At 49.4% G+C, this 282,706-nt stretch overlaps 10 protein-coding genes, 3 long non-coding RNA genes and 1 other non-coding gene across 32 annotated transcripts; 3 read left to right on the plus strand and 11 right to left on the minus strand.

The window, feature by feature from the left end:
• LOC100622306 (V-set and transmembrane domain-containing protein 1) lies at positions 6,680-26,965 on the plus strand. Of its 9 annotated transcripts, none has more exons than XR_002344776.1 (9): positions 6,680-6,909; positions 12,653-12,688; positions 12,822-13,106; positions 17,221-17,259; positions 22,404-22,536; positions 22,648-22,675; positions 22,779-22,863; positions 22,969-23,000; positions 25,172-25,219. XR_002344776.1 is itself a non-coding variant. In XM_021094895.1 (9 exons), the coding sequence occupies exons 1-9, from the start codon at positions 6,876-6,878 to the stop codon at positions 25,191-25,193; spliced, it is 654 nt and encodes a 217-aa protein (XP_020950554.1). In that variant the 5' UTR covers positions 6,680-6,875; the 3' UTR covers positions 25,194-26,965. The 9 variants fall into 9 exon arrangements, 8 of the variants coding, with proteins under 8 accessions (XP_020950554.1, XP_003356096.2, XP_020950555.1 ...); XM_021094895.1 differs by having other exon boundaries at positions 22,444-22,536; positions 25,172-26,965; XM_003356048.4 differs by having other exon boundaries at positions 22,444-22,536; positions 22,835-22,863; positions 25,172-26,965.
• On the minus strand, positions 27,027-40,626 carry LOC110261038. The gene is made up of 3 exons (XR_002344777.1): positions 39,675-40,626; positions 37,585-37,711; positions 27,027-27,493 (listed from the first exon to the last, which is right to left on the minus strand). It is a non-coding gene; the product is annotated as an uncharacterized LOC110261038 (long non-coding RNA).
• Positions 53,982-81,529, minus strand: CACNG6 (calcium voltage-gated channel auxiliary subunit gamma 6). 4 transcript variants are annotated; one of them, XM_005664817.3, is made up of 5 exons: positions 81,260-81,529; positions 79,717-80,171; positions 73,503-73,577; positions 70,769-70,906; positions 60,216-60,905 (listed from the first exon to the last, which is right to left on the minus strand). In XM_005664817.3, exons 2-5 carry the CDS (start codon positions 80,042-80,044, stop codon positions 60,667-60,669), a joined length of 780 nt encoding a protein of 259 aa, XP_005664874.1. In that variant the 5' UTR covers positions 80,045-80,171; positions 81,260-81,529; the 3' UTR covers positions 60,216-60,666. The 4 variants fall into 4 exon arrangements, with proteins under 4 accessions (XP_020950561.1, XP_005664874.1, XP_020950559.1 ...); XM_021094900.1 differs by lacking the exon at positions 81,260-81,529 and adding an exon at positions 81,083-81,221; XM_021094902.1 differs by lacking the exons at positions 60,216-60,905; positions 70,769-70,906; positions 81,260-81,529 and adding exons at positions 53,982-55,131; positions 77,177-77,247 and having other exon boundaries at positions 79,717-81,228.
• On the minus strand, positions 88,044-88,123 carry MIR935 (microRNA 935). Its single transcript, NR_038568.1, has one exon. It is a non-coding gene; the product is annotated as a microRNA 935 (primary transcript).
• On the plus strand, positions 104,166-112,987 carry LOC106510581. The gene is made up of 4 exons (XR_002344778.1): positions 104,166-104,737; positions 106,999-107,349; positions 112,042-112,187; positions 112,552-112,987. It is a non-coding gene; the product is annotated as an uncharacterized LOC106510581 (long non-coding RNA).
• Positions 118,746-142,039, minus strand: CACNG7 (calcium voltage-gated channel auxiliary subunit gamma 7). The gene is made up of 6 exons (XM_003127406.5): positions 141,959-142,039; positions 138,811-139,035; positions 138,013-138,099; positions 137,473-137,613; positions 120,625-120,770; positions 118,746-120,174 (listed from the first exon to the last, which is right to left on the minus strand). Exons 2-6 carry the CDS (start codon positions 139,004-139,006, stop codon positions 119,917-119,919), a joined length of 828 nt encoding a protein of 275 aa, XP_003127454.3. The 5' UTR covers positions 139,007-139,035; positions 141,959-142,039; the 3' UTR covers positions 118,746-119,916.
• PRKCG (protein kinase C gamma) lies at positions 143,863-166,067 on the minus strand. 5 transcript variants are annotated; one of them, XM_021094903.1, is made up of 20 exons: positions 165,941-166,067; positions 164,148-165,719; positions 163,398-163,505; positions 162,953-162,984; positions 161,882-161,964; positions 157,191-157,302; positions 156,950-157,081; positions 156,287-156,443; positions 155,461-155,595; positions 155,124-155,211; positions 154,677-154,706; positions 152,185-152,337; positions 151,658-151,846; positions 150,417-150,508; positions 150,263-150,325; positions 149,991-150,129; positions 148,290-148,370; positions 146,518-146,625; positions 145,000-145,140; positions 143,863-144,761 (listed from the first exon to the last, which is right to left on the minus strand). In XM_021094903.1, the coding sequence occupies exons 2-20, from the start codon at positions 164,393-164,395 to the stop codon at positions 144,573-144,575; spliced, it is 2,280 nt and encodes a 759-aa protein (XP_020950562.1). In that variant the 5' UTR covers positions 164,396-165,719; positions 165,941-166,067; the 3' UTR covers positions 143,863-144,572. The 5 variants fall into 5 exon arrangements, with proteins under 5 accessions (XP_020950562.1, XP_020950566.1, XP_020950563.1 ...); XM_021094907.1 differs by having other exon boundaries at positions 164,224-166,067; XM_021094904.1 differs by lacking the exon at positions 155,124-155,211 and having other exon boundaries at positions 152,185-152,287; positions 164,148-166,067.
• On the minus strand, positions 166,690-208,961 carry MYADM (myeloid associated differentiation marker). 4 transcript variants are annotated; one of them, XM_021094908.1, is made up of 6 exons: positions 208,664-208,961; positions 208,135-208,261; positions 196,002-196,117; positions 174,894-175,026; positions 171,130-171,205; positions 166,690-168,969 (listed from the first exon to the last, which is right to left on the minus strand). In XM_021094908.1, the coding sequence occupies exon 6, from the start codon at positions 168,965-168,967 to the stop codon at positions 167,999-168,001; it is 969 nt and encodes a 322-aa protein (XP_020950567.1). In that variant the 5' UTR covers positions 168,968-168,969; positions 171,130-171,205; positions 174,894-175,026; positions 196,002-196,117; positions 208,135-208,261; positions 208,664-208,961; the 3' UTR covers positions 166,690-167,998. The 4 variants fall into 4 exon arrangements, with proteins under 4 accessions (XP_020950567.1, XP_020950568.1, XP_003127453.1 ...); XM_021094909.1 differs by lacking the exons at positions 196,002-196,117; positions 208,135-208,261; positions 208,664-208,961 and having other exon boundaries at positions 174,894-175,186; XM_003127405.4 differs by lacking the exons at positions 174,894-175,026; positions 196,002-196,117; positions 208,135-208,261; positions 208,664-208,961 and adding an exon at positions 174,352-174,564.
• LOC110261039 lies at positions 171,212-180,533 on the plus strand. Its single transcript, XR_002344779.1, has 2 exons — positions 171,212-171,800; positions 180,333-180,533. It is a non-coding gene; the product is annotated as an uncharacterized LOC110261039 (long non-coding RNA).
• Positions 227,668-233,006, minus strand: LOC100524499 (cationic amino acid transporter 3-like). The gene is made up of 12 exons (XM_003127426.5): positions 232,637-233,006; positions 231,916-232,074; positions 231,480-231,482; positions 230,328-230,502; positions 230,014-230,126; positions 229,621-229,843; positions 229,312-229,451; positions 229,105-229,207; positions 228,734-228,933; positions 228,370-228,536; positions 227,987-228,095; positions 227,668-227,833 (listed from the first exon to the last, which is right to left on the minus strand). Exons 1-12 carry the CDS (start codon positions 233,004-233,006, stop codon positions 227,712-227,714), a joined length of 1,884 nt encoding a protein of 627 aa, XP_003127474.3. The 3' UTR covers positions 227,668-227,711.
• Positions 237,099-246,658, minus strand: LOC100524318 (cationic amino acid transporter 3-like). The gene is given in 13 exon segments (XM_013998740.2): positions 237,099-237,555; positions 237,723-237,831; positions 238,103-238,269; positions 238,468-238,664; positions 238,850-238,924; positions 238,926-238,950; positions 239,054-239,193; positions 239,363-239,585; positions 239,741-239,853; positions 240,059-240,236; positions 241,730-241,888; positions 242,730-243,123; positions 246,518-246,658. Coding segments are annotated over 12 exon segments (1,878 nt in total). The 5' UTR covers positions 243,100-243,123; positions 246,518-246,658; the 3' UTR covers positions 237,099-237,433.
• LOC100524147 (cationic amino acid transporter 3-like) lies at positions 251,252-260,094 on the minus strand. Its single transcript, XM_003127424.4, has 12 exons — positions 260,013-260,094; positions 256,517-256,910; positions 255,522-255,680; positions 253,866-254,043; positions 253,548-253,660; positions 253,168-253,390; positions 252,858-252,997; positions 252,653-252,755; positions 252,271-252,467; positions 251,919-252,085; positions 251,557-251,665; positions 251,252-251,387 (listed from the first exon to the last, which is right to left on the minus strand). The coding sequence occupies exons 2-12, from the start codon at positions 256,884-256,886 to the stop codon at positions 251,266-251,268; spliced, it is 1,881 nt and encodes a 626-aa protein (XP_003127472.2). The 5' UTR covers positions 256,887-256,910; positions 260,013-260,094; the 3' UTR covers positions 251,252-251,265.
• On the minus strand, positions 264,741-269,794 carry LOC100523969 (cationic amino acid transporter 3-like). Its single transcript, XM_013998748.2, is given in 12 exon segments — positions 264,741-264,885; positions 265,055-265,163; positions 265,437-265,603; positions 265,802-266,001; positions 266,173-266,275; positions 266,380-266,519; positions 266,690-266,912; positions 267,083-267,195; positions 267,396-267,483; positions 267,486-267,572; positions 268,698-268,856; positions 269,425-269,794. Coding segments are annotated over 12 exon segments (1,881 nt in total). The 3' UTR covers positions 264,741-264,763.
• LOC100523792 (cationic amino acid transporter 3-like) lies at positions 274,243-278,734 on the minus strand. Its single transcript, XM_021097560.1, has 10 exons — positions 278,548-278,734; positions 276,887-277,064; positions 276,569-276,681; positions 276,189-276,411; positions 275,880-276,019; positions 275,675-275,777; positions 275,293-275,489; positions 274,929-275,095; positions 274,547-274,655; positions 274,243-274,379 (listed from the first exon to the last, which is right to left on the minus strand). Exons 1-10 carry the CDS (start codon positions 278,732-278,734, stop codon positions 274,258-274,260), a joined length of 1,539 nt encoding a protein of 512 aa, XP_020953219.1. The 3' UTR covers positions 274,243-274,257.

A 282,706-nucleotide genomic window follows, 5' to 3' on the forward strand; every position in this document is an offset into this window, starting at 1 on the left:
CCGTGATTGTGCTGTTCCTGCCTTTCTCCGCGCCCCCTCCCCAGCTACGCTCGAGGTGAGATTCCCCCCGCCCCCGCCCGGCCCCTCCCCTCTTCTGCTTCCTCCCTCGTCTCCCACCCCTAGGAAGACCCCGCGTCATTCTGAGGCACCCCCTCTCCTCACCCGTCACCAGGAGAAGCAGGGCCTCGCTGGGCTGTGAAGCCAGGTGGGGGAGGGCCCTTCCTGTGGTATTCGCAGGTGTACTCGCCAGCATCCCTGCTCCTTACAGCAGTCAGGGGAAACTCAGCCCAGCCCTCGCCCTCCGTGGAGTCAGGTGGCTGCAAGAGCCCCAAGACACCGCCCCCCTTTCTGAGAGCAAAGTTGACGTCCTTGGTCGGAGCCCAGCACTGCAGGCTCACGTTGCTCAGGGCAGGGACCACGGAGCTGGGCCAGGCACGGAGGGAGGGCTTGGGGAGGGGCCCTGGAAGGAGGCAGAGCTCAGGACTGGAGGTGCCAGCTCACCTGCCCTCAGGACACCCAGGTAGAAGGGAGAGGGAAGTGGGGCCTGGGGAGTGAAGGATCGGGGTGGGGGAGTTTAGGAAGAAACACTCACCATGTCTCCCTGTTTCCCTCTGGCCAAGACACAGCCCTGCAAAGAATGGTCCCTGAGACCCAGGCGCCAGCGGGAGCCCACGTGGTTGCCCTCCTGGTCCCTGAGGGGCGTCCAGGGCTCCTGCACTTGGAAGTTCTCGCTTCCCCACGCTGGACTCAGGCTCCCACTCTGCTCTCAGCTCCTGCATCCCTTCTCCCAGAGGCTCTCCTGTGCTGTGGTCAGCTCCCAGCCATCAGGCCCTTTCTCGGTTCCACAAAATCCCATGAACCCTCCTAGTTTCTCCTTCTCCCTGAACCACTCTTGGTGCAGAATCTTTATCTGCACACGGTCAAATTCAGGCCTCAAATTCTAACACACCTAGATGAGCCAGAAATGCTGAAAGCCGGGATTCTGTGGGGAAAATGGAAAAAGTTGATACAGAGAAGGTGAGAATTTCTTGGCCAGGAGGAAAACAACTGGACCTTAGAAGTGAGTGAAGGAGTCAGTGTTAGTAGGTTTTTGTTGTTGTTGGTTGTTGGTTTGGCTTTGCACCTGCAGCATACATAAGTTCCTAGGCCAGGGATCGAACCTGCACCACAGCAGTGCCCCAAGACACTGCAATGACAATGCCAGATCCTTAACCCACTGTGACACAAAGGATTTCCTATTAGGGAATATTTTTTAATGGAATGTGAGGTGTTTCTCTAAGGTCTATGTGCAGAGAGGGAGTAAGATCATGGTTGATGCATTTAAAAACAAATTCAGTCTGGGCTTACACTAGAAGTTCCTAGGCCAGGGATCAAACCCGAGCCAGGCCACTGCAGTGACAATGCCAGATCCTTAATCTACTGAGCCACCAGGGAACTTCTAAATAATTTTTAAAACAAAGCAATTGGAAATGAAGACACATAAAAGACATGGGCTGGAGTTCCCGTCGTGGCGCAGTGGTTGGCAAATCCGACTAGGAACCATGAGGTTGCGGGATTGATCCCTGGCCTCACTCAGTGAGTTAAGGATCCGGCGTTGCCATGAGCTGTGGTGTAGGTCACAGACGTGGCTTGGATCTCGCGTTGCTGTGGCTCTGGTATAGGCTGGTGGCTATAGCTCTGACTAGACTAGGAACCTCCATATGCCACGGGAGCGGCCCAAGAAAATGGAGAAAAACCAAAAAAAAAAAAAAAAAAAGAAAAAGAAAAAAAAGAGAGAGAGAGAGAGATGGGCAAATAGAAAGATTAGCAAGGTGATAAACTTACCTTCTATAAATAATTACATGGAACATCAATGGGCCCCCAAATTAAAAGATCTAATTAATGCTTTAAAAAGACCTAAATAAATAAATAGTTTTTTTTCCAAGAGAAAAACACTTTAAATATATGCATAGATGAGTTGAAAGCAAAAAAAAAAAAAAAAAAAAAAAAATTACAAGGAGTTCCCACTGTGGCTCAGCGGTTCTGAACCAACTAGTATTCATGAGGATTCGGGTTCAATTCCTGGCCTTGCTCAGCAGGTTAAGGATAGGCATTGCTGTGAGCTGCAGTGTAAGTTGCAGACGTGGCTTGGATCCTGCATTGCTGTGGCTGTGGCATAGGCCGGCAGCTGTAGCTCTGATTGGACCCCTAGCCTGGGAACTCCATATGCCTCTGGTGTGACCCTAAAAAGACCAAAAAGAAAAAAAAAATCACAGGAGTTCCCATCGTGGCTCAGTGGTTAATGAATCTGACTAGGAACCATGAGGTTGCGGGTTCGATCCCTGGCCTTGCTCAGTGGGTTAAGGATCCGGCGTTGCCGCGAGCTGTGGTGTAGGTTGCAGACGCGGCTTGTATCCCGTGTTGCTGTGGCTCTAGTGTAGGCCGGCAGCTAGATTAGACCCCGATTAGACCCCTAGCCTGGGAACCTCAATATGCCACGGGAGCAGCTCAAGAAAAAGGCAAAAAGAAAAAAAAAATCACATAAAGTAGATTTTAAGGCAAGAATAACATTAGATATGAAAAGAAATATTTCGTAATGATAAAAAAGCCAATTCAAGACAAATATATAATAACCCCAACTTTGTATACAGCTAATCATATAGATACAGAAGTTACAAAAGAACTGTGGACAATTTAAAGGAGCTAAACCTATCATTATATTTTGCTTTTTAACACACCTCTCTCAGTAACTGCATTCCACATGAAAAAAGTTAAAAAAAAAAAGAAGACATTTGCTATTCCAAGAAATCAAACCCAGAAAACGTAAATAAAATGTCATTTTACCCTATTGGTTTGACAAGTTTTTCATGCTAAATCTAACGTTAAATAGAATTTGGAAAAATGACACATCATCACTTTTTAGAATGATACATCAATATGGTTACGAATGGCAGCTAGGTTATGAAGCTCACCCCTCCCCTCAACATTTATAGCCTGGAGTTCCCATCATGGCTCAGTGGTTAACGAATCCAACTAGGAACCATGAGGTTGCGGGTTCGGTCCCTGCCCTTGCTCAGTGGGTTAAGGATCCGGTGTTGCCGCGAGCTGTGGTGTAGGTTGCAGACGTGGCTCAGATCCTGCATTGCTATGGCTGTGGCGGAGGCCGGTGGATACAGCTCCAATTAGACCCCTAGCCTGGGAACCTCCATATGCCACAGGAGCGGCCCTAGAAATGGCAAAAAGACAAAAAAAAAAAATTATAGCCTTCCACTGCCTATAAATTTATAGTTCAAGTTCAAGGCATTTACCCTAGGGAATAATTAAGGTTGTCCAAAAGATCTGCAAGTTGTTCATTTTAATTTTGATGATAGTAGCAAATGAATGGGAAGTACTGTTAACATGCAGGAGCAGGAGGTTGGTTAGTTACAAGTTGTTTACTTCTGCAGAGTAGAGGACATCACAACAATTTAAATCATGCTGTGAGGAGTTCCCACTGTGGCTCAGCAGGTAAGAATAGGACGAGTATCCATGAGGATGCTAGTGAGATCCCTGGCCTCACTCAGTGGGTTAAAAGATCCGGTGTTGCCCTGAGTTGTGGTGTAGGTGGCAGACTCTGCTTGGATCTGGCATTGCTGTGGCTGTGGCACAGGCTGGCAACTGCAGCTCTGATTCTACCCCTAGCCTGGAAACTTCTGTATGTCATGGTTGTGGCACTTAAAAAAAAAAAAAAAAAAAAAAAAGAATCTGACTACAGTGGCTCAAGTCACTGAGGAGGTGTGGCTTCCATCCCTGACCCGAAGCAGTAGGATGAGGGATGTGGTATTGCCACAGCTGCAGCATAGGCAGAGGTTGCACCTGTGGCTCAGATTCAATCCCTGGCCTGGGAACTTTTTCATATGTTTTTTTAAAAAAGCATAAAAATGAAATTTCAGTGTTGCAAGAAGACATGATAATATATGAACTCATAAAATAGCCAAAATATAAAATAAATCATGTAACCAACAAGGACTTACTGTACAGCATAAGGCACGCTGCTCAATATTCTGTAATGACCTATATGGAAAAGAATCTGAATTTTAAAAAAGGCTATTTGTATCTGAATCATTGTGCCGTATACCTGAAACTAATACAACATTGTAAATCAACTACACTCCAATTAAACTTAAAAAAAAATCATGTTGCAGGAGCAATTTATAAGCACGTTGTGCAAAAGTTCTCATTGGCATGAAACACACTTTAAATTTTATAGGTTTGGGATAAAGTAAGATAACAGTATAGGGTATAGACATAGATAAATATATATATCTCAGGAATTGTTTTCTTATCACCCCAAATATTTCTTTTTCTCTTTTTAAAAATTTTTTAAATTTAGGGCTGCACCCACAGCAGATGGAAGTTCCCCTAGGCCAGGGATTGAATCCAAGACGCAGCTGCAACCTATGCCACGGATGTGGCAATGCTGGATCCTTTAACCCACTGCTCGGGAACAGAGATCAAACCCACACCTCCACAGTGCCCTGAGCCGCTGCAGCTGGATTCTTTTTTTTTTTTCTTTTTAGGGCCCCACCCATGGCATATGGAGGTTCCCAGGCTAGGGGTCCAGTTGGAGCTGTAGCTGCCGGCCTACACCACAGCCACAGCAACGCAGGATCCGAGCCACGTCTGCAACCCACACCACAGCCCACGGCAACGCCGGATCGTCAACACACTGAGAAAGGGCAGGGACCGAACCGGCAACCTCATGGTTCCTAGTCGGATCCGTCAACCACTGCGCCATGACGGGAACTCCCCCAAATATTTCTAAAGAAGGTGAGCCTTTTAAAGTGAAGACCCTTTGGAGTTCCCTGGGGGCATCTATATGGAAAAAACTCTCATTCAAAAAGATACATGCACTGCAATGTCCATTGCAGCACTATTCAGAATAGCCAAGACATGAAAGCAACCTAAATGTCCACTGATAGAGGAATGGATCAAGACAATGTGGTATGCATACACAATGGAATACTACTCAGCCATAAAAAAGAACAAAATAAAGCCATTTGCAGCAACATGGATGCAACTAGAGACTCATTCTAAGTGAAGTAAGTCAGAAAGGGAATGACAAATACCGTATGATATCACCTATATCTGGAATCTAATATATGGCACAAAGGAACCTTTCTGCAGAAAAGAAAATCATGAACTCAGAGAACAGACTTGTGGTTGCCAAGGGGGAGGGGGAGGGAGCGGGGTGGATTGGGAGCTTGGGGTTCATAGATGCAGACTATTGCCTTTGGAATGGATTAGCAATGAGATCCTGCTGTGTAGCACTGGGAACTATGTCTCGTCACTTATGACGGAGCATGATAATGCGAGAAAAAAAAATGTATACATGTATGTGTAACTGGGTCACCATGCTGTACAGTAGAAACAAAATATTGTATTGGGGAAATACGATCTTTCCCCTCTGGCATAGGCTGGCGGCTACAGCTCTGATTCGACCCCTAGCCTGGGAACCTCCATATGCTACGGGAGCAGCCCCAGAAAAGGCGAAAAGACAAAATAAATAAATAAATAAAAGAAAGATAAATAAAACGCTTTAAGACAGAAGATACTCCATGGTATCACTTACCATGTGACATCTGAAAAATCATATAAATGAATGTATATAGTAAACCAGAAACAGATTCACAGACACAGAAAACAAACAAGCGAGGGAAGGGGGGGAGGAAAATTATAGGGGTACGGTATGAAGAGACACAGACTGCTATGTATAAAACAGGTACGCAACAAAGATATACCGTATAGCACAGGGAGTTACAGCCACTATCTTGCAATAACTTTTAAAGGAGTGTAACCTACAAGAATATTGAATCACAGAATTCCCTGGTAGCTTAGCGGTTCAAGGATCCAACGTTGTCACTGCTGTGATGTAGGTTCAGTCTCTGGCCAGGAAACTTCCTAGTGCTGCTGATGTGGCAAAAAAAAAAAAAAAAAAAAAAAAAAATGAATCGCTATGCTGTATACCTGAAACTAGTACAATATTATAAGTCAATTATACTTCAATTTAAAAATAAACATAAGACTTTTTAAGTTCCCTGGTGGTGCAGTGGGTTAAGGATCCAAGATTGTCACTGCAGAAGCCCAGGTTGCTACTGTGGCACAGGTTTGATCCCTAGCCTGGGAACTTCCACCTGCCACTCTGCCAGATAAGACCCTTTAGAAGACAATTTTCGGAGTTCCCATTGTGGCTTACTGGTAACGAACCCGACTAGTATCCGTGAGGATGCAGGTTTGATCTCGGGCCTCCCTCAGTGGGTTCAGGATCCAGCATTGCCCTGAGCTGTGGTGTAGGTCACAGATGTGGCTCAGATCCTGAGCTGCAGTGACTGTGGCGTAGGCTGGCAGCCGTAGCTCGGATTCCAGCCCTAGCCTGGGAACCTCCATATGCTGAGGGTGTGGCTCTGGAAAGCAAAAAAGAAAGAAAGAAAGAGAGAAAGAAAGAGAGAGAGAGAGAGAAAGAAAGAGAGAAAGGAAGAAAGAGAGAAAAAAGAAAGAAAGAAAGAGAGAAAGAAAGAAAGAAAGAAAAAGAGAAAGAAAGAGAAAGAAAGAAAGAAAGGAGAAGACAATTTTCAAGGAAATTGTCTTGGGCAGGGCTTCAGATAAGACTGGAGAGGTCTCGGGTGGGTGGAGCCACGCACACCAGATTTTAAGAGGAAGATGTTGTCCGGGCAGCTTCTGGTTTCCTGAGTCAGTTGTAAGAAGGAAACTACGCCAGCCAGGTGGTGCAGAAGCCAAGCATCAGGGCAAACCTCTTGCCACGCATCCTCTGGACAAGGTGGGCAGTAGGGAGCTGCCATCGGCCAGCCCCACTTCTTCCTTTGAAACAGGATCTTGGTTCTGGCAGAAGGGACGCTATGGTCTCAAAAATCCTTCCCCTGCTTTGTCTCGGTGAGTCTCCAGGTCTGGGACAGCTGGGTCTGTGCGGTGGGAATGCGCACGGTGGAGGGGGTGGTTAACATGGGGAACATGGTGGCATGGACAAAAATGGTGGCATCAGTGAACCGGGGACACCCACCGAGTCCCCTTAGAGCTTGGTGGGCTGTGGAATCCACATGGCCTGGCTTTGGTGCTTGTGCTTAAGGAAAGAGGAAGCAGAGGTGCAGAGACATGGGGAGTGTCCTTGGTTTACTGGGTTGAGAAACGCACAGCAGATGGGACGGCCAAGTCGTCCTACCTGGATCCCATCTGTTAAACAGGCAGAGAAGGGCGGGGTCTACACGGTGTGAAGGGCTGTGACTTACAAACCAGAAACACAGAAAAGACCCGATTGTTACCGATGATTCCAAGCTCACACTGCTCGCTGCCCTGAGATAAGTGGTTGGGGCAGGAAATAGTGACTTTATTCAGAAAGCCAGCAGACCAAGATCGGGGACAAGTGTCCCAAAGAACCCTCTCATTGGGGTCTGGCTGCTAGTTTCTTTTACAGAACAAAGAGAGGGACGGGAGGAGGTCAAGTTTTAAAAAGCAAAGTAGGAGTTTCCATCGTGGCGCAGTGGTTAACGAATCCGACTAGGAACCATGAGGTTGAAGGTTCGATCCCTGGCCTTGCTCAGTGGGTTAAGGATCCGGCGTTGCTGTGAGCTGTGGTGTAGGTTGCAGACGAGGCTCGGATTCTGCGTTGCTGTGGCTCTGGTGTAGGCTGGTGGCTGGGAACCTCCATATGCCTTGGGAGCGGCCCAAGAAATGGCAAAAAGACAAAAAAAAAAAAAAAAGTTATAAAATAAAAAACAAAGACCAGAAAAACATTAAAAAAAAAAAAAAAGCAAAGTAAGTTGTTGCACATATTTCCTGTTTCCACCAAGAATCCTGAAGGGAATAGTTCATTTCTTGTTTCCTGCAGCCGTTCACATGAGCCTGGTCAGGATGCGTCCTGGGAGCTAAAAAAGGCTCAGGCAGGGCTCAGGCAGGGGAGGCAGGGTTCCTGGAGAGGGGCCATTATGTATCCTTTCAGCTACAGGCAACATCCCTTTAGCAAATAACTTGTAGCAAAAGCAACAGAATTCAAAAGTGAAGGAGCTCCCTGGTGGCTGAGCAGGTAGGGGATCTGGCATCATCACTGCTGCGGCTCTGGTTACTGCTGTGGCGTGGGTTCAACCCCCGGGTTGGGAACTTCTGCATGCTGCAAGTGCAGAAAAAAAAGAATATAGGTAGTTCCCGTCGTGGCTCAGTGGTTAATGGACCCGACTAGCATCCAGGAGGACGCAGGTTTGATCCCTGGCCTCACTCAGTGGGTTAAGGATCCAGTGTTGCCGTGAGCTATGGTATAGGTCGCAGATGCGTCTTGGATCCCGTGTTGCTATGGCTGTGGCTGGAGGCTGGAGGCTACAGCTCTGATTGGACCCCAAGCCTGGGACCCTCCATATGCTGCGGGTGTGGCCCTAAAAAGACAAAAAAAAAAAAAAGAATACAAACATTAAAGTAAGAGAAACAGGTCGAATATGACACTATGGCCGGGAATAAAGGATAAGACGGAAAAATCATGACGAGCCCTATCCTTAGCCTGATTTTAAGCATCCTCAGTTTGAACGTAAAGTAATCAAACAGACCCTAGTCTGTGGGAAAGAAGAGCTGGGTTAGCATCTTGGTCTCATGGGAGCTCCAGGCTTTGGAAACAGCAGCTCCAGATCCTCGTTCGTGATGGGGTGGGATTGGTGGCGGGGGCGGGGGCAGGGGGACAGTGTGAAGGACCTCAGGACTCTGCATTTGCTCCAGTTCCTTCCTCCTTCTCCTGGGGACAGCCCTTTCCCCTTGGGGTCATGCTCTTTCCATGCACACATCTGAGCTAAAGTCACTGCACCCCAAACCTCCAGCTGAGACAGGTTGGGACCTGGAACCTGGGACTCTTGGCTGCAGTGGCCACAGTGCTGGCACCTGGACAAACATCCCCTGAAGCAGCCACATAGAAAGAAACTCCAAGGGACTAAAAATAACGGTGTGCCCTGTGCAGTTGGCGCAAATTATGGACAAGAAGATACCAAAAAAACCCCTAAATAAACCCACTGCCACTTCTGAAGGGCCAAGAGCCACAGCGGGATACTACGCATGCCCCCTGCACACAACCCCAGCTAAGCCACCCCTGCGACCGGACCCCTAGACCTACCCCTACCCTCAACTCATGTAAGGAGCCAGCTCATACCACTACCACCCCACTGCCAGTGTGTTCCGATTCTTTTTTATTTTTTTATTTTCTTATTTTTTTTATTTTTTTTGTCTTTTGTCTTTTTTTGTCTTTTGTTGTTGTTGTTGTTGTTGTTGCTATTTCTTGGGCCGCTCCCTTGGCATATGGAGGTTCCCAGGCTAGGGGTTGAATCAGAGCTGTAGCCACCAGCCTACGCCAGAGCCACAGCAACGCAGGATCCGAGCCGCGTCTGCAACCTACACCACAGCTCGCGGCAACGCCGGATCGTTAACCCACTGAGCAAGGGCAGGGACCGAACCCGCAACCCATGGTTCCTAGTTGGATTCGTTAACCACTGCGCCACGACAGGAACTCCATCTTTTTTATTTTTATTTATTTTTGTCTTTTTAGGGCTGCACAGCAGCATATGGAGATTCCCAGGCTAGAGGTCGAATCAGAGATAGAGCTGGCCTACACCACAGCCACAGCCACACAGGATCCGAGCTGTGCCTATGACCTACACCACAGTTCATGGCAACGCCAGATCCTTAACCCTCTGAGCAAGGTCAGGGATCGAACCTGTGTCCTTGTGGATGCTAGTCAGATTCGTTTCCACTGAGCCACAATGGGAACTCCAGTGTATACTGTTTCTTAAAAAGAATCAGCTGAAATAAATCGTGCCGGACCCATTTGGCGGGGTGGCAGATTTGGCTCCCCTCTACCAGTCATTGGTAGCTCTGATTCTGACACCAATTAGGATTCTGCATCCAAGTCTGATGTATACATTTTTGGGGGGTGGGGGGATTTCCCACACCATGAAGCACCTCTCTGACACCAGCTGGATCAGTCCAACTCCGTTGTGACACTATCTACCTGGAGATAGCATCAGAGCCCACAGATTGAGGGGTCAGTCCTACAGGACAGCCTCCCTCCCACTCCAGATCCCAGTCACAAGCCCTGGGGTCACCTGTGCTTCGGGCTGACCAACTATGTATGGACTGAAGGTTTCAACAACCTCAATTCGTCCTTGCATTCCATCAATTTGCTGGAACGGCTCACAGAACTCAGAGAAGCATTTTACTCAATAGACTACTGATTTTTTTTTTTTTTTTTTGCCTTTTTAGGGTTGCACCTGCGGCATATGGAAGTTCCCAGGCTAGGGGTTGAATCAGAGCTACAGCTGCCAGCTTGCACCACCATAGCCACAGCAACACGGGATCTTTAACCCACTGAGCAAGGCCAGGGATTGGACCTGCGTCCTCAAGGATACGAATGGGGTTTGTTACTGCAGAGTCACAGTGGGAACTCTTGGACTAGGGATGCATAAGAAAAGAGTTTAACTCTGGAATAGCCCGATGGAAGATAGGCACAGGGCATGGTGTGGCGAAAGGGCTCCTGAGGGCACGTGTCCAACATGGAAACTCCCTGAACCTTCTTCTCTGGGCTTTTTATGGAGGCTTCATCACAAAGGCACGAATGACTACATCCTTGGCAGTTGGTGATTGAATGGCATCTCCACCCCACTTCCCTCCATGGAGGTCCAAGTGAGGGAGGGTGGGACTGACTCTTCCAATCAGGCGGTCGGTTTCCCTGGCAACCAGGCCCCAAGCAAAGGTTCCCGGGAGGCTTTCCAAAAATTATCATTCACATGACAAAAGACTCCTTTTCTGTCTCTCCAACAGCTAGGAAATTCCAAGTGTTTTAGGAGCTCTGCCGGGACCAGGGACAAAGCCCCAATACATATATATATTTTTTGGTCTTTTTAGGGCCTCACCCACGGCATATGGAAGTTCCCAGGCTAGGGGTCGAATCGCAGCTGTAGCCGCCAACCTACACCACAGCCCCAGCAACTGGGGATCTGAGCCTTGTCTGCAACCTACACCACAGGTCATGGCAACGCCGGATCCTTAACCCACTGAGCGAGGCCAGGGATGGAACCTGCATCCTCATGGATACTTGTCAGATCCGTTTCTGCTGAGCCACGACGAGAAGTCCCATATTTTTTATTAAAAGTCACAATGTCATCTTTCCTAGGGATCTGTGGTTTCAAGTGCCACCGCCTCCTCCCTCTCTAGCAGGGAAATTGTTCAGCCCTCCATCTGATGTGTAGAAAGGCCACGCTAAATGTTACAAGTGTGATGTGTGGCGGAGACAGGCAGAGAGTGGGCTGTGTGCAAAGTGCTAACTGTCTGCACAGGAAACGCTAAATCATGAAGGTGAAACTGACAGTATCAACGGCCTGAACCCATTCAGAACACAGAGTGGGACTGGCACCCACGTGGTGCCGGGACTCGAACCCGGCCTAAACCCAGATTGGGATGTAAACCCATGGTTTTAAATTAGAATCACTCACCCTGTGTCCTTTTTTTTTTTAAATCTTTTTAAGTCCGCTCCCTCGGCATATGGAGGTTCCCAGGCTAGGGGTCTAATTGGAGCTTTAGCTGCCGGCCTATACCAGAGTCACAGCAACACAGGATCCGAGCCACATCTGCGGCCTACACCACAGCTCAAGGCAATGCCAGATCCTTAACCCACTGAGCAAGGCCAGGGATCAAACCCGCAACCTCATGGTTCCCAGTCGGATTCATTTCTGCTGCGCCACAACGGGAACTCCACTCACGGAGGTTCAGGGTCTTCCTGCCTCTGCACAGAAGAAATTCAGTGAGAGACAAAGTGATAGGCAAGAAATAGATTTAAGATAGGACGCTTGTGGGAGTTCCCTTTGCGGCTCAGTGGTTAACGAATCCGACTAGGAAACATGAGGTTGCAGGTTTGATCCCTGGCCTCGCTCTAGTGAGTTAAGGATCCGGCGTTGCCGTGAGCTGTGGTGTAGGTTGCAGACGTGGTTCGGATCCCGAAGTGCTGTGGCTCTGGTGTAGGCTGGCGGCTACAGCTCCGATTCGACCCCTAGCCTGGGAACCTCCATATGCTGCGGGAGTGGCCCACGAAATGGCAAAAAGACAAAAAAAAAAAAAAAAAAAAAAAAAAAAGAAAAAGAAAAAATTGATAAAATCACGGGACATATACTTGTATTCCCATCTCATTTTTCTGTGACTGTTTTTATGCTTTTGATTTAAAAATGCAACAGTACATTTACATTCAAACAGGGAGGATCTGGATTGAATTTAATTGAAATATAATTGACTTACAATATTATAGTAGTTTTAGGTGTACAACATAGTGGTTATATATATATGCTATACCCATGGCATACAGAAGTTCCTGGGCCAGGGATTGAACCCATGCCACAGAAGGAGCCATGCTGGATCCTTAACCCCATGAGCCACCAGGGAACTCCTTGATATTTTTATACATTACAAAATGACAGCCTCCATAAACATAAGTTCCGAATGACAAACAATGGGTCAAAAGGAAAAGATATAAAAAAATTAATCCAGGGAAGTGCCTGGAAGGAACAGGACAGATCTTTAAAAAAATGAGTCACATGGTCTCTGCCTGATTTTTACTCAAAGACAAGCCTATGATGCATCTCTCATGAGGGTTTCTTTCCAGGGCTTTGTCTGGGCTACGAAGATGAGAAAAAGCATGGTGAGTGGTCTCCCCCTTAACTCTGTTCTGTGACCCACGTTTTCATGACCTTTTTCCTTGAATCCTTTGAATGCGAGGAGGGTTGCGGTGGTCACCAGCAGGAAGAGTCAGACTAACTCCGAGTTCTTTCCAGAGAAACTTCCCAAACCCCAGCTCCATGCCTTGCCCAGCTCAGAGATCAAACGCCACAGCAGTGTGACCTTCCGGTGCCAGTCCGAGGTCCAGAACGTGACTTTCATGCTGGGGAAGCTGCAGGACTCTGGGTACAGGCGAGAGCAGAACACAGGAAGACAGGATGCTGAATTCCTCCTTGTCAACCTGGACTCTGAAGATGCTGGACAGTACTTTTGTGCCTACAGGACAACGGTTTCCCAGGAGTGGTCAGAAGAGAGTGATCACCTGCAACTGACGGTCACAGGTGAGAAGGGCAGCCTTGGGTTTGCCCTTTGAGGTATGTGCTCCTTTTTCTGTGGTGGCACCTGGCTGGGGAAGCAGGAATCCAGGAAACAATAAGACAGGGAACTTCGTGTGGGAATGAGGCTCTTATCAGGGATTCTGAGCGGGTCTCAAGGATACGGATGTGGGTGAGCATTTTAGAATAGAGGTTGGGAGTCTCCATTGTGGCTCAGTGGAAATGGACCCGATTAGTATCCCTGGCCTCGATCAGTGGGTTAAGAATGTGGCATTGCCATGTGCTGTGGTGTAGGTCACAGATATGGCTTGGATCTGGCATTGCTGTGGCTGTTGAGTAGGCTGGCAACAGCAGCTCTGATCTGACCCCTGGCCTAGGGACTTCCATATGCTGTAGGTATGCCTTAAAAAGACAATTAAAAAGGAGAAAAAAAAAGGAATAGAGGTTGGTAAAATACAAAATTCAACCAAGTACGTTTTAAAGATCTAATTGGTTTGATCTAATGATTCGTGAATCCGGAAGCATCCTTTCTAGCAAGTAGACAGGACTGCCAAAGGACCATGGAAAGAGAGGTTTTTAGACAAGCAAGCAAGTCCTAAACAAAAAAAGACCATTTCAAGCTTAGATAACCTACGTACAGGGGACAGAAAGGGTCTAGGTGGTTCCATGAAAAGATAGTTTGTTCCAGTTCCCAAGAAGAGGGGTTATGCCATGCCATGCAGGGCCACATGGGGAAGCACCAGGGTGAGTCAGGATGCAGGGACAAGGGGAGGGGTGTGGGAAAGAGCCTTTCCTGCGGTTTCTGTGGGGGAGGACCAGGTTGAGGCTTGGCTCGGGGGTACAGAGGCTGTCCCTGGTTGTCTGGGACTTGGCCCTGGGGTGATTAGGGCAGAGGAAGAGCACCTCTGATGTGAGAGACTCACAAAGAAGGTGGTTGGGAGTGTGGGCTCTGGATGGGTTGCTTTGCATTTGAGAGGTGTGCTGGAGGGAAGGTACCCCCCTATCTCTAGGAATTGGATAACCCTAAGGGGAGGATCCCTAAAGGGTTCAGCAAGCTCCCAAGATGTCAAAGCATTGAATGCAGAAAATAAAAGACATGACTAAAACAGAGAGATGGGTGAGAATGTCCCCGGGGGCAGTGGAAAATGGGAAACCCTCGTTCTCGTCACCCTCACCGCCTTGCCCTCTTCAGGATTGGTCCTAAAACCTTACCTCTCAGGCAACAGAGACCCATGGCCAAGAGGGATTGGAACCAGGTCACAGTTCTCCTTCAGGTTCCACAGCTGGTAGTGAGGTCTGTCTGCTGGTACCCAATGTACACCTGAGTCCACTGGTGTATGGTGCTGAATCCAACTTCCATGATGAAGGTGGTTTTGTTCATGGATGGATGCCAAGTTTTAGTTGTTGAAATGGGAGGAAAAAACAAGAGACATCTTATGCCACCCTCATGCTCAGTTTGGTCTCTTCCTACTTCCTCAACTTGTAATGGTTCTGGGATCCCCATTTTCAGCAGAGCAATAATGACACATTCGGTTCTGTTGTGAGGAATCAGACCCTGGAGTCATCTCAGGGTCTCTGTTGCCTGAGAGGTAAGGTTTTAGGACCGATCCTGAAGAGGACAAGGCAGTGAGGGTGAAGAGAAGACAAGAGAAACTTTGTGGAAGTTTGCGAACCAAGACTGAATTATGAAGAAATAGAAAACTGACAGAGCAATAATCACTAAAGAGAGTTAATCAGTAATCAAAAAAAACCTCCCAACAAAGCAAAGCCCAGGATGAGATGGTTTCTATGGCAAATTCTACCAAATGCTTAAAGAAGAAATAATGCCATTTTTCCCCCTCAAACTCTTCCAAAAATTGAAGAGGAAATAACATTTCTACAATCATTTCCACAATCACTTTAGTGTGTTTTTTTTTTTTTTTTTGCTGCACCCACAGCATGCAAAAGTTCCTGGGCCAGGAACTGAACCCATGCCACAGCAGGGGCAACACTGGATCTTAACCCACTGAGCAACCAGGGAACTCCTCCCACTATCATTTTATAAATCCAGTATAACCCTGATCTCAAAACCAGGTAAGAGAAAACTACAAACCAATATCCCTGATGAATATAGATGTGACATTAATAAACCAATTTTAACAGTACATTAAAAGGATCATACACTATGATCAAGTGAGATTTATCCCTCAGATGCAAGGATGTTTCATCATATACAAACTAATAAGTGTGATAGACATTAATATAATGTAGGATAAAAAACCATATTATCATCTCAATAGAAGCAGGAAAAAAGCTGACAAAATACAACATCCTTTTGAGTAAAACTCTCAATAAATTGAGTGTAGAAGGAACATACTACAGCACTAGAAAGGTCCATGCAACAAGGCACATCTAAGTTCAATGGTGAAACGTTGAAAGCTTTTCCTCTAATATCGGCAACAAGATAAGGATGCCCACTCTCACCACTTCAATTCAACATAATATTGGAAGACCTACCTAGAGCAATCAGGGAAGACAGAAAACTATAAGGCACCCAAAGGGATAGAAGAGGTAAAACTGTTTTCATTTGCAGATGATATGATCTTATATGTAGAAAACCCTAACCTCTCAATCCCCAAACCAGTAGAACTAATCAACAAATTCAGTAAAGTTGTAGATTATAAAAATTGACATACACGAATCAGTTGTTTCTTTCTACTAACAAGATATCTGAAAAATAAAGAAAAAATCTCACTCGTAATAGCATTAGAAACAATAAAATACTTAAGAATAAATACGACAAAGTAGGTGAAAGATCTGTACACTGAAAACTACAGGACTCTGATGAAAAGAAATTGGAGAAGACAATGAAAATGGAAAGCTAGCCCATGTTCATGGACCAGAAGAATATTGTTAAAATGTCCATATTACCCAAAGCTTTACATGGATTTGCTGCCAATCTCTATCCAAGTTCCAATGACATTTTTCACAGAACCAGAACAAATAATCCTGCAATTTGTAGGGAACCACAAAAGACCCCAAATAGCCAAAGCCATCCTAAGAAAGAAGAACAAAGCCAGAGGCATCACATTTCTTGATTTTCCAACTATACTACAAGGCTATAGTAACCAAAACGGTATGGTACTGGCATAAAAAATAGACACACATACGGAAGGAACAGAACTCAGAGCCCAGAAATACAACCACCCAAATGTGACAGGAAAGCCAAGAATACTCAATGGAGAAAAGCTAGTCCCTTCAACCAGTGGTGTGGGAAAAACTAGATAACCACAGGTGGAAGAATGAAATTGGACCCCTATCTTGAACCACGTACAAACATTTAACCTGAAATGGAGAAAAGCTTTAAACAGAAGACCACAACCAATAAAACTCCAGAGTTCCCGTCACGGTGCAATGGAAACGAATCAGAATAGGAACCATAAGGTTGCAGTTCCATCCCTGGCCTCACTCAGTGGGTTAAGGATCTGGCGTTGCTGTGAGCTGTGATATAGGTTGCAGACACGGCTCAGAACTGGCGTGGCTGTGGCTGTGGTGTACACCGACAGGTGCAGCTCCTACTCGACCCCTAGCCCGGGAACCTCCATATGCTGTGAGTGCAGCCCTCAAAAGACAAAAGACAAAAACAAACAAACAAAAAAACCAATAAAACTCCTAGAAGAAAACATAGGGAAGAAGCTTCTGAACACTGGTCTTGGCAACAGGTTTTTGGCTATGACACCAAAAGCACAGGAAGTAAAAGCAGAACATAAATAAGCAGGACTACATCCAACTAAAAAAGCTTCTGCGCAGCAAAAGAAAGAACAACGAAATGAAAAGGCAACTTACCAAATGGGAGAAAATATTTGCACAATGTCAGTGCTCCTTCCTGGGATAAGAAAGATGCTGTCATTCCTAAGTATTTTTGTTATTAAAATAATATCAAACTGCAGCAATATTAAGAAGCATAACCCAATGCTCTGGCCTTGGCGTGGGAACCCAGTGAACACCTGCAGAACGGAAAAGGCATTCTCTCCTCTGCTTCCCAAAGAGGGCATAGCATCATACATAGAACACGAGGATTTACGTCCCCAAGGTCCCCCTCTAAGTATTGTGATTCCTTTTCTTGCATCCTGTTTCCTAGATGACCGTGGCGGACGCGGACCACCCCCAGCAAAAACAGGTAATATGATTAGACACATTTTTCCCCAATTATGCCCACTTCATGAGGCAGGCGACCCTCTTTGATGAAAAGGTACAAGGAGAAACTTAATGCCCATTTTCTCCATCATATTGAGCGAATGCCCGCTTTATTGTGGAGGGAGATGCCCTCTAACTCCTGGGTTCTGCCAACACTGGTAACTAAAACAGCACAAGGTGCATTATCTGGCATGTTACACCATGAAAAACTTTGGTGGGGGTTCTGTGAAGGGTGAGCTTGTGAGATTGGTTTGGGGACTAAGACCAGGACCTGTGGAGTCCAGGGACTTCGGGAATATGTATGATCAAGGGCTTGCTAAACCATTGAAGTCCTGGGAAAGAGGTGACTATTAAATTGTTTGTCTCCTGGAGTTCCCATCGTGGTGCAGCAGAAACGAATCTGACTAGGAACCATGAGGTTGTGGGTTCGATTCCTGGCCTCGATCAGTGGGTTAAGATACGGTGTTGCCATGATCTGTGGTGTAGGTTGCAGACATGGCTCGGATCCCAAGTTGTTGTGGCTCTGGTGTAGGCCGGTGGTGGCTACAGCTCCAATTAGACCCCTAGCCTGGGGACCTCCATATGCCATGGGAGCGGCCCTAGAAAAGGCAATAAGACAAGAAAAAATAATAAATAAATTGTTTGTCTCTGATGGTGCTTTCCTGGGAAGACTTGATGAAGAGTCTTCCCTCAGGGATTCTCGTACAAATTGGGGCTTTTCTTGGCTTAGACTGAAATAGGCTCATCCAGACTCGGATGGATAAACATACCAAGCAGATCAGCATTCTAGATGCTTCATCCTTTTTTTTCTTTCAGCAGCTTATATCCTGCCTCTGTCTGTTGCAAAGGGCCAAAATGGTTCAAGGTTGTCGTTAGAGTCTGCGCTAGTAGAGCTGAACAGAAAGGGACCCTCTTCTCCAGTTCTGCGCAGAGACCAATGATGAATTTCATCACCTAACTTTGCCCCAAGGTCAGGCTTTCCTCTGGTGTCTGTGACGTCACTGATGCCCCGTGTCAAGCTGCATCCCACGGCACAGTCAGATGTCTTTCACCAATTGCGTAGAGCTTTTAAAATTCATTTTGGCATTTTGCAAACAGTGATGTGAAATTGACCAGGATATGTGGCCATCTCAAGGGCAGCCCAGTTCAGTGGGTGGTGGGCGGTTTTGCAATAATTTACTTCTCCTTTCTACCGAATTGGCAGGTGAGGGAAACTGGAGGGTAGGCAAAGGGAGAACTGAAAGCATAAGGCGAGGCGGCTTATTTTGCTACTTCCATCCAGAATGGCTGTTCCTGCCCCCTTTTCACACGCCAGCGGAGAGGCACTGTGCCTACAAATGCAGTTGTTGGTAAAGGGTCACATGGATCCCAAGGCTTTTTTTTTTTTTTTTTTTTTTGGTCTTTTTGCCTTTTCTAGGGCTGCTCCTGCGGCATATGGAGGTTCCCAGGCTAGGGGTCTAACCGGAGCTATAGCCACCGGCCTACGCCAGAGCCACAGCAACTCGGGATCCGAGCCGCATCTGCCACCTACACCACAGCTCACGGCAACGCCAGATCCCTAACTCACTGAGCGAGGCCAGGGATCGAACCTGCAACCTCATGGTTCCTAGTCGGATTCGTTAACCACTGCGCCACGATGGGAACTCCCCCAAGGCATTGTGAACCCTCCCACTGACAAATACATCGAGGCGCTCATGTTGGAAAGGGGAAGAGGCCACGACCAAGCATGCCAAAAAATGGCAAATGCCCCCACTGCGGGGGCACATTGGTGGAGGAACACTGATAGCAACTGCTACAGAGGGAGACAGGTGTGGGTGGCATATTGGGGCTGAAAAATAATCATGATCACTGCCCTGTCATTATCCTACACAGTGAGTCAGAGTCTAGACGGTGTTTTTTTGTTTTTTTTTTTTTTTGCTTCTGAGGACCACACCTGCAGCATATGGAAGTTGAATCGGAGGTTGAATTGAGCTCAGGGTTGAATGGGTGCTGCAGCGGCCAGCCTACATCACAGCCCTAGCAAGCAGGACCCGAGCTGCATGTGTGACCTACACCACAGCCACGCTGGATCCTCAACCCACTGAGGCCAGAGATGGAACCCACAACCTCATGGTTCCTAGTTGGATTTGTTTCCACTGCACCACAAGGGGAACACCTAGATGGAGGGCTTAGGAGCCAGTATTTTTTTTTTTTTTTTGTCTTTTTGCCTTTTCTAGGGCCGCTCTCGCGCCATATGTAGATTTCCAGGCTAGGGGTCTAATCAGAGCTGTAGCCACCAGCCTACGCCAGAGCCACAGCGACACGGGGATCCGAGCCTCATCTGCAACCTACACCACAGCTCACGGCAACGCTGGATCCTCGATTCACTGAGCAAGGTCAGGGATCAAACCTGCAATCTCATGGTTCCTAGTTGGATTCGTTAACCACCGCGCCACAACGGGAACTCCAGGAGCCAGTGTTTTTCATCCTCACCTCTCTCTCCAAGTTAGGTCTTCTTACCTCCCTCGCTCCCCACCTCCTTTCCACCCCAGCTTCTTTGGGGGTGTAACTGACAACTGGTAAGATATTCAGAGTGTATCCAACGTGATAATTTGACACATGTATAACACACACACACACACACACACACACACACACACGACATGTCATATACACGTTATATACATGTTATATATAAATGTTTTATGTATATAAATATTGGATCACTGTGTTGTACACCTAAAACTAAGATAACATTGTATATCAACTCTATTTCAATTTTAAAAAATACCAGGAGTTCCCATTGTGGTGCAGCAGAAGCAAATCTGACTAGGAACCATGAGGTTGCAGGTTCGATCCCTGGCTTTGCTCAGTGGGTTAAGGATCCAGCATTGCCATGATCTGTGGTGTAGGTCGCAGATGCAGTTTGGATCTGGCATTGCTGTGGCTGTGGTATAGGCCAGCAGCTGTAGCTCTGATTGGACCCCTAGCCAGGGAACCTCCATATACCGTGGGTTCGGCCCTAAAAAGCAAAAAAAAAAAATAAAAATAAAAATAAATTTTAAAAAAAACAACCCCAAAAATTATGAATAAATCTTAGGGCATGCTAAAAAAGAGAATTTTTATATATATTTATTATATACATGTATAATATATATTTATATTTATTATACAGGTGTATATTTATTATATGTATATAATGTATAATATAAATATATATTAGAAATATATTTATTATGTATGTATATTTATTAAATATCTATATATTTATTATACGTGTATATTTATATATTATACATTTACTTATATAAGAATTTATATATATTTATTATATATTTATAATATATGTTATATTTATATATAATATATGTAAATTCTTTTTTTTTTTTAGAATGCCCTAAGATTTATTCATCATTTTGTGATATTTTAAAAATTGAAGTAGAGTTGCTATACAATATTATATTAGTTTCAGGTGTATAAAACAGTGATTCATTATTTTATATACATCATAAAATGATCACCACAAGTTTAGTAACCATCTGTCACATTCAAAGTTACTACATTACTGGTGATGATATCCCCTACGTGTATATTACATTCCCCCCACATATTTATTCCATGATTGGAACTTTGTACCTCTTAAATCTTTTTTTCACTTGTTTTTTATGGCCATGCCCACGGCATATGGAGATTCCCAGGCTAGGGGTTGAATCAGAGCTGTAGCCACCAGCCTACACCACAGCCACAGCAATGTGGGGTCCCAGCCGAGTCTGCAACCTACACCACAGCTCACAGCAACCCCGGATCCTTCACCCACTGCGTGAGGCCAGGGATTGAACCCACAACCTCTTGGTTCCTAGTCGGATTCATTTCCGCTTAGCCACGACAGGAACTCCCCTCTTAAACCTTTTCACCTATTTCATCTATGACCACAACCCCTGCCCTGCGGCAACCACCAGTTTAGTTTGCTCTCTGTATCTCTGATGGTTTTCCTTTTGCTCTGTTGGTTCATTTGTTTTGTCTTTCAGATTCCCCATGTAAGTGAAATCATATGGTATCTGTCTTTGACTTACTCCACTATGGATAATACCCTCCAGGTCCATTGATGTTACTGCAAAAGGCAATTTTTCCTTCTTTTTTTCCTTGTGTGTATGTATATATACACATACATACATATACACACATATATGTAACATATATTTCACATCTTCTTTATTCATCATCTATCGATGGAACACTTAGGCTGCTTCCCTATCTTTTTATTTTTGATTTTTATTTTTTTGGTCTTTTGAGGGCCGTACCTGTGGCATATGGAGGTTCCCAGGCTAGGGGTCGAATTGGAGCTATAGCCACCAGCCTACGCCAGAGCCACAGCAATGCCAGATCTGAGCTGCGTCTGCGACCTACACCACAACTCATGTCAACGCCGGATCCTTCACCCACGGAGCGAGGCCAGGGATCGAACCCGCAACCTCATGGTTCCTAGTCGGATTCATTTCCGCTGCACCACAACGGGAACTCCTGCTTCCATATCTTGAGCAGATGATTCTTGGACTTTGATTCCTCTGTTTGTTGGACTTGTTATCACCTCTGTGGCGTCATAGCCGGTTTGGGTAACTGTGTTTCTTATCAGATTTTGAGTTTCCCAACATCCCTTCTCTTGAATATCCATACCTGTGGTCAGCACGGAGCTACCCTGACCTGGTGGCAGACTAGCCTCCACGGTTAGACATACCGGCATCCCAAAGCCCATCCTGTCCGTGTGAATTGAGGGGACTCCATTTACTTCCTGGTACTTGGTTTACATATGAATATAGTTGGGACAGCAGACCAGAAAGACCCCAAGGGAGTGGGGATGGAATGATGAATACGATTGCTGGGGATGAAGGCTTTGCTGGCTATTTCCCATCTGCAGGGCATCAGGTGAGGGCTCTCTGTCCGTGCTGACCCACTCATCGCCCCACTATCCAGGAGAGGAGATTAGCCACGATTGCTCCCCCCACTTTGGAGGGGAAAACAAAGGCGTGGGAGACGAAAGCAAATTTCCTAAAGCAGCTGGATGTTCCAGCTCTGAAAAGGCAGCTCCAAGTTTGAAGCCAGGTGTCCGGCTCCTTGTTAAGAGTTGTCCATGCTCTCGGTGTGTTCCAGGAGCCGATTTGACTCTGTGGTCCTGCTCTTCTTCCCCCAGACACCAAGGCCATCTTCGTCGCCGCCTTCAGCTGCCTGTCCCTCCTTCTCCTCTTCTTTGCCATCTTTTTCATCTACAGATGCTCTCAGGATGGTGAGTTCAGGGAAGCACGGGTTCCAAACTCCCAGGAAGGGGAGAAAAGCGAAGGTGTCTCTCAGGCGATAAATTCCTTCCTGCGTTTTTTTTTTTTTTTTTTTTTTGTAGGTTCAGCACCAGAAGAATCCCCCCAGAGGTAGGTATAGCCAACAGATCTCCTGCCCTGTGTAACTCCCACTCCATCCTTCAGAGCCTGGTCTCAAAACGGTACCTCCCCCGCCCAACCCCACCTCTCTCAGCCCTGTGCTTACCCCAAAGTCTTCAGATCCCACACGTGAACGTTTCTCTCTCTCAGAACCATCCATCCCAAGCAGGAGGCTGCAGGTAAGTGGTGGGGAAGACAGCATGAGGCATCTCCGCATAGCAAGGCTAAAATCTGACTCTTGCAATCTGAGAACTGATTTTTCCTGCCCTTTAACTCACATGCAGGTTTATGCAAGCTGGAAAGGATATCAGAATCGGTGAGTTCTTCCCTTTGGAATAACCCCAGAGCTCCCTTAGCCCCACAGGCTGGTCCCCCCTCCACCTCCTGGATTCGCTCATAGGATGGTTATGGACATGAGGCCAATAGAGTTTAACATGTTTTTCACATGGAGTTTAAAAACACGTGCTTTGATGGAACCCATAGAAACAGAGAGTAGAATGGCAGCGGCCATTCTGAGGGGTGGGGGCATTGGGGATGTGGCATTTAAGGGAACAAGCTTACAACCTGTAGATGATCCTAGAGATCCACAGCACAGCAGGGGGCTCAGAGGCAACGATGCCGTATCATACACTTCACAGTTGCCAGGAGACTAGATTGTAATTGTTCTCACCAGGGAAAAAAGGAATGATAATCAGTGACCGGAGAGAGGGGTTGGCAAGATGGTAGCCCTATTGCAATATGCCAATGTATCCAATCAACATGTGTACACCTTAAACCTGCACAATGTTGCATGTCAATTACATCTCGAAGAAACAAACAAAAACCCCTGCATATGCTCTGAATTCCAGAGTCGCTGGGGTCTAGCTCCCAAACATCTGCTATTTGTCACCTGAGACAAACCAGGAAGTCCCCATGATGTGGACCTCTCATCTCCCAGATCTAATGGGAATCAAAATCCCCAACAGAAAGGCTTGTGAGAGTCCAGGGACATCATAAAGGGGTTTCCTGGAGTTTCCGACAAAAATTTAAATGTCAGGTGAATGACATGAAAGCACCAGTTAGCGAATGTGAACAATTTACACCCATCCATTTGTTCCTACTTAAAAAAACCTGCTTATTTGTGACATAGTACTAAGAAGCTTTACCTCTAAGTATAATAGCAGGTAAGATCAACACATTTCTCCATAGGATACGGAGGGTCACTGGTTCAGTCTTCATGCCAAAGCAAGTAAATAGAAGCATTAGAAAGACACTTGAGTGGTTTGGTGTTGTATTTATAAAAAATATTTAAGCACATTGCGTTCATAAATACACACATACACATACACACACACACACATATATATATATATGCATAGTTTGTTACAAATTAAGCACCAGTGAACAAATCTGGGCCATTTAAAATGTCAACTTAATGGCCTTGATTATTAGCAAATGGTTGATAACAATATTACAATAATGTACTATTATGATGTGCTATCTCCATACAATGGAATACTATGCAGCAATAAAAAGGAAGAAGGTACTAATACATGTGATCAATGACTGCACTTTGAAATGGTTTGCTAAGCGAAAAAAGCCAGATACAAAAAAAACTGTATATAGAACTATTCCATTTATATAAAATCTCCAGAAAAAGGCAAGTTATAGTTGCCTACAGCTGGGGATAGTGCAGGGGGGAAGACAGAGCAGATAAAGAGCAACACTTAACTGCAAACTGGCGCAAGAGAAGTGTGGGGGAGTAATGGATATTCTAAAACTGTATCGTGGGGATGACTTCCTTATTTAGCAAAGTCACAGAAAGTCACAGAATCGTGTGCTTCCACTAGGGAAATGTTATGATATACACATTCCATCTCAATAAAATCATTTAAAAAATATAATTTCAGGATGCATGCAGGAGGGTGGTTCTTATTCTCAGAACCATACACTTGCCCTGATTTTTGTAAGCTCCAGTTACCACAGATGGATAGTCTCGTGTTACTACTGTGAGAGTCAAAAGCCCCGTCCTTCCTGAAGCATAGCCACTCTAGAAGGGCCCTGTCCCACACAACTTCTGCAGGGAGGGAAATACTGCACAGCTATACTGTCTGATACCACAGCCACCAGCCACATGTGGCTCCTGCACATTTGAAATGCCATCTGATGAGACTGAGAACCTCAAATTTCTTCTTCTTTTTTTTTTTTTTTGCAACCCAAGTCTTTATTATAGGAAAGCAAACAGCTTCCAGGACAGTTGGGAGGGGGGAGAAGAACCCCCTCTCTCTATTGTCCTTAGAGGGTTTTATCCCTTAAAGATGGGGGGTACCAACGTGGGGTCCAGAAAGATATGGTGTTTCTCCCATTGGCCTTGCCCAGTTACTTATGTCAGTCCTTGGAGGACCTCAATTTTTCATTTAAATTCACTCGAATGTCAACAGCCACATGTAGCTCGTGGCTGCCATATTGGTCAGCTCGGCTCTGCATGCCCATCTCTTTTCCCTAAAGAATGAAGACCCCCTGGGAGTGACCTATGCCCAGCTAAACACCAATGCACTGTCGGAGGCAGCTTCGGTGCCCGCTGAGGACCCCCCGGAAGCTCATGACTATGCAACACTGAAGGTGTAGAACTGGAACCCTGGGAAGGAGAATGTGGATTAAGATGACTGGGGTGGCCGGACATATGAAAATCCGGGTGACTCTGTGTCCTCAGCTCATAATCCAGTCTCAGGAAATCGAGGTTTTTCCCTTCTCGCTTCCCTTCCTCTCGAAAGTTCCTGGGTGGATTTCCATGACTTTTGGAGTGTGATCTTAGCATGGCTTGTCTCAACACATAGACTAAGAACACATCCTGTGTATGTGGGCTGGCGGGATGCATCATATCCGCTTAGGGAGTTCAGCACGGCGCCATGTAAACAGAAACTGGTTCCTCTGAGAAGCCTGTGTGATCGCTGTCTGGTGAGTCACCCCATAGACACAGGGATTTCAGAAAGGAACAGAAAATACAAGCCATGAAGAGAGAGACTCAATGTGAATTAACAAAAAGCATCCCTAAGTGGCATGCACCAAGGCAAGCAGCTCAAAGTATTGGGTTCATGGAGTTCTCCTGCGGCGAAGCGGGTTAAGGATGCCACATTGTCATTGCAATGGATTGGGTAGCTGCTGGGGAGGTGGGTTCGATGCCTGGCCCAGGAACTTCCACACCCTGCAAGTGCAGCCAAAATTCGGTTCAGGACTCCTTCAAGCTGCGCTTTCGAGCATACCATGGAATATTATTCAGCCACACGCACAAAAAAACCCCACTGTTACATGCCAACAACCTGGATGAACCTAGGAAACGTCATACTATGGGAAAGGAGCCGGACACAAAAACCTGCATATTGTAGGATTCCATTTATATGAAATATCTAGAATGGACAAAGGCTTAGAGACAGAAAGCAGAGTTGCTGGGGGGAGTAGGGAGGGAGGGGTGAGGAATGACTGCTAATATGTATTGGGTTTCGGGTTTTTTTTTTTTTTTGATCTTTTGTCTTTTTAGGGTGGCACCTGCAGCATATGGAGGTTCCCAGGTTCGTGGTCGAATCAGAACCGCGGCTGCCGGCCTACACTGCAGCCACAGCCACAGAGGATCTGAGCTGTGTCTTCCACCTACACCACAGCTCACAGTAACAGCGGATCCTTAACCCACTGAGGGACACCAGGGATCGAACCTGCGTCTTCATGGATACTGGTTGGGGTCGTTAACCACTGAGCCACGAAGGGAACTCCAGGGTTGGGTTTCTTTTGGGGGTGATGACCATGTGGTGGAAGCAGGTGGTGGTGAGGTTTGCAGTCTTGTGAACAGACTAAAGGCCACTGAATTGTACACTTTAAAAGCGTGTTTACGGTGTGTGAATTTTAGTTCAATAAAAAACAAAGCAAAACAAGAACTTGACTGTATGCACACCCCACAGCTTCTCTTAGTTCTTCCTGCACTGCTGGAGGTTTGGCTTGTTTCCAGCGCTGCGCTGTCAGCAAAACGCTGCAATAAACACCTTTGAACCTGCCTTCTTGCTCACATTATGTGATCTCTCGAGGCTTTATATTTAGCAGTCAAATCCGTCTTCTAGACTATCCGCGACTTTCATCCCACTAAAGGGGCAAATTGCTAACTAAGGTGGCTTCATCTATTTCTACTTCCACCAGGGATGTGTGAGTTTCCAGTTCCCTGCCTTGCCAAGTGCCCTGTGTCCTTGCCAATTCGCAGATGTGTTCAACTTCGAAATTTGTGCTGATGAAATCAAGATATCACATGGTCCCTTTGTGTTTTCCTGATTATGAATGAGGATTATTGGCCATGGCGGGTTTCTCTCTCTCTCTCTCTCTCTCTCTCTGCCTGCCTGCTTGCCTGCCTGCCTTCTCTTTCTTTCACAACTGGTATCAATTTACTAAAAAGTTGGACTTGAGCATCTGCAGTGGTGACTTCAGCCTCGACCCCTGGCTCCGTACCGATGGACGTGATGTGCCGAAACAGCCTCGCAAGGGCTGCACAGGTCACTGCGTTGCTTGTGGAGCCTCACCTGGAAACGATCCCGTCTTAGTACCTTCACCACAGGGAGTTTTTCTTGGAGTTGTTCTCATCGTCTTGGCGGGCATCTGAATCTTTTCACTCTGAGATTCTTTCCCTTTGAGCCTCTGATCAGGTCAACATATACCTTCTCCAAAGACTTCACCTTGCGGCTGGTGAGGCTGTTTCTCATCTGGTGAGTCGTGCCCTCTGGCTCCGCCACAGTCTTTTGGTATTTTTAAAAGCCTTGGCTACAGCGTGGCTTCCCGACCGACTTGTTCCTCCTTGAAGAAAGCAAACAGCCGTGAGTCAGGAACAGGAGTGGTCGGTCTGGGGCTTCCTCAAAGAGCATTGGCGGTTTCATATCTGTGGATTGATGGTATCTAGCCATTGTTTGCTTTTTTTCTGAATTGCTTCCTTACTGATTTAAAGGGCCTAATTAAATAGTAGGCACACTTTTCCTTTGTAAGCCATATATGGCAAATATCTCCTATAAATCTGTGACTCAGGGAGTTCCCGCTGTGGCTCAGCAGTTAATGACCCTGACTTAGCAGCCATGAGGATGAGGGTTCAATCCCTGGCCTCGATCCAGTGGATTAAGGATCCGGCATTGCCGTGAGCTGTGGTGTCGGTTGCAGATGTGACTCAGATCCTGCATTGCTGTGGCTGTGGTGTAGAATAGTGGCTATAGCTCTGGCTTGACCCCTAGCCGGGGAACATCCATATGCTACGGGTGCTGCCTCTAAAAAGACCAAAAGACCACAACCAACAAAAAATCTATGACTCATATTAATTTTTCTTTGCATCTTTTAATATTAGCTACTCTAAGTAATTCATCTTTTTGTTTCTATTTTGAGAAATATCTTTGTGTCTCGAAGCTTCATACGAGAAATGTGCCCCGCATATGTTCTTCTAAATTAGAAGTTTAAAAAGTTTTGTTTTTCATATTTGATCCATCTGAAGTTAATTTCTCTCAAGGAAGGAGGGTAAAGATCTCATTTTTCCATCTGGATCACCAATCGTCCCAGTTCCGGTTCCGGTTCCGGAAAGGCTTGTTCTTTCCTCACTTGAGTTGTGCCTTCAAATGGATGAAATATGATAATGTCTGTTTCACCTGCACCACCTTCCATTGCTGGCGTGTTCAGACACTTGGATGGAAATGACAAAAGGAAAAACCTACCCTGAAAAGTCTTAAAAACCAGAAGAAGAGAAGGGGGGAGGGAAGAAGGGGGGAGGGGAGGGAGGGAGGGAGGATGAAATGGAATCACATAGCCAAACTAAGGAAAAAAAAAAAACCAGCTAGAGACGTCCTCAACTATATCCACATACTCAAATGCCATTTTTTCTTTGCATCTCTTGTCTATTTCTATTTCTGTGCTATCATTATTATTCAGACCAGCTGTTTCTTTGAGTCTGGGGCTGATAGTGACAAGTCTAGGCTCACAGCGTCGCAGACTATCTGCCAAAGAGGTAAGGGGGGGAAGCTTCTCTTTACTGGATCAATTTAGAAAAAGATATTATTGACCACTTTTGGAAGATGCTAGAAATACAGCTCACATTTTATTCTTGCTTTTTTTTTTTTTTTTTTGGCTCTTTAGGGCCGTACCCACGGCATATGGAGGTTCCCAGGCTAGGGGTCCAATCGGAGCTACAGCTGCCAGCCTACACCACAGCCACAGCAATGCAGAAGCTCACATTTTAAACGCAGAGGGAACAATACAAGCATTTCTCCTGCCTTTCACTTTTTTTTTTAATTTTAAAAATGATTTTGGAGTTCCCATCGTGGCGCAGTGGTTAACGAATCCGACTAGGATAACCATGAGGTTGCAGGTTCGATCCCTGGCCTTGCTCAGTGGGTTAACGATCCGGCATTGCCGTGAGCTGTGGTGTAGGTTGCAGATGCGGCTCGGATCCCGCGTTGCTGTGGCTCTGGTATAGGCCGGTGGCTACAGCTCTGATTTGACCCCTAGCCTGGGAACCTCCATATGCCGTGGGAGCGGCCCAAAGAAATAGCAAAAAGACAAAAAAAAAAAAAAAGATTTTAATTTTTTCCTTTATATTTGGTTTACAGTGTTCTGTCAATTTCTACTGTACAACAAAGTGACCCAGTCACACACATATGTACATTCTTTTCACACACTATCCTCCATCAGGCTCCATCATAAGTGACTAGACATAGTTCCCTGTGCTATACAGCAGGATCTCATCGCTTATCCAGTCCAAATGCAAGAGTTTACATCTATTAACCCCACATTCCCAGTCCACCCCACTCCCTTCCCTCCCCCTCGGCAACCACAAGTCTGTTCTCCAAGTCCATGAGTTTCTTTTCTGTGGAAGGGTCATTTGTACCATATATTAGAGTCTAGATATAAGTGATATCATATGATATTTGTCTTTCTCTTTCTGACTTACTTCACTCAATTAGAGGGACTCTAGTTCCATCCATGTTGCTGCAAATGGCATTATTTTGCTCTTTTTCATGGCTGAGTAGTATTCCATTATATATACCACATACCATATATATGTACCTCATCTTCTTAATCCATTCATCTGTCAATGGACATTTAGGTTGTTTCCATGTCTTGGCTATTGTGAATAGCGCCGCAGTGAATGATAGGTGCATGTACATTTTTCAAGGAAAGTTTGGTCCTGATATCTGCCCAAGAGTGGGACTGCCTTTCACGTATAACCTGTACCTCAGGACAACCAAATAGTTGGAGAAGCCAAGTTTCTACTCATACAACGATCACAACTAATACATAAAGAAGAAAACCTCCAAGTCTTATCTTTGGTTAATGCATGCCCGCGCTATCAGGAATAAAAACAGAGGATGTGGTTTAGCACCTTTCCATCCAAAAACCGTATCTACATGATAAACAGAACATCCAGAGACAAAGCAGAGGGATATCAGATAGAATCAAAGGGATTTTTTTTTCCAAAGAAGCAGCAGTGGATCTGATCTAAAATCCAGGCCAGAGGTTAGCAAACTTTCTGAAAAGGACCAGAGGGCAATATTTTCAGCCTTTGTGAGCCGTAGGATCTCTGTTGAGACTATGCGTCTCTGCTTTTGCAACCTGAGGGCAGCTATGGCTAATCCACAAACAGGTGCAGCTGTGTTCTAATAAAACTTTATTTACAAACAGAAGCCATGGGGGCGTAGTTTGCCAACCCCTGTCCTAGACCCATATTTTTAAAAATCTGAATGAATCACCCGAATAAGAATTGAACTAAGCCAGGAAATACATCATGTTCTAGAGTGCAAGAGGGGACTTTGTTGTTGTTATGTTTTTAGAGCCACATCTGTGGCATATGGAGGGTCCAGGCTAGGGTCGGAGCTGTAGCTGCCAGCCTACACCCCAGCCACAGCAACTCGGGATCCGAGCCACGTCTGTGACCTATACTGTGGCTCATGGCAACGCCGGATCCTTAACCCACTGAGCGAGGCCAGGCATCGAACCTGTGTCCTCATGGATGCTAGTCAGATTTGTTTCCACTGAGCCACAAAGGGAACTCTGGGACTTTTTTTTTAAACCACTTTCACAGCTTTTGGATCTGGAAAAGCAAGATGGGATGGTTAATGGGGTCCTCTCCATCTTTGACCTGCTGCGCCTCTGAGGTCATACGTCCTCCAGCTGGCATGGGTTTGCCCAAGGGAGGGGCCCAGCCAGCATCTCTTTGGAAAGAGTTCTGCATGTTGGAGGGGGCCTGTTTCCTAGCAAGCTCTGCAGCTTGTGGCTTTGCCTTTGCTGACTGAGTCGCATCAATATTAAATACATTGAAAGACAGTGAGTGGAGCCAGGGGATGGGGGGCCAAAAGCCGAGAGGCTTCCTGACCCTTGGGGCCCTAGCCCATCCCTGATTCTCCCACGTCCTCTCTTTCTCCCTCAGGCGTGTCTGTCTCTCTGCCCTCAGTCTGTGTGTGCATTTGCATCTACAAATATAACTGTGTTTGTGTGTGCGTGCACACGCGTGTGTGTTGGGCCGGAGGACTCAAGGGGAGGACGGAAAGGAAAGGACAGAGAGTGGTCAGGATGCTTGGAGGAAGGGAAAGAGGAGCCAGGCTCTGGATTTACATGGACGGCGAACATGATAAATTGGAGTCGGGGCTCGGCTCTCTGAAGTCACACATACAGACACACAGACACACACAGACACACACACACACACACACACACACACACACAGTGTATTAGTCTCCTTCACCTGCTGCAATACAATACCAAGGACTGGATGCTTTATTTATTTATTTATTTATTTTTTGTCTTTTCTAGGGCCGCTTCTGGTGCATATGGCGGTTCACCAGGTTAGGGGTCTAATGGGAGCTGTAGCCGCTGGTCTACACCACAGCCACAGCAACTCAGGATCCAAGCTGTGTCTTCGACCTACACCACGGCTCACGGTAACACCATGATCTTTAACCCGCTGAGTGAGGCCAGGGATTGAACCCACAACCTCATGGTTCCTAGTCGGATTCGTTAACCACTGTGCCACGACGGGAACTCCAAGGACTGGATGCTTTAAACCACAGATGGGTGTTTTCTCAGCTCTGGAGGCTAGAAGCCCAAGAGCAAGGAGGTGGCCAGTAGAGTCTCTGGTTGAGAGCCGTCCCCCTGGCTTGCAGATGGCCCCCTGATCCCTGTGTCCTCACGTGACCTTTCGTCCACAGGACACTCATCCTGTGGATCAAAGCCCCACCCTTACGACCTCACTTAGCGCTACCGACTTCCTTGGAGGTCCCGCCTCCACATACGACCGCGCTGGAGGTTAGAGCTTCAACATCATGAATTTCAGGAGGACACCAACATTTTGTCCATCACACACACACACACACACACACACACACACACACGCACACACACGTGATCCTGTAAGACATCCACCAAAAGAACTACCCAGAGCCTCTACACACATGCAATCACACACAACACACATTCTCGTGGGCTGCGTTTTGTCCCCTCACCGCCCCCCGCCCAAATCCATACCTTTAAGTCCCAAACCCCCTAGTATCCCAGAACGTGGACTTAGATGCAGAGGGGTCACTGCACATTCATTAAAAGGATGAGGTCATTGTGGAGCAAGACAAGCTTGCGTCCCATGTGGCTGGGTCCTTGGGAAACGGGGGAATGTGGACACAGAGACACGCACAGGGAGGGCGCTGCATCGTCTGAAGATGAAGGCAGGAGTTCCCGTTGTGGAGCAGTGGTTAACGAATCCGACTGGGAACCATGAGGTTGCGGGTTCAATCCCTGGCATTGCTCAGTGGGTTGAGGATCCAGCGTTGCCTTGAGCTGTGGTGTAGGTCACAGACGCGGCTCGGATCCCCTGTTGCTGAGGCTCTGGTGTAGGCCGGTGACTATAGCTCTGATTAGACCCCTAGGCTGGGAACCTCCATGTGCTGCGGGAGTGGCCCTAGAAATGGCAAAAAGACCAAAAAAAAAAAAAAAAGATGAAGGCAGAAGTTGGGGTGCTGTGGTTATAAGCTGAGAACTGCCAAAGCTTCCCAGAGAATGACCAGAAGTCAGGAGAGAGGCGTGAAACGCAAGGAACCAACACCCTCCCCCCACAACAAATGTGGACTTTGGACGTCTGTCCTCCAGAACTGGGACAGCACAGCTTTCTGCTGTGTTGGCTGCCCAGTCTGTGGGATTTGGTTAAAGCAGCCTGAACAGATTAATACAGGGACCTAGGGAGGCAGCAGGAGGCCAGGAGGTGCAGGAGCCTCACCTCCAAGTCCTCAGCATCCGCTCCGCTCTCCCGTCAGAATTTACCAACAAAACACAGAGTCCCCATTAGGAACTTCGCGATGGTGACTGCAGAGCACAGACCCCAAGAACTGTGAGGTCCACTGTGCCCAGGCTGCACGCCCACAAAGCCGGCCCTGCTTGCATCCCAGCTGCAAGCAGAAGCCCCTTGGACTGGGGCCTCTGCAGGGGAACTCACTTTGCTTCCCTTCCTGAGCTGCCCCGCCCCTGGTGGACAAAGCACTGAAGTCACAGCGGGGCTCATCCGTGCCCCTCTGCTCCTCTTGCCTCAGAAGCTACTCTCCTCGGAGCTTGGGGCCCATCTGCCTCACCATGTGGAGGAAGCCTGTCTTCAGTGAAAAACACGAAGATGACTCAGAGCATCAGGAAAAGGAGACGGAGTGTGCCTCCAGCTTGTGTTTTTGGCTCCTAATTGCTTCCAAAACACAGCATCCCTTCCCTTCTTGCAGTTCTCTTATTCAGCCCTGCTGGGGACCTTCTGAGCCAAAGCAAAAAAAACCCCAAAGCCCCAAACAACCCAGCAAAGTCCTTTGCCTCTAAACTAGTCTGAGAAGGCATTTCATTCTGATCCAAGAGTCCTGATGAATAGTATTAAAATCAATGACCCTAATTTAAGATCTCATTTATGGACAATTTCTCGGCATTTATCCTCCTTAAAGTACTATAGTTAAGTCACCAATTTTAATGATTTCCTGACTTTATCTTCTAAAATCACGAATGCGGTAGCAAGTGTAGTCCATCAAATTGTTTTCTTTCTTTTTCTCTTTCTTTCTTTTTCTCTTTCTTTCTTTCTTTCTCTTTCTTTCTTTCTTTCTTGCTTGCTTGCTTGCTTGCTTGCTTTTTAGGGTTGCACCCGTAGCATATGGAGGTTCCCAGGCTAGGGGTTGAACTGGAGCTGTAGCTGCCGGCGCATGCCACAGCCCCAGCCACCCCATATCCAGGATATGTCTGTGACCTACACCACAGCTCATGGAAACACCGGATCCTTAACCCGCTGAGCAAGGCCAGGGATCGAACCCACAACCTCACGGTTCCTAGTCAGATTCATTTCCACTTTGCCACAACGGGAACTCTGGTCACATTGCCTTCTTAACTTGTGTCTTCCACATGGGACATGGCAGGGGAGAGCCCCAGAACTGCAGGGTAAGGACAGTCCTTTGTTTTCAGACAGGGTCGGATATAAGTTTGGGGTTACAGGAGCTACAAAAGTTTTGTTAAAAATCTTCAGGACTTGGGATGAGGGGAGGGATGAAGACTGCAAAGTAGGAGGACGTGGAAGGCACCCACGCAGTCCTCAGGAAAAAGAACAAAGCTAGAAGCATAACCCTCCCAGACCTGAGAATATACTACAAAGCTACAGTTATCAAAACAGCACGTCCTGCTCTGTAGCACTGGGAACTAAGTCTCATCACTTATGACAGAGCATGATAATGTGAGAAAAAAGAATGTGTACATGTATGTATAACTGGGTTACCATGCTGTACAGTGGGAAAAAAACTGTATTGTGGAAATAACAATTAAAAAAATAAACTACTTTTTCTTCAGAAACGAAACAAAGCAAAACAAAACAGCATGGTGCTGGCACAAGAACAGGCATAACAGATCAGCGGAACAGAATAGAGAGCCCAGAAACAGGCCCACACACCTACGGTCAATTAATCTTTGACAAAGGAGGCAAGAATATACACTATAGAAAAGATAGTCTCTTCAAGAAGTGGTTTAGGGAAAGATGGAGGGCTGCATGTCAATCAGTGAAGTTAGAACAACCCCTGGAGTTCCCGTCGTGGCACAGGGGTTAATGAATCTGACTAGGAACGATGAGGTTGTGGGTTCGATCCCTGGCCTTGCTCAGTGGGTTAAGGATCCGGGGTTGCTGTGAGCTGTGGTGTAGGTTGCAGACATGGCTCGGATCCCACGTTGCTGTGGCTCTGGTGTAGGCCAGTGGCTATGGCTCTGATTCGACCCGAGCCTGGGAACCTCCATATGTCATGAGAGCGGCCCAAGAAAATGGCAAAAAGACAAAAAAATAAAAAATAAAAAAAAACCCTTACACCATTCCCAAAAATAAATTCAATTTGGTTTATAGTCCCAAACATAAGACATGACACCATGAACCTTCTAGAAGAGAACATAGGCAAAACACAAATTGTAGCAATATTTTCTTAGATTTGTCTCCCAAGGCGAAAGACATCAAAGCAAAAATAAACAAATGGGACCTAGAGAAACTTCAAAGCTTTTGCACATCAACAAAATTAAAAGACAACCTACAGATAAGGGAGAATATTTGCAAACAATGAGACCAACAGGAGGTTAATCTCCAAAATAGACAAATAGCTCAAACAACTTAATATTGAAAAAATGGGAGTTCCCCTTGTGGCTCTGTGAGTTACACACCTGACTAGCATCCATGAGAATGAGGGTTCAATCCCTGGCCTCCCTTGGTGGGTTAGGGATCTGGCATTGCCATGAACTGTGGTGCAGGTGACAGGCACTCGGCTTGGATTCTGCATTGCTGTGGCTGTGGCGCAGGCCAGCAGTGCAGCTCTGATTTGACCCCTAGCCTGGGAATTTCGATATGCTGCAGGCGAAGCTCTAAAAAGAAAAAAATATTGAAAAACAAACAATCCAATCAAAAAATGGGCGGAAGACCTAAAGAGACATTCTTCTAGAGGAGACGTTCAGATGGCCAGCAGACACAGGAAAGGATGCTCAACGTGGCTCATCACTAGAGAAATACAAATCAAAACCACAGTGACGTGACTTCACACGTCAGAATGGCCACCATCAAAAAAGTCTACAAATAATAAATGCTGGAAAGGGTGTGGAGAAAAGGGAACCTTTGGATACTCTTGGAAATTTAAATCGTGTACAGCCACTATCGAAAACAGTATGGAGTTTCCTGAAAAAACTAAAAACAGAGCTACCATGATTCAGCAATCCCATTCTGGGCATGTATCTGAAAGAAATGAAAACGCTCATTCAAAAAGACACACGCAGGAGCTCCTGTCGTGGGGCAGCAGAAATGAATCCAACTAGGAACCATGAGGTTGCGAGTTCAATTCCTGGCCTTGCTCAGTGGGTTAAGGATCTGGCGTTGCCATGAGCTGTGGCGTAGGTCGCAGATATGGCTCGGATCTGGCATTACTGTGGCTGTGGTATAGGCTGGCACATGTAGCTCTGACTGGACTCCTAGCCTGGGAACTTCCATATGACGCAGGTGTGGCCCTAAAAAAAAAAAAAAAGATACATGCACCCCAATGCTCACAGCAGCACTATTTATAATAGCCAAGACAAGGAAGCAACCCAACTGCCCATCAACAGATGACTGGCTTAATATCTATATCTATATATAGCAATTTTCCTATATATTCCTATATATATAGGAATATTACTGTCCTAAAAAAGATTGAAATATTGCCATTGAAGCAACATGCATGGACCTAGAGATTGTCATACTAAGTGAAGTCAGAGGAAGACCAGTATCATATGATATGACTTATATGTAGAATCTAGAAAGAATACAAATGAATCTATCTATAAAACAGCAACAGACTCACAGACATGGAAAACAAACTCATGGTTATCAAAGGGGAGAAGGAGAGAGGGAATAGTTAGGAGAATGCGATGAATAGATTAAAACTACTATACATAAACGAGATAAGCAACAAGGATTTCCTGTAGAGCACAGGGAATTATATTCAGTATCTTATAATAAGTGATAGCGGAATATAGTCTGAAAAAAATAACTGAATCACTTTGCTGTACACCTGAAACTAACACGATGTTGTAAATCAACTATACTTCACTTTTAAAAAAAAAAGCTGAGTAAGAATGAAAAAAAAAAAAAACCAAAAAAACCTCCAGGGCTGTGTCCACATCATGGAGAGACAGATGTCTCAGAGGATGTTGTAGGCGGTACAAACCATCCCGAAACCATCCCCGTTTTCCTGGGATGGGGGGATGAGGGGAGGTTCTCAGGATATGGGAATGAGGAATTTCCCAGGACATGAATATTTCAGGGCTAAAACTGAGAAAGTCCCCCAAACCAGTCCCCCAAACTAGAGTTTAAGCATGTGCATTGTAAAGGGGTGATAATTACACTGATTTAGAAAACGAGTTTTTTCTCACCTCCTGAGCCACTCCCATATCCACCTTAACAGGTCTCATTTTTGACCTGTGCCCTTGGGGGACCTCAAGGCAAATCTCATGACTTTTTCTTTTTCTTGGCTGTACCCCCTGGCATATGAGGACGTTCCCAGGCCAAGAAATGAATCTTGGAACTAGGTGCAACCTAAGCCACCACCATGGCAACGCCAGACCCTTAACCTTACTGTGCTGGGAATCAAACCCAGGCTCCCACAGAGACAATGCCGTCCATAACCAGCTGCACCACAGCCGGACCGCCTCTCATGACGTTTATAGTCATTTTAATTAAGACTCAGTACTATTTTTTTTTTAATCATTTGCAAGGGGGAAAAATTCAATTCAGTAATTGCAATGCTTTTGGCAAGTCGCCTGCAGCTGCACTGGGCACTGTCAGCTTTTTATTCACATCCCCACCCAGAGCTACTGCTCCTCATCCCCGCCCAGCCCCCAGGCTGCTCTTTTCTCACCTGAAGTTGGCATCTCCTCCAGGAAGTCTGGGAAGGAGAACGCTCTGTCTTTGCGGGGTGCGTCCATCGTGTCCAGCTCCTCGCCGCAGGGTTCACCTCCCACCTCCAGGTGGCGCTCGTGGAAAGGCTATAAGACACCTGATTCAGACTCTCTTCCACTCTCCCTCCCCCTTCCCTCCCTTTCTTCATTCTTTCCCTCCTCTCCCCCCTCCAGGCTGTCCCAGAACATCTCTGAGCTGTTAGCCCAATCCTGAGCCCTTGAGACATTTCACACATGAGTGAGATCCCATCCCTCTCTGGGTCCTGCCCTTCTCCCCATGTTAAGAGCTGTGAGGGGTCCAGTTGGAGCTTTTCCCCTTGAGGCTCGAAGTGAGAAACCATCACCCTCTCCACTCCTGCGGTGAAGAGCGGATGAACCCACCTCAAGCCAAGAGCTCTTGCAAATACACCCATGAAAACAAAACACTTCTGATTTCAGCAACAGGTCGGGGGGTGGGGGGCGGAGAATGGACCACGGAAGGGAAGGTTGGGTTTCTGGCTTCTCTAAGTCATGCACGGATGGTCCCACTTCGGATTCTGCCTTCACTGGCATCTATAGCTTTGGGGCTTGAGCAGAAACAGATTGCAATGATTCTTCTTGAACGTTCTGTTATACACGTGTGAAAACATCTTGCAAAAAAAGTCACTCGAGAGCCAGTTTTGAAGACCAACGGCTGGTAGGAGTCCATTTTCACCAAAAAAGCAAAAACAAACAAACAAAACCCCACTAGGGAGGTCCCTCGTTGCCTAGTGATTAAGAGTTCAGTTCGGTGCTGCTGTGGTGAGGGTTCCATCTCTGGCCTGGAAACTTCCACATGCTGTGGGCATGGCCAAACAAAACAAAACAACCCCTGCCAAGAGTTCATGAACACACGCACACAAAAATATCAGAATATCCACCAAAACGTTAACAAGGGTTGGAAACTTGTGTAATTCTTTTAAGTATGTGGGTGTGCTATTTCTTTCTTTTTTGGGGGTTATGCTGTTACTTACATGAAAATAGTAACTATATAATAAAATTCGCTGCAATTAAGAGTTGGTAGTGATGTGTGTATCTGACCTGCATACTATTCATGCCTTAAAGGCTTCCTTTATCTTGGTTCTTTTTATATTGATTCATGGCCTCAGGACCAGGCATGGCAACAGCTGAATCTTTTCTGTATCCATTTTATTGCTTGAATCTCAGTTAAGCTTCCTTTAGAAAAGGAATTGAAACTTGGAGGCTAGGGCTGTGGGATTTGGGAAGGAGCCTGGCGTACAGCAGAGCCAGTCTCTCCCAACCACGACCAAGAGGAGATGCCGGAGGGCTTCCCTATACCTCCGTGGAAGGGACCTGCACCAAAGCAGTGACAGCTCCAGATCGTTTAACCACTAGACCACCAAGGAACTCCAAGAAGGATGACATTTTTTCAAAAACTGCATGCCCAAGTGAGTGCCCCACTGAAGGACCTGACCAGTGATCCTCAGAATCATCCAGGTCATTCAAAATGAACCCAAGGAGTTCCTGTCATGGCGCAGTGGAAACCAATCCGACTAGGAACCATAAGGTTGCGGGTTCGATCCCTGGCCTTGCTCAGTGGGTTAAGGAGCCTGTGTTGCTGTGAGCTGTGGTGTAGGTCACAGATGAGGCTTGGCTCTGGCGTTGCTGTGGCTGTGGCCTAGGCGGCGGCTACAGCTCCAATTCGACCCCTAGCCTGGGAACCTCCATATGACGTGGGTGTGACCCTAAAAAGACAATAGACAAAAAAGAAAAAAAAAAAAAGAAACCAAGCAGGGCCCTATGAGGCTCCTGGGCACACAAGCCTTTCTGTGTCCCCCACTTCCTGTTTTTAGGGGAATTAGCTTCAGCCTTCATGCCCTTCCCTGAGTTCCAAAGGCCAGGTTCAAACACTAGCTAATCAGGGAAGGAAGGGGATGCAGAGACCAGGAGGAGTCGTGAAGAAACCATAGTATAACCAGGGTCCTGGTTCCTCCTCAAGGAAAGTACATAACGATAGCTTTGAGCTCTTCTGCAGAGCTAAACCCCCCAACAAATGGAAGTCGTTCACTACCTGATGGAAGCGGCTTCCTTCCAGAAAGAAGATGGCAGTATGATAACTCAACGACCGACCTCCAGAACCAGTCCGGGAAGCGCAGAAGGCAGCTCGAAGAAGAATGCAAGCTTGCATCTACCCGGATCCTTATCTGCAGCCGTTTTCCACTCCCAAACCATAAACCCCCCTCCTATTCGCTCCCCTAGGGGGGCAGCGTCTTGAGGACATAGCTTGCTGTGGCCTCCTCTGCCTGGCAAAGCAATAAATGCTACTATTTTCCACGTCACCCCAAACTCTGTCTCTGTATTTCTATTTGGCACCAGGGGACAGAGGTTGAGTAGCGGTCAGAGGGGAACTGGGACCCCCAGCACCCCCTGGAGGGTAGTGGCGTCTGGCTGAGCACGAGGTGCCTGGAGCCCCGCCCAGTTGGCGCATCACCAGCCAATCAGAAGAAAGTCACACACACACACCCCGCCCAGCCCTCTCCCCACATTTTGCCTTCTTTGTCCGGGTCCTGCGGGCCCCCATCCTGGAAAGCCTCCTGTTGGGCCCCTGTCGGTTCCAAACAGCTTACAAGGTTTATCTCCCAACAGTTACAGGCTGAACGGTTGTTCCCAGGGTGGAAGCTGGTTTCGGGTGTGGGTTGCATTTAGATCAGGTGGAAAGAGACGTCTACTTGGGTAGGCAGGGCAGCACCCACTCCCACCAGGAAGCAGTTACGGAAGAGAGAGACCTCTGCCCTGATGCCCAAGGAGTACCTGCTTTCAGGGGGCAGTTGTTAGGGGACCACTGACTGAAACCGCCCACCCTGGCCAAGCGCAATAATAGCCGCCTGCACCAGCTGACTCACAACAGGAAGCCCTGATAAGGAACAGGTGCTGAAGCCTAAGCAGGAGGATTTAGGAGGGGCCCGCAGGAGGGAGGAGAGGACCAACCTCCCAGGATCCTTTGCGCTGGACTCCATCTTGGCTGAGAGATGACAAAAAAAAAAAAAAAAAAAAAAAAAAAAAAAAAAGAGAGAGGGAGACACGCTGTATAAAAGTAATATATCCTATGGCACAAAGGAATTGTGCCACAGAAAAGAAAGTCCTGGACTTGGGGAGCAGACTTGTGGTTGCCGAGGGGTAGGGGGAGGGAGTGGGATGGACGGGGAGTCTGGGGTTAATAGATGCAGACTATTGCCTTTGGAAGGGATAAGCAATGAGATCCTGCTGTACAGCACAGGGAACTCTGTCTAGTCACTTACGATGGAACATGATGGAGGAGAGTGTGAGAAAAAGTATGTATAATGTTTCTCTGCTGTACAGAAGAAAGTGACAGAACACTGTAAACCAACCATAATGGAAAAAATAAAAATCTTTAAGAAAAAAAAATTTTTTTTTGTCTTTTTGCCATTTCTAGGGCAGCTCCCGTGGCATGTGGAGGTTCCCAGGCTAGGGGTGGAATCAGAGCTGTAGCCGCCAGCCTTCAGCAGAGCCACAGCAGCACAAGATCCAAGCCGCGTCTGTAACCTAAGCACAGCTACGCCAGATCCTTAACCCACTGAGCAAGGCCAGGGATCGAACCTGCAACCTCATGGTTCCTAGTCGGATTTGTTAACCACTGAGCCACGATGGGAACTCCAAAAATCATTAAAAACTTTTAAAAAATATGTAATGTATCCTGGAAATGTATCATACTAACACGAGCTGTTAATTGGGGACATTGGTCATAGAAGATAATAAAAGTACATAGGATTCTCTTTCTATCTTTGCAATCTTCCATAAATCTACAATTATTCTAAAATGTAAAGGTTTTTTTTTTTTTTTTTTTTTTGGCTGTACCAGTGGCAGGTAGAATTTCCTGGGCCATGGATCGAACTCACACCACAGCAGCAACTCCAGCCACTGCAGTGACAACGCCTGATCCTTAACCTGCTGAGTCTCCAGGGAACTCTGTTAAGTTAAAAAAAACTTTTTTTTAAAGGATGAAATGAAGAAGCCGAAGAGGAGCACCTCGCTCCACTGCAACCCTTTCCAACGTGCAGACGTCATCACACGATCTCCGTTCGCATCTCAAAAAGCACAGTCACAACCAGCTCATTCCTTCCTTAACCACCAGCAGCGGGTGTGGGATTACCGCCAGGCGCTAAGAAGAGCGTTCAAACTTTCCTGTGTGTCAGAATCATCTGCAGGGCTGGTTACTGCATAGACCGCTGGACCTCAGCCTCGGTTTCTGATTCAGTAGGTCCACGTAGGAGCCAAGAGTCTGTTTTTCCGACCACTTTCCAGGCCGGCCTCTTGCTGTGACATAACAAAAGTTCCGACCATCAGATGGAAAGTCATAAAATAGAATTACCATACGATCCAGCGACTCCACTTTTGGATCTCTACCCAAAAGAATCGGAAGCAGGGATTGGATGTGTATATTTGCATCAGGTATCTGCCGACCTGTGTTTGTAGCAGCATCATTCACAATAACCAACAGGTAGATGAAACCCAAGTCTCCGTCAAGAGAGGAATGGAGGAGTTCCTGTTGTGGCGCAGTGGAAACGAATCTGACTAAGAACCATGAGGTTGCGGGTTCGATCCCTGACCTTGCTTTGTGGGTTAAGGATCCGGCGTTGCCATGAGCTGTGGTGTAGGTTGCAGGCACAGCTCTGGATCGGCATTGCCATGGCTGTGGTGTAGGCCAGCAGCTACAGTTCCGATTCCACCCCTAGCCTGGGAATCTCCATATGCCACAAGTGCAGCTCTAAAAAGCAAAAAAAAAAAAAAAAAAAAAAAAGAGAGAGAGAGAGGAATGGATAAGCAGAAGGTGGCACATATGTACATATTAGTCAGCCCAGACTCCTGTTAGACTATCACAGGCTGGGCAGCTGTAGCTTAAACAACAAAAATAGATTTTCCTATAGTTCTGGAGGCTAGAAGTTCAAGATCAAGGTGCTGGTAGGGGTGGTTTCTTTCTTTTCTTTTTTTGCCATTTCTTGGGCCACTCACATGGAATATGGAGGTTCCCAGGCTAGGGGTCGAATTGGAGCTGTAGCCACCGGCCTACGCCAGAGCCACAGCAACACGGGATCCGAGCCGCATCTGCAACCTACACCACAGCTCACGGCAATGCCGGATCCTCAACCCACTGAGCAAGGCCAGGGATCAAACCCGCAACCTCATGGTTCCTAGTTGGATTCGTCAACCACTGAGCCACGACGGGAACTCCAAGGTAGGGTTGGTTTCTGATCAGAGCAATCTTCCTGGTTTACAGATGGTTGCTTTTTTTTTTTCTCTCTTTTAAATGTGATGACCACTCCCATGGTGTATGGAAGTTCCTGGGCCAGGGACTGAATCTGAGCAACCTACATGGAAGCTGCAGCAACACTGGATCCTTTTGCTGTGCCGTGAAAGAACTGAGACCACTCCAACCGAGAAGAAACAAATCAGGAGTCTTCACGACTGGCTAGGGCCACACACTGCCTAAAAGCAGCTTGAGTGTGAAGCCCCGAACAAAGAAACGGACCGTGTTTGTAAAGGCAAACTTACGTCCAGGTTGGGAGGGGGTGTGCATGCACAAGAAGGGGTGCAAAAAACAAAGTGGCGGTGAAAATATTTTACATCTTACCTAGGAAGCGTGTTTAGGTTTGCAATAATGATTTACAGTAAGGTTCATATCTTCTAACTTCAAGCAAGCAGCTTATGTCAGCATGAGAGAGGCAATTAGATGGGTAACCTCGTAGCATGTGCCGTCCCCCTTATCAGCTAACTTTGTTCTAAGAAAAGGGGCTGCAGCCGGAGACTTCAGTACCGGGCTGATTTCCTTACACTGGCCCTGGGGAATGTGAACAGGGCCCAGGCTATGTCCTTCACTTTAACCCCCTCGATCCTTGAATCCACCGTGCCGGGCCGGGGACTGAACCTGCGCCTCTGCAGCAATCCCAGCCGCTGCCGTTGGATTCATAACCCACTGCTCCACATCGGGAACTCCCATTGCCTGCTTTCGAACCGTGTCCTCATGTGGCCTTTTCTGTGTGTGAGCAGAGGGCAGGGGGGGTGGTGGGGGCGAGGGAGGGAGAGAGAGGGAGGGAGATACGACTCTCTGGCTTCTCATCTTTTAAGGACACCATTCCTACGGGATTAGGGTCTGTCCTTATGACCTCATTACATCTTAATTTCCTCCTTAAAGGACCTATCTCCAAATAGAGTCACATCGGAGGTTAGGGCTCCAACATGTGAGTTTGGGGAGATACCGCTCAGTCCATAAGCTGCACAGGGAACTGTCATTGTCAGCCTGAAAAAAGAAGGCAATCCTGGCACAGGCTGCAACACGGGTGAACCCTGACGATGTCAGGCTCAGTGACATAGGCCAGTCCCGGACAGAGAGGTAATGCCTGATTCCACTTATATGAAGTACCCAGAGTAGTGAAATTTGTACAGAAAATAGTTGCCAGGGGCCAGAGGGAGAGGGGGTGTGGGGGGTTATTGTTTAGTTGATACAGAGTTTCAGTTTGGGAAGGTAAAAACATTTCTAGAGATGGACATCAACATGAGTGGACTTCAGGTCACTGAAATGAACCCTTAAAATGATTCACATGGTTTAAAAAAAAAATCTAACTCATACTGATTAACCACAAATTCCCAGGCACCAGAGCCAATGGAATAAGATGGAGAAGTGGGGAGTTCCCTGGTGGTCTAGTGGTTAGGAGTCAGTGCTTTCACTACGGCGGCCGGGTTCAATCCTTGGTCTGGGAACTGAGATCCCAAATCAAGACACTGCATGCATGGCCAAAAGAAAAGAAAAGAATTTTTTTTTTTTTTGGTCTTTGTAGGGCCACACCTGCGGCATATGGAGGTTCCCACGTTAGGGGTTGAATTGGAGCTGTCGCTGCCAGCCTACACCACAGCCACAGCAACATCAGATCCAAGCTGTGCCTGTGACCTACACCACAGCTCACGGCAATGCCGGATCCCTAACCCACTGAGCGAGGCCAGGGATCGAACCTGCATCCTCATGGATGCTAGTCAGATTCGTTTCCACTGCGCCACAACAGGAGTTCCCCTGTCAATGGTTTCTTTCTTTCTTTTTTTTTTTTTTTTTGGTCTGATTTTTTTTTTTTTTTTAAGTAGCGAAGTTATGGGCACCCTGGTGATGTGAATATTGAAAATTGCAAAGTGAATCTGCAGGAGAGCAAAACTTCTAACCAAATGAGGTGGTCGGCCAAGGCCCCTTGAACAACCGCCCTGGGTGACCCCCAGCTTTGGGGCTTTCATTGCCCTTCATGAGGATTGAATCTGTAGCGGTTGGACCCTGGGTGGGCATCAGAATACAGAATCCTGGTGCAGACTCCCTATCTTTTTTTTTTTTTCCTTTTGGCTGTGCCCATGGCATGTGGACATTCCCAGGCCAGGGATGGAAGCTATGCCACAGCAGCGACCTAAGCCACTAGAGCGACTATACCAGATCCTTAATCAGCTGTGCCACAGAAGAACTCCCAGACTTTCTATCTCAAGCAAGTTCTGCCCATCTCTGGAACTAGTTCATTCATCCGTTATTTTACAAATACTTATTGCGCATCTATCCTGTGCCAGGCATTTTGGGGGAAGAAGGCAAGATCCCTATCTTCGTGAAGTTATAAGCTACTTGGAAAAGTGGGCAAAAACAAGTAAATAATACACACTTTTGGCGTTTTTGGCCACTCCAAGGCACATAGTTCTGGGGCCAGGGATCAGATCTCAGCCGCCATTGTGACCTAAGTCAAAGCCGCCGGGCTGGGGATCGAACCTGCATCCCAGCGCTCCCAAGAGGCTGCCGATCGATCCCGTTGCACCACAGCAGGAACTCCAGCAAGTAAATAATATGTATGGATTGTGATGAGCGTTATGCTAGATATAAACAGGGTAATACAAGTCAATGTAATTGTGGGGGGCAGGGGGCGGCCTTAGCTTTAGGAAGTGAATCAAGAAGGGCTTGGAAGGCAGTGCGTTCAAGCTGAGAATTCAAGGCTGTGAAGGGTCCAGATGGGGGAAATGCGACGGAGATGACATTTCGGGCAGACATTACAGCCAGTGCAAAGGCTCTGGGGCTGGAGGGAGCGTGGCGTGTCCCAGTTCTAAAAAGGGACACTCAGGTGTTCCCGTCGTGGCTCAGTGGGCTAAGAATCAGACCAGTATCCATGAGGATGCAGGTTCGATCCCTGGCCTCGCTCAGTGGGTTAAGGATCTAGCGTTGCCGTGAGCTGTGGTGTAGGTCACAGATGCGGCTCAGATTCTGTGTTGCTGTGGCAGTAGTGTAGGCGGGCAGCTGTCGCTTCAATTTGACTCCTAGCCTGGGAATCTCTGTATGCCTTGGGTGTGGCTCTAAAAAGACTGAAAAACAAAACGAAACAAAAGAAAACCAAAAAAAGGGACACTCAGCCAGGGTGGCTGGAGCAGAGCAGGCTGGTCAGAACTCAGCACTGGAGGAGAGGCCAGGCCAGGCAGAACTTTGCAAGCCATGAGAAGACAATTGAATTTTTATCTAAGTGGGAGAAGAAGCACCGTGTGAAAGCACCTTTGTGACACAGATAGGGGAGCCCGGCACATTCCTAAGCCCTTCTTATCTGGTGGCTTTCCACATCTCACATCTCAGTGTTTTTCCTTGCACATGGAAAGTGAGCAGGCAGTGGCTCCTTTTCACAGCTGACGTCATCAGGGTCTTCTATGTCCTCCTCCTCTGCACGGGGACAGAGCGACATCAGTTACAGCGATGGGAGGGCTGAGGACGGGGTGCATCACCCTTGCCTCCAAATCATCACCCTGCTTCCGCCTCATTCCCCACCTCAACCTCCGGGTCTCAACACAGCAGCCAGAGGGAGCCTTTAAAAACAGGATTGCCAGGAGTTCCCGTCATGGTGCAGGGGTTAACGAATCTGACTAGGAGCCATGAGGTTGAGGGTTTGATCCCTGGCCTCGCTCAGTGGGTTAAGGATCTGGCATTGCTGTGAGCTGCAGTGTAGGTCACAGACGAGGTTCGGATCCCACGTTGCTGTGGCTGTGGTGTAGGCCAGCAGCTACAGCTCTGATTGGACCCCTAGCCTGGGACCCTCCATAGGCCAAGGGAGCAGCCCAAGAAATAGCAAAAAAAAAAAAAGAGACAAAATAAATAAATAAATAAATAAAAACAGGATTGCCAGATTTAGCAAATGAAAATACAGCATGCCCAGTTAAATTTAAATTTCAGATCAACAACAACCCCAAAATTTTTTTTGTATAAGCCTGTCCTTTGCAGTTTTAGGGAACTTCTACATGCTGTGGGGTGGCCCCAGAAAAAAAGAGAAAAAGAAAAAAGAAAAATTAACCAGAAAGCCTGTATTTAATCTGGCATTTCTGGGTGTGTGTATGGTTTTTTTTTTTTTTTTTTTTTTTTTTTTTTTTTTTTTGTCTTTTTAGGGCCATACCCATGACATATGGAGGTTCCCAGGCTAGGGGTTGAATCAGAGCTGCAGCCACCGGCCTACACCACATCCACAGCAACGCAGGATCTGAGCCGCATCTGCAACCTACACCACAGATCACGGCAACACCGGATCCTTAACCGGTTGAGCGGGGTAGGGATCAAACCCATGTCCTCGTGGATGCTAGTCAGATTCATTTCCACTGAGCCACGATGGGAACTCTTTGTTCTTCTTATTTGTGTATGTATGCATTGGCTGCGCCTGTGGCATGCTGAAATTCTGGGGCAAGGGATTGCACTACGGCCCAGCAGGGACCCGGGCTGCTGCAGTGACAATACAGAAACCTTAACCTGCTGGGTCACAGGAGAACTCCCTTATTTATTTCTCACCGAAGTATAGCTGATTTACAGTGTCGTGTTAGTTTCTGGTGTACCGCAAAGTGGTACATGCACGTATATATGCATGTATATTCTAGTCCATGATAATTTATTACCAGATCTTGAATATAGTTCCCTGTTCTATACAATAGGTCTTTGTTGTTTATCTGTTTTATACATAGCAGTTTTTACCTGCTAATCCCAAACTCCTCATTTGGTAACCCCAAGTTTGTTTTCTCTGTCTGTGTGTCTGTTTCTCTTTCATAAGTCCAACAGGTGTCATATGTAAGTGACACCAGATGGTATCTGTCTTTCTTTTTCCGATTTTTCAGTTAGCAAGAGAATCTCTAGGTCCGTCCATGTTGGTGCAAATGGCACTGTTTCCTTCTTTTTTATGATCTAGTAATATTCCACTGTATGTATGTACCCTATGTCTTTTATCCATTCCTCCGTCAATGGACGTTTCAGTTGTTTCCATATCTTGGCTATTGCAACGAGTGCTGCAGTCAACACTGCGGCAGCCCTCTTTTAGAACGGAAGTCTGATTATGCTCCACACTCTGAAATAGCTCCCTATTCACTCAGGGAGAAAAACGGCATCCTTAGAACACATAAAAGTATCTTTCAAAGCCTCATTCCCCACTTTCCCCCTTATAACCTCTGTCCTCTGCCCCCAGATAAGGGTATAAGTAACCTTCTCATGGCTTCAAGGTTTTGCTCAGATAGTCCAGCTCAATGGGACTCCCTCCTCCCATCAGCGGCAGCATGGACCCTCTGAGATGTCCATGTCCAGCCACCGGACCCTGTGAACAGGTGACCTTACCGTGGTAAAAGGGACTCGGCAGTGTATGATTAAGTGAAGGATCCTGCGACAAGACCATTATTCTGGATGATTCAGGGTGCCTACATTTTTCCACCTGCAAAAGGGAAGTGATGAGGTATGTAATCTGTCCAGCTACAGAGCGCCCCCCCCATCCACTTCTGCCCCTTCAGGTGCCCTTTTCTGGAATGAGGCATCTCATGCTTCTTCTCTCCTCTTGATACTTGTTCCTCCTCTAATAAGACTCTAAGCTATCAAAAGGTGAGACAGCATACTAAAGAGTCTTCTTAGAAGCATGCTCGGCACCTGGAGCCATGGACTCTGGTCCCTTCCCATGCTCTGCCTTGACAGGTAATTCCATCAGCTAGGAGGAGCTCAGCTGCAAGAAACTGATGACCTCACGCTGGCTTACGCAAGGAAGATCCTTAATCGTCTCGCCCCACAGGGAGGTTTTGTGCAAACAGGCTTGAGCATGCTGCAGAGGACCAAGCTCTTTCTATTTCATCACTCTGACATCTTCCGTGTTTGGTTTGTTGCCTCAGATCGCATCATGGCTGCAGCAGCTCCGAGCATCACGTCCTGGCACAAACATGCTCTCAAGTGTAAAAGAGCGTCCCCCTGGCCTTCCATCAGGGAGCAATCTCCACATCAGAATCCCAGCTGGCTTCTTTTTTATTTCATACGGGCCGTACTGTCCTTTGCCTCTCCCTAGACTTTATTTTTATAGGGGTAAAACACTCGTAATAAAAAATTCACCATTTTAGCCATTTAAAAACCTACAAGTCAGGAGTTCCCATGTGACTCAGCAGGTTAAAGACCTGGCACTGCCACGGCAGCAGCTTGGTTTGCGGTTGTGGTGCAGGTTCAGTCCCTGGCCTAGGTACTTCCATGTGCTGTGGGCACGGCGCAAAACACCAAAGCAAAACGAAACAACCTAGAAGCCAGTGGCACTAAGTGCATTCACGGTATTGCACAACCATCATCACTATCTAGTCCCAGACATTTCTCATCACCCCAAAAACAAACCCCGCACCCACAGAGCCAGCACTCCCCATTCCCCCCTTCCCTCAGCCTCTGGCAACCACTCCTCTGCTTTTTGTCTCTGTGGATTTACCTATTCTAGAAACTTCATATAAATGGAACCACACAATATGTGCCCTACTGTATCTGCTTCTCTCACAAAGCATCATGTTTTTGAAGATCATGTGATGGCGTGTATGAGTACCTCATTCCTTTTTTATGGCTGAATAGTATTCCATTCTACAGATATGAGACAGGCTGGGACCTGGGACCCTCTGCTGCAGCGCTTGCTCCTGGACAAACATCTCCTCCAGCAACAAGATAAAAAGAAACTATACGGGACTAAAAATAACTGTGCTTGGGCATGCACAGTTGGGGCAAATTATGGACAAGATACCAAAAAACAAAAAAACCCAACAAAACCCCTACAAAAACACAACCGCCACTTCTGAAGAGCCAAGAGCAAAAGCAGAGTAATATGCATGGCCCCCACCACCCCGGGGAAAAAACACCACTAAAAAGGGGTGAGCAAACCACCTAAGCTGCCCCTCTGGCCCGACCTCTAGACCTGCCCCTAGCTTCACCCCATATCAGGAACCAGCTTGCCCCGCCTCAGGGAGCGAACAAGGTCATTTGTTACTTGCTTCTGCTCCCTGCAGGCAGCAGCAGGGCTGTGGATAAAGCCTTGCCTGAATTGCATGCCTGGCCTCTTGTCCGTTTCTATTGATTCCGGAAGGCCAAGAACCCTGGCTGGTAACAGAGAGACCACATTTTGTTCATCCATTCATTAGCTGCTGGGTGTCTGGGTTGTTTCCACCTTCTGGCTATTGTGAAGAGCGCTGCTAGGACCATCCCTGGACTCTGATTGGAGCTGTGGTGACGGGCTTGGATGAATCATTCACTCACTGAGGCTGGACGCTTTTCCACCTGGACCTATCCGGGCTTATCAGCAAGAGGAAGGAAGCGCTATGGAGTAGGGGATGCTAAGGGTAGGGAATACTGGCTCATACTGTCCAGAATCATCAGCCTGCAGGAGCTTGCAGCAAGGGCAATTGCAGAAAGCTGATTTGGCTCTTGTGCAACCTCTTTCTTGCAAGATCCCCTGAGGTTCTCATCCCCCTCAGACCAAGAATTACGTTGCAACTGCAGGAAGTTGATTTGGCTCTTGTGCAACCTCTTTCTTGCACAAGATTCCCGGAGGGTCTCATCCTCCTCAGGCCAAGCATTACATTGTGCAGATGTAGCCGTGACTCGGGGTGTTGGGACACCAACAGCACTGGGCAAGGCAGGGCGGGGCTCCAGAGGAAGACGTGGAGGTTTCTGAAGCTCAGAATCTCCAGCCAGGGTGAGCCTCCTTGCCACCTTTCTAGAAAAGCAGAGTAACCTGCATGCATGAGCGGACAAAAAGCTCTGGATAACCTTGATGGTGGTTCTGGCCGTCCTAAGCCAACTCACCCAAACTCTCCGAGCCTCCGTTTCCCTCATCTGTTAAGTGGAATAATAGGGGCTCTCCTAGGGTCTTGCGGCTGAAACGGGTTCTTTCAGGAAGAACAGTTAGGGCGGTGCCCCGTCCATATGCGGCACTGAACAATGTTAGTGGTGATTTATTATCTGTACTAATGGTAATAGTAAAAGCAGAGGAAGAAGAGGGAAGGAGGAAAAGGCGGAGATAACATGAGAAGCAGCAGAGAAGGAAAGAGATGGACCACGTCCGGAGGCTTTGGGGAACAGGTCTGAGAAAGTCCTCAGAAGCTGCTGACTCTGGGGGGCGGGCGCCCTCGTCAATCTCCTCTTATGCCTCAAATAAATTCAATCCTGCCTACATCCTCCCTCGGTTTAGGGAACCACATGGCCATTTGCTCTGGTCCACCCCAGCGCCACTGTTGCTAGGCAACCTTCTTGTGCGCGTGCGCACTCTCTCTCTCTCGTTTTTGTTTTTGTTTTGTTTTGTTTTTTGTCACACCTGCGGCATGTAGAAGTTCCAGGGCCAGGGCCAGGGCCAGGAGCCAATCCTACCCACAGCAGCGACTGGAGCCACAGTAGGGGCAACGCTGGGTCCTTACCCCACCGAGCCACCGGGGAACTCCCAGGCAACTTTCGACTACATCTCCAGCACTCAGCTCTCATGGAGCAGAGGGCCTCTGTCCATCTGTGGCTAAAGTCAGAGTCTGGTGCTGCCAGAACCCTCAGAGGACAAGGTCAGAAGAGAGATTACATGAGAGATCATAAAATTACAAGAGCGACTGCTTAAACACCTTATCCACAGCAGGAGGCATTATCATCGCTAAGAGTTAAGACACACCGCTTATTATTTAGCGTCTTCTGCTAAAAACTTGACATGGATTAACTCACTAATCCTCCCGATAATGCTATTAAGTAGGTATCATTATTATCTCTGCTTAACAGATTAGAAATGGAGGCACGGCAAAGGCGAAGCAACTTGCCCAGGAAAACGCACAAACGGGAAGTGTGGTTCCCGCACAAGGCTGGGACCAGTCCATCTTCTTTCCTCACTACAAGCCTCACCAAGTCTCTCAGTCAGAAAGAGGCTAACCCTCTCTCCCAGTCCTCCTCCGTGAAGAAACACAAGCGCATGCAAAAACTGACATGCAAAAAAGCAGCAGAAAGGGACTTCTTGTCAGGGCTCAGTGGAAACAAATCTGACTAGCATCCATAAGGACACAGGTTCGATCCTGGTGTTACCATGAGCTGTGGTGTAGGTCGCAGACGCGGCTCGGATCCCGTGTTGCTGTGGCTCTGGTGTAGGCCGGGGGCTACAGCTCCGATTCGACCCCTAGCCTGGGAACCTCCATATGCTGTGGGTGTGGCCCTAAAAAGACCAAAAAAAAAAAAAAAAAAGAAAAGAAAAAACCAACTAACCAACCAACCAACCAAACAAAAACAGAAGAAGCAGAAAAACATCATTTAGATACAAACCCACAGACAGGCACCAATACACAGAAATACACTAAAGCACAGATGGACACAAATGCATAGACACAAATAGAAACCCATAGAGAAACAAGCACACAAAAACCTATTGAGGGTCTTATACACACACACACACACACACACAGAAACAGAGATATGCTTGCACAGAGAAATTTACACATACATTACCTTGTACCTGGTGCTTATACAAATAGCATGCTTGCACAACAGAAACAAAAGCCACAATCCAAGGCAGTTGCAAAGGTGACAGAGACAGGGCCAGGCAGGACCCAAGAAGGGCTGGGAGTGGAATGAGCCCCTGAGAGCCATTGTCCCAGGAGCCAATCTCCCTAAACAAGCCCAGAGGGCAGCCAACCTCACCCAGAGCCAGCCTGCAGACTGTTCTCACAGAGCCACAAGCTGAGACTTGTTTGTGCAAGTTTCAACAGGGTTTAGCTGGGTGGTGCTGGTACTGGGACTCCCGTGAGTTTTCATACAAGCTGTTTCTTGGCCAGGGCTGCGGGGACAAAAGGCTTGAGGGGAGCCTGAGGATCTACACCCAATTTCACTCCCATGGCTGTTGGCAGGAGGCCTCAGTTCCCCTCCAAGGGGACTCTCCACAGGGATGCTCGTGACATGTTTTCCCCGGAGTCAGAACAATAAAAGGGCAACCGAGATGGGACTCACGGTGTCTCATATCACCAACTCTTGGAAGTGACACACTGTCACTTCTTCCATATGCTATGGGTCACACAGATGCATCCTAAGGCAGTGTAGAAGGGCACTACACAGGGTGTTATGCTACCCAGGATTCCCCAGGGAAACAGAACCAACAAGATGTGCAAGAAATACAGAAAAACATTTATCGTTAAGGAGTCAGCTCACCTGATTGGGGAGACTGGCAAGCCCCAAATCTCTAGACTGGGTCAGGTGACCAGGGACCCAGGAGAGGTGATGCTGCAGTTCCAGGGTGAAAGTGCTGGGGAACTCTCTATTGCTCAGGAAGGCCGGTCTTCTCCTTCGAGCCTGTCCTTCGACTGATTAGGTGGGGCCCACCCACCTTATGGAAAGCGATGTTTACACAAAGCACATTCATTTAAATGTTACTTTCTTCTAAAGACACCCTCACAGAAATACCTAGAATAATGTGTGGCCAAGTATCTGGGCACAGTGGTCCAGCCAAGTGACAACACAAAATGAAGCCTCATAGGCAGGAACATGAGGAGGCAAGACTCAAAAGGGCCATCTTGGAGGTTGACCTACTACCACTGACATGGAAAAATTTTTAACATATCCTTAAATTCAAAAGCAAAAGACAAATCAATATTTACTCTAAGCCCCAGCACAGGGGGGTGGAGCTGCTGGGAAATTGAGAATGAGTCACTACTGGGCATCTGCTAGAGTTCTGCCAAGTTCAGGGTTAGGGGTACAACCACGTTCTGAGGCATCAGGGTTCCCCTCCAGGGTGCAGGTAAATCTGTGCTCAGGTAAAGAAATAAAACTCGAGGAGTTCCCCTCGTGGTGCAGCGGACACAAATCCAACTAGGAACCATGAGGTTGTGGGTTCGATCCCTGGCCTCGCTCTGTGGGTTAAGGATCTTGCGTTGCCGTGAGCGGTGGTGTAGGTCGCAGATGTGGCTCGGATCTGGCACTTCTGTGACTGTAGTGTAGGCTTGCGGCTACAGCTCTGATTCGACCCCTAGCCTGGGAACCTCCATATGCTGCCGGTGCGACCCTAAAAAGCAAAAAAGCAAAAAAAAAAATAAATAAATGAAACTCAGAGTGTAAATACTCTGCTAGGGTTACCACGTTGCCAGTGTCAATTTTTCAACAGAACCTGGGAACATGGATTTTGATGGGTAGTCTTTTGATGTTTAAAGGTGGGAAACTAATTCAGAAGTAAACTTTTGAGGTCCATCCACGTGTAGAAAGTACCTCTTTCCTTTCTATGGATGAATAATAGTCCATTGTATGGATATACTGCATTTGGTTTATCCATTCGTCTGTGGATGGATATTAAGGTGACAGTATCTTTGGGTTTCTGTGAATGGTTGTGCTTAGAATATTCGTGCACAAGTATTTGCCTGAACACCTGTTTTCAGTTACATGAAACATGGAGAATAGATAAATCTGGAGTTCCCGTCGTGGCTCAGCGGAAATAAATCTGACCAGTACCCAAGAAAACAGATAAATCCAGAGACAGAAAGCAGATGAGTGGTTGTCAGGGGCTGGGAGGAGGAGGAAAGAAGGAGTAAGCATTTGATGGGTATGAAATTTCTTCGGGGCTCAGAAAAATGTCACAGAGCTAGATAGAGGTGACAGTGGCACAACACTGGGAAGGTACTCAATGCCACTGAGTTGTTCCCTTAATGGTTCATAGGGAGTTCAGCTGGTTAAGGATCTGGCGTTGTCACTGTGGTGGTGCAGGTTCGATCCTTGGCCCAGGAAATACCACATACTGTGGAAAAAAGTTAAAAAAAAAAAAAAAGGTTTGTGGTGAATTGTATGTTATGTGACTTTCACCTCAATTAAATGCAGTCGTCCCTCTGGTATGCCAGGGGATTGGTTTCAGGATCCACCACAGATACAAAAATCCACAGATGCTCAAGTCTCTTATTTAAAAGGCGTAGTATTTGCACAAAACTTACACTTGTACTTTAAATATCCCCTAGATTACTTATAATACCTAACACAAATGTAAATAGTTATAAATACAATGTAAATGTTATGTAAATAGTTGTCTGCCTTGGCAAATTCAAGTTTGGCTTTCTGGAACTCTTTGGAATTTTTTTTTCCCCCTGAATATTTTCAATGGCAGTTGGTTATAAATAAATAACTTAGTAAACATTCTGAAGACTACACGAAACACGCCTGTGGGTCTTATCCAGCCTTGTGGCCAGGAGTTGGAATCCTCTTCTTTGGGCTTTAAAAAAAAAAAAAAAAGACAATTACACAGAAAAATACAATATGATTCCATTTACATGAAGTTCAAATATAAGCAAAATGAAACAATTTTTTTTTTTTGGTCTTTTTTGCCTTTTCTAGGGCTGCACCAGCAGCATATGGAGGTTCCCAGGGTAGAGGTCCAATCGGAGCTGTAGCCACCGGCCTGCACCAGAGCCACAGCAACGTGGGATCCGAGCCACGCCTGCAACCTACACCACAGCTCACGGCAATGCTGGATCCTTAACCCACTGAGCAAGACCAGGGACCGAACCCACAACCTCATGGTTCCTAGTCAGATTCGTTAACCACTGTGCCATGACAGGAACTCCAATAAAACTTTAAAAAATGAAAAAAAATATAAAATAACTCTACCCAAAGTTTTGTGATGATCTATGTGGACAAAGACTTTGAAAGAGAATGGATATGTGTACATGTGTGACTGAATCACTTTGTTGTGCAGCAGAAATTGTCACAACCTTGTAAATCAACTGTACTTCAATAAAACTGTAAAAAAATGAGAAAAAAAAAAAACTAGAGTTGTGCATTGAGGTGGGAATATCAGTGAGGAAATAGCAGCAGCTTCCAAGATGCTAGTTTTTTTTCTTAGTCTAGGTTCTGGGGAAAATAGGTGTTTTTTATTCTAATTCTTAGAGAAAAAATTAGCATTTGGCCGCACTCGTGGCATACAGAAGTTCCTAGGCTACGGCTCGAACCCATGCCACAGCAAGGACCTGAGCCACAGCAGTGATAATGCCAGATCCTTAACCCCCAGAGCCACCAGGGAACTCCAATTTTAATTCTTTAAATGGGGTGTTGCGTCGCCCATTTTAAGAGAGTCAAACTATTCATACATTTGTCTTCATAAAGCAGCACATGTAGGGGGCACTTCACATTTAAAAGTAAATGTTTGCTGAATTCTAAAAAACCCATACATTTGGATGTAAAGTAAAATATCTGCCTTAGGTGAATCTGATTTGAGAGTGTATGGGTCTTCTAGGTGCTATTTGGATCCGTGCAACTTCTTTTTAAGTTTGAAATTAGGTTCCAAAAAAGGTAACTGTAAACAGAATAGGACAGAAAAAGCTGTAGGTTTCCAGAAGCTTCTATTTTCCTGCAATTCAAAAAATATGAGGTGGCGTTCCCATCGTGGTGCAGTGGAAACAAATCCGACTAGGAACCATGAGGTTGTGGGTTCGATCCCTGGCCTCGCTCAGTGGGTTAAGGATCTGGCATTGTTGTGGCTGTGGTGTAGGCTGGCAGCTACCGCTCCAATTAGACCCCTAGCCCAGGAACCTCCATATGCTGCGGGTGTGGCCCTAAAAAGCCAAAAGACAAAAAAAAAAAAAAAAAGAGGTGACAAGATGCAAATTAATGCAAATAAATTCAATAAGTTCTCCTATAATACAATGTGGTTCCAGTTATTTTGTATTTCCTTCTTCCGGTTTTGAAAAGTCCACAGAAACCCCAGGTGGGAAAGAGGGTGCAGAGGGAAGGCCCCACTGGACAAAGGGTCACGCACCCAAGACCAGAGGCCCCCTCCCCCAAGGCGGACGTCTCCCGGGCTTCCAAGAGTCGGCTGGGCACAAAGTCAAGTAGAAAACAAAAAAATTGTCCAGGATCCCCTTTCCCAGCACTTATCTCAGTTTATAATTGCACATTCATTAGCGTGATTAATGATTAATATCTGTTGCCATCACCAGACTGTCAGCTCCGTGGGGGTCCCTTTTCACTCCCTACTGTATGCTGGGCCCAAAGTGCCACTTGATAAATAACACTAACAGCAAGACTGATGGAGTTAGAACTGTGTGCCAGAAGGTCTTCCAGGGGCTTTGCAGGGATTATTGCCACGTTCACGCCTCACGAGGACTCCAGGTAGTGAGCGTGAGGAACCAAGACACAGAGCGAAAGCAAGGGGTTGAAGTTATGGGAGGGGGAGCCAGGGTTTCACGCCGGACAGTCCGGGTCCAGAGCCCACATTCTTAGCCACAGCCTGACGCTTCCTCTGCTCCTTGAAGAGAAGTGAATGCACAGGAGTTCCCGTCATGGCTCAGTAGTTAATGAACCTAACTAGTATCCATGAGGACTCGGGTTCGATCCCTGGCTTTGCTCAGTGGGTTAAGGATCTGGTGTCATTGTGAGCTGTGGTGTAGATCACAGATGCAGCTTGGATCCAGCGTTGCTATGGCTCTGGTGGAGACCAGCAGCTGCAGCTCGATTCAACCCCTAGCCTGGGAACCTCCATTTGCCTTGAGTGCGGCCCTAAAAAGACCAAAAAAAAAAGAAGATGAAGCTCTCTGCTAAGGATTCTGAGCATGGAGTTCCCATCATGGCTCAGTGATTAACGAATCTGACTAGGAAGCATGAGGTTGTGGGTTCGATCCCTGGCCTTGCTCAGTGGGTTAAGGATCTGGCGTTGCCGTGAGCTGTGGTGTAGGTCGCAGCTGCGGCTCGGATCCCACATTGCTATGGCTGTGGCATAGGCCGGAGGCTGCAGCTCTGATTGGACCCCTAGCCTGGAACCTCCATATGCAGCAGGAGCAGCCCAAGAAATGGCAAAAAGACAAAAAAAAAAAAAAAAAAAAGGATCCTGAGCACGATGTTCAGTGCATAAAGGAAGAAAGAGAAGGTCCTTCTGCATCTGAGATGGGGTGCAGTATCAGCCAATCAAGAAAGGGTTATCCCACCCCTCCTGGACGACAAATGATCTCCTTGGGAGGGAGCTGCTTCTAACCCTGGGACAAGTCATAATTATATTATAAATGTTATATGGTTTATGTAGTATAATACATGGTATTGTATAAATATCATGTTACATTATTTATATAATAACTTACACTGTGTAAATATCATGCCACATATGTAATTGGTATAATATTTATGTTATAAATATATTAATATTTATATATGTTATGTCATTTGGTTACAACATATATGCATATGTAATCATAGGAATTCCATATATGGGAGAATATGAATATTTTATATAAAGATATGCTATAATTATATATGATTATATAACATATAGTTACATTCATAAGGTATAATTTGATATAGAAATATTTGTGACTATATTATTATCTCCATATTAATATAATAATCTGTTTATTATGATATAATCATATATTATATATAACATTAACATAATACATAGAATTTTATTTATGTTAGAGTTATCTTACCATGTTTCTATTTATATTAAATATTATATTAATTGTATAATATAAAAATATGTATTATATATTTCTGGGGGCCATGCCCACAGCATGGGGAAGTTCCTAGGTCAGGGGTCAAACCCACGCCACAGCAGTGACCCAAGCCTCTGCAGTGACAACACCGGATTCTTAACCCACTGCACCACAAGGGAACCCCCTATAATAGCACTTTATATAATATTATATATTATACATAACGACAAGTATAGTTTATACTTACAGAGAGAAGCACTTTGGAGACTCACAATCCACATCCATAAGCCACCGCCGTTTCCATATTCTCAATATTTTTAGATGTTTAAAAGCCTCTGGCCTTTGCGATCAGCCTTAGTGATTCCTATCTAACTGTAGAATCCACTCGAGCTGTGATCTTCGAGTTGAAATACGTGCCTCGGTCTTCGAGAGAGGAGGCTGGGCCCTTGGCTGAAGGACTTCAACCGGTGGCATCAGGTTTTCAGGCCCTGGTCACTGTCCGCTGTTAACCAGCTTCCGCCAACACTCTGTTCACAAGGATACTCCTGGGAGTACACTGTGGCGCAGCAGAAATGAATCCAACTAGGAACCGTGGGGTTTCAGGTTTGATCCCTGGCCTCGCTCAGTGGGTTAAGGATCCTGTATTGCCGTGAGCTGTGGTGTAGGTCGCAGACGCGGCTCAGATCTGGCATTGCCTGCGGCTGTGGTGTAGGCTGGCAGGTGCAGCTCCAAATGGACCCCTAGCCTGGGAACCTCCATATGCCACAAGTGCAGCCCTAAAAAGACAGAAAAAAAAAAAAAAGAAAAAAGAAAAAAAGGATATGTGTGTTCTCTAAGACAGAAGCTTCTTCCCGGGTCCTCCTCGGAACTTCCTTCCATGTCTGTATTCCTACCAACAGCTGGTCAAGGCCACATCGGCTGCTTCTCGAATATACCTCAACACGCCTCCGGCCTCTGCCCATTTCCCACTTCCGAGGCCACTCCTGCATTTTCAGATGTCCGTTATAGCAGAGCCCCGCTTCCAGGTACCAACGTGTGTATCAGCTTGCAAGGGCTGGAGTTCCCGTCGTGGCAACAGTGGTTAAAGAATCCAACTAGGACCATGAGGTTGTGGGTTCGATCCCTGGCCTCGCTCAGTGGGTGAAGGATCCGGCGTTGCCGTGAGCTGTGGTGTAGGCTGCAGATGCGTCTTGGATCCCGTGTTGCTGTGGCTCTGGCGTAGGCCGGTGGCTGTAGCTCTGACTGGACCCCTAGCCTGGGAACCTCCATATGCCAAGGGAGCAGCCCAAGAAATTGCAAAAAAAACACAAAGTTTGCAAGGGCTGCTGTCACAAAAAGTACCACAGCCAAGGGGGCTTCAGCAACAGGGATGCACTGTCCTACGGTTCTGGAGGCTGGATGTCCCGGATCCAGGCGTTCGTAGGGCTGCTTCCTTTGGAGGGCTGCGAGGGCACCCCCCCTCGCCCTGTGGCCGGCCGGCCGCCTTCTCGCTGTGTCTCTCCCCTGCATCGTCCCTCTGGCCGCGTCAGCATCCTCATCTCTCCTTATTAGGACATTGGTCCTATTAGACGAGGGGCCTCCCTAATGACCCTGCGTTCTCTTGCTCACCTGGGCAGAGACCCCATCTCCAAATAAGATCACACTCACTCGGAGGTCCTGGGGAGGGGTTGGCACCCAAACGTGTACTTTCAGGAGGGACCCCATTCAACCCACAATAGTGTTTGTGTTCCAAGCTGTGTTTTTAGTCGCATTCTGTGGGTTTGCGGACATGTGACTTTGGGGCGGACTAGTAGCACGTGGCAGGTTTCTGGAGCACCCAAGGGGTCCCGTTCCTTTCCCCTGGGATGCACGAATCACGTCACAACGGACTCCAAAGCAAGGTGTTCAATTTCCAAACCTTTAATCCCCAATCAGACCACAACGAGGTCAGACCCAGTGCGCCCCCCATCCCCTGTTTCCCCAGAAAAAGTCTCTCCCACAAGTGAGGGCACCCAAATCTGGGAAATGAACAGGTCCAACGCCCTCCCAAGACCTCCCCGACCCCACGCCCCCATCCCCAGCTACCCCATCAGGTCCCTCCCGGCCTTCCCTGGGGACCCTCGTTTGTGAAAACCCGCCCCCCACCCAGCAACCCAAATTCAGCCCCAAGAAAAATATATGTACAGAGGAAAAAGATGAGGGCGTGAAGGCCAGGTGTTTGCAAACAGCCTGGGCCCCAGAGCAGGGAGAATACAGTCTCTCTAGGACAAGGGACAAGAGATTTTGAGGGGGACAAAGGAGAAGGGAGAAGGGCTTGGAAGTTGCTTAGAGAAAGCACAGCCGTAGTTCTAGGTGGCCCTGGGCCCCGACTTGGGACAGAGTGAGCCCCAGGGCCAGGGAGGCAGCGTGAGCAGGAGAAAGCAGCCGCCCCCCAGGATCAGGACCAGGCCGGCCCCCACACCACAGCCCAGAGACCACGAGTATTCATAGGTCAGGGCTGGGGCCGGGGGTGGCTCGGGGCTGACCCTCTGTAGCAAGGCGTGCACAGAATGCCGGAACACCTCCAGGCTGACCAGAAGCAGCAGGCCTGTGGGAGAGAAGAGACGTGGCACTCAGGCCCCTGGGGTCCCCAACTTAGGTCTGCGCATCTCCCCCAGTATCCCCCATCACATGCTCACGCAAACAAGAAACCTGGGGGACCCCCAGCACCCCCTCAGTGACTACTTACTAAGCTTCTAACTCTACAGCAAGCCCAGTTTTGGAAGCTGGAGAGAGAGAAGGAGTAAGACACAAATGCAGACAGAAAGTAGAAGGTGGGTGCCAGAGGTGGGGTGGAGAATGGGGAGTTGGTGTTTGTGGGTCTTTTTTTTTTTTTTGTCTTTTTAGGGCCACACATGCAGCATATGGAGGTTCCCACGCTATGGGTCCAATCGGAGCTGTAGCCACCGGCCTATGCCAGAGCCACAGCAATGCGGGATCTGAGCCACTTCTGCGACCTACACCACAGCTCATGGCAATGCCGGGTCCTTCACCCACTGAGCGAGGCCAGGGATCGAACCCACATCCTCATAGATCTAGGCGGGTTCATTAACCCTGAGCCATGACGGGAACTCCCCTAATGGGGACAGAGTTTTAACTGGTGAACGTGCGAAAGTCCCGGAGATGAATGGTAGTGATGGTTGCACAGCAGTGTGACTGTACTTAATGTCACAGAACTGGACACTTAAAAATGGCTCAAATGGTAAGCTTTATGGTACATGGATTTTAGGGCTTAGAAAAAGAACAAAGCAAACCCAGGCATCGAGAATCACAAAAGTCAAATTAAAACTCCATCAAGACTTGAGTACAGCAAAGGAAAGCATTAAAAAAAAAAAAAAAAAGCACGAAAAGACAACCTATGGAATGGGAGAAAATAGTTGCAAATGATGCAACCGACAAGGGTTTAATCTCCAAAACATACACACAACTCACATAAGGCAACAACCAAAAACCAAACAACCCAATTGAAAAATGGGCAGAAGACCTGAACAGACTTTGCTCCAAAGACATACGGATGGCCAACAGGCACACGAAAGAATGCTCAACATCACTAATTATTAGAGAAATGCACATCAAAACTATAATGAGGTACCACCTTATACCAGTCAGAATGGCCATCATTTAATAAGCCTATGAATAACAAAGGCTGGAGAGGGTGTGGAGAAAAGGGAACCCTCCTACACTGTTGGTGGGAATGTAAATTGGTACAACCACTATGAAAAACAGTATGGAGGTTCTTCATAAAACTAAATGTAAAATTACCACCCCTGGGCATATACCTAGACAAAACTACAATTCAAAAAAAAAAAAAAAAAACCCAAAAAGATAGATGCACCGGTATGTTCATTGCAGCACTATTCACAACAGCCAAGACATGGAAACAACCTGAATGTCCATCCACAGATGAATGGATTAAGGAGACATGGTCCATAAACACGATGGAATACTACTCAGCCATAAAAAAGACCAAATTAATGTCATTTGCAGCAACATGGATGGACCTAGAGATGATCAGACTAAGTGAAGTAAGTCAGAAAGAGAAAGACAAATACCATAGGATACCACTTATATGTGGACTCTTAAAATGGGGGCACAGAGATCCTGCTGTGTCACACTGGGGACTCTGTCTAGTCTCTTATGATGGTGCCTGATACTGTGTGAAAATAGAAGGTGTACATGTATGTGTAACTGGGTCACCATGCTGTACAGGAGAAAAAAAATTGTATTGGGGAAATAACTATGAAAAAAATAAATAAAATGTGGAGTCTTAGATGTTAAAAAATAAAAATAAAAAATAAAATAAAATGGGGGCGCAAATGAACCTACCCACAGAACAGAAACGGACTCACAGACCTAGAGAACAGACGCGCGTGGTTGCCAAGGAGGAGGGGGAGGGAGTGGGATGGACTGGGAGTTTGGGGCGAGTAGATGTCAACTGTTATTTTTCGAATAGATAAGCAAAGAGGTCCTACTCTTTAGCACAGAGACTATCTCCGATCTCTTGGGACAGACCATGGTGGAAGATAGTATGAGAAAAAGAATGTATATATATGTATGACTGGGTCCCTTTGCTATATCGCAGAAATTGACACCACATTGTAAATCAATTATACTTTAACAAGAAAATTTAAAAAAAGCTTTAGTACAGAGTGATGATCGAATCTAAAATAGTTGACATTGGATTCCCTGGTGGCCTAGTGGGTTAACAATCCAGCATGGTCACTGCGGTGGCACGGGTTCAAGCCCTGGCCCGGGAACTTCCACATGCCATGGGTGTGGCAAAAAAAAAAAAAAAGTTGAAACCAGAGAAGCAGAGAGTAGACTGGCACTTGCCAGGAACTAAGGGGAGGGGGAAAATGGGGAGATCCTGGTCAAAGGGCACAAACTTCCAGCTGTAAGATGAATAAATTCTGGAGATCTAATGTCTAGCATGGTGACACCACACACACACACACACACACACACACACACACACACACACACTCACACTCACACAGAGTTTCTACTTGTCAATCATGCCCTGATAAAGTTGGAAAAAGAGTGACAGTGGATGACAAAATGAAAAGAAAATCAGTTCGGTTGTAATGCAATTTAATTAAAGGAAAAGAAAGAAGAAAAAAAAAAGTACCAAGCCAGATAAAGACCCTAAGCACATGAAACCTATGTTCTACTTGGAGGAGGCAGAGGGTAAACAAATCAACCAAGGCTTGCAAAACGCAAATGCCTCCAGGAGACAGTGAGAAAGGACAAACACATGGGCAGGCAGGTGTGGTGGGGACAGTGACAAAGAGTAAGTAGCCCAAGCCTAGAGCCAACTACGGCCCAGCGGAAATGGGGACTTAACTGTCCAGCTCTTCTGATTTTTCAAGAATATCTAGCATTTGAAAAAATTACTACAATCTTAACCAAAAAAAAAAAAAAAAAAAAAAAAAAAAAGGAGTTCCTGTCGTGGCACAGCGCAAATGAATCCGACTAGGAACCTTGAGGTTGCGGGTTCGATCCCTGGCCGCGCTCAGTGGGTCAAGGATCCAGCCAACGCCAGATCACGGCAACCTGTGAGCTGTGGTGTGGGTCACAGATGTGGCTCTCGGATCTGGTGTTGCTGTGGCTGTGGTGTAGGCCAGCAGCTGCAGCTCTGATTCGACCCCTAGCCTGGAAACCTCCATATGCTGTGGGTGCAGCCCTAAAAAACAAAACAAAAAACAAAATTAGATCTCTATGGGAATCCACCTGACCTTTAAATACGGCTCAGAGAAGTCTTCATACACTGCCAACCAAACCAAGTACACGGATGGGCTGTGGCTGGCCTGCGGGAGGCCGGGGTGTAACTTTCAGAGTAAACACATGAGAAGACCGGCTAATTTCAGACAGTGATGCTCCTTTTAGGAAGGAGGTAAACACAGAGTGATGGGAAGGGGCGTGGCAGCCAGGGGCGGGGCCGGGACTTGAGATGGAGTCATCGGAAAAGCCACCCAAGCCGAGACCCGAAGGATGACGAGACGCCAGCCAAGCACGAAACACTCAGTGATGGCTGTTCCAGGCAGGAGGGATGCAGAATCTTTGTAGCAAAGATGGAACACAGAGTGTTGGAGGGAAAAAGGGTCAGTGTGGCTGGAGCAGAGGATGGTGAAGGGTGGGCAGGGGTCTGGTCCTGCAGGACCACTGCATGGTCATGCATGAATCGTGGGTCCTGGCTGCCTCCCCTCTCAGACCCTGGAGTCCCGCCCCAACCTCACCCTGACCTTCCTTCTTGCACTCCGGTTCCCTCATGGGTTTTTTTTTTTTCTTCTTCTTCTTCTTTTTTTGGCTGCTCAGCAGCATGCGGAGTTCCTGGGCCAGGGATCAGATCTGAGCCACAGTTGCGACCTATGCCACAGCGGCGGCAACCCCGGCTCCCTTAACCCACTTTCCTGGGCCGGGGATCAAACCTGCGTCCCAGCATTGCAGAGACGCCACCTGTCCCGTTGTGCCACAGCTGGAATGCCCAGTTTCCCCGTGCTTTTAATTCAGGAGCTTGGAGGAGTTCCTGTTGTAGAGCAGCAGAAACGAATGAGACGAATATCCATGAGGATGTGGGTTCGATCCCTGGCCTCACTCAGTGGGTTGGAGATATGGTGTTGCTGTGAGCTGTGGTGTAGGTTGCAGACGAGGTCCAGGTCCTACCTGCGGCTGTGGTGTAGACCAGCGGCTACAGCTCCGATTTGACCCCTCGCCTGGGAGCTTCCAATATGCTTAGGGTGTGGCCCTGAAAAAAAAAAAGGCAAAAAAATTTTTTGAATGAAAAATAAAAAATAAATCAGGGGCTTGGAGAATACAGCCTGGAGTCTATGTCCGTGTGGCTCAGTGGTCCCGCTGGGAGCCCTCCTTGTGCCCAGGCAGCTCAGCATTAGGGCTCTGGAGGCGGGAGAGACACCATCCTGTCCCCTTCATTCCACTGTACATTCATGCTTCTTCTCATTCAGTCAACAGATCTTGAGCTTTCATTAGAAAATACTAGAATATATTGGAGTTTCCTGGTGGCCTAGTGGTTAAGAGATCCAGTGTTGTCACTGCTAAGGCTTGGGTTGGATCCCCGGCCTGGGAAACTTCACATGCTATAGGTACAGAAAAAAAAAAAAGTATACATATACATATATATATTAAAAAGTATATATATATACAAATATATATATATATATATTTTTTTTGTCTTTTTGCCATTTCTTGGGCCATTCCCGAGCATATGGAGGTTCCCAGGCTAGGGGTCCAATCGGAGCTGTAGCCACCGAACTACACCAGAGCCACAGCAACGCGGGATCCAAGCTGCGTCTGCAACCTACACCACAGCTCACGGCAGTGCCGGATCCTTAACCCACTGAGCAAGGCCAGGGATTGAACCCACAACCTCATGGTTCCTAGTCAGATTCGTTAACCACTGCACCACGACGGGAATTCCCCAAAAGTACACACACACACACACACACACACACACGTGTATATACATATATTAGAAACAATATATTATATATACAAATATATATGTATATGCATATATGTATTATCTAAAAAAACAAGACTAATGAAGGCCCTATCCTCCTGGATCTTCATCCTGAAAGTGGAGCTGGACGAAAATCAGGTAAATGTATTTTTAAATTTTTTTGTCTTTTTAGGGCTGCATTTGTGGCACATGGAGGTTCCCAGGCTAGGGGTCGAATGGGAGCTACAGCTGCTGGCCTACACCACAGCCACAGCCACACAAGGGATCCGTGCAGCATCTGTGACCTACACCACAGTTCACGGCAACAATGGATCCTTAACCCACTGAGCGAGGCCAGGGATTGAACCTGGGTCCTCATGAATGCTAGTCAGATTCGTTTCTGCTGCATCACTATGGGAAGCCCCAGGTTAATGTATTGATATGGGTTGAACTGGTGAACTGTGTCCCCCTCAAAAGTTTACACATTGGGGGTCCTGACCCCTAGCACCTTGGAAGGTGACTATTGGGAGATCGGGTGTTTAAAATAGATGATTATGTTAAAATGACGTCACTAGGGTGGGCCCTAATCCAATATAGCGTGCCTTTGGAGGAGGAGGCAATGAGCAGGCAGGGGAAGGACCAAAAGCGCTATTCCACGCCAAGGAGGTGGCCTCAGAAGGAACCAACCCTGCTGCCATGTTGCCCGCAGCCTTGCAGCCTCCAGAACTGTACAAAAATGCATTTCTGGTGTCCAAGGCACCCAGTCTGCAGTACTTGGCTGTGGCCGCCTGCTCAAATGAACGCGTTACAGAAACAGGACATTTCAGGCAGTGATCCCTTCTGAGAAGCAAAGTAAGGCCAGGCAGGAACACAGCAGGCGAGCCATGGTGCCTGACAACGGTCACTCTCTGAGCAGGTGATGTACAACCAGAGACTTCAATGCTATGAAGAAACGGGGACATGGGCAGAACTGGCCGAAGAACGTTCCAGGCCAAGGCGAGAGCCGTGCCAGATGCGCTGAGGAGGGCATGAACTTGGAAGGCATGAACTTGGAGCGTCTGAGAACAGCAGAGAGGCTAGCGTGGCCGGAATGGAGAGAGCCCATGCAAGAGGTGACGTCTCCCGTGGCCAGGACCAGGCCACATACAACCCTGGAGAATTCCAGTGGTAGGAATTTATCAGTGGTCTTTGATCTGGGGAGGAACCACAACTTGAGTGATGGTTTTAACACGTCACCAAACAAAGGGCAGGTAGGATCTGGCCCTGGGCTCTAGTTTGGGGACCACTGGCCTTGACCCACTAGCTTTGTGCCAGAATCGAATCAAATGCTCCCACGTCTTGCCTCTTCCACTAGACCTGATGAGGGGGTATTATTATCAATCCCACGTTACAGATGGGAAAATTGGGAAAATTGCAACCTAGAAAAGAGGCGCTTGAGTTTGAGCCTGGCCAGGTCTCTCTGGCAGACTGTTAATCGTATCACTTGACCTCCTCCCGGATCAAGGATCAAGCCTGACTTCCCTCCTGTGACCCAGAAGGGCCTCAGGATCTGGCCCTTGCCTCCTTCCGCAGCCTCTCTCAAGCTGCTCTTCCAGTGCTGCGGCAGCAGGGAGTAGAACTTCTTTCAGATCCTGAAATGCACCAAGTTCTTTCAAGCCAGGAGAGCCTCAGGCTGCTTGGAATAACTGTCTGCTAACCCCTCCCTGAGCCTGCCTTACGCATCCTCATTCTCTACATCTCCACTTAAATGACTGCCTCTTCCGAGAAGCCTTCCCTGACTGAGAAGTCGCCATCAGGTCTCGCTGTTACATATTTTCATTATGCTCTTTACTTGTCATTTATAGCACTCATCACAATGGGTAATTATGAACATCTATTAATTCATTCATCAATTTCTGCTTTGTAGGGCCACACCCGTGGCACATGGAAGTTCCCAGGCGAGGGGCTGAATCAGAGCTGCAGCTTCCAGCCTACACCACAGCCACGGCCACAGCAGATCCAAGCTGCATCTGTGACCTACACCACAGCTCACGGCAACACCAGATCCTTAATCCACTGAGCAGGGCCAGAGATCAAACCTGCATCCTCATGTATGCTAGTGGGATTCACCTCCTTTGCACCACAAAGGGAACGCCCATGTATATTAATTTATATGAGCCTTATTTATTTGCCTAATTTCTATCTCTCCACTAGACTATATAATCCCCATGAGGGCCAAAAACTTGTTTGTCTCTCATCTCTAAAATCCAGAACACCACCTGACAAATGTATTTCAAGAAGAGAAATCAAATACCCTGAACATGTCATTTGCTTGTACAATTTGCACAACATTTTCGTGCCCGAGACTTTCACAAAACACTTTTATAGCCACCCCTGCATGGCACCCCCAGGAATAACGCAGGCATGGGTTCAGTAACCACACCAGCACCAAATTCCTACCAAGCTATAGGTTCCATGACAACAGGGGTGTCTTAATCTTGTTCATCATTCGATGGCCAGTGGTACCTGGCACAGCATCTAGTACCTACTAGCTATTAAAGGCACGCTTGTTGAGCGAATGGCTGGATGAAGAGATGGATAAAGAGATGGATGGAGAGAGAAAGGGAGGGAGAAGAGAATGGAAAAGAAGGAAGAAAAGGCAGTGGGGGAAGGAGGGAATGGATGGATCAATGGAAAGACGGATGACTAGATGGAAGGATGCGTGATAAACAGATACTTGGATGAGTGAGTCTATAGATCGGAGGAGAATTAAGCTCAGAGATGGAAAATGATTTCCCTAAGATCACTCAACTCTTAAGATGTCGGGACGCCAACCCAGATATCTTTGGATGCCCTGGGGATTTCCTGGTCCGTCTTTGACACCAGCACCTTCCTCGTTCTCTGTGCTCCAGGTCCCACGGGCTTTCTTACGGGACCTGAAATTGACCAAACTCTTTCTAGCGTGGTCACCCACTCAGACATTGGAAGTGGCGCCTCCTCTGCCTTAAATCAAGTGTCCTCATCATGCCCGCTGCTAGACTCTACTTTTCCTTCAAAGCACTTACCGCAGTTTATAAGTGCGGGATGATCTGTAGCATTTCGGTGTCCTTAACCAGAGGACAATCTTCTTAAGGGCAGGCACTTTTCTGCCTGGTACACTCTTATAATATTACATATGACATATATATATTATATATGCTGCACAATAATAGTATATCAAGTGGAATATATAATTTCACATGGAATGATATATTACATACATAATACAGAATTGTATGATATGTATTATTATATGTCATATGTAATGACATATGTCCTATGTAATATATATATTGTGTATAATGTGTCTCTGTATCTATCAATGAATTAAATGAACCAATGAATACATGAAGGAAAGGGAATGACTGAATTTCTCCTTTATTGAGGATGATTTTCTAAGGCAACACAAGAAGAAGAAGAAGGGGATTACTATTGGTTTCCATTTACGTGCGCTCTTGAACACTCATCCTGTCTCTGCAGCCTCATCTTGAGCCAAGCCGCTGCTTCATCTGCTCGTTAAGGTTACCATGTACATTTGTGCAAGCTTTGCCCTGCTTTCTGGTCTGCTCCTTCATGCTTTTCCTCAGACTTGCCAGGCCTTTTACAGACTTCATCCATGCTGTGCCATCACCATTGCTACCAAACACCAGCTCACCACCACCACCACCGCCGCCACACCACTGTCGACACCATACTTTGGAGAACTCCTGTTCCTCCTCCACTTGTCAGCTTAAACAGCACTTTCTCAGGAAGTGTCTCTGATACATCATCGTGTATACCCGTTATCTGCTTTATCATAACTCTCATCACAATTATGGTTGAAGTGTTATGTGTCTAATTGTTGGTTACTGACTATCTCTGCCTGAATCTAGGCTCTATGAGGGTAGACAAAGTGTCTCTCCAGCCCTTAGCACACTGCCTAGAACATAGCGGGTGCTCAGTAGATATGCAAAGGATAAATACATGAAGCTTATATGACTAATGACCTATCTTATATTTTATTTTTATTTTGTCTCTTCTAGGGCCGCGGCTGCAGCATATGGAGGTTCCCAGGCTAGGGGTCTCGTTGGAGCTATAACCGCTGGCCTACACCACAACCACAGCATCGCAGTATCTGAGCCGCATCTGCGACCTACACCACAGCTCACAGCAATGCCCAGATCCTTAACCCACTGAGCGAGGCCAAAGATTGAACCCGCAACCTCATGGTTCCTAGTCAGATTCGTTAACCACTGAGCCACAACAGGAATTCCAACCTATCTATCCACCTTAGGAAACATCTGATCCAATGAACGCTACATTTCACAAGATATAGGATTTTTTCTGGACTCTCAATTCCAAAAATGCAATAGTTCTTGCAGATCCCAGGTCCGAATCTAAAAGAGCATTTGGAGAAACTTCAATTCCCAACCAACAACGGGGGCCTGGAACTTTCTTACACTTGAGCCTATTATTGTCCTTGTGATTCTTTCCCAGCATGCAACAGGGCTTAGGGCCCTCCCTCAACCTCCCAGCATGCAACAGCACTTGGGGACGTCCTTCAACCTCCCAGCATGTAGTAGTGCTTGGGACCCTCCTTCAACCTCTCAGCATGCCACGGTGCTTGGGGACCCTCAGGTTCAAAGCGAAAAAGTGTTTGGAGACCAACCCCCACCAATTCCCAGTCCACAAAAGAACTCAGAACTCACCTATCCGTGAGGCTTCTAAAGCCCTTGAGCTTCCTCCAATTCTTAGCACACAGTAGGGCTCAGAGACCCAACCTCCCAGCATGCAACAGGGCTTAAAGCCCCAACCTCCCAGCATGCAGTGGTGGTTGGAGCCTTGACCTCCCAGCATGCAACAGGGCTTAAAGCCCCAACCTCCCAGCATGCAATGGTGGTTGGAGCCTCGACCTCCCAGCATGCAATGTTCTCGGTCTCCAGGCTCTCATCCCTCACCTGAGAGGCCAAAGCAGACCGCTCCCACCCGGAGCAGGAACTCTGCACCTTTGCTGAGCACCATGATGATACAGAGGCACCCCAGGGCCATGACTACCAGGCCTAGCACTGCTATCACCGCAGCTGCCACATTCACCTCTGCGGGAAGGGGAAGTAGAGAACATGGGATGTAGGGAGTGGGGAGAATTCCTACATAGGAGCCCAGAACCAGGAAGCTGAAAGATTCGGGACTGGAGGAGAATTTTCAAGAAGATCATCCAGTCCAATATTTTACTTCCACTGTTGAAAGAACTAAGACTCAGAGAGGGTCAGTTATTTGCCTAGGGTCACAGAGCAGAGAAGGGACAGAGACAGGATAAGGAGATGGGAACTACCAATTATTACTTATGGCCTGGGCACCATTGGTTTACAGGTGTGGAGTCAGGCAGTGGGATATTACAGGGGAATGACCCCAGTGGGACGTCTTCCCAGCTACTTCCTAGCTAGAAGGCTCTAGTAAAGTCACTGAAACTTTCTGAACCCCAGTTCCCTGCTCTAGAAAATCAAGATCAAAATCCCTCTTTGGTTGGGCTGCCATGAGGATTAGACATGACACATGTAACATACCCATCGCTCCGCTTGGCCCAAAGCGCTTGTTCCATAAATGTGCATTACGGTTATTCTACTAACCCAGAGAAGCAGTGACTTGCCCAGGCTCACGTAGCACCAAGACACGAAAGGAATGATATATATGTGTACATATGCACACACATACATACCCATATATATTCATTTATATATATATATATACACACACATATATTCAGTTATATATATATATATATATTCAGTTTTACACAACACTGTAAATCAACTATACTTTAATTTTTAAAAAAGGAATGGAGAGAGTAAGGAACAACTGCTTATTAAGGACATACGATGTGCCAGGCACCACACTGTGTTTGGGCTGCAACATCTCATTAAAACCTTATAAAGACAAGATAATATCCATGACACGACCACAGTTCCTTTACTGGGGAAGATACTGAGGCACGGGAGTGATGGAGAGGCTGTGGTTAGAGTAGAAATGCTAAAGTCTTAAAAGTTTCATTGTCTAGTATGGTAGCCATGAGCCACAGATGGTCTTTTAATTTTAAATGGATTTAAATTGGACAGGATGGTTTTTTTTTTTCCCCTTTTTAGGGCCACACCCTTGGCATATGGAGGTTCCCAGGTTAGGGGCTGAATCAGAGCTGCAGCTGCCAGCCTGCGCCACAGCCACAGCCATGTCAGATCCAAGCCGTGTCTGCAACCTACACCACAGCACACGGCAATGCCGGATCCTTAACCCACTGAGCAAGGCCAGGGATCAAACCCGCATCCTCATGGATGCTAGTAGGATTCATTACCCCTGAGCCACAATGGGCACTCCAGGATTTATTTATTTGTTTGTTTGTTTAATGGCCATACCCAGGGCATATGAACGGTCCTGGACCAGGGATGGAATCTGAGCCACAGCTGCCACCTACAATGCAGCTGTGGCAATGCTGGATCCTTTAACCCACTGCGCTGGGCTGGGGAGTCAACCCGTGCCTCTGCGGCTGACCTGAGCCACTGCGGTCAGATTCTGAACACACGGTGCCACAGCAGGAGCTCCTCGATAGAATTGAAAACTCCGTTTCTTTGTTGCACCAGCCACATCTGGCCAGCGGCTACCATGTCTGGCAGACAGAGAACATGTTCATTTTCACAGAAGATTCAGTAGGAGAGCACTGCTTCAGAGCCAGATTGATTGGGGTTTGAATACTGCCTCTGCCCCTTCCTGGGAAAACAAACTATTTATGGCCTTCTGTTTTCCCCTCTGGAAGACTGAGATGAGATAAAGCCCCTGCCCTACAGGGTCTTGGCAAGGGCAGGCGCTCTTATCAGTGCAACACCCAGTGCTGTGCTTAGCATGCGGGGGGGCGGGGAGGGGAGATGCACATTTGCGAGGGGTTAGCCTGCTCTGCACAGAGAGGGGCTGGGACCTGCCCAGAGTTACAAAGCACATGGTGAAGGCAGAGCCGAGGCAGGACTGTTGGACCCAGGGCTCTGGAGAACCAACCCCCTAAAGATGAGACACCCCCCTGCCTGCCCCAGGACTTAGGAGCTTGCTCCCATCCTGCGGTAAAACAACAAAGGGGACAATGCTATTAAGAGCTCCAGATACAAACTACTACACATAAAATAGATAGGCAACAAGGATTTAGCCGTGTATCAGAAGGAATTATATTCACTGTCTTGTAATAACCTATAATGCTACATAATCCGGAAAAAAAGAACCGAATCTCTGGGAGTTCCCATCGTGGCACAGCAGAAACAATCCAACTAGTGTCTGTGAGGATGCGGGTTCAACGCCTGGCTTTGCTCCGTGGGCCAGGGATCCAGCATTGCCGTGAGCTGTGGTGTAGGTTGCAGACACGGCAGCTTGGATCCTGTGTTGCTGTGGCTGGGGTGTAGGCTGGCAGCTGTAGCTCTGATTCGACCTCTAGCCTGGGAACTTCCATATACTGCAGGTGTGGCCCTAAAAAAGCAAAAAAAAAAAAAAAGAGAGAGAAAGAGAGAGAACTGAATCTTTTGACTGCACACCTGAAACTAACACAATATTTTAAATTAACTGTACTTCAATTAAGAGAAAGAGAGAGAGGAAGGAAGAGGGAGGGAACTCATCTAGCAGGGTCAGCACATCCCCTCCACCCGGGGAAAAAGTTCTTACCTTTCTTTGTGGTTCTCTGGAAGATGCGTGCATTCTCTCCCGTGGTGAAGAATTTAAAGTAAGTGCAGTTTGCTTCTGTAGGAACAGAGAGAAAAAGAGAGGTCATGACCTGGAGGTCCCGAGGGTAAGCCCAGGTCTGGACAGTTCACACAGCCCACAGTAACCTAGAAACAGGACATGAGCTACCCTCATAGAGAGATAGAATGCCCAGAGAAATAAAACCACCAGCTATCACACAGCTCTCCAGGAGCTGGGATTCCAAGCCAGGGCTTTGAGGTCCAGATCTGTGGCTTTGAGGGGGCAACTGATCTCCCTGAGCTTCTCACTCTTCCTCTATAAAGTGAGTGAACGGACTCTTTCCTGGCTCTGTCATGTGGGTTTGTTGAGGGTCAAGCGAGATGGAGGATGTGCTTTATTCAGCCAAGGACACCAAGATCCAGGCAGCTAAAGGCTAACACACTCCGAAGAGATTTTTATCTCAGAAAGGATTCCTGTCTCGACCACACAAAGAACACCTGCAGATCCACAAGAAAGGAGAGGCGACCCAATTGAAAAACGGACAAAGGCTAGGAAGAGTCAATTCATAGAAGAGGGAGCCTGGATTACTCACAAGTACATGAAGCGATGCTCCGTCTCACCAGGGATCACAGAAATGCAACTTAAATCAGCAGCGGGACGCCACTTCAGATCAATGGGATTGGCAAACATTAAAAGGGTGATATTGGAAGGAGAAGAGGAAACAGCTGCGGGTGAAGGATAGGTACTAGTCTTTCTGGAAAGCACTCCGACATGCTTTTTCTTTTTTTTTTTTTGTCTTTTGTCTTTTTGTCTTTTGTTGTTGTTGTTGCTATTTCTTGGGCCGCTCCCGCGGCATATGGAGGTTCCCAGGCTAGGGGTTGAATCAGAGCTGTAGTCACCTGCCTACGCCAGAGCAACCTACACCGCAGCTCACGGCAACGCCGGGTGGTTAACCCACTGAGCAAGGGCAGGGACCAAACCCGCAAACTCATGGTTCCTAGTCGGATTCGTTAACCACTGCGCCACGACAGGAACTCCTATTTTTTCCATTATAGCTGGTTTATAGCGTTCTGTCAATTTTCTACTGTACAGTGTGGCAACCCAGTCACTCACACATGTATACCCTTTTTTTTCTCACATTATCATGCTCCATCATAAGTGATGAGACCTAGTTCCCAGTGCTACACCACAGGATCTCATCCCTCATCCATTCCAAAGGCAATGGTTTGCATCTGTCAACTCCAGATTCCGAGTCCATCCCACTCTCTCCCCCCTCCCCCTTGGCAACCACCAGTCTGTTCTCCAAGTCCATGAGTTTCTTTTCTGTGGAAAGATTCGTTTGTGCCGTATATTAGATTCCAGATATAAGTGATACCATATCGTATTTGTCTTTCTCTTTCTGCACTCTGATATACTGTATGAAATGAAGCCTGTTTATAACCCAACAATTGCACTTCTAGGTATGCATCCAGAAAAAAAACAAAACAAAACAAAACAAAAAAACAGGTGCAAGAACATGTATGTGTTGCATGATGCTCACTGCAGCACTGTTTGGAAGGACAGGGAGTCGGAATCAATGGAGATGTCCATCTCTAAAGGAACAGAGAGTAAAGGTGAGAGATGCTCCCCTCCCTCCACTCCCCCTGCAGCCTCGGGCAAGTCTCTGCCCTACCTGCTGAGCCACAGACTAGAATAATAGAAAGCAGCACGGAGAGATCTGAGAAACCCAGTGTGAAGCAAAAAAGAAAAAATAAAATAAAAATAAAAATTGGAACAATCTACAGCATGATGTTATTTAAGTAAATTAAAATACCTAGCTAAAAATAACACTATATATTTCTGAGCTCAAATACATAACCACGGATGCACAGCAAACACGCTAAAAGATGAGTTAGGAAGGAATGAACACAACAATAAGAAGGTAAAATAGAGGGAGTTCCCTTGTGGCATAGCAGGTTAAGGACTTGGCATTGTCATTGTGCTGGCTTGCATTGCTGCTATGGTGCAGTTTCAGTCCCTGACCCAGGAACTTCCACATGCTGCCAGTACAGCCAAAAAGAAGAAAAAAAAAAAAAAAAGAAGAGAGAATGTAAAATATATCACAAGAAGGATCTTGCAAAGACTGGTAATGATTTTATGACATAAACTGAAGAGTATGATTCACCCAACTCTGCGTGCTTGAGGTTCAAGAAACCCTACACCACGAAACTACAAATTTTTTTTTTTTTGTCTTTTTGTCTTTTGTCTTTTGTTGTTGTTGTTGTTGTTGCTATTTCTTGGGCCGCTCCCACGGCATATGGAGGTTCCCAGGCTAGAGGTTGAATCGGAGCTGTAGCCACCGGCCTACGCCAGAGCCACAGCAACTCGGGATCCGAGCCGCGTCTGCAACCTACACCACAGCTCACGGCAACGCCGGATCGTTAACCCACTGAGCAAGGGCAGGGACCGAACCCGAAACCTCATGGTTCCTAGTCGGATTCGTTAACCACTATACCACGACGGGAACTCCCAAAACTACAATTTAAAAAGACACATGCACCCCAATGTGCACAGCAGCCGTCTTCACAACAGCCAAGGCAGAGAAGCAACCTAAATGAATGGATCAAGATGTGGCACATACAATGGAATGCGACTCAGCCGTAAAAAGAACAAAATAATGCCACTGGCAGCAACACAGATGCAACTAGAGATTGTCATACTAAGCGGAGTCAGTCAGAAAGAGAAAGACAAATACCATATGATATCACTTATATCTGGGATCTAACATACGGCCCAAAGGAACCTTTCCACAGAAAAGAAAGAAACTCATGGGCATGGAAAGAGACTTGTGGTTGCCAAGGAAGAGGGGGAGGGAGTGGGATGGACTGCGGAGTTTGGGGTTGGTAGATGCAAACTATGACATTTTGAATGGCTAAGCATCGAGGACCTGCTGTATAGCACAGGGAACTCTGTGAGGTCTCTCGGGATAGACCGTGATGGGAGATGACAGAAGAAAGGGAATGTGTGTGTGTGTGTCTGTGTGTATATGACTGGGTCACTCTGCTAAGCAGCAGAAATTGGCACAACGTTGTACATCAATCACACTTAAAAAAGAAACTCTATGCTAAACTAAAAGGGCACCTTCAGAATTGCATTTTAAAGCCAGAACTTCCGATAGAATTCACCTAGTCCAATTCATCTTAGTCCTAACTTTTTTTTTTTTTGTCTTTTTGCCTTTTCTGGGGCCGCTCCCGCGGCATATGGAAGTTGCCAGGCTAGAGGTCCAATCGGAGCTGTACCCACCGGCCCATGCCAGAGCCACAGCAACTCGGGATCTGAGCCGCGCCTTCGACCTACACCACAGCTCATGGCCATGCCGGATCCTGAACCCACTGAGCAAGACCAGGGATCGAACCTGCAACCTCATGGTTCCTAGTCGGATTCGTTAACCATTGCACCATGATGGGAACTCCCAGTCCCAACTTTCTACAGAGGGGGAAGCTCAGGAGAGAATGGATGGAAAGGGAGGAAGAGAGGGTGAGAATAAGCGGGGCCAAAGAATTGGGAGAAAGGCCAGGTGGTCTAGGAGGGTGGAAAGGAATTTTCCAAATGGAAGGAGGAGATGGAGGGAAAAGAGGTCAACGCCAGAGTCAGGTGAGGTGTGTGAGACATCCCACCTGGTCCTCTGAGGGAAAGAGGGCGGCGCGAGATGTCCTGTCAGCAACGGCGGGAAGTATGAGTCCTGATCCTGCAGCAGCAAGAAGTAAATAAAGGATGTTTCTGTAACAAAGCAAAGGGCGAGGATGCTGTCTGTAGCTGTCGGTGGGGAAACACAGGTGAGGTACATCCTTCTGAGACAATGTGGGGTGTCTGGCATCCATCCGGGCTACTCATGATTTAGGATATCTTGTCTCTGGAGTTCCCTTTGTGGCTCAGTGGTTAAGGAATCCAACCAGGAACCATGAGGTTGCGGGTTCGATCCCTGGCCTCGCTCAGTGGGTTAAGGATCCGCCGTTGCCGTGAGCTGTGGTGTGGGTCACAAACACGGCTCGGATCCAGCGTTGCTATGGCTCTGGCGTAGGCCGGCAGCTACAGCTCCGATTCGACCCCTAGCCTGGGAACTTCCATATGCCGCAGGAGCGGCCCTAGAAAAGGCAAAAAGACAAAAAAGACAAAAAAAAAAAGATATCTTGTCTCTGACTCCGGAGGATATGGTACCTCCCATTCGGAAATAAGCGGGTGATGGGTCACGCACACCCCCACTTTGGGAGGTCCTTTGATGGGCAACAGAGTGTGATGGATATTTCTGAAATACTGATACTTGTGCGATGTCCTCTGCAGGGTCAGGATTGTGGGAAGATGATGGTCCTTTCAGGAGGCTGGAGCCCCTTTTGACCATTAGGGCGACATCAAGGGATGTGAAGGACCTCACATTATGCAGTCGGGTGGGGCAGGACATCCCCTCCACGGCTGTGAGGACCTCTGGGACATACCTACGGACAAGGGAGATGTGATAGAGTGTAGTTGTTTTTTTGTTTTTGTTTTTTTTTTTTTTGTCTTTTTGCCTTTTCTAGGGCCGTTCCCGTGGCATAGGGAGGTTCCCAGGCTAGGGGTCGAATCGGAGCTGTAGCTGCCGGCCTACACCACAGCCACAGCAACGCGGGATCCGAGCCGAATCTGCAACCTACACCACAGCTCACAGCAACGCCGGATCCTTAACCCACGGAGCAAGGCCAAGGATCGAACCCGCAACTTCACGGTTCCTAGTCGGATTCGTTAACCACTGAGCCATGATGGGAAATCCGAGTGTAGTTAAGAACAGAGATGACTAGGGTTCAAATCCCATGTGACCAGCCCAGGTGCACAGACCGAGCCCCTTACATTGCTGGCTCCACATGTTGGGGATCATAACTACGCTCAGAATTGCTATGAGGATTGATGAGTTAAGGTCTCTGAAGTACTTAGAGCCAGGCACGACCTAAGCATCTACTATTTTTTATTACCAGAGCATCCCATTCTCTACAGTTTGGGAACTTCCTGCTTGAGGCTCTGAGGTTGCAGCCTCAACCCGTCTGCCTGCTAAGTGGGTGGGTACCTCCGATAACACAGGTGCTCGGCATCCCACTCTGCTATCAAGGGCTTGGCACTTCCTAATTTGGACCCTACGGATACAAGATCGTAAGACACCCTTTGGAGAGTAAAGAGTGTCGTGGATGCCATCCGGGTGATCAAGCGACATCCTAAATGGCCTCCGAGGGGTGTCAGATAGTTTCCCTGGGTCAGTAGAGGTGGCATGAGATCCCATTCCCGTTCCCAAGGGGTATAGGATGTCCCACTGGTATAAGTTTAGGGCTTGGCATGTCCCGTCAGGGAGAGTGAGAGGTATGGGAGCGATCTCTGGCATGGGGAGAGGGCGACGGAGCCACTCTGCAGGAGAGTGAGGGCTACAGGGGCATCTGTGAGAGAAAATGAGAAGGGCTGGAGTGTCCAACCTGGGAATTTGAGGTGAGACAGACAGGAAATGAAAATGATTTCACGGGAAGCACGAGGTCGGCCCCGGGAGGCTGAGAGGTGCTTGGTGAGTATCCATTGGGTGAAATCAGCAGCAGGAAGGAACGACACAGATTCTACTTTGGGGGTGGGTCCCCAGGATGGGAGTGGACGCTGTGTCCAGTGTGGGGAGGGCACGTTGGCACTAGGAACCCAGACTCTTTCTCTAAGGGCCCAGGCTGTCTGTGGGCACATGCACAGGATGTCTCAGGGGCTTCAGTCGATTCTGGGGATGCAGGGTGTCTGAGGGCACCAGCTGTGTCCAGAGGCAAACGGTGTCTCTGGGGACACCAGCTCTGGGGGTACAGTCTGGTCTGGGGACACAAAAATGTCTGGCATCACAGGCTGGGCTGGGAGTGTAGGAGCTTTGGGGGTCCCAGGATAGCCTGGGGGCATAGGCTGGTCTGGAAGCAAACTGGTTTGGGGGAACCCACTACTCTGGGGGGCAGAAGCTGGTCTAGAGATATAGACTGGTCTGAGGGTGCAGGCTAGTTGGGGGGTACAGACTGCAGTTTGTGCCTGGAGCACAGGGGGGATGCGGGCACTGGCTCTTTCTGGGGATGCAAGCTCTCTGTCTTTGGGGCTCAGGCTCCCTCTGAGACTCGGTGTTCTCAGATCCCGCCTCTCTGCTGTGTGGGGGGTACGAGCCCGTGGCAGGGCCTCTCACCTCCAGGCAGCTCCGCGGGACCGCAGGTGTCTCTGCCCGCCGGCATGTCCGCCTGCCACAGTCGCTTGGTGCACATCTTCCAGAGCCCCAGGTGAGCTGCATCGCAGACGGCACTGCCGTTGTCCCTGTAGGTGTTGAGTTCCACCCAGAACTCGGTGCCCACGGCCAGCACGGCCAGCGTGGCGCCCACGGAGGTCAGCAGCAGCGCCAGCTTGATCTTGCCCTCCTGCTCCGGGGTCATCCTGCCGGACTTGTGAGCCCGCCGCCGGCTCGCGGCCCCTCGCCGCCGGTCCTCCTCTTGCAGGAAGAAGTTGGACCACATCATCATCTTTGCCGCCGGCAACGAGGCTCAGGTGCGAAGGAGGCCCGAGCCCGAGGCAGGCTCTCGAGGGGTGGGGGCGGGGAGGGAAGCGCCTGGCGTCTAGAAGCGTGTGAGGGGGCCGGCTTCCGCTGATCTACGAATAGGAAAGATCTGAAACCTCCCTGGAACCTCGAAAGGAGACGTCGAGGTGGTCCCCTGTGGGGCTTCGCAGAGAAAAAAAAAAAAAAACTAGATCCTCTGCTGAGAACCCTCTAAGGTCCAGAGGAGGGCCCGGGGTACCCACTGCAGCGCAGCAAAGATGGGACCAGAGAAAAAGCAAGGTTCCCCCAGCGGCAGCGCTCGAAACGGGGTACCCGGGAGGGGAGCCTGAGGGCTCCAGGGGAAGGAGAACCGAGTGTCAGCTGAAGCTCTGCGGGGCGCTCTGGGGTCCCCACCCGGAGGAATCACCAAAGGGAAACTCTTGTTCCCGGATGGAAAGGACCTGAGCTCCCCACTAGGGCTCAGCGTTTGGGGTACTCGGGAAGGAGAGCTGAGGTCCCTTATGTGTTTGAGAGGAGATGCTTCCTGGCTTCTTTGGGCTCAGAGTGTGGGGAAGGAGGAGCTGGGTCCCCTCTGCGGTTCAGAAGAGGAAAGACTGGGGTGCCGGGTGGGGTGGGGTTCAGAAGAGGAGGGCAGAATTACTACCGGGTCCCAGAGGGGCAGTAGGACCTGCAACTTTCACAGCGGAGGATCTGCTGTAATTCAGGAAAAGGGGCTGGGGGTCCCCTTGGCCATTCAGAGATCAGAGAAGGTCTACACTGGGGCTCAGATGAAGGGGCTGTGGTCCGCACTGCGGCTCAGGAAATGGGGACAAAGCCCCCCGCGGCTCAGAGGGCAAGTGGAACCCGGGAGGGACTCTGTGTCCTTTGAATCACTCGGCTCCCCCTCCCCCGGGCTCCCAGGGCCTGCCGGACCCGGACGGCTCCAGGCTCAGCTCCAGGCCAGGCGCCTCCCTCAGACCTCCCACCCCCGTCTCCTGGACAGGGACCCCTCTCGCTCTCCTGCCTCGGCGCCGCGCCGACCCCAGCTCCGCGATGCCTCCGAACCGCCGCTTCTGCGCGCAGCTGCCCGCTCGGCCCGCCGGCCCGGCGGCTCCGCTCACTCCCAGCCTCGCCCCCATCCGCCCACCCCCCTTCACCCTCGCCGGCTATTTCGGGCGCGACCCGTAAATAACACCCGCACCTGTTGCCGGCGCCTGTTGCCATAGGGATCCCGGGTATTTTAAGGGGACGAGGGGCGGGGAGGAGGCAGGCTGCCTGGGGAGGAGGAACCGGGGGCCGGGTCCTGACCGCCGGGGCCCGAAAGGACTTTTACTTCCTTAAGGGAGCAAGGGCGGGAGCTGAGGGTCCGATCGCCTAGGCGGCGGGAGAGGGGGCAGGGCAGGGAACCGGGAGCTCGGAGCCGGAGCAGGCCCAGCCGCGACCCTGCACGCCGGGGTCTGGGGAGGAGGGGCCGGAAGTCTGGAGGAGGTCCAGGCCCCTAGCCCCGCCTCCTGAAGGCCAGGGGAGCCTCCTGGGACCGAGGGAGGCGGGGCTAGCGGCCTGGACCCCGGCCTGTGGGCAAGGGGCGAGGGGCCGGGACGCCCGGGTCTGTGGGGGAGGGGCCGGCACTCCTGGGTATGAGGCCGGAGGAGCCCTGGGGACTCTGTTTCCGGGGACTGGACACCTGGCATCTGGAGGAGGGGTCTGGGGACCCAGACTCCTGAATCTGTGAGCAGAGACGCCTGGGGCCCAAATCCCTTGCATCTTGAAGGCTGGACGGGCAGGGTCCCGGCAGGGGTCCTCAGCTCTCCTGGAGGTTAGAAAGGGCAGGCCTTGGAGAGAAGCTGGTGTCAGGAGCGGGGAACCAGAGCCGCAGTCCTCTTCATCGAGTTTATTAGACGGGGCACCCCCCGGGGGACCTTCCATGCAGTTTCAGCTCCCCCAGGGCCAAGGACAGTGATAGCCGTGTGGAATGGCAGCAGGGCCTGATCGTCGCCCCTTCAGCCCCTCTGCGACGGCTCAGGTGGAACCCACCTTTCACCAACTCCTTCGCCGCCTGTGGTTGGCTGCTCCAGCTGGCTGGGTGCACCTTGGCCCTCTCTGGATGCCCGCGGCGCCCCGGGCCACTTCCGCTGGAGCACGCACTGCCCTGGGATGTGACTGCGATTGTGTGAGCTTGTGTCCGGCTCACGCGTCAGCCTGGGGCAGGGCTCGGGTGCAAGAGGAACCCCTCTCATTGTCCTCGGCACCGCCCAGCCCTAACCGCCTCCACAAGGGGCCTTAGGAAATGGGCATCGGTGATTGGAATGAATGAATGAAGGGCGATAGTGGCACGGAGACATTCCCCTCCCAGGCCAGGGACGGTGCTGGCTGCACTTCCTCAATGCCTGAGAGAGGAGCACGACACCTGTCTTCGAATCTGAGGCCCCCCCACCCCGCCCTGAGCTTGCTGGGCCCGGCACCTGGACGGCCTAGGGGACTGTTTCTTAAATGAATGAGTGAGACCTGTCCTTTCCTTCCCCTCTGGGGGTGTTCCCAGGCCTTGGCAGGACTCAGAGGGGAATCTGAGAAAGTGCCGGGTGCTGGCAGCAACGTGAGATGGTGAGTTGGGCTGTGCAGCCCTGGGTGAGGGCCCCAGGCGCCTCCATTCTCAGAAATCAGACACCTTCTGGCAGCACCTCTGCCCTGCCTCCTGGATCCGCCTTCCCCTCCTGGCCCTTGGGTCTCCCCATCTTTCTCAATCTTGCCTGTGGTAGCGGCTCTCTCCTTTTAGGGTGTATTTTTCTTTCTTCTGTCTCCCTCCCTCCTTGCTGGTCTTCCGTTCTCTCCTTTCACAGAAAGGGTATCTGTGTCTTTGGTGGCAAAGCGATTATCACGGTCATACCACAAGGATGGCCTGCTGTCTCTTTCCCTCCACCACCCTTTCTGCAGTCTCGTCCTTCCACTCACTTCCAGGACTCCAGGCCTCACCCCTGCATGGCGGTGACCTCTTATCAGGGTCATGTTACCTAACCAATGGCCACGTGGCTCCATGGAGCCTGCTCAGCTGCATTGGGCACCGCTGGCCATTTCCTTCTGGTCCCTTCTTCTCAACCCCTCGCCTCTGTCCTCTCCCTTCTCACCCCATGCAGATGCCTCCAAGGCCCTGGCCAGGGTTGTTTCTCTGCACTCACCTCCTAGGTCACCCCATCCAGTCCGGAGGCTTTAAATAAGCTGTCTCTTAGACACTGGCCTTTCAAAAACTTAGATGTTCAACCACCACGACCTCTCCCCCAAGCTCCAGTCTCACACACCGAACTGGCTACCTGATAGCCCAGCTTGGATTGCTCACAGGCATCTCTCATGGGTCACGCACGTCCAATGGAGGATGCTTGATTCCTCCTCCCAAATCCCCATCCCCCCACCCCCAGTGACCCCCTTCCAGGCAACTCACAGCAGCAGCACAGCCCCAACTGCACACTATTTTGTTTTTACATAAAAATAGGAGCTGCTTGTTCCTGTGTCCATCCCACCAAGTCTAGGATGAAATTCAGTTTTCTTCCCAGGGCTACGAGCTCCCCACAGGACTGGTCCCCTGCCCTTTCTTCTGATCTCACCCCACTTTTCCTCCTCGTTATTATCCACCTGCCACGGGGCCTCCTCAAAAATCAGGTGCTCCTCAGAGCTTCTGTGTCTGGCCAGAATGCTTGTTGAGTTCCTTTTCTGCTCACAACCCTCGTTACCTCTGTCCTGAGTTCTTCCTGAGGCTCCTCATAGCGAATCACCACGTCTTGCTTCATTTTTAAGGCCTTTTGTCATAACCGAAATTATTATTATTATTATTTTTTTTTTGTCTTTTGTCTTCTGAGGGCTACACCCGCAGCCTATGGAGGTTCCCAGGCTAGAAGTCGAATCAGAGCTACAGCTGCTGGTCTACACCACCGCCACAGCTACTCGGGATCCAAGCCACATCTGTGACCTACACCACAGCTCATGGCAAGGCCAGATTCTTAACACGCCAAGTGGGGCCGGGGATCGAACCTGCATCCTCATGGATACTAGTCAGGTTTGTTAACCACTGAGCCACAACGAGAACTCCATATAACTGAAATTCTTATTGTTTGTTTCTCCTGTACATTCCAGGAGAGCAAACCTTGGCTATCCGCCCACTGCCACAGAACTTACACCCAGCCGGGTCTAGAACAGGTTGGCACTTGGTGAGTATTTCTTGGGATGAACACTGCAACAAACCAAAGAAATGGATTGTTCCTATATGCTACGCTTGCTTCTGTTCTCTATATTTCTTTTGGGCACATCCCTGCAGCTCTGCCCCGCCATCTCTGCATGTATGTGTGTATATACATATTGCAATATAAATATATGGCATCTCTGAGACGCCTCTGTTCTGACTTGTGTGTCACCCTCTCTCCTGTCCCTTTCCCCCTCCTTTCTGGATCACCTTCCTGTGTCGTGGACTTTTTCCTTGTCCTGGGGACTCACTTAGTTTTGGTCGCTGTCGCCCTCATCTTTCTGGCTCCAACTTCCCTCTTCCCCGTCTCCTCCCCTGCAACCCTCCGCCACCTTTCTTGCCTTCTGTGTGGCTTTGGGACTCTAGAATCCACTGCCCCCTAACCATCTTTCCCCCTTTCCCACTGAATTGGTCTCCTTTCTCTCCACGTCTCCCTGTCCTTCCCATTTATATCTCTACGCTAAGCTCTCCTCTGTCCTGCTCATTGCATCCCTTTCCAATGCTGCCTCCATGGAATTCCTCCCCGGTCCCCTGCCTGGGCACTAGATGTCTTTCTAGTCCATCCACAGGGGCCCCAGGGGGAAATTCCCAGCACCCAGGTCTGGTCCCGTCCCTCCTCTGTTCCCTTACTGATGCCCCATGTTATAAAGATAGAGGCAGGTGGACCCCCCGGCAGCATAGCACCATCGCCAAGCACTTCCTCCTGGCTGTGTGTCCATGGCTGTATTCTCATTCAGACTGGGAGCCCCTGGAGGGCAGGGCAGGCTCTGAATCATTTCTGTACCCCCTGCGATGCCCAGCAAAGGACCTGGCATGCTGGGGACCTTGGGAAATATTTGTTGAGCAAATGAAGGGAAACCCACTAAGCACTCTCCCTTGCGGATCCTCAGGGACCTTCGAAGCCATACCCCCATCCGGCCCCTCTACCCCATAGCCCTTTCCAGATCAAGTGCCATTCTCTCTCATCTATTCCATAGCATCAGCCTCCTGTGCACCCCTTTCTCATGTCCGTGGTGGTTCCTTTTAACCCTGACATCTGATCCTGCTGTTTACCTACTCAAAACTCTCCCGTGTCTCCCAGTACCCTTGGAATAAAGCCCAAGCCCCCCAGCCTAGAATCCCTGCACCTTTAGACTCTGGCTTCTAACTGCGGCTCTGGTCTCACCTCCCACTGCGACCTGACCTTCTGCACCCCCAAAGGATGGGCCCTGTCTCCAATACATCATGATTTCATCCTCATACCCTCCACCCCCGTTCTTTTGCCACGAAAGCCTTCCTCACCCCTCATCACTCATCCTTTGAATCCCAGCCTGGGCCTGATGTTCTCCAAAAATTTCCCTGAGTACTGTCCAATCCTGGCAGTTGGTCGCGCTGTCTCTTCTTCTCTGGTCAAGGTGCCCCTCCTGGTCCCTGTTATAGCACCGATCATTCTGCCTAGATTTTTTTTTTTTTCCTGTCTTTCGTCTTTTAAGGGCCGCACCCGCAGCATTGGGAGGTTCCCAGGCTAGGGGTTGAATCGGAGCTGTAGCCCCTGGCCACAGCAATGCAGGATCCAAGCCTCGTCTGCGACCTACACTACAGCTCACGGCAATGCCGGATCCTTAACCCACTGAGCGAGGCCAGGGATTGAACCTGCAACCTTATGGTTCCTAGTCAGATTTGTTTCCGCTGCACCACTACGGGAACTCCTAGATTTCGGTTTTTGACTCCTCCTTGAGAGAACCACTGGGGATCCTGATTCTAACACCCTGCCTGGTTCATTAGCAGACACTTAGAAATGGCAACACATGAATGGCTGGATTAATGAATGAGCAAAACTTGAATCTCTAAGTCCCAGTGTTTCTCCTGCACACCAGACACCATGCCTGTGCTTCAGTATTTGCGTAATTATCTGCCCCCCCCCCACGACGAGTGTGTTTTTTAAGAGCCAGTGCCTGTGTTTAATGCCGGATCTCAGCATGTCTCTGCCTCTCACTCTTGTCTCTGAGTTCCTGCCTCCCTTTGTATACCATTCATGTTATAATCCTCTTTAAAGCCATGTCCCCCACCCCCACTGCCCTCAGAATAAAATCTAAACTCTTGGCCTGACCTACAAGTCCTTGGGCAGTCTGACCTTGTCCGCATCTCCAGCCTTTTCTGGTTCCATCTGCTCCTGGCTCACTATGTACATGCTAGTCTTCTCTGGAAGCTCTTCCTGCCCCAGGGCCTTTGCATATGCTGTCCTCTGGCTGAGGCACTTCCCTCTTGCTTCACCTGGCTGACTATTTTTTTTTTTTTTTTTTTTTTTTTTTTGGCTGTGCCTGAGTCATACAAAGGTTGGATTCCTGGGCCAGGGATCCAACTCGTGGCACCGCATCCACCCGAAGCTGCTTTAGTGGAATGCCAGATTCTTAACCTGATGCACTGCCAGGGAACTCCCTGGTGGGCTTGTCATCCTTCTAGTGTCAGCTGAAATATCCCTTCCTTTTAAACTGGGTTAAGCTTCTCTGGTGCAGCATTTTGTATTTTTCCTTTGCCCTAAATGTAACTTACTGATTGTGTACACAATTCTTTGATTGATGTCTGTCTCAGGCACAAGAGGTAAACTCTTACGAGGATGCTGGGGACCCTGTCTGACTTTCTTCCTCTGTAGGCTCAGCATTCAGGACAATGCCTGGCACTTAGGCACACAAAGAAATTGCTGGTAATGCGTGAAGGATTACCTCTCTGTGCCTGTTCACGTTCCCTCCCCAGCGCCATCCTGGTACACAGCAGGTGTTTTTAAAACGCTCGTGGAATGATGAATGAAGCGAATGAACGCCCCCGTCCATCCCGTGCCACTTTGCCTTTCTGCATCCCTTTATCTTTCTGTGTCTTTATATAGAGCATATATATAGTTTGTAGGTGTAACTCTATATTCGTGTGTTATGGGCCCCTCTCCAGGAGTTGGGCCGGGCTGGGAGTCCCTCCCCCTGCCCCGCCCCCACATGCACACAGCAAAACAGTAAAAAGAAAACATCTCAAAACTGCAAAAAACACCAGAGCCCTCCCCCCTCCCCCCAATCCCACAGAAAAATAAAACACGACGCTCCCTCCCCACAGCCCCCTCCCTTCCCTTCCTCCTCCCTCGGGGTCCCTGATTCGGAGAGTGGGGGGGCGCTCCCCCACGCCCGGGGGTTGGGGAGGGGGCGCGGGGGAAGGCGGAGCCGTCTCCAGCGCGCTCACGGGGAAGGAGGGGGGCGCCCCCGACCCCCGGCAGCCTCGTTGCACGCGCGCCCGCGCACGCGCCCCGGACACGCCCCCTCGGCGCCCCCCGTCGCGCCCCTACACGGGCGTGGTTTTCCTGTTGAGCGTGTTGGTGTTAGAGGCGGCGGCCTCCTTGGCCAGGGTCCCGGGAGCAGCCGCGGCGGGGGCGGGCGGGGCAGGTGCGGGCGCAGCAGGCGGGCCGGTGACTGTGACCGTGACGCCGCCGCCCGCCTCCTTGGGGAAGGCGTTGTGCAGCGTGAGGAAGCCGGACGCCCCCCCGCGGTCCCGCTCGGCGCCCGCCCCGCTGCCGCCGCCCCCTGCGCCCCCGGCGGCGCCGCCGTACGCCCCGCCGCCGCCGCCGCCGCCGCCGCCGGCACCGGCGCCCGCCAGCCCCGCGGCCACGCTGCCCTTGGACGGGTCTCGGCTGAGCGTGTACATGGAGATGTCCGTGGAGGCGAAGCCTGGGCCCCCGGCGCCGCCAGGAGACGCGTCCCGCGACGGCGACGGCTCGCTGGAGCGGGAGCTAGAGCGGGAGCGGCGGCGGTAGCGGAAGCGGTAACTGGGCAGACGGAGGATGGCCGAGGGGCCGCTCCCGCCACTGCCGCCTGCGCCCCCGCCGGCCTTGAGGAGGTCCGAGCGAGACTGGCAGTGCGCCTCGCGGCTGCGCTCAATGTAGATGTTGACGGCCAGCACGCCGATCACCTCGGCCAGGATGAACGACAGCCCGCCGAAGTAGAAGGACCAGCCGTAGGAGTAGTGGTTCTTCTTCTCCTCATCCCGCTTTGGGCCCGGCTCGCCCGCGTTGGCCGAGATGTACACGATCACGCCAATGATGTTGCTCAGGCCTGGGCGGGACGGTCAGACACGGGAGCCTCGAGGCCACCCCTGGCCCGGGTCCCTCCCAGCCAGCCGCCTCTCCAGCCGTCTAAGCTCCGCCCCCGATGTAGTTCGTAGCGCACCCCGGCCAGCCCAGGCCCCACCCCAAGTTAGGCTAAACTCCACCCACGGTGGTCTAGCCCCGCCCAGAGGGCCTAAGCTCCACCTCCGGGTGGTCCCACTCCTTCCCGGACGGTCTAAATTCCTCTCCAGCTGGCCCAGGCCTCGCCCCAAAAGGGCCCCAGATCCTGCTTTGCAGGGTCCAAGCTCCGCACCCAGCTCATTTCCCAGCTAATTCAAGTCCTACTCTGTCCGTCTAAAGCCCCGCCTGGCTGGCCTAAACGTTGCCTCAGTGGGCCAGGGCCCACCCTAGATGGTACAGGCTCGCACCCAATGGTCCCAATGGACCTGCCTAGTGGACGTCCCTGAGACGGTCCGAGCCCTGACCTCGATGGTCTAAAACTCCTCCCTGGATGGTCCAGATTCTGCCCCAAGATGGCGTAGGCCTCGCCGCCAGGTGGTCTAGGCCCAAAGGGTCTAGGTCCCACCTTGGGTGGTCTAAGCTGTGTCCGGATGGCCCAGGCCCTTCCCTGGCTGGCTTAAACTCTGCCCTTGATAACATCATCCTGGCCAGGGTTTCCACATTCTACCCTGATGAGTCTAACTCCACCTGCTATAAATCTCAGTCTCCCTTAGGCCTCACCCTCTGCTTGTTTAAACTGTTAATGACATGGTCCCGCTCTGACTCGCCAGGTCCTGACACATGCTGATCTAAACTCTTTCATGATTATCATCTATTCTTGGCTTTCTCCTTGCTGGTCTTATTAAAGCAAGTCTTCCGGCTACTCTAAGCCCCGCCTCCAGGTTGCCAAACCCCGCCCCCTGAGGCTTGAAGCCAGGCTCCTCCCCGAGGCAGGAGCTGTTAGCCCAGCCTTTTAAACACTCCAAGCCCCACCCGCTGTAGATCTTGATCCACTTCCAAAGCATCCCCTGCTGCTTAACTCCTTCCCCTTCTCCTCTGGATTCCACCCCTTCGAAAGGGCTCCGACCCCTGGACTTTCCCAGTGCTACTCACTTTGAGTTGAAAGGGGGTCTTGCGCCTTAAAATCGTGCCTCACTCCGAAGTTGGTCTGGATGCTTTCGCAGGACCAGCCCCATCTCGGATATTTCCGAGTACACGAGGCCCTGCCCCCTAGAGCAGGCTCCTCCCCATCCGCATCCAAATCACTTTCTCCCTCTTAGTAGAGACAACTCTTATCTTCAAGAACACAATTAAGCCTCAAGGCCCCACCCCGTCTCCAAAGCTTCTCCCCTTCCTTTTCCTGGCCCGCGGGTTTTGGAATCTAAACTCCTGGCATCTCGGATTACGCGCTAGACACCTGTCTGTGCCGAGTTCACTCCCGCAGATGGAGGGAAGACGACACCTACCTCGCCCAGAGGGTGGCGATGGAGCTTGGGAAGAGCCTAGGAAGGCTCTGGGCCCCAGGGAGCGCCCGCGACAGGGTGGCTTTGCAGGTGCGCGCGCACACACACTCATACGCCACACGCGCACACGTGCGCGCTCAAGTGGGCTTCCCCCTCCCTCTGCCTCTCACCTGCTGCCACGAACAGGATCCCTGCGCCCAGAATGATGTTCCTCTTGGACTTGTAGACCCGGGAGGCTGCCACGCACACGCCCCCAAGCAGCAGCAGGATGGCGCTGAGGATGGGGAAGATGCTGGAGGCCCGGACGACGCCTAGAGAGAGAAAGGAGAGCAGGGGGAGAGAGAAGGGAGGGTGGGAGTCAGGATGTCAGAAGCTGCCGCCTGCGCCCTGGCTCCCGTGCCTCCAGCCTGCCTTCCTCTCCGCTTCTCTCTCGCTAGTTTTCCAAGTCTCCTTTTTGCCTGTGTTCTGATCAGTTTGGTTTTGGGAGTTTTTTGGTTTTTTTTTTCCCTCTCATTCTTTCCCGTCTTTAAAATTTCTCTATTTCTCAGTCTGATTGCCTCTCTTTTTCTTTCTTCCCCTATTTTTCTCTCTCCCGGCATATTCCTTTTTCCACCCCCCTCTAATCAGTCTCCCCCCCCTCCCCCCAACCTCTCTATTTCTCTGTGGAGCCTCTCCTCTCCCTCTCTTTCCTTCTCTCACTATCTTTCCCTTCCTCTCTTCTGCGCATTTCTTTCTTTTCTCCAGATCCTTCTATCAAATTTCTACATCTCTCTCTCCCTCCCACCCCCCTTTCTGCCTGGCTTCATCTGTCTCTCGGGGTGTCTCTTCTCTTTTCCCTTGCCCCCTCCCGCCCTCGCTTCCTCTTCTTCCCTTCGTCCCCCCTCTCTCTCCCCACCTTTTCTGTCCGGCTTCATTTGTAGCTCTGGGTTTCCCCCTCTTTCTTTCTTTCTCCCTCTTCTCTGTGTCTCCCTCTCCCCCCCTCTTCTGCAGTCCTTTCCACCCTCCCGCAAACCCCAGGCAACCAGATTTGGCGATTTCTCAGCCCGGCTGAGGCCACAGCCAATCATAACTCGGGATTTGCCGCGTTTGGCGTAGCTGCCAATCGCACCACAGGCTTCCCCAGCCAGCTCCCGAGAGTGGCCAGTCTGCGCTGCAGATGCCCTCTCGGCCCCAGGACGCGGTGGCCAATCCCAGCCCAGAGAGTGACAACATTTACCGCACTGAGTTGCTTCGAGTCCCCAGGCCGGCACGGGGGCCAATCAGCTCCCGGGATCCCCCCTCAGCCCGCCCCAAAGTGAGAGGAGGAGACGGGAGAGGCACTGAGCCAATCGGAGATCAGGGGATCTCAGTATCTGGACTTGGATTGGCTGACAAGCTCATCTCTGCTTGTCGATCTAGGCACCTGAGCAGTGCCCCCCCTCCTTCCACTTGCCCAGGCCCCGCTGTCCCCCCAGCAGCGCCCTGGACCCCCACGTACGGAGTAGATACTCCGCGCTGTCATGGTCGTAGTCCGTGTCCTCCGGGAAATGGTTGATCTTCACGCAGACGCCTCTTTTCAATCCTGGAGGGGGATGGGGGTGATGGTAGGTGGGCACTTAAGAGTGAGGGACCCCGGTGAGAATAGATCCTCCCCTTCCTCAAACCCCTTCTCCCCCTGGGCTGACTGGGAGACAGGAAGTGCTGGAGAACGGTAGAGACGGTCTGGAACCAACTTTCAACCTCCTGGGCCTCAGTTTCCCCACCAGTTAAAGAAAACAGGAGAAAGAGTATGCAACACTCACTACCAGGCCACCAGGACCTTTGCCCTGTGTCCTGGACAAAGACTCTCAGCCTCTCTGGCCTCTGTTTCCTCCTCGGTAAGAAAGAAGGCATGGGTTTCAGCAAAGTCAAGGCACCCTTCAACTCAAAACCTGTTGAGTCTGAAAATGCGTGGGAAAAGCTAGAGGCGACCGAGGGCAAGGAGGACTACATTTCCCATGAGGCCCTAGGACGTCTTGTTTCCAATCGTGAGGAGACAGCAGCCCCAGCGGGTTACTGGGGTTGTAGTCCCTTCAGTCCTCCAACTACAGAGAGGGAGTCCCCCGTCTCTGCACGGACTAGCTGGAGTGGTTGGAGCCCCGCAGAGGCGCGAGAGGTGCAGTATGCCTCCAGGGGTCTTGCAGTCTCGGCCCCTTCCTTCCTCTCGGAACCCTCAGCCTGATGTATCCATAAGTATAAATATAAATACATTTTGCTTCCTCAGTTCTCCAGGCTTCTTCCAACCTCCAGGTCTTTGCCCAACGCTCATCCTGCACATGCTACACACCCTGCTCATCCTTCGCTGATGAAAAACTTACCCTTGCAAGCGAGTGGCGTTCGGGACACCTGCTTGAGGCAACTTTCCCTCACACACACACACACACACACACACACACCTCCCACCCCTTCGGGCGGTGCTACCCCCTTTTAAGCATGCATCTGGTGGACCTGTGATCTTCCTCAGCACGCTGGGGGGGTCCCGCATGCGGTCTGATTCCCCTGCGTGTCCCTAGCGTTGCCTGGCTCAAAAGAGGCCTCGAGAAAGGAGTGTTGAAAGATTTAAATTATGAATTAATAGAAGGATAGCAGAAGGGGGAACTGCCAGGCAGATAAAAGAAATGGGGGTAAAGGGAAGGACTGCAAAGAAGGACTACAAGGCAATGAATAATCTAAGAGCTGATGTTTGTTAAGTGCCTCCTAGGTGGATTAATTCATCCAGAGCTCCCAGGAGGCCTATGAAACAGATAATATTATTGGTGTCAGGCAGGGGCCAGACGTTGGGAACTGGAGCTACGCTGCTTGATAATGAAGCCTAAATCCATCATGCCCTCATTTTGTGACCTCGTTGGCCTTACCTGGACCAATTTGCTTCAGTCCCTTTTCCTGTAACAAGGGGATACCAGGATCTACCTCCTGGAGTTGTTGCGAGCCTTGAATCCAGGTATACAGATTTAGCACTTTGCCTGGAACATAATTAATTGTTCAGCGGAGACCACGCCATATACCCATTGTCCAGATGAGGCAATCAAGGCATTAAAAAGGGTTCATCAAGTCACAGCAGATAGGTGAATTCAAACACACAGCCGTGTTGTCCCACTGGAATGTAAGCATATGGGGTGTTGGCCACTGTCTTCCCTAATATCTACCACAATGCCTAGCACATGGTAAGTGGTTAGTCAAGATTCATATGAAATTTGATTGAATGAGTGACAAGCACGTGACAAGATGCTCAGTGTCACTAATCATCAGGGAAATGCAAATCAAAACAATGTAATACCATCCCATTAGGATGGCTACTGTAAACACACAAACAACAAAACAAAACAAAACATAACCAGTGTTGGTGAGGACATGGAGAAATTGGAACTTTGCTGCATTGTTGGTGCAGGGGCTGTGAAAATAGTACAGAGGTTCCCCCCAAAAACGAAAAGCAAAATTACTATACGATCCAGCAGTTCCACTTCTGGGAATACACTCCAAAGAATTGAGAGCAGGGTCTCTAAGAAATATCTGTACATCCATGTTCCCAGCAGCATTATTCATAACAGCCAAAAGCAACCCAAATGTCCATCAATGCATGGATGAATCAACCAAATGTGGCTTATACATACAATGAATATAATCCAGCCTTTAAAAGTAAGGAAATTCTTTTTTGTTGTGGTGGTTTTTTGTTTTTGTTTTTGTTTTTTGGCTGTGCCAGTAGCACATGGAAGTTCCCGAGCGAGGGACTGAAGCTGCACCACAGCACAGCAGTGACCCAAGCCAAAGCAGTGACAATGCCAAGTCCTTAACCCGCTGAGCCACCAGGGAACTCCCTAAAGGTAAGGGAATTCTGACACATGCTACAACTTGTATGAACCTTAAAGACATTATGCAAGGTGAAATAGGTCGGTCACAAAAAAACAAATACTGTGTGATTCCACTTATATGCGGTATCTAGAGCACTCAAAATCAGAGAGCCACGAAGCAGAGTGATGGTTGCTAGGGGCTGGGTGGGGAAAGAATGGGTACAGAGTTCAGCTTTGCGAGATGAAAAGAGTTCTGCAGTTTGGGCACACCATGAGAATATATTTAACACTACTGAACGGTACTCTTTTTTTTTTTTTTTTTTTTTTTTGTCTTTTTGTCTTTTTGCCATTTCTAGGGCTGCTTCTGTGGCATATGGAGGTTTCCAGGCTAGCGGTTGAATCCAAGCTATAGTCACCAGCCTGCACCACAGCCACAGCAATGCCAGATCCGAGCGGAGTCTGCAACCTACGCCACAGCTCACGGCAACACCAGATCCTTAACCCACTGAGCAAGGGCAGGGATCAAACCCGCAACCTCATGGCTCCTAGTAAGATTCATTAACCACTGAGCCATGATGGGAACGCCTGAACTATACTCTTAAAAATGGTTGTGATAATACATTTTATGTTACGTGCATTTTACCATATTTAAATAAAAATCACAATTGAACGAATGAATGAAGATACACATTTTGAGTGCAAATGCTTACCATCAGCACATCCATTATGGCGTGACAGGCAGGGTCAAGTTCTCTCCTTCTTTCTTTCTTTTTCTTTCTTTTTTTTTTTTTTTTTTTGCTTTTTAGGGCCACACCTGCAGCATATGGAAGTTCCCAGGCTAGGGGTCAAATCCACGCTGCAGCTGCCGGCCGTAGCCACAGCCATAGCAATGACAGATCCGAGCTGCATCTGCGACCTACACAGCAGCTCACAGCAACACCAGATCCTTAACCCACTGAGCGAGGCCAGGGATTGGACCTGCATCCCCATAGATACTAGTCGGGTTCGTTTTCGCTGAGCCATGACAGCAACTCCCAAGTTCTCTCCTGTCTTGAATGGGATCATAGTACTTCTCTCAAAACATTAATGCTAATTTGATGAGACTGAGCATGAAAACTACACGGCGTGCACACCCTCTAAGACACTAGTCATGATGACCATTAACTAGCACTTACCGAGGACTGACCACACACCAGGCACTGCTCCAAGCATTCGGCAGATATGAACACATCAGCATGCAGGATAAATCCTAGAGATACTAGGCAGTAACAACAACAACAACAAAAATCCCTGCCGAACTATTCCAATCACTTGCGATAGAACATGATAAAGATAATGAGAAAAAGAATGTGTATATGTATATACGTATAACTGGGTCACCTTGCTGTACAGCAGAAATCAACAGGACAGGAGTTCCCATTGTGGCGCAGTGGTTAACGAATCTGACTAGGAACCTCGAGGTTGTGGGTTCGGTCCCTGGCCTTGCTCAGTGGGTGAAGGATCCAGCATTGCCATGAGCTGTGGTGTAGGTCGCAGATGCGACTCGGATCCGGCGTTGCTGTGGCTCCGGCATAGGCCGGTGGCTACAGCTCCGACTGGACCCCTAGCCTGGGAATCTCCACATGCCGTGCAGGAGCGGCCCCAGAAAAGGCAAAAAGACAAAAAAAGAAAAAAAGAAAAAAAAGAAAAAAAATCGATAGGACATTGTAAATCAACTATAATGAAAAAAATTAAGAAATAAAAAAAAGATAAAAAGCAAAAGCAAGGGATTTTCCGTCGTGGCTCAGTGGTTAATGAATCCGACTAGGAACCATGAGGTTGCAGGTTCGATCCCTGTCCTCACTCAGTGGGTTAAGGATCCGGTGTTGCCGTGAGCTGTGGTGTAGGTTGCAGACGCAGCTCGGATACCATGTTGCTGTGGCTCTGGTGTAGGCCGGTGGCTACAGCACCGATCAGACCCCTAGCCTGGGAACTTTCGCATGCTGAGGGTGTGGCCCTAAAAAGCAAAAAAAACAAAAAACAAAAAACAAAAAAAACAAAATCTGGGGAAAAAAAAATCCCTGCTTCACAGGTTAGGAGACAGAAGTGTAGATTTGAAGCGATTCCTCAATCCTGTGTAGATGGTCAATCCCACGAGGAGGCTCATGCACAGCCCGGCCTCAGAGCTGAGTGTATTTAAGGCAGCAGAGCCTGGAGGCCTTGAGCACACGCTCTGGATTCAACGCCAGAGTCACCACTTCCCAGCGGTGTGGCTCTTGGCCCTAGAACACCTCCGAGCCTTGGCTTCCTCACTGGAAAGTGAACATGGTCCCAAGACCAAATCAGGTTTGATAAGAGTTCAGGGAGGAGTTCCCGTTGTGGCGCAGCAGTTAACACATCTAAGAACTATGAGGTTGCGGGTTTGATTCCTGGCCTCACTCAGTGGGTTAAGGATCTGCTATTGCCATGAGCTGTGGTGTAGGTTGCAGACGCAGCTTGCATCTGGCGTTGCTGTGGCTGTGGTGTAGGCTGGCTGCTGTAGCTCCAATGAGACCCTAGCCTTGGAACCTCCATGTGCCATGGGTGTGGCCCTAAAAAGCAAAAAAAAAAAAAAAAAAATTTCAGTGAGTCAAGCACAGAATGCATGAGTTTTGCAGCCTGCCTCTGTGTCTTACCCGACCCATTGGGCTGGGAGCTCTTTCCATGTTGGGATGGTGGTTATGTGTTGCAGGGCCTGCCTGGCACAGAACGAGGGTGTGCTGCCATCAGCACTGGGGCTCTGGCCCTCCCGTGTGGGGTGGCCAGGCAGCTGACTCACTTCCCCTTTCTGGCCATCAGCTTCCTGCTCTGACAAACTCCAGCGATAATAATACCTTCCCCGACGGGGAAGGACTCGATGAAATAATAAGGCCTGCAGATGCTGAGCACAGAGGGGCTTTATATGGTTGACTAGACTATATGGGGCTCTGGGTCCAGATTCTGGAGTCCTATGCCTGCAATTCCTGAGAAGGTGGCTAGGCCCCTACAGATGCCCCTGGCCCCGGGCTGGTTCTTGGGCACATGAAATGTGGCAGTTGACATGAGGTGTGAGCATAAAATATGTGCCAGATTTCAGATTCAGTATGAGGAAAATTGCGTAATATTTCCTTAATATTGTTACATCATAATGTGTTAAAATGATAATATTTTGGCTGTGCTTGGTTCAATAAAATATATTACTAACCTTTCTATTCATGTCTTATAGTGTAGAAACTATTTATTAAATTAGATCCATTGAACCTTTCTCTTTTTACATGTTTTAACATCACGGCTAGAAATATTTACATTACATGTGCAGCTTGCATGCTGTTCCTAGTGGGCAGTGCTTGCTGGGACTTCTGGGTTATCAAGGAGGGAGACTCCGTGCTTGTTCACCTGAATTGCTAATAATAACAGGAAGAAGAACAGAATCTAAACTATGTAATCTAGGCTTTACTCCTGTCTGCTGGCCTTTTGGATGCTTTGCACATAATAACTCACTGAATCCTCCCACAGCCCTGTGGGTTAGGGGCTATTAGAATTCCTGTTTCACCGATGATGGAAATAAAGCACAGAGAAGTTAAAAATATGGCCCAAGGTCACCTTTCTGTGTGGCAGACAGGAGGTAACCCCGGCAGTCTTGTTCCAGGGTCTGTGTCCCAGTCGTGACTTTCTACAGTGTGTCTCAGAGAGACTCGGAGGGAGATGGGGAAGGGACTCAAGAATTCCCAAGGATGCAGCACCTTCAGGGGGAAATGGCCCAGGGGGACCAGTTTCTACACTCCTGGATCCCCGATGGGATGGAGGCTGGTGGTTGTGTTACCTCGACTCCTAGGAAACAAAGATGTGGATTCAAATCCAGACTCTACTGCGTATTTGCTGTGTGACCTTGGGAAAGTCGCTTCCCTTCTCTGAGCCTTAAGCTTTCTTTCTTTCTTTCTTTCTTTCTTTCTTTCTTTCTTTCTTTCTTTCTTTCTTTCTTTCTTTCTTCCTTTCTTTCTTTCTCTCACTGTGCCCACAGCATGTGGAAGTTCCTGAGCCAGGGATCAATCTCACAACACAGCAGTCACCCGAGCCACAGCAATGACAATGCTAGATTCATAACCCACTGAGCCACAAGGGAACTCTGAGCCTTCAGCTTTCTTTTCTAGGAGAAGGGGGTAATAATAGTACACAGTGCACAGAGTTTTTCGAGCATTCAGTGACAGATGAGTGACAGTTCTAGTAATGAGAAAGCCAACCTTTCTTTACCTCCTCCTTAAAACCTTTCCTTTGGCTCCCAGGATAACCACTTACCTCATTACCTTTTTTTTTTTTTTTTTTTTTTTTTTTTTGGTCTTTTTGCCTTTTCTAGGGCTGCTCCCATGGCATAGGGTGGTTCCCAGGCTAGGGGTTTAATCGGAGCTGTAGCCAGCAGTCCATGCCAGAGCCACAGCAATGAGGGATCCGAGCTGTGTCTGAAACCTACGTCACAGCTCACGGCAATGCCGGATCCTCAACCCACTGAGCAAGGCCAGGGATCGAACCCGCAACCTCATGGTTCCTAGTCGGATTTCTTAACCACTGTGCCACGACGGAAACGCCTTACCTCATTTTCCCCAAAATGAGGTCGCTCCTTTCTCAGCTCCCTTTGCTGGCCCTTCTCATCTGCCTTTGATGGCTCTTCTCATTTCACTCATTAGGCTTTTTTTTTTTTTTTTTTTTTTTTTTGGCTCTGCCCTGTGGCATGTGGCAGTTCCTGGGCCAGGGATCCAACCCACGCCACAGCAGCGACCCAAGCTGCTGCAGCGACAATGCCGGATCCTTAACTGGCTGAGCCACAAGAGAACGCCTCTGATTGTCTTTTAATACTGGGCGAGCTCAGACTTCAGCCCTTCAACTCATTTTTCGGTTTCTTATTGTCTCTGCTCTGCTCATCCATCCACGGGCCACGACCTCCACCCCCACCCCGCTCAATTTATATCTCCAGCCCAGATTTTCCCCCGAACTCTGGCCTCATACATCATATCACTAACATCTTAGATCAGGGGTCAGGGGTCAGCAAACTACCATCCATGGGCCAAACCCAGCCTGCCAAATCCAGTGAAGAATGGATTTTACTTTCTTTTTTCTTTTTTTTTTTTTCGGTTAGCAATTGAAAAACTGTCAGGGAAGAATATCTCGTGGCACATGAAAATGATATCAAATTCAAATGTCAGTGCCCATAAAGGAAGTTTAATGGGAACCCAGCCATGCTCCTCCACTCACGCCTTGTCTCTGGATGTTTTTAGGAGGAGCAGTAAGAGAGATCGCACGCCCCACAAAGCCTAAAATCTCTGTACTGGCCCTTTGTAGGTCCTTTCCCACACTGGCCCCTGCCCCAAGTGACTCTACGACCTCTTAGCTGTGTGATCATGGAAAAGTCGCTTCCCTTCTCTGAGCCTTCCTTTTAATCAACTAGATTAGAGAACTATGACAAATACCAGCCGTTCCATCTGTCCCTCATCCCCACCCTGTGCTCCTGGAACCCAGGCCACAGCCTTTGAGCAGGGATTCTCAACTAGGGGTGCTCTTATTCCTAGTCCAGAGACAGGGGACAATTTTGGTGTCACCCTGGTGGATGCCGCTGAGGCAGATGTAGAGGCCAAGGATGCTGCTAAACATCCCGAAACGAGCGCACAGGAAGGCCCCCCCCACCCCCGTCGCACCAGGGAATTAACCATCCCAAGAAGCCAACAGCGCCGAGGTCGGAAACCCCTGCTTTCCAGACACGCGGTCTCTTCTCTCTCTCAGATCCCTTATCCCACACCCGCCCCATCAGCAATTTCTTCCCGCTGTAGCTGCAGAATATTCTCCGAATTCAAGCTCAACTCGACAGCTCCCATCCCAGAGAAGCCACGTCCAGGTTTCCAGCCTCCCCTCCGGCCTTCCCCTTAGGCAAGCAGCAGCAAGAGAGAGCCCCTTAGCTTTTCACTCAGCGCAGGTCAAGCCCATGTCAAACCACGTGGAAAGCGAATCACGCTTCCTGAACCCGGAAGTTCCTGTGATTGGCTGGGAGCGCACCTCCCACCGCGCCCCCCCCCCATCACCGGCTCTGCCCCCGCCTCGCGGGCTCCCCTGGTGGTCAGGCACGAACTGCTACTGCCTCCGCCATGTCCTACAGCCTGCAGCCGTTGCCTCCGGAAGCCACCCGGCTCCATCTGGGGTCATTCAGACCTCCTCTCGGATGTCACCTGCTCCGTCTCCTTCATCTGCCATTTCTACCGTTTCACACACTTGTCCAGAACTCTTCCCATCACCTCTCTTGCTCTTTTTCCTCCTTAGCCCTCGGCTCTCGCATCCAACGTACTTATCTCCAGTATGATCTGCCTCTCCTTCTAGAATATGACATATAAAAACAAGGATTCCCCCCCCCCTTCCACTGCTGTAGCTCCAGAATCAAGAACAGTGCCTGGCACGTAGTCTAAACTCAATAAAAACAATTGTTGAGGGACCTGCTGTAGAGCACAGGGAACTAAGTCTACCCAATATTGTGCGATAACCTATCATGGAAAAGGATCTGAAAAAGAATGCATCTGTGTGTGTGTATAACTGAATCACGTTGCTGTACAGCAGATCGCCACAACATTGTAAATCAACTATACTTCAATGAAGCTTTAAAAATGAAAAAAAAAGGGGGGGGGTTGCTGAAGAAAGGGATGAATAAGTGGAATGATGACTGTTTGCCGTTCACTGTCCTAGCAGTTTCAGGACACAAGCCCCCACCCTCGGCTCTGCACCTGATGCTCGGTCAGACCGGGGTCTGAAGATGAAGCCAAATGCCCGCAGGAGGAAGAAAGCAATGGGATGCGAAAAGTGGACAGGTGTGAGGTGACGGGGACCAGAGGTGGCTGGAGAAAAGGGGACCCCCACGCCTGATCTGAAGAGGCAGCTGCTACTAGGATCCAGCCAACTAGGACCATTACGGAATATCGGCCCACAAATGTGAGGCCTTTCCCTAGTTCAAAAGAAGCCTGAAATCAGAGTTTCGATGTGCAGCCTCTCTATTTTTAAGTGTTGGCAACTGATTCCGATTTTGGTTTCAGTTTTAAACATTCTGCACGCCAGACAAAGCCTATCTGCAAATCCCATCCATCAGACCTGAGTTCTCTTGGCTCTGCCCCAGTCACAGCTGGGTGACCTTGGGCAAGTGGCTTAACCTCTCTGGGTCTCGGTTTCCTCATCCCCAACAGGAGGGTGGCACCCCACCTATCGGAATAAATGAGATAATAACACTCTTTGCTCATCCAGAGTGCCCAGTAAAACGGAGGAGGAAAATATGGGGGAAAGAGAGGGATGATAAGACAAGGGAAGGGATTTTGATCTTTTGGGCCCTGGAGGGGGAGCTTTGGAATTGGCTGGTCCTGCTCCTTCTTGCGACAGTCCAGGGCTGTGAGGCTTGGGGAGGTGACGGGATAGCGGTCACACAGGCAGACAGATGCACAGGAGACCTAGAACCGGGGGGTCCTGCTTCTCAGCCCAACACCCCCATGATATGTGTAAAGAAATGGTGAAGCTGAGAATGGGACAGAGGAGGAAGGGATGGGAGGAAGGCTGGTGTGGGGAGATGGGAGGCAGAGGGGGCTGGCTGGGAGGGAGGCCACGAGAGGGAGAGAAGGACCCAGAAAAGAAAGAATATGGAGGTTAGACGAGGCGGTGGCCCCCGGGTCAACCAACAAGGTATGGAAGGAGAAAGAGGGTGGGTGGAGAGAAGACGAAGCGGAGGCATCCAAAGGACCAAGGAGGGCAAGGACCAAGATGGGAGCTTGGGCGAAATTCTCTTGGGGGGTGGGGGAGGCAAGCAAGACAACAGAGATCCACCAAAGGACAAGCCGCACAGAGGAAAGAAGAGAGGTCATGAGTTATGGCCCGATCGGGCGTGATGTTTCAGGGGAGAAACAGCCAACGTGAGGCCAGAGGGATGGAGGAGATGAGGTCGGTGACGAGGTCCATGGGAGGACTCGGGTGGGAGGAGATGCAATGAGCAAGGAGTAGCGGGCTCTGGAGAACTGCGGAGCGGGAAGGAGCGAGGGAACTGAGGCAGAGGGAGCCCCACGTGGAGGCCGGCCGGGCACCCAGAGCGGGTGAGAGGGAGGGAGCAGAGGGGGATACATCAGGGAATTGATTCTGCCTGGAGGAGGCGCCCCCGGAAAGATGGAGGGGAGGCGTGGATGGGGAGGAGGGTCCGGGCGACCGGATTTAGAGGGGGGCCAGGTCACAGAGAAGAGTGCAAAGGACAGGAGGGGAGTGGAGGGGGTCGCGGGGGCTGGGGGAGGAGTGGGAAGGCCCAGGACCCGGAAGGGACCGGGAGAGTCAGAGGGAGGGGAGGAGGGGCAGGGCTCCCTCGGAGGGGCGCGAGGCGGGGGGGCCCTCTGCACCCTACCTTCCAGGCAGCAGATCCTCCAGAGGCCCGAGTGGGTGAGGCCGCCGGGGTCCTTCTTCTCCGAGGAGCCGCTGCCGCCGCGGGGCGGGGGCCCGTCGTCGCCCGCCGTGAGGTTGGTGGTGTTGCAGATGAAGGCGCGCGTGTAGAGCCAGTAGTCCGTGCTGATGGCGATGGTCATGAGGCCGAAGGCCGCGAAGGCGCCCACCGTCGTCAGCAGCACCTGCACCCCCTTCTCGCACCAAAGGCCCCTCTCTTCGTTCCAGCGCTTCAGCGACTCCAGTTTGACCACGGGCAGCCGGGGGGCCGTGGGCCACCACCGGGGCAGCGGGGGCGGGGCCGTGCCGGCGGCTGGGGGGGGTCACAGCGCAGGCGGAAGTGGGGGGGCCCGGGGCTGGGGAGGGGGCGACGAGGAGGAGGCTGCGGCCCGGGAGGGGGTCAGAGGGCGGCCATGGTCTTCGGCTGGTGGAGGGCAGGGAGCGAGATCAAGGATTAGACGGGAAGGCTTCCCCCCCCAGGTACCCCCTTCCTTGCACCCCCCCAAAAAAATCCCTACTCGTTCCTCGGTTGAAGAAACTCCTTCCACTCTGCTCCCCACTGCCTCCCTTTCCCTGAAAAAAAAGGAAAGAAAGAAATCTCCCTGTGCTCAAAAAAGTCTTCCCACTAAGCGCACTCTGAGAAAGAGCCCTCCCGACCGTGGTAGGACACGCCTCCAAGCCCCTCCAGCTCCGCCCCCAGCCCCACCCCCTTCTCACCGTCCAGGCAGCCCTCCCTCGAGCCCCCAGCGCTTCCTCCTCCCAGGGACCCCTCTCCGGTTCCTCCTTTCTCACCACACCTTTCTCTCCTAAAAGTTCCACACGCTCCTTATCTGTCCCTGAAAGCCCCACCTTCTGTGGCCTCTACTTGGGAAAAAGAAATCTCTCCATCTTTCCTCACCTTAAAAAAAAAAAGAAAAAGAAAAGAAAAGAAAAAAGAAAGAAAAAAGAAAAATCTTCCCAGCTAATCCTGTTGGCACAACTCCCAAGAAGCACACAGTTGCACAACTCCGAAAACCACACACTGTTCCACCACTACCACCCGATGCCCCCTCCCCCGCCCCCCCCCACCCCCCCGTCTCCTCTGCCTAAGAACTCCCTTCCCCACTCAGACCCCTGGGCCTCTAGACCAAGGATGCCAACCTTGATGGCACCTTGAAACCATCAGAGGACCCCTAAAGAGACTAATACCTGGGAAATTCTGATTTCATTGGCCTGGGGTGTGGCCCTGAGCCTCTAGGGTTTTAAATGCTCTCTGGGGGATTCTCAGACTAAACCAACACAGCAGGACCCCCTGGTTTGGAAGAATGCCCCCTATTTCCATCACATTCCCTCTGACAGCCCCCACTTGTCTCTCTTGGATCCCCCATCCCCTACTCCGTCTTAGACTGGAGAAAAATCCCCCACTCTTTGGTGTGTTTATAGGAGTCTTCCAAATCCAGCCCCTAGTGTCTCTACAACTTAGACAAACTCATCACAGCCATCACCTTCTCCTCCATTAAGAAAAATTTCCTCCGTGAGTGGTACGGCATTTTCTACTCACAGGAATCCCTTTCTCCAGACCCCAAATTTCCATCCCTCTCCATTCAGACCTCCCCCAAGTTCTGACCTGTATACTCACTGCTGTGGCAGGAAAGCCCCCTACTCCACCCAGCATCCCCCCAACCCGTTCCTCTGCCCTTTCTCCATCTCCCCCTACCTCCAGATCCCTCACTGCAGCCCTTGTGAGAGGGATGAACCCCCTTTCCAGATCTCCCCAGTTCACTTGGAGTTCCCATTCTGTCTTTGACTTACAAGAACGCCCTCCCCACTGCCCACCCCCTGCCCTGACTTCTCTTATGTCATGAAGGCTCCCCTTTGCTCTTGCCACCTTCCTCACCCTACTCCAGCTCCCCCAGACTCGCCCTCTTGGGGACACCCCCAGAACTCCCCCTACTATTTCACCTGTGCCGGAACATACACTGTACACTCATTTTTCTTCCGATTCTAAAAAGATCGCCTCCACAGATGGTGCCCCTTCGAAATAGCTGAGCCACAAGACTACAACTCTTTCAATTAGGAATCATTTCCCATTCTGCCCCCCCCCAACGAAGAGTCCATTCATTCTTTCCCCCCTCTCACAGCAACCCCACCACCACGTCCCCTGCCCTGCATCTCCACCTTACCCAACCCACCTTCCAGTATATCCCCTACCTGCTTCCACCACTTTTTCCCAGACTTCTTCCCCCAAGCCTCCTACTAGAGTTAAGAGCCTGGAAGCCTTAGAGGAGAGGAAAAAACAAAAAACCTGGTACGAGGTCCCAGTACCAGGGTGACCTTGGCCTCTTCTGCCCCCATCAGCTGGCCCTCGCTGGGTCTACTCCAAGGAGGGGTGTTGGAAAGGTTGTCTGGGGGGGGTGTCTCCATGGCAACTGGGCCTAGTGCCCCACACGTGTGTTCCCTCCTCACCTCCACGCCTGCCTGCCCACATGCAGCCCCTGCCCGAGCCCTATTCATCAGTGCCCTGGACACTGACACCCCCAGCCTCCCTCTCCCCCAGTTCTGGCCCCTTCCTCTCTTTCCTCTCCAGGAAGATGCTGAGTTTCTGCTCCTCTCCATCTCTCGGCCTCTTCTCCCCGTGTATCTGTGCCCCCTTGCCACAGGCACCACCAGTTCCAGCATCCGAGCAAATTCCTGTCTCCACCTGGGGGTGAGTCTGGGACCCCCCTCTCCAAGACATACCCTTCCCCTGCCAGGCCCCCTACAGCCCAGGACAAGGAGGGGATAGAGAGAGGAGGCAAATGAGGGAAATTCTCCATCAAATACAGATTCGAGACCTTTTCATTTTGTCTATTTGGGGGGCAATCTGCCTGTTTTGGGGGATTCTTCCCTTAGTCCATCTGCCAGAGGCGGCAACAGAGGAGGGAGCAGGGGACCCCAATTCTGAAGCTCTGGGATAGGAGAGGGGTCAGCATCGCTTCTCCTTCTGAAGGGGACCAGTTCCTTCCTCCAGAACTGGGGGGGGGGGTGTCACAGAGCCTGGATTCTACAACCACCCACCTCCGATTAATAAAAAGATCCGTCTCACCTCTGGTAACGATAGGTCAACTCTCCGATGCAGTGGGGAGGGGATGCTGAGCCCCCCTGACGGCACCCCCCCAGGAAGACCCTTGTGGCTCCCAGTTCTCACTGCTCCCCCTCCCCCAGCAGCGAGGGACCCAGGCGTCCGACCTGGTTGGGGGGATGGAGATGAGGAGGCGGAAGGGAAATGGGGGTGATGAGGTGGGAGGGGAGGCTGAGGGGCAGCTCGGTGCTGGGGCTCCAAGGGAGAGGGGGTCGGGATGGGGGAAAGAAAGGTGAGGAGACAATTTGGTTCTCGTGTCGCTGGGTAAAGTGCGGAGCTGGAGGACGAGAGAGGGAGGAGGGAAGGAGGGGGAGGGGAGCCGCTGAGGATGGGGGAGCCACGGAGAGGAGATGGATGGGGGGGGAGGGAAGGGATGGGGGCAGGGTCTGGGTGGCAGAAGGGAGCTGGGGGAAAAGAGAGAGATCCAGAGAGGGAGGGAGAGAGACAGAGCCAGGAGAAGCGGAAAGAGACAGAGACCCAGAGTCAGGGAAATAGAAATGGGGGAGGGAGAAATTTGGGGGAGGCAGCGGCTGGTAGCAGAAGGAAGTTGGAGAGGGAGACACACACAGAGAGAAATATCCAGAGAGAGAAGGGGATGGAGGCAGAGAGAGGAACCCAGAGGCTGGGGGAGGGATGGGGGATGGGGACAGATTGGGACAGGGGAGAGGATGAGGGGTCAGGATCTGGGTAACAGAAGGAAAGAAGAGACACAGAGTCATCCAGAGAGGGGGAGGAGGGACAGATGGGGAGAGACAGACAGAGGGAGACGCAGAGGATGGGGGAGAGAAGGAAAGAAATGAGGGGGGAGAGAACCTGGGGATGGGGCAAAGGTTTAAGGGAGAGAAGGATAAGAGGGAGAGGGAGAGGGAGAGGGAGAATGAAAAACATTTAAGGGAGAAGGGTCCGAGGGGCAGAAGGTGCCTGGAGATAGAAAGGCAGGTGCAGAAGGGAAGAGTGAGATCCAAAGAGAGAGACAGATGGGGAGAGACTGAGACTGGGGGAGAGAGAGACCCAGGAAATGAGAGTCAGGGGTAGAGACTGAGGAAGCCTCCAAAGGAAGCTGGAGAAAAATGGGAGAGGGGCCAGGCTCGGATGAATGAGGGAGGTCAGAGATAAGGGATACCCTTGCCTCCTCCCCCAACCGCATCCCCAGACCCTGGTCCCTACCCCCATCCCCATTTCAAAGCCACCACCCCCACCCCCACTAGCCTCCATCTCTCCACAGCATCGCTTGCTGCCGCCACCGCCTCTTCCTGTCGTCATAGCAACAGGATCCAGGCGCCCAGCCAAGGCTGGCAGCAGCGGCCGGAAATGAGGGGAGGGCCTTTTAAAAAGGACCCCAGGATCTCTCCCCTTTCCCCAAATCCAAGGGAAAACTCCTCCTCCCTGGGTCTTCCCACCACTCTCCCCCCCCACCAAGTGGCAAGGGCAAAGATCCTCTGAAAATAAAATTACATTAAATTTACAAGGATAGCAAGCTTTTTGAGTTTCACCGATGATTTTTTTTTTCTTCTTACCCCCTACCCACCCCTAGCTCAAAGAGTTAGAGTCCCCCAAGACAAGACGGAGATGGGAGTGAGAAAAAAAGTAGGATATGAAAAGCTTGCATGGAAATAAGTTTTCAAGAAGTCTGTCTGGGTTTGGGTCTCAGGGCTATGCCAGGGTTTTGAAAAGAAGGGATTTGCAAGTTCTAGAACTAGCCAGTGGGTAGAAGTGGGGCAACCGGAGGCAGAAAATCTGCAGAAAATCTGCGATTTTCTGAGTCGGGAAGTTTGGTCTTGGGTTCAAACCTCAGAGATGCCAGTAGCTATGGTGTGACCTTGGGCAAAACATTTCTTCTCTTCTAGACTCGGTTATACTGGAGGCAAAAGCTGTCTCCCATTAGAGGAGAACATCGGTGAGAAAAGGTCTTTGCACGCTGCTCTAGACAAGCAGTTCTTTCAAGACAGTATCTTCATGGAAATGCTGTCAAAAACGAAAAGCTGGCCCTAATCACAGACTCGGGTTGGAGAGTTTGCCTGCTTCGCTGTCTCGTGGAATTCTTGCAGAATCCCGGCAGGGTGTGCACTGATGTTCCCATATTACAGATGAACAGACTGAGGCAGCGATTTGCCCACCGTCACCTGGGGAAATACAAAGACAGCGCTGCAGATGAAGCAGCCTCTCTGTGGGGAGTTGCCAGGAAGAGTCTGTAACAGGTGAGTTTCAGAGTCACCTAATCCTCCATTCCTGGGTCAGCGCCTCCCTTTGCGGGCACTGGCCAAAGACAGAGAAGACTGGTGTTCCCTGCAGATACAATTGCCTCCTCTGGAGGAGCAGCTCGAGATTTCCACTGGCATTTCTTTAAATCCGTTTACTGAATTCTCACCCTACCCCTATCGGAGAAAGGTGTTTAGAGAAGCATTCTGATATTCCTGGTTTAGAAGCGAAGAAATACCAGCCTCAAGGCGAGGGCCCTGGAATTCGTGAGAAACATTGGTTCAGCCTGCGTTGCTGAGCCAAGGAGAAGGATACAACTGCGGACCATAACAGTAATTGATATAAATTGAGTGCTGGATGGACCAGATGCTAAGTGGTTTGCAGGCAGGGACTAGGTCCTCTGGGTTTGTTATTAGTCCCATTTTAAAGATGTGAAAACTGAGGCTGACAGAGACAAGCATCTCTTGCAAATAGGAAGGGTAACTGTGGAAATCAGGGTCAAGTCTTCAGATTCCCGAGCCTGTACTATTTTCACTGCTGCTCTGTTTGGTGGTGGTGGTGTGTGTGGGGGTGTTTATATCCTAAATGGGGGAAATTATAAATAAGCAATAACAACAAAACAGATACTTTCAAAGGGTGAAAACAACATGATGATGATAAAATAAGCCGGGGTTTCTAAATCTCGGAACTATTGATATTGGGGCTGGATAATTCTTGGGGTGGGGGTGGTCTGTGAAATGTAGGATGTCCAGCTGCATCTGCGGACTCTACTTAACTAGATGCCACTAGCAAGGGGTTATAATACACAGAAGTCAGCCTGTCCTACCTCAAATCCTGTTCCTTATTGGAAGTCTTTGACCTTTTTCCTGTTTCCTGAACTGTTTCTTCTCTTACTTGCTTTTACACCCCTCAATAATGATGAACTTCTTGGAGTTCCCATTGTGGCACAGTGGCTAACGAATCCGACTAGAAACCATGAGGTTGCGGGTTCGATCCCTGGCCTTGCTCAGTGGGTTAAGGATCCGGCATTGCCGTGAGCTGTGGTGTAGGTGGCAGATGCGGCTTGGATCCCGCGTTGCTGTGGCTCTGGCGTAGGCCAGCGGCTACAGCTCCGATTCGACCCCTAGCCTGGGAACCTCCACATGCCACGGGAGCGGCCCTAGAAAAGGCAAAAAGACAAAAAAAAAAAAAAAAAAAAAAAAGATTAACTTCTAGATGAGTCCACCTTATACACTGTAGACTCTTTTCCCTGAGAGATCAGGACATAGCTCATGTAGACCTCATTTTTCTTCCCTTCCTCCACATATCAATATTTAAAACTCTTCTATTGGTTGATTTTGTGGCATGAAGCAATAGACATATCACAAGTTCTTTCAGAGGGCATATCTCTTCTCTCTTTTTTTCTAGCAGTTTTATTGAGATGGAATCCACATCCCATGCAATTCACTTACTTCAAATGGATAATTCAATGGCGTTTAACTATATAATCACAGACCAGTGCAAGCACCAACCTTAGATCCGTTTTAGAACATTCTCATTAGCCCAAGGTGGTACCACACATGCCTAAGCCCGCCATCACCCCCAATCTCCCCCTACACCTCATCCAGCCCTATGCAATTACTAATCTACTTCTCATCCATATAGATTTGCCAGTTCTAATCATTCCATATAAATGGAATTATATAAAATGTTTGTTTGTGACAGGCTTCTTTCACTTAGCATTAGTGTTTTCAAGGTTCATTCAAGTTGTAGCCTGTATCAATACTTCGTTTCCTTATGTTACAAGATAACATCCTGTGGTTTGGACATGCTACATTTTATTTATCTATTCGATATTTGGGTTACTTCCAAATTTTGGCTACTCTGAGTCATGCTGCCGTGAACATTTGTGCATGATTTTTTTGTGGGAACGGATGTTTTCCCATCTCTTGGAATGTATACCTAGGAGCAGGATGTCTGGATCATATGTCTATCCTTTTTATTTTTTACTTTTTTATTTGTTTGTTTGTTTTGGTCATGCCACGGCACACAGATGTTCCCAGGCCAGGGATGGAACCTGTGCCATGGCAGCAACCCCAACCACAGCAGTGACAATGCCAGGTCCTTAACCTGCTGAGCCACGATGGAACTCCTATTTATCCTCTTTAGAAATGTGATAGCAGAGTTCCCGCTGTGGCACAGTGGGCTAAGGATCCAGTGCTGCTGCAGCTGTGGCGTAGGTCACATCTCTGGCTTGGATTCGATCCCTGGCCCAGAAACTTCCATATGCCTTGGGTATGACTAAAAAAGGAGAAAAGAAATGAGATAGCATCTCTGGACCTCATTCTGCAAGATAGAAATATTAGGTGTGCTGAACAACCCTTCAGCTCCAGGAAGAATACTTTAGAAGGGATGTCCCAGAAGATGCAAGTTATGGGCTCTTCTAATCTCATCCCTAAATCTGCCCATGAATTCATCTTGCATTAGCTGAGGTCTCCCATGGGGCTGACCTGGAGACCTAGAGGCTGAGGCCCAGAGATAAATCTGCTAAGACCCCAACCTTGAAAAGGTCCTTCACCCTCACTTCTCCTGATCCCATGTAGTAGGTGGAACCCCCAAATAACCCTCAATATCCCACACCCTGGTGCACCACCTATAAAATCCCCTCTCTTTGTATGTAGGCAAGACTTGTGAATAGAATGGAGTGTCACCTCCCTGATTAGATTACATTATATGCCAGGTGAAAGGATTCTGCTTGTGTAATTCAGGTCCCTAATCAGTTGACTTGAAGTGAGTCAAAAGAAGATTATCCTGGGTGGGCCTGACCTAATCAGGTGATCCCTTTTAAAAGGGTCAAGAATCACCTCACATCAGTCAGAATAACCATCATCAAAATCCCACAAATAATAAAGTCTGGAGAGGGTGTGGGGAAAAGGGGACCCCCCTACACTGTTGGTAGGAACGTAAATTGGTACAGCCAATATGGCAAACCACATAGAGGTTTCCTTAAAAAGCTTAAAATAGAGTTACCATATGATCCAGCAATCCCACTGTTGGGCACATATCCAGAAAAAACTCTAAATAAGAAAGATATATGCACCTCAATGTTCATAGCAGCACTACGTACAACAGTCAAGATACGGAAGCAACATAAGTGTCCATTCACAGAGGAATGGAAAGAAGATGTGGTACATATTTACAGTGGAATACTACTCAGCCCTAAAAAAGAATGAAATTTTGCCATTTGCACCAACATGGATAGACCTAGAGATTATCAGACAAAGGCAAATATCATATGATATTACTTATATGTGGGGCCCCCAAAAATGATATAAATGAACTTCTTTACAAAACAGAAACAGATTCACAGACACAGAAAACACACTTATGGTTACCAAAGGGGAAAGATGGGGGAGGGATAAACTAGGAGTATGGGGTGAACCGATATACACTACTGGATATAAACAAGATAAAGCACACAGTCCTGCTGTATTGCACAAGGAAGAATATACAATATTTTATAATAACCTATAATAGAAAAGAATCTAAGAGTGTGTATATATATACATATATATATCACTTTGCTGTATTCTAGAAAATGACACAAGGCTATAAATCAACTATACTCCAATTAAAAAGGGGGGGTCAAAAGTCAAAGAGATTCAAAGCAAGATATGCTCCCAACATATGCTTCCTGCCTGAAGGAGCAAATGGCCCCATTGCAGAGACAGCCATGCGGCCAAGACTTGAGGGTGGGAACCGCTAGCAAAACACAGGGACTTCAGGCATTCAACTACCGGAAATGAAGGCTACTCAATGTGAGGGAGCTTGGAAGGAGGTCTCTCCCTAGTTAAATCTCCAGAGGAGGACCCAGCCAGTCGACACCTTGGTTTCAGACTTGTAAGACCCCCCTATTTTTTTTGCCCCCATCTACCGCATATGGAAGTTCCTGGCCAGGGATTGAATCTGAGCTGCAGCTAAGGCAGTACCAGATCCTTAACCTGCTGTGCCGGGCTGGGGATCAAACCCACACCACCGCAGGGACAACGTGGGATCCTTAACTTACCGTGCCACCGCAGGAACTCCCATGAGACCCTGTTTCATTGTATTAGAGTCCTGATCCATGGTAAACTAATAAAGCTGTGTTGTCTTGGAGTTCCCTTGTGGTACAATGGGTTAAGGATCCTGTGTTGTCACTGCTGTGGTCCCTGGCCTGGGAACTTTTGCATGCCATGGGCATGGCCAAAAAAAAAAAAAAATCTGCGTTGTTTTAAGCCCATGTTTGTGGTAATTTGTTATGCAGCAATAGATAACTAATACACCCTGTAAATCACACTGCACCAGGAAGCTCACACAGGGACCACTCAGGCAATGTTGCATTAACCACTCCTCCCCTACTCCCCACAACCAGCCAGCCAGTCCCTTCTGCCTCCTGCATCTCTTTCACATCCATTTCCTTCACTCTGTCCAGCTCTTGTCTAGACTGTGTCACCAGCCTACACCATGGTTGCCTGCAGTCCAATTTTCACTTGGCCCCTAAACATTCAGAACTTTGTCCTTCCTCTGCTCAAAATTCTCCTATGGCTCCCTATTGCCCTCTGGAGAAAAACCTAAGCCCCTCACCTATGTCCTTCTGCCAAGGTCATTGGTCTGCTCTTATGCCTTCCCTGTTGCCTCCTGCAAACTGAAATTGTTTTCCCTCCTCTGCCCAGATGCATCATGCCTTCAAGGTTTCTGAGTGTGGCTCCTCTTCCTGGATGCCTCTTCCATCTCTCAGCCATTTGATCAACCCTCTTCTAATGCTCCAAGATTCCGCTGACATGCTTCTTCCTCCAGGAAGTCTTCCCTGACCCCCCAGGTTGGCATTGGGAGTTCCAGCTGTGCTACCATCCTGCCCTGTAGTGCTCTCATTAGAGCACAGTCATCCTGCTTCGTGATCAGCACGTCAGTGGTCTCCCCCAGGAGAGCAGGACCTGTTGAGGACAGGCACTGCTCGGGTTCCCATTGGGGTCCCCTAGAGCCTAGCCCTGGCAGACAGGATGCTTCCGTCCCCAGGTGCTGAATGAATGGATGGCTGGGCTGGCTGGCTGGCTGGCTGGATGGATGGATGGATGGATGGAGGAAGGAAGGAACCAATGACTCAGAGAATGAGTGGATCCGCATGCCAGGGTCCCTACCCTTCAGCAGTCCCCGCCCCACATCCTGAGTGTGCTTTTTCCCAGGTGCTTGAGTGTTTCTCATCAACAGCAGCTGGGGCCTTTGTGTTTTCTCAAGAGGAGTGCAGTGCTGGTGGCGTGTTTTCCCGCTGTACCAGGAAGAGAAGATCAGCGTTTCTAAAACGTCCTCATTCAGGGTGAAGTGGAAATATTCCAGCGCTGCTGGGGAGTCAGATGGCCTGAGTTCCAATCTTTGCTTTTCCTTGACTCCCTAAAGGACCCAGAATCAAATCATTGCACTCTTCACGGAAGCCTGCCTTCTCTTGTCTAAAAAGGGGTTGAGGGCTGGGACTAGGGATCCCCCCCCCCCGGATGGGATCAAAAATGGGACGGAGATTCAAAAATCACACGTCCAGGGAATGCTGGCCGGGCTCTTTCGGAGCCTGTGAAGCCCCTGAAATTATGTATGAAGGTTTTTTTTTTTTTCTTTTTTTTTGGCCATAACCACAGCATGTAGAGGTTCCCAGGCTAGGGGTCGAATCGGAGCTACAGCTGCCGGCCTACACCACAGCCACAGCCACGTAGGATCAGAGCTGCGTCTGTGACCTACCCCACAGCTCATGGCAATGCCGGATCCTTAAGCCCCTGAGTAAGGCCAGGGATCAAACCCATGACCTCATGGTTACTAATCAGATTTGTTTCCACAGTGCCACAAAAGGAACTCCTAGGAATTGTGTGAATACGGTTATTGTGTTGGGGGGGGGTGTTTCATAGCTTTTATCTAATTCTCAAAAAGATCTCTAATCCCCTCTAAGGTAGGAGTCACTGCTTATAAATTGAGTTAGCAGATTTCCTGTCATGGCACAGCAGAAACAAATCCAACTAGGAAACCGTGAGGTCGAAGTTTTGATCCCTGGGCGTGCTCAGTGGACTGAGGATCTGGCATGGCTGTGAGCTGTGGTGTAGGTCACAGACTCAGCTCGGATGTTGCTGTGCCTGTGGTGTAGGCTGGCAGCTACAGCTCTGATTCAACCCCTAGCCTGGGAACCTCCATATGCTGCCGGTGCAGCCCTAAAAAGACAACAAACAAACAACCCCCCCTCCCCGAGTTTCTTGAGGGCATGATCCGTGTTCTAGTCACCTCTGTATATGCCACCACAATGCTTCAGTGTAAGTGAAGTAAAAATAAATAATCAAGTAAAAAATAAATTGATTTAGCAAAGTCTCCTGTGTTAATAAAAATAAAGGCCAAAAAAAGCAAGAGAGACGATATAAATGCATAGATAATATCTAAAGTAGGTTTTTCTCAGCCCTGGCACCAGTCACCTCTTGGGCCATGTCCTTCTTTGTGGTGGGGGGCTGTAGGGTGTTCAGCAAGATCCCTTGCCCCACCCGATGCCAGTAGTAATGCCCCCCCCGTATCATCCAAAAATGTCCCCAAACATTGCTCCTTGTCCCCTGGGGGCAAAAATCACCCTGAGCAGGGAACCACTGATTTAGAAGAAGAAACTCATAACAGTGGTTCCCTCTGGAAAACAGAACTGGGATGGAGAAATGGGAGAAGAAGAAAGTTATTTTTTCTTTCTATCCTTCTCTGCTGTTTGAATTTGAAAATTGTGATGATGTGTGACATTTACAGTAAAAAGGTTTATTGTTAAAATAGAGAGTTCCCTTGTGGTGCCGTGGGTTAAGGATGCGGTGTTGTCACTGTGTTGCCTTGGGTCACTGCTGCGGCGTGGATGTGATCCCTGGCCTGGGAAATCCCACATACCTTGGGGCGCAGCAAAATATAATGTTTATTATGAAAACAAATGACCTCTATTCCAGGGACCACAACACAGCAAATCACTACATCTGATACACTGCCTCCATGGCACACCACAGCAATGATGACAACTTTTGTGCCCAAGACCCCACTATATGCTTAAAAATGGTAGCAGACCCCCCAAATTTTTGTGTATGTGTGTTATGTCTGTCAATGTATTTTTTTTTTATGCCCACACCCATAGCATATGCAAGTTCCCAGGCCAGGCATCGAAACTTCACCTCCTCAGTGACCCAAGCCGCTGCAGTTGGATCCTTAACCCATGGAGCCACAGCGGGAAGGCCTGTCTATCAATATTTAACATATTCAAAATTCAAAATGGGGCTATTTAAAAATATGTATTTAAGTAAAATAATAATAAAACAATTGTATATTTGCATAAACAAAATGATTTCAAAAAGATAACTAACTATATTTTCCTCCCAAATATAATGGTATTGGTTTATATTTGAAAATCTACTTGATGTTTGGTCTCATAGAAGAAAAGTTAGGTTCTCTCATCTAGTTCTGCATTCAGTCTCTTGGGTTATTAGCCACTGGGACTCCTCCCAAAGACTCTGCACTCTACATACTCATAAGCGGTTAAGAATAAAGGGCAGATGTCTTAGTATTATTATAAAAATGGTTTTGACCTCGTGGGGGCCACACTTTGAGAACCACTGGTCCATAGCACTGTTCTGTAAATGAAATGAATGCAAAACACTGTGTAAAAAATGACGATGGATAATAAGATGAAACTGGAGTTCCATGGTGGCCTAGCGGTTGAGGATCTAGTGTTGTCACTGTTGTGGCTCAGGTTACTGCTGAGGTGTGGGTTTGATCCCTGGCCTAGGAACTTCCACATACCACGGGTGTGGCCAAAAAAAAAAAAAAAAAAAAAGGCAAGACTGAGGGGCTTCAACATACATGGACGTGAAGGCTGAGTGGTTAAGCATTGCAGTTTAATAGGTAACCAGGATTCAAATCTTAGCTTGACCACTTACTAGCTGTGTGACCTGGAGAAAGTTAATTAACCTCTCTGTGCTTCAGGAGCTCATCTGTAAAAGGGAGGTCATAAAAAAGAAAAAAAGCACTGACCTCCTTGGGTGATTCAGGACTTGAATGCAAAGCGTCTGGCACAAAGGGAAGCACTCAATACATTATGCAATTAATTTATGCCAACTATTATTATCAATAGTTTAAAGACAACCAGTTATACAATTGATGCTAAATGATCTCCATACTACAGGTGCAATTAGAAGGTACAGAACTGTGTGCATACTATAAATGCTATATCAAATAAACATATATATGCTACAGGTTCAGCTGTGTATGGATTTAAACACATATATGCTTAAATATGCACATGGTATTCTTGAAATTATACATTGAAAGCTGATAATATCTTAGGGCAATGGGCATTTCTGGACATAAGGAGGTCATAAGACTTTTCCCAGCATTCCTTTTTTTTTTTTTTTTTGGTCTTTTTTAGGGCTGCACCCGTAGCATATGGAGGTTCCCAGGCTAGGGGTCCAACTGGAGCTGTAGCGGACGGCCTACACCAGAGCCACAGCAATGCCAGATATGAGCCGCTTCTGCGATCCACACCACAGCTCACTGCAACGTCAGATCCTTACCCACTGAGCGAGGCCAGGGATGGAACCCACAACCTCATGGTTCCTAGTTGGATTGGTTTCTGCTGTGCCATGACCGGAACTCCCCCAGCATTATTTTTATAGAAGGTAAACAAGGAGTGCCCTGGTAGCCTAGCGGTTAAGGATTCAGCATAGTCACTGCTGTGGCTTGAGTTCCATCCCAGACCTGGGACTGCATGCTGCAGGCACAGCCAGAAAAAAAAAAAAAAAAAAAAAAAAAAAAAAAAAAGATAAACAAAGCTTTAGCTATGGAATCCCATTCTCTTTTCAAAATGTAAAAAACAAAGCAAAAACAAAAACACTAGCTTATTTTTTAAAGAACATAAACTTTGGAATTGTATGTTGTTAAATTCTAGACAAAATCAGCAAATACCCCAGCACCTGCACCACAGCTAACCATCCTGCAGGCAAGACAGACAGCACCAAGCGATCAGGATGGCAGACAGCATCAATCGATGGGGACATCCTTCCTCCCGACACGCCCCCCCCCCCCCCAGCCGATCTTCAACTCCTTCTCAACACTGTGCTCCAAGCAGCCACTAGGAATCAATTAGTCTTGACAAGGAAGCTGAAACACATTTGCCCTCCGAGTTCTCAAGCACGACCTCCAGAAATTCCTGAAATCGTTGAAAATGACTCAGTATTTCCCTCAGGGCGTCTGATCCTGCTGACTCTTAATTCTCTCCTGCCAACCTACCCCCACCACTCTCCTTGTTCCAGAGGGATTTGGAGTCTGCTAACCCATCCCCCTCCTGTTTTTACAGAAAAAGAAACGGAAGCCCCAGAGATTAAAAACTTGCTCAAGGTCAGAGAATGAGTTTGCATCAAATTCGTACAAGTGAAATATAGCAGCTGAGAGAGTAGGCTCTAGGATTAGGCAGAACGGGGTGTGAATTTTCCTTTGCATCTGATCAGCTGAGTGACCTTACCTTCCAGAGTCTCAGTTTCCTCGTCCACAAGATGGGGCTCTTTGGAGTTCCTGCTGTGGTGCAGTGGGTTAGGGATCTGGCTTGTCTCTGCAGGCGCCGGTTCTATCCCCGGTCTTGCACAGTAGGTTAGGGATCTCGCGGTTCCTCAGCTATGGCATAGTTTATTCCTGGTCCAGAAACTTCCATAAGCCGTGAGTGCGGCGGAAAAAGAAACAAGAAACAAAAAACAACTTGGGGCTCTTTGAAATGCCTGGTTCACAGGCTGCGAGAATCCAAAAAGCTAATAGGAGTTCCTGTCGTGGCGCAGAGGAAATTAATCCGACTAGGAACCATGAGGACCAGGTTCGATCCTTGGCCTTGCTCAGTGGGTTAAGGATCTGGTGTTGCCGTGAGCTGTGGTGTAGGTTGCAGATGAGGCTCGGATCTGGCGTTGCTGTGGCTCTGGTGTAGGCAGGCAGCGACAGCTCCAGTAAGACCACTAGCCTGGGAACCTCCGTATGCCACGGGTGCGGCCCTGGGGGAGAAAAAAAAAAGCTAATAAACAAAAAGGACTCAGCACAGTCTCCGACAGTGTGGTTGTGATCTTTACAGGATGTGGTAGGGATTGCAGAAGCTGATCTGGTTGCCCCCGGAGGCCAAATCTAGAGGAGGGGGGAAACCAAATTTTTTTCTCATTTTTGGTGTATTCAAGAAGAAGCTTATCAAACATTCGAGCTGTTTTCTTTTTTTTCCCTTTTCTTCATTTTGTATTGCTTTTTAGGGCACATGGAAGTTCCAAGCTAGGGGTCAAATGGGAGCTACAGCTGCCGGCCTACACCACAGCCACAGCAACGCAGGATTCCAGCCGCATCATCAGCCTACACCTCAGCTCACCGCAACGCTAGATGCCCGATCCGCTGAGCGAGGCCAAGGATCGAACCTGCATCCTCCTGGATACTAGTCGGATTACTTCCCACTGCATCACAACGGGAACTCCCCCGAGCTGCTTTCAGTCCCTCAGTGTAGTAGGTGAGAGCCCACTTTGAGCCTGTGAAATGTTTGTGTTTGCATGTGTGCTAATTCCTACATACAGAGCTGCTGGAAATGTTTATTTCCTGTCTCCTGGATGGGAGGCCAGTGGCTCATAGCAGGTGCAATCAATATTAGCAGTTATTCTTTCTTAACCGAGCGACCAGGAGTTAGAAGAAGCCACTGCTCCCTGGTGCGGAAGGAAGGAAGCTCAAGGGTTGGAACCAGATGAACCCAGTTTCAGCTCTGGGTTCACAGCTCTGCCCAGTTCCACCTGCCTGACGCTGGGTGCGTCGTTTCACCTCCATAGACCTCGCTGCAAAATGAGCCCAACAAACTCCACGTGTAGGCTTGGGGAGAAAAATTAAATGAAGCCATAGAGGTAGAAGGCAGGCGAGTATTAGTTAACAGCACTCTACGTGCTCGCAGTGATACCAAGAGTTCATTTTTCTTGATCCTGACCTGTGTCATTGGCTGTCCCATCTGCTTTACAGGGACGGAATTTTAAAGTGCGGCTGTTGATAAGCCCGGTGATGAAGCAGTTTAAGGAACACCCATCTAACCTTATTCTGTAGCATTGTAGATTCCCCCACCCCCACTCTGGGGTCGAGATCTGAACCCGCCCTCGAGGCCAATGCACCCCCCCCCGCCGCAGGCGGAGACGTGTTTGAAATAAAGTTTATTGAAGTTTCTGTCGGTATTTACATATGATACACGGTAAATAACAGAACCAGGCCCCCCACCCCACCCTTCCCCCCTGAAGCCCCCCTCCCCCCAGCCTCGTTAAAAATCGCTGCGTAAAGACAGGTTAACTGCGGCGGTCCCCCCTCCCCCCCTCCCACTTAAGATGCAAACTAAAAGCCCCCATCCCTCCCCTGCCCCCCTCCCCCCACCCAGGGGGCCTTTCTGGTTCCGTGTGCAACACTGTGCTACTTCGCCCCTCCTCCCCTAATAAGGGGGGGTGGGTGTGTTTCTGGAGACCCGAACCCCCAATCTGTCCAAGGGGGCGGACGGACCCTTGGAAGAGGCCAGAGTTGGGGGTCTGAGATGGGAAGGGGGACTTCAATGAGGGGGGGGTGCCAGAAAATGGAAGACTTCGAGGTTGGGGGGGTGTCGACCCCCGCTACTACCTCTCCTCCCCCGACGGGGCCTCGAGGGGGAAGAGGCGGTCACAGGCGTGGAAACGGCGTGGAGGAATTCCCTCCACCCTAGGGTCTCCATTCTTGTCGTGTGGTGTGTGGGGCTGGGTGCATCTAGGGACTATGGATGAGCAGGTGGGGCAGGGGGAGGGAGGCAGAGGAGGAAGAGGAAGGCAAAGAAACCAAGGACAGCCAGCAAGAAAATCCGTTCAAGATTTTCTGCCCTCGAAAAGGCAAGTAACCTTCAGAAGGCCGAGAAGAGTCGAGCAGGTGAGAAAGAAGGGGTCTCGCAAGTGTGTGTGTGTGTGGGGGGGGGGGATTAACCATACACACGGCCTCCAGCCCCCCAGCCCACTCCGGAGCTGCGGACGGAGGAGCAAGGAGCGACCCCCACTGTACCCGACGACCCGAAGGTCCGGAGGTGAGACTGGGCCCGGAAAGAGATTTGGGGGCAGAGGGGAGAAGAGGATGTTTGGCATTCCTAGCGGCTGCCGGAACCTACTCTCCAGTCCGGAGCCCCTGCAGCTAGAGGGAAGGTTGGGGGTCCGCGGAGGTGGGCGCGCTCTGCAGCTCCGCCAACAAAGCAGAACCTGGGAGCCTGTAATTGGCTGGGAGGGGCGGGGCCTGAGGAAAAGGGGCGGGTCATCTAGCAGGAGGAGGAGCCGTCTGGAGGTGGAAGGGACCACTGACGTGTTAGGGTCAGGAAAAGGGGAGGGGCCATTGGAAAGAAGGAGGGGGTTTTGGAGACGGGGCGGGGCTAACGCGCGCACAGCATCCTCTGGGGGGGAACCAGGCGTCCCGAGGGCTTGAGCTAGAGCTGCGTTGCGGGAAGACCCGTGAGGAGGAAGAAGAGGAGGAGGAGGAGGAGGAAGAGGGGCTCTTGGAGGGCCGGGGCCTCAGCAGGGTGAAGTGGAGATGTGCAGGTGGTCGGGGTACTTGATGGCGGGTGGGTAGTTCTGAGTCATCTGGATGGATACGTCGCTAGAGATGTCGGAGGGGCTGCGGCCGCGGCGCCACGCCTCCGGCTGCAGAAACTGGCCTGAGTAGTCAGAGCAGTCGCTGAGACGCGGGCGGTAGAAGGCGGGGTGCGGACGGTACATCTCCTCCTCGGCGTAGCGCTTGGTGAACAAGTACACAGACATCACGCCGGCTCCCTGTGGCAAGGCGGGGTCAGAGTCCCAGCGGCTGGCCCTGGGCTCCCTCGGACCCCAAGACTCAAGACCCCCAGCCCCTCCTCTCCCAGGGCCCAAGAGTCCAGGCCTGCAGCTTCCTCCTTTCCCAGAACCCAGGAATTCGGGCCCCAGCCGCCTCCTCTCCCAGGATCCCTGGAGTCAGAGTCCTCAGCTTCCCTCCCCCAGATCCAGGAGTCCAGGCCCCCAGTGCCCTACTCCCCCGGGGAGTTGGAGTCCCAGACCCTCCTCCTCCAGGACCCAGGGGTTAGGACTTCAGCCACCACCTCCTTTGAATTCAGAGTCTACACCCGCAGCCTCCTCCTCCACCTGGGCCCCAGAAGCATGCCCCACCCCCCCACCCCAACTCCCGCTGCCCCGCGCGAGACCCCATCCCCATTCAAAACTCCGGAGTCCGGGTCCCACAGACATCACCTCTTTGAGCAGGAAGGAGGACGCAGCGAAGGCAAAAGACCACCCGTAGCGATAGTGGAAATACTGCTCAGAGCTGCTGGGCCTGTTCATGACCTCGTCGTTGATGCTGGAAATGTAAAGAACCAAGCCCACCACCAAGGAGAGGCCTGGGGGGGGGCAGAGGGGTGCCCTTGGTCCATTAGCCGTGGACCCTTTCCCCAGCCCCAGGCCCTCTGCATCTCGCTGCCATCCTCCCTCCTCTCCTCCCTGCTCTGTCCTGGACAAACTCCCATCCTTGGAAGCCCCTTGCATTGCTGGGCCTTGGCGGGATGCAGGGAGCCCAGAGATAAACCAACAACCTCTTCCTCCGCCTCCCCTCAACCCAAATCTGCCATCCGGGAGCTCACAGGGCAACTGGAGAAGGCACATATGGACACGGGTCAACAGTCATGTTCATGGAGACAGATCCTGTAAGGGAAGTAGTGGCACCAAACCCACCTGGGGTGGGGGTGGGGGGAGTTAAGGGAAGCTTCCTGGAAGCAGGACTTTGTCCAAATTCTAAAGGATGGGGCCCAGGGGAGAATTAGAGTACACCATTGCACCCCTCTGGGCAGGGCAAAGGTTGGGGGAACACTGAACTGATCCATCCATGTAGCTAAAACACAGACCACAGACACAAGCCTCGAGGCCAGAGAAGGGAGCCAGGATGAGCCTCGAATGCCAGGCTGAGGAAGGAGCTTGGCATGGGTGCCAAGGGCACTAGGGAGCCATGGCAGGCCTGGAGCAGAGTAAGGACAGGGCCAGACTGGAGTGTTAGAAGGTCCTTTTGGGGCTGGTTTGTTCTGGGAAGAGACTGGAGGGGAGAAACTGGAGTTGTGGTATTCCAGGGGGAGGAGGCTGAAGCCTGAGCAAAGGCTGAATAGATGCAAAAAGCAACACCAACATCAGCAGTAATAGTAATAATAACAATAATAATTCCTTCAAACCTCACAACAGTGCTTTCAAGAAGGTACCATTTTTGTCTCCATTTGCAGTTTTTTGAGGAGATAGAGGCATGCGGAGAAGAGGGAGAGGAGAGGTCTGGTTTGAGAACTGTGAAGAGGCAAATATCTCGTCCTCAAGAAGAACATGCTTTTATTTTTTATTTTTATTTTTTGTCTTTCTGCTTTTTTCTAGGGCCGCTCCCATGGCATATGGAGGTTCCCAGGCTAGGGGGCCAATCGGAGCTACAGCTGCCGGCCTAGGCCAGAGCCACAGCAATGTGAGATCTGAGCTCATGGCAACGCCGGATCCTTAACCCACTGAGCAAGGACAGGGATCGAACCTGCCACCTCATGGTTCCTAGTCAGACTCGTTAACCACTGCGCCACGACGAGAACTCCGAACATGCTTTTAAACAGTAGCCATGCAAGGGTAGCTTAAGGAGGCTATCAAGTTCCTTGTCCTAAGTTAATCCACATAGTCCTTCTCAGCATCTCCCCCTAGAACCCTACAAATAAACATTTGTGTGCTCATCACACCCCAGAATAACACTAAATGCCTTCCAGTGCCTACAAAAGAGGTTAGCAAATGATAACCCCAGGCTGCATTCAACCCACTTCCCGCATTTGTATGGCCTACTACCTAAGAATGGCTTTCATGGAACTAAAATGGTTGAAAAAAAATGCAAAAGAAGAATGTTTTGTGGCATGTAAGAAAGTCTATGAATTTCATTTGGCAGTCCCTCAAAGTGTTAAAGATAGAATTACCATATGACCCAGCGATTCCACTCCTAGGTATTTCCCCAAGAGAACTGAAAACATATGCTCACACACAAACTTGTGCCTGAATGTTTGCAGCAGCATTATTCATAATAGCCAAAAAATGGAAACAACCCAAATGTCTATCAACTGAGTGGATAAACAAAATGTGGTATAGCCATATAAAGGAATAGTATTCAGCCAAAAAAAGGAGTGAGGTACTCATTTACACTACCACGTGGATGAACCTAGAACATGTGTGAAGAAAAAGCAGCTAGACGCAAAAGACCACACATTGCATGGTTCCATTTATATGAAAGATCCAAAACTGGCAAATCCATAGAGAGAGAACGTAGATGGGTGGTTGCCGGGGCATGGGGTGGAGGGGGGATTAGGATGGGCTGTGAAAGAGAGGGAGGGGTCTCTCTGGGGTGATAACATAAAATGAGGTGATGGGGATGGTGGCACACCCTTGTGACTGGATTAAAACGGCTGACTACGTGAACGGTGTGTTATGCGGGTTACACTATCTCAGTTCAGAAGGTAGATGCATGTATCATTTCAGGGTCCATAAATAAAATCTCGTGGGAACACGGCCACGTCCATTTATTTATATTTCGCCTATGGCTGCACTAGCGGTAGTGCCGGCAGAGACGGTATGGTCATAAAGCTGAACGTGTTTATTTGGCTGTTTGCAGAAACACTTTCCAGACTCCCGGACTGCCATGCCTACCTGGCCTGGTACCTCCCCAACTCACTCTCGCAAGTGTCTCCTTGCACCTTCCATTCAGGTCCCATGACTTTGCCCATCCTTCCTTGAACACAGCAAGCTCCCTCCTGCCTCAGGGTCCTTGTGCTGACTGTTCCCTCATACTGGACGTCTCCATGTCTCTGTCACTGCATTTAGATCTCTTCTTCCTTGTCCCCTCTTTTGAAAGGCCTCCTATGATCTCCTTGTTTAAAAGCATTGCTCCTTCACTCAAAATTAAAGACACACAGATGAAAACAGTAAGAAGATACCATGTCTCATCCATCAGATCATCAAAAGTTAAAAAGCTTAACTTTTGGGGACACCAGGGAAATGGCTGCTCTTATGTATTGTTGGCGGGGATGCAAAATGGGACAACCGCTGTGGAGGGGAGTTTGGCCATGTAGAGCAAAATCACACACGTCATTATCCTTTGGCTCAGCAATCCCACGTCTAAGGATTTACCCTAAAGATATACCCATTCAACAATATGAAATCACCTATGTACAGGTTAATTCACTGAAATATTATTTGTAATTGGAAAGCACTGACAATGACCTCAATGCCTTTACACAGAGGATTAATAAACTAGAAAACATAGAAAACATCACATAACACAATGAAAAGGACGAGGAAGATCTCTCTGAACTGATGTGGAGTTCAGTGATAGTTCCAGACTACATCACTAATTTAAAAATTAATACACAAAGGACTACAGAGAACGCTAACTTTTAAGTTAAAAAAAAAGAGGTACAAAAATTCATATATACGACTGCTTATTTTTTGCAAAAGGGGCTAAAGGAGGGAAAACAAATATGAAGTTGATTACCTACAGGAGGTAGGAAAGAACAGAAAGGAAGAGATGGGAAGGAATTGGCATTCCTCTGAGCACATATTTTGCCTAATTTTGACCTTTGGAACTATGCAGCTATTTTCTATATTCAAAAAATAAAGGGAGTTCCCATCGTGGCTGAGTGGTTAACGAATCCGACTAGGAACCATGAGATTTCAGGTTCGATCCCTGGCCTCGCTTAGTCGGTTAAGGATCCGGCGTTGCTGTGAGCTGTGGTGTAGGTCGCAGATGTAGCTCGGATCTGGCATTGCTGTGGCTCTGGCGTAGGCCAGTGGCTACAGCTCCGATTTGACCCCTAGCCTGGGAACCTCCATATGCCGTGGGTGCAGCCCTAGAAAAGAAAAAAGAAATAATAAAATAAAATAAAATAAAATAAAATAAAATAAAATAAAATAAAATGAACATGGGTGAGGGAAGAAACTAAAATTCAAGATAAACAAAGATAAATGAAGCTAACTTATACCAAATGAATAATACCACCACAGGAGGTGGGGAAAGTAGTAAGCTAAGTAACTTTTAGCCAAAGTACTCTGAATAGTGATCAAGTTTAAAGACTAAGAGGCTGATGAAATCTTGAACCTCATTTCGTTGATTTTTGTTGTGAGTGGTGTAGGGGTAGCAGTGCCTAAGGTCTGTGCATTGTAGGGTTGAGCGAAAGCACACATATACTGATGGTTGCAGGAGCTTCTGAGAGAAGGAAGGTACAAATATGAATGGGGTAAAGTGAGGAAAGACTCCTGGAGCATCAGTATAAACGCTGGTTTTACAAGTATATATAATTTCCCAACCTGTGTCCCGAAATATCCTAGAAGCAGTGACACCCCAGCAGCAATGAGCATACCTAGCGCCCAGATTTTGGTCTCTATCATCATCCCCACCAAGTCAGGAGCTAGGAAGAAACAGCTCATTTGAAGCGGGAAACGGGGCCAGTAAAAGAGTACTGGTACCACAAAATAAGGATGAACTCAAAAAAAAAAAAATGTTGGAGACATGTCAAAAAAGGACACAAAAAAGAATGAAATGATGTCATTTGCAGCAACATAAGACAAGGATACAAAGGAACTTATTTTCAGAACAGAAAGAATTCACATATTTTGAAAAACTTGTGGTTAAAAAGGGAAAGGTTGGGGGGGATGGAGATGGACTGGGGGTTTGGGATGGGCGTATGCACACTGAGGGGTAAGGAATGATGGGCTCATGGGGACCTGCCGTCTAGCACAGAGACGGCTACCCGATATTCTGTGACAATCCACGTGGGAAAAGAATCTGAAAGAGAATGGATGTGTGCACACGGGTCACTGAATCACCAGGTTGTACAGCAGAAGTGATCGCAACCTTGTAAATCAACTAGACCTCAACAAACCTTTAAAAAACAGAGAAAAAAACGGGGGAGGACACAGAAACTCGTTTGAAGGGACTTCCTGATAGTGCAATGGGGGGGGCAATTTGAACATCAACATGAATAATAAAACTAACAGCATATGAAACACTGAATTTTTTAAAATGTGAATCCATACTAATATATTCTTTTTTGGGTTTTTTTTTGGTCCCTTTTTTTTTTTTTTTTTTTTGCCATTTCTTGGGCCGCTCCCATGGTATAGGGAGGTTCCCAGCCTAGGGGTCGAATCGGAGCTGCAGCCACTGGCCTACCCCAGAGCCACAGCAACTCGGGATCCAAGGCGTGTCTGCGACCCACACCACAGCTCAGGTAACACCGGATCTTTCACCCACTGAGCGAGGCCAGGGATCGAACCTGAAGCAACCTCATGGTTACTAGTCGGGTTCAGTAACCACTGCGCCACAACGGGAACTCCCACCATACTAATATATTCTCCAAAGAAATAAAGAAAACAGGAGAAAGTTCTTTTTTCCAGTGTCATCCATATAGACAGAAAAACAGTCAGAAAACACCACTTTGCAATCCCTGTAGTGATATTAGGACCCAGGCAAGCACCATCTGGACATTAAATCACAGACAGACAGAATCTTCCCATGAACTACCTACTCATTACAAAGAGATTTTTTATTGCTTAGTTTTTTTTAAAATTATACTTGACTTACAATGTTCTGTCCATTTCTGCTGGACAGAAAAGTGATCCAGTTATATATATGCATATATATATACATACACACATTCTTTTTCTCCTGTTATCTTCTACCATGTTCTATCCCAAGAGATTGGATAGAGTTCCCTGTGCTGGACAGCAAGACCACTTTGCTTCTCCATTCGAAATGTCATCGTTTGCATCACTCACCCCAAACTCCCTGTTCATCCCATTCCCTCCCTACTCGCCTTGGCAACCACAAGTCTGTTCTCTATGTCTGTGGGTCTGTTTCTGTTTTGTAGATAGGTTTGTCTGTGTCATATTTTTGCTGTTGTTGTTTTTAAGGCTGCACCTGTGTCATATGGAGGTTCCCAGGCTAGGGGTCAAATCGGAGCTACAGCAGCCAGTTTACCCCACAGCCACAGTGCCATCAGATCCCAGCCGAGTCTGTGACCTATACCACAGCTCACAGCAATGCTGGATCCTTAACCCACTGAGCGGGGCCAGGGATCGAACCTGTATCCTCATGGAGACTAGTCAGGTTTGTCACCACTGAGCCACAATGGGAACTCCTGTGCCATATTTTAGATTCCACATATAAGTGATATCCTATGGTATTTATCTTTCTCTTTCTGACTTACTTCACTTAGTATGAAAACCTCCAGTTGCATCCCAAAGAGATTTTTTAACACTTCCTTTATCATAAAGGAACCTGGCAGGTACCATCTGAACCGTGAAAGCAAAGCTAACATCACCAATAATAGGGCAGAGGGACAGCCCAGTCTCCTGATGTGACCGTGCCACTTCTTCATTTGTGGAGTGTCCCTGCTGGAAAGTTGTAACCTGGTTCCACTCTGCGGAAACCAGAGGTCCTTCTACAAAACATGGGCTGCGCTTTTCACAAAATGTCAACATGAAAGAGTTCCTTAAAAAGGCACAGGAACTGTATAAACGATGAAAGGAGACCAAAGAGACACGGCAAGGAAATACACAAAGCGGGATCCTCGCCTGGATCCCCAATCGGGCGGAACACTTAATATACAAGTATAGGCAGTTAGGGGATGATGGGTGAGATTGGAATTTGGACTCTGTCTTAGCTATAACACTGTACAAATGTTAAACCTCCTGAATTTGATTATTGTACTGTGATGAGGAAGGAAAATGCACTTCTTGGGAGATATTTGCTGAAGCATTTAGGGGTGAAGTGTTTGCAATTTATGTTCAAGGGGTTATACATAATATATACATATACCTATACATACATCTGTAGATATATACACATAAAATAGATGGAAAGAGGAGTTCCCGTCGTGGTGCAGTGGTTAATGAATCTGACTAGGAACCATGAGGTTGCAGGTTCGATTCCTGGCCTTGCTCAGTGGGTTGAGGATCCGGCGTTGCTGTGAGCTGCGGTGTAGGTTGCAGACGTGGCTCGGAGTCCACATTGCTGTGGCTCTGGTGTAGGCCGGTGGCTACAGCTCCGATTGGACCCCTAGCTTGGGAACCTCCATATGCCGTGGGAGCGGCTCAAGAAAAGGCAAAAAGACCCCCCCAAAAAAAAAAAAAAAAAGGCAGATGGAAAGAAAGAAAGAGACAAATGTGGCAAAAGGTTAAAAATTGGCCCAGGTGGAGAACATACGAGAGGAGAGTTCCTTGTATTATTTTTGCAGCTTTTCTGTACGGTTAAATTTTTTCCAAAACATCAAATTGTAAAGAAAGTAAGCACCCCCAAGCAGGATTTTCCCCCAAGATGCCCAAGTGTTACTGCAACTGGCTTATGTATTCATGGTAAAGGGGAAAATGTCCCTTTTCAATAGAAAGCTCTAATGATGACCAAGTGTTCAAATTTTGTTCCACTCCTCACGGAATAATTTGACGTTATTTGCTACCAGAAGCAGTGGGCTAGAAAGAACGTGGCACCACCTCTGCATCTTCTTGCCACACACTTTTTTTATTTTCTTTTTAGTGCTGCATTGGCAGCACATGGAAGTTCCCAGGCTAGGGGTTGACCTGGAGCTGTAGCAAAGCACAGCCAGAGCCATACCAGATCTGAGTTGCATCTACTACCTACACGGCAGCTTGCGGCCACTCTGGATCCTTAACCCACTGAGCGAGGCCAGTGATGGAACCTGCATCCCCATGGAGACTATGTCCAGTTCTTAACCCGCTGAGCTGCATCGGAAATCCTTGCCAAACACATTTCACCGGGGTCTAATCAAGTCCAGACCTAACTTCCGGGTTACAGAAAATACGAAGAAAGAGGAACAACTCAAATGATACCACGAAGAAACAATCAAACCACATGTAGGATGTGGGATGTTCTACCAGACACTCTGTCCTGCAGTTTTGCACAAGGACAATGATATGTGCCAAGCTGTATCACCTGAGCAAGTCATCAATCTTATCTCCAAAAGAGAGAAGACCAGAAATTATGATGTCTCTTGATATAATGCAGTAGGATATAACCGCACCACCTATGAATTCTTGGTTTCTTTGCTTTTAGGGCTGCACCCAGGGCATATGGAAATTCCCAGGGTAGGTTCGACTCGGAGCTGTAGCTGCTGGTCTACACCACAATCCCACGGCCACACCAGATCCTTAACTCAAAGAGCCAGGCCAGGGATCGAACTGGCGTCTTCATGAATACTAGTTACGTTTGTTACCACTGAGCCACAACAGGACCTCCCTATGAAGCATTTTTGTCAAAAAAAAAAAAAATCAAATGTGGATTTTAGTTTTACAGGAGAACACAGGATGAAGGAACACACTAAACCACAACACAGGAATGCAACTGGAAATACTTAGAGTATGTGAATTCTATAAGACAAATGGCTAGATGTCTGCAACATAAAAATGGCAAGGGATCCGTAGGAGAGGGACCGTGAGAGATTAAAAGAGGCTTCAAGGATCTGTCGACGAAGTACACACATGGAATCTGGATCCTTACTTGCAACACACTAATTGTAAAAAAATAAAATAAAACGAGGCATTTATGAGGGCAGCAGGGCAGCCGGACATTGGCTAGATGTTCATTTGTATTAAGCAGCTATTTGTAAGTGTTTGGGCATGTTAGTTGCACCATGGCTGTGTCAAAGAACAAGGTGCTAATTTCCCAGAGATATACTGGAATTGTTGTGGATAAAACAATTTCCTGTTTGAGACCGGTTTTAAAATAATGGAGTGAAGGATTCCCCTGGTGGCTCAGTGGGTAAAGGATCCAGCGTTGTCACCGCTGTGACTTGGATCACTGCTGTGGCATGGGTTCAACCCCTGGGCCAAGAACGTCTGCATGCCCTGTATGCGGCCAAAAAAAAAAAAAAAAAAAGATAATGTAGTGAAGTGCAGAAGGGAGATGTGAGAGTACGACTAAAAAAAGATCCACCATATGTTGATAATTGTTGAAACTGAGTGGAGGGGACATGGCGAATTATACTATCCTTTCTATATTTTACAGTGAAATATATTTTAAAAGTCAGTGTTGTTGTTAAAAAAACTGTTGTGAGAACCAGTCTAGACTAAAAGAGACATTAGCTAAATGCTACGCATGAACTCAGATTGAATCCTGGCTCTGAGGGAAAAGCTATAAAAGGCGTTCTTGAAACAACTGGGACAGTTGGAAAAAGGAATGAATTATATTATGGAATTATTGTAAAATTTCTAGGTGTTTTTTTTTTAAAAGAAATTTTGGCTTTTAATTTATGAAACACTTGAGGGTTTTGTTGTTGTTTTGACTGCACCTGAATCATGTGGAAGTTCCTGAGCCAGGAATCAAACCTGCGCCATGGCGGTAGCCAGAGCCACAACAGTGACAGTGCTGAAACCTTAACTCTCTGAGCCACCAGGGAACTCCAAAATTTCTAGGTTTGATAATGGAATTGTTGTTATGTAGAAAACGTCCTTACTTTTTTTCTCTGCTTTTTTTTTTTTTTTTGAGGGGGAGGTATGCAAAGTTCTTGGGTCAGGGATCACACCTGAGCCATGCAGTGACCTGAGCTGCAGCAGTGACAATACCAGATCCTTAACCTGATGAGCCACCAGGGAACTCCAAAATGTCCTTCTTCTTTTTTGGTCTTTTTAGGGCCGCACTTAGGGCACATGCAAGTTCCCAGGCTAGGCGTCAAATCAGAGCTATTAACGCTGGCCTACGCCACAGCCACAGCAATGCTGGATCTGAGCCGAGGCTGTGACCTACACCCCAGCTCATGGCAATGCTGGATTCCCGACCCACTGAGTGAGGCCAGGGATCAAATGTGCATCCTCATGGACTCTAGTCGGATTCATTACCACTGAGCCACCATGGGAACTCCCCCAAATTTCCTTATTCTTGAGAGATGCATATTAAAATGTTCAGAGAGGAACACACATGATGTCTGAAACTTACTTTCAAATTGTAAAGCCAAAAAAAAAAAAAAAGTATGTAAAGAGAAAGACTATGGCAAAATGTTAGCAAAATCCAAGTATCTATGTGGGCCTGCGTGGAAGAAGGTGTACCAGTGTTTGTTGTACTATTCCATAGATTCCCAAGTTTCCACTGAGTGATTGGGGTAAGATAAAATGACCCCTACCAGTCTCCTTCCCCTTAATCTGCCTTATTTATTTTTGTAGCATTTATCACCACCTAACATTATGTTTTCTATTTGTATTTTTTTTTCCTATTTATAGCTACACTGGCAGCATATGGACGTTCTCAGGCTAGGGGTCGAGTCAGAGCTGCAGCTGAGGCCCATGCCACAGCCACAGCCATGCCAGATCAGAGCTGCATCTGTGACCTCTGCTGCAGCTTGTGGCAATTCCGAAGCCTTAACCCACCAAGCAAGGTCAGGTATCAAACCCAAATCCTCACAGGGACAACGTCGGGTACTTAACCTGCTGACCACAACAGGAACTTCTATCTGTAATTTTCTCATCATGCATCTCCTCCACCTCCTCCAGGATGCTGGCAACTAGTCGGCCTTATTTCCTCTTGCACTCCTAGCATTTGGCACAAGATCCAGCAGATAATAAATACTAGTTGAATGTATGAATACACTCGCCATGCAGCTGGAACTTCTGAAAAGCTTGTTTGCTGCTTTCCCTTTTTAAATCCACTCTAAATCCCCATTCCTCCATCTCCACATCACTTTCGACTTCCAGTATGCCATAATTTCTGCATTCAAGGAGGGGGGCCCATGAAGTGTTCCATGGTGGACAAGCATCTGAGATGGGTCTTGAACGGTGAGCAGGTTTATAGGAAAGGAATATTTACAGCAGGCCAGAAACTGCACTCACTAGCATACCCTAGTCAAATGCTGGGGAGTTCTCTCGATGCCCAACCCCCCTCATCTAAGAAGGATGGTCCATCAACAAGTCATGACCATTTTACTTCCTCAGTTTCTCATGGATCAAAACCCCTTTTTGCATCCCCAAGTCCCTGACCCAGCTAAGTCTGATTGCTATGCCTGTGCCATTGCCTTCAAACTCCTATCTCCCTGTTTATTTATTTATTTCCTTAACCACACCAACAGCACGTGGAAGTTCCTGAGCCAGGGATTGAAGCCTGAGCCAGATCAGTGACAATGCCAGGCGATAAGGGAGCTCCCAACATCTCCCTGTTTTATTTTTATTATTTTTTGGCCACACCCATGGCATATGGAAGTTCCCAGGGCAGGGATCAAAGCTGAGCTGCAGCTGTGACCTACACTGCAGTTGCAGCAAGACCAGATCCTTAACCCCCGATTGAGCCATAGTGGGAAAACCTATTTTAGATACTCGTTCTTCCTTTCTTTCCATTTTTTTTTTTCAGGGCTGGACCCATGACATATGGAGGTTCCCTGGCTAGGGGTCAAATTGGAGCTGTAGCTCCACAGCCATAGCAGTGCCAGATGTGAGCCTTTTCTGTGACCTACACCAGAGCTCATGGCAATGCCGGATCCTTAACCCACTGAGCAAGGCCAGGGATTGAACCCACGTCCTCATGGGTATTAGTTGGGTTTGCTAACCACTGAGCCACAATGGGAACTTCGATACTGGTTCTTTTTAAGGTCCATACAAGCCTCTATCCTTGTAAAAACCCTTGTTGGCTCCCTAGTATTCACAGGAGAAAGTATTCATTCCTCAGTTGGATAGTCCAGGTTTTTTTTTTTTTTTTTTTTTTTTTTGGTCTTTTTAAGGATGCACCTGCTGCATATGGAAGTTTCCAGGCTAGCGTTTCAAATCAGAGCTACAGCTGCCAGCCTACACCACAGCCACAGCAACACCAGATCTGAGCCGAGTCTGCAACCTACGCCACAGCTCACGGCAACCAATGCCAGATTTTTAACCCACTGAGTGAGGCCAGGGATCAAACCCACGTCCTCATGGGTATTAGTTGGGTTTTTTACAGCTGAGCTGTGACCGGAACTCCATGCCAGACTCTTTATAATCTGATTCTTGCTTCACCTTAAGTCCTATGTTTCACATTGCTGTTCTAAGTAATACACATTCTCCAGAGAGTCGGGATCAGGGTGGATGAGAAGGAAACAAGCATTTCCGAAGAGGAAAAAAGTGTTTTCGCTGTTGTTGTTGTTTTCTCTCTTTTTGTTTTTAGTAATTGAAAGGTATCTAAAAATGATCTCAAAAGGTAAGTTATTCTTGTCTTTCTTTCTCCTTCCTGGCCACTTTACAGTGGCTCTGGTTCTCAAAAAATAACCTTCATTTCTCTTTTTTCTCCTTCCCTATTTCCCCCTCTCCCTCCCCCCTTTCTTTCTCTGTCATCCAGGCTTCTTCCTCCCTCCCTCCACCACATCTGCTTCAGAATTCTTAGAGTGCAGTGGGCAAGAATCACCTACATGCCAAGATGAATAGCAACAGCTTGGCTTTAGAACAAAGAGTTTCAGGACCATGGAGAGCCACAAAGGCGGACGGTCCACCTTAGTTGCTTTCTAGGCTCTTAACACACGCTGGGGATACTCATCTCTGCACGAGGCACTTTTCTTTCTTTCACTTGAAAAAGTCTCCCTTTGCCATTTCAGCATCATCAGTTTAGGTGTCACCTGCTTTTGGAACCCTGGTCACTCTCAGCCTCCCTACCCCTATTGCATCCACTGAATGCATCTTCCCTTTCCCCAGATGCCCAAGTTCTCCTGATCACGCATCCCTCCTACAAACACCTCACTGTGTACTTTGTACCAGCAACTCATCGAGTCTCTGGCGACACAAACAAGAGCAGGTCCCTGCCTTTTGGAGTTTACAAGTTCTGGTGGAAGGAGACAGAAAACAAATAGGATGACAAGAGCAATAAGTGCTATAAAACGAATATAAAATAGGGTCTGGGGTGGCTAGTATAGCAGGGGCAAAGCGACCTTGGGTACCATTGGCAGAGAAAGAAACTCAGGAGGAAACGGTGGAGCTCTTTGAGAATCAGGAAGAAGACAGGGTTCGTGAGTGGAAACCTGAGGTTGGGATGATGGCTTTCAATGAAGAGACTGAAGCTAGGGAGGCTGAACGTAGGAGCAATGGAGAGAGTGTTTGTGAATGAGGAAATGAGGTCAGGGGCTGGACAGGGGCCAAGTCTCGGAAGACCCTGTAAGTCAGCATGAGGAATTGAAACGTATTCTCGATGCAATGGAAATCCGTCAAAGCATTGAAGGAATGGGAGGGTTCTGGGACAAGCTCTGATGGACATGGAGCTGGGAGCTATTTGGGGGCTGACGGCATGTGGGCTGCCATTTACGAGTCTGCATGTTACCAGGGCCCAGCACAGGCATGGCATGGAAGGGATCTCTCTAAAGGTTGGAGGCCTAACTGAATGAACGAGTGACTGAGCCTATGCACAGAATACATTTGAGGATCAGGAATTAATAGGAGCTATGCACGAGACGCATGCCTCTTATGACCTGGAAAAAAAGAAAATCAATGTCACTCAGCCTCCTCCCCCTTCTCTCACCAACCAGATCTAGTCAGTCATCTGGTTCCATTGATTCTTCTGTCACCATCCTTTTCTCTCAAGCCATCCAGTCACCTTTAACTTCCCACCCCCTGCCCCAACTCAAGCCTTATCCGCGATAGCCTGGACCACGGCATCAGCCTCCTCCACAGGCTGCACATGTCCCGTCTCTTTCCCTTTAGTCCATCCCCAGCACAGGCCCCTGAGGGATGTTTAACACCCGGGTGTGACCTATCCATCCCCGCCTCCAGCCCTCTCAGCTTTCTCCAAAACTGAATGCTAAGGCCACCATTTACCAGGCCTCAGGCAACTCCTGTCTCTAAGTCTGGATTTCCTCCCTGGGAACGTGAGGTGGTTGGATAGGATCATTCCATTCTAGGATCTAAGACACCAGAATTATTTTCATCCTTTCCTCTCTCTCTCTCTCTCTCTCTTTTTTTCTTCTTCTGCTTTTTAGGGCCAGACCTGCAGCATATGGAGATTCCCACACTAGGGGTCAAATGGAGCTGTAGCCACCAGCCTACACCATAGCCACAGCAACACAGGATCCGAGCCGTGCCTGTGACCTACACCATAGCTCACGGCAACGCTGGATCCTTCACCCACTGAGTAAGATCAGGGATCGAACCTCCATCCTCATGGATACGAGTTAGATTCGTTTCCACTGAGCCATGAGGGGATCTCCCCTTTCTTCTCTTTTAATCTCCTTTGTCTTTAGGATTTTTAATTGTGGTGGGACAGCCGAGGGCCAGGGTGATAGGCTGAGTGGGATCCTGCTTCCACACAGAGCAGTTTAACTACTGAGTGCTTCTGTTTCCTCCACTGAAAAATGGCAAGAATGATAATGGCATCTGCCTTACGGGGTGAAGCAAAAGAAATCATGCACATTGAGCACTTAGAACTTCTCCAAACCCCGGCACTCAATGAAAGATTTATTATTACAGTTGCATTGTTACTGCTACTATGTCTGTCTGTCTGTCTGCATGTATGTACATGATCTGTATTTATTTGTTTATTTAAAACTCCTACATATTAAGCCCTTACTGCTATAGACTAGGCAATGGGTTGGCTCTTCGCATCCATGATCTACACCCGGGATCAGAAGGCTACTATTTGTCCCACTGCCTGTTTTTGTATGGTTGGTGAGCTAAGTGAGCTTTTTACATTTTTTAAAGGGTGGGAGGGAAAAAACAAACAAACAAACAAAACAACAGAAGAAGATTTCACGACCCATGAAAGTTACACTGAATTCAAATTTCGGGGTCCATACATGGGATTGTAGGAATGCAGCCAGGCCCACCGCTCTGCCTCTGGCTGCTTTGGCACTCCAACCCCAGGGTGACAAAGCCTGAAACATTTACAATCTGGCCCTAAGCAAAAACAGGTTGCTGACTCCCGCCGGAGACTGGTCCTCTCACCAGCTCCACAAAGGTAGGCTGTGGTTCATACAGTAAGGGTAGGATGTTAACCCAGGTCTTTCTTGGTTCACAGTCACTCTCCCCTTTGAAAGCACCCAAGTGGATATGTCAGGTGGGGTGCATAGGTCACAGTCCACGAAAGGAAGTTCGAGATATGGGGTTCAACCCCCTCCCAATTGCTCTATTGCTACATCATCAGAGGCCTGACTCTTTCAGACCTGACCGTTAGCATGACCTTGGGAAGTCAGGTCCTGGCACCCTGACTGGTATAAACATGGCTTTGGGGAGGAGAGCACCCTCATCCCAGTAGCATCCCATCCGATTCCAGTGCCAGCGCTGCCATTTACCAGCTACGTCGTCTCTCTGTTCCCACTTCTGTGCACCATGAACAGTGCAATTTTCCTTCTAATGTTAGGGGTGGGTTGAATAAAAGTGCCCATGCTCCCTACCCTTGCCCCACTTTCTGTCTCTCTAGGCCACTATTTTTCCATCTGACACTCTGGGATGGTGCTATTCTATGTGGCTTATTTTAGCTCGGTGTCTGGCTCCACATGCCATGATTCAAGTCTGCACGGAGGTTGCACCCTGGTTTCCCTGGGAAAAGGCCTTGTCAGGTTAGGTTGGAGGCACAGAGGAGGTTTAGCCTAGAGAAAGCCGGGTGAGGAGCGGAGCGGGGAGGAGCCTGGGGGAGGGGAATGTTCAAGTTCAACTCTCTGCAGAGCCGACTCCAAAGAGGTAGCCCAGTGGGGGCCCCAGGGGAGGAATGGAAGTGAGACATGCAGAGAGGTTTGCTCATAGAATTTCAACTGCACTAAAAGGAACCGAATGGAGCTTAATCAAATCATGTTGAATTAATTCGCATTGACCTGAAGAATTGAGTCAGGATAGATTGCGGGTAGTTGAGTTGGGCCAGACGGATGGAGTTAAGCTTGTCAGAGCTGAGATGAGCTGGGCTGACCTGAGCTGAATTAGACCCAATCGGACAGGACGGAGCTGGGAAATTTGGAGGAGGGTAACACATCAGAAAGAAACTCTATTCCAGAGCTCAGGACGCTCGTGTCCCCGGGGGCACCAGCCTACGCTGGTATCTTGGGCAACTCCCTACCCAAGAGATTCCCATTTTAGCAAAGGAGTGCTCAGGATAACCCCGAGGCAGAGATGCTACGAGGTTATGAGTTCACTCGTGCCAAAGAGCCTTGTGTCTCAAAAGGACAAAGAACTATCCACAAACATTCAATCACAGCGAATGACAGGCATGCTGAAGATTTCAGGATGCAGTGTACTGATGCCTGCAACTCACTTCGAAATGCCTTTTAAAATGATGATAAGATAGACTGGTGGGTGGGTAGACAGGTACAGTGTAAAACAAATATGGTAACATGGTCATGGTTGACTCTAAGTGGTGGCTACAGGGTTTTGGGTTTTTTTTTTTTTTTTCCCCTAGGGCCATTCCTGGGTCATATGGAGGTTCCCAGGCTAGGGGTTTAATCGGAGTTGTAGCCACCGGCCTACACCAGAGCCACAGCAATGTGGGATCTGAGCTGCATCTTCGACGTACACCACAGCTCATGGCAACGTCGGATCCTTAACCCACTGAGCGAGGCCAGGGATCGAACCCACAACCTTATGGTTCCTAGTCAGATTCGTTATCCACTGAGCCATGACGGGAACTCCGCTACAGGATTCTTTTGACTTTTCCATTTGAAACATGTTCACGTACGATGTGGCACAGAACATAAAGAGCCCTGTAATCTGTTAATTGCTAAAATATCAGGAGTGGTTAAAAATACAGCCTCTGGAGGCGAAATGTGTGAGTTTGAGCCCCATCTCTGCCTCTCACTGGTTGTATGGCCCCTGAGAAAATGACTTCATGTCTCAGAGCCTTTGTTTCCATAGCTGTAAAATGGGGCTATTAATAGCGTTTACCTCACAGGGTGTGGTGAGTATGAGAGCAGAGCCGGGCACCTAATTAGCACCAATAAGCCTTCGCTGCGATTTGGCTGCTATCTCTAGTTCACGAGAAGGAACGTGGGACTCAGAGAGGTTCTGCAACTCCTCCAGGATCACACAGCGAGGAAGGAGCTTTCTTATGGGAAAGGGGAGTCAGAGGTTCCTGGAAACTAAAACAGTCCCGCAGTCTGTAAATCCTTTCCTTGGGCTTACCCGATAGGATGAAGAAGATGCCAGAAACGAAGGCCAGAATGGTCCTCTGTGGGCGGATGTGGCCGATGTTGCTGATGACGAAGGCGGTGAACACGAGGAAGAGGCTGACCATGGGGAAGGGGGTGGCTGTGCGCACTGTCTCTGGGGGAGGGGTAAGCGGAAAGACGGGAGTGAGGGGGGCTCTCCAGGGAGCACACCTTCGCTTTGTCCACTCTTGTGACCTCTCCGCGGCCACCGCCTCCCGCCTTTTATGTGGCTCCGCCCCTTTCTGAAACTTCCACTCTTGGCTCCACCCCTTCACCCAGGCTCCTTTGGTTTGGCCCGACTCCATTCCTATTGGCTCCACCCACCTCCCAGACTCCGCCCCTTCACCTGGCCCCTCCTCCTTACCCAACCACTCCGCCCGCTTCCAAGCTTCCAAGCCTCCGCTCCTGTTGCCCCTGCATCCCACCCCTTCTCTGGTCCTGCCCTTTCTCCCAGGACCCGCTCTGTCATCCTGCCCCCTTGTGGCCTAACCCTCCCACCCCCGCTCCCCCTCACTCAGAATATTCTCCGTGTTTTCCGTCACCAAGTTGATCTCCGGTTCAAGGAAATATTCTGAGGCCACGCAGCGACCCTTTTCTCGGCCTGGGGAGGGGCAGATAAGACGGCAGGGCTGGGTGAGAGGCCCCTAAGCTCTGGAGAGGCAGTCAGGGGCAGGACGCACAGTAGAGAGACCCCAGGATGGGACTGTGAGGCTTAATCCAAGGGTCCTGCTCTGTCCTGCTCTTAGGGGGTTGCGGAAGCGGATGGGCAGGAGTCTGGAAGCTCCTACTGCAAGCTGCCCTAGAGGCCCTTGGATGGAGGAGGATAGGGCTGGAAGCCTGAATCCCAAGTGAGGAGGGGCTGTGGGCCCGAACTCTTGAATCCCTCAGGAGGTCAAGGTCTGGGAGGTGAGGTGGGACACGATTCCTAGAAGGAGCGGTCTTTATGGTAGCTGGGAGGCATGGATTATTGTTGTTATTATTACTATTAGTATTATTTAGTCCTGCTCATTCAACACTGGAACTGTCCAGGAGACAAGTTCTGAACCTAGACTACAGCTTTTAAGGGATCAGGAGACTCCGGGGGCCTTACTGGGGATTAGGCACCTGGAGATTGTGTGAGCACTGCATTGGGGTTCTTAGATCTGGGGAATAAAGGGCTAGAATTGACTCTCCAGATAGAAATTTGACTCTCTAGAAGAAAAACGGGATCTGTTTCTGGATTTCTGGCACCCAAGGGATGGGACGATGGATAAGGACTCTCGGGTCCCAGGCAAGGTGGGAGAGTTGCCTGGAGGGCAGGGGAGGCGCCTACCTGCGAAGAAGCAGACTCGCCATAGGCCGGCGTGCAGTGCCATCTTGACCTCCGTAGTCTGGTTCTGTGGCAACACGGTTCCCTCTTCCATGTACAGCCAGTAGTCCGTGCTGACGGCGATGCCCACCAGCAGCAGGCCACACGCACCAAACACGCTGCTCAGCAGGGTCAGGGCGCGGCTACTGCAGTGACTCATCCTCAGCGGCGGGGGGCGCCCTGGGGGGCCTGAGGGACACGAAGCCCGGTGGAGAGCCCTGATGGGACCACTAGAGTCCCCCAAACCCCACGAAGCCTTGTGGGACACTGGACCTGGGCCAGAAACACCCCCAAACTGAAGCCTCTCGAATCGACCTCTGGGTCCTGACCCATGACCTCGTCCGTGATTCGAACCTGCAATACCAACTGTTAAACCTCAACTCCAGGACTGGCCTTCCCAAACCTGATACTTCCATTCTGGCTCTGGATCCTGATCTGAGAGGTCACCAGACCCTCAACCCCAGGATAAGATTTCCCATGATAACCTTCAACCCAGATCCACAGATTGACCCTGGATTCCAACCCTGTGTCTGCGCCTAGGTCCCAAATATCATGCCTCTGACTAGAAACTCAATTCCCGTATTCTCAACTCAACCTCAAAACCAGACCCCCCAACCTTAATTGCATGCCCTGACCTGAGACCTTAAATCTAGACACCAGACATCACCAGAATTCCTAACCTTGAGCCTGGACCCATGACTCAGAAACTATTACCCTGATCACGCACCTCAACCCTAGGACAAGCACGCCCACCCCACCCCACCCCCAGTCCTGACTCAGTGCCCTAACCAAGCCCACAACCTTGAATACCAGACCCCAACAAGAACTCATCACCTCAACTCTGAGCCAGGTCCTAGGTCCCTAGACCCTGAATATTGGATCTTGAACACTAAGTGGTAACTTAACTAAGTGGCAAGGTAACTGGTCTAGAAACCCTAACCTAGGCCACCAATTCTGACCCCTTGCCCAGACCTGGCACCCTGACCCCTATCCTTTGGACTCTGTCTCTGAATAGCAACCAGAAATCCCCCAGGTGGGTCACTAACCACATAGCCTGGCCTCAGGCCCTGACTTCAGGCCTTTCATCTAAATTTAACCTTTGGACTCTTATATTGACCCTTGACACCCAATTCTAACACCCAATTCTAACACCAAGCCCTTGACCCATGACCTTCTAACTCTGATTTGCTGGCTTGACCTCAATTTGGTATCCCAATCTGAGACTGTACATCATGACCCAGATCCAAAATTCCAGAGCCTTAATCCCTCCTCCATCCCAAATTCCTCCAGGCCCCTGAACTGGGATGTTGGAATTCCACCCAAGGCCACCAGATCCCAGAATATGGGAGGTCCAGAGACCTGGAGCCAGGATTTGGGCTAGAAACTCCAGAATGTCAAAACCAGGCTATAGGAATCCCCCTTTGCCAACTCAGCATGCTAAGCAGACCACTCCAGTCCAACAGTGACCCTCCCTCAAACTAGGAATCAGTGCTCTGAACTCTAAAACCCAAATCAAGAAGCCCAGGAAACCCACTCCTCCCATTCCCATTACAAAACCACCAAATTTCCTGCCAGAAGGTCTGGATTCCAACTTCCCAAGCTAGGACCTCTGATTACAGGCCTTCTTCAGCATCCAACATGGAACCTGAATTCCCTTAACACGGGACCCTCAAAGCAAGAGATCCCCAGGTCATAGCTGTGGGTCTCCCAAATGCCAATCGGGGATCTGGAGATTCCAACTAGGGAGTTCCTAACCCCTTACCCACCACACTGACCCTTCACAGGGAACCTCTAAATCACACAGTCCCATGATTTGGGGGACTCAACTTGGGATCCCCAACCTATCTCAAGTAGAGACCTCAACATACTGGAATACCATGTTTTTGTGTGTGTGTGTGTGGTTTTTTTTTTTTTTTTTTTTTTTTTTTTTTTTTTTTTGGCTGCACCCACGGCATGCATAAGTTCCCAAGCCAGGGATCAAACCAGAGCCACAGCAGTGACAAGACCAGATCCCTAACCCACTGAGCCACCAGGGAACTCCTCCATCACTTTTTTAACCATGAAGGTTAAGACCTCTAATCAACTCCCCCCACAATGCAGCCGAGGCTTGGGACCCCACTCTCCTTAACCAGAATTCTTGTAGCCTTGAAACTTGACACTGCCCCCAATAAGAACCTGGGAGTTTGAGGTAATCTAACCTGCTTCCACTCCATCCTAGCATCCAGTGCTCCCACCCCACCGGCCCCACCTCCAGCCTCCTGGAGGATTCAGGGACTGGGGCCTGGCAGAGCTCCCACCAGTTTTTCCTCCCATCCCCCATCCCATGGCTCCAGGGCTTGACCGGCAGCTGCCTGCTCCTCTTCCAGTCCACTCATCTCAGCATCAAAACCCCTGTCACTCTGTCTGCCCTAGTCCGAGGTAGCTGACCTCGGCGCCCCCCACTGGCTCCCAGCACCTGGGACCTTGCCCACTGTCACCCTTCTCACTTTGGCTGTGGCGCTCCCCTCTTGCCTTGCTAGATTCCTCCTCCCTCTAAATGGCCCGCCCAGATCTTCTCATTCTCCTCCAGCCTCCAGCCCTTCCTCCTTTGGGACCCCCACCTCCCAGGCCCGGAGCCTCCTTCCTATCCGTCTTTATCCTGGCCTCTTCTGGATATAGGCTTTTGGGTCCCCAGGGTCCTATTCTCCAAGCCCCAAGTCCAAACTCCACCTCCTTTCAATCTCTTGGGATACGTACTCCCCCTTTCTGGGTACCCCTTCTCAGACCGACCTCCTGCCCTTACTGGGCCCGGGCCCTCCCCACTCAGCCAGGACCGCCTCTCTCAAGGACCTGGCCTCACCTTCCTCCGTACTCAACGATCTCTAAGACTCGGACCTCAAGAGTACACTTGCCCCACGCTGGGACCCTCGGACCCCGTCCTCCCGATCCCTTAGGCCCAAACATCCCTCCATCCTCCATTGCCTCCCGAACTCGGGACCGCCAACATCCCCCCAACCCCCGAGCCACCCCGACTCCTTTTAGCCCCGATTCCCCAGCTCCCAGCCGCCTCAAGGGGAGCACCCCCCCCCGCCCCCGCCACTGCCTTCTTCCAGGACCCTCCCCTCGAGCTCACCTCGCTCAGGGCTGGGCGGACGCTCCGGGCCGCGGGCCCCGCAGCCGCATGACCGGCCCCGCGGCTTCCCCCGGCCGCCGCCGCCGCCGCCACCGGGGTCGCCGGTGCCCGCGCCCCCCGCCCCCGCCCCGGAGCCCGGCGTCCCGGCCCCCTCCCGGCCTCCCACCCCCCACCCCCCGCGCCCGCGGCCTCACTCGGCGGACGTCGCCGGGAGCTGGGACCCGCGGCCGCTCATTGGCTGCTGCGGAGGAGGGGAGGGGCGGGGAAGGGAGGGAGGAAAGGATGCAGGAGGGAGGGAGACGGGCCTTGAGAATGGGGGAGGCAGGGAGGGAGAGAGAATAGAAACAGAAGCAGAGCGAGCTCGCGAGGGGCAGGGGCACACGGAGAGGCAGGGAGACAGAGTAGATAACCCAGAGTCACACAGCGCGATCGCGAGGCTGTGAAATCCTGAGAGTCGCAGGTCTGGAGACTGAAGGAGACACAGAGAGGGCCTAAAAGAAGCAGAGAGAAAAGGAGAGGCAGGGATCAGGTCTTGGACCCCCCTCGTCCAGGCTCAGAGATGCTGGGGTCCTGGACGTGGAGAGGTCACAGAGACACAGGGAGACAGGCAGACCATCAGAGGCCTTGGGCTGAGAGATGCTGAGACCCAGAGACCTTGAGGTAGGGAGGAAGGGGGAGAGCGAGATAGAAATAGAGATAGAGATAGAGCAAGAGCAAGAGCGAGAGGGAGAGACCCTGAGCTGGAGAAACAGCAGGGGCAATCCTGGGGGTCCCCTGATGAAGACTGGGGCTCTGGCCAGGTGTGGGGCGGAGCCTGGGGTCTGGGCGGCTGGAGGAGGCGGGAGGGGGCGTCCCGGGCCGGGGTCCCCTGAGCAGCAGGCGGGCGCAGAGCGGAGCCGGGTCCTGCAGCCGCCGCGGAGCCGGGAGCCGGGCCAGCACCCCCGCCCCCCGCCGTGATGTCAGCGGGGCCACTCTTAAAGGGGCAGGCCGCCCGCCGAGGGTCGGAAAGGGGACTGGGGGCCTTGGACACCGGATGGGAGTACCGCGGTGGTGCTGGAGGGGCAGGGGGAGCCCCAGCACCCAAGTGGACTGAGTCCTGGAAACCCAATAACCTGCTGGGACGAGGAGACGCTGGGGCTCCCCGAGGGAGCCTGTGAAGCTTTGGGGCTCAGTCCCCTCCAAATACAGACAGAGGCACACCATTCCACTGGCCTGTCCCTGTCCAGGGACTACACTTCCCATCAGTCCTGGCGGCGGGGCCCCGCACTTGGGGGAAGGGTCCGCCGCGCTGTCTGCTGGGAAGTGTAGTCTGTCTGAGCTGTCCTCTCCACTCCCCTCAAGCCCAAGTGGGTCAAGGCAAAGGGGCCCAGAGGGCCGTTGGTCTGTCTTCTGCCTCAGTGGCTGAGTCTTAAGTTCATGGGTTCCAATTGTTTTGCTTTCTCTGTTGCGGGGTCTCTCAATTGCAGGTTTGCCTTTCATCCTCCCTCTTAGGACTCCCCTGTCTCCTGGGTCTCAGTGTGTCTGTTTCTGTGAGCTTTACTGCTCTGGGCGAATGTGTGTGTGCTTGTGTCTGTGCCCAGGGTCTCTACGGGACATGCTCTGTGGTCTGTGAGGACACCTCCGCCTCTTTCTGCACGTGTCTGCTTTGGTCCTCTCTGTGGCGCTCTCTCATTTTGTGGCTCAGTATCTCTCTAGCTCTCTCTCTCCCTCTCTCTCTCCTCTCTCTGGGTCTCTGTTCTTTGCTTTCATGCTCTCACTTTATGGGTCTCTGTGTTTACTCTCTCTCTCTGTAGCCCCCTCCCCCACCTCTCTCTTTCTCTCTCTCTCTCTCTTCCTATATACAATCATTGTCCCACCTCCACGCCCTCTTCAAACTCCACGCTTGGAAGAAAACATCCAAACACTTCAGCATCAGCATCCCAAATTTATTCTCCAGCAGCTGTGGCCAGGTGGGAGAGGCAAAGAGGATTGGGAGTGGGGAGGGTCGCCAAGAGTGGTAGGCGTAGGGTAAGGGTGAGGTTCCGAGCAGGACTGGAGCCATGCAGCGATGGGTTTAGGATGGGGGAGTCTAGGACGAAAGCTGAGAACAGTTGGGGAAAGAAGCTTCCATACATCCCAGGAATCCTCAGAGCATAGAGGAAGGGCACTGGAGCATGGGGCACAGCCTCCCACTTAACTCCAGAACAGAGTGGAGCTAGGCGGGGCCTCGGAGGTGGGGAGTTGTTCTGGAATCTGAGTCTGGAACAGCCCACCCCATGAGACTATTTCCCAGAAAGGGGGGGGGGGAGGAGAGGCATAGATTCTACCAAATGGAGTCTAGAACCCCGTGGAGTTGGGATGGTGGTGGTGGTTCTGGAACTTGGTGGAGCAGTGTAGGGCGAAAATCTAGAGCTCAGCACAGCAGAATCTATAACACGGTAAGGCTCTAGAGACTGTGTAGAGTTCAGAACGCCAGGAACACTTGAGAGAGGCAGCTAGAACCCAGGGGTGGGGGTAGGGTAGAACCCAGAACGCTTGGGAGCAAGATCGAGAATTGGAAAGAGGGTGGTGAAGGGCAGGCTAAGGCTGGCGCGGCTGAGGAAGCCATGGGGACACCTAGTGGCGGCAGGTGAAATTACATGACGGGCACAGGTGCTGGGCTGATGGGGCTGCGGGCATCCGGGTGCACAAAATCCGGGTTGACATAAGTGAAGCCTTGGAAATCAGCTTGGTCAATGCTGGCCAGGACTAGGCGGTCTGGGGGCGTCAGCGCTGGCGCCGCCCGCGTGAAGAACTTGTCGAAGTTCTCACCGCTGCGGCCACACTGTGAGGAAACATGCGGACGGAAACACGGGATGTTCTGCCCGCTCCTGGGGTGTCCGCCTACGGCCCTGCAATCGCCTTCTGTCTCCTCGCACATCCTCCATGGCCTCTGCATCTCCCTTTAGAGTGTCTCCGCAGAGGGAACCCCACCCCACCTCCACATATCAAGCCTGGAGCTCATGGGTACCCCATCCAGGAAGGGCCAAGTTTCCCACCCCCCCCACGAAGGTGATACTGACTGGACGGGGTCTGAACGGAGGGGCGATCTCCAGTCGTTCCAGCCGTTCCCAGTCGATCCAGCGGAAGAAGCCATGAGCTCTGATGGTGGGTTCTCCATCTGGCCCTGAGCCCAGGCGCTTTGCTGGGTGCTTGGTTAGGAACTGCGGAAAACACAGAGAGAGACGGACAGACAGACAGAGTCCCAGACCGGGAGGCCCGGAAAATGACACAGGGAGAGGATGACAAGGAAGGAGGACCAGAGAGACACGAGGATAGAGATCCAGAAAGAAGAGAATAGCGAAGGGAACAGAGACGGGGGCAGGGAGGTGAAATAAGAAAGGGAGAGAGAAAGAGGAAGAGGTGGAACGGATGAGGTGGGGGTAGGTGAAATCCAAACCCCCCAAACCCAGGGGCAGACAAAGAAAGAAGCAAAATCAGGGCATGAGGGTGTGAGTGGCAGAGAAACCCAGAAAGAGAAGAAGGAGAAAGTGGGAGGAATGCCAGAAGGGAGATGGAGGGAGAGAGGGAGAGAGGCAAAGTGACAGGGCCCAGAAGGGGAGAGAGGAGATTGAAGACCCAGAGAAGGGGGGGAATAGAGATCCAGAGAGAAGGGGAGTCTCAGGGCAGGGAGGGGGGGGACAGAGATGCAGAGAATGTAGGAGATGCGGCAGAAGAGGGGGTGGGGAAGACGGAAGCCCAGGAAGAAGGGAGGACGGAAGCCCAGGAAGAAGGGAGGATGGAGTCCCAGGAGATGCCCAGAGAGAAGGACAGAGACCCGATAAGAGGGCAGAAGAGAAAGAAGAAGACAGCAGCCCAGGCAGGACAAGGAGGAGAGAAGCCCAGAGAGAGGACAGAGATCCAGCGTGTGGGCGTGAGGGTGGGGGTGGGAGGGAAAGAGAAGGTAACAGAGACCCAGAGAGAGGAAGACAGAAAAGATGGACAGGGATCCCGAAGGACACAGAAAAGGGAGAGACACGGAAAGCCCCATCACATGGAGATGGAGGCAGAAGGATGAGACGGAAGCCCAGAGAGAGACAGTCAGAGAGACATGGAGACAGGAGCTAGAGGCCAAAGTGTGCTAACACCTGTTGAACAGCTGCCACAGGCTAGGCTCGTTCTCCTGTCTTAACTCCAGAACCCCGGAGGAGTCTGAGGCTCCCAGAGTTTGGGTGACTTGCCCGAGATCCCACAGGAAGAAACGTGGTAGGCGTTAACATCACCTGACCCACACCCATCCTGGAAAGGCAGCCCTGGCCTTCCAGTACTTCTTGCAGGGAGCTGGGGAGAGGGGGCAGAAGCAGAGGACAGGATAGAGCCCATCCTTGGGCTGGAGGTGGCAGCAGGGCAGGATGTTACTGTTCTAACAGCAACAACAAAATCTCTGTATTATGTAAACTTTTTCAGCAGATGGAAGTAAAACAACTCGAGGAGTGGGAGCGTTTTTCTATGTGAGCAGAGATACTGCGTGGGCAGCCCTGGATGGGAGCAGGGCACATGGGTTGTGGGTCTGGAGACTCTGGCAGTCAGGGGGCTCTCACCCCCTTGCAGATGGCCACAGCTTCGCGGGACAGCGACTTGGGGTAGGTGACCGTTTGTTCCATGATGGCCTGAAACAGCTCCTCCTCGTCCTCCCCATCAAAGGGGGGCTGAGGAAGTGGAGGGGATAAAGAGTCAGAGACTTGACAAACTGCCTGTCCCCACCTTCCACACCCTTGTCACCCACCATGAACAGGGTCCCTCCTGTCCCCAGATTCCTAAGGAAAATTTTGACCAAATCGGCAAAGCTCTATCTTTCTCACCCTCAGACACTCTCATTTCCTATCTCAGATGCTTCAGCTCCCTGCACCTCTTTGCTGTTCTGCCTCTCTCATCTGCTATGTAAATCAGCAGCATATTAATTAGGCAATATGTCATTGAAATAGAAGAGAGAAAAACCACAGGACAAGCTGTAAAAACATTCTCCTGGATGGATGAGTGGCTGCCAGTCTTCTGGGATTAGGGTAAGCAATAACCAGACAAGGATTCTTTTTTTTTTTTTTTTTTTTTTGTCTTTTTAGGGCCGCACCTGCAGTAAAATGGAGATTCCCAGGCTAGGGGTCAAATCAGAACGGTAGCTGCCAGCCTACACCACAGCCACAGCCATGCAGGATCCAAGCAGCGTCTGCAACTGACACCACAACCCACAGCAAAGCCAGATCCTTAAGCCACTGAGCAAGGCCCGGGATCGAACCTGAGTCTCATGGATGCCAGTCAGATTCGTTTCCGCTGAGCCATGATGGGAGCTCCCAGGCAAGGATTCTTAATGTGGGGTTTAGGGAGTCTATTTCTACAATTGAGGGGGTCTATGAATTTGGATGGGGAAAAACATGCATCTTTCTTTAAAAAAAAAAAATCTCTAGCTGAAATCAGCATTCAGCTTCAATTATGAATGTAGGAAGCAAACCACAACAGGAGTGGTTGTGACTTCATCACCCACGGAAATCATAGATATTTTCTTATCTCATCAGAGTGGCAGATATCTCAAAATACCAGTCGTCTCTACTTAAAACTTCTGGTAGACCTTCCTGTTTACTCCCTATTCCTGTGAGATAGTACTATTTCATTCATTAGTAGGAAATCACATTTATGCCCATATTCTGTTATATTTAAACGACTGTACATATTTAAATTACATTTAGTTGGTTGGTTAAATTAGACTCAAACTTTTAACATTTTGATAACCATATTTCCATATGATTAACTTCTTTCATAATGCTGTTATTCTATTGCATGCATTTATTTTATTTTATTTTATTTTATTTTATTTTTTGCTTTTTTAGGGCCGCACCTGCCACATATGGAGGTTCCCAGGCTAGGGGTCGAATTGGAGCTACAGCTGCTGGCCTATGCCACAGCCACAGCAATGCCAGATCTGAGCCGTGCCTGTGAACTCCACCACAGCTCACCGCAACGCCGGATCCTTAACCCCCTGAGCGAGGCCAAGGATCGAACCCGCAACCTTGCGGTTTCTAGTCAGATTCGTTTCCACTGCGCCATGCCGGGAACTCCTATCGCATGTATTTAAAACATTGTTCTGAAAAGGGGGTCCGTGGCGCAAGACATGAAGAACCCCTAGCCTATGGGAAGACAATGTTTCAGGACCACGGAGAGAGCCCTCTTATCCCACGTGACCTTCCCCACTGCTCAGCACCATCTCCTAATCCTATAGGCATCCTTCCAACCTGCTCCTCCCGAGATTACGGCCATGTAATAGGTGGAGCCCCACCTCTGTTGCTTTTAGCCAAGCCAGCCTCTCCCCAGCTTCCCTTACCTGGCCTGCCAACATCTCATACAGCAGGACCCCAAAGGACCACCAGTCGACAGACTTCCCATAGGGCTGGTAGGCAATGATCTAACAGGGGAGGAAGGCAGGCAAGGAATTATGACTCGTACCTTAGAAAACCTAGGGCCCCTCTGGCTTCACCACCTTGGAACCCTGACCACATTAAGTGTTTTCAGCGCAAGCTTTTCCCACTCAGAACACTTCGGCTCCATCCTTTGGAAAAGTTGGGAAACAAACTCTACCTACCGAGAACCTTCCGTTGGTTCCACATACAAAGACTACCTTAAGGACCAATTTCCACTCACCTGGAAGATTTAGGTAACTGGACTCTCTCCTTACAACATCAGGGGCATAGGGCAGAATTTCAGAGACCAGAGAGGGTCTGCAGTCTGGACATGCATCAGATTCACCTAGGGGACTGTTTAAAGATAGGCGTTCCCAGCCCTGAAGAATGCCAGCCACGACAGGCCACGGTTAGAGGCAGGAAGATGTGTCTATTTTTCAAAATCTCCCTGGGTGATTCTGATCAGCAGCTCTGAAGGAAAGATCAAGGCCGGCACCACCAACCCACCTGCTCCTTCAAGGGAGAAAGTAGGGATGGGTGTTCTCAGTCCATATACATACAGTCAGATCATTAGCTCCACCCCCCCCCCCATCAAAGGCAGACCCACCTGCTTGAAATACTCAGGAGACAGCCTCCCAGGCCTGGTGTTCTGGGGGGATGCCCCCCCCAACTCAGAGAACACTGGAAATCATCTCCAGCTTCTTAGAACAGCCAGTAACAGGCCCTGTCCTCCTAGAATACCTAGAGCGGGTCCTGCTCTTTCAGAACTTTCATCCACAGGTCCCCGCCCACTTTACCTATTTAGAGGCCCAGCTCCGCCCACCTACGATGCCTCCCATGAGCCTCTCTGGGCTGCTTGCGTTAGAACATCCATGATTGGAGTTCCCACTGTAGCTCAGCCAAAACGAACCCACTAGCATCTATGAGGATGTGGGTTCGATCCCTGGGCTTGCTCCGTGGGTTAAGGATCCCACGTTGCCCTGAGAGCTGTGGTGTAGATTGTAGACGTGGCTTGGATCTGGTGTGGCTGTGGCATAGGATGGCAGCTACAGCTCCAACTCGACCCAGAGCCTGGGAACTTCCATATGCAGCAGGTGTGGCCCTAAAAAGATGCACTCTAAAAAACACCCGTGACTCATGTAAAGACCCCAGGGTCCCACATTGTGGATTTTTGTTTTTGTTTTTGTTTTTATGGCCACACCTGCAGCATATGGAAGTTCCCAGGCCAGGCAGCAACACCACATCCTTTTTTTTTTTTTTTAAGGACCCCACCCACAGCATATGGAGGTTCCCAGGCTAGGAGTCAATTCGGAATTCGGAGTTGCAGCCGCTGGACTACACCACAGCCACAGCAACGTGGGATCTGAGCTGCGCCTGCAACCTACACCACAGCTCATGATAACGCCAGATCTTTAACCCACTGAGCAAGGCCAGGGATCGAACCCTCAACCTCGTGGATCCTAGTTGGCTTCGTTAACCACTGAGCCACGACGGGAACCCTCCGAAGTCAGCTTCTTGAACCATTGTGCCACAGCGGGAACTCCCCTACACTGTGAATACTGGACAACCAGCCCTACCCGCTCAGCGACCTTGGAGAGCACCAAGAGCAACAGAGGTGGGGTTACCTCGGGGGCTATATAGTCTGGGGTCCCACAGAAGGTGCGAGTGGTGGTCCCGGGGAAGACGTTCTCCTTGCACATGCCAAAGTCAGTGATCTTGATGTGTCCTTCAGCATCCAGCATCACGTTGTCCAGTTTCAGGTCCCTGGAGGGGGGGGTGGAGTGGAGTGGGTAGGAATTGTGGGAAGAGTTGAGTTCAACAGGCTGGAGCCATAAATTGCAATCCCTTTCCCTCTAGGGGCCTAACTCCTGCCCCTGAGAGACCTGGGACTGCTCACCGGTAGATGATGCCCTGGTTGTGAAGGAAGAAAAGGCCTATGGCGATTTCTGCAGCGTAGAACCTGAGGGAGGGGGCGGGGAGTCAGAAGGCGGAGGCTGGACCCGACGCCCTTCCACCTGTCCCCCCTCCCTCCTCTCTTGGCAGAGACTCACGCTGCATGGGGCTCCTTGAACTTGCCCAGCTGCTGAATGTGGTACATCAAGTCACCCCCGGTGACGTACTCCATCACAAAATACAGGCGATCCTGGGAAGAAGTGAGCCGGGTTTAGGGATGAGGACACGCCCACCCGTGGTAGGCAAATTTCCATTCCTGCGCCTTCAGGGCAAAGGCGGCAGGCTCTGGACCCACCCAGTGAGAAATCGGGAGCAACTGTCTACGCTTCCTCAAAGGCCGTGAAGATCTGGAGCCCCCACGACCTCAGAATCTCGACCCACCCCATCCCTTGTTACTCCAAACTCTCAGGTGTTCTGGGTCCCCATTCTCAGAAGTGATGATGGAAGCCCATTCCTTGCTTGAAATCCCAAGGTTCCTGAAACCTCTTTCCATAGCCACTCACACGCATCTGCAATCCCGCGGGCTGCCTGTTAGGAACCAAAGTTGTTCAAGGTCTCACTTGCAATTGGTACTAATTAAAAAAAAAAAATTCAGGAAGCTGGCTACACCCACTCAGAGCTCTTGAAAGGAGAGCTCAAACTCCTAACGGTTTTGACTCCTTGTCCCGGTTCCATGATCTTGGGGAAACACCTTGTTGCTGACAAATCGTTAACTCAGAAGCCAAGAGTGACAGTCTCGTAACTCAGAGCCCACTTGTAGGCTTGCTCACTCAGAGACATTCTCCACGCACTCCTTTACTCCAGAAACCCTTAGTCAAAAAACACCCACTCAAGAACAAGGGTTTTGGAGTTCACCTCGTGGCTCAGTGGTTAACGAATCCGGCTAGAAACCATGAGATTGCAGGTTTGATCCTTGGCCTCGCTCAGTGGGTGAAGGATCCAGCGTTGCTGTGAGCTGTGGTGTAGGTTGCAGATGCGGCTTGGATCCCGTGTTGCTGTGGCTCTGGCATAGGCCGACAGCTACAGCTCCAATTAGACCCCTAGCCTGGGAAGCTCCATATGCAGCGTAAGCGGCCCTAGAAAAGGCAAAAAGACCAAAAAAATAAATTAATTAATTTAAAAAAAGGAACGAGGGTTTTCAGGTCACGCCCACTCAGGAGCCCAGCCATCTGGCTACGCACCTCCAGGGCACCTGCATTCTGGCCACACCCACTGAGGAGCCCGCTGCGCCCAGAGTTCACAGGGTTCTTGGAAACTCAGACTTTCAAAGCCTGACCTGATCTATTCCGTGGGGATGAGGCAGGGGTTCTGAGCCGGCCTCTGCCCCCTCCTTTCTTACCGGAGTCTGGAAGGTGGAGTGAAGCTGGGTGAGAAAGTGAGGCCGGCCTCCGGGGCCTCGGCCCCCCAGGGCCAGCACACGTTTCTCCACCAGGGTGCAGTCCACGTCGTCATCCTGGACAATCACGTCTTTCTTCAGGATCTTGATGGCATAGAGCTCATCCGAGCCCCTGCGCTCCGCCAGCATCACCTAGGGACAGAGGCCAGAAAGGTCTGGTCCATTTTGGGGACCCAGATGTGCAGGTCCCTACTTCTCCCTTTCAAGGACACAAAGAAATGGAATACCAGGTCCTCCCTCTGCCTCACAGGGGACCGGGTGCCCCGACTTTGCCAAGCAGTCCCTCAGGGAATGGACCCACATCTTTATGCACATGCTCTCCAGGGACTCAAGAGGCCCCATCAAACCCTCTTTGGGAACTTAGTAGCCTAGTGTCCCCCCACCACCACCACCACCTTTGAGTCTAAGAATCAGAAACCTGGTCCCCACCCCAGACACCCTCCCTTCCTTCAGAGCCCCAGGAATCCAACCTTCCCAAAACTGCCTTTTCCTAGAACCATGAGGAAGCTGAAGTCCGAGATGTGCAGACGTCCAGGGGTCGCCCCAAAGAAACAGCGCTTGGAGTCGGTGGGACTAGGGGATGGGGAGGGGATGGGAGAGGATGAGGGACCCATCCGCACCCTCTGTGAGAAAGGGGAGAGATCCAGAGGTAGTCAGACCCCAGAAGGGGATAAGAAGGCACCCCTAAGAGAGACAGTATCCAAGAACGAAAGGGACAGGGCGAGACGGAGAGAGGAAAAAAGCTGTTCCACCCCACTCCTTGGCTTAAGAACCGTCTCTGATTTCCCATAGTCTCGAGGGTTTTTCTTCATTATTCAACTAGCACTCAGCTTACAATATGCCATGAATCCTCTGGAAAACCCTTATCACCCCCGTTCCCACTTTAGAGAAGAGGAACCTGGCATAGAGATATTAACGAACTGGCCCCAAGTCACAGAGCAGGTAAAAAGCAGAGCCAGAAAATCAAAATCCATTAAAGCCAGAAAGAGCATCTCCCCCCTTTCTGTTTCTGCACCATGCTTGGGTCTCAGGAAGAAGGCATTGAACACAATGTTGCAAATCAATGATAAATGACTAAAATTTTTTAAAGGAGAGAGAGTGTTGAGTGGATAAAGGTCTCAGGAGAGGAATGGACGTCCTACGGTTCAAGCTCCAGAGCATACCCAGAATCTGAACACCTGCACCATCCTTGTCCATGGGACCGAGCCACGGGCAACTTGCCTCTGGGCCTTCCCAATGGCCTTCTTTCTTTTTCTACCATCGATGCTCTTCACAGAGGCAGGCATCCTGTTCAAAGCTAGATCATCTCAGGCCACCTCCAATGCCCTTCCATCTCCCTTGGATGAAAATCCAGAATCGTCCCAAGACATGACAAGGCTGGCCCACCGCCTCCCTCTCTGACTCCATCTCCTACTTCTTCCCACCCTCACCTTTCCCCCTTCTCCAGCCTCACTGTTCTCCTTGCTGTGAAGACACTGCTGGCCTGTTCCCACGTCAGGGCCTTTGCACATGATCTCCCCTCTGCCTAGAAGGCTCTCCCCCATCCTCATGGCTCTCTCACCTCTTTGATGCCTTTTTCTCCCCCTTCTGTGTCCAAGGCATACAGAAGTTCCCAGGCCAGGGATTGAACCTGAGCCACAGGAGCAACTCAAGCCACAGCAGTGACAATGCCAGATCCTTAACCCACTAAGCCGCCAAGGAACTCCCTCACCACCTTTATGCTTTGGCCCCATGGGCACTTTCTCAGTGAGGCCTAGGTTTCTCAGTGGTTCCTAGTCGGATCGGTTTTCCCTGTGCCACGATGGGAACTCCTCCTGTATTTGGTTTAATGTCTTCCTCCGAGTGTGAGCCCCATGAGGGCAGGTTTGTTTTTCCCTCTTTCTCTCTCTCCTCTTGTTTGCTGCCATAGCCCTAATGATTGGAAAGATGCCTTGCACACAGAAGGCTCAACCAAATGTTTTTTTGAAAGAAGAGGTGGTCTGGAGTTCCCATCGTGGCACAGTGAAAGCAAATCCAACTAGGAACCATGAGGTTGCAGGTTCACTCCCTGGCCTTGCTCAGTGGGTTAAGGATCCAGCGTTGCTTTAAAAATTTTTATTGCTGTGGCTGTGGTGTAGGCTGGCAGCTGTAGCTCTGATGAGACCCCTGGCCTGGGAATCTCCATATGCCTTGGGTGTGGCCCTAAAAAGCAAAAAAAAAAAAAAAAAAGTGGCCTGAAAACCTGGTCCATCTGTGCCTGGCAAATCCGGCATTTCTCTATATCAAGTTTTCTTTGCCTCTCAGGTCCTGCCCGGTGCTTCTGAGGGCTCCCTAGCATCTGAGGCCACCTCCCTTAACAAACACATTCCTTCTTTATCTGTAACTTTCTCCTGCATTGAAAGCGGAGCTCCCCAGGGAATGGCCTGATTCCACTCCCAGAATAGGGCTTGGTTTATGTAAAATCTCAGGAAATAGGTGTTCAGTACATGAAAAAAAAAAAAAAAAAAGAACGAATGGAGGAGAGAAAGGCCATCTTGATAAATGGAAAGAACAACTCAAGGAGCAATGCAGGCGTCACCTCCTTAGGGAAGTCCTCCCTGATCACCTCCTCCCGCCCCCAGGCTGGGTTGGTGCCTCCTCTGTGATTCTTCAGGTCCCTGGGCCACCTCTGATTTAGCATCCTCAGTTCCCTGGACTACCTCTGATTCAGCATCTTCAGGTCCCTGGGCCACCTCTAATTCAGCACATCACCTTGGAATCTAAGTATCTGTGACTCTGTCCCCACCTTGGAGAGTTGCCTGAGGGTCGGACTCACCCCAGGAGAGCCAGGACTACTCAGCGAGCATATGGCCTCCCTTTGAGCATGTGCTCAACCCATATAGGTGGAAGTGAAGACAAATATCAGCAGAACAAGATGTCGGGGGGACAGATACAGACCACGGGGATGAAACTGTCTCCATCCCAGGCCTCCAGCTCTGCTCACCTCATACAGTTCCAGGGGGTAGTTACAGGCCTGGGGGAGAAGAAAGCCAGAGTCAGGGCCCCAGAGGGGTACCGATTGCCCTAAAGCAGGGGGTGGCAGCCCCCAGACCCCCAAACCATGGGGATGAGTAGGAACTCTAATTCCCAGAAGACCCTGGGGCAGGAGTCCCCTAGAAAAGCAGGCAAAGGAGTTCCCTGGTGGCTCAGCAGATTAAGGACCTGGTTGTCACTGCTGTGGCATGAGTTTGATCCCTGGTCTGGGAACTTCTACATGCTGCGGGCGGTGCATGGCCGAGAAAAAAAAAAAAAATCAGGAGAAGGAACACCAGGGTTTTCTGGGAATTTCAGTCTCAGGACCAGAGGGCAACCAGCGATGGAGTTTGGGAAAGGCCAGCTCTGAACTGTGGGCTGGACTGGGCTCCCCGTGGGGAAGCTGGGATCTGGGTACCTCAAACTTCTGGAGGAGGCTGCAGTTGTCAGCATCAGCCACTGGCACATTGTAATATTCGCCCTCCTCCTGGTTCAGTAACTTGTACCTGACATACAGACGGAGACCAGAGCGAGGGGTGGGGTGGGAACGGGGCACCCGCGGGAGAGGCAGAGACATCCGAAGCGGGGAAGAGACAGAGAGACAGAGATGGAGAGAGATCGAGTGAGCTAAGTCGAGAGGCATAGGGGAAACGGGGGAGGAAGGAGCGCCAGAAGGTAGAGAAGAAAGTGGCCTGGCCAAGAGAGATCCCACACGGAGGGAGATGCGGGTTGCTGGGCACCCCCGCCACCCTTACCAGCCGTCCACTGGTGCCTTGAGCAGCTCCGAGACCCCGAAGGACATGGCACCCATGAAGTCGTTGCGGGAGGTCCGGTCCCAGTCCCACACCTCCACGCTAAGCCGGCGCTCCACGTCCCCTGGCTTCAGGTTGCTGCGGGAAGATGGGGGGCTGCGGTGAGGGGCCCGCATCTCGGCTCCCCCACCTCGCCATGCTTGGTGCTGGAGCAAGGGGGGCAACCCTGGAGCACTGGGGCCTGGCTCCTGCCTTGGAACGTGTCTTCCCACCCTGGTCTCCCCGAAGGGGATCTAGCTCCCTGTCTGGGCCCTCAGGAAACCTAGACGGCTCTCTCTCGCAGTCTCCCTTCTTCTCTTCCCGGCCCTCCCCATCCCTCTCCCCCGGCCTTTCTCGCCAGATCCCTCCCACTTTCTGTCTCCTCCTGCCAGATCTGTCCTTCTGCTTGTCAGCTGGCTTCCGTTCCTCTCCCTGTCACCCACCCATCACCCCCCAACATTCCGTCTGTGTCTCTCTTTGGTTTGTGTCTCTTCCAAGGCTCAGTGTCTGAGTCTCTGTCCCTGATCTCTGTCTCCCTCTAAAAGGGTGGGCTTTCAGATGGAAATTAAATACACAGATGTCTGTCTGTCTCACCTTCTGTATCTCCATCCCTCTCCTCCCTCAATCACTCCATTTTCTTCTCCCAGCACCTTCACCTTCTTCTGCCCTTTGGGGGGTTCCCTCTATCCTAACACCTCCCACCAGCTGCTCTCTGGGGCCTTGTGGGCCACCAGGACCCTCCGATCACTCTCCAGCAGTCATCACAGACTCCCCTGCACCCGAGGCTCACAACACAAAGGTCTCGTTCCACACAGGGTTTAGCGTGGCTTTCACGGTCCGGGTCTTCTGTTTTGTCAAATTCCGAGGGTCTGGGATGAGTTTCAGTTTCACATAGGGGTCAGACAGACCATTGGGGTCCATTGGGATGAGGTTACGGGCCTCACCAACTGATGGAGGTGAGGAGGCAAAGGAGCAAAGATGGGATTAGAGACCCAGTAAGGGTCCCCCCCCCCGTCCCCCGCCCCCTTAGCCATCAAGAATTCAGTACCCAGAAGACCAGGCATAAACCCCTTTTCCCAGCCAAGGACACAGAAATCAAACCCCAAACCCTTGCCTCTATTAAAACCCAGGAGTCAGGACCCTGGTCAAATCGCCAGTAAAAACCGAGCCGCCCTCGGAACCACCTCCTTCCCCCCACCCCGTCCCCCGCAACCCGAGCTCCTCAACCCAAGCTCCTCGAGGCCTAGAACAGCAATTAAGAGGCGCTGAGGGTCTCCAGAGGCAAGGCTGGAGAAGGGGCTTGAGCTAGAAGGGGCGTGGCTGGTGGTGTTCCGCATGTGCAGCTGGGATCAGGAGTGTGGCGTGACCTCGGGAGGGGCTTGGCCTTGTGTGTCACCTCAGGCCTTCCGGCTTGGGGGACAGGGCGGGGCATGGCGAGGGGGCGTGGTCTCACCCGTGATGTGGATCTCATCTGAAGTGGGAGCCCGGATTTCCAGCTGCAGGCGCCCGCGGCGCTCGGTGTGGTCCACACCGCACAGAGAGGGCACGCTGCGCACACAGCGCCGGTGCACGTTCATCTCGCAACCTGAGATGGACAGAACTGCGGTTAGCATTGCCCAGAAACCCAGACACCCAGCTTTTGCTGGAGCTCCGGAAGTGCCAAGGTGCGGCCGGCGCCACAAAGAGAGACTCACAGGAACATTTCATGCCCTGATGCACCAGCCCGTAAAGGAGGGAGCCGCAGTGGTCGCAGAAGGTGGGGCTGCTGTAGCTGTGCAGACGGAACTTGTGCTTGTTCCGAGGATCCTGCGGGCGGGGAGGGGTCGGTCAGCAGGGGTGTGGAGGGTGTGCTAAAAGAGCATCCTTCTGAACTCTTCCTGCTTCCGCCCTGCTCCCAGTCTTCCTGCTGCTCCACCTCACTCATTCACTCTGCAGTATTTACTGAGCACCCAATGTGTGCCAGGCACTGTCCTTGGTGCCAGGACCCAGCCGTGAGCAAAACAAATACAAACTCTGTCCAGGCAGTGTTTTTAGTGGAGGGAGACAGAAAATAAACGTGATCAATAGAGAGTATATTGGGTAGCAACAGCTGCGCTGGACACAAGTGCAGCAGCGAGAGGGACTGCCAGGGCTGGGGGGGGGGACCGTGGGGCGGAGATCTGAAACTGAGTGATCAGGGGAGGTGTCACTAACACGGTGGTCGTGGGGGAGAACCTGAAGGAAGTGGAAGATTCCAACGTCCCCGTAGTCCTACCCCCACCCTACCTTCCACAGGCTGATCTCTGAGAACTTGTGGGCCATCATGAACCCCAGATCATTCACTGTCAGCCTCTATCAATGTCTGCCCGCTGACGATCTGCCTTCTCTGAGCCCCTTTTGGGATGGAGAATATGACCTCTCAGTTTTAGGGACTCCCGCATCAGGTGTAAAACAAATAACCTCGCCTGGCATGTTAATTGCGCTCAGTACTGGTACTGCTGTCATTACCGCCCTGGTTATTATTAGTCATTTTATTGCAGTCCCCACATAGACTTGGGTTTAATTACGAGCGAGGCCATTTCCCAGCTGTGCGATTTTGGACACGTACATGCCCCGTTTTGAGCTTCGACGTCCTCCTCTGCCCAGTGGAAATACACAATCTAGGTCTCAAAGCAGCGCTAAATGTCCAGTCCAATTGAGCACGCATTTAAGACACCAGTAAAAGCATTTCTCCTTCCATCCTCAGCAATGTCTGAGTGTTAAATAATTTGATATTTGCCTTTTCCCTATTGTTATTATTATTATTATTTTTGCAAAAATTTCCTAGGCTGAAAATTCAGGGCATTCTTGGACTTTCATTTATTTTGTAGTTTGGTGGAGATTCTATTTTGCATTATACTTGGGTGTTGGGAGGGTGCTGGCCATGGCCGTGAACTCTCTTTTCCTGCCCTGGACCTCTAAAGATCTTCAGCTGACCCCAGCCCAAAGGGTTCCTGCCACGGGAAATGAGATAGTATGGGTGAAAATTCCCAGCAGGGCACCTGATAGAGAAGCTGTTCTGATTATTCTCAAGGGGAAAGGAGCTATTAAAAAGGAGACAGGGAGTTCCCGTCGTGGCGCAGTGGTTAACGAATCCGACTGGGAACCATGAGGTTGCTGGTTTGGTCCCTGCCCTTGCTCAGTGGGTTAAGGATCCGGCATTGCCGTGAGCTGTGGTGTAGGTTGCAGACGCGGCTTGGATCCCACGTTGCTGTGGCTCTGGCGTAGGCCAGTGGGTACAGCTCCGATTAGACCCCTAGCTTGGGAACCTCCACATGCCTCGGGAGCGGCCCAAAGAAATAGCAAAAAGACAAAAAAAAAAAAAAAAAAAAAAAAAAAAAGGAGACAGTACTGGGGCTCCAATTCGAAAGATGGGGGTCCAAATTTGGACTCTGCCCACCACCCAGCTGTGTGGCCTCTCCTCCCCCAACACCATCCTTTTGAGAGACTCAGACCTCTTCCCCAGAAAATAGGACCAAGACCCCCCCTTCCCCCACCAAGGGGCTCTCATGAATAAAAGAAATCATGCTTATCAAGCCCTGAGCACTTCCTAAGCCCTTGATCTGTGTTTCTGACAACAAGATTAAAAGCTTAATGCTTCATTGGGAGTTCCCTAGCAGCCTAGCGGTTCAAATGAAGGCATCAGGAAGTTCCCTTGGTGGCTCAGCTGTAACAAACCTGACTAGTATCCATGAGGATTGAGTTCGATCCCTGGCTTCACTCAGTGGGTTAAAGATCCAGCGTTGCTGCGAGCTGTGGCGTATGCTGGCAGCTGCAGTTCTGATTCGACCCCTAGCCTGGGAACTTCCATATGCTGTGTGTGTGGTCCTAAAAAGACACAAAAAAAAAAAAAAACAGAAAAAGTTAAGGATTCAGCCTTGTCACTGTTGTGGCATGGGTTCCATCCCTGGCCCGCAACTTTCCATATGCCAAGGGGATGGCCAAAAAAAAAAAAAAAAAAAAAAAAAAAAATTAAAAGCTTAAAGCTTCATAAAGAAAAAGAAAGCCAGGAGTTCCCATCATGGCTCAGCAGAAATGAATCTGACTAGCATTCATGCAGATGCAGGTTTGATCCCTAGCCTCGCTCAGTGGGCTGGGGATCCGGTGTTGCTATGAGCTGTGGTGCTATGAGCTGTGGTGTAGGTCGTAGGCGCGGCTTGGATCTGGCGTTGCTGTAGCTGTGGCGTAGGCCGGTGGCTTCAGCTCCTGTTCAACTCCTATCCTGGGAACCTCCATATGCTGCGGGTGCGGCCCTAGTAAGACAATCGAAAAAGAAAGCCAGGGTGCTAGAAAGACAGCATCCTCAGTATTTCCCTCTGTTTCCTCATCAGTAATAGTAATCATTCTGCAATAATAATAATTAATATTCTGTCTTTTGCTACGTCCTGGTGCTATCCCAAGTATGTGACTCATTTCATCCTTAAAACAACCCTCTAAGGTGGACATGGTTATCAGCCCCAGTCTATAGACAGGAAACTCCAGAGGGGCAGAGAGGTAAATTAACTTTTAGAAGGTCACAGAACCAGTGTGATGGAGGTGGGATTCCAGGCTAGGAGTTTAGGAGCCTCTGTCAGATGATGACAGGATGACAGGACTGATACCTCACTTTACGAGCTGTTGAGCAGATTCAACCCTCTGCTGTATAGAAGATACCTGATGAGGGCACGCATCGAGCACTGAGTAAATCAGGAGGGCTGATGTTGGAGATGGGCAGGTGATGTGGCCAATCAGAACATACAAAGATGCCAGTGACAGTGATATTCAGCGTGTCAGCGTATGTTTTCTGAAGTCATATCTTCTATGCAAACTTCACTTTTCTTTTTCTTTCTTTCTTTTTCTTTTTCCTTTTTTTTTTTTTTTTTTTTTTTTTTGTCTTTTCTAGGGCTGCACCCACAGCATATGGAGGTTCCCAGGCTAGGGGTCCAATGCAGCTGTAGCCACCAAGCTATGCCAGAGCCACAGCAACTTGGGATCTGAGCTGCATCTGCAACCTACACCACAGCTCATAGCAACGTCGGATCCTTAACCCAGTGAGCGAGGCCAGGGATCGAACTCGAAACCTCATGGTTCCTAGTTGGATTCATTAACCACTGAGTCAGGATGGGAACTCCTAAATTTCACTTTTATTGACCTGCCAAGCTGGCAAAATGCCTCATGGACGCCTGTGGTTCTCGCGCTCGCGCTCTCTCTCTCTCTCTCTCTCACTCTCTCTCTCTCTCTCTCCCTCTCTCTCACTCTCGCTCTCACTCTCGCTCTCGCTCTCGCTCTCGCTCTGCCTCCTTCTCCATCTGCTAATCAAAAAACCATCTCCAACCTGTGTCAAACGCTGGGCTAGTCTCTTAACCCACACGACTTCATTGGGCTGTCAAAACAAGCCTGGGGGCGTCTAGATGGATGCCGTCCCACAGCCTAACCACAGGTGGCTATTTAAATCAAAATCAATTCAAACAAAATGGGACTTAGATTTCCACCCCTCCGCAGCTAGAGATGGTGGCTGGTAGCTGGACAGAGAAGATACAGAATGCTTCCATCATTGAGGAACATTCTATTGGTCAACACTAGATGGTCAGCTCCATGTTACCAAGGGGGAAACAGAGGCGAGCCCTGCGGCCAGACAGAAAGGGCAGGAGGGCTGGGGGTGGGCTCGTAGGGTGGATAGCTCTTGTAAGCCCTTGATGTGGTGGGGCAGGGGAGAGAGAGAAGGGCTGTGCGTATCTGTGTGTGCGTACATAGGATCCACACATGCACACACGGGTGTGCACGTGGGAGTCTGTATGTGCACACGTGTGTGCATCTGTCTTACAGGATCCCCCCTGGGCTTGCTCCTCTCAGCACCTCCTAAGCGGGTATTTACCACCTGGTTCTCGTTTCTCTTTCTTGGTGTCTGCACCTCTGTCTGTCTCCTTCCTCCTGTGTCCATGTCTCTGCTCCATTGCTCTGGCTCTCTCTCCCTCAGTCTCTGAGTCTCTTTTTCTGCCTCCCTGAGACTCTCTCTCGGTCTCATCTGGGGATGTCGGTGCCTGCATCGATAATCAATTTCTCTCTCTTGCTCTTTCTCTGTCCCTCGGTTCGCTAGTTTGTTCAATCTCCACTCCTGGATCACAGCCCACTGCCTCCAGTGCCGAGGTCCCCTCACCCCTGCCTCCTCTCTGTCCCCCACCTGGGTCCCCAGCCTGTCCCAGTCCCCTCTCATTCCCCCTTTCCAGGCCAAGGGCAGGGAATCTGGGCCAGACTAGCTCTCCCTATCTCTCCAGCCCTCCCCTCCCCTCCCAGCCTTAAAAATAGCAGGAGAAATTGGGACGGACGCCGAGGGGGTGAGGGCGGGGGCGCGGCCCGAGGAGAAAGAACCAGGTGTCCGGGCACTCACGTCCGTCTGGGGGCCCTTCCCAGCGCCTGGACACTCGAAGGTCACAAATTCGTGGCATCGGCGGTGAACCACAAAGCTGCAGACTGAAGATGAGAATCACAGAGACACAGAGACAGAGAGAGAACCCAGTGGACAAAAAAAAATCAGAGCGGAGACCCCAAACAGCAAAGTAAAGCGGGAGAGGGGCTTCCTGATAGAGGTCAATACAGAGAAAAGCAGAGACCTTGACATGTAGAGAGAGAGGGAGAGAGTCAGAGACCCTGGGAGACAGAAATTCAAAAGGTAGACCCAACGAAACAGAGATGCAGAGAGTCACGGAAACAGAGTCCAGAGAGCCTGATGCATACACACAGCCAAAGGGAGCCAGAGCCAGAGAGACAGAGTGAGAGGCAGAGACAGAGACAACAGGATCCCATGGACAGACACAGACCCACAGACAGAGATATGAAAGCGAGGAGAGAGGCAGGCTGACTAGAGGAGAGGAAACCCAGAGAGATGTCCTCCAACAGAATGGAGAGCATCAACTTGGGCAGAAGTGAGTCTGGGGGCGCTGCTGCCGGCCTGCCCCCCCTCCCTGACTCACGCTGTTCTCAGCACAAGCAGCTGGTGCTTTAGGACTCGCCCCCCTCCCCCGGCCCCCATAACTGCGGGCCCCACCCGGCCCCCCACCCGCCCATCGGTGACCCACCCGGCCTGCCCCTGCCTAGGACTGTTGGTGTTGTCATGGCAACAGCAGCCTGGGGGGGGGGCTCTGACTTTGCATCTCCAGGCCCCCCCCCCCCGTCGGCTCCCCTTTTCCAAATCTCCCTGTTCCCATGGCAACAGATTCTCCAAATATCTGTCCCCACCTGGAGCAGACCGAGGGAGGGGCCCCCAGCACCACCTCCGCGGTAGCCCCACCATCAGAGAGCTCCCTCTCCACTGCAGGCTGTGTCTCTGCCACACCCCCCGCCCCGGGCTCCCCCGCGCCTCTCTGGGGACCAGAGAACACGTGTGTGAAGCAGCCTAGGCTGGGAGGCCCCAGTTGCCACCCTCCTGAGGGTCCCAGGAGTCCAGGCCCCCAGCTCTTACCTTGACACTGCAGGCCCTGTTTTCCAATCCCCCTACAAGAGGCAAGATCTGAGATCAGTGCAGAAAAGGGTACCTGGACCCCTCACCTCTGCCAGTCAGAGAAGGCCTGCCTGCGTCCTCCCATCCTCCTCCCCCAGGACCTAGAAGTCTGAGCCCCAGCTGCCTCTTCTTTCCAGAGCCCAGAAATTCTGCCCCCACCCAAGTCCTCTTCTCTTAGACCCAGGAGCCCAAGCCCCCCAGCCCCTTCTTTCAGACGCCCCAGAAGTCCAGGGCCCCAGACCCTCCTCCTTCCGTCCCAGAAGTCCAGGCCCCCAGCTGATTCCTACTCTAAAGCCAGGAGCCAGGGCTGCAGCCCCCTCTTCCCTCCTCACTCAGGGGTCTGGTGCCTCAGGGGTCTTTAGCCCTAGTCTCCTCATCCCCCGGGGCCCCAGGCCCCTTCCCTCACCATATGAAGTCAGTGCAGTGGCTGCAGAAGGTTGGTTGCTTGAAGAAGCGAGCTGTGAACTTGTGGCTCTTGACTTCGTGGACCACCTTCTGCCTCAGAGCCCCCTTTCTGCAAAACAGGGGCCGGGGTCCCCCCTCTGAATCGCCTCCGCCGGGGCCCAGGCCTGCCATGGCCCCAGGAGCGTCGCAGGGACCAGGATCCTGCTTTGCTGGGGAAACAGGTGGAAGGGCAAGGTGCCGGAGACTCGGGAGAGCGAACGAGCCAGCGGGAAATTCCGAGGTGGGAAGAGGGGCGAGGCACCTCCAGGAGCGGAGCGCGCAAGGCTGGGAGCGGCACCCCTGGGCGCGCCGGCTCCGCCAGGGGGAGCGGGCGAGCGGGGCGGAGAGCCGAGGGCAAGGGCGCGGAGGAGCCGGAGGCACGGGCGGCGGCGGTGGTGGGAGCTCCAGCTCAGGCACCTGCTGAAATGTGGGAGCTCCGGGTGGGGGAAGGCGTTGCCATGACGACCGAGGGGCGGGGTTTCGGCTTAAAGGCGTCCCCCTCCTTGAGACTAGGGACAAATGCCCTCCTCCCCTCCCCAACACACACGTGCACACACCCACTCCGGAGGCTGGCTGAAGGGAGGGGGCATCCTCCGAGCCGTGCCCTGCCCCCTCCCCAATCTGTCGCCCGGCCTCGTCTCCCTCCCCCACTAGGGTGCCTTGGTGGGTCCTGTTAGCCCACTGCAACGCCACTCGGATCTCTGGGTCTTACTGTGTCACTCTGTCATTGCACAAACTTTGTATTCGTGCTGGGATCCAATGGTGGGCAGGGAGGCTTGGTGTCTCACTTTTTCTGTTGCCACCCGAGTCTTGATTTCTCTCTGGGCTTCTGTGAACTGGACCATCCATGTCTGCTTCTGTGTGTGTCTTTCCCTTGACCTCTGTTCTCTCAGTATTCTTGGCCCTCGGTCTCTCTGGGTGGATCTGGGTACCTGTCCTGGTCTGAGAATTTGCTTTCATTTCTCTGTTTTCTTCACTCTGTGTCCCTATTTATGTTTGTCACTCATCCTATGACCCTCTCTGGATCTGGGTGTGTCTCTCACTCCTTATGTGTCTCACAGTGGATCCGTCTCCCTCTGTCCCTTCCTGTCTCATAAATCCTTCACATCTGTCTCCCCGAAGCTCTTCCTCTCCCTGTCTCTTTGGTTCTGCTTCTGTGAATCTGTCTCTCCCTCCCTCTGCGTCTTTCTCTTTGAGAGGCAATCTCTGTCTCTCTCCCTGTCTCTTTCTCTACGTCCTCTTCTATTTCCCTCTGATTCTCTCCCCTCCTCTCTGTGTCCATGTCTTTGCAGATGCTTCAGTGTCTGTCTCTCTCCCTTCCTATCTCTACGAATCTCTCTCTGTTCGTGCTTACCTCTTTCTCTCTATCGCTGGGGGTCTCTATCTAAATGTTTAAGTTGATCTCTCTCCCTCTCCTCCCCAGCTCTATCTTTGTCCCTTCCTCACCTACTCTATTTGTCTCTCTGGCTCTCCTTCTCGTCTCTGGGGGGTCCCTCCCTTCCTCCACGTCTCTCTGTGATTCAGTCTCTGTTCCTCGCTGGCTTGGGAATGCCCTGTGCGTCTCTGTCTGGGGGTTGGCAGGGTCTCTCCGAACGTTGTCCTTGTCGGTTTCCTCCTGTCTCTCCCCTCCGTCGCCCCAACTGCGTCTCTGCCTCTCTCTGGTGGCTCTCGATTCCTCCCCCGGCTGGCCACAGCGTCTTCGTCCAGGCTCCAGGGAGACCCGCACTGTTGCCAAGGGCAACCATGGCCCGCCCGCGGCTGCGGGGTGCAATGCATTCTGGGACTTGTAGTCTGGACCTGCGGATCGGCTGTTCTCGCAACTCGGCCGAGAACTTCCTCTCCCGGCACGCCCCGCGAATAGGGGCGGGGCGCTGCCGTGGAGCCTGGGGATTCGGGACACCCCCCACTTCTTCTTTGGGACTTTTGGGGGTCGGGGTCCGGCTTCCCGAAGCCGAATGGGAGATGAAAGAATCCGAATCCTCTCCTAACCCCCCAACATGGTGTCTCCTGGCTTTCTAGCCCCCCTCAAGGCGTCCGCCGAGGCCCAGGACAGAGGATAGGGGCCGGGGTGGCCCGGACAACCGATCTGGGAATCCCACCGCGCTCTGTTCCAGTTCTGCTTGGGTTCTTTCCCGAGCCACGAGCCTATCATCCTCGGGTTCTACAGCTACTGTGTCAGATGCCTTCCAGACAGAGTTCAAGCTTGGGATGGGGGAGACGTGGGGGGGCGCGATGTCCTCTGAGAAGGTAGGGACTGGAGTAGGTCAGAATTCTGGAGTGGATACTGCAGAGATGGAAAGGAGGCTTTTCCTAACCACAAAGACATGCCCCTGCTCTAGTTAGCCCTCCCCCACTTCTCCAGCGGGACCCTTCCCTCCCTTGCAGTGTCTCTTCCCAATTGCTTTTGCCGATGTAGGTGGTGCAAGAAATGGGTTGCATGATCCCGGAATTTGCCCAGATTCATGTTTCTTTGGGATTCTCATCAGGCCGGAGAAACAAAATTACCTGTGAGAGATTCATTGCGGAGGAATTCATTTGCTCATCAGGGTGTTCTCTTGACCAGGTGTGTCAAGGAGCTTAGAACTGAGGGTAAAACGGAGCTGGGAGTGGGGATACAGGCAGGATCAGATGCTGAAGGCCTTGACTGAGGGCCGTTGGTATTACCTGTGGGCCACCTGGAGTAGGATCTAGAAGGATTTGAGCAGGGGAGGGCAGGATCAGATCTGGACGTTGAAAGCAGAGTATCCCTCCAGGAGGGCCAGGATGTGCTAGAGGTGGGATGAAGGAGGCCAGGGCCATAGCTCAAATGAAACAAAATGAAAGGAACTTGTGGAGAATGGGACAGATAAAAATAGGATTTAAGAGGAGGAAGAGACAGTATGTGACCAGCCACTGACTGACTGGTAAGAACGAGTGCCTGGGTTTTCAGCCCTGAGAGCTTATTCCTGAGAAGTGGGGAGCCAGAAAAGCACTGATTTTGGAGGAAAGATGCTGCACATTGAGAACAAAACACTGAATTTCTGAAGTGCTCATGCAACTTCCACAAAGGAGAAATCTTGTTCATTTCTATTCCAACTAGCTCTCCTGATTTGAGTGAGTAATTTAGAAAATCCAGACACAGGTAGTCCATCTCCCCTACCCCTCCTCATGAGACCAAAGTTCTCTTGGCTCCAGCCCCTTTCTCCTACCAGACGCAGGAATCTGGGCCTTGCCCTCTTTTCTGGAGCCCATCCCGATAATAAAGCAAGCACAAGTCTTTCTTTTATCTTTATATTGAGTTTTTTTAAAAAATGAACATGATGGATGTGGGAGAAGGGACAAGGCTTCTCTCTCTGATTGACAGCAAGGCCTGATGGGAACCAGAAGCTCCGGGGAATTAAAAAAAAATAAAATATATATTTATACATTTATATAGATCATGTTAGGCGTGTGAGTCCCAGAGAAGCAGGAAGCAGCAGCAGAAAGCAAACTAGCACGCAGAAACACGTGTGTGCACCACACACTCAAGCAAGGCAATTCTTTTCACATTGGCACAGCAACCATTCCCCACCCCCCGAAATAAATGTTTTGAAAAAAAAAAAAAAAAAGAATATCAGCTTAATATCAGCTTTAAGGCTGGCAGTGGCCATTTTTTTTCTTCTCCGGCAAAAGGCAGGAGATACTATTTTTAACACTGAGGCTGGAGGGCGGCATCACTGCCCCTCACACCTATTTCACTCCAAGACCCTGCACTTTTTGCCAGCTCCTTTTTTGGCACCTCAGGGAGTAGCCGGGATGGAAGGCCTCCAGTCCTTGCTTCCTTTAAGATGGCCTGTAGGCAGTGGGCTTTTGGAAGCTCGGCAAAAATTCTGGATCCAATCCCAGGCGAGGCTGAGCACCAGGTGGGGCCTAGGGCGCCAGGATCTATGCTTGAAGCCTCCAGCCCACTGGGAATTCCTGACCTCCAGCATTTTATTTTTGAACTTAAGGAGGCAAGGTGCATTGTATACCCCTCCCTCCTGAGAGAAAGGGGGCCCGATCCCTAGCTACCCACCCCCGCCCCCCAAACACAAGCACAAACACATACACACCAACTAAGGCACAGCCAGGACGGGCAGGCATGCTTTGGCAATGAGGCCCCTCTGGAGGCCCAGGGGATGAAGAGCTGCAAAAGGGTGTGTGACGTGGGGCTCAGCACCTTCTGGGGCTCAGCACCTTTGGACGTGGGAGGGGGGCAGTGGGGCAGCGAAGGGAGATGTCTCAGGGCTCGGGATGGATCAGAGGGAAACGGGGAAGAGGCGGGTCAGGAAGAAGGCAGAGAAAACCAATAGGATGATCAGGACCTGAAACGAGCCCCCACGCAGAACATGAAAAAAAAGAAGAGGCGTCCAAACAGGATGTGGCAACCAAACAAAACAGGAAGGGAGGCAGAGCGGGTGGAGGGGTGAAGGAAACAGATCAGAGAGCAGGAGGAGTCAGGAAGGAGAGAGGGGAGCCAGAGAGAGGACATCAGAGGACCTCGGAACTCGGGAGAGACTCTCAGCTGAGAAGAGGGGAGAGGATGGGGAGCCCCTGGGCGGAGCCTCAGACCCTGACAAAGACCAGGCGGGCCGAGTGCACCAGGTCGGCCACGTAAGCCAGCAGGTTGATGGCTGTCAGGATGGCCACAGCCAGACGTCGGTCCCAGGGGCACACGTAATAGGTGTGCCGGTCGCCGCAGCCTGGATCCATGGACCGCCGGGGATGGCCGCCATACTTCTGGTCGAACTGGTAGAGCGGCCAGAGGACCAGAGCCGTGGCATAGAAGAGGACGGAGATCAGGGCCAGCCCGGACAGGAAAGTGGGGAAGGCGATGGGCAGCACGTTCGTGCAGTCGCCCAGGTTCAGCAGGATGGCCACAGCCGCCAGGATGAAGCAGATGGAGTACACGGCCACGCACCACTCCAGGGCTGGCTGGTGCTGGTACAGGTTGGGGTTGCTGATGAAGGCGAAGATGACACAGGCCACGAAGGTCTCCAGCACCTTGAGCAGGCCTGGCACGGTGGCCATGTAGCCGGTGATCTCGCCGGGCCGGGCCCGGGTCCAGGCCACTTCGGTGGCATAAGCCACACAGGCGATGCAGGAGAAGGCGGTTGCGGCGATGGCATGGTCCCGGGAGCGGCCGTGGGACAAGAACTGGACGTAGGTGGTGGGGTAGATGATGGAGGCCGAGAGGCAGAAGAGGGCGGCGTAGCAGGCGTAGGTGATGGGGAAGTTGCGCCAGGACAGGGGGAAGCGGGCCTGGAGCCCCGCTAACTCGACGATGAGGATGATGAGGGTCACGGCGAAGCAGAAGCACCACGTGAACATGGACCAGTTACCCATGGCTCCGGTCCACGCGCCCACGCTGGCCACCAGTGAGAAGGCCACGCAGGTGGAGATCAGCTGCAGCAGGCGGAGGAGGCCCAGGGGCTGGGTCAGTGCCCGAGGGGACCCCACGATGGTCGAGGAGCCCAGGCCCGAGGACGACGACGTGGTTGTCGTGATGGTGGTACGGGTCACCGTCACCGGCATGGCTGGGGCGGGGGAGGGAGGGGAAAGAAAGTCTCCTAAGAGATCCCACTGTGGTGTAACGGCGATCGGCAGCATCTCAGGAGTGCTGGGACACAGGTTCGATCCCCCAGCCCGCCAGCACGGTGGGTGAAGGACCTGTTGCCGCAGCGGTGGCTGCTCAGGTCTCACCTGCCGCTTGGATCTGATCCCGGGCCGCGAACTCCACATGCCGCGGGATGGCCAAAAAGAAAGTATCCTAGGAAGGTTCCAAACTGGAGGACCCAGGCCCCCAGCACTTGCCTCCCCGGGGTGGGGATGAGGGGGTATATATGGACAAAGTAATGTGGACTTGAACTGGGGGTGCCCAGGAGGCGGGGCCTTTCAGGTTTCAGATTGGGCCAATCCCAGGCCTGCCTGGAGGAGGGGTCATCCTGGTGCTAGCCCCCTCCTCCTTCCACCCCCAGTTTTCCTACCTCCCACGTCGGAATTCAGGACTGTTGGCCCCCCTCTCTCTTCTTCCCCAAACCCCCTTTCCTCTCTCTGAAAGCCAACTTCTGCCAAGCTGTGTCTCTTTCTTCCCACCCCAGACAAGCAAAGCAGCCCTCCTTCCTCCAGAGACTCAAAGATTCTGCTCTAAATTACATCCCCCTACCTTGCCCTCCCCATTGCCCCTGCCAGAAGAAGAGGCCCTAGCTTCTGTGACTTCTTCTCTCTCTCTTTCTTTAGGGCCGCACCCATGGCTAGGGGTCAAATCGGAGCTGTAGCTGCTGGCCTGCACCACAGCCACAGCAATGCCAGATCCTAAGCCATGTCTGCAACCTACACCACAGTTCCTGGCAACGCCAGATCCTTCACCCACTGAGCGAGGCCAGGGATCGAACTTGCATCCTCATGGATGCTAGTCAGATTTGTTTCTTCTGAGCCCTGATGGGAAGTCCTCTCTTTTTTCCAAATTTTGTTGTTTTTCTTTTTAGGGCCACACCTGTGACGTGGAAGTTCCCAGGTGAGGGGTCGAATGGGAGCCGCAGCTGCAGGCCTACACTACAGCCAGGGCCACATCAGATCCAAGATGCATCTGCAGGCTAAGTTGCAGCTTGTGGCAACGTTGGTTCCTTAACCCACATCCTTGCAGAGATAGTGTTGGGCCCTTACCCCTCTGAGCCACAGTGAGAACTCCTGTGGCTTCTTAAAAACCTCATCTCTGCACTTCCTCCCTTAGGGTACTCAGGGTTCTGCAACCCAGTCCCCGTGCCCAACTTCCCTCTTTCACTGAATGGCCCCATACGAGCCATTCTCAAGTCTGATCAGAGCTTCCAACCTCCCAGCCCATCTCCTCTCACCGAGCAGGGGTCTGGTCCCAGCTCCTGGAAGATCAAGAACGCTCCCCTCCCTCTTGGACCTGGGTCTTCTGCCTCAGCAGTTCCTCCTCCCGTGTCCACACCCACATGGATTTAGGTCTGGGGTAATTCAACTCAAAGGAAACTGAGCTTTCGCCTACTCCTCCCCCAACACGGGGTCCAGCCCCTCTCAGGAACCAAGCCAGCTCACTCCCCGACTTCCCGGAAACCTCAGCTCCCCAGATTCTCAGCTGGTCCAGTGCCACTGAAATAAATGTCTAGGCCTTCCTTGTTCAGTAATACAGCTTCTGATCCCAAGGCTCTGGCTCTCAGCACTGAGCACACCAGACTCCAGGAAAATCAGCTTCTTTCTTCCATTGCCTCAGAACCTCTGGCTCTGACGTCCTTGTCCTAAAGACCCTCAGAAATGAATCCCAACCAGCTCCCAACCAGGTGTCAGGAATTGAGCTCAGGCCCTAAAATATCTAATCTCAAGGCTGCCACCCCTAAAAACCTCAGAAAGCCTCTCTCAGCCACAGGACCATTAAACTTCTTCCTTCCAGGGTCAGGCACACAAGAGGGAAGTGTCACAGCCTTTAACCCAGTCGTCCCCGAGGACACAGGAGGCCAGCACCTGGACACACTTCTTCCTCAGACACACAGGTGTCTGGCCCCCTCTCCTTGGAACCCAAGCTCCCAGGATTGAGGAGTCCAAGTCCCCAGGCCCTCCACCTTCAGACCCGGGAGCACACCCCCGACCCCCAGCTCCTGATTCCGACTCCAATATTCAGGACCCCCAGCCCCTCCCGGCCTCAGACCCAGGCGTGCAGCCCCCAGCCCACTCACCAGCGGCCTTTGCTGAGGACCCCACCAGAGAAAGATCCGGCTCTGGAGGCGGATTAAGGCAGACACCTGGAAAAGGCTAGTCAGAGGACAGGAGGGGAAAGAACGTCAGCGTCCAGCTCAGACACGGCTCCGCCTTCCCCGAGATCCAGGCGCTCAGCCGGGCCCGCCGCCCGGGGCTCGCCCAGACCACGCGGTGACGGTCCGCAGGCCCAGGTCGCGCCTCCCCGCCGGGGCTGAGATTTGGCCCCTAGCCCCAGGGAGATCGGGGTGGGTGACCCCAGGGAAGCCCCGCCCCTTCCTTCCTCCCCCTTCCCTAAAGCGCGCGGGCGGGAACGGAGGGAACCCGGCGAAAGTGCACGCCCCGCGGGCCGGCGTGGGCGTGTGTGATCGTAACCCCGTCCCTGCCTGGAAAGCCGCGGGGCGGGCAGCGAGAAGGCCCAGGGCGGTGGCTGCGGGGGCGGGCGGCCGGGCCAGCGCCGCGTCTCCGTGCCTTATAAGGGCTTCAAGTCAGCCCAGCCATTCGGGATGCGGCGGGGACCTGGAGGCGGTGCCGGGACCCCCGCCCTGCTCGTGGATTGGGGGGGCGGGGGGCGGGGAGGAGGGAAGGGGCCCGGACTCCAGATCCCAGCGGGTGAAGGCTGCAAGTTCGGATTTCTGGGTCGTTCAAAAATGTGAGTTTTGGGGCCCCATAAGGTGGGCTGTGAGCCTGGGCGCCCAAGAGGGACTCTTTTAGGGAACCTGGACCCCTGGTGTCGCCTTGCGGCCGCCCCCTGCCTCGGGGCGGTAAAACTGTGGTCGGTGTGGGAATCCAGTCCCGAGACAGCAGCCACACCTCCCCGCCGGTAGAGCAGGGCCTCCGGGGCCACCTGGGAGGTGCTAGGGAGGAGTCGGCCACCTCCGGCTTCCCACAACCCGTTAGGAGGAAGTTGGGGCGGGCCAAGGAAGCAGAGGGCGGGGCACAGTCAACAAGTCTCCCGGAGAAGGTGAGTGAGCGCACCGAGCACCGGGAGGGGAGGGGTCCACCTCCACTCTCAGAGCCCCCAGTCGTGGTCTGAGGTCAGAACTCAGGAATGTACAGCCAGAGACCGGAGGAGGGAGAGGAAACACCCCGTCGGCTTGCTGGGAAGCTCAGGACTCCCCGGCCACGCCCCAGCCTTCTCTCCACCTCCATGCCAAACACCACACCCCACCGCTCCACAAACCCAGAATCGCGCCTTGAACCCAGCCTATGCTCTCAACACCCTGGGGCCCAGCACGACCTCACTTTGGGAGCCCAGGGGCTGAATCTAAGCACCGCCCCCCCCTCCTTCGAGTCCAAAGTTCGGATGAGGAGATCAGGAATTCTGAACCCCAGCCAATTCCTCAAACCCAGGACTCCCGACCCCAAGCTCCTCCAGGAACCCAGGGTCCCCAGTCCCCTCCTCCATCAGACCCAGGAGCCCAGACCTCCAGCTCCCTCCTTCAGACCCCAGTGCTCGGGGCCCCCAGCCTCTCCTCCATCAGACCTGGGTGTCCAGGCCCCCAGCCCCTCCTCCCTCAGACCCAGGAGTCCGTGCTCCTTCAGACCCCAGTGCTCGGGGCCCCCAGCCTCTCCTCCATCAGACCCAGGTGTCCAGGCCCCCAGGTCCCCTGCTCTCTCAGACCCAAGTGTCCAGGCCACAGCCCCTTCCTTTTTCGGATGTATGACCTGTAGGAGTTCAGGTCCCCAGCCCTCGCCCTCTCCGGAACCCGAGTCCTGACCCAGCCCGTCTCTCTGGGGACTCAGACGTTTGGAATCTCTCTGCACCTAAGAATCCTGGACGCTTCTCCCACCCTCAGGCGTTCCCGAAGCCTCACCTCAAGGGCCTGTGGCGTTAGCGGCTGAAGCAGAGGCGACAGCTGCAGACTAGAAGGGTCTGCGGACTGGGTGGGGTTGGCGAGCCAGGGACAGAGCGCGGGCGGGGCCGGGGGCGGGGCCGGAGCTCCGGGCTCCGGCCGGGTAAGGGACTCCCCCGGCCAGGGCTATCCCAGCCCCGCCCCGAGGGCGGGGCCAAGACAAGGCCACACCCCTCCAGAAATAAATACACCGCAGAACTCCCGCCCCGCCAGCGGAGGGGGTGGAGGGCTGAGGTCACTGTTTCCGTGGTGACAAAACAGGAAGACACAACAGCTGGCGGAGTGGGGGCTCCTGGGGTCTGCCCTCCTGGACGCAGCACTGGGGAAGTCTCCAGGGCCGGCCCGGGAAGGCTGTTGCCATGGCAACCCGTCTGTTTAGTATTTGTTTGGGACAGAGCCCCCCAGCCCAAGTCCCCATCCCGGTCTCACTTCACTCTGTTCTCCCTCTCCCTTACTGCCCCCTCCCTTCTCACCGGCTCCAGCCCCGCCCTTCCAGGATGCGTGAAATCTTGGACATCGGGGTCGCCGCAGGTTGGGAGCGGACCAGGCCTCTCGGTTTAATGGGGTCTACGGACAGAGTCTCTATCTCCTGGATCCCCGAAATAGGAAAGGGTTGAGGGTGTGCCAATCCTTAGTCCTTAGGGGGGTTGAAGACTAAGGATTGGGCTGAAATCCCCCGCTCCTGGATCCCCGAAAGGACAGTGGTTGGATTCCTATATTTAAGGATCTTGAGGGAGGAGGAAAACGGGTCCCCGGATCCTCATTTACACGAGGATTCGCGATGTAAGGGGCTGATGGGCCGTGTCCCTGGGTCCTCTATGTCACTGTCGATAGGGGCAGGGGAGGGGCGTTGTTGGGAGCAAAATATCTGGAATCAGGGCGATAGGATTTGGGGGCATGGACTCCCGGGATCGACATGCCGCCTCGGCTGTGGGCCCAGATTCTTGGCTCTAAGAAGCCATCAGGGCTCAGGCTCAGACTCCTGGGTTTTCAGAGCAGATGTGGTTACAAGCCGAGCCTCTTGGGTCTGGAAGTGAGAGATATTTTTGGCCTGCATTCCTGGCTCCTGGAAAGAGGGAGGGGCTCAGAAGCTTAATGAGGACGAGGCTGGGGGCTGGGGGTGCCAGATTCCTGCAAGAAGGGAGGGCCCAAGAGGCTGGTCTGCCCAGGCCCCACAGCAGGGAGGGGCCGTGGGGTCCTTTTTTTAGGGGTGGCTCTGGGGCCTTGAATCGGATTGGCAGAGCCAAGAAGCAAGCGGGAGGTGAAGGTCGGGATGCACAGCCCGGGGCTGGGGTGGGGCGGGCACCGGGACGCCCGGGTCCCTCCCTGCTGGCCGGGCTCACTCACCGCGCTCTGCAGTCGTCCCCGGCGCCGCCTTGCTCGCGGCTGCCGCTGGGCGGGGCCTGGTGGCTGCGGATGCTCGGCAAAGCTGAGCTAACGGGCGCTGCCCGCGCTGCTGCCACTGGGCGCCTTCCAGGCCGACTACTGAGGAGGCTTTGAGGCCGAGCCCCAGGGTGGCAGCCGCGCGCCTCGCGAAGGGAGGGGTCCGAAGGGATGCGGGAGCTCTGTGTCCCAGGCTGCGTGCCCTACGGAGGTGGGAGGGGCTGGGGGGGGGGCACCTGGAAGCCTCGTGCTCTGCAGAAGTAGGAGGTAGGGATGGAGGTGGGAGGGGTGTGGAGTCCGTATGCCCACTTTTGGGCCCTGCAAAGGCAGTAGACACAGACCCTCTCTGTCATTATGTGTCCTGAATGGTGTGTGGGGGGGTGTCTCTGAGCCCCGCATCAGGATGTACAGGGAGTCAGGACATGGCATTCGTTGGCAGTTCTCCAGGGGCGACCCCAGGTTCTACTCACACAACCCCTTGACCCCCAGGTAGAAGCGTCTTTTACCTCCTTCCTGCCCAAATCAGCCACTCTCTTTGCTTGACCCGGGAGGGGCACTCCTGAGGTAGAGCCCGAATAGTCCAGGGGCCGTCTCTCCTGCAGCTGTGCTCACTGGTGGACGCGGAACGCTCTTTAGGCACTAAAACCTCAAAACAGCAGATTTTAGGGTAGTGGGGACAGGAAGCAAACATTTAAGGAATGAGTCAGCGGGTGTGATCCTGAGACATGACCCCGCAGGGTTCCTGAGTCTGTGTAATCTGGCGTCATGTATAAGCCACTGGTTCACAGTGTTTACCCACCCTGTAGGACCCCAACCCCAACCCCAACCCCAACCCAAGGTCCTGGCTCCAACCTGGCACCCAAACCCAGCCTCAAACAGGCCATGCCTCTGTTCTGGGAGACTAGGGGCTTTAGGGGATGTGGTACAGGTTCCTGCCCCTAACTTTGTAATAAAAACACAGTTCCTCCATCAGAAGCAATGTGGTGTGGGTTAGCTTGACAGTGAAAAGGACCATTCACCGTGTACACAGATGCTGCCCTTGGCAGGAGTGCAGAAAAGCAAGGAAAACAAATACAACCCAGAGTTAATGATGCCAGGCAGGAAAACACCATTGCCCAATCCCTGATGGAAGGGATCCCTTGCGATCCGCAGGTAACCAGGCATTTCGCGGGTCTCCCTAGGAAGCCCTGCCACCCTGGGGGGCCCAGGACTGCCAGCAAGGTGGGCTTCCACCAGTGACCAAGTTCTGTTACTTGGATGAGGCGAATCCATATCCAACCACCTCATTCATAAGCCCGTTAAACAGCTACTGGGGAGACGAAGAGAAGAAGCTTACTGAAGAGTTCCCGTTGTGGTTCAGTGGAAATGAATCTGGCTACCATCCATGAGGTTGTAGGTTCGATCCCTGACCCTGCTCAGTGGCTAAGGATCTGGTGTTGCCATGAGCTGGGTGTAGGTCACATATGCGGCTCAGATCTGGTGTTGCTGTGGCTGTGGTTAGGCCAGCAGCTGTAGCTCCGATTGGACCCCTAGACTGGGAAACTCCATATACCACTAGCCCTCATCCAAGCTTACTGGGAACCTACCAAGAGTCATCTCAAGAGTAGAAACTTAAAAGTTCCCATTGTGGCTCAGCGGTAATGAACCTGGCTAGTATCCATGAGGATGTGGTGGGTTCGATCCCTGGCCTTGCTCAGTGGGTTAAGGATCTGGTGTTGCATGAACTGTTGGTATAGGTTGCAAATGCAGCTTGGATCTGGCATTGCTGTGACTGTGGTGTAGGCCAGTGGCTACAGCTCCTATTCGACCCCTAGGCTGGGGACTTCCACATGCTGCAGATGAGGCCCTAAAAAGACAGGAAAAAAAAAAAAAAAAAAAGAGTATAAAGTCACGTACTGTTGGAGGGGTCTTATTATGAATAACCAAAGACACTTTTTTCAGCCCTATCACTTAGTAAATTATGGGGGTTTGGGGAACGTGGTGCCAGGAGGGAACAAACCCCCAATATATAGATCTTTTTATATCAGAGTATCACACAGGGTTTTCCATACGCTGGGTGCCCTGGAAATTTTCATTCATTTATCAATGACTATATTTATAAGCACCTCCTATGTGAGAACAAAAGACTAAGGAGTATTTCGGCCTCCACCTTGGCATGCAGAAGTTCCCAGGCCAGGGATTGAACCTGCACCACAGTAATGACCTGAGCCACAGCTGTGACAATGCCAGATCCCTTAACCTCTAGGCCACCAGGGAACTCCTTGAAGGGGATATTTCTTTCTTGGTGACTTCCCTAAGTGTCAGATTTCCCAATTTTCATGGGATTTTATCTCCCATGCTCTAGCAGGTGTGTTTTAATAACACACACAGTGTATCTATCCATTCTTTCTTACTTTTAAGATCTTATCAGCATAATGTGCTCTGTGCAACTGACCAGAAGAGCATCTATGGGGTATTGAACTAAGAAGTTGCTTTTATAGGAGAATTTGGTGATTCTCCTATATAGTCTGGCTTCCTATCACCCCAGCCTTGGAAAAGAAAAAAGGAAAAGCCCAGCTATCAGGGTTTTTTCCTCACTGTGCTTGTCCCAAAGCACTTGAGCATGACCGGAGAAAGTCATGTTACAGGACATAAAGATAGGGTGGCCAAATGCAGATGTACCCTCTGTATTGCCTCGGTCCTAGTGCAATCACCTAGTCAAATCTTTCTTCTTGTTCCTATAGTGACAAGGACAGGATTTTTTTTTTTTTTTTTCCCTCTTCAGTCTGCTCTCACCCCTCATTCTCAGCCGATGACCTACCTTCTTTGTTTAGAGAGATAAAAAAAGCCGTTGACTGGTAAGCCCCTCAACTTCCCTATACGGAAACCACAAACCTGACTATATTTCCAGGTCTCTTCTTAAACAGTCATGAAGCTGTTCCCATCTCATCATCTCATACCAATCCTTATTCTTTTTTCTTTTTCTTTCTTTTTTTTTTTTTTTTTTTTTTTTTTTTTGCTTTTTTGCTTTTTAGGGCTGCACACACAGCATACGGAGGTTCCCAAGCTAGGAGTGGAATTGGCGCTGTAGCCTGCTGGCCTACACCACAACCACTAGCAATGCCGGATCTGAGCTGCATCTGCGACCTACACCACAGCTCACAGCAACACCGGATCCTTAACCCACTGAGCAATGCCAGGGATCGAACCTGCATCTTCATGGATCCTGGTCAGATTCGTTTCCACTACGTCATGACAGGATCTCTCTTTTTTTTTTTTTTTTTTTTTTTTTTTCTGTCTTTTCTAGGGCCACATCCATAGCCTATGGAAGTTCCCACGCTAGGGGTCTAATCAGAGCTGTAGCCACTGGCCTTTTCCAGAGCCACAGCAATGCCAGATCCGAGCCACATCTGCGACCCACACCACGGCTCATGGCAACACCGGATCCTTAACCCACTGATCGAGGCCAGGGATTGAACCCTCACCCTCATGGTTCCTAGTTGGACTCGTTTCTGCTGCAACACGACTGGAACTCCCTGCTTTTTTTAAATAGAGGTGCAGCTGATTTACTGTATTGCATTAGTCTCAGGTGTACAGCAAACTGGTTCGCTTATACACATATACATATAGCTATTCTTTTTCAGATTCTTTCCTATCGTAGGTCATTACAAGATATTGAATACAGATCTCTGAGCTATACAGTAGGTTCTCAAAAAGTAACTACTATTACTTTATTTTTATTTATTTATTTATTTTTATTTATTTGTCTTTTTGCCATTTCTTGGGCCTCTCCCATGGCACATGGAGATTCCCAGGCTAGCGGTTGAATCAGAGCTGTAGCTGCCAGCCTACGCCAGAGCCACAGCAACGCGGGATCCAAGCCATGTCTGAAACCTACACCACAGCTTATGGCAATGCTGGATCCTTAACCCACTGAGCAAGGCCAGGGACCGAACCCTCAACCTCATGGTTCCTAGTCGGATTTGTTAACCACTCAGCCATGATAGGAAGTCCCCCCAGTCTTTATTCTTTTCTCTTTTTTTCTTTTTCGGGACCTCCTGCGTCCCCCGGCATATGTTCCCAGGCCAGGGGTCAAATCCAAGCAGGAGCTGCGACCTACACCATGGCAATACCAGATCTTCTTAACCCATTTCACTGGGGAGGGGATCGAACAGGCACCTCAACAGAGACAAGCCAAATCATGAACCCACCGCACCACATTGGGAACGTTTTCTTTTTTTTAAATTGAAATATAGTTGATGTACAATATTATGTAAGTTACAAGTGTGTAATATGGTGAGTCACAATTTTTAAAGGTTATACTCCATTTATAGTTAGTACAGAATATTGGCTATAGTCCCTGTGTTGTACAATATATCTTTGTAGCTTATTTTATACATAGTAGTTTGTACCTCTTACTCCCCTCCCCCTATTTCACCCCTCCTCCTTCCCTCTCCCCACTGGCAACCGCTAATTTGTTCTCTATAAGTCTGTTTCTGTTTTTGTTACATTTGCTAGATTGTTATTATTATTATTATTGTTTTTTTTTGGTCTTTTTAGGACCACACCTGAGGCATATGGAGGTTCCCAGGCTAGGGGTCGAATCGGAGCTGTAGCTGCCAGCCTACACCACAGCCACAGCAATACAGGATCCAAGCCACGTCTGCAGCCTACACCACACCTCATGGCAACGCTGGATCCTTAACCTGTGGAGCGAGGCCAGGGATTGAACCTGCAACCTCATGGTTCCTAGTTGGACTCGTTTCTGCTACAACACAATGGGAACTCCCAGTTTGTTATATTTTTTAGATTCCGCATATAAGTGGTATCATACAGTATTTGTCTTTCTCTGTCTGTGACTCTGGCTTATTTCACTTAGCCGAACACCCTCTAAGTCCATCTGTGTTGTTGCAAATGGCAAAATTTCCTTCTTTTTTATAGCTGAGTAGTGTTCCATTGTGTATATGTATCACATCTTCTTAATCCACTCATCTGCTGATGGACACTTAGGTTGCTTCCATATCTTGGCTATTGCAAGTAGTGCTGCTATGAACATAGAAGTGCATGCATCTTTTTTGAATTAGAGTTTTCATTTCTTTTGGATATCTACCCAGCAGTGGAAATGCTGGGTCATATGGTAGTTCTGCTGGGTCATATGGTAGTTCTGCTTTTAGTTTTCTGACTCAAAAAAACTTGTGTTTTGATCCTTAAATATATCCTTCATCTCAAAACCTCAATATTGCTGCTAGTAAGCAATATTCTTTGCTTCTAATACTCCAGTGTCTTTTGCTAAAAGGAACTTCTTTTTTTCTTTTTTTTTTTTTCTTTTTTTGCTATTTCTTTGGGCCACTCCCGCGGCATATGGAGGTTCCCAGGCTAGGGGTCGAATTGGAGCTGTAGCCACCGGCCTACGCCAGAGCCACAGCAACGAGGGAACCGAGCTGCATCTGCAACCTACACCACAGCTCACGGCAACGCTGGATCCTTAACCCACTGAGCAAGGCCAGGGACCGAACCCACAACCTCATGGTTCCTAGTTGGATTCGTTAACCACTGTGCCACGACGGGAACTCCTAAAAGGAACTTCTTGTTGTCTTTTAAAGAAATAATGAAGTTCCCGTTGTGGCTCAGTGGGTGACGAATCTGACTAGGAACCATGAGGTTTCGGGTTCGGTCCCTGGCCTTGCTCAGTGGGTTAAGGATCCAGCATTGCATAAGCTGTGGTGTAGGTTTCAGACACGGCTTGGATCCCGCGTTGCTGTGGCTCTGGCGTAGGCTGGCAGCTACAGTTCTGATTCGACCCCTAGCCTGGGAACCTCCATATGCTGCAGATGTGACCCTAAAAAGCAAAATAAAATAAAATGGAAATTTTATGTTTTATCACAAAATTAAAAAAAGAAAAAAAAAAAGAGTAGCTGGGCCAATCGCAAAGAAGAATAACCAAGCTGAAGAACTTTTACTGCCAGGGATCAAGATTTATTTATGAGGCCAAGGAACTGGAAGAAGTTGTGTTGGCACAAAGCTAGAAAGACAGAACCTGGAACAGACTGGAGAGAATGGAATGGAAGAGGAGAGGAAAATGGAAGATCATGAATACCCTGAACCTCTTTTTCTTTGACATTTTAAAAGAATGTTTGAGACCAATAAATGGAATTATTCAAATGTCACTGGGGTGGATTTTGCCAGGCTTGCTGGATTGAGCAAAAAGCATCCTCAGAGGGGCTCTCCGTGCGTGGGTACCTCATAAACCCATGCTCAGGAGCACATCTCTAGAATCCTCGGTATTCTAGCAACCCTCCCCCTCTGATTGGGTCTCTCTGGTTCTTAGACCATCTAGCATCAAAGGGATGAATGGATTCCTGCCTTCCTTAGAACAGCGCTGTCCAACAGGAATGTAGTATGAGCCATCCCTGTAATTTAAACACTTCTAGTAGCTACATTTTAAAAATATAAAGAGACAGGAGTTCCCACTGTGGTGCAGTGGCTTAAAAATCCGAATGCAGCAGCACAGGTGACTGCAGAGGTGTGGGTTCAATCCCTGGCCCTGCACAGCAGGTTAAGGATCCAGCATTGCCAGAGCTATGGCATAGGTTGCATCTGTGGCAGGGATTCAATCCCTGGCCCCAGAAACTTCCCTGGGTCAAGGGTGTGGCCATAAAAAAAAAAAAAATGAGAGACAGATGAAGTAAATTCTAATCATATAGTTAACCTAAATTATTGATATGTTTTACATGATTTTTAGAAATAAATTACCTACTTGTTGGCTGATGATGGAGGTGGCCTGTACTCTCTTAAAAATCCAGTGGGTAGGAGTTCCCATCTGACTAGCATCCATGAGGACACAGGTTTGATCCCTGGTCTTGCTCAGTGGGCTAAGGATCCGGTGTTGTCATGAGCTATGGTATAGATGGCAGACAAGGTTCGGATCCTGCATTGCTGTGGCTGTGGTGTAGGCCAGCAGCTGCAGCTCTGATTCGACCCCTAGTCTGGGAACCTCCATATGCCACAGGAGCGGCCCTAAAAAGCAAAAAAAAAAAAAAAAAAAAAAAAAGAAAAGAAAAGAAAAAAATCCAGTGGGTAAGTGAAGTAAGTCAGACAGAGAGAGACAAATAACATATGATATCACTTATATGCGGACTCTAAAAAAATCATATAAGAGAATATATTTATAACATAGAAACAAACTCACAGATTTTGAAATCAAACTTATGGTTACCAAAGCGGAAACTGTTGGCGAGGGCGGGAGGAGAAGCTAGGAGTTCGGGATTAAAATATACACACTACTGTATCTAAAATAGATTACTTGCAGGGATCTGCTGTGTAGCACAGGGAAATCTATTCAATATTCTGTCAGAACCTATATGTGAAAAAAGAATGGATATTTGCATACGTATAACTGATTGCCTTTGCTGAACCCCTGAAATGGATACAGTGCTGTCAACTATACCCCCCAAATTAAACAAACAAACAGACAAACAGTAGTTTGCCCTGAGTACATCTTGATGTGAATGGTATATATGTGTATATATATATATTTATATATATATATTTTTGTCTTCTTGCTATTTCTTGGGCCACTCCCGTGGCATATGGAGGTTCCCAGGCTAGGGGTCGAATCAGAGCTGTAGCCACTGGCCTACACTAGAGCCACAGCAACTCGGGATTCGAGCCGCATCTTCGACCTACGCCACAGCTCACGGCAATGCCAGATCCTTAACCCACTGACAGGGATCGAACCCGCAACCTCATGGTTCCTAGTCGGATTCATTAACCACTGTGCCATGACGGAAACTCCGAGAATGGTATATTTTTAAGAAAATGTTTCAAGTGGTACTTGGAGGTAGAATTCATAAAATGGACAGTTGAAAAGGTAAATTCATACGCTCAAGTTGTCTAAACATAGGGTAACATGTTATCTACCAGCTGAAGCAAGTATCTGCTTTTAGATTTAAATTAGTTAAACTTAAGTCAAATTTAAAACTCAGTTCCATAGTCCCACTGGCCACCCTGCAAGCACTCAATGGGGCCATCAAATTGGATGAGAATGTGTGAGTTTCTCGTGCTTGGAATGGAACTCTTAGTCCGTGCCAGCTTGTATTAGCATACAGATTCCAGCCGTATTTTAAAAAATAATACATTGTGACCAAGTGAGTTTTATGCTAGGAATGGAAGGATGGCTAATATCCGGAAACCGTCAATGAAATTATCATATGAACAGAGCCAAAGAGAAAAAGCCACATGACCAATCCCATCTGTGTTAAAAGAGTATTTGACAAAATTTAATTTAAAAAAATACAGTGAATAAATAGGAAATTAGAATTTCTAAAGCTGTGAGACATCTGTGGGTCTCCAGGGTCCTACTGGGTGAAGGGAGTTCTCTGGTCTTTGGTGTCTAGTGGCAATCAAGAGCTGCCACTTCTCAAAATGCTCTCTGCAGACATCAGCCTTTATAAGCTGGGGGGACTTTCCAGCACTGAAATTCTCAGCTTACTTGCAGGGGGACAATTCCTCATTGTAGGCACACTGGTGGGGGCTGCTCTCTTATTTATTAGGAAGACAAGGGGAGCCAGACCTGTCTTCTTCCTGCTCTCTGGAAGGTAGGGAGTAAACACTTGAATGCTTCCTCCTGGAATTTTTTTTTTTTTTTCCTTTTAGGGCCACACCTGCAGCATATGGAAATTCCCAGACTAGGAGTCAAATCGAAGCTACAGCTGCCGGCCTACACCACAGCCACAGCAATGCAGGTTCTGAGCCACGTCTTTGACCTTCACCCACTGCTCATGGCAACACTGGGTCCTTAACCCACTGAGTGAGGCCAGGGATCGAACCCGCATCCTCATGGATGCTAGCTGGGTTCGCTAACTGCTGAGCAGCCACGACAGGAACTCCTGCAGCTGCACTAATTGCTTTGTGTCCTTGCCCCTTTCCGGCCTGATCAAAATCCTAGGAGGGATGTTCCCATCCTGGCGCATCAGAAACCTGTCTGCTGTCTGTTCTTGGCCTCCAGCCAACTGACATTCTCCAGCCATCCCAGGCACTCTCACTGTGACTTATGTGTCCTTCCTGTGTGTCTGGGACCAAGAGCAATGCCTGTCACGCGAAAACCAGGACCACCACAGGCAGGTGCTCTCCGTGCCACATGCAGGAGACTCTCGGGAGTTCCCTGTCCTGCAGCCCGACGGGAAGTTTCATGCCCCAGAGATGGTCTGGCTTTTCCTTGTGATGCAGATTGTGAAACCAAGCACGGCCCTGTGGGGCTCCTGGGTGCAAACACCTTTCTGGGCTCCCCATTTCTTTCTTTTTCTTCTTCTTCTTCTTTTTTTTTTTTTTTTTTTTTTGAGGGCTGCACCTGCATTGTATGGAGGTTCCCAGGCTGGGGGTCAAATCAGAGCTGCAGCTGCTGGCCTGCACCACAGCCCCAGCCCACGGTGGATCTGAGCCATATCTGCGACCTCCACCACAGCTCACGGCAACGCGGGATCCTTAACCCACGGAGGGAGGCCAGGGAGCAAACCTGCGTCCTCATGGTTGCCAGTCAGGTGTGCTAACGCTGAGCCACAACGGGAACTCCTGGGCCCCCATGTCTTGCTCCTGGAAATGGGCTTTGTTCAGCCACCACGATCTTCCCAGGGACAGGTTCAGACGCGTGCTGATCAGGAAAGGGAGGGGATGCAAAGCCAAGGGCGGAGCCGTCAAGGAACAGCTTCGAGTCCTTCCGAGTCCTTCCGAGTCCTTCCGTGGCCTTCTCCCTGACTTAACTGCACCCTAAACACAATCACCCATAAGCCAAAGATTCGGCACCCTGCGCACAATCGCCTGTGGGTGAAAGAGGATTAGCACAGGATGTTTTTCAGGCACTTTCCTAGTTGGTTTTCATCTCTGATCAATCCGCCCTTTTCGCAAGTACGGTTATTCCAGGCAATAACCCAGAAGACCACCGCCAGGATCAGGCCGAGAGCTCCTGGCTCCAGCTTTGATGACCAAGATCCTTCCAAAGAAAGAAGAATGTATGTTTGTCCCAATCCTGATTCCTATCCGAAACCCTGTTTTTCTCCTTTTTACTATAAAACGCCTCACAATTCTTTCCAATGGAGGGGGGAGGCGGGGGGGGGGGACCACAGTCTTTATGGCATTAGCCTGCTGTGACCCTCCTTTGCCTTGCCTGGCAATCAAGAGAGCTATTTTTTTTCCTCCTTTATCCAAAACTCTGTCTCTGCGTTTCAATTCGGCACCGGCACACAGAGGCCAAATTCCGGCAACAATTGGAGTAACAGATGGTGACTTTCGTTGTCCTTAAGCAAAATAGACCAAAGTCTTCTGTTCTGAAGACGTAGGCTGCACCGGGGGGGGGGGGGGGGGGGGGGGGGGGGGGGGGGGGTGCGCGCGGAGGATGAGGAAGGAAGGAAGGAAATCCATTTGATTTGAAAAACTCCCCTGCTGAATGTACTTATCAGATGTAAATAAATCAAGTCTCCGTCTACAAGGAACTAGATAAATAAACTGTGGTACCTCCCAAGAAAGCTACAAAGTGCAAATCTAAAGAAAAAAAAAAAAAAAAGAGAGAGAGAGAGAGATAGGGAGCTCTAGGTACTGAAATGAAAAATCTCCCAGGATATAGTCTTAAGTGAAGAAGGGAAGATGCCGAACCACATATGAAGATGTAATTGTCTGTGTGAAAATGTATAAAAATAAGAATCAGGGAGTTCCCCTGTGGCCAAGCAGTTAAGGACACAGCCTTGTCCCTGCTGTGGCTCGGGTCACTGCAGTGGCCTGGGTGGGATCCTTGGCCTGGGAACGTTCACATGCCATGGGTGTGGACCAAAAAATAATTCAAAATAGGTTATTCCTATTTTATTATGTTTGCATAAACATTGGAAGGACCCCCAAGAGACTCATAATAGGGGGGACCTTCAAGGGAGGGCAAAAAAAAAAAAAAAAAAAAAAAGAAATGAAGGGAACCTGTGTGGAATTGCAACTTCTCTCTGTACGTGTATAAATTTAAAATGTTAAACATGTGAACATATTACTTACTTAAAATTATATCTATATATAGATTAGATGACTCAAGGCATGGAAAACATTTAGAACAATGGCCCCATATCAGAATGTGCTAATTATTACTCAATACATAATATATATTGATGTTATAGAAAACGTGCTGTGGAAAGTTCTAGAAAGATGCAGCAGAAATTGATTCCGACCAGAGGGAGGACTAGACAAGTGGAACATGGGTATGAGTGACAGCTCTTTCCCTATCTACCCTTTTTTGGCGTATTTTCTCATCCTCTGCCATGGTAAATGTATTACCAAGTCAAACCGCAGAAGGATGCCTGCATTTTAATGAGCTATATATAATCTGCCAGGCAAGGAGCTTTATGATGACAAATGAATACAGATGCCTTTTTCTAGTGCGCTTCTAGGAGGAGATGACAGCAAGTGGATAAGAAACGCTGCAGTCTCTTTCACAGATAAAAATAATGGAGATCAAATATCCACGGGCTGATGGCTTGAAGGCCAAGACTGATTTAACCCCGAGTCCGTGATCCCCGGGCGTGGGATTTATTCCACATCTTTTGAGGGGTGTCAGAGTTCTGTGAGCCAGGCTGCGGCCAGGAGCCAGGGGTAACCTCCAGGACCGCCACGTGGTCCCAGGAACCTGTGCCTGCCTTCTGGGACCTCAGCACTCAGGAGGCTTCCATAAAGATACCTCGGCTCAGGTCATCTAGGGCTGAGCCCATGCTGTTACCGCTTGTGGTCTCTCTAAATCTGTCGTTAAAGGGTGTTGGCCAGCGGAAAACACACGAAAACAGCTCAAGAAGGTCTGCAGAGCTGTCCCCCTTGGCGGGTTGCGGGGGCGGGGGGGCGCATCCGTGTTAGATCGCCCTCTAGCGGACTCTGAGGGTAAAGCACCTTCAGCTTGGAAATGGACCAGGGGTGTGTGCATTAGGGCGAGAAGACCAGAACCACCCGGGGCTCGCTGCTCTGCGCACACGTTCACGGGGAGCCATTGGGTAAACACATACCTGCACTACTTGTTTTTTGCCCAGAGAAATAAAAGGAGGAAGTCTGTTGCGGGCTGAGTGAAATGGCCACTGGAGGGTGTGACGGTTGAGCTGAGATAAAAGGATGAAAGACGCCAGAGTCCAAGGATCAGGGCGGGGGTGGAGGTGGGGGGGAGAGACCCTCCCCCCCACCTCCACCCCCGCCGGCCCCACTGTGGAGGAGCAGGAAGGCCAGTGTTGATGAATCCAGAGTGACAGCAGAACGACGGGTGTGAAATGAAGCAGATAACGTGGTGTTGTCACAAAGACAGATACACAGATGGATGAAACAGAATATAGATTTCAGAGATACATACGCACATAGAAAGCCACCTCATCTGTGAACAAATGCTGGCAGCATTGCAGTGGGGAAAGGGTGAACTTTTTCTTTCTTTTTTTTTTTTTGTCCTACTGAGCCAGTGACCCCTACCCTACACCATATCCTCAAATAAATTTCCAAGTGGTTCTTAGGTCTGACAAAGAGAAAACAATACACATTCAAGAATAACACATCTTGGAGTTCCTGTCCTGGCACAGTGGTTAACGAATCCGACTAGGAACCATGAGGTTGCGGGTTCGGTCCCTGCCTTGCTCAGTGGGTTAAGGATCCGGTGTTGCCGTGAGTTGTGGTGTAGGCCACAGATGCGGCTCAGATCCCGAGTTGCTGTGGCTCTGGCGTAGGCCGACGGCTACAGCTCCGATTTGACCCCTAGCCTGGGAACCTCCATATGCTGCGGAAGCCGCCCAAGAAATGGCAAAAAGACAAAAAAGTAAAATAAAAAAATAACACATCTTCACTGCAGTGGCTCAGGGTCCTGCTGTGGTGTTTTTGAATCTCTTGCCTCAGGGAACTTACATATGCTGCGGGCATGGCCAAAAACCCAAAACCAAGGAGTTCCTGTCATGGCTCAGCGGTAAGGAACCTGACTAGTACCTTTGAGGATGTGGGTTCAATCCCTGGCCTCACTTAGTGGGTTAAAGATCTGACGTTGCCGTGAGTGTGGTGTAGGTCTCGCGGATGAGGCTCAGACTGGGCGTTGCTGTGGCTGTGGTGTAGGCTGACAAGTGCAGCTCTGATTTGACCCCTAGCCTGGGAACTTACATATGCCGCAGGTGCGGCCCTAAAAAGCAAAGAAAAACAAAACAAAACCCAAGAATAAGACATCTTGAATTCCCTGGTGGCTTAGAAGGTTATGAACCCTGAGTTGTCACTGCCGCAGCCCAGGTTGCAGCTGTGACTCATGTTCAATTCTGGCCCTGGAAGTTCAGCATGTCACAGGTGAGGCAAAAAAAAAAAAAAAAAAAAAAGAATAAGACGTCTTTGGGATATTGGGATTGGCAACAATTTCTTTTTTTCTTTTTCTTTTTTTCTTTTCCAAACACATGGCATATGGAAGTTCCCGGGCCAGGAAGTGACTCCCAGTTGGAGCTGCAACCTACGCCACAGCTGTGGCAACTGCAGATCCTTGACCCACTGTGCCAGGCTGGGGGATCGAACCCATGCCTCCACAGAGACAAGCCTGATCATTAACCCACTGTGCCACAGTGGGAACTCCTGGCAACAATTTCTTAACCAGGATACAGAAGCAGTAAGTACTAATGAAAAGTGAGAAACTGAACAATCTTAAAATGGAGAATTTCTGTGCCTACAGACAATGTTTGTGTCTCTCCTCCCCAAGTTTATATGTAGAAATCCTAACTTCCCCCCTCCCAGATGTATTTGGAGGTGGGCGGCTTGGGGTGGTAATTAGATCATGAAGGTAGAGCCCTCATGAAAAAGAGGGCTGTCAGGGAGTTCCCATTGTGGCTCAGGGGTTAACGAATCCAACTAGGAACCATGAGGTTGCGGGTTCGATCCCTGGCCTCGCTCAGTGGGTTAAGGATCTGGGCATTGCTGTGAGCTGTGGTGCAGGTTGCAGATGCAGCTTCGATCCCACGTTGCTGTGGCTCTGGTGTAGGCTGGCAGCAACAGCTCCAATGAGACCCCTAGCCTGGGAACCTCCATATATTGTGGGTGCAGCCCTAGAAAAGACAAAAAGACCAAAAAAAAAAGAGAGAGAGCAAGAGAGCGAGCTGTCTATGAGCCAGGAAGCAAGTCCTGGCCTGCCACTGACTCTGCCCCCCCTTGATCTTGGCCAGTCGGGTAGTGTTCTGTTAGAACAGCCTGATTGGACGAAGACATCTGTTCACCAAAAGTCACTTCTGATGAAATGTGGGGGTGGCACCTCTTGTGTCCAGATCCTCTGCAGAGATGTCCCTAGACCTTATCACTCCTCAGGGGACACAGGTTTTGGCTGCACGGGGATCTGGCCTCCAGGGCACTCGTCACCCACAGAGTCTGTGTGGTTTTCAGATGTCTCAATGGACCAGTCAGCCTTTGAGTCAGGAAACAGCAGACTCAAAATGGGTGACTGGTGGAGAGCTTAACTGTTTACAGCGGTGTGACCAGAGTGTAGGAAAATAATCCAGGATCTACTGTCCAGTAAAATAAAAGCAATGCAGAGCGCATCAGGGTTATGCCACTTCGTGAAGAAAGTTGAAAAATGGGATTACATTTTCCTGTGTTCTGGGTTTTGCACAAATAGTGGAAACATGCATAAGAAACTCATTGAGGGAGTTCCCTGGTGGTCTAGTGGTTAAGGATCTGGTGGTGTCACTGCAGCAGCTTGGGCTGCTGCTGTCTCGCAGGTTCAATCCCTGGCCTGGGAACTTCTGCATGCTTCTGGCATGGCCCCCCCAAAAAAATAAATAAAACCATCATGTGGTAGCATGTGAGGAAGGGAGGGGAACTATTTAAGTGTAGTAGCAGGAATGAGTTTTTTTTTTTTTTTTTTTTTTGGGTGTATCCATGGCATGTGATTGAACCTGGGATTGAACCCATGCCACAGCAGTGACCAGAGCCAGTGACTAGTGACAATGCTGGACCCTTAACTGCTAGGCCACCAGGGAGCTCCACAATATCTTTTAAAAGTTACGCCTTTCCCTATTATTTGGATGTCTTAAACTCATAGATGTGTTACCCACGTAGCAGCAATATATTAATTAGGAGGCTCCCATCAGGAAAAGCATTGGAGTTCCTGTCGTGGCTCAGCGGTTAACGAACCCGACTAGTATCCATGAGGACAGGGGTTTGATCCCTGGCTTTGCCCAGTGGGTTAAGGATCCAGCGCTACCGTGAGCTATGGTATAGGTCGCAGAGACAGCTCAGATCCTGCATTGCTGTGGCTCTGGCGTAGGCTGGCAACTGTAGCTCTGATTCAAGCCCTCGCCTGGGAACCTCCATATGCCACAGGGGTGGCCCTAAAAAGACCAAAAAAAAAAAAAAAAAAAAAAAAAAGGAAAGAAAGAAAAGCATTCAGAACAGTGCCTCAATTGTGGTGTCTTATTACCTACTCACCACTAAATCTATATGAGTAGCTGCAATGAATTTCTGGAAAAAGATAGGGAAGAGTGGTAAGAAGGGAGGGGGGTTGAGAAAACTGGAAAATTGGGGTGTGGGGGGACATTTATGGGACCTAAAAATTGTTTTTGAGATGTAGTTGACATATAGCATTGCGTAGGTTTAAGGTGCACGTGTTGATTTGACACGCTGATATATTGTAATGCAATGGCCACCACAGCATAGGTATCGATTTGATACATTTAAATATTGCAAAATGATTGCACAGGAGCCGGAGCTCACACCCCATCATCTCACTTAATTACCATTTCTTTTCTGTGGTGGGAACACTTAAGATCTCGTCTCCTAGCAACTTGGGAGTTTATAATGCAGTATGGATGACTCCGATCATCACGCTGTGCATTCGACCTGCAGCACCAGCTTATCCCAGTTCTGTGCCCTGAAACCTCAGCTCCCCACTTCTGGCACCCCCTGCCCTGGTAAGTACCATGGACTTTTTTTTTTTTTTTTTTTAACTACGTGTGGCTTTTTTAGATTCCATATATAAGTGATGGCCTACAGTTTTTGTCTTTCTCTGATTTATCTCACTTAGCATCATGTCCTCAAGGTCCATGCCTGTAGTTATAATCTTTTTTCTTCTTCTTCTTCTTCTTCTTCTTTTTTTTTTTTTGGCCACACCCATGGCATATGGAAGTTCCTGGGCTAGAGAGATGAAATCCAAGCTGCAGCTGCAACCTATGCCACAGCTACAGCAATGTCAGCTCCTTAAGCTGCTGAGCCAAAAGGGAACTCCTTTTCTTTCTTTCTTTTTTTTTTTTAGTGAGGTATAATTGACATATTGCATTCTGTTAGTTTCAGGTGTATAACATGATGTACTATGTGTATATATTGTGAAATGACTACCACAAGAGGTCCAGTTAACATCTATTACCACATGGTTATTTTTTTTTTTAATTTTTTAATTTTTTGGTCTTTCTGGCGATTCGAATTTTTAAGACCTAATCTCTTAGCAACTTTTTTTTTTTTGCTTTTTAGGGCCGCTCCCATGGCACATGGAGGTTCCCAGGCTAGGGGTCTCATCGGAGCTACAGCTACCAGCCGACCCCACAGCCACAGCCACGCAGGATCCAAGCCACATCTGCAATCTACACCACCGCTCATGGCAACACCAGATCCTTAACCCACTGAGCGAGGCCAAGGATCGAACCTGCAACCTCATGGTCCTTTGAAGGATTTGTTTCTGCTGTGCCACCACGGAAACTCCAACAACGTTCAATTATAGAATTCGGTATTGTTAGTTACTATTATCATGCTGTGTATTATGCCACCACCACTTACTTTCTAACCTGAAGTTTGTACCCATTTGTAACTTTTTGTTTTGGCTACACCCATGGCAAGTTCCTGGGTCAGGGACTGAACCTGCACCATGGCAGCAACCTGAGCCACAGCAGTGAAAATGCAGGATCCTTAACCTGCTGAGTCACCGGGGGACTCCCGGTAACCCTTTTTCTTGTATGTCTGCCATTCTGTCCTTTGTCCTTTGCGATTCACCACGTGTGTTATTACTGAGTCAGAAGCTGGCTGCATAATTTCCTCTGGCGAGTAGGGAGTCTTATGATGGGGAAAGGAAGGCAGAGGCCTCTCTGTCACCCAGCGTCTGGAGGAGACTTAACTGAGCTTGCCCCTGGGCAGAGAATACCAGCCGCACTGCAAAGATTGACAGAGAGATACACAACGATTGCTGACATGCTCCCCCACAAGTGTCGGGGAGGAAGGCCAGAATCTGACCCCACGCCCCACATCTCTAGATCTGGGCTTCCCCCCAGCGCTTACCTATCACTGGGATCTGGTTTCTGTGAGTCGAGTCGGGTGGGGTGGGCCTGTCCACCCAGCAGACTGGGAGCTGCTCCAGGGCTGCAGCCCCACCCGTCCCTCTCCAAGAATGAGAATCCTAGGAGGTTTCCAGAATGTGTCATTCCCAGATAAACTTAGGCCTGGAGAGTGAGGCTGGGCAGGCCCCAGGGAGCTCTGTCTGTCTGTTCTGGGCAGGAGTCTGGGGCAGGCTGTTTCAGGAAAGAAACTTTTAGAAAAGGAAGGCAGAGTTTTCAAGGCAAGGCTGGGCCCGTGAGGGCTCTTGCTCGCTGAGAGCTCCCTCTAGGGGCTGTGATGGGAAAGTGCACTTATCCCAGACTGAAAAAGACAATAATATTTGGAGCTGCCCGTGTGGCCCAGCAGGTGAAGAACCCAAATAGTACCCATGAGGATGCGGGTTCCATCCCTGACCTCACTCAGTGGGTTAAGGATCCAGTGTTGCTGTGAGCTGTGGTGTAGGTTGCAGACGCTGCTCAGATCTGGCATTGTTGTGGCTGTGGTATAGGCGGGCAGCTGTAGCTCAGATTAGATTCCCTAGACTGGGAATCTCCCTATACCATGGGTGTGGCCATAAAAAGAAAAAAAAAAGGTGATAATACTCTTCCCTTAGGCCATTATTTGTTGACTGGGCAGGCCAAAGGACGGTGGCAGGGGATAAGACAGGCACAGTCCATACAATGAAATATTAGTCATAAAAAAGAACCAAGTTGTGCCATTTGTGACAACATGGATGGCCTAGAGGGTATCATGCTAAGTGAAAAAGGTCAAACAACACAGAAACAGAGTCACAGACACAGGTTAAGGGACCTGGAGAAAGAGAAACAGGAATGGCTTTCTTGACATCAGAACTCATGTTGGGAGTTCCCTGGCGGTCTAGTGGTTATGATTCAGTGAGTTCACCCTGGTTCACTCTCTGGCCCAGGAGTCCCAGGCACAGCCAAAACAAAACAAAGACATTTTAGCCCAACCCATTGTGTGATCTAAGCCTGGCTACAATGCTGGCTTTTGAACAAGTCTCAGAAATTAATGATCTTAAGGGAGGGAAAGAAGGAACCAGGGAGGAGCAGTCAAGAGGCAAGAGTGCAGCCTTGGGGCAGATCCTGGTTCCTCCTCAACAACACAGTCTTTGAGTCTTGTGGGACCTGATGCCCCACCCTGGAGCTGGGATGTTGACTCTCTAAAGCCTGGCCTCTGCCACCTTGGCCCCAATTCTATGCTGAATTCTCCTCTGCTCAAGCCCTCTCACGAATATGCATGGCTCCTTAGCTTAAAACTTCCCCAGTTTTGCTAATTGAGGGTGACACTGCTTTGGGAAAGATCCCTGATGTTCTCCTTATGCACTGCAAGTAATAAATCCTTCCTTCTCCCACTCTTGGGCTTGGTGGTGTATTGGCGTGACACCCACCAAGAGGCGAACTCAGTTTTCAGGTAGCAAACCAACAGGGCATTGCCAAAGGGGAGAGAAGTGGGGGTAGGAAAGAAAGAGGTGGGGAGACTGAGAGGGACACGCATCCAGAGACGCAAAATAAATGAGTCACAGGCAAAAGAAATGCAAGAGTGGGGGATATAGTCAATAACCACATAATAGCTTCATACGGTGACAGATTGTAACTAGACGGCTCCTGGCGATCATTTTGAAATGTATAGAAATAACCAATCACTATGTTGAGTTGCAGCAATTAACCTAGTGTTGTAGGTTACTTACAGTCAAAAACAAACGTGCCAAGAAACAGACAGAAAGACGTCAGGTTTGTGGCTGCCAGGGGTGGGGGTGGGGGAATTGGATGAAGATGGTCAAAAAGCAGAGAATTCCAGTTCAATGATAAATAAGTACCAGGGCCATCGAGTAAAACAGGATGAATTTAACTAAGTACTTATTTATGAATTAAGTATGTACCAGGGCCATCAAGTAAAACAGAGAATTAACCCTGCTCTGCGTTATATATGAAAGTTCTCATCACGAGGGAGACAATTTTTTTCTATTTCTTTTCTTTTCTTTTTTGGGCCTCCCCCATGGCACATGGAAGTTCCCAGGCTAGGGAGCCAATCAGAGCTGCAGCTGCCGGCCTACACCACAGCCCCAGCAGCACCAGATCTGAGCCGCACCCGCCATCTACACCACAGCTTGCAGCAATGCTGGATCCTTAACCCACTGCGTGAGGCCAGGGATCGAACCTGCATCCTCATGGACACCAGCTGGGTTCTTAAGCCGCTGAACCACAACGGGAACACCCTCTTTCTTTCTTTCTTTTTTTCTTTTTAGCTGCACCCAAAGCAGGTAGAAGTTCCCAGGCCAGAGGTCAAACCCACACCACAGCAGTGACAACGCCGGATCCTTAACCTGCTAAGCCACTAGGGAACGCCTCTATTTCTTTAATTTTGTATCTCTAGGAGATGGTGGATGTTCACCAAACTTACTGTGATTCTTAATTCATGAAGTGTGCAGATCAGGTCATTAGGCTGTACCCTTAAACATATGCAGTCCTGTATGTCAATTACAGCTTGATAAAATGAGAGGAAAATTTAAAATGACAGACATGGTCCATCAAGGGCCACAATCTAAGGAGACAGAGAGAAGATACATAGGGAAAAAAAAAAAAACTAGAGGCTTTCAAATACGACAGGTGGAATCCAGGTGAGGATGTCTGGGGGTCCTGGGAGGGGAACTGGCAGGTGCGGGAGCCATGCCTGAGATGGTAAATCCGAGCTGAGGACTGAAAGATAAGGGGGAGCCACCCCTGTGAAGAGCCTCAGCGAGTCTGGACATCCAGACACAGGGGAGAAGGAGCATCAGGACCCAGCATAATGGGGATGCAACTTAAGTGTATGAAAAAAGAGTCAGAGGCGTTCCCTTCGTGGCTCAGTGGAAACAAATCTGAATACTGTCCCTGAGGACGCAGGTTCGATCCCTGGCATTGCTGTGAGCTGTGGCGTAGGTTGAGGATGTGGCTCGGATCCTGCGTTGCTGTGGCTGTGGCGTAGACTGGTGGCTACAGCTCTGATTGGACCCCTAGCCTGGGAACCTCCACATGCTGTGGTGTGGCCCTAAAAAAAGACAATCAATCAATCAATCAATCAATAAGGAAAAAGAAGGAATCATAGAGAGAGAGACGCTGGCCAGGAGGTAGGAAATAAACAGCTCTGGTTAGCCGAAGCCAGATCCTGTCAGGCCTTTTTAGGACACAATTAAGTCGCTGGCTTTAGTTCAGGGTGGAAAAGGAAGCAATTAGATGCCTTTTAGAGAGGAAGTGACAAAATCTAATTTCTGTGCTGAAAGAATCTGGCTGGGTGGGGGAAAGACAGCAAGATGGGGGTTCCCTGGTAGCCTCGTGGTTAAGAATTCAGCATCCGGAGTTCCCATTATGGCGTAGTGGTTGGCAAATCCGACTAGGAACCATGAGGTTGCGGGTTCAATCCCTGGTCTTGCTCAGTGGGTTAAGGATCCGGCATTGCTGTGAGCTGTGGTGTAGGTTGCAGACGTGGCTTGGATCCTGCGTTGCTGTGGCTCTGGTGTAGGCTGGCAGCTACAGCTCCGATTAGACCCCTAGCCTGGGAACCTCCATATGCCGCGGGAGCGGCCCAAGAAATAGCAAAAAGGCAAAAAAAAAAAAAAAAAAAAAGAATTCAGCATCCTCAGTGCTGTGGCGCAGGTCGCTGCTGTGGCGCGGGATCCATCCCTGGCTGGGGAACCTGTGTATGCCACGGGCACAGCGCCCCCCCCCCCACTCCCCAAAGACAGCAAAGTGGCGAGTGTGAAGCCAGGAAGCCAGGTGAGAAGCCCAGAGCAGACCTGGGGACGTCATTGGGGTCTTTGGGGAAGATGCCGGCGGTCTTTGGCGGGTGGCTGCGGGGCACCCAAGGTAATGGGAGCTTCTGCAACTCAGCCAGTCTCTACAGAGCGGAGTGTGTCCTATACTGCCAACGAAGCCAGGAAGAAGACAAAGTCCCTGTGCTTGTGGGGCTCCTCTTCCACAAGGGGGGACTGATAAGTGACCACACGAGCACGAAGGCTTAGCCCGGGATGTCTGACCTGACCCGGACAGTGAAGACGGACAGAGCCGCGGAGGGGACTGGGAGGGGCTTAGGCCTCCGAGTCGCCCGCAAGGTGATCAGCAAAGGCCTTTCCAGAGATGATGCCTGACCTGGGGCCCAAAGAGTCCCCAGGAGAGCCTTCCAGGAGAGGAGATGCCAAGTTCTAGGTCACTGCTGCGGCGCAACTTTGAGCCCCGGCTTGGGAACAGCTGCACGCTGCGGGCGGAGCCAAAACCACCAGGCGCGCCCTCGTGCAACCAAGGACAGAGGGTCATCTTAGAGGGACTCACCTTATGATAGACTCACTGTTCCGCAGAAATCCGCCCCAGGATTGCGAGCTGAGATTGTCTGAGGAGCCAGTCGTCCCAGGTGATGCTGACTGGGCTCTGTGATGGTTGAGAGACATCTGGTCAAGAAAAGATAGCAGGGTTATTCCACCAGGTATATAGGAAGGCAAGGTCATTGGGGACCAGGGAAGTCCCTGGATACCTTTGCTGGGTATGTCGGCAGGACAGGGGCTTGCTGCTCTTTTCCCCAGCATTTCTCAGGGTTGCGTTTCACGCAAGCTACCTGGATGGGTGAGGACCGTCTCCTTCTGGAACCAAGCACAGGGCTCCCAGGAAGGGGTGGGTTCAAGCTTAGTGCTTTTCAGCTCGGACACAAAGCCCTGCATGTTCAGAAACCCTCCCGGCCCCTCTGCTGCCCAGGAGGGGGGATTTGGAGACCAGAGGAACTGACAAAACTACAGTCTTGGTGTTCCCATTGTGACTCAGTGGTTTAAGAACCCGACGTAGTGTCCTTGAGGATGCAGGTTCGATCCCTGGACATGCTCAGGGGGTTAAGGATCTGGCGCTGGCTGTGGGGTGTGGTCTAGGTCACAGATGCAGCTTGGATCTGGCATTGCTGTGGCTGTGGTGCAGCCCTCAGCTGCTGCTCCAATTCAACCCCTAGCCTGGGAACTTCCATATGCCACATATGCAGCCCTAAACAGACGAAAAGAAAAAAAAGAACAAAACAAAACAGGACATGGTCTCATGCTATCTGTCATGCTGTGAGTAATTAATATATCTTTGATCTCTGACCCCGGTGTCTCGTACCTTCTGCCAGCATCCATGAAACAGAGTAAGACATTGGTTTGTACTAGTGCAAAATCCGGGACCCCCGAGCGTGACCTTGAGAAACGGATCGCTAAGATCTCTGAGAGCTTTGGCAGAGACTGTGGGCTCACTCTCCATTCCAGACTGTGAGGGATGAAGTCAGAGTTCCCCTTGGATTAAGACCTCATTCGCTACAGGATCTGGAGGAATGCCTGGGACAGAGTAAAGAGGTTACATAGAAGGCACTGTGCTTCTTAGCATTTTTAAATTGTTGTTATGGAGACATGCAGAGACACACTTTAAAAAGAAGAAGGGCTCATCTGGGGAACTTCTGGGAAGAAAATGAACATATCTGGGGGATTTGGCCTCAGGCATTCTGGGAAGCAGATGAATTCATTTGGGAAATTGTCCTACACTCAGAAAAGTTGTCATCCCATGGACACAGATAAGAAGAAGGTGCTGAGAAACATGCTTTTTTTTTTTTTCTTTCCTTTTTTGGCCACCCCACGCCATATAGAGTTCCTGGGCCAGGGATCAGATCTGAGCCACTGTTGTGACCTACACCCACTGTGCCGGGTCAGGGATTGAACCTGTAACCCTGGCGCTGCAGAGACGCCGCCAATCTCCATTGCACCATAGCGGGAACTCTAAGTGTGCATTTTTTGTGTGTCTATATCTATATCTACAGAGAGAGGGATTTTATTATGGGGAATGAGCTGGTGCAATTGCAGAGACTGATAAGTCTCAAGATCCGCCTTCGGCAAGCAGGAGACCCGGAAGAGCTGATGTCTCCTTCTTGATCACAGACTCAGGAGGAATCAATATTTCAGTCTGAATCCAAAGCAGGGGAAAAAAAGGGAGTTCCCGTTGTGGCTCAGTGGAAAAAATCTAACTAGCATCCATGAGGATGCAGGTTTGATCCCTGGCCTCACTCAGTGGGTTAAGGATCTGGCAGTGCCATGAGCTGTGGTGTAGGGCACAGACACAGCTCAGATCTGGTGTTGCTGTGGCTGTGGTGTAGGCTGGCAGCTACAGCTCTGATTCGACCCTCAGCCTGGGAACCTCCATATGCCGTACGTGTGGCCCTAAAAAGATTAAAAAAAAAAAAAAAGAGAGAGAGAGAGACGCCAAAAATGCAACTTCCCAGCTCGAAGGCAGTCAGGCAGAAGGACTTCTTTCTAACTCAGCCTTGTTCTATGCAGGGCTTCACCTGATTAGATAAGGCCCACCCCCTTGCAGAGTGCGGTCTGCTTTACTGATTCAAATGTTAATTTCATCCAGAAATGCCATCGCAGACACCCCCAGAATAATATGTCAACAAATATCGGGGCACCTCGTGGGCCAGCCAGACTGACACAGTGAATTAACCATCACACTCAGGGAGTTCCCGTTGTGGCTCAATGGGTTAAGAACGTGACTAGCATCCATGAGGAAGCAAGTTCCATCCCTGGCCTCACTCAGTGGGTCATGGGATCTGGCGTTGCCTCGCTCACTGGGTCATGGGATCTGGCGTTGCCATGAGTTGTGGTGCAGGTCGCAGACACAGCTTGGATCTGGTGTGGCTGTGGCATAGGCCAGCGGCTGCAGTTCTGATTCAGCCCCTAGCCGGGGAGCTTCCATATGCCGCAGGTACGGCCATAAACAAGCAAACCAAAAAAGAAACCAACCAGCCAACCAACAAAACCCCATCACACTCAGCCTTTACTCTGAGCTTCTGGGGACAGAGCTCTGCATCTGAACTTCACTTGATCTATGTTTTTGGAAGGATTCGGGGAAAATCTGAAAAGCATCATGGGGAGGAGCCAGGGCACAGGTGTAGACAGCCTAGGTTCAAACCCTGTCTCTACCATTTAGTAATGAAATGCCTGTTACGTATTTGCTGCAAAGATTTGCTGCAAAGATTTCCTCTCAGATCTGTGTCATCCTGTTGCTTCTTCCATCTGAAAGCGGAGTCTGTACTATACATAAAATAAATAAGCAATAAGGATTTACTGTACAGCACAGGGAGCTATATTCAATATCTTGTAATAATCTATAATGAAATATAATCTGAAAAATATATATAACTGGCTGTACAGCAGAAATGAACACCACATTGTCAATCAACTATACATCAATAAAATAATTTTTTCTTTTTCTTTTTAGGGATGCACCTGCTGCCTATGGAGGTTACCGGGCTAGGGGTGGCATCGGAGCTGCAGTTGCTGCCCTACACCACAGCCACAGCAACACTGGATCTGAGCCGCAACTGCGACCTACACAGCAGTTTCCAGCAACAACAGATCCTTAACCCACTGAGTGATGCCAGGGATTGAACACACATTTTCATAGATGCTATGTTGGGTTTTTAACCCACAGAGCCACAATGGGAACTCCAATAAATAATTTGGAAAAAAAAGAAATAAAGGAGTTCCCATCGTGGCTCCTTGGTAATGAACCCAACCAGTATCCATGAGGATGTGGATTTGATCCCTGGCCTTGCTCATTGCGTTAAGGATTCAGCATTACCATGAGCTGTGGAGTAGGTCTCAGACGTGGCTCGGATCCTGAGTTGCTGTGGCTGTGGCACAGGCCAGCAACTGCATCTCTGATTCGATCCCTAGCTTGGGAACCTCCATATGCCACGGGTGCAGCCCTAAAAACACAAAGAAATAAATTCAAGGAGTAAATAGGTACTTTATAAAAAAAAGAATGAAAAAAGAAAATAATCATTGAAACCAGAGGCCAAAAGTTTCAACTTATTAGTGAGAACACCTTCAAACAATCTCCAAAAACAAAAAACATTCGCCCATATTAGCTCTGGGTTATTCATTCATCTTTGTGTGGATAAGGAAGAAAAAAGTTAGCAAATATTTACACACCCAGTGTCTTAAAATTAAAGTCTAAAACACATATATTCTATAACTTCCCATCATAAAAGATAATACTCATCAGATTGATAGTTTTTTTTTAAGAATCCCAAGGATGATAAACTTGAAATTAGGACTGACAGTAATGGGCAATCATATTAAAATGTTTCTTGTGAAAAATTCTGCTGATTGAAGGCTGTGTGTGAAATCAGGTTTGTGGAATGTTGGTGAGTTGTGAGTGTTTGGTTATCACAAGTCTGTGATAACCAAACACTGGCTGATAGATATGGAACCTGCTGATGTAGCTTTAAGTAGCTTAACGAGTATAGATGTTTGCACAGATTATCTCAGAATTTAGGACAAATATAAAGTTCTTCCTTCCTGCAAAGTTATCCTGAGCGTAAAATAAACCAACGGCTCTAACAGGTACCAGTGGAGAGGGTTGCGCAGATTGCCCTTGAATTTGGAACAAATGTAAAGTCACTTCTCCCTGCAGAGTTATTCTGTGCATCAAATAAACAAATGACTCTGACAGGCAACTTTAGAACAGTGGTTCTCCATTGAAGAAAATTTTGCCTCCTCTTTTTTTCTTTTTCTTTTGACTTTTTGGCCGCACCTGTGCCAAGTGGAAGCTCCTGGGTCAGGGATTGAACCTGAGTCACAGAAGCAACCTGAGCCACTGCAGTGACAATGCCAGGGAACTCCTGTCCCCTGTTTTAAAACACAGGTTCTGTTGCTATCCAGGTATGGTGAGGCCAACAGATCAAGGCATGGTTGCCATTGAAAACACAGCTTTTTTTCTTTTCGTTGTCTTTTCTTGGGGGGCCGCATCTGCAGCATATGGAAGTTCCCAGGCTAGGGGTTGAATTGGAGCTACAACTGCCAGCCTACACCACGGCCATAGCAATGCCAGATCTGAGCAGCGTCTGCCACCTACATCACATCCCAGGGCAACACTGGATCCTTAACCCACTGAGCAAGGCCAGGGATCAAACTAGTATAGTCATGGGTGCTACTTGGGTTTGTTGCCACTGAGCCACAGCGAGAACTCCAAAAAACATGGTTTCTGGGGAGTTCCTGTCATGGCTCAGTGGTTAACAAATCTGAATAGGAACCATGAGGTTTCGGGTTTGATCCCTGGCCTTGCTCAGTGGGTTAAGGATCCAGCGTGAGCTCTGGTGTAGGTCGCAGATGTGGTTTGGATCTCGCATTGCTGTGGCTGTGGTGTAGGCTGGAGGCTACAGCTCCGATTGGACTCCTAGCCTGGGAACCTCCATATGCCAAGGGTGTGGCCCTAAAAAGGCAAAACAAACAAATGAACAAAAAAACCTGGTTTCTTACTGGGATATAATAAAAAATATGTATTTGATTTGCATCCCTGGTTCCTGACACAGAGCTTCTAAAACGCTTATAGGCGTTCCTTGGTGGCACAGTGGGTTAAGATCTGGAAGTGTCCCAGCTGTGGTGCAGGTCGCAACTGTGGCACTGGTTTGGTCCCTGGCCCCAGAACTTCCACATGCCGTGGGCATGGCCCCCCCCAAAATTATTTAAAATTAAAAATAATGATATCACTTATAACTGGAATCTAATATCCAGCACAAATGAACATCTCCTCAGAAAAGAAAATCATGGACTTGGAGAAGAGACTTGTGGTTGCCTGATGGGAGGGGGAGGGAGTGGGAGGGATCGGGAGCTTGGGCTTATCAGACACAACCTAGAATAGATTTACAAGGAGATCCTGCTGAATAGCATTGAGAACTATGTCTAGATACTCATGTCGCAACAGAAGAAAGGGTGGGGGAAAAAACTGTAACTGCAATGTATACATCTAAGGATAACCTGACCCCTTGCTGTACAGTGGGAAAAAAAAAAAATCTTCAAAAAAAAATTAAAAATAAAACCCTGTAATTTTCTGATAGATAGACCTGAGAAAAGCATCATTTGTTTTATTTGGTCTTTGCCCAAGACAACATAAAACCCTGGAATCTCCAGAGTCATAAGAATGCCTTTTGCAGAGGAAACGAATCCGACTGGGAACCATGAGGTTTCGGGTTGGATCCCTGGCCTTGCTCAGTGGGTTAAGGATCCAGCGTTGCCGTGAGGTGTGGTGTAGGTTGCAGACGCGGCTCGGATCTGGCATTGCTGTGGCTCTGGTGTGGGCCGGCAGCAACAGCTCCGATTCAGCCCCTAGCCTGGGAACCTCCATATGCCACGGGTGCAGCTCTTTAAAAAAAAAAAAAAAAAAAAAAGCCTTTTTGTACATTAGAACGTAGGTGAAGATGTAGAGCAATGATGATGAGGATGGGTGGGGACCCCTCCATAGCTTCAGGAGGTCCCCAGAATGACCAAGTCACTATGAGAGGGCTGCAACTTTGAGCCCGACTCCTTTCTGACCCCTGGGGGGGGCGGTGTTTGAGTTAACCGCCCATGGCCAGCGATGTCACCGATCATGCCTCTGCAATGCACTCTCCATAGAAAACCTGAAACGATGGCCCTTGGGGAGCTTCTTGCTTGGGAAACCTATCAAGATGCTGGGATGGTACCATCCCGTAGAGGCTTGGAGGTTCTGGGTCTCCTTCCCCCACAACTTGCCCGTGCATCAGTTCTCCCCGGCTGTTCCTGACTTGCATTCTTTTTCTTTCTTTTTTTATTATTGAGATAGAGCTGATTTACCACTTTGCAAAGTCTTTCCACGGACACTTAGGTTGTTCCCATGTCTGGCTGTTGTGAACAGTGCTGCAATGAACATGGGGTGGGGGATGTATCTTTTTTTTTTTTTTTCCTCTTTTAGGGACCCACCCATAGCATATGGAAGTTCCCAGGCTAGGGGTTGAATCAGAGCTGCAGCTGCCAGCCTACGCCACAGCCACAGCCGCAGCCATGCAGGATCCAAGCCACATCTTTAACCTACACCCCAGCTCATGGCAACGCCGGATCCTTAACCCCCTGAGCGAGGCCAGCGATCGAACCTGCAACCTCAGGGTTACCCGTTGGATTCGTTTCTGCTGCGCTATGACAGGAACTCGGGCATGTATCTTTTCAAATGACGGTTTTCTCTGGGTAGATGCCCAGGAGTGGGATGGCTGGGTCACAGGGCAGTGCTATATTTAGTTTTTAAAGGAACTGCCATACTGTTCATAGTGCATATGCACCTGTTGTATTCTTCATGTTAAACCACTAATCAACAAAACACTTCTCCTGAGTTCTGTGAGCCATTCCATCACGTCCCTGATCCTGAGGAGGGGGCTGTGGGAACCCATCCTTTATAGCTGGTTGGTCAGAGGTTGGGGCTGGGGTGGGCATTTGGAACCTACAACTAAGGCAGTCTCTCGGGACGGACCCCTGAACTCCCAGGGTCTCACGCTAATGCCAGGTGGATAGTGCGAGAGTTGAACTGAATCAATGGACCCTTATGTGGGGTCTGGAGAATTGGTCGCTGGTGCAGGGAAAAATCCCTGTGTTTGGTGTCAGAAATACCAGGAGTAAAAGCAGCACCGCTGGCCTCACAGATCCCAAGGGGCCGGGGGGGCGGCAGGAGGCAGATGGGGGTGAGCGGAAAACGAGAACAAGAGCCCTTTTTGTGGTTTCTGTGGGAAGGATCAGGCAGGCAGGGTAGGCAGATTTAGGGCTGTCTAGTTCATCTTTTTTTTGGGGGGGGGCGCATCTGTGGCACATGGAAGTTCCCAGGCTAAGGGAGGAATCAGAGCTGTGCCCCCGGCCTATGCCACAATCACAGCAATGTGGGATCTGAGCCGTGTCTACAGCCTACACCACAGCTCATGGCAACCCTGGATCCTTAACCCACTGAGCGAGGCCAGGGATCAAACCTATGTCCTCATGGATGCTAGTCAGATTTGTTTCCACTGAGCTATGCCAGGACCTCCAGGTTGTCTGGTTTGAAGAAAGGCAGCCGACTCTAGGGCTTAGGGGCAGCCCCTCATTGTCTGGTATTTGGCCCCGAGGTGCCTGGGGCCAGGGAAGAGGGCATAAGAGCATAATAAAGGAGGCAGCTGAGGGTCTGGGCTCTGGGTTGGATGGTTTGCCTCTAAAAGGCAACTTGTGGCGTTCCCGTCATGTCACAGTGGAAACGAATCCGACTAGTATCCGTGAGGATGAGGGTTGGATCCCTGGCCTCGCTCATGGGTTGAGGATCCAGTATGGCCATGAGCTGCGCTGTGGGTCTCAGACACGGCTCGGATCTGGCGTTGCTGTGGCTGTGGCGTAGGTCGGCAGCTGTAGCTCCTATTCGACCCCTAGCCTGGGAACCTCCATATGCGGCAGGTGCAGCCCTAAAAAGCAATAAATAAATAAATAAATAAAAGGTAGGTTGTTTGCTATCTCTAGGAATCAGCGGGTCCTGCATGGAGCGGTCCCCCCAGGGTCAAAGACCTGGGACATGCCCAAGCATCAAAAACACAGAATCAGCACAAAGTTGCAAATCAACTACACGCCAGGAGTTCCCTCCTGGCTCAGAGGGTTAAGGATCTGGTGTCGTCACTGCTGTGGCTCAAGTTGCTGCTGTGGTGGGGGACCGATCCCTGGTCCAGGGACTTCTGCATGCCACAGGCAGCACCCCCCCCCAAAAAAAATCAACTGTACGTCAATAAAACTTTAAAAAATGAGAAGGAAACACACACACACACACACACAGAATAAAAGGAGAGAATTGATATCCCCTCCCATAGATAATTTCAAGGTCTTGAGACATGTTCGGCTGCTACCATTCAAAGAAGGGGGAAAGTGCTGTTGGCATCTTGTGGGTGGACACCAGAGATGCTGCTCAACATCCTACGGGCCCCAGGACAGCACTTCCCCGCACCCTCCGCCCCAAGAATGAGCCAGCCCCAACATCAGTTGTGCCGGGACTGAGAAACCTGGTTTGGAGCAAAATGCAAAGCCTCATTTCCCCACCGTTGATTAATAGTTTCCTAATTCAGTAGCTGTTCCTGTGGCTTCTTGGGTGCCAGGCTTTGCAACGGACCACAGGGGCAGGTACCAACCGTGTGGACTTGGAGGGAGTCACGCTGGCAGAGCTGGCTGACTTGGGACCCAGCTGCTCAAGATGCGCTGTGAGAAATGCTCTAGGGAGCGCAGAACAGTGAGAGTTCTGCCTGCCAGCGGTTTCCCTTCCTCTTCCTGAGTCTGGGTTTTGATGAGAAAACATGAGTAATTGTTTGACTCGGCAGGCAGCACACAGGCGGCACCTGCTGTGTATTCCTAGCTCTTGCCTAGGTCTTCCAAGCTTTTTTATTTTATTTATTTATTTTTTTTGTCTTTTTAGGGCTGTAGCTGTAGCATATGGAGGTTCCCAGGCTAGGGATCAATTTGGAGCTGTAGCCGCTGGCCTACACCACAGCCACAGTAACACTAGATTCAAGCCGCGTCTGCGATCTACACCACACCTCATGGCAACGCCGGATCCTTAACCCACTGAGTGAGGCCAGGAATTGAACCTGTGTCCTCATGGATACTAGTCAGATTCATTTCTGCTGGGTGACAACGGGAACTCCTCTTGCAAGCATTTGATACATTTTTTATCAAATCATATATTCATTTTTTTTTCTTTTTTGGCTGTGCCAATGGCAAGCAGAAGTCCTGGGCCAGGGATGGAAGCCACGCCACAGCAGTGGCCACACCAGGTCCTTAGCCCACTGAGCCACTAAGGAACTCCCATGTGTGCAATTTTATTTACTTATTTATTTAAAATGTATTTTTTTTTAGGGCCATACCCAAGGCATATGGAGGTTCCCAGGCTAGGGGTCCAATCCGAGCTGTACCCACTGGCCTACGCCACAGCCACAGCAAGGCGGGATCCAAGCCGTGTCTGCGATCTACACCATACCTCATGGCAACCCTGGATCCTTAACCCACTGAGCGAGGCCAGGGATCGAACCAGTGTCCTCATGGATACTAGTCAGGTTTGCTAGCTGCTGAGCCATGGCGGGAACTCCCCGTGTGTGCAGTTTGAAATAGCTGTGCATTTCATGGGTATGTGAGTACTCAACAAATCAATGAATGAATGAAAATCATGAATACATTTCTGAGGAATAATGTATACATTTAGAGAGAGGTAAGAATGACTTGTTTTTGAACCTCCTTGATTCCTCCCTGAAAAACCAACACAACACTAAATTAAATGTATTTCAATTAAAAACAAATAACCCCCGGAATTCCTGTCGTGACTCAGTAGTTAATGAATCTGACTAGGGTCCATGAGAACCGAGGGTTCGATCCCTGGCCTTGCTCAGCGGGTAAAGGATCGTGAGCTGTGGTGTAGGTCGCAGATGCAGCTTGGATCCCATGTTGCTGTGGCTGTGGTGTAGGCTGGTGGCTGTAGCTCCGATTAGACCCCTCGCCTGGGAACCTCCATATGCTGTGGGCATGGCCCTAGAAAATGCAAAAAACAAACCAACAAAACCAAATAACCCCCCTCAAAAAAAAAGAACGACAAACACAGCAAAGAAAAATACCTACAGACAACGTTTTCAGTAAAACTAGGTGAACCCCAGTGAACCTTGGAATACAAGCAGATGGGCTCAACTAAATATATATATATAATATATTTTGATATTATATAAATATACATAAACATAAATATGCATTGATATCATATAAAAATTTTTTGGTGGTGCCTCCAGCATATGAAAAGTTCTAGGCCAGGGACTGAACCCATGCCACTCCAGTAACCCAAGCCACAGCAGTGACAATGCCAGGTCCTTAACCTACTCAGCCACAAGGGAACTCCAAAGTATGTTTCTTGTTCTACATCATAGCACCAGGATAGTTATGAGCAAACAACTACGTAAATGGAGGGAACCTTAGAAAGAAGCTAAGTAGTCAGAAAAGATCACATGGAAAGAGGACCTGACACGGGTCAGAAAAGGACTAGAAACTTCAACATTTGCAAAAGGATGGCGCCCCTACAAGAAACACAAGACTGAAGCGCCCCACAGAAAATACAGTTAAACTGATGATGGAAAGAAGGAAAAAAAAATCAGATCTGAATGAAGAGATTCAAAGGCCAAGGGACAGAAAGACAGACCAAGAAGATCCCAAAATACCTGAATAGAAACTGCTGACGGAAGAACGCCAAACAGTGGAACAAAACAAGTCAGAAAAATCAACATCTAATAAACGCATCTGAAAGAAAGGCTTTGGGCCTTTGAATTGAAGGAGAGTCGTCGGTGAGACACGTGCTAGGAAAACTACCAGTTGTTTGTGTTTGTTTAGGAAAATAATTATTTACAGATCTGAGCAACAGATCAAGTTAATGTAGAAGGGCAAGCCAGTCAGATTAGTATCACATTTTTTGATGGCAGTACCGTGTTCCAGGAGATGGTGGTTTAACAAGTGGATGATACTTAACATAAGCGTTTTTTGTTTATTATTTTTTTGATTTTTAGGGCCACACCCGTGGCATATGGAGGTTCTCAGGCTAGGGGGCCAATCGGAGCTGTAGGTGCCAGCCTAGCCACAGCCACAGCAACACAGGATCCAAGGCACATCTTCGACCTACACCACAGGTCACAGCTAGTGGGGTTTTTTTTGTTTTTTTGGTCTTTTTGCCTTTTGAGGGCTGCTCCCGCGGCATATGGAGGTTCCCAGGCTAGGGGTCTAATTGGAGCTATAGCCACCGGCCTGTGCCAGAGCCACAGCAACGCCGGATCTGAGGTGAGTCTGCCACCTACACCACAGCTCACGGCAACGCTGGATCCTTAACCTGCTGAGCAAGGCCAGGGATTGAACCCACAACCTCATGGTTCCTAGTTGGATTCATTAACCACTGAGCCAGACGGGAACTCCTTTTTTTTTAAATAATAAAAAAAAAATCTTGACGAAGTGGGGCTTATTCTAGGAATGCAAAGATGGCCCACATTTGGAGATTATTAAATGAACTTTATCATCCTAACAGAGCTAAGAATAATCACACGATTGTCCCCGGATATACTAAAGGGACACGATGAAATTTAATGTATATGGAGGTTAACACATAATGTAATAGGAATATTTTTAAAATATTGATAGAAGAGTCCCTGCTGTGGTGCAACAGGATCAGCGGCTTCCCTGGAGCCTAGGGACACGGGTTCGATTCCCAGCCCAGCACAGTGGGTTAAGGCTCTGACGTTGCCGCCACCAAGGCAGCCTTGGTCGGAACGGCAGCTCTGATCTGGCCCCTGGCTCAGGAACTTCCATATACCCCGGCGTGGCCAAAAAGGGAAAAAAAAAAAAAAAAAAAAAAAGTTTTTTTAAAGAAATAAAATATTGATAGCCTAAAATTCAAGATCTCAATGAGCAAATGTTAGAAGCTGTGATAAAAATAACCCGAGAATCGGAATTTACATCAGGGCCAAGCCAAGAACCCCCACGATCTTCGCTGCAACCGCACACAGATAACACATCCTCCACAGAGGAGCGGCTGGCCTTGACCATCGCGCCCCCCCTCCCCCCACCGCGAGACACTCTGATCTCCGACTCACCTGCCACGGAAAGTGTTCCGAGGAAGAGACTCCGCTTTCCGTGACTCAGCACTTTCGTTTGCTCAGCGATCTTTGCGTAGCTCCTGCTTTTGGGCACTCGTTCAGGTGCGCGTGCTGTCCCGCTGGGCTGGGACAGAAGAGATCCTGGGGTCAGGGTGACACAGTCTCCCCCACGTTTCTCTTCGTTTCCCTAAAGGGTTCTCGCAGGATCCATAGCTGCGACTTTCTTCCTCCCGACAAATGGGCTTGTTTGAGGAAAACCGAGCCGGGAGCGTAAACCGGTGCCTTTCTCTGCTCCCCCTCCCCCCCGCCCGACTCACTCCAGGGTTGTTAGTCGCCGGGTACTTTTTAATGCGGCCATGAACTAGGAGACAGAGGGAGGGATATTTTCTCAGCTGTTTTCTTTCTCCCCCTTCCTTCCAAACTAAAGCAGTGAATTGCTTGCCCTGCCGTTAGATGCATATACGATCCGGTACCCCCGAAAGCATCTGTTCTCTTAGAGTGGAATCCTTTACCAGAATCCACCTACCCGCGTGGCTTGCTGAGTAGGGCTTGGATCCTTGTTCCGGATCTGAAACACGTGACCACCTTCATCGCCAAAACTGCCACGCAACTTTGGGAACTGTCTTTCCCCTCTGCTCAGAATCACTGGCTTTTAAAAATTAAGAGGTTTTTCGTTCCCCTCCTTCGAGAACAATAGCATCGTTTAACTTGGAGTTTCTTAGAGTGTTACTAAGATATCCCAATTTGGCGACTGTTAAATGGAAGCTAATACCTCTGCTCCTTGAGATTATTCCTAGTTGCTCTCACGTGCTCAGCTGTGCTCAGGCGTGAATCATGTAAAAGGTTGCCCTGGCGACGCTTTGATGAGTTTCACTTCCCGCTGCTGCAAGGCTGGCTTTGTTTTTTTTGCTGCTGTGTTGGCGCGCCCTCTGCTGGGGATACACACGCTCTGCAGTCTCGGGCCCGTCCAGGCTGGACTCTGAGGCAAAGGTCAGAGGTCCCTTTACAAAATTTAACAAGGGGCCCTCTCACCGTACCCTGGGAATATAGTTCCAAGTTTGCTTATGACCATCCATGGAAGCTTCAAGTTTATTAAAAAAAAATGTCCCTTGCCCTGATTGCGCGGCAATTAAGATATAATTATTTCTGATTTGCAGGCCCTGTGAATTATGTAATTGAAGCCTCAGTCTGCTCATAAGTAAAAGCTGACTCCTCAGTTACCTGCTCATTAAACTTTGAGTGGATTCACACGTGGGCGAGAGAGGTTTATTGCAACAGCCAGCTCTGCTCCCAATAGTTTTAAATACAAACTTTGACGTGTTCCTACAAGTACCTGGATGGAAGAGATATCTAAATGCAGCTTTTTTGTGCAGTTTGGCATCTCCCAAACTAGGAAGCATCTTGTCATTGAAGGCATATTACTCTAGGGGTTCAAGCCGGAGTGGCCATAAATACATGGAAGTCACTTAAATGTCCATCAACAGATAAATGGATAAGGAAGACAAGATACATACATAGATGGAATATTACCAGCCAGAAAAAGAATAAAATTTCCCCACTGGCAGCACCATGGATGGACCTAGATCATATCATAGAAAGTGAAGAAAATCAGATTTAAAAGGCTAAATACTATATAATATCACTTACTGTGGAATCTAAAAATGGTACAAATGAATCTATAGAGAAACAGAAACAGACTTATAGCGAACGTATTTATGGTGACAAAAAAGGAAGTTGGCGGGACAAATTATGGGAATGGGAATGGGAATGGGATTAACAGACACACATGGCCATATGTAAAATAAACAAGGATTTACTGCGGAGTAAGGGAACTAAACCTTATCTTGTAATAAATTAAAATGGAAAGGAATAAAAAAAGTCTATATGTATAGCCGAATTCCTTTGCTGAACACCTGACACTAACACAATCTTGTAAATCAAACAGGCTTCAACTGAAAAAAAAAGATTCTTTGGCCACTGCCAATGATGGTCACATCCGCCTGCTGCAAGGCGAAGGCTGTTTCTCCTGCTGTGTTGGCGCGCCATCTGCTGGTGATACCGCTGCAATGCAGGCACCGGCACTGCAGTCTGGTCAGTGAGACAGAAGTCAGAAGTCCCTCTGAAAAATCCACCAAGAGGCCCCCTTCAAGGTCCCCTAGAAAAATCATTCAAAATTTGACTCTCGCCATCCATGGAAGGTCTGACTGAAAAATTCTCTTGCCCTAATTGACTGCTGGGCGATGAGAAAAACGTTTTAATGGTTTGTAGGTACAGTGAATTATGTAATTGAAGCCTCAATCTGCTCATATGTGAAAGCTGACTCCTCAATTACCTCGTGTGCTCATGAACCTCTTGAGTAGATTCACATGTGGGCTTAAAAAACTCTCAGGACAGCGAGCTCTGGTTTCAGTAGCTTTAAATACAAAAAAGAACGTAGAAGTGTTCCTGAAACCAACTAGGTGGTAGGGTTTTCTAAATGCACATTTTGGACACTTCAGCATCTCCCAAACTAGGATGAGTCTTGTCATTGAAGGCACATTATTCTAGGGGTTCAGCAGGAGTGGCCATACAGATATGGATGCTACTTTAATATCCATCAACGGAAAAATGGATACGGAAAATATGGTGTATATATGTAGATGGAATTTTCACCTGGCAGCAACATGGATGTACCTAGAGGATATCATGGAAAGTGAAGAGAATCAGACAGAAAAGCATATTGTATGATATCACTAACTGTGGGTGAATCTAAAAATGGTACAAATGAATCTATATAGAATATAGAGACAGAAACAGACTCATAGACATTGCAAACATACTTATGGTCCCGAAAAGGAATCAGGGAGGCAGAGACTTTGGATATGGGATTCACAGATACACAGGACCATATAGAATATAGATAAGCAGCAAAGATTAACTGCGGAGTGAGGGAACTATATTCAATATCATATAAAAATTGAAATGGTAAGGAATCAAAAAAATATATATGTATAGCTGAATCGCTTTGCAGAACATCTGTCACTAACGCAATCTTGTAAATCAACTAGACTTCAAGTTAAAAAGATTCAGGGGCGTCTCTTGATGAATAGCCCATCCTCCTGCTGCAAGGCTGGCTCTGTGTCTCCTGCTGAGCTGGCCCGCCCTCTGGTGGTAATACAGGTGCACTGCAGGCACGGACCCGTGCCGCCTGGGCTCTGGGACCGACGTCAGAAGTCCCTCCGTAAAACTCAACAAAAAGCCCCCTACATGGTCCTCTAGGGAAATCATTCAAGTTTTGACTATCACCACCCATGGACGCTCCGGTTAATAAATTCTCTTTCCCTAATGGACTTCTGGGCCACGAGAAAAATTACCTATGATTTATAGGTACTGTGAACTATGTAACTTAAGCTTCCATTGGCTCATATGTAAAAGCTGACTCCTCAATTAGCTCGCGTGCTCGTTCATTTTCTTTAGTGGATTCACATGTGGGCATAAGACGTTTGTCAGGACAGCTAGCTCTGCTCCCAGGAGTTTTATATACAATCTTTGAAATGTAAAAGTGTTCCTGAAAGTAACTGGATGGAACAAGTATCTAAATGCATGGTCTTTTTGCATAGTTCAGCATTTCCAAAATTAGGACGCCTCTTGTCACTGAAGGCATATTATTCTAGGCGTTCAAGCAGAGTGACATAAAGATACGGATGCTACTTAAATGTCCACCAACAGATTAATGGATAAGGAAGAGATGGTGCATGTAGAGCTGGAGGATTACCAGTCAGCAAAAGACTAAAAATTTCCCTGGAAGCAACATGGGTGGACCTAGAGGAAAATCATAGAAAGTCCGACAGAAAAGGATAAATATTGCATGATATCACTAAGGGTGGGATCTACACATGGTACAAATGAATCTATATAGAAACAGAAACAGACTTATTGACACAGAGAAGATACGGTCACCAAAGGGAAGGAGGAGGGACAAATTATGGTAATGGGATTAACAGAGACACACAACCACATGTGAAATAAACGCTGGGATCTACTGTGGAGTAAGGGCACTATATTCAATAGCTTGCAATAAATTAAAATTGTAAGGAATTAAAAAAATATATGTGTGTGTACCTGGATCCCTTTGCTGAACACCTGACACTCGCACAATCTTGTAAATCAAATAGACTTTAGCTAAAAAGGATTTACTGTAGAGTAAGGGAATTTTATTCAATATCTTGCAATAAATGAAAATGGTAAGGAATCAAATATATATATTCTTAATATATATATGTTAACCCTTTGCTTAACACCTTACACACTCACAATATTGGGATTCAACTAGCTTTCAATTAAAAAAAAAAATAAAAGTTCTGGGGCAACTCTAGAGAATAGCACATCCTCCCACCGCAAAGCTGGCTCTGCTTCTCCTGCTGTGTTGGCGCGCCATCTGGTGGCGATACACATGCAGGCACCGGCCAGGGCTGCCTGGGTTTTGAGACAGAGGGTCAGAGGTCCCTGGATCAACCTAATAAGGGCTCCCCTTCACGGTCCCCTAAGAAAATCATTCAAAATGTGAACTATCACCATCCATGGGAAGTCATATTAAAAAAATTCTCTTGATCTATTTGACAGCTTGTCGATGAGGAAAAGTTATTTATGTTGTGCAGGTAATGAGAACTACGTAACTTAGGCTTCCATCTGCTCTGTGTGAAAGCTGACTCAGTTCCCTCGTGTGCTCATGGACCTCTTGAGGAGAGTCACACGTGGGCATCAGAGGTTTCTCAGGACAGCCAGCTCTGCTCCCAGGAGTTTGAAAGACACATTTTGAACTGTAGAAAGCTTCCTAAAACTAATTGGATGGTAGAGTTTCCCTCGAGGCACATTTTTCGAAATTTTAGCATCTCCCAAACTGGGGTGCATCTTGTCACTGAACGTTTTTACTCTAGGGGTTCAAGCAGGAGTGGCCGTAAATACAGGGAAGCCACTTAAATATCCATCAACAGATAAATGGATAAGGAAGACACGGTAGATATATAGCTGGAGTACTACCAGTCAGAAAAGGAATACAATTTTCCTATGGGCAGCAACATGGATGGACACAGGGAATGTCATAGAAAATGAAGAAAGTCAGAAAAGGATAAATATTATGTGATATCATGAACTGTGGCATCTAAAAATGGTACAAATGAATCTATACAGCAACAGAAACAGACTTATCAACATAGAGAAGATACTTATGGCCACAAAAAGGGAAGGGAGAGGGACAAATTATGGGAATGTGACTAACAGAGACCTCTGACCATGGGTAAAACAGATAAAACAACAAAGATTTACTGTCGAGTAAGGGCAATCTAATCAGTATCTTCTAATAATTTAAATGGTAAGGAATAAAAAAAAAGTATAGCTGAATCTCTTTGCTGAACACCTGACACTAACACAATATGGTAAGTCAAATAGACTTTAGTGTAAAAAAAAAAAAAGATTCTTTGGCGACTTTTGATGAATATCACTTCCACCTGCTGCCAGGCGAAGGCTGTTTCTCCTGCTGTGTTGGCGCGCCATCTGGTGGCGATACCGGTGCACTGCAGTCACGAGCCAGTGCTGCCTGGGCTCTGAGACAGAGGTCAGAGGTCCCTCTACAAAACTCAGCGAGGGGCCCTCTTCACCGAACCCTGGGGAAATCGTTCCAAATTTGCTTACAACCATCCATGGGAGCTCCAAGTTTATGTAAAGTTTCCCTTGCCGTAATAGATTTCTTGGCCGTTAGGATACAGTCATTTCTGATTTGGAGGCACTGTGAATTATGTAATCAAAGTCTCGATCTGCTCATAGGTAAAAGCTGATTCCTCAATTACCCGGTTGCTCATTAAACTCTTGAGTAGATTCACACGTGTAGGCAAAAGAGAATGCATCTTGCTATTGAAGGCATATTATTCTAGGAGTTGAAGCAGGAGTAGCCATAAATACATGGAAGCTACTTAAATGGCCATCAACAGGTAGATGGATAAGGAAGATATGGTACACACAGAGATGGAGGACTACCAGGAATAAAAAGGATAAAATTTTCCTCGGGCAGCAACATGGTTCGACCTAGAGAATATCATAGGAAGTGAAGAAAGTCAGACAGAAAAGCATAGTGTATGATATCACTAACTGGAATCTAAAAATGATACGAATGAATCTATAGAGAAACACAAAGAGGCTCATAGACATAGGGAACATACTTATGGTCACACAAGGGAATTGGGGAAGGGACCTATTATGGATATGAGATGTACACATACATATGACCATATGTAATATAGATACACAGCTAGGATTTACTGCAGAGTAAGGGAACAATATTCATTATCTTACAATAAACTAAAATGGTAAGGAATCAAAGAAATATGTGTATAGCTGAATCCCTTTGCTGAACACCTGACACTAACACAATCTTATAAATTAACTAGGCTTCAAATTAAAAAAAAGATTCTTTAGCAACTGGGTGAATATCACTTCCTCCTGCTGCCAGGCGAAGGCTGTTTCTCCTGCTGTGTTGGCGCGCCATCTGGTGGCGATACCGTGCACTGCAGTCACGAGCCAGTGCTGCCTGGGCTCTGAGACAGAGGTCAGAGGTCCCTCTACAAAACTCAGCGAGGGGCCCTCTTCACCGAACCCTGGGGAAATCGTTCCAAATTTGCTTACAACCATCCATGGGAGCTCCAAGTTTATGTAAAGTTTCCCTTGCCGTAATAGATTTCTTGGCCGTTAGGATACAGTCATTTCTGATTTGGAGGCACTGTGAATTATGTAATCAAGTCTCGATCTGCTCATAGGTAAAAGCTGATTCCTCAATTACCCGGTTGCTCCTTAAACTCTTGAGTGGATTCACACGTGTAGGCAAAGAGGTTTACTGGGACAGCTATCTATGCTCCCAGGAGTTTTAAATACAAACTTTGACCTGAAGAAGTGTTCCTACAAGAAACTGGATGGAACAAGTAGCTAAAGGCATATTTTTAATGCAGTTTAGCATTTCTAAAACTAGAATGCATTTTGTCACTGAAGGTATATTATTCTCGGGGTTCAAGCAGGAGGGGCCATAAATACGTGGAAGCCAATAAATGTCCATCAACAGATAAATGGTACATATATAGATGGAATACTAAGAGTCTGAAAAACAAGAAAACTTTCCCACTGAAGCACCATGGATGGAACTAGAGAATATCACAGAAAGTGAAGAAAGTCACATGGAAAATGAAAAAATTATGTGGTAACACTCTCTGTGGAATCTACAAATAGAACAACTAAATATATATGGAAACAGAAACAGACCTGTGAGCATAAAGAACATATTATAGTCACAAAAAAGGAAGTGGGAAGGACAAATGATGGCAATGGGATTAACAGAAACACAAAGCAATTTACTGCAGAGTAAGGGAACTATATTCATAACTAGTAATGGAGTAACTAAGATGGAGTAACTTAGCAATAAAGTTAAATGGTAAGGAATCAAAAAATATGTATATATAGTCCCAGTCCGTTGCTGAACACCTGGTATTAACACAGTCTTGTAAATCAACTAGACTTCAATTAAAAAAAAGTTTCTAGGGTGACTTAATATCACTTCCACCTGCTGCCAGGCGAAGGCTGTTTCTCCTGCTGTGTTGGCGCGCCATCTGGTGGCGATACCGGTGCACTGCAGTCACGAGCCAGTGCTGCCTGGGCTCTGAGACAGAGGTCAGAGGTCCCTCTACAAAACTCAGCGAGGGGCCCTCTTCACCGAACCCTGGGGAAATCGTTCCAAATTTGCTTACAACCATCCATGGGAGCTCCAAGTTTATGTAAAGTTTCCCTTGCCGTAATAGATTTCTTGGCCGTTAGGATACAGTCATTTCTGATTTGGAGGCACTGTGAATTATGTAATCAAGTCTCGATCTGCTCATAGGTAAAAGCTGATTCCTCAATTACCCGGTTGCTCCTTAAACTCTTGAGTGGATTCGCACGTGTAGGCAAAGAGGTTTACTGGGACAGCCAGCTCGGCTGCCAGGAGTTCTAAATAAAACATGACTGTAGAAAGGTTCCTAAAGCTACACCATAGGAAGAGGCATCTGAATGCACATTTATTGACCCTTCAGCATTTCCCAAACTAGGAAGCATCTTGTTGCTGAGGGACTATCACTCCAGGGGTTTAAGGAGGAGTGGCCATAAAGATATGAAGGCCACTTACACATCCATCAACATATAAGTGGTACATGTGCAGATGGGGCACTGCCAGTCAGAAGAATAGTAACTTTTTCCCATGGGCAGCACCATGGATGGACCTGGAGAATATCATAGAAAATGAAGAAAGTCAGAGAGAAAAGGGTACATATTGTGTAATATCACTTACTGTGGAATCTAAAAATGGTACAAATGAATCTAAAAAGAAACATAAACAGACTTATAGACATAGAGAACATACTTATGGTGACAAAAAAGGAAGTTGGCGGACAAATTATGGGAATGGGATTAGCAGACACACACGGCCATTTGTAAAATAAACAAGGATTTACTGCAGAGTAATAGAACTAGTCACTATCTTGTAATAAATTAAATGCAAAGGAATCAAATTATATCTGTATGCATAGCCACATCCGTTTGCAGAACACTTGATAGTGACACAATCTTGTAAATCAAATAGACTTCAACTAAAAAAAAAAATTCTTTTGACAACTCCTGAGAAATATCACATTTTCCTGCTGCGTTGGTGCGCCATCTGGTGGTGATGCAGGTGCACTGCAGGCCCGGGCCAGGGCTGCCTGGTCAGTGAGACAAGAGGTCAGAGGTCCCTCGATTAAACCCATCAAGAGGCCTGCTTCCTGGTCCCCTAGGAGAATCATTCAAAATTTGACTCTCACCATCCATGGAGGGTCTGATTGAAAAATTCTCTTGCCCTAATTGACTGCTGGGCGATGGGGAAAACGTTTTTAGTGGTTGGCAGGTACTGTGAATTATGTAACTGAAGCCTCAGTCTGCTCATGCGTAAAAGCTGACTCCTCGGTTACCCCGTGTGCCCATGAACCGCTTGAGGAGATTCACATGTGGGCATCAGAGGGCTCTCGGGACAGCCAGCTCTGCTCCCAGGAGTTTTTTTTTTTTTTTTTTTTTTTTTTGTCTTTTTGCTATTTCTTGGGCCGCTCCCGCGGCATATGGAGGTTCCCAGGCTAGGGGTCTAATTGGAGCCGTAGCTACCAGCCTACGCCAAAGCCATAGCAACTCGGGATCCGAGCCGCGTCTGCAACCTACACCACAGCTCACGGCAACGTCAGATCCACTGAGCAAGGGCAGGGACCGAACCTGCAACCTCATGGTTCCTAGTCAGATTCGTTAACCACTGCGCCACGACGGGAACTCCCCAGGAGTTTTAAATATAAACTTTGAGCTGAAGAAGTGCTTCTACGAGTAACTGGATGGGACAAGTAGCTAAACGCACATTTTTTATGCAGTTTGGCATTTCTAAAACTAGAATGCATTTTGTCACTAAAGATTATTATTCTCGGGGTTCAAGCAGGAGTGGCCATAAATACATGAAAGCTAATAAATGTCCATCAACAGATAAAAGGATAAAGAAGAGATGCTACATACAGAGATGGGATACCGAGAGTCTGAAAAACAAGAAAATTTTCCCACCGAAGCACCATGGATGGAACTAGAGAATATCACACAAGTGAAGAAAGTCACGTGGAAAATGAAAAAATTATGCGATAACACTCTCTGTGGAATCTACAAACTAAATCTATATAGAAACAGAAACAGACCTGTGGGCATAGAGGACATATTATAGTCACGAAAAAGGAAGTGGGAAGGACAAATGATGGGAAAGGGATTAACAGGTACACAGAGCCATTTACTGCAGAGTAGGGGAAATATGTTCAATATCATCAAATAAATTCAAATGGTAAGGAATCAAAACATACATATGTATATCTGAATCAACTTGCTGAACACCTGGCACTGACACAATCTTATAAATGAACGAGACTTCAATTAAAAACAAAAAAGATTCTTTGGCAAATTTTGACACACATCCCCTCCTCCAGCTGCAGGGCAGGCTCGGTGGCTCCTGCTGTGTTGGCCCGCTCTCTGGTGGTGAGGCAGGTGCACTGCAGGCACGGGCCAGGGCTGCCTGGTCAGACGCAGAGGTCAGCGGTCCCTCGATACAACGCGACAAGAAGTCTCCATCACGGTCCCCTAGGAACATCCTTCATAATTGGACTCTCACCATCCATGGAAATTCAATTCTTTTAATTAAAATATTAAACTATTCCCTTGCCCTAACCGATGACTTGGCCATGAGAGAACATGATCTATGATTTGCAGGGACTGTGGACGAGGGAACTGCAGTTTCCATCGGCTCATATGCAAGAGCTGGCTCCTCAGGTCCCTCGTGTGCTCTTGAACCTCTTGAAGAGTTTCACACGTGGGCATCAGAGGTTTCTCAGGACAGCCAGCTCTGGTCCCGGGAGCTTTCCATCCAAACATGACTGTAAAGGGAGTCCTCAAAGGAACTGGATGCTGGAGGGTTTCCTTTTTTTTTTTTTTTTTTTTGATTCTTTTTCTTTTTTTCATTTTGTTTTTTGTTTTGCTTTTTAGGGGGACATCTGTGGCCTATGGAGGTTCCCAGGCTTTAGCTGCCGGCGGGCACCACAGCCACAGCCACAACCACAGCCACGGCAGATCCCAGCTGCGTCTGCCAGCTACACCACAGCTCACCGCAACGCCGGATTCTGAACCCACAGAGCGAGATCAGAGATCGACCCTGCGTCCTCACGCACGCTCCTCAGATTCATTAACCACTGAGCCAGACAGTAACGCCTAGAGGTGTTCTCAAGGCCCATTTTTGGAAAACACTGCAGCTTTTCCCCAACGAGGATACATCTTGTCTTGGAAGGGACATTCTTCTAGGGGTTCCGGCGGGAGGGGCCCCTAAGAGGAGGAAGCTGCTGAAATGTGCATCAACAGAAAAGCGGATGAGGAAGAGAGGGTGCAGCTCGAGATGGAGGACCACCCGGCAGCCCGAGAATAGAATTTGCCCCTGGCAGCTACACGGATGGACCAAGAGAATATCACAGACCAGGAAGAAAGGCAGGCAGAAAAGCAACCTGTGTGACGTCACTAACTGCGGAATCGACACATGGTACCGATGAATCTACACAGAAACAGAAACAGACTCATCGTCATAGCGAACCTCCTTATGGTCCTGAAAGGGAATTGGGGAAGGGACACATTATGGATATGGGATTCACACATACGTATGAATATATTCCATAGAGATGAACAGCTCGGACTTACTGTAGAGTAAGAGAAATAGAGTCAATATCTTGCCATAAGCTAAAACGAGAAGGAATCAAATATATATATGTACACACACACACACACACACACACACCCCAGCATCCCTTTGCTGAACACCTGACACGAACACAATATTGATCGTCAACTAGCCTTCGATTAAAAACAAAAACAGGAGTTCCCGTCGTGGCGCAGCGGTTAACGAATCCGACTAGGAACCATGAGGTTGCAGGTTCGGTCCTTGCCCTTGCTCAGTGGGTTAAGGATCCGGCATTGCCGTGAGCTGTGGTGTAGGTTGCAGATGCGGTTCAGATCCCGCGTTGCTGTGGCTCTGGCGTAGGCTGGTGGCTACAGCTCCGATTCGACCCCTAGCCTGGGAACCTCCATATGCTGCGGGAGCAGCCTAAGAAATAGCAAAAAGACAAAAAAATAAAAATAAAATAATAAATAAAAATAAAAACAAAAACCAAGAGGAGTTCCCGTCGAGGCTCAGAGGACTCGCATCTGACTAGTATCCAGGAGCACGTCGGTCGAGCCCTGGCCTTGCTCTGGGAGGTTGGGATCTGGCGTTGCCTGCGAGCTGTCAGGCTGGAGCTCACAGTCTCGGCTCGGATCCCGCGTGGCTGTGCCTGCTGCGATTCCAGCCCTAGCCGGGGCACCTCCACGTGCCACGGGTGCCGCCCGAAAAGGACAAAAAACCCCACAAATTTTCTGGGGCCAATCTTGCTGACTCACATGCTCCTGCTGCAAGGCAGGCTCTGGGTCTCCGGCTGCGTTCGCGCGCCGCCTGGTGGCGATACCCATGCACTGCAGGCACGGGCTCGTGCTGCCTGGGCTCTGAGACAGAGGTCAAAGGTCCCTCTATAAACAGAACACGAGGTCCCCTTCATGGTCCCCTAAGAAAATCGTTCCAACTCTGACTCTGGGAGGTCCGATTCAAAACAATTCTCTTGCCCTAATGGACTGCTGTGCCATGAGAAGGTATTTTTGATGGGCAGGTCCTGTGCCCTCTGTACCCTGAGCTTGCATCCGCTCATAGGGAAAAGCGGACGCCTCGATTCCCTCGTGTGCTCATGAGCCGCTGGAAGAGATTCCCACGTGGGCATAAGACGTTTCTCAGGACAGCTAGCTCTGCTCCCAGTAGTTTTATTCATTTGATTTGATTGGATTGTCTTACTTTATGGATTTTGAGCGTGGGACTTGCAGCATAACCAGGTTCCCAGGCTAGGGGTCAGATCGGAGCTAGAGCTGCCAGCCTACAGCACAGTCACGGAAACGCCAGTCGTTTGAAATACAACCTTGGAACTGGACAAGGCTTCCTAAAAGGGTCTGGCGGGAACAAGGATCGAAATGCACATTTTTTTTTTTTTTTTTTTTTTGCACACGTTCGCATTTTCCAAACTAGGATGCATCTTGTCCTTGAAGGCATAGGACTCTGTGGGATCAAGCAGAGTTTCCATAAACACATGGAAGCTGATCCATAAAGAACCAGAAACAGACTCATGGACACAGGAAACAGAGGTGTGGTCCCGAGAAAGGAAGTGGGAGGGACGACTTCCGCAAATGGGATGAACAGACAGACACTCAGGCCAATCAGTCAAACGGATAAAACGACGTGGATGTCCTGCCGAGGAAGGGAACTGCATTCACTCCCTTGTAATACACCAAAATGGGAAGGAATCAAAAAATGTATGTATGCATAACTGAATCCCTTTGCTGCACACCTGACACTAACACAATCTTGCAAGTCAGCAAGACTTCAGTTTAAAAAAAAAAAATTGTTTGGCAAATCTTGATACACATCCCCTCCTCCTGCTGCAAGGCAGGCTCGGAGGCTCCTGCTTTGTTGGCCCTCCCTCTGGTGGTGAGGCACGTGCACTGCAGGCACGGCCAAGGCCGCCTGGTCAGTGAGACAGAGGTCAGCGGTCCCTCGATACAACGCGACAAGAGGTCTCCATCACGGTCCCCAGGAAAATCTTTCAAAATTCGACTATTTCCATGCACGGAAGGTCAGATTTAATAAATTCCCTTGCCCTAAATGACTGCTGTGCAATGATAAAAAATTATATCTTGTAGGTTCTCTGAACTATGTAACTTGAACCTCTTGAGGAGATTCTCACGGTGGCATAAGAGGGCTCTCAGGACAGCTAGCTCTGGTCCCAGGAGTTTTAAATACAAACATGACTGTAGAAGGGTTCCTAAAATTCACTGGATGGTAGTTTTCCAAATGCACATTTTTTTGGACACCTTAGCATTTCCCAAAGTAGGATGCATCTTGTCACTGAAAGCTTATTACACTGGGGCCTCAAGCAGGACTGGCCATTAAGATAAGGATGCTCCTTAAATGTCCATCAAGAGAAAAGTGGATAAGGAAGAGATGGTGCATGCAGAGATGAAGTATTACCAGTCCGAAAAATAATTAAATTTCCCCTGGCCAAAACATGGTTGGACCTAGCATATATATCATAGAAAGAGAAGAAAGTCAGACAGAAAAGAGTAAATATTATATGGTATCGCTAACTTTGGAATCTACAAATGGTACAAATGAATGTATTTAGAAAGAGAAACAGGCCTAGAGGCATAAAGAAAATACTTATAGTCACAGAAAAGAGATGGGGAAGGAGAAATTATGGGTATGGGATTCACAGATATGCATCACCCTATGGCATCAGATAAGCAAGAATTTACTTGATAGGAAAGGAAATATATTCAATATCTTATATAAACTACAATGTAAAGACATCGAAAAAATACTCATGTATAACCCATTCACTTTGCTGAACATCTGATACTAACACAATATTTAAATCAACTAGACTTCAATTAAAAAAACCAAAGATTAGAGGCAACTCTGGGTGAGTTACACATTCTGCTGCGTCACAAGCCTGGCTCTGTTTCTCCTGCTGTGTTGGCGCGCCATCAGGTGGCGATATCGATGCACTGCATGCGTGGGCCAGGGCCGCCTGGGCTCGGAGGCAGAGGTCAGATTTCCTTCTACAAGAGTCAACGAGGGGCCCCCTTCATGGTCCCCTAGAAAAATCTTTCAAAATTTGACTATCACTATCTGTGGAAGGTCCAATTAAAAAATTCTCTTGCTGAGTTCCCATTGTGGCCCAGCGGTAATGAACCCGACTAGTATCCATGAGGATGCAGGTTCAATCCCTGGCCCCACTCGGTGTGTTAAGGATCTGGCGTTGCTGTGGCTGTGGCGTAGGCCGGCAGCTGTAGCTCCGATTTGACCCTTAGCCCAGGAACTTCCATATGCCGCAGATGCAACTCCCCCAAAAAAATTGAAAAAAGAAAAATGAATATATATACAAAAGAGGAGCAGACTCAGTGACATAAAAAACAAACTTTGGTTACCGAAGGGGAAGCAGAAGAGACAAATTAGGAGTAAGAGATTATCAAATACCCAGGACCATATATAAAATTGATAAACAGGATTTACTGTATAGCACAGTGAAATATATTCAACATCTTGCAATAATCTATAAAGGAAAATAATGGAATTAATATACATGTAGATGTAAAGCCGAATGACTTTGGTGAGCACGTAAAACAAACACAACATTATAAATCAACAATACATCAATTAAACAAAATTACCTGACAACACTTAATGAGTCTCACGTCTTCCTGCTGTTTTTGCGGCTCTGGTGGCGCGCCCTCTGCTGGTGATTATATGCCCTGCAGTCTTGGGCCAGTCCTAGCAGGGCTCTGAGACCGAGGTCAGAGTTCCCTTTAAAAAACTCAACAAGAGGCCCTCTTTATGGTCCCCTGGAAAACCGTTCAAAATTTGATTATCACCAGGCATGGGAGCTCCGATTAAAAAGATTCTCTTGCTCGGACTGGTGGGCAATTGAGAAAAATTGTTTAGGATTTGCAGGTGCTGTGAATTCTGTAACGTAAGCCTCTATTGGCTAATATGTAAAGCTGATTCCTGGTTCCCTCATGTTCTCATCAACTCTCTTGAGAACCTTCACCTGTGGGACTGAGCGAGTTCTCAGCACCACTTTCCTTGTCCAAATAGTTTTCAATACTAACTTTAACTGGTACAATTGTTCTTAAAACTAGCGGGATGAGAGTGACTCCACGGAAATCCTGTCTCCCCTGGAATTAAAATCACTGTACTTTCCACTTGAGACCTGTGTCAAGAATCTGCCACATCTTGGATAAAATGACTTGATGCTTTTTAAACGGTCCAGAGTATGTATGTTGATAGAATCAAATAAAATTTTTTCTTCCCTATTAGTTCCAGGGATATGAATTTTTTTTTTTTTTTTTTTTTTTTTTTTTTTTTTTTTTTTTTGCTTTTTAGGGCCACACCTGTGGCATATGGAGGTTCCCAGGCTAAGGGTCGAATCACAGCTGTAGCCACTGGCCTATACCACAGCCAGAGCAACATGGAATCAGAGCCGCATCTCATAGCAATACTGGATCCTTAACCCACTGAGCGAGACCAGGGATGGAACCCACAACCTCATGGCTACTAATCAGATTCGTTTCTGCTGAGCCATGACAGGAACTGCCAAAGGAATCTTCATTCATTTGTTTTTTAAGCCCCTTGGACTAAGGGTTTCTATGTTTCTCAAGCTCAAACATTCTTATGCACATAGGAGGGAGTTAGAGGTGCGTCCCAGGACTGCAAAGCTGAGAAGGGTGAGCCTGACTGAAATGCTGATTCTCTCAGTCTGTTCAGCTGCCATCACATAATCCCCCAGACTGGGGAGCTTATAAATGTCACATGTTGATTTCTCCCAGTTCTGGAGGCTTCGACATCCAAGATCCGGGTACCAGCAAGGTCGGCTTCTGGGGAAGGCCCTCCTCCAGGGTGTAGACTGCTGGCTTCTGGCTGTGTCCTCACCTGGTGGCAGGGGCCAGCCAGCTCCCGGGGTTCTCTCTGGAGGGGCACTAATCCTGTTCCTGAGAGTCCACCCTGATGGCCTTAACCGTGTCTCAGAGGCCCTCCTGCTCACACCTGAGTGTTGGAGAGGAGGGTTCAAACTGTAAATCGTGGGAGGAAACAAACATTCAGACCATATATCATGGACGATTGGCTTTGGGAAATTTTACACGTGTTAACATTTTCAGTCCCAATAGCAACAATTCTAAAATGCACCCCCCCCTTTTTTTCACACTTTAGCATTTCAAAAACTTGGATGCATCTTGTTATTGAAGGCATATTTGTATTCAAGCAGGCGTGGCCCTAAAAGGCCATTTAAATGTCCATCAACAGTGAATGGATAAAGAAGATACAGTATTGGGAGTTTCCACTGTGATGCAGTGGAAGAGAATCTGGCTAGGAACCATGAGGTTGTGTGTTCAAGCCCTGGCCTCGCTCAGTGGGTTAAGGATCCTGCATTGCCATGAGCTGTGGTTTAAGTCACAGACACGGCTGGGATCCTGTGTTACTGTGGCTGTGACTCCAGTTCCACCCCTAGCCTGGGAACTTCCATATACAATGGGCGAGGCCCTAAAAAGCAAAAAAAAAAAAAAAAAAAAAAAAAAAAGGATACGGTATATACACTGTAGACTACTATTCAGCCATAAAAAAGAATGAAATGGCATTTGCAGCAGCATAGGTGTGCCTATTGATTGTCATATGAAGTGAAATAAGTCAGATGGAGACAAATGATTATCAATTACAAGTAGAATCTAAAAAAAAAAAATTCAAATGAATCTATATACAAAACAGGAGCAGACCCACATAGAAAACAATCTTATGGTCACAAAAATGGAAGGGAATGGAGAGGGACAAATTAGAAATATGGGATTAGCAGATACACAACCGTATATAAAATAGATAAACAGGATTTACTGTAGATAAGGGAACTGTATTCCATATCTTGTAATAAACTACAAAGGAAACGAACGGAAAAAAAAAATGTAACCAATTCTCTTTGCCGAACACCTGAGACTATAACACAACACTGTACAACAACTAGACTTCGATATGAAAAAAAAGATTTTCGGGCAGCAATTGAGGCGTTTCCCTTCCTCCTGCTGCAACGCAGGCTGCTTTCGCCTGCTGTGTTGGCGCGCCCTCTGCTGGTGATACAGATGCTCTGCAGGCCTGCCTGGGCTCTGAGACCAAACTCCAACAAGGGGCCCTTTTCCCGGCCCCTTATGAAACTCATTCAAAATTTGCTTACCACGATCCACGGAAAACCCAACCTTTAAAACAAAAATTCTTGGAGTTCCCTTGTGGCACAGCTGGTTGTGGATCTAGCATTGTCACTGCAGCAGCTCCAGCTGATGCTGTGGCTCGGGTCTGATCCCCGCCCGGGAACTTCTGCATGCTTCGGGTATGACCAAAAAGAAATAAAACATTTCTCTTGGTCTAACCGACTGGTGCGCTATTACGATAGAATTATTTATGATTTGCTACTGTTAGCTAAGTAACTTAAACCTCAATTGCTAACATGTAAAGTCTGGCTCTAGCTTCCCTGGCGTGTTCGTTAATTTCCCTTTTTTTTTTTAGGACCTCACCTGCAGCATATGAAGGTTCCCAGGCTAGGGGTCAAATCAGAGCTACAGCTGCGGTCACCAGAGCCACAGCAACGCAGAATCCAAGCCGCGTCTGCAACCTACACCACAGCTCACCCTAGCACCGGATCCTTAACGCACTGAGCAAGGCCAGGGATCCACCTGCATCCTCTTGGATACTAGTCAGATTTGTTTCCACTGAGCTGCCACCGAGAACTCCCCTCATCAACTTTCTTGACTACATTCTCATAGGGACATAATGTCTATAATCTGAATTTCAAGCATTCTTCTGCAGCAAGAACTTTTTTTTTTTTTTGTCTTTTTGCCATTTTCTTGGACCGAACCCACAGCATATGGAGGTTCCCAGACTAGAGGGTCCAATTGGAGCTGTAGCCGCTGGCCCATGCCAGAGCCACAGCCACATGGAATCCGAGCCGCATCTGCGACCTACACCACAGCTCACGCAACGCCGGATCCTTAACCCACTGAGTGAGGCCAGGGATCGAACCCACAACCTCATGGTTCCTAGTCGGATTCGTTAACCACTGAGCCACGACGGGAACTCCTGCAGCAATAACTTTTTATCTTCTCTTTCCAGGATCTCCTCCTATCTTTTAGTTTCCACCCAACTGTAACCATTTATCAACCAACCACTGCTTCCCACCCTCTGATGCTTCTGGCAATGCACGTGTGATTTTTTTCAATTAAAAACATGTCTTCATCAATACTATGGTGCAACTCTCTGAGTCTACGACAGAAAAGGAAAGAAAAATGCTCATTTACCCTGTGTCTCAATAAATCCGGGGGAAAGAAAAATGATCACTGCCCTTTATCACTATGAAATGATCCAGTGTATCCATTATTATTCATTGTTTCTTACGATCTACTTTGTCTAATAGGGTTATAGCCCTGTTAGTTTTCTGGTGTTCCTGTTTGCACAGTGTAGCTGTTCCTTCCTTTTACGTCCAGCCTATTTGTATCCTAATATTTAAAGTGTAACCTTTTTTTTTTTAATTTTTTTTTCTTTTAAGCCTGTACATGTGGCCTATGGGAAGTTCCCAGGCTAGGGGTCAAAACAGGATCAGAGCCACCTCTGTGACCTTCAAGCATAACTGCACACAATAGAGTTACTGGAGTTTCCTTTCCATGTGGCAGTCTTTGTGTTTTCCCTGGAAATGGGCACAAGAAAGTGCTTCTGATGTGCAGATCAACATTTTAGTTCCTCCTGGGGTTGCTGGTTACATTGCAGTAATTTCTTTCTGAAAATTCATCTTGCTGCACTGTGTATGAAGGCTGCACTTTTCTGTAAGTATGTTACACACTGAAAAGCTTACTTAGGAGTTCCTGATGTGGCACAGTGGGTTAAGGATCTGGCGTTGTCCCTGTGATGGCTTGGGTGGCTGGTTGGTGAGGGTTTGATCCCTGGCCAAGGGAATTTTCACGTGCCTCCAGCGCAACCAAAAGAAAATTTAAAAAGAAAGAAAGAAAAAGAAATGCTTACTTAACATTATATATCATTAAAGTCACCATGTCTAGAGTTCTCTGAAGGCGCAGTTGTATAAGGAACCAGGGCTGTCACAGCAACAGCATGGGTCACTGCGGGGGTGTGGGTTTGATCCCTGCCCCAGGAATTTCCAACTACAGTTGGCTTGGTCAAAAAAAAAAAAAAGGCTTTGTCCACTGGTGATACATACAGGGCACTAAATACATCCCATCTTCACCCTCCATAGAGGCTCCCAGTGTGCCTTGAACCAGAAGAAACCTCCCATGTTTGGAGGGAACCATGCAGCATCTACTTCCTGTGGTTAAGAGGATTCAGCACTAGGGGTGTGTTCATGCAGAGTCTGGGAGGTAGAGGCTGGTGGCTGTGGATCCCTCTTCTCCTCCAGGCTGTGTCGGATCCCATATCCAAAGTATATGGCAAATCCTAGCAGGGAAATGAGACCATGAGAAGAAAACTAGGTGCCGACCCCACTTACAAATGCCCAACAGGCCTCCTGTTAGGCATCTGACACAGTTTGTAGGAAGGGGATTGGGTTCAGCCATTTAAGACGCCTCCTTATCCCAAAAAACCACTTACCAACAGCATTCCAGATGCCAAACTCGGCCCAAATCACAGAGGACAGCTGCATCATCAGGTAGACATTCACAAAGATGCTCAGCACTGGGAGGACGGGCAGAGCAGGGACCTGGGGGCAAAACCAGTGACTCCCTGAACACAGCACCCACAGCTGAGAGGGAGGACCCTCCCCCACGTGGGTGGGGAGACCCCAGTGCTCCTCAGGCTGTGCATGCAGGGCCCACTAAGACTGAGGGGTGTGGGGGAAGCACTGGGTGGGACCAGGGAAGGTCCATTGGCTTGAGCAAGTCCCCCCTTCCCTGGTCCAGCAAAGGAGGCTTCACCTCAAAGCATGCTGACTTCAGCCCCTCAGCCTGGACAGCTGGGCACATAAGGTCACCTACCCTGAAGGGAAGAGGAGAGGGGTTCTGGGGCTGCCTCCAAATGATGGCAGTGATCCCCGCAATGAGCAGCAGCAGCAGCACAGCCCCTGCTGTGAACCCGGGGTCTCCAGAGAACACTTGGCTGGGCCACAGGGCCAGAAGCAGGCTCAGGATGGTCAGCAGGAGAACTGCACGGGTCAAGGGGGAGGACAGCAGGCTCAACTCCAGAGGCCAAATGGGCCAAGACCTCGGGTCACCCCTCCCCCACACTGCCCACCCCAGGAAGGGCCATCACATCTGCAAGACTCCTCAGCTGCCAGCCTGCCCACTCCCTGCCCATCCTGTCCATCTCAGAAGGTGACCAAAGAGAAGTCCCCAGGCTCACCCAGCAGGAAGGCGCATCCACAGACAATCTGGCCAGATTTCCGAGTGGGGGTGGTACTGATAGGGTTACACAGACTCTTTAGAGGGTTTGAGGTTCCTGCTTCTGGTGCAGATTCCAAAGGACTTTCTTCAACGACAGGACCCATCTCAGTTTTATCCTCTGTTCTCTTGTTCTTGCTGAAATTCTGGTGTGGCTGATACCTGCATTAGAGGTATAAAGGCAATATTACCAGCAGCCCCTACTCACCTAACAACACACAGCCTTCTTCATCTGCTTAAGCCCGGCTGGACATTTAGAAGAAATAAGAGGATTACCTTCCCATCGGTCCCCACGAGTCCCAGACCCCCAGTCAAGGTGCATTGGAGTCTCACCTGAGGACAAGGACAGAAAAAGCCACGAGGGTGTAAGACAGCAGAGTTCCGATGGACATGAGGTCCACAAGATCCGTGAAGTTGAAGAGTAAGGCCATGACCCCTAGAAGGAGGGCACACACAAGGTGGGAGGAGGGAATGAGAAACCACTGGAAATACCCAAGTGAAGGAAACTGATCAAAGAAAGGCGTGGGTGTTGCTTTTCACCTGCAAGAATTCCCGCGGCCATGATGGACTTGACCCGGTTGTGTGCGCAGGCGTGGATCCGGGTCAGTCCCCGGAAAAGGAGCCCGTCCTCTGCCATTTCATAGATCAGCTTCGGCATCCTGCACACGGCGCTGTGGAGTCTGGAGGAGAAGATGGAAACAGGCGTGAGGACATGGAGAAGGAGGACGGACCGGGGCTTCTGCTCCCCAGCCTACGAGGCATAAGGCGTCTTCCCCTCTTGCCTCTCAATCCCAAGCACTGGGATAGCTGAGCCTCTGACAGTAGCTGGGAGCAAGCTTTGACACTCACCTGGATGTCAGGGCACAGAGGGTGCCAACAGCCACGACATATCCTGCCAGAGCCCCCCAGCTGTGGAGAATAGCTTGTGGCAAGGGGTTGTAAGGGTGAATCTGGTAATAGGGCACCATGAGAGTGACAGCTGCTGAGACCCCAAAATATGCCAAAAAGCAGACGAAGAGTGAGATCACGATGCCCAAGGGGATGGAACGATGAGGAGTTAGAGCTTCTTCCCCTGCAGGACGGGTGGATGTCTTAGGTCAGGAAAACACGCTGGGGGTGAAAGCATAAAATCTCTTTCCTCTTGCACCTGTAAGAGCAGGCTACCCTTCTACCCACCCCTATGCCCGAGAGCTGCCCAGTATGTGTCCAAACCCGTGATGGGACCCACAGTGACCACGTTACCTTTAGTGGCAATGATATGAACACCAAAAAATATGTAGAAGCATAAAGCTGCTCCACGGAGAATCCCTTCAAAGCCAAAAGGTGCAAACCCTCCAGAACCCAGAGGGCCCAGCCTATGAGAGAAGGGATGAGGAAGAATGCGGGGGAGGCTGTTCAGACATGGCTCCTGGACTCGTCCATTAATACCCTGAGTCCTGGGCTCCAGGACCCTCATCACCAGGTCAACCTCCCAAATCTCTCTAGTCCTCCGCTATATTCCCAGCTCTGCCTCCCACCCCCCCGAGCATTCCTATGGCCAAGAGGACGCTCCTAACCTAGAGGTGTCATTGGATCCAGCTGTGGCCAGTGTGTAGTCCTGTTCTGTGAGCTGCCAGTTGTGCAGATCTCCCTTCATGAAGCCAGAGAGGATGATGAGGCTGAGCACCAAAAGGCTCAAGCCTGTGGACACTTTGGTGACCAGGGCTGACTCATGAACGCCCAGAACCAGTACTGCGAAAAAGATTGCTTATGAAACACTCAAATATCCAAATCCATAGAGACAGAAAGCAGAATGGTGGTTGCCAGGGACTGGAGGGTGGGTGGTGGTGGACAGATGGACAGTGACGTTCACGACCAGGGGCTGGAGGGTGGGTGGTGGTGGACAGATGGACAGTGACGTTCATGACTAGAGGGTTTCCTTTGGGGGCAATGGAAAGACTCGCAACTAGAGGGAGGTGATGGCTGCACAACATTTTGAATGAACTAAGGGCAACTGAATTGTATACTGGAAGATGGTTGTTTGTGACCATCATCTCACAATCCCATCAAATTATCAGGTAGTATACCTTAAATGTATACAGCATTGTTTGTCATTTATATCTCAATAAAACTGGAAAAATTATTAAAATGGTTAATTTTATGCTATGCAAATATCCTCTCAAAGAAAAAAACATTTTTTGGAGTTCCTGTCATGGCTCGGCAGTTAACAAACCCAACTAGTATCCGTGAGGATGCAGGTTCGATCCCTGGCCTCACTCAGTGGGTTAAGGATCTGGTGTTGCCGTGAGCTGTGGTATAAGTTGCAACAGCAGCTTGAATCTGGCGTTGCTGTGGCTGTGGTGTAAGCCGGTGGCTACAGCTCCGATTGGACCCCTAGCCTGGCAACCTCCATATGCTCCTGGTGCAGCCCTAAAAAGACAGAAAAAAAAACCCCACAAAAAACGAAACCCCAAAACAACAACAACAACAACAAAACCCAACCAAAAACCCCCCATCTTTTGAAGTTCACACTGTGGTGTAATGGGATAGGTAGGAAGCACTTTTGGTCTCTGGTCAGGTACAGTGGGTGAAATTTTGACCTTGCCACAGCTGTGGGGAAGGTTGCAAGTGCAGCTTGAATCTGATCCCTGACCAGGGAACTCCATCTGCTGCAGGGCAGCCAAAAAGGAAACACACACACACACACACACACACACACACACACACACTACCTTTGGTCTAAGCACAGGGAAGGAAACTTGTTGGTCTAAGAAAATGATTCTCAGCTGGGGCTACTTTCAATCTGCAAGGGACAATGGCAATGTCTGGAGACATCACATCTTCATTATCACAGTTTGGGGAGTGGATGTCCCTGGGATCTAATGACAAAGGTCAGGGATGCTACTCAATACTCAACACTTTTTGAAAAAGCAACACAACCCAAAACGCACAGGACAGCTCTAGACACCAAAGAATAATGAGCCCCAAATGTCAACAGTGCCAAGAGTGGGGAACAACGGTCTATGTCTTGCCTTCTGGTCTCTCATAGCACAGACCTTTCCTTCCACTCCTCATCCCCCCACCATTTTTCTACCCCAAGCCTTTTCCACCCCAGCTCCCCTTTCACACCCCCCTCTTCCCATCCCATCTCTGACCCCTCCTCACCAGTCATCAGCAGCACCAGACCCAGGGCAAAAACGTCGGCATACGTGGCCAGAAAAGAAGGCATGTGTAGAGGGAAAGCTTCCTGTAACACTTGAGAGATGTGGTTCCCAATCAGTCTGTCAAAGATGTAGCTCCAGGCCTTGGCCACACGGGCGGTACCTGCATCACAGAAGAAAGAACATCCATAGACAAACATAACTGATGTTCCACAGGATGTATTTAAAAAAAAAAAACAGTAGACAAAACACCCCATCTCAAAGAGTTTCTTTTCATGGCCTGGGGAGAGTAAACCCAGGAGGGTCCCAAAAATTCAATTATCTAATATATTAGGAGGAGAACAACGTTATGCAAGAAAAGAACACGGAAAAGTAGAACAAAGAGAGCTGGGATGGGGGCTGAAATTTTCCATCTCGTGGTAAAAGAAAATCCCATGAAGGCAACAGCTGAACAAAGCCTTGCACATGGTGAGGGGTGAGCCTGTGGGACCTGCCTCCCTCTCACCCACTCCCTGCACTTCCCTCTCCTTCTGGGTTCTTGGTCCATCATTTAAGGAAAAGCAGGGTAGAGCTGAGTAGAATGAAGTCGTGGGGCTTTCCCGACACTGTTACCCACTTGTCTCCACAAGGTCAATAACAACATCTCATGAACCACTGCAGACCTCAATCCCTCAAGATGGTTTCCCAGTCTTAAACCCCGTGCCATTCCCTTCCCATCATCTCACCGATGACCAAGGACAGTATGGAGTTCCAGCCAGTGATGAAGGCATGCAGTTGTCCCATGGTGACATAGCTGTAGAAATACACGGAACCAGAGCGTGCTACCTGGGCCCCCAGCTCTGCATAGTAGAGCCCAGACAGCATAGTAGACAGACCGGCCACCAAGAAGCAGATGATGGTTGCTGGTCCAGCTATGAACTTGGCCACTTTACCAGCCAGGATGTACACACCAGGTCTCAGGATCCGGCCCACGCCCAACACCACCAGGTCGAAGGTGTTCAGATGAGCCACGTGACTCTCAGACTCCTCCCTGGGCTTCAGTGGCCGCCTGCGGACCAGCTTCTCCCCAAATAGGTGAACATACTGACCCAGCATCCCAGACATATTGAGGAGGCTATGACCTGCAGAGAAAACAAGTAGTCCTCATGTCATAAGCCCTGTATAAGGGTCATCTTTACTATTGTTTGAGCACAAGTCAAAAGATGAGTCTTAGAATCCAGGCACTGATCCAATCCCCACATCTTCTTATACAAACACTAAAGCTCCCAGCTCCTGCTTTCATCTGGAAAATGGGTCTTCCCACCCTCAGGCTGAGCCAGGCTGACCCAGCTGCACCCTGCGATGGCAGAGGTCTCTTTAGGAGCCGCTGGACCCCGCACCCAGTCTCCTCCAGGGGAGGGGATACCCAAGACTTACTGGATCCTGGGGGCAGAGCCTGGAGCAGGGATAAGTCAGGGAGGCTGAGGTTAAACTGTGTGGGGCTGGAGCTGCCTCCTCTCCAAAGGGGGAAGCAGGGAGTCCCTGAGCCCCAAGGACAAGGCTTAACCCCTGGGTTGTTGGGTGGGGCTGGGGCTGGGTGGGTGGGAGCATCTGGAGTGTTGCTATCAGCCCTTGACAGGTCTGTAGTTACCCTCAGGGCATGGTTTTAAGATTCTTTCTTTCTTTCTTTCTTTCTTTCTTTCTTTCTTTCTTTCTTTCTTTCTTTCTTTCTTTCTTTCTTTCTTTCTTTCTTTCTTTCTTTCTTTCTTTCCTTCTTGGCCACATTTGAAGCACATGGATTCCCAGCCTAGAGGTCAAATCAGAGCTGTAGATGCTGGCCACAGACACGCCAGCTCCAAGCCACCTCTGCGACCTATACCACAGGTGAGGACAACGACGGATCCTTAACTCACTAGGCGAGACTGGGGATGGAACCTGTGTCCTCATGGATGCCAGTCAGGTTTGTTTCCACTGAGCCACGATGGGAACTCCAGAGATGTTATTTCTTGTGGCAAAACGCACATAACATAAAATTGACCACTTTAATAACTGTAGGTGTCCAGTTCAGTTAAGTATGTTGACATTTTGTGCCACCAAACTCCAGAACTTTCTGCATCTTGCAAAACCGAGACTCTGTACCCACTCGCCAGCAATGACCCTTCTCCTTTCCCGATTCCTGGCCATCCCCATCCTCCTTTCTGTCTCCATGAATCTGACCCCTCCAGGTGCTTCGTTGAAGTGGAAACATTCCATATTTGTCCTTTCTTGTCAGGCTTATTTTATTTTATTATTATTTTTTGTCTTTTTTTTTTTTTTTTTTTTTTTTTGTCTTTTTGCCTTTTCAAGGGCTGCTCCTGCGCATATGGAGGTTCCCAGGCTAGGGGTCCAATTGGAGCTGTAGCCACTGGCCTATGCTAGAGCCACAGCTTCACGGGATCCGAGCCGTGTCTACAACCTACACCGAAGCTCATGGCAACGCCAGATCCTTAACCCACTGAGCAAGGCCAGGGATGGAACCCGAAACCTCATGGTTCCTAGTCGGATTCGTTAACCACTGAGCCACGACGGAACTTCAAGTCAGTCTTATTTTATTTACTACATTATCAAATAGGTTCATCCATGTTGTAGCATGTGTTAGAATTGCCTTCCTTTTTTAATGCTGAATAATACTCTATCATTTGCACATATGATGTTTGGCTTATCCATTCTTTGGTCGGTGGGCACGTGGGCTGCTCCACGTTTTAGCTCATGTGACTTAACGCTACTCTAAACGTGAATGTACAAGTGTCTCTTCCAGGGTGTGCTTTCAGGTCTTTCGGGAAGATCCTCAGCAGAGGAATTGCTGGGCCACATGGCTCTAAGACTTGCCAAGGCTGGTGATGGAGAAGGTGTTCACATACTGAGGTGTGGGGACGTCAGGGTGGCTGGTACAGGCTTCAGCCTGAACGTTGTGTGCAGCTACGATAGCCGGTCAGACCCTCACGGCACATCTGCTCTCACCACTGAGGTCAAGGAGGTCTGTTTGGAGGATAAGGATGAACAACTCCTGGCTTATGGGCTCCATGGCAACACTCATTCGAAGATAAGGTTTCCTTCCCACCCAGACCCAAGGGTCCCGCTGTCTCGCTGTCTGTGGAATAAATGTGTCTTTTTTGAAATCCTGAAGGAACCTACCTGGTCATGGTTGATGTCTGACCTATATTTTAATAAGGTAGAAGAGTATGCTGAAAACGATGCTTCAATGGAGCAGATCCTCAGAGCTACTGGAAGGCTGTCTCCCCTGCTATGGTCCTCAGTTTGACTCAAATAAATATCTTTCCCTTTTTTTTTTTTTTTTTTTTTTTTTGGCTGCACCTGTGACATGTGGAAGGTCGTGGATCAAAGCAGAGATAAGGAGTGAAAATTCCAGATCCTTAACCCCCTGTACCACAAGAGAACTCCAGCTTTTTCCTATTCTTCTTTTATTGTTTGTGGATTATTTCTGTGGACACATGATTTCATTTGATCATCAAGGACCCAGAGAAGCAGGGGCTGTAAGACTGGGGACCCCACTCACATCCCTGCTCCCTCCCAGTCTTCTTACTCTACTCAACTCTCCACAGTCTGCACGTGGCCTGAGACGCTCCAGGGTGGGCAACCCCCAAGCCCAGCTGCACCCCACCCAGGAGAAGGGGAGCTTAAAACCTCTGCTGTGAAGTCAGGCAATGAAAGCATTCAACAAGCATCCTGCCTGCACCCAGCCTTGCAGGAAGGGAGGGAGGAGACAAAGGGGAGGGTGACCTGGGCCCCTTCTCCAAGCAGCTCTGTTTGCTGGAGAAGAGCTGAGCACACAGGCAGAGCAGGGGACCTGGATGTCAGAGCAGAGGAGCCCCGCTCCTCAGGGAAGGAAGCCCAGGAGCAGGAAGTGGAGAGGGGCAGGGTGGTGGTGGCGGCAGGGGAATGGCAGGTGGAGGTGAAGGGGTGACAAGACCATGACACGCATCAAGTGACACTGAGCACAAACTATCAAAAGGGACTTACATGGACCTGGAGAACAGACTTGTGGCTGCCCAGGACGTGGGGCCGGGGGGTGGAGAGGGAGGGAGTGGGAGGGATCGGGAGCTCGGGGTTATTGGATGCAACTTGGAAAGGATTTACAATGAGATCCTGCTGAGTAGCATTGAGAACTATGTCTAGATACTTATATCGCAACAGAACGAAGGGTGGAAAAAAAATGTATACATGTAAGTGTAACTTGGTCCCCATGCTGTACAGCGGAAAAGAAACAAACAAACAGAACCAAAAAAAAACAAAAGGGACTTAATGTAGCAGTAGACTCTTATATTAACTTAAACAAATAGTAGGTGATTTAAAATATGTAGGAGTTCCTGCTGTGGGGCAGCAAGTTCACGGGATCAACTGTCTCTCTGCAATGCCAGGACACAGGTTTGATTCTCAACCCAGCACAGTGGCTTAAAGGACCGGGCATTGCCACAGGGTAAGTCACAGCTATGGCTCCGTTCTGATCCCTGGCCTGGGAACTTCCAGGTGCCAGGGGGCAGCCAAAAAAGAAAAAGAAAAAAAAATACTGTTAAGTTTTTGGACTTCCCTGGTGGCTTAATGAATTAAGTCACTGCTGTGATGCTGGACACTGCTGTGGCATGGGTTAGATATCTGGCTGGGGAACTTCTGCATGCTGCAGGCATGGCCAAAATAAATATTGCAGGGAGTTCCCATCATGGCACAGTGGAAACAAACCCAACTAGGAACCTTGAGGTTGCAGGTTTGATCCCTGGCCTCTCTCAATGGATTAAGGATCTGGCGTTGCTGTGAGCTATGATGTAGGTTGCAGACGAGGCTTGGATCTGGCATGGCTGCGGCTGTGGTGTAGGCCTGCAGCTGTAGCTCCAATTAGACCCTGAGCCTGGGAACCTCCATATGCCATGAGTGTGGCCCTAAAAAGAAAAAAAAATAATAAATATTTTAATTTTTTTAAAGAAGCGCCTTCCATGGAAGATGGAATGAGTGGCTTAAGATGTTGAGAGTTTTAGTTCTATTTTTTTTGTTTTTTTTTTTCCCCTCATGGCTGAGTAGTTGTTTCTTTTTCTTTTTTCTTTTCTTTTCTTTTTTTTTTTTGTGGTGCCTCTACTGGCATGTGGAAGTTCCTGGGCCAGGGATCAAACCCACACCACAGCAGTAACTCCAGCAGTGAGAGTTCTGGATCCTTAACCCACTGTGCCACAGGAGAACCCTATGAGTATCTATTTCTTGTGTGCAGCTTAGTAGTTTTATTTCTCCCTCTGGTTTCTGGGTATATTGTGATACATTCTCTGAGAAAATGCATCTTGGTGTTGCACAGTTATGAAGCATACTTATGTGTATGTATCTTATGCTTTTAAAAGTTTACCTAAAATTGTACAACAGAAAGTCATTTTGTCCTCTGGAATAATTACAGGGCTGTAGATGCATCCCGCCTTCACACCCCTCAGAGACTCCCAGTGTCCCTTGAACCACAAGACACCTCCCGTGTTTGGAGGGAAACACACAGCATCTATTTCCTGTGGTTAAGAGGATTCAGCACCAGGGGTGTGTTCACGCAGACTCTGGGAGGTGGAGGCTGGTGGCTGTGGATCCCTCTTCTCCTCCGGGCTGTGTCGGATCCCATATCCAAAGTATATGGCCAGTCCTAGCAGGGAAATGAGACCATGAGAAGGAAACCAGGTGCTGTCCCCACTTACGAATGCCCAGCAGGCCTCCTATTAGGGCATCTGACACAGATTGTGAGGAGAAGGATTAGGGAAGGGGTTGAGTTCAGGGATCCAAGAGGCCTCTTCATCCCAGAAAGCCACTCACCAAGGGCATTCCAGATGCCAAACTGGGCCCAAATCACAGAGGACATCTGCATCATCAGGTAGACATTCACAAAGATGCTCAGCACTGGGAGGACGGGCAGAGCAGGGACCTGGGGCAAAGTCAGTGACTCCCTGAACACAGCACCCATGTCAGAGAGGGAGGCCCCTCCCCAACGTGGGCAGGGAGACCCCAGTGCTCCTCAGGCTGTGCAGGCAGGGCCCACTGAGACGGGGGTGGGGGAGAAGCACTGGGTGGGACCAGGGAAGGTCCATTGGCTTGAGCAAGTCTCCCGTTCCCTAGTTCAGCAAAGGGGGCTTCACCTCAAAGAATGCCGACTTCGGCCCCTCAGGCTGGACACCTGGGCACATAAGGTCACCTACCCTGAAGGGAAGAGGAGAGGGGTTCTGGGGCTGCCTCCAAATGATGGCGGTGATCCCAGCAATGAGCAGCAGCAGCAGCACAGCCCCTGCTGTGAACCCGGGGTCTCCAGAGAACACTTGGCTGGGCCACAGGGCCAGAAGCAGGCTCAGGATGGTCAGCAGGAGAACTGCACGGGTCAAGGGGGAGGACAGCAGGCTCAACTCCAGAGGCCAAATGGGCCAAGACCTCAGGTCACCCCTCCCCCACACTGCCCACCCCAGGAAGATGCCATCACATCTGCAAGACTCCTCAGCTGCCAGCACACCCACTCCCTGCCCATCCTGTCCATCTCAGAAGATGACCAAAGAGAAGTCTCCATGCTCACCCAGCAGAAAGGCACATCCATAGACAATCTGGCCAGATTTCCGAGTGGGGGTGGGGCTGATAGGGTTACACAGACTCTTTAGAGGGTTTGAGGTTCCTGATTCATGTTCAGATGTCAGAGAAATTTCATCCTGTGCACACATCTCAAGTCCATCCTCAGTTTTCTCATTCTTGATTAAATTCTGGTCTGGCTGGTATCTGATTTAGAGGTATAAAGGTGATATTAACAGCTGCCGCTACTCATCCAACATCACACAGCTTAATCCACTGCTTTTTGCCTTAAGCCTAGCAGGACATTTAGGAAGCAGCATGAAGGCAGAAGGGGATTATCAACTTGTCAGTCTCAAACCAAGACCCCCAGTCAAGGTACAGTGGAGTCTCACCTGAGGACAAGGACAGAAAAAGACACCAGGGAGAAAGCGAGCAGGATCCCGATTGATAATAGGTCCACAAGATCGGATCGTGAAGATCAATGCCATGACCCCTGAAATGGTGATTCAAGTGAGCTGGGGCATGGGAGTGGAAAACCACCGGAAATATCCAAGTGAGGGAAACTGATCGGGGAGCAGTGGGCTTTGTTCACTCACCTGCGAGTATTCCTGCAGTCATGATGGCCAGGAGGGGAGTGCCTGTAAAGGCATGGACCTGGATCAATACCCGAAAGAGGAGCCCATCACGTGCCATTTCACAAATCTGCTGGGATGTGGGGAACATGACACTCTGGTATCTTAAAGACAAAATGGGCACATGTGTGAGGACATGGAGAAGCAGGACAGACCGGGGCTTCTGTTCGTAGGCCACATGGGCTGAGGTGTCTTTCCCTCTTGCCTCTCAATCCCAAGGGCTGGGATACCTGAGACTCTGACAGTAGATGGGGAGAGAGCTGTGACACTGACCTGGATGTCAGAGCACAGAGGATGAGAAAAGCCATGACATATCTAGCAGGGGCCCAACCGACGTGGAGAAAAGCCTGGGGGAAGGGGTTGTCAGGCTGAATCTGGTAATAGGGCACCATGAGGGTGAGCGCCGCCAAAACACTGGAATATGCCAAAAAGCAGATGGAGATTGTGATCATGATGCCCAAGGGGATGGAACGCTGAGGATTTCTGGCTTCTTCCCCTACAGGATGGATGAACGTACTGAGTCAGGAAAACACATTGGAACGAATGTCAAATCCCCTTCCATGTTGACCCCCAAGAGCAGACTTCCTCTAGGCTCAAGGGCAGACCAAGCTTTGCCCAAACCCCTGCTAGGTTACACAGTGACCACGTTACCTTTTGTGGCAATGACCTCAAAGCCAGAAAATGCATAGTAGCAAATAGCTGCTCCTCCGAGAATCCCATCAAAGCCAAAGGGCACAAACCCTCCAGAACCCAGAAGGCCCAGCCTAGGAGAGAGGGAATGAATAAGAAGGTGGGTGAGGTTCAGGCATCTCTACTGGATTTCTCATTTAACACCCCAAGTCTTGGGCTCTAGGACCCCCACCATCGGGATCCGCCACCCCACATCTCTTTAGTCCCCACCATATTCCCAGCTCCCCCTGTTCCCCCAAACCCCATATGCATGACTAGGGCCAAGAGGACCCTCCAAACCTAGAGGTGTCATTGGATCCAGATGCGGCCAGTATGTAGTCCTGTTCTGTGAGCTGCCAGTTGTGCAGGTCTCCCTTAATGAAGCCAGAGAGGATGATGAAGCTGAGCACCAAGAGGTTGATGCCTGTGGAGACTTTGTCAACCAGGGCTGACTCCCGAGCTCCCAGAGCCAGCATTCCTGTGGGAAAGATGGACTATGAAACATGTGATTTAACTCAATCCATAGAGGCAGAAAGCAGACCGTGGTTGCCAAGGACTGAGAATTGGACAGAGGGTGGATGGATGGATGGTGACTGCTCAGTGGGTGATGGAAAGGCTTGGAACTAGATGGAAGAGAAGGTTGCACTACATTGTAATGGATTTTTTTTTCTTTTTTTTAAATGGCCTTACCTGCAGCCTATGGAAGTTCCTGGGCTAGGGGTCTAATTGGAGTTGCAGCTGCCAGCCTACACCACAGCCACAGCAACACCAGATCCGAGGTGCCTCTGCAACCTTCCCTCCAGCCTGAGGCAAGACTGGATCCTTAACCCAGTGAGTGCGGCCAGGGATTGAACCCCCATCCTCACAGACACTATGTTGGGGTCTTAACCCACTGAGCTACAATGGGAACTCCCAACATTTTGATGTATTAATTGCCACTAAATTATACTTTTTTTTTTTTTTTTTTTTTTTTTTTTTTTGCACCGATGACATGTGGAAGTTCTGGGGATGGGGAAGTTCTGCATTTGTGATCTGTGCCACAGATGTGGCAATGCTGGATCCTTAACCTGTTGGGCCACAAGGCAACTTCCAAAGTGTACACTTTTAGGTGGTTAACTTCTAATGGTGTCCATCATTTCACTGCACACAAGTCTATCAAATCATCATACTGTACACCTTATATTTATACTGTGTGTATGTCAATTATATCTTACTCAAGCTAGGGGGAACATTTTAAAAACGGTTGATTTTATTCTATGTCAGTTTCCCCTGAATTAAAGAAAAATCTGTGGTCCCTATATAGAGGAAGGAATTTGTTGGTCAAGTAAATGTTTCTCCAGTGAGACTGATTTTGTCCCCCAAGAGACCCTTGGCAATGCCCAGAGACATTCTGATCGTCACAGTTCGGTAAGTGGGTATCACCAGTATATACTGAGTGAAAGCCAGGGGTGCTATTCAACACGAGACAATGAGTTTGGGGTTTTTTTACTGCACAGAGGGACATTCCCACTGTGGCTCCGTGGGCTAGGAAGACAACATAGCTTCTGTGAGAATGGGGGGTCAATACCTGACTCACTCAGTGGGTTAAGGATCTGGCATCACCAAAGGCTGTGTCATTGGTCACAGATGCAGCTTGGATCCAGAGTTGCTAATGGCTGTGGCGGAGGCTGGCTGTGCATATCTGCTTCAACCCCTAGCCTGGGAACTTCCATATGCTGTGGGTACAGCCCTAAAAAGGAAAAAACAAATGTCCAGGACACCCTCCAACCAATGAGTGATCCAGAACAGAATGTCAGGAGTGCCAAGCTTGGGGAACTAGGGTCTATGTTGCCTTCTCTCTCACTGACCATGTTCTGCTTTCCAGACCCGATTCCTCCCCGCACACCCCCGTTTTGCTACGCCAAGCCTTTCCCACCCCAGCTCATCCATTACACACCACTCTTCTCAGCCCATCTCTGACCACCATCTTACCCGTAAGCAGCAGCACGAGGCTCAGGGCAACAAAGTCTAGGTATGTGGGCAGAAAGTAGGGCAAATGCAGAGGGAAATTTTCTCGCAGCACCTGAGAGATGTGATTCCCGATCAGACTGTCAAAGATGAAGCTCCAGGCCCTTGCCCCACTGGCAATACCTGAAGCAGCAGATGAAAAAACAGAAGAACAAACAGTCATCGACACACATATATTGCGCACCTAGGAAGTGCTATGAGATGTGTTTTGGGGGTGACAAAAGAGCTAATCTACGAAAGTTTTGGTTCATGGGAAGGGAGGCCCTGCCCAGAGGATTCACCAAATAGCTCAACTAGTTCATGTGTTCAGAGAAGATCAGTGTTAGGCAAGAAACAACTCTGGGAATTGGGACCAGGAGGGCTGGAAGGAGAGGACTGTGATTTTAAAATGAGGTGTAGGAGTTCCTGCCATGGCTCAGTGGAAACGAATCTGTCTAATATTGATGAGGATGCAGGTTCGATCTCTGGCCTCAGTGGGTTTAGGATCTGGCGTTGCCGTGAGCTGTGGTGTAGGTCACAGATGTGACTTGGATGGTGTGCTACAGTGGCTGTGGTTCGGCTGCGAGTCCAGCTCTGATTTGACCCCTAGCCTGGGACCCTTCCTATGCTGCGGGTGTGGCCCTGAAAAGACAAAACACATACAATAAAATAAAACAAAATGAGGTGTAAGGGGAAATCCCACGAAGACAGCAACTGAGCAAAGCCTTCCAAAGGGTGAGGGATGCTTCTCCCTCATACCCACTCCCTAGGCTTCCCTTTCCTTCTGCTTTCCTGGTCCTTCATTTAAGGAAATCAGGACAGAGCTGAACAGAATGAGGTTGTGGGGTTTTCCTGCCACTATTACCAATTCCCCCCACCTCAAAAGTGGATAACAAAGTGCAGGTGAATGAGGGAAGACCCCAACCCTCACTCCTATTTCTTGTTCTTAAGTCCACACCTCCCCCCACCCACCCAATCATCTCACGGATGAGAGAAGAGAGTATGAAGTTCCAGCCAGTGATGAAGGCACACAGTTGTCCCATTGTCATATAGCTGTAGAAATACATGGAACCAGAGCGTTGTACCCGGGTTCCAAGCTCTGCATAGCAGAGCCCAGACAACACAGAAGACAGGGCGGTCACCAAGAAGGAGATGATGATTGCTGGTCCAGCTATGCTCCTGGCCACTGCACCAGCCAGGATGTACACGCCGACACCCAGGGTACTGCCCAGACCCAGAGCCACCAGGTCGAGGATGTTCAGAGGAGGTGTGGGAATCTCAGACTCCTTCCTGGGCTTCAGCAGCCGCCTGCGCACCAGCTTCCGACCAAATTGGCGAACATACTGACTCAGCATCTCAGATGGAGCTGAGGCTAAGTTCTGCAGAGGAAACAAGACACAAAATCATCCAGGATGTCCAATTACACAGAGCAATGAGGTCACAGGAGCAGGTGGTCAAATCATAGATTGGCCAAGTTCTATTACACAGAGCAATGAGGTCACAGGAGCAGGTGGTCAAATCATAGATTGGCCAAGTTCTCCACCTGAGAGCTTTGGTGTCTAGAAACGTAAAGAAAACTGCAATTATGTTTCAAATTTACCAGAAGGGTTGTTTGAAGAGCAGTGAGGGGGAGAAGAATATATCTCCCCCAAATGCACCACTTTACAGGTGGATTGTTTTGAACTGAAGGCAATTAAGACTCCACAGAATCAGGAACAGCTCTCGCCTCTGCCTTAACTGCTCAAAATAGCTTAGAGAGAATGTCCATGCCCAGAAGAGAGCTTCTACCACAGACAACATTTTATCTCAGAAAGACTTATCTAAATAAAGTGGCAAGCATTTGGTGATCCAGCATTTGCTCTTCCCACCTTCCTGGGTGCAGTCTCCCTCAGCTTTGAAGCCCCAGATCCCCACCCCCTCCGCCTCAGCTCAGAGCTACGTGTAAGCCTCAATGGCCTGACTGCCTTTACGCCTTAGAGTTTTTATGGGAGTCTGGTACATCCCAAATTAAATGCATTCATTTGTCTTATGTCAATTCAATTATTAGGACTTCCCATCATGGCTCAGTGGTGAACAAACCCTACTAGTGTCCATGAGGGTGTGGGTTTGATCCCTGGCCTCCCTCATTGGGTTAAGGATCCGGCGTTTCCGTGAGCTGTGGTGTATTTCGAAGACACGGCTCAGATCTGGCATTGCTAGGGTTGTCATGGAGGACGACCTTTGCAGCTCCGATTTGACCCCTGGTCTGTGAACTTCCATATGCTGCAGGTGTGGCCCTGAGGGGAAAAAATAGTTTTTTAAGGTATAAAAATGGACTTTTCATGACAAACATCATATGTGATCACAGATATGTGGAATCTAGAGAAAATATACAAATGAACGTATTTACAGAACAGAGACTCACGGTCTTTGAAAACAAACTTATGGTTACCAACGGGGATAGGTGGGGGGAGGTTTACAGGGATGGCCTGGGGTTTGAGACTGGGAGGTACACACTGCGGTATATGAAATGATGGCCAATAGGGACCTGCTGTGTAGCACAGGGTACTCTACCGAACAGTCTAGAATGATCTATACGGGAGAGAATCTGAAAAAGAATAGATGTGCGTATGCCTATAACTGAATCACTTTGTTGTACAGCAGAAGTGATCAGAGCAATTTTAAGTCAACTATACTTTGATAAGACTTTTATAAAAGTGGAAAACTTGTTACAAGGAGGAGTGACAGGATTCTCTTTCCCGCTCCACTGAGGCCCGGCAGGTCTCCTCCTCAGCTCTGCTGACCCAGGGCACACACGTTTCTGCCAGGGGTGGGCAGTCTTCTGTCTCTGATATTCCAAAGTGCAAATGGAGCAGTTCGGTTAAGAGCGAGCTAGCTCGCAAAAAGGCAGGGAATCTTGGATTGGAGGCGTGGTTCCGACAACAGCCCCTGTGCCTTTGAACAAGTCGTTTCTCTGGACCTCTGTTTTCTTCTCTTCCAGACAGAGCCGAGGAACCCTCGTGGAGCAGGAATGTCAAAGGGAGCAGCTGCCGCGGATTAAGTACGGGGGTTCCCCCAAAGTCAAAAATGGAATGAACCTATGATCTAGGCATTACCCCTGTGGGTGGATGCCAGGAACATGTTCCCAGAATCCGGGTTCTTGCTCATGGAGCTGAAGAAGGCACTTGGCGAACACACAGGCAGCAAGCGAGCAAAGTCTTTATTACATGAAAGCAAACAGCTCCCAGGACAGGCTGAGAAGGGGAAGAAGGGTCCCCTCTCTATTGTCCTATAGGGACTTTTATCCCTTAAAGATGGGGGTTACCAGCGTGGGGTCCAGAAGGATGTGGTTTTCTCCCCTTGGCCTTGCTCAGTTAGCTGTATCAGTCCTTGTCCAATAGGGGTCTTAGGGGTGGAAAAGTCCCCTAAGTCTCATGCTTGCTTTGCCCTTCTCTTCCCATAGACGGAGTCACGGCGGGTTAGAGGTTAATGCCCATCTGGACAGAGGGACACTCCCTGTGGTATACAAGACCTGTGGGGATGTGACTCCCTGGAGCCCTTAAGCCACCAATGTTCACCCATAGCCACAGCAAAGAATGCATCGAAGCCCATGCTCCCACACTGATGACCTGAGTTATTATTCTGCCTCAGGTGTATACCCCAAAGAACTGAAAATAGGGTTTCAGAGATTTGCAGACTCATGGTCATAGCCCATTATTGGCAGTTGCGGAGGATAGAAGCAAAACCCAAATGTCCACCCATGAAGGAACAGATAAACGGAATATGGTCTATGCATATGATGGTATATTTATTATTCAGCCTTAAAAACCAGAACCCGAACCCAAACCCAAACAGGAATTTGTGCCCCATGCCACCATATGGCAGAACCTTGAGGACATTACACTAAGTGACATAAGCTCGTCCCACATATACACACAGTGCATGATTCCACTCCTGTGAATGCCCTAGACTGTCAAGTTCAGAGGGACTGAAAGCAGAATGGTGGTTTGCCAGGGCTGGGGAAAGACAAAAGTGGAGACTCATTTTTCAAACAGGGACACAGTTTCCATTTTACAAGATTGTAAAGTTTCTTGGAGCTTGGATACACGACAATGTCAATAAATCTAGCATTGCTAAACTGTATACTTAAAAATGGTATGATGGTAGATTTTGTGTTATGTGTATCTTACAACTACATGTAATTGCTGCCCATGATAAATATTAGAGACAGTTTCACGGAGTTGCTGGGTGTAATGAACACAAGACCATGAATCAACACCTGCAACCAAGGAGCCCTTATACACAGAGATCATCATCCATTAAGTCACCTTCCTCTGCCAAGTACCCAAACCAGAGGTTGCTCGTCCTGCCTGCCATACGATCCCTCCGTAGCTTTTAGGCAGACGGCCGGATCACGGGTACCTCAGATGCACAGTCGATGGCCCAGCCTGGTCTATAGCGGAGGGAGAATAAAAAAAAAAAAAAAAAAAAAAAAAAAAACCAGTGGTCCATGTAGCCTAAAGTTTTATATATGCACTCCTTCCTGTTATTTGAAGACCCATACAAACTGAGTCAAAGACCCTCTGGACTTGGACCCCATCACCCCCACTGCCACCCCTTCTCACACAAACACAACAGCTCCCAGCTCCTTCTGCTTTCATGTGCACAATGGGTCTTCCCACTCTCAGGCTGAGCCAGGCTGACCCAGCTGCACCCTGTGATGGCAGAGTCTCTTTAGAAGCCACTGAACCCCACACCCAGTCTCCTCCAGGAGAGGGGATACCCAAGACTTACTGGATCCTTGGAGCAGAGCCTGGAGCAGGGATCGGTCAGGGAGGCTGAGGTTAAGCTGTGTGGGGCTGGAGCTGCCTCCTCTCCAAAGGGGGAATTGGGGAGTCCCTGAGCACCAAGGACAAGGCTTAAACCCTTGGTGGGGTGGGGCTGGGGCTGGGTGGGTGGGAGCTTCTGGAGTGTTGCTATCAGCCCTTGACAGAGTCTGTGGTTACCCTCAGGGCATGGTTCTGGGCTGTCCTTTTTGTGGTAAAATACACAGTCCATAAAGTGGCCATTTTAATCATCTTTAATTGGGCAGTTCATTCATGTTACTACATTCACATTTTGTGCCACCAGACTCGAGAACAGTTTTGCATCTTGCAAAACTGAACCCCTGTACCCACTCAACACCAATGCCCCCTTTTCCTTTCCCAGTTCCTGGCAATCCCCGTTCTACTTTCTGTGCTAGGAACCTGACCCCTCTAGGTGTTGCTTTGAAGGGGACTCATCTAATGTTTGTCCTTTCCTGTCAGGCTTATTTCACTTACTGCCATGCCCACAGCCTTCATCCGTGTTGCAGCGTGTGTTCGATTCTCCCCCTGTTTAATCCTGAGTATGGCGCTGTCATTTCTACTTAGCACCCGGCTTTCCCTCTTCTTGGTCAGTGGGCACTTGGGTTGCTTTCAGGTTTTCGCTATTGTGACTTATGCTTCAGCGAACGGGAGTTTGCAAACATCTCCTGCGGAGTGTGCTGTCGGTTCCTGCCGGTGTATCCTCAGAAGCGGAATTGCTGGACCATGCAGTTCTGAGGGTGCCATGTGGTTGTGGTGGAGATGCTATTCACATCCTGAGGGCTGCCTTATACAGGTTCCGCCTGAATGTTTCTGAACGTACCACAGCCTGGCAAACCCTCATGGCACATCCATCCAGGTCGAGCATGTCTGGTTGGAAGATAGGATGAGAAACTCCCTTCCGACAGCCTCCATGGTAACCCTCCCTGGAGACAAGGGTCCCTGCCCTGACGCCAGGGTCCTGCTCTCTCGCCGTCTAGGTACTAAGTCTGCCTCTGTTGAAATGTTGAAAGAATATAGCCTGTCGTGTCTGATGTATGCTCTTTGCTGGGACCAGTTCTGAGACTGGGCTGAAAACCTTGATTCAACAGAGCAGTTCCCCAGAGCTGTGCAGGAGGCTGCCTCCCAGACTGCAGTTCTCAGTTTGGCTCGAAGAAACCTCTTTCTTGGACGTAGCCTGTGTGGTTCAGTGGGGTGAGGGATCTGGCGTTTTTACTGCATCAGCTCTGATTGATGCTCTGTCATGGGTTTGATCCCTGGAGGGGGAAATTCTGCAAGCCGTGGCTGCGGTCCCCTCACCAAAACAAAACAAAACAAAACAAAAAAAACCACTGCTATGGGCTCAAATTCATGTGTGGAAGTCTTAACACTCATGCAGTCCCACGGAATGTGTCTTTGGTGACAGGATCTAACGAAGGGCAACTCAGTTCATTAAGGTGGCTGCTCAACCGCTATACCTATTGTCCTTATGAGAAGCGGAGGATGGAATGCGGAGAGCATAACACAGCGACTCTGGGGTGACAGATTGAGCCAGCAAAAAAGCAAGACACCTAGATATACTGAATTTCATATGAACAATGCCCTTTAGATTTTTCCTTTAATATGAATATTTTCTGTAGGTGTATACTGTATGAATCTGAATTATGCACTGAGTTTTAATATATGTAGATCATACATATGTACAGACCTAAGTCATTGTATTGTTCTTGGCAGATGCAGCATTTCTTGCAACCCTGTGTTCTCTGATGATGGTTAAACTTTTTAAACGATGAAGAATTTTCAAAATCAGGTAGGTGTATTGTTGCATTACAGACAATGCTACCGCACACATGTTAGCCTACAGTGTAAACACGACCTGTCTAAACACTAAGAGAAAATACGTGTGTGACTCCCTTCGTTGTTGTCTTGTCTTTGCTGTGATTGTCTGGAACCAAACCAGCAAGAGACAACATATGCCTGAATGAAGTCTCCGGTTTGGGTCATATCATTGAATTGTTGCAGAAAGCACACCATTTTTCTTTCTTCCTTTCTTGCTTTTTTCTTTTCTTTTTTTTTTGGTTTTAGGGCTGCACTTGAGGCACATGGAAGTTCCCAGGCTAGGGGTGGAATTGGAGCTGCAGCTCCCGGCCTACAACCAGAGCCACAGCAATGCAGGATCTGAGCCACATCTGCAACCTCCATCACAGCTCATGGTAACGCCAGAAAATTAACCCACTGAGAGAGGATCAGAGCTGCATCCTCATGGATGCTACTTGGGTTCATCACTGCAGAGCCACAGTGAGAACTCCAAGTGCACCGTTTTTCTATCCTAGAAAATGGCCCACATTCGGGTGTGGCTGACTGTGTGTTCGGGTGAAATGTGAATCTATCCCTTAGGTCCGCTAGGAGCTGGTAGTTGATCTAGAGGCTTGATTCCATTCTGGTTCAACTTTTCCTCAAGACTCTTTTTAAAAATGGGGAAAAAAGAGGGAGGTCTCACTGTGGCGCCGTGAAAACAAATCCGACTAGGAACCATGAGGTTGCAGGTTCAATCCCTGGCCTTGCTCCTTAACTGGATCCGGCGTTGCCATGAGCTACACGTCACAGATGCGGCCGGATCTGGTATTGCTGTGGCTGTGGCATAGGCTGGCAGCTATAGCTCAGTGTGACCCCTAGCCTGGGAACTTCCATATGCTGTGAGTGTGGCCCTAAAAAGACAAAAAACTAAAAAATGGGGTATGAAAGCCTGTTGTGGGGACAGGATTCTGCATTGTCTGTGACAGCACAGTGGGTAGCACAGGGCGTCTCTTTGTCCCACATCCAGAAGGGAAGAACACTGATCAAATGACGTCACCCTCTTCCGTCAAAGGTCACCTAACAGCCTTAGTCTCCATCAGTTGCTTCATAAGCCTGTGATTTCATCAGACCTTGCAAGGGTCTTTCCTAATTTTGCTCATCCTCTTCTACCTCTTCTTTAACTCCTCTGAGCCTTTTGCCACTTAAGTCCTGACCTCCGTCCCTCCTCCGGTTTATCTCTGTGGGTCTGTGCCGCAAACGAGCCAGTTCATAACAATAAAGAGAAGCGATCCCTTGCTCCTTCCCCCCAGCTTGACTGAGCTATCATGTTACATTGTCAAAACGATTCGTTTTCTTCTTCTTTTCCTTTCTCCCACCCGACCCCTGGCCTGAGGACTTCCATATGTCGTGGGTGTGGCCCTAAGAATAAATAAAGTAGCAAAAATCCTATACTTCCTTATTATCAACATCTTCCACGTCCAAAATCTCCATTTCAAGCCTTCTCTTCTGCAACAAAACCTTTTTTTATCTTGGCTCTCTAGGTTAACTTTCTATCTTTTAGTTCCACCAAAGTGTAACCATGTATCGACCAACCATTAGGTCCCCCCCTTTTCCCCTCCTCTGGCAATGCAGGTGTTGTTGCTGCTGTTTGTGTGTGTGTGTGTGTGTGGCAATGCAGGTGTTGTTGCTGCTGTTTGTGTGTGTGTGTGTGTGTGTGTGTGTGTGTTTTAATGGGCAGACTGAGGCACATGGAAGTTCCTGGGCCAGGGAGTGAATGCAAGCCTCAGTTGCAACCTATGCTACAACTGTAGCAATGCCAGATCCTTTACCCCACTGTGCAGGGCCAGGGATCACACCTGAACTTCTGCAGGGACCTGAGCCACTGCAGTCATATTCTTGACCCACTCCACCCACACTGGCAGCCCCCAGGTGTTTTTTGGGTTTTTTTTCCCAATTAAGAATTTTTCTCATCAACTCTCTTCCATAATTCCAGGCGTCTACGACAGAGAAGTAAAGGAAAACTATCATGGGAGTGGTCCTGTGGCACAGTGGGTGTGACTCACTGCAGTGGCGTGAGTCCCTGGCCTGGGAACTTTCACATGCTCTGGATGGGGCCAGAAAAAGGGGGGGGGAAACACAAGAAAAATCATCACTTAGCCAATGCAACACTGTATCTCAGTCAAGCTGGGAGGAAAAGAAAAAGGATCATTTCTCTTTATCGTTATGAAATGATCCACTTTATCCATTGTGAATAATCATGGATATTTATTAAGAGAACTGCCTTTTCCTTAAGGTGTGCCTTGTCTGTAAGGAATAGAGCTCTGCTAGCTTTCTTGTGAGACTCTTTGCACACTGTGTGTGTCCCAAGATTTATTTGTTTATTTTTCGCTTTTTAGGGCAGCACGTGGAGGTTCCCAGGCTAGGGGTCAAATCGGAGCTCCAGCTGCCAACCTACGCCACAGCCACAGCAAGGCAGGATGTGAGCCACGTCTGCGACCTACCCCACAGCTCACGGCAACATTGGATCCTTAACCCACAGAGCAAGGCCGGGGATCGAACCCACAACCTCATGGTTCCTAGTTGGACTTGTTAATCACTGAGCCACGACGGGAACTCCAAGAGAGCACCTCTTTCATGCAGGTTAGTGTTGTGTTTCTTCCCCTGGTTGCTTGTGACACGGCTGCATTTTCTTCGGAAAATTCATCTTGCTTCACACTTAGGAAGCAGGCACTTTTCTGTATGTACACTACGCTTTTAAAAGGTCAGTAAACATTATAGGGTAAAGTCATTGTGTCCACTGGCAATAAATACAGGGCTCTAAATGCCTCCTGCCTGCATCCTCCACAGAGGCTCAAAGTGTCCCTTGAACAAGGAGATGCCTCCCAGGAATAGAGGGAACCACACAGCCTCTACTTCTTGTGATTAAGAGGATTCAGCACCAGGGGTGTGTTCATGAAGAGTCTGGGAGGTGGAGGCTGGTAGCTGTGGATCCCTCCTCTCCTCCAGGCTGTGTCGGATCCCATATCCAAAGTATATGGCCAGTCCTAGCAGGGAAATGAGACCATGAGAAGAAAAAGTGGTCACTCTCCCCGTTTACAAATGCCTGGTAGGTCCCCTATTATGGCATCGGACAGAGTTTGTGGGGAGAGGTCATTAGGAAGGGGGTTGGGTTCTGTCCCTCGAGAGGCCTCTTCATCCCAGAAAGCCACTCACCCATGGCATTCCAGATGCCAAACTGGGCCCAGGTCACAGAGGACATCTGCATCATCAGGTAGACATTCACAAAGATGCTCAGCACTGGGAGGACGGGCAGAGCAGGGACCTGGGGGCAAAGCCAGTGACTCCCTGAACACAGCACCCATGTTGGAGAGGGAGGCCCCTCCCCCACGTGGGCAGGGAGACCCCAGTCCTCCTCAGGCTGTGCATGCAGGACCCACTGAGACTGGGTGGGACCAGGGAAGGTCCATTGGTTTGAGCAAGTCCCCCCTTCCCTGGTCCAGCAAAGGAGGCTTCACCTCAAAGCATGCCGACTTCAGCCCCTCAGCCTGGACAGCTGGGCACATAAGGTCACCTACCCTGAAGGGAAGAGGAGAGGGGTTCTGGGGCTGCCTCCAAATGATGGCGGTGATCCCAGCAATGAGCAGCAGCAGCAGCACAGCCCCTGCTGTGAACCCGGGGTCTCCAGAGAACACTTGGCTGGGCCACAGGGCCAGAAGCAGGCTCAGGATGGTCAGTAGAAATACTGCAAGGATGAGCTGGAAGTTGAACTCCCAAATATGTCCAGATCTTGGGTCACACCCCTCCTCAAGACTGTCCACAACACAAAGGGACATTCCTCCAATACATCTCCTCAATTACCAAACACTCCCAATCCCTTCCCATCCTGCCAAATTCTGAATGCCGCTAAGGATAAATCCCAGGGCTCACCTAGCAGGAAGGCACATCCATAGACAATCTGGCCAGATTTCTGAGTGGGGGTGGGGCTGATAGGGTTACACAGACTCTTTAGAGGGTTTGAGGTTCCTGCTTCAGGTTCAGATGTCGGAGAAATTTCATCCTGTGCACACATCTCAAGTCCATCCTCAGTTTTCTCATTCTTGATTAAATTCTGGTCTGGCTGGTATCTGATTTAGAGGTATAAAGGTGATATTAACAGCTGCCCCTACTCATCCAACATCACACAGCTTAATCCACTGCTTTTTGCCTTAAGCCTAGCAGGACATTTAGGAAGCAGCATGAAGGCAGAAGGGGATTATCAACCTGTCAATCTCAAACCAAGACCCCCAGTCAAGGTACAGTGGAGTCTCACCTGAGGACAAGGACAGAAAAAGACACCAGGGAGAAAGCGAGCAGGATCCCGATTGATAATAGGTCCACAAGATCAAGGATCGTGAAGATCAATGCCATGACCCCTGAAATGGTGATTCAAGTGAGTGGGGCATGGGAGTGGAAAAGCACAGGAAATGTCCAAGTGAGGGAAACTGATCGGGGAGGAGTGGGCTTTGTTTTCTCACCTGCGAGTATTCCTGCAGTCATGATGGCCAGGAGGGGAGTGCCTGTAAAGGCATGGACCTGGATCAATACCCGAAAGAGGAGCCCATCATGTGCCATTTCACAAATCTGCTGGGATGTGGGGAACATGACACTCTGGTATCTTAAAGACAAAATGGGCACATGTGTGAGGACATGGAGAAGCAGGACAGACCGGGGCTTCTGTTCCGTAGGCCACATGGGCTGAGGTGTCTTTCCCTCTTGCCTCTCAATCCCAAGGGCTGGGATACCTGAGACTCTGACAGTAGATGGGGAGAGGGCTGTGACACTGACCTGGATGTCAGAGCACAGAGGATGAGAAAAGCCATGACATATCTAGCGGGAGCCCAACCGACGTGGAGAAAAGCCTGGGGGAAGGGGTTGTCAGGCTGAATCTGGTAATAGGGCACCATGAGGGTGAGTGCCGCTGAGACCCCAAAATATGTCAAAAAGCAGACGAAGAGTGAGATCATGATGCCCAAGGGGATGGAACGCTGAGAATTTCTGGCTTCTTCCCCTACAGGATGGGTGGATGCACAAAGTCAGGAAAACACATTGGAACGAACGTCAAAATCCCCTTCCATGTTGACCCCCCAAGAGCAGGCTTCCTCTAGGCTCAAGGGCAGACCAAGCTTTGCCCAAACCCCTGCTAGGTTACACAGTGACCATGTTACCTTTTGTGGCAATGACCTCAAAGCCAGAAAATGCATGGTAGCAAATAGCTGCTCCTCCGAGAATCCCATCAAAGCCAAAGGGCACAAACCCTCCAGAACCCAGAAGGCCCAGCCTAGGGGAGAAGGAATGAATAAGAAGGTGGGTGAGGTTCAGGCATCTCTACTGGATTTCTCATTTAATACCCCAAGTCTTGGGCTCTAGGACCCCCATCATCAGGATCCACCACCCCAGATCTCTCTAGTCCCCACCATATTCCCAGCTCCCCCTGTTCCCCCAAACCCCATATGCATGACTAGGGCCAAGAGGACCCTCCAAACCTAGAGGTGTCATTGGATCCAGATGCGGCCAGTATGTAGTCCTGTTCTGTGAGCTGCCAGTTGTGCAGGTCTCCCTTAATGAAGCCAGAGAGGATGATGAAGCTGAGCACCAAGAGGTTGATGCCTGTGGAGACTTTGTCAACCAGGGCTGACTCACGAGCTCCCAGAGCCAGCACTCCTGTGGGAAAGACGGACTATGAAACACGTCATATAACTCAATCCACAGAGGCAGAAAGCAGACCGTGGTTGCCAAGGACTGAGAATTGGACAGAGGGTGGATGGATGGATGGTGACTGCTCAGTGGGTGATGGAAAGGCTTGGAACTAGATGGAAGAGAAGGTTGCACTACATTGTAATGGATTTTTTTTCCTTTTTTTTTTTTAAATGGTCTTACCTGCAGCCTATGGAAGTTCCTGGACTAGGGGTCTAATTGGAGTTGCAGCTGCCAGCCTACACCACAGCCACAGCAACACCAGATCTGAGGTGCATCTGCAACCTCCCCTGCAACCTGAGGCAAGGCTGGATCCTTAACCCACTGAGTGAGGCCAGGGATTGAACCCCCATCCTCACAGACACTATGTTGAGGTCTTAACCCACTGAGCCACAATGGGAACTCCCAACATTTTGATGTAGTAATTGCCACTGAACTATACTTTTTTTTTTTTTTTTTTTTTTGTTGCACCGATGACATGTGGAAATTCTGGGGTAGGGAAGTTCTGCATTTGTGATCTGTGCCACAGCTGTGGCAATGCTGGATCCTTAACCTGTTGGGCCACAAGGCAATTTCCAAAGTGTACACTTTTAGATGGTTAATTTCTTATGGTGTCCATCATTTCACTGCACACAGGCCTATCAAATCATCATACTGTGCACCTTATATTTATACAGTGTGTATGTCAATTATATCTTACTCAAGCTAGGGGTAACATTTTAAAAACGGTTGATTTTATTCTATGTGAGTTTCTACTGAATTAAAAAAAAACTGTGGTCCCTATATAGAGGAAGGAACTTGTTGGTCAAGTAAATGTTTCTCCAGTGAGACTGATTTTGTCCCCCAAGAGACCCTTGGTAATGCCCAGAGACATTCTAATCATCACAGTTCGGTAAGTGGGTATCACCAGTATATACTGAGTGAAGGCCAGGGGTGCTACTCAACATGAGACAATGAGTTTAGGGGTTTTTTACTTCACAGAGGGACATTCCCACTGTGGCTCCCACCATAGTGTCTTTGAGGCTGCAAGTTCAATCCCTGGCCTCGATCAGTAGGTTAAGAATCTGGCATTGACACAGGCTATGTCATAGGTCACAGATGCAGCTTGGATCCAGAGTTGCTAATGGCTGTGGCGGAGGCTGGCTGCTGCACATCTGCTTCAACCCCTAGCCTGGGAACTTCCATATGCTGTGGGTACAGCCCTAAAAAGGAAAAAACAAATGTCCAGGACACCCTCCAACCAATGAGTGATCCAGTACAGAACGTCAGGAGTGCCAAGGTTGGGAAACTAGGGTCTGCGGTGCCTTCCTCTCTCACTGACCATGTTCTGCTTTCCAGACCCGATTCCTCCCCGCACACCCCCGTTTTGCTACGCCAAGCCTTTCCCACCCCAGCTCACCCATCACACACCACTCTTCCCAGCCCATCTCTGACCACCATCTTACCCGTAAGCAGCAGCACGAGGCTCAGGGCAACAAAGTCTAGGTATGTGGGCAGAAAGTAGGGCAAATGCAGAGGGAAGTTTTCCCGCAGCACCTGAGAGATGTGATCCCCGATCAGACTGTCTAAGGTGAGGCTCCAGCCCCTGGCCACACTGGCAGTGCCTGCAGCAGCAGAAGAAAAAACAGTCATCGATAAACATACATTCAACCTCTAAGATGAGCTGTGAGGTGTATTTTGGGGGTGGGGCAGGCTGACAAAAGAGCTAATCTACGAAGTTTTTGGTTCATGGGAAGGGAGGCCCTGCCCAGAGGATTCACCAAATAGCTCAACTAGTTCATGTGTTTGGAGAAGATCAGTGTTAGGCAAGAAACAACTCTGGGAATTGGGACCAGGAGGGCTGGAAGGAGAGGACTGTGATTTTGAAATGAGGTATAGGAGTTCCTGTCATGGCTCAGTGGAAACGAATCTGTCTAATATTGATGAGGATGCAGGTTCGATCTCTGGCCTCAGTGAGTTAAGGATCCCATGTTGCCGTGAGCTGTGGTGTGGGTCACAGATGTGGCTTGGATGGTGTGTTGCGGTGGCTGTGGTTCGGCTGCGAGTCCAGCTCTGATTCGACCCCTAGCCTGGGATCCTTCATATGCCGCGGGTGTGGCCCTGAAAAGACAAAACACATACAATAAAATAAAACAAAATGAGGTGTAAGGGGAAAATCCCACGAAGACAGCAACTGAGCAAAGCCTTCCAAAGGGTGAGGGATGCGCCTCCCTCACACCCACCCCCTAGGCTACACTTTCCTTCTGCTTTCCTGGTCCTCATTTAAGGAAAGCAGGACAGAGCTGAACAGAATGAGGTTGTGGGGTTCTCCTGCCGCTATTACCCATTCCCCCCACCTCAAAAGTGGATACAAAGTGCAGGTGAATGAGGGAAGACCCCAACCCTCACTCCTATTTCTTGTTCTTAAGCCCCACACCTCCCCCCTGCCCAATCATCTCACGGATGAGAGAAGAGAGTATGAAGTTCCAGCCAGCGATGAAGGCACACAGTTGTCCCATTGTCACATAGCTGTAGAAATAAATGGAACTGGAGCGTTGTACCCGGGTCCCAAGCTCTGCATAGCAGAGCCCAGACAACACAGATGAGAGGGTGGTCACCAAGAAGGAGATGATGATTGCTGGTCCAGCTATGCTCCTGGCCACTGCACCAGCCAGGATGTACACGCCAACACCCAGGGTGCTGGCCAGACCCAGAGCCACCAGGTCGAGGATGTTCAGATGAGGTGTGGGAATCTCAGACTCTTCCCTGGGCTTAAGCAGCCGCCTGCGCACCAGCTTCCGACCAAATTGGCGAACATACTGACTCAGCATCTCAGATGGAGCTGAGGCTAAGTTCTGCAGAGGAAACAAGACACAAAATCATCCAGGATGTCCATCCACCCTTGGCCCCGGGAGTCCAATTACACAGAGCAATGGGGTCACAGGAGCAGGTGGTCAAATCATAGATTGGCCAAGTTCTCCACCTCAGAGCTTTGGTTTCTAGAGACACAAGGGAGAATGCAATTATGTTTCAAAGTTACCAGAAGGGTTGTTTGAAGATCAGTGAGCGGAAAAGAATATATCTCCCCCAAATGCACCACTTTGCAGGTGGATTGTTTTGAACCGAAGGCAATTAAGACTCCACAGACTCAGGAACAGCTCTCACCTCTCCCTTAACTGCTCAAAATAGCTTAGAGAGAATGTCCACGCCCAGAAGAGAGCTTCTACCACAGACAACCTTTTATCTCAGAAAGACTTATCTAAATAAAGTGGCAAGAATTTGGTGATCCAGCATTTGCTCTTCCCACCTTCCTGGGGGCTGTCTCCCTCGGCTTTGAAGCCCCAGATCCCCACCCCCTCCACCTCAGCTCAGAGCTACGTGTAAGCCTCAATGGCCTGACTGCCTTTACGCCTTAGAGTTTTTATGGGAGTCTGGGACACCCCAAATTAAATGCATTCATTTGTCTTATGTCAATTCAATTATTAGGACTTTCCGTCATGGCTCAGTGGTTAACAGACCCGACTAGTGTCCATGAGGGTGTGGGTTTGATCCCTGGCCTCCTCATTGGGTTAAGGATCTGGCGTTTCCGTGAGCTGTGGTGTGCTTTGAAGACATGGCTCAGATCTGGCATTGCTAGGGTTGTCATGGAGGACGACCTTTGCAGCTCCGATTTGACCCCTGGCCTGTGAACTTCCATATGCTGCAGGGGTGGCCCTGAGGGAAAAATAGTTTTCTAAGGTATAAAAATGGACTTTTCATGACAAACATCATATGCAATCACAGATATGTGGAATCTAAAAATATATATACAAATGAACGTATTTACAGAACAGAGACGGTCTTTGAAAACAAACTTATGGTTACCAGCGGGGATAGGTGGGGGGAGGTTTACAGGGATGGCCTGGGGTTTGAGACTGGGAGGTACGCACTGCGGTATATGAAATGATGGCCAATAGGGACCTGCTGTGGAGCACAGGGTACTCTACCGAACAGTCTAGAATGATCTATACGGGAGAGAATCTGAAAAAGAATAGATGTGCGTATGCCTATAACTGAATCACTTTGTTGTACAGCAGAAGTGATCAGAGCAATTTTAAGTCAACTATACTTTGATAAGACTTTTAAAAAAGTGGAAAACTTGTTACAAGGAGGAGTGACAGGATTCTCTTTCCCGCTCCACTGAGGCCCGGCAGGTCTCCTCCTCAGCTCTGCTGACCCAGGGCACACACGTTTCTGCCAGGGGTGGGCAGTCTTCTGTCTCTGATATTCCAAAGTGCAAATGGAGCAGTTCGGTTAAGAGCGAGCTAGCTCGCAAAAAGGCAGGGAATCTTGGATTGGAGGTGTGGTTCCGACAACAGCCCCCGTGCCTTTGAACAAGTCGTTTCTCTGGACCTCTGTTTTCTTCTCTTCCAGACAGAGCTGAGGAACCCTCGTGGAGCAGGAATGTCAAAGGGAGCAGCTTCGGTGGATTAAGTACGGGGGTTCCCCCAAAGTCAAAAATGGAGTGAACCTATGATCTAGGCATTACCCCTGTGGGTGAGATGCCAGGAACATGTTCCCAGAATCCGGGTTCTTGCTCATGGAGCTGAAGAAGGCACTTGGCGAACACACAGGCAGCAAGCGAGCAAAGTCTTTATTACATGAAAGCAAACAGCTCCCAGGACAGGCTGAGAAGGGGAAGAAGGGTCCCCTCTCTATTGTCCTATAGGGACTTTTATCCCTTAAAGATGGGGGTTACCGGCGTGGGGTCCAGAAGAATGTGGTTTTCTCCCCTTGGCCTTGCTCAGTTAGCCGTATCAGTCCTTGTCCAATAGGGGTCTTAGGGGTGGAAAAGTCCCCTAAGTCTCATGCTTGCTTTGCCCTTCTCTTCCCACAGACAGAGTCACAGCGGGTTAGAGGTTAATGCCCATCTGGACAGAGGGACACTCCCTGTGGTATACAAGACCTGTGGGGATGTGACTCCCTGGAGCCCTTAAGCCACCAATGTTCACCCATAGCCACAGCAAAGAATGCATCGAAGCCCATGCTCCCACCCTGACGACCTGAGTTATTATTCTGCCTCAGGCCTATACCCCACAGAACTGAAAATGTGGTTTCAGAGATTTGCAGACTCATGTTCATAGCCCATTATTGGCAATCGCTGAGGATGGAAGCAAAACCCAAATGTCCACCCACGAAGGAACAGATAAACGGAACATGGTCTATGTATACGATGGCATATTTATTATTCAGCCTTAAAAACCAGAACCCAAACCCAAACCCAAACAGGAATTTGTGCCCCATGCCACCATATGGCAGAACCTTGAGGACATTACGCTAAGTGACATAAGCTCGTCCCCCATATACACAGTGCATGATTCCACTCCTGTGAATGCCCTAGACTGTCAAGTTCAGAGGGACCGAAAGCAGAATGGTGGTTTGCCAGGGCTGGGGAAAGACAAAAGCGGAGACTTATTCTTCAAACAGGGACACAGTTTCCATGATAAATATTAGAGACAGTTTCACGGAGTTGCTGGGTGTAATGAACACCAAGGAGCCTTAACATGAATCATCATTAGTCACCTTCTGCAAGTACCCAAACCGGCAGATGCTCAAGCTCCTCCATAGCCTTAGCAGGAGAGCCCTCAGATACACAGTGTCAGCTGTATAGAGGAGAATAAAACCAGTGGTCCATGTAGCCTAAACGTTTTGTATATGCACTCCTTCCTGTTATTTGAAGACCCATACAAACTGAGTCAAAGACCCTCTGGACTTGGACCCCATCACCCCCACTGCCACCCCTTCTCACACAAACACAACAGCTCCCAGCTCCTTCTGCTTTCATGTGCACAGTGGGTCTTCCCACCCTCAGGCTGAGCCAGGCTGACCCAGCTGTACCCTGCGATGGCAGAGTCTCTTTAGAAGCCACTGAACCCCATACCCAGTCTCCTCCAGGAGAGGGGATACCCAAGACTTACTGGATCCTTGGAGCAGAGCCTGGAGCAGGGATCGGTCAGGGAGGCTGAGGTTAAGCTGTGTGGGGCTGGAGCTGCCTCCTCTCCAAAGGGGGAATCGGGGAGTCCCTGAGCACCAAGGACAAGGCTTAAACCCTTGGTGGGGTGGGGCTGGGGCTGGGTGGGTGGGAGCTTCTGGAGTGTTGCTATCAGCCCTTGACAGAGTCTGTGGTTACCCTCAGGGCATGGTTCTGGGCTGTCCTTTTTGTGGTAAAATACACAGTCCATAAAGTGGCCATTTTAATCATCTTTAATTGGGCAGTTCATTCATCTTACTACGTTCACATTTTGTGCCACCAGACTCGAGAACAGTTTTGCATCTTGCAAAACTGAACCCCTGTACCCACTCAACACCAATGCCCCCTTTTCCTTTCCCAGTTCCTGGCAATCCCCGTTCTACTTTCTGTGCTAGGAACCTGACCCCTCTAGGTGTTGCTTTGAAGGGGACTCATCTAATGTTTGTCCTTTCCTGTCAGGCTTATTTCACTTACTGCCATGCCCACAGCCTTCATCCGTGTTGCAGCGTGTGTTCGATTCTCCCCCTGTTTAATCCTGAGTATGGCGCTGTCATTTCTACTTAGCACCCGGCTTTCCCTCTTCTTGGTCAGTGGGCACTTGGGTTGCTTTCAGGTTTTCGCTATTGTGACTTATGCTTCAGCGAACGGGAGTTTGCAAACATCTCCTGCGGAGTGTGCTGTCGGTTCCTGCCGGTGTATCCTCAGAAGCGGAATTGCTGGACCATGCAGTTCTGAGGGTGCCATGTGGTTGTGGTGGAGATGCTATTCACATCCTGAGGGCTGCCTTATACAGGTTCCGCCTGAATGTTTCTGAACGTACCACAGCCTGGCAAACCCTCATGGCACATCCATCCAGGTCGAGCATGTCTGGTTGGAAGATAGGATGAGAAACTCCCTTCCGACAGCCTCCATGGTAACCCTCCCTGGAGGCAAGGGTCCCTGCCCTGACGCCAGGGTCCTGCTCTCTCGCCGTCTAGGTACTAAGTCTGCCTCTGTTGAAATGTTGAAAGAATATAGCCTGTCGTGTCTGATGTATGCTCTTTGCTGGGACCAGTTCTGAGACTGGGCTGAAAACCTTGATTCAACAGAGCAGTTCCCCAGAGCTGTGCAGGAGGCTGCCTCCCAGACTGCAGTTCTCAGTTTGGCTCGAAGAAACCTCTTTCTTGGACGTAGCCTGTGTGGTTCAGTGGGGTGAGGGATCTGGCGTTTTTACTGCATCAGCTCTGATTGATGCTCTGTCATGGGTTTGATCCCTGGAGGGGGAAATTCTGCAAGCCGTGGCTGCGGTCCCCTCACCAAAACAAAACAAAACAAAACAAAAAAAACCACTGCTATGGGCTCAAATTCATGTGTGGAAGTCTTAACACTCATGCAGTCCCACGGAATGTGTCTTTGGTGACAGGATCTAACGAAGGGCAACTCAGTTCATTAAGGTGGCTGCTCAACCGCTATACCTATTGTCCTTATGAGAAGCGGAGGATGGAATGTGGAGAGCATAACACAGCGACTCTGGGGTGACGGATTGAGCCAGCAAAAAAGCAAGACACCTAGATATACTGAATTTCATATGAACAATGCCCTTTAGATTTTTCCTTTAATATGAACATTTTCTGTAGGCGTATACTGTATGAATCTGAATTATGCACCGAGTTTTAATATACGTAGATCATACATATGTACAGACCTAAGTCATTGTATTGTTCTTGGCAGATGCAGCATTTCTTGCAACCCTGTGTTCTCCGATGATGGTTAACCTTTTTAAACGATGAAGAATTTTCAAAATCAGGTAGGTGTATTGTTGCATTACAGACAATGCTACCGCACACATGTTAGCCTACAGTGTAAACACGACCTGTCTAAACACTAAGAGAAAATACGTGTGTGACTCCCTTCGTTGTCGTCTTGTCTTTGCTGTGATTGTCTGGAACCAAACCAGCAAGAGACACAACATATGCCTGAATGAAGTCTCCGGTTTGGGTCATATCATTGAATTGTTGCAGAAAGCACACCATTTTTCTTTCTTCCTTTCTTGCTTTTTTCTTTTCTTTTTTTTTGGTTTTAGGGCTGCACTTGAGGCACATGGAAGTTCCCAGGCTAGGGGTGGAATTGGAGCTGCAGCTCCCGGCCTACAACCAGAGCCACAGCAATGCAGGATCTGAGCCACATCTGCAACCTCCATCACAGCTCATGGCAACGCCAGAAAATTAACCCACTGAGAGAGGATCAGAGCTGCATCCTCATGGATGCTACTTGGGTTCATCACTGCAGAGCCACAGTGAGAACTCCAAGTGCACCGTTTTTCTATCCTAGAAAATGGCCCACATTCGGGTGTGGCTGACTGTGTGTTCGGGTGAAATGTGAATCTATCCCTTAGGTCCGCTAGGAGCTGGTAGTTGATCTAGAGGCTTGATTCCATTCTGGTTCAACTTTTCCTCAAGACTCTTTTTAAAAATGGGGAAAAAAGAGGGAGGTCTCACTGTGGCGCCGTGAAAACAAATCCGACTAGGAACCATGAGGTTGCAGGTTCAATCCCTGGCCTTGCTCCTTAACCGGATCCGGCGTTGCCATGAGCTACACAGTCACAGATGCGGCTCGGATCTGGTATTGCTGTGGCTGTGGCATAGGCTGGCAGCTATAGCTCAGTGTGACCCCTAGCCTGGGAACTTCCATATGCTGTGAGTGTGGCCCTAAAAAGACAAAAAACTAAAAAATGGGGTATGAAAGCCTGTTGTGGGGACAGGATTCTGCATTGTCTGTGACAGCACAGTGGGTAGCACAGGGCGTCTCTTTGTCCCACATCCAGAAGGGAAGAACACTGATCAAATGACGTCACCCTCTTCCGTCAAAGGTCACCTAACAGCCTTAGTCTCCATCAGTTGCTTCATAAGCCTGTGATTTCATCAGACCTTACAAGGGTCTTTCCTAATTTTGCTCATCCTCTTCTACCTCTTCTTTAACTCCTCTGAGCCTTTTGCCACTTAAGTCCTGACCTCCGTCCCTCCTCCGGTTTATCTCTGTGGGTCTGTGCCGCAAACGAGCCAGTTCATAACAATAAAGAGAAGCGATCCCTTGCTCCTTCCCCCCAGCTTGACTGAGCTATCATGTTACATTGTCAAAACGATTCTTCTTCTTTTCCTTTCTCCCACCCGACCCCTGGCCTGAGGACTTCCATATGTCGTGGGTGTGGCCCTAAGAATAAATAAGGTAGCAAAAATCCTATACTTCCTTATTATCAACATCTTCCACGTCCAAAATCTCCATTTCAAGCCTTCTCTTCTGCAACAAAACCTTTTTTTATCTTGGCTCTCTAGGTTAACTTTCTATCTTTTAGTTCCACCAAAGTGTAACCATGTATCGACCAACCATTAGGTCCCCCCCTTTTCCCCTCCTCTGGCAATGCAGGTGTTGTTGCTGCTGTTTGTGTGTGTGTGTGTGTGTGGCAATGCAGGTGTTGTTGCTGCTGTTTGTGTGTGTGTGTGTGTGTGTGTGTTTTAATGGGCAGACTGAGGCACATGGAAGTTCCTGGGCCAGGGAGTGAATGCAAGCCTCAGTTGCAACCTATGCTACAACTGTAGCAATGCCAGATCCTTTACCCCACTGTGCAGGGCCAGGGATCACACCTGCACTTCTGCAGGGACCTGAGCCACTGCAGTCATATTCTTGACCCACTCCACCCACACTGGCAGCCCCCAGGTGTTTTTTGGGTTTTTTTCCCAATTAAGAATTTTTCTCATCAACTCTCTTCCATAATTCCAGGCGTCTACGACAGAGAAGTAAAGGAAAACTATCATGGGAGTGGTCCTGTGGCACAGTGGGGGGTGAGGATCCCGGGGGGTCACTGCAGTGGCGTGAGTCCCTGGCCTGGGAACTTTCACATGCTCTGGATGGGGCCAGATAAGGGCGGGGGGAACCCAAGAAAAATCATCACTTAGCCAATGCAACACTGTATCTCAAGTCAAGCTGGGGGGAAAAGAAAAAGGATCATTTCTCTTTATCGTTTTGAAATGATCCACTGTATCCATTGTGAATAATCATGGATATTTATTAAGAGAACTGCCTTTTCCTTAAGGTGTGCCTTGTCTGTAAGGAATAGAGCTCTGCTAGCTTTCTTGTGAGACTCTTTGCACACTGTGTGTGTCCCAAGATTTATTTGTTTATTTTTCGCTTTTTAGGGCAGCACGTGGAGGTTCCCAGGCTAGGGGTCAAATCGGAGCTCCAGCTGCCAACCTATGCCACAGCCACAGCAAGGCAGGATGTGAGCCAAGTCTGCGACCTACCCCACAGCTCACGGCAACATTGGATCCTTAACCCACAGAGCAAGGCCGGGGATCGAACCCACAACCTCATGGTTCCTAGTTGGACTTGTTAATCACTGAGCCACGACGGGAACTCCAAGAGAGCACCTCTTTCATGCAGGTTAGTGTTGTGTTTCTTCCCCTGGTTGCTTGTGACACGGCTGCATTTTCTTCGGAAAATTCATCTAGCTTCACACTTAGGAAGCAGGCACTTTTCTGTATGTACACTACGCTTTTAAAAGGTCAGTAAACATTATAGGGTAAAGTCATTGTGTCCACTGGCAATAAATACAGGGCTCTAAATGCCTCCTGCCTGCACCCTCCACAGAGGCTCAAAGTGTCCCTTGAACAAGGAGACGCCTCCCAGGAATAGAGGGAACCACACAGCATCTACTTCCTGTGGTTAAGAGGATTCAGCACCAGGGGTGTGTTCACACAGACTCTGGGAGGTGGAGGCTGGTGGCTGTGGATCCCTCCTCTCCTCCAGGCTGTGTCGGATCCCATATCCAAAGTATATGGCCAGTCCTAGCAGGGAAATGAGACCATGAGAAGAAAAAGTGGTCACTCTCCCCGTTTACAAATGCCTGGTAGGTCCCCTATTATGGCATCTGACACAGTTTGTGGGGAGAGGTCATTAGGAAGGGGGTTGGGTTCTGTCCCTCGAGAGGCCTCTTCATCCCAGAAAGCCACTCACCCATGGCATTCCAGATGCCAAACTGGGCCCAGGTCACAGAGGACATCTGCATCATCAGGTAGACATTCACAAAGATGCTCAGCACTGGGAGGACGGGCAGAGCAGGGACCTGGGGGCAAAGCCAGTGACTCCCTGAATACAGCACCCACAGCTGAGAGGGAGGACCCTCCCCCACGTGGGCAGGGAGACCCCAGTCCTCCTCAGGCTGTGCATGCAGGGCCCAATGAGACTGGTGGTGTGGGGGAAGCACTGGGTGGGACCAGGGAAGGTCCATTGGTTTGAGCAAGTCCCCCCTTCCCTGGTCCAGCAAAGGAGGCTTCACCTCAAAGCATGCCGACTTCAGCCCCTCAGCCTGGACAGCTGGGCACATAAGGTCACCTACCCTGAAGGGAAGAGGAGAGGGGTTCTGCGGCTGCCTCCAAATGATGGCGGTGATCCCCGCAATGAGCAGCAGCAGCAGCACAGCCCCTGCTGTGAACCCGGGGTCTCCAGAGAACACTTGGCTGGGCCACAGGGCCAGAAGCAGGCTCAGGATGGTCAGCAGGAGAACTGCAAGGGTCAAGGGGGAGGACAGCAGACTCAACTCCAGAGGCCAAATGGGTCAAGACCTCGGGTCACCCCTCCCCCACACTGCCCACCCCAGGAAGGGCCATCACATCTGCAAGACCCCCTCAGCTGCCAGCCCGCCCACTCCCTGCCCATCCTGTCCATCTCAGAAGGTGACCAAAGAGAAGTCCCCAGGCTCACCCAGCAGGAAGGCGCATCCACAGACAATCCGGCCAGATTTCCGAGTGGGGGTGGTACTGATAGGGTTACACAGACTCTTTAGAGGGTTTGAAGTTCCTGCTTCTGGTGCAGATTCCAAAGGACTTTCTTCAACGACAGGACCCATCTCAGTTTTATCCTCTGTTCTCTTGTTCTTGCTGAAATTCTGGTGTGGCTGATACCTGCATTAGAGGTATAAAGGCAATATTACCAGCAGCCCCTACTCACCTAACAACACACAGCCTTCTTCATCTGCTTAAGCCCGGCTGGACATTTAGAAGAAATAAGAGGATTACCTTCCCATCGGTCCCCACGAGTCCCAGACCCCCAGTCAAGGTGCATTGGAGTCTCACCTGAGGACAAGGACAGAAAAAGCCACGAGGGTGTAAGACAGCAGAGTTCCGATGGACATGAGGTCCACAAGATCCGTGAAGTTGAAGAGTAAGGCCATGACCCCTAGAAGGAGGGCACACACAAGGTGGGAGGAGGGAATGAGAAACCACTGGAAATACCCAAGTGAAGGAAACTGATCAAAGAAAGGCGTGGGTGTTGCTTTTCACCTGCAAGAATTCCCGCGGCCATGATGGACTTGACCCGGTTGTGTGCGCAGGCGTGGATCCGGGTCAGTCCCCGGAAAAGGAGCCCGTCCTCTGCCATTTCGTAGATCAGCTTCGGCATCCTGCACACGGCGCTGTGGAGTCTGGAGGAGAAGATGGAAACAGGCGTGAGGACATGGAGATGGAGGACGGACCGGGGCTTCTGCTCCCCAGCCTACGAGGCATAAGGCATCTTCCCCTCTTGCCTCTCAATCCCAAGCACTGGGATAGCTGAGCCTCTGACAGTAGCTGGGGAGCAAGCTTTGACACTCACCTGGATGTCAGGGCACAGAGGGTGCCAACAGCCACGACATATCCTGCCAGAGCCCCCCAGCTGTGGAGAATAGCTTGTGGCAAGGGGTTGTAAGGGTGAATCTGGTAATAGGGCACCATGAGAGTGACAGCTGCTGAGACCCCAAAATATGCCAAAAAGCAGACGAAGAGTGAGATCACGATGCCCAAGGGGATGGAACGATGAGGAGTTAGAGCTTCTTCCCCTGCAGGACGGGTGGATGTCTTAGGTCAGGAAAACACGCTGGGGGTGAAAGCATAAAATCTCTTTCCTCTTGCACCTGTAAGAGCAGGCTACCCTTCTACCCACCCCTATGCCTGAGAGCTGCCCAATATGTGTCCAAACCCGTGATGGGACCCACAGTGACCACGTTACCTTTAGTGGCAATGATATGAACACCAAAAAATATGTAGAAGCATAAAGCTGCTCCACGGAGAATCCCTTCAAAGCCAAAAGGTGCAAACCCTCCAGAACCCAGAGGGCCCAGCCTATGAGAGAAGGGATGAGGAAGAATGCGGGGGAGGCTGTTCAGACATGGCTCCTGGACTTGTCCATTAATACCCTGAGTCCTGGGCTCCAGGACCCTCATCACCAGGTCAACCTCCCAAATCTCTCTAGTCCTCCGCTATATTCCCAGCTCTGCCTCCCACCCCCCGAGCATTCCTATGGCCAAGAGGACGCTCCTAACCTAGAGGTGTCATTGGATCCAGCTGTGGCCAGTGTGTAGTCCTGTTCTGTGAGCTGCCAGTTGTGCAGATCTCCCTCACCAAAGCCGAGAAGATGATGAGGCTGAGCACCAAAAGGCTCAAGCCTGTGGACACTTTGGTGACCAGGGTTGACTCACGAACCCCCAGCCCCAGAACTCCTGTGGGAAAGACGGCATATGAAACAGGCGAAATCACCAAATCCATTGGCACAGAAAACAGCTTAGTGGTTGCCATAGTCCAGAGAGCGGGTGGTGGTGGAGAGATGGACAGTGATGTTCAGTGGGTACAGGTTTCCCTTTGGGGGTGAGGAAATGCTTGCAGCTAGAGGGAGGTGATCGCTACAAAACATTTTGAATGTACTAAGGGCCACTGAACTGTACATGTCAAGACGGTTAAGTTTGGGGCCATCATCTCACAATAACCTATCAAATTATCAGGTGGTACACCTTAAACTTATACAGTGTCATCTGTCATTTATATCTCAATAAAGCTGGAAAAATGATTAAAATGGTTAATTGTATGTTATGCAAATTTCCTCTCAAATAAAAAACCATCTTGGAGTTCCCATGGTGGTGCCGCGGAAATGAATTCAACTAGTAAACATGAGGTTGTGGGTTCGATCTCTGGCCTTGCTCAGTGGGTTAAGGATGCGGTGTTGCCATGAGCCGTGGTGTAGGTTGCAGCAGTGACTTGGATCCTGTGTTGCTGTGGCTGTGGCGTAGGCTGCAGCTGTAGCTCCAGTGTGACCCATCGCATGGGAACCTCCATATGCTGCAATTGCAGCCCTAAAAAGCAAAAACAAAAAAACGAACAAACAAAACCCCCAAAAACCCCCAAAACAAAAAAACGTTTTTGGTCTCAGCACAGGGGAAGAAACTTGTTGGTCTAAGTAAATGATTCTCAGCTGGGGCTACTTTCAATCTGCAAGGGACAATGGCAATGTCTGGAGACATCACATCTTCATTATCACAGTTTGGGGAGTGGATGTCCCTGGGATCTAATGACAAAAGCCAGGGATGCTACTCAACACTCAACACTTTTTGAAAAAGCAACACAACCCAAAACGCACAGGACAGCTCTAGACACCAAAGAATAATGAGCCCCAAATGTCAACAGTGCCAAGAGTGGGGAACAACGGTCTATGTCTTGCCTTCCGGTCTCTCATAGCACAGACCTTTCTTTCCACTCCTCATCCCCCCACCATTTTTCTACCCCAAGCCTTTTCCACCCCAGCTCCCCCTTCACACCCCCCTCTTCCCATCCCGTCTCTGACCCCTCCTCACCAGTCATCAGCAGCACCAGACCCAGGGCAAAAACGTCAGCATACGTGGCCAGAAAAGAGGGCATGTGTAGAGGGAAAGCTTCCTGTAACACTTGAGAGATGTGGCTCCCAATCAGTCTGTCAAAGATGTAGCTCCAGGCCTTGGCCACACGGGCGGTACCTGCATCACAGAAGAAGGAACATCCATAGACAAACATAACTGATGTGCCACAGGATGTATTTATGAGAAAAAAAAAAACCCAGTAGACAAAACACCCCATCTCAAAGAGTTTCTTTTCATGGCCTGGGGAGAGTAAACCCAGGAGGGTCCCAAAAATTCAATTATCTAATATATTAGGAGGAGAACAACGTTATGCAAGAAAAGAACACGGAAAAGTAGAACAAAGAGAGCTGGGATGGGGGCTGAAATTTTCCATCTCGTGGTAAAAGAAAATCCCATGAAGGCAACAGCTGAACAAAGCCTTGCACATGGTGAGGGGTGAGCCTGTGGGACCTGCCTCCCTCTCACCCACTCCCTGCACTTCCCTCTCCTTCTGGGTTCTTGGTCCATCATTTAAGGAAAAGCAGGGTAGAGCTGAGTAGAATGAAGTCGTGGGGCTTTCCCGACACTGTTACCCACTTGTCTCCACAAGGTCAATAACAACATCTCATGAACCACTGCAGACCTCAATCCCTCAAGATGGTTTCCCAGTCTTAAACCCCGTGCCATTCCCTTCCCATCATCTCACCGATGACCAAGGACAGTATGGAGTTCCAGCCAGTGATGAAGGCATGCAGTTGTCCCATGGTGACATAGCTGTAGAAATACACGGAACCAGAGCGTGCTACCTGGGCCCCCAGCTCTGCATAGTAGAGCCCAGACAGCATAGTAGACAGACTGGCCACCAAGAAGCAGATGATGGTTGCTGGTCCAGCTATGAACTTGGCCACTTTACCAGCCAGGATGTACACACCAGGTCTCAGGATCCGGCCCACGCCCAACACCACCAGGTCGAAGGTGTTCAGATGAGCCACGTGACTCTCAGACTCCTCCCTGGGCTTCAGTGGCCGCCTGCGGACCAGCTTCTCCCCAAATAGGTGAACATACTGACCCAGCATCCCAGACATATTGAGGAGGCTATGACCTGCAGAGAAAACAAGTAGTCCTCATGTCATAAGCCCTGTATAAGGGTCATCTTTACTATTGTTTGAGCACAAGTCAAAAGATGAGTCTTAGAATCCAGGCACTGATCCAATCCCCACATCGTCTTATACAAACACTAAAGCTCCCAGCTCCTGCTTTCATCTGGAAAATGGGTCTTCCCACCCTCAGGCTGAGCCAGGCTGACCCAGCTGCACCCTGCGATGGCAGAGGTCTCTTTAGGAGCCGCTGGACCCCGCACCCAGTCTCCTCCAGGGGAGGGGATACCCAAGACTTACTGGATCCTGGGGGCAGAGCCTGGAGCAGGGATCGGTCAGGGAGGCTGAGGTTAAACTGTGTGGGGCTGGAGCTGCCTCCTCTCCAAAGGGGGAATCGGGGAGTCCCTGAGCCCCAAGGACAAGGCTTAACCCCTGGGTTGTTGGGCGGGGCTGGGGCTGGGTGGGTGGGAGCATCTGGAGTGTTGCTATCAGCCTTGACAGGCCTGTGGTTACCCTCAGGGCATGGTTTTGAGATCTTTCTTTCTTTCTTTCTTTCTTTCTTTCTTTCTTTCTTTCTTTCTTTCTTTCTTTCTTTCTTTCTTTCTTTCTTTCTTTCTTTCTTTCTTTCTTTCTCTCTCTCTCTCTCTCTCTTTCCTTCCTTCCTTCCTTCCTTCTTTCTTTCTTTCCTTCTTGGCCACATTTGAAGCACATGGATTCCCAGCCTAGAGGTCAAATCAGAGCTGTAGATGCTGGCCACAGACACGCCAGCTCCAAGCCACCTCTGCGACCTATACCACAGGTGAGGACAACGACGGGTCCTTAACTCACTAGGCAAGGCTGGGGATGGAACCTGTGTCCTCATGGATGCTAGTCGGATTTGTTTCCACTGAGCCACGATGGGAACTCCAGAGATGTTATTTCTTGTGGCAAAACGCACATAACATAAAATTGACCACTTTAATAACTGTAGGTGTCCAGTTCAGTTAAGTATGTTGACATTTTGTGCCACCAAACTCCAGAACTTTCTGCATCTTGCAAAACGGAACCTCTGTACCCACTCGCCCCCAATGCCCCTCCTCCTTTCCTGATTCCTGGCCATCCCCATCCTCCTTTCTGTCTCCATGAATCTGACCCCTCCCGGTGCTTCGTTGAAGTGGAAACATTCCATATTTGTCCTTTCTTGTCAGGCTTATTTTATTTTATTATTATTTTTTGTCTTTTTTTTTTTTTTTTTTTTGTCTTTTTGCCTTTTCGAGGGCTGCTCCTGCGGCATATGGAGGTTCCCAGGCTAGGGGTCCAGTTGGAGCTGTAGCCACTGGCCTATGCTGGAGCCACAGCTTCACGGGATCCGAGCCGTGTCTACAACCTACACCACAGCTCATGGCAACGCCAGATCCTTAACCCACTGAGCAAGGCCAGGGACCGAACCCGCAACCTCATGGTTCCTAGTCGGATTCGTTAACCACTGAGCCACAACGGGAACTCCAAGTCAGTCTTATTTTATTTACTACATTATCAAATAGGTTCATCCATGTTGTAGCATGTGTTAGAATTGCCTTCCTTTTTTAATGCTGAATAATACTCTATCATTTGCACATACAACGTTTGGCTTATCCATTCGTTGGTCAGTGGGCACGTGGGCTGCTCCACGTTTTAGCTCACGTGACTTAACGCTACTCTAAACGTGAATGTACAAGTGTCTCTTCCAGGGTGTGCTTTCAGGTCTTTTGGGAAGATCCTCAGCAGAGGAATTGCTGGGCCACATGGCTCTAAGACTTGCCAGTGCTCGTGATGGAGAAGGTGTTCACATACTGAGGTGTGGGGACGTCAGGGTGGCTGGTACAGGCTTCAGCCTGAACGTTGTGTGCAGCTACGACAGCCGGTCAGACCCTCATGGCACATCTGCTCTCACCACTGAGGTCAAGGAGGTCTGTTTGGAGGATAAGGATGAACAACTCCCAGCTTATGGGCTCCATGGCAACACTCACTCGAAGATAAGGTTTCCTTCCCACCCAGACCCAAGAGTCCTGCTGTCTCGCTGTCTGTGGACTAAATGTGTCTTTTTTGAAATCCTGAAGGAACCTACCTGGTCATGGTTGATGTCTGACCTATATTTTAATAAGGTAGAAGAGTATGCTGAAAACGATGCTTCAACGGAGCAGGTCCTCAGAGCTACTGGAAGGCTGTCTCCCCTGCTATGGTCCTCACTTTGGCTCAAATAAATATCGTTCCTTTTTTTTTCCTTTTTTTTTTTTTTGGCTGCACCTGTGGCATGTGGAAGTTCCCAGGTCATGGATCAAACTGGAGATAAGGAGTGAAAATTCCAGATCCTTAACTCCCTGTACCACAAGAGAACTCCAGCTTTTTCCTATTCTTCTTTTATTGTTTGTGGATTATTTCTGTGGACACGTGATTTCATTTGATCATCAAGGACCCAGAGAAGTGGGGGCTGCCAGACCGGGGACCCCACTCACATCCCTGCTCCCTCCCAGTCTTCTTACTCTACTCAACTCTCCACAGTCTACACGTGGCCTGAGATGCTCCAGGGTGGGCAACCCCCAAGCCCAGCTGCACCCCACCCAGGAGAAGGGGAGCTTAAAGCCTCTGCTGTGAATTCATGCAACAAAAGCATTGAAGGAGTATCCTGCCTGCACCCAGCCTTGCAGGAAGGGAGGGAGGAGACAAAGGGGAGGGTGACCTAGGCCCCTTCTCCAAGCAGCTCTGTTTGCTGGAGAGCTGAGCACACAGGCAGAGCAGAGACCTGGATGTCAGAGGAGAGGAGCCCTGCTCCTCAGGGAAGGAAACCCAGGAGCAGAAAGTGGAGAGGGGCAGGAAGTGAGAGGGGCAGGGTGGTGGTGGCGGCAGGGGAATGTCAGGTGGAGGTGAAGGGGTGACAAGACCATGACACGCATCAAGTGACACTGAGCACAAACTATCAAAAGGGACTTAAATGGACTTGGAGAACAGACTTGCAGCTGCCAGCGGGGGTGGGGGTGGGGGGTGTGGTGGTCAGTGGGAGGGATCGGGAGCTTGGGGTTATTGGATGCAACTTGGAATGGATTTACAATGAGATCCTGCTGAGTAGCATTGAGAACTATGTCTAGATACTTATATCACAACAGAACGAAGGGTGGAAAAAAAAAATGTATACATGTAAGTGCAACTTGGTCCCCATGCTGTACAGCAGAAAAGATACAAACAAACAAACATAACCAAAAACACAAAAGTGACTTAATGTAGCAGTTGACTCTTACTTCAACTTAAACAAATGGTAGGTGATTTAAAATATGTAGGAGTTCCTGCTGTGGGGCAGCAAGTTCACGGGATCAACTGTCTCTCTGCAATGCCAGGACACAGGTTTGATCCTCAGCCCAGCACAGTGGCTTAAAGGACTGGGCATTGCCATAGGGTAAGTCACAGCTGTGGCTCCATTCTGAAACCTGGCCTGGGAACTTCCAGGTGCCAGGGGCAGCCAAAAAAGAAAAAGAAAACAAATACTGTTAAGTTTTTGGACTTCCCTGGTGGCTCAATGAATTAAGTCACTGCTGTGATGCTGGACACTGCTGTGGCATGGGTTAGATATCTGCCTAGGGAATTTCTGCATGCTGCAGGGAGTTCCCATCATGGCACAGTGGAAACAAACCCAACTAGGAACCTTGAGGTTGCAGGTTTGATCCCTGGCCTCTCTCAATGGATTAAGGATCTGGCGTTGCCGTGAGCTGTGGTGTAGGTTGCAGATGAGGCTTGGATCTGGTGTTGCTGTTGCTGTAGTGTAGGCCTGCAGTTGTAGCTCCAATTAGATCCCGAGCCTGGGAACCTCCATATGCCATGAGTGTGGCCCTGAAAAGCAAATAAATAAATAAATAAATATTTTAATTTTTTAAAAGAAGCGCCTGCCATGGAAGATGGAATGAGTGGCTTAAGATGTTGAGAGTTTTAGTTCTAGTTTTGTTTTTTTTTTTTTTTTCTCATGGCTGAGTAGTTGTTCCTTTTTCTTTTTTTTTTTTTTATTGGTGGTGCCTCCGCTGGCATGTGGAAGTTCCTGGGCCAGGGATCAAACCCACACCACAGCAGTAACTCCAGCAGTGAGAGTTCTGGATCCTTAACCCACTGTGCCACAGGAGAACCCTATGAGTAGTTATTTTTTATGTGCAGCTTAGTAGTTTTATTTCTCCCTCTGGTTTCTGGGTATATTGTGATACGTTATTTGAGAAAATGCATCTCACTGTTGCAGAGTTATGAAGCATACTTTTGTGTATGTATCTTAAGTTTTTAAAAGTTTACCTAAAATTGTACAACAGAAAGTCATTTTGTCCTCTGGGAATAATTACAGGGCTATAGATGCATCCCGCCTTCACACCCCTCAGAGGCTGCCAGTGTCCCTTGAACCACAAGACACCTCCCGTGTTTGGAGGGAACCAGACAGCATCTACTTCTTGTGGTTAAGAGGATTCAGAACTAGGGGTGTGTTCATGAAGAGTCTGGGAGGTGGAGGTTGATGGCTTTGGATCACTCTTCTCCTCCAGGCTGTGTCGGATCCCATATCCAAAGTATATGGCAAATCCTAGCAGGGAAATGAGACCATGAGAAGGAAACCAGGTGCTGTCCCCACTTACGAATGTCTAAGAGGCTTCCTGTTATAGCATCTGACACAGTTTGTGAGGAGAGGGATTAGGAATGGGGTTGAGTTCAGGGACTCAAGAGGCCTCTTCATCGCAGAAAGCCACTCACCCATGGCATTCCAGATGCCAAACTGGGCCCAGGTCACAGAGGACAGCTGCATCATCAGGTAGACATTCACAAAGATGCTCAGCACTGGGAGCACGGGCAGAGCAGGGACCTGGGGGCAAAGCCAGTGACTCCCTGAACACAGCACCCACAGCTGAGAGGGAGGACCCTCCCCCACGTGGGTGGGGAGACCCCAGTCCTCCTCAGGCTGTGCATGCAGGGCCCACCGAACGGAGGGGTGTGGGGGAAGCACTGGGTGGGACCAGGGAAGGTCCATTGGTTTGAGCAAGTCCCCCCTTCCCTGGTCCAGCAAAGGAGGCTTCACCTCAAAGCATGCCGACTTCAGCCCCTCAGCCTGGACAGCTGGGCACATAAGGTCACCTACCCTGAAGGGAAGAGGAGAGGGGTTCTGGGGCTGCCTCCAAATGATGACAGTGATCCCCGCAATGAGCAGCAGCAGCAGCACAGCCCCTGCTGTGAACCCGGGGTCTCCAGAGAACACGCGGCTGGGCCACAGGGCCAGAAGCAGGCTCAGGATGGTCAGCAGGAGAACTGCACGGGTCAAGGGGGAGGACAGCAGGCTCAACTCCAGAGGCCAAATGGGCCAAGACCTCGGGTCACCCCTCCCCCACACTGCCCACCCCAGGAAGGGCCATCACATCTGCAAGACTCCTCAGCTGCCAGCACACCCACTCCCTGCCCATCCTGTCCATCTCAGAAGATGACCAAAGAGAAGTCCCCGTGCTCACCCAGCAGGAAGGCACATCCATAGACAATCTGGCCAGATTTCTGAGTGGGGGTTGTACTGATAGGGTTACACAGACTCTTTAGAGGGTTTGAGGTTCCTGCTTCAGGTTCAGATGTCGGAGAAATTTCATCCTGTGCACACATCTCAAGTCCATCCTCAGTTTTCTCATTCTTGATTAAATTCTGGTCTGGCTGGTATCTGATTTAGAGGTATAAAGGTGATATTAACAGCTGCCCCTACTCATCCATCATCACACAGCTTAATCCACTGCTTTTTGCCTTAAGCCTAGCAGGACATTTAGGAAGCAGCATGAAGGCAGAAGGGGATTATCAACTTGTCAGTCTCAAACCAAGACCCCCAGTCAAGGTACAGTGGAGTCTCACCTGAGGACAAGGACAGAAAAAGACACCAGGGAGAAAGCGAGCAGGATCCCGATTGATAATAGGTCCACAAGATCAAGGATCGTGAAGATCAATGCCATGACCCCTGAAATGGTGATTCAAGTGAGCTGAGGCATGGGAGTGGAAAAGCACAGGAAATATCCAAGTGAGGGAAATCGATCAGGGGGGGTGGGCTTTGTTCACTCACCTGCGAGTATTCCTGCAGTCATGATGGCCAGGAGGGGAGTGCCTGTAAAGGCATGGACCTGGATCAATACCCGAAAGAGGAGCCCATCACGTGCCATTTCACAAATCTGCTGGGATGTGGGGAACATGACACTCTGGTATCTTAAAGACAAAATGGGCACATGTGTGAGGACATGGAGAAGCAGGACAGACCGGGGCTTCTGTTCGTAGGCCACATGGGCTGAGGTGTCTTTCCCTCTTGCCTCTCAATCCCAAGGGCTGGGATACCTGAGACTCTGACAGTAGATGGGGATAGAGCTGTGACACTGACCTGGATGTCAGAGCACAGAGGATGAGAAAAGCCATGACATATCTAGCGGGAGCCCAACCAACGTGGAGAAAAGCCTGGGGGAAGGGGTTGTCAGGCTGAATCTGGTAATAGGGCACCATGAGGGTGAGCGCCGCCAAAACACTGGAATATGCCAAAAAGCAGATGGAGATTGTGATCACGATGCCCAAGGGGATGGAACGCTGAGGATTTCTGGCTTCTTCCCCTACAGGATGGATGAACGTACTGAGTCAGGAAAACACATTGGAACGAATGTCAAAATCCCCTTCCATGTTGACCCCCCAAGAGCAGGCTTCCTCTAGGCTCAAGGGCAGACCAAGCTTTGCCCAAACCCCTGCTAGGTTACACAGTGACCACGTTACCTTTTGTGGCAATGACGTCAAAGCCAAAAAATGCATAGTAGCAAATAGCTGCTCCTCCGAGAATCCCATCAAAGCCAAAGGGCACAAACCCTCCAGAACCCAGAAGGCCCAGCCTAGGGGAGAAGGAATGAATAAGAAGGTGGGTGAGGTTCAGGCATCTCTACTGGATTTCTCATTTAACACCCCAAGTCTTGGGCTCTAGGACCCCCATCATCGGGATCCGCCACCCCACATCTCTCTAGTCCCCACCATATTCCCAGCTCTCCCCGTTCCCCCAAACCCCATATGCATGACTAGGGCCAAGAGGACCCTCCAAACCTAGAGGTGTCACTGGATCCAGATGCGGCCAGTTTGTAGTCCTGTTCTGTGAGCTGCCAGTTGTGCAGGTCTCCCTTAATGAAGCCAGAGAGGATGATGAAGCTGAGCACCAAGAGGTTGATGCCTGTGGAGACTTTGTCAACCAGGGCTGATTCACGAGCTCCCAGAGCCAGCACTCCTGTGGGAAAGACGGACTATGAAACATGTGGTATAACTCAATCCACAGAGGCAGAAAGCAGACCGTGGTTGCCAAGGACTGAGAATTGGACAGAGGGTGGATGGATGGATGGTGACTGCTCAGTGGGTGATGGAAAGGCTTGGAACTAGATGGAAGAGAAGGTTGCACTACATTGTAATGGATTTTTTTTCATTTTTTTTTTTTAAAGGCCTTACCTGCAGCCTATGGAAGTTCCTGGGCTAGGGGTCTAATTGGAGTTGCAGCTGCCAGCCTACACCACAGCCACAGCAACACCAGATCCGAGGTGCCTCTGCAACCTTCCCTCCAGCCTGAGGCAAGACTGGATCCTTAACCCAGTGAGTGAGGCCAGGGATTGAACCCCCATCCTCACAGACACTATGTTGAGGTCTTAACCCACTGAGCCACAATGGGAACTCCCAAAATTTTGATGTGTTAATTTCTACTGAATTATACTTTTTTGGGGGAGGGCACACCCATGGGATGTGGAAGTTCTGGGGGTGGGGAAGTTCTGCATTTGTGATCTGTGCCACAGCTGTGGCAATGCTGGATCCTTAACCTGTTGGGCCATAAGGCAACTTCCAAAGTGTCCGCTTTTAGATGGTTAATTTCTTATGGTGGCCATCATTTCACTGCACACAAGTCTATCAAATCACCATACTGTGCACCTTATATTTATACTGTGTGTATGTCAATTATATCTTACTCAAGCTAGGGGGAACATTTTAAAAACAGTTGATTTTATTCTACATGAATTTCCCCTGAATTAAAAAAAAATCTGTGGTCCCTATATAGAGGAAGGAACTTGTTGGTCAAGTAAATGTTTCTCCAGTGAGACTGATTTTGTCCCCCAAGAGACCCTTGGCAATGCCCAGAGACATTCTGATCGTCACAGTTCGGTAAGTGGGTATCACCAGTATATATTGAGTGAAGGCCAGGGGTGCTACTCAACACGAGACAATGAGTTTGGGGTTTTTTTACTGCACAGAGGGACATTCCCATTGTGGCTCCGTGGGCTAAGAAGACAACATAGCTTCTGTGAGAATGGGGGGTCAATACCTGACTTCACTCAGTGGGTTAAGGATCTGGCATCACCAAAGGCTGTGTCATAGGTCACAGATGCAGCTTGGATCCAGAGTTGCTAATGGCTGTGGCGGAGGCTGGCTGTGCATATCTGCTTCAACCCCTAGCCTGGGAACTTCCATATGCTGTGGGTACAGCCCTAAAAAGGAAAAAACAAATGTCCAGGACACCCTCCAACAAATGAGTGATCCAGTACAGAACGTCAGGAGTGCCAAGGTTGGGAAACTAGGGTCGGTGGTGCCTTCCTCTCTCACTGACCATGTTCTGCTTTCCAGACCCGATTCCTCCCCGCACACCCCCGTTTTCCTACGCCAAGCCTTTCCCATCCCAGCTCATCCATCACACACCACTCTTCCCAGCCCATCTCTGACCACCATCTTACCCGTAAGCAGCAGCACCAGGCTCAGGGCAACAAAGTCTAGGTATGTGGGCAGAAAGTAGGGCAAATGCAGAGGGAAATTTTCCCGCAGCACTTGAGAGATGTGATTCCCAATCAGACTGTCAAAGACGAAGCTCCAGGCCCTGGCCACACTGGCAGTGTCTGCAGCAGCAGAAGAACAAACAGTCATCGACACACATATATTGCACACCTAGGAAGTGCTATGAGATGTGTTTTGGGGGTGGGGCAGGCTGACAAAAGAACTAATCTACGAAGAGTTTTTGGTTCATGGGAAGGGAGGCCCTGCCCAGAGGATTTACCAAATAGCTCAACTAGTTCATGTGTTCAGAGAAGATCAGTGTTAGGCAAGAAACAACTCTGGGAATTGGGACCAGGAGGGCTGGAAGGAGAGGACTGTGATTTTAAAATGAGGTATAGGAGTTCCTGTCATGGCTCAGTGGAAACGAATCTGTCTAATATCGATGAGGATGCAGGTTCGATCTCTGGCCTCAGTGGGTTAAGGATCCGGCGTTGCCGTGAGCTGTGGTGTAGGTCACAGATGTGGCTTGGATGGTGTGCTACTGTGGCTATGGTTCAGCTGCGAGTCCAGCTCTCATTCGACCACTAGCCTGGGACCCTTCCTATGCCGTGGGTGTGGCCCTGAAAAGACAAATACATATAATAAAATAAAAGAAAATGAGGTGTAAGGGGAAATCCCACGAAGACAGCAACTGAGCAAAGCCTTCCAAAGGGTGAGGGATGCGCCTCCCTCATACCCACCCCCTAGGCTTCCCTTTCCTTCTGCATTCCTGGTCCGTCAAATTGGATAGCAAACGGCAGGTGAATGAGGGAAGACCCCAACCCTTACTCCTATTTCTTGTTCTTAAGCCCCACACCTCCCCCCCCCATCATCTCACTGATGAGAGAAGAGAGTATGAGGTTCCATCCAGCGATGAAGGCATACAGTTGTCCCATTGTCACATAGCTGTAGAAATAAATGGAACCGGAGCGTTGTACCCGGGTCCCAAACTCTGCATAGCAGAGCCCAGACAACACAGAAGACAGGGCGGTCACCAAGAAGGAGATGATGATTGCTGGTCCAGCTATGTTTGTGGCCACTGCACCAGCCAGGATGTACATGCCAACACCCAGGGTGCTGCCCAGACCCAGAGCCACCAGGTCGAGGATGTTCAGATGAGGTGTGGGAATCTCAGACTCCTTCCTGGGCTTCAGCAGCCGCCTGCGCACCAGCTTCCGACCAAACTGACGAACATACTGACTCAGCATCTCAGATGGAGCTGAGGCTAAGTTCTGCAGAGAAAACAAGACGCAAAATCATCCAGGATGTCCATCCACCCTTGGCCCCGGGAGTCCAATTACACAGAGCAATGGGGTCACAGGAGCAGGTGGTTAAATCATAGATTGGCCAAGTTCTCCACCTCAGAGCTTTGGTTTCTAGAGACACAAGGGAGAATGCAATTATGTTTCAAATTTACCAGAAGGGTTGTTCAAAGATCAGTGAGGGGGAGAAGAATATATCTCCCCCAAATGCACCACTTTGCAGGTGGATTGTTTTGAACTGAAGGCAATTAAGACTCCACAGACTCAGGAACAGCTCTCGCCTCTGCCTTAACTGCTCAAAATAGCTTAGAGAGAATGTCCATGCCCAGAAGAGAGCTTCTACCACAGACAACCTTTTATCTCAGAAAGACTTATCTAAATAAAGTGGCAAGCATTTGGTGATCCGGCATTTGCTCTTCTCACCTTCCTGGGGGCAGTCTCCCTCGGCTTTGAAGCCCCAGATCCCCACCCCCTCCGCCTCAGCTCAGAGCTACGTGTAAGCCTCAATGGCCTGACTGCCTTTACGCCTTAGAGTTTTTATGGGAGTCTGGTACATCCCAAATTAAATGCATTCATTTGTCTTATGTCAATGCAATTATTAGGACTTCCCATCATGGCTCAGTGGTGAACAAACCCTACTAGTGTCCATGAGGGTGTGGGTTTGATCCCTGGCCTCCCTCATTGGGTTAAGGATCCGGCGTTTCCGTGAGCTGTGGTGTATTTCGAAGACACGGCTCAGATCTGGCATTGCTAGGGTTGTCATGTAGGCTGACCTCTGCAGCTCCGATTTGACCCCTGGCCTGTGAACTTCCATATGCTGCAGGTGTGGCCCTGAGGGGAAAATAGTTTTTTAAGGTATAAAAATGGACTTTTCATGACAAACATCATATGCAATCACAGATATGTGGAATCTAGAGAAAATATACAAATGAACATATTTACAGAACAGAGACTCTCGGTCTTTGAAAACAAACTTATGGTTACCAACGGGGATAGGTGGGGGGAGGTTTACAGGGATGGCCTGGGGTTTGAGACTGGGAGGTACGCACTGCGGTATATGAAATGATGGCCAATAGGGACCTGCTGTGGAGCACAGGGTACTCTACCGAACAGTCTAGAATGATCTATACGGGAGAGAATCTGAAAAAGAATAGATGTGCGTATGCCTATAACTGAATCACTTTGTTGTACAGCAGAAGTGATCAGAGCAATTTTAAGTCAACTATACTTTGATAAGACTTCTAAAAAAGTGGAAAACTTGTTACAAGGAGGAGTGACAGGATTCTCTTTCCCGCTCCACTGAGGCCCGGCAGGTCTCCTCCTCAGCTCTGCTGACCCAGGGCACACACGTTTCTGCCAGGGGTGGGCAGTCTTCTGTCTCTGATATTCCAAAGTGCAAATGGAGCAGTTCGGTTAAGAGCGAGCTAACTCGCAAAAAGGCAGGGAATCTTGGATTGGAGGCGTGGTTCCGACAACAGCCCCTGTGCCTTTGAACAAGTCGTTTCTCTGGACCTCTGTTTTCTTCTCTTCCAGACAGAGCTGAGGAACCCTCGTGGAGCAGGAATGTCAAAGGGAGCAGCTGCCGTGGATTAAGTACGGGGGTTCCCCCAAAGTCAAAAATGGAATGAACCTATGATCTAGGCATTACCCCTGTGGGTGGGATGCCAGGAACATGTTCCCAGAATCCGGGTTCTTGCTCATGGAGCCGAAGAAGGCACTTGGCGAACACACAGGCAGCAAGCGAGCAAAGTCTTTATTACATGAAAGCAAACAGCTCCCAGGACAGGCTGAGAAGGGGAAGAAGGGTCCCCTCTCTATTGTCCTATAGGGACTTTTATCCCTTAAAGATGGGGGTTACCGGCGTGGGGTCCAGAAGGATGTGGTTTTCTCCCCTTGGCCTTGCTCAGTTAGCCGTATCAGTCCTTGTCCAATAGGGGTCTTAGGGGTGGAAAAGTCCCCTAAGTCTCATGCTTGCTTTGCCCTTCACTTCCCATAGACGGAGTCACGGCGGGTTAGAGGTTAATGCCCATCTGGACAGAGGGACACTCCCTGTGGTATACAAGACCTGTGGGGATGTGACTCCCTGGAGCCCTTAAGCCACCAATGTTCACCCATAGCCACAGCAAAGAATGCATCGAAGCCCATGCTCCCACACTGATGACCTGAGTTATTATTCTGCCTCAGGTGTATACCCCAAAGAACTGAAAATAGGGTTTCAGAGATTTGCAGACTCATGGTCATAGCCCATTATTGGCAGTTGCGGAGGATAGAAGCAAAACCCAAATGTCCACCCATGAAGGAACAGATAAACGTCTATGCATATGATGGTATATTTATTATTCAGCCTTAAAAACCAGAACCCGAACCCAAACCCAAACAGGAATTTGTGCCCCATGCCACCATATGGCAGAACCTTGAGGACATTACACTAAGTGACATAAGCTCGTCCCACATATACACACAGTGCATGATTCCACTCCTGTGAATGCCCTAGACTGTCAAGTTCAGAGGGACTGAAAGCAGAATGGTGGTTTGCCAGGGCTGGGGAAAGACAAAAGTGGAGACTCATTTTTCAAACAGGGACACAGTTTCCATTTTACAAGATTGTAAAGTTTCTTGGAGCTTGGATACACGACAATGTCAATAAATCTAGCATTGCTAAACTGTATACTTAAAAATGGTATGATGGTAGATTTTGTGTTATGTGTATCTTACAACTACATGTAATTGCTGCCCATGATAAATATTAGAGACAGTTTCACGGAGTTGCTGGGTGTAATGAACACCAAGGAGCCTTAACATGAATCATCATTAGTCACCT

Source organism: Sus scrofa, chromosome 6 (genome assembly GCF_000003025.6).
Source record: "Sus scrofa isolate TJ Tabasco breed Duroc chromosome 6, Sscrofa11.1, whole genome shotgun sequence".
NCBI classification, from domain to species: Eukaryota; Metazoa; Chordata; class Mammalia; order Artiodactyla; family Suidae; genus Sus; species Sus scrofa.

What these genes read in the sequence shown, in the direction of transcription:
- LOC100524499 (XM_003127426.5), bottom strand. Translation starts at nt 233,006, where the DNA reads ATGCTGGGTCAGTATGTTCACCTATTTGGGGAGAAGCTGGTCCGCAGG. An exon ending in GGATCCAATGACACCTCTAG is followed by an intron (nt 230,127 to 230,327) that starts GTTAGGAGCGTC and finishes CTTCTCTCATAG; the next exon opens with GCTGGGCCCTCTGGGTTCTG. An exon ending in CCTCTCCTCTTCCCTTCAGG is followed by an intron (nt 228,096 to 228,369) that starts GTAGGTGACCTT and finishes TTTTGCCCCCAG; the next exon opens with GTCCCTGCTCTGCCCGTCCT.
- LOC100524147 (XM_003127424.4), bottom strand. Translation starts at nt 256,886, where the DNA reads ATGCTGAGTCAGTATGTTCGCCAATTTGGTCGGAAGCTGGTGCGCAGG. An exon ending in GGATCCAATGACACCTCTAG is followed by an intron (nt 253,661 to 253,865) that starts GTTTGGAGGGTC and finishes CTTCTCCCCTAG; the next exon opens with GCTGGGCCTTCTGGGTTCTG. An exon ending in TGGATGTGCCTTCCTGCTAG is followed by an intron (nt 252,086 to 252,270) that starts GTGAGCCCTGGG and finishes TCATCCTTGCAG; the next exon opens with TATTTCTACTGACCATCCTG.
- LOC100622306 (XM_021094891.1), top strand. Translation starts at nt 6,876, where the DNA reads ATGGTCTCAAAAATCCTTCCCCTGCTTTGTCTCG. An exon ending in CCTGCAACTGACGGTCACAG is followed by an intron (nt 13,107 to 17,220) that starts GTGAGAAGGGCA and finishes CCTGTTTCCTAG; the next exon opens with ATGACCGTGGCGGACGCGGA. An exon ending in ACCACCCCCAGCAAAAACAG is followed by an intron (nt 17,260 to 22,403) that starts GTAATATGATTA and finishes GGTGTGTTCCAG; the next exon opens with GAGCCGATTTGACTCTGTGG.
- CACNG7 (XM_003127406.5), bottom strand. Translation starts at nt 139,006, where the DNA reads ATGAGTCACTGCAGTAGCCGCGCCCTGACCCTGCTGAGCAGCGTGTTT. An exon ending in CATCTTCTTCATCCTATCGG is followed by an intron (nt 120,771 to 137,472) that starts GTAAGCCCAAGG and finishes GCCCCCCCCCAG; the next exon opens with GCCTCTCCTTGGTGGTGGGC. An exon ending in CCTCCTTCCTGCTCAAAGAG is followed by an intron (nt 120,175 to 120,624) that starts GTGATGTCTGTG and finishes GCCTTGCCACAG; the next exon opens with GGAGCCGGCGTGATGTCTGT.
- PRKCG (XM_021094903.1), bottom strand. Translation starts at nt 164,395, where the DNA reads ATGAAAGCAAATTCTCAGACCAGGACAGGTACCCAGATCCACCCAGAG. An exon ending in GCCTCCTCCAGAAGTTTGAG is followed by an intron (nt 154,707 to 155,123) that starts GTACCCAGATCC and finishes CTTCTCCCCCAG; the next exon opens with GCCTGTAACTACCCCCTGGA. An exon ending in ATGAGATGTTGGCAGGCCAG is followed by an intron (nt 146,626 to 148,289) that starts GTAAGGGAAGCT and finishes CCACTTCCTCAG; the next exon opens with CCCCCCTTTGATGGGGAGGA.
- CACNG6 (XM_005664817.3), bottom strand. Translation starts at nt 80,044, where the DNA reads ATGATGATGTGGTCCAACTTCTTCCTGCAAGAGGAGGACCGGCGGCGA. An exon ending in TCCCGCGGAGCTGCCTGGAG is followed by an intron (nt 73,578 to 79,716) that starts GTGAGAGGCCCT and finishes CTGTTCCTACAG; the next exon opens with AAGCAAACTGCACTTACTTT. An exon ending in CCAGAGAACCACAAAGAAAG is followed by an intron (nt 70,907 to 73,502) that starts GTAAGAACTTTT and finishes CCCTTCCCGCAG; the next exon opens with AGGTGAATGTGGCAGCTGCG.
- MYADM (XM_021094908.1), bottom strand. Translation starts at nt 168,967, where the DNA reads ATGCCGGTGACGGTGACCCGTACCACCATCACGACAACCACGTCGTCG.
- LOC100523792 (XM_021097560.1), bottom strand. Translation starts at nt 278,734, where the DNA reads ATGACTGTTTGTTCTTCTGCTGCTGCAGACACTGCCAGTGTGGCCAGG. An exon ending in GGATCCAGTGACACCTCTAG is followed by an intron (nt 276,682 to 276,886) that starts GTTTGGAGGGTC and finishes CTTCTCCCCTAG; the next exon opens with GCTGGGCCTTCTGGGTTCTG. An exon ending in GACTGCAGGAATACTCGCAG is followed by an intron (nt 275,778 to 275,879) that starts GTGAGTGAACAA and finishes TCACCATTTCAG; the next exon opens with GGGTCATGGCATTGATCTTC.